General features: G+C 48.1%; 2 protein-coding genes, 1 non-coding gene and 1 pseudogene across 11 annotated transcripts in view; 2 read left to right on the forward strand and 2 right to left on the reverse strand.

Moving 5' to 3' along the window:
- Positions 1-11,872: 11,872 nt before the first annotated feature.
- Positions 11,873-176,693, forward strand: SLIT1 (slit guidance ligand 1). Of its 4 annotated transcripts, none has more exons than XM_073904383.1 (37): positions 11,873-12,453; positions 32,794-32,865; positions 34,909-34,980; positions 39,790-39,861; positions 124,953-125,024; positions 126,089-126,160; positions 126,807-126,878; positions 127,426-127,589; positions 128,857-129,004; positions 129,419-129,490; positions 129,983-130,054; positions 132,188-132,259; positions 133,015-133,158; positions 137,629-137,792; positions 138,501-138,524; positions 138,661-138,805; positions 139,412-139,486; positions 139,657-139,800; positions 142,231-142,374; positions 142,667-142,833; positions 145,588-145,720; positions 147,894-147,962; positions 150,609-150,680; positions 153,563-153,634; positions 154,465-154,536; positions 161,838-162,001; positions 163,689-163,813; positions 164,055-164,152; positions 166,819-166,958; positions 167,109-167,202; positions 169,774-169,959; positions 171,239-171,476; positions 172,994-173,124; positions 173,578-173,732; positions 174,762-175,050; positions 175,383-175,594; positions 176,089-176,496. In XM_073904383.1, the coding sequence occupies exons 1-37, from the start codon at positions 12,257-12,259 to the stop codon at positions 176,253-176,255; spliced, it is 4,581 nt and encodes a 1,526-aa protein (XP_073760484.1). In that variant the 5' UTR covers positions 11,873-12,256; the 3' UTR covers positions 176,256-176,496. The 4 variants fall into 4 exon arrangements, with proteins under 4 accessions (XP_073760484.1, XP_073760482.1, XP_073760483.1 ...); XM_073904381.1 differs by having other exon boundaries at positions 11,875-12,453; positions 176,364-176,693; XM_073904382.1 differs by having other exon boundaries at positions 11,876-12,453; positions 169,822-169,959; positions 176,364-176,693.
- Positions 176,694-186,563: 9,870 nt separating this feature from the next.
- LCOR (ligand dependent nuclear receptor corepressor) overlaps positions 186,564-251,868 on the reverse strand; it is a 131,838-nt gene continuing 66,533 nt past the window's right edge. For 4 of the 6 annotated variants that reach the window (XM_073904378.1, XM_025880568.2, XM_025880567.2 and 1 more), the window contains 4 exons: positions 231,676-231,808; positions 225,670-225,957; positions 222,648-222,741; positions 186,564-196,665 (listed from right to left, as the gene is read on the reverse strand). In XM_073904378.1, coding sequence (XP_073760479.1) covers positions 192,330-196,665; positions 222,648-222,741; positions 225,670-225,957; positions 231,676-231,808 — 4,851 coding nt within the window. In that variant the 3' untranslated portion in view covers positions 186,564-192,329. Of the gene's footprint in view, positions 196,666-210,574; positions 220,091-222,647; positions 222,742-225,669; positions 225,958-231,675; positions 231,809-251,868 lie in introns of those variants that run through there. The other 2 variants (XM_073904380.1, XM_073904379.1) reach the window with 2 other exon arrangements.
- Positions 233,591-233,697, reverse strand: LOC112830990 (U6 spliceosomal RNA). The gene has a single exon (XR_003210041.1). It is a non-coding gene; the product is annotated as a U6 spliceosomal RNA (small nuclear RNA).
- On the forward strand, positions 235,370-235,438 carry LOC112830986 (U4 spliceosomal RNA; annotated as a pseudogene).

Genomic DNA, 251,868 nt, shown 5'->3' on the forward strand with positions numbered 1-251,868 from the left:
GAGAGGGAACACAAGTAGGGGGAAAGGGAGAAGCAGGCCTCCCACGGAGCAGGAACCCAATGTGGGGCTCGATCGCAGGACCCTGGGATCATGACCTGAGCAGAAAGCAGAGGCTTACGACTGAGCCACACAGGCGCCCCTCCCCAACTCAATTTAAATACTGCATGGGTTGTTTCCAATCTGCAGTCAGTCACTTATACCTTTGTCAGGCCTTTGCAGGCACCGGCCTGGGTCCAAGCATAGCACACTGCCCCCTCCAGCTGGATAACCTGGCAAGCAGTTCGCTGTGAGCCGCTGACTGCTGTCTGTAAAGAGGAAGAGCAGCTCCTCCCTTGCAGGATTATCTACAGACGGGTCATGTCATAGGAAATCTTCAGCAGCCAGGTTTCCCGTTGTGCAGTGCAGTAAAATGGGTTAAAGGTGTGACATCTGGAGTCACATTGTCTGGGTTCAAGCCCCTGCCCCTGTCGGTGGGTGAGGATGAGCAGCTCATTTACCTCTGGGTAACAGTTGCTTATTATTAGTGTTGACTACTGTTTTCATCATTTATTGGGTCCATCCTGGGAAGCTGGTGACAAACCAGTGATTGGACAGGCATTCTGTAACACAGCCTCTCCCTTAACTGCGCCATCACTTATTATTTTTTATTGTGGTTATCTATCTATCTCCATTTTAACCATTCTTAAGTGTACATTTCAGTGGCATTAATTACTTCCACAGTGTTGTGCAACATCACCCTATTTTCAAACAAACAAACTCTGTGCTGGTTAAGCAATAACTCACCATTCCTCCCTCCCTCGGGCCCCTGGTGACTTCTAATTTATTCTTTGTCTCCCTGAGTTTGCCTATTCTAGATATTTCATATAAGCCATCACTTATTTTTAAAGCATCCTTTGGAGATTTATAACAGCCCTTCAATGCAGGAGTGTAAATTATATTATTCAGTATTTAGTTTGCTCATAAAATAATTAAATTTGGAATATTAAGTTTAATGGTAATTTTATTCAGGCAATAATTATAGATTTAGTGATTACATCTTTATTTCTAAAATAATGTTTTTTCTTTGTTATAGCCCATTTATTGTAGAAAATATGGAAAATATAAAAGAGTGTAAAAGAAGAGGCTATCCCAATAATGTTAATGTTTGGTAAGTTTTTTTTTTTTAATTAGATTGACAATTACTCAACATAGTACTGGAAGCCCTAGTCACAACAATCAAATAAGAAAGAGAAATAAAAGGCATCCAAATTGGTAAGGAAGAAGTAAAACTCTCACTATTTGCAAATGACATGATACTATTTATAGAAAACCCCAAAGACTCCAAAAAAAAAACTATTAGAACTAATAAATGAATTCAGTAAATTTGCAGGATACAAAATTAATATATAGAAATCTGTGCTTTTTTTCTATCACTATTTCTTCTAGTTCTAACAATGAACTCACAAAAAGAGAAATTAAGAAAAAAAATCTCATTTACAGTTGCATCAAAAAGAATAAGATACCTATGACTAAATTTAACCAAGGGGGTGAAAAATCTGTACTCTGAAAACTGTAAGACATTAATGAAAGAAATTGAAGATGATGCGAATAAATGGAAAAATATACTATGCTCATGGATTGGAAGAAGTAATATTATTAAAATGTCCAAACTATCCAAAGCAATCTATGGATTCAATGCAATCTGTTTCAAAACACCAGTATTTTTCACAGAACTAGAACAAATAATCCTAAAATTTGTATTGAACAAAACACTCCAAATAGCCAAACCAATCTTCAGAAAGAAGAACAAAGCTGGAGGTATCACAATCCCAGATTTCAAGATATACTACAAAGCTATAGTAATCAAAACAGTAGGTACTAATACAAAAATAGACACATAGATCAATAGAACAGAATAGAGAGCCGAGAAATAAACCCACATTTATATGGCCAATCTGTGACAAAAGGAAGCAAGAATATGCAATGGGAAAGAGACAGTCTCTTCAACAAATGGTTCTGGGAAAACCGGACAGCTACATGCAAAAGAATGAAACTGGATTGGTTTCTTATACCATACACAAAAATAAACTCAAAATGGGGGAGCCTGGGTGGCTCGGTCGGTTAAGCGTCTGACTCCTGATTTCGGCTTAGGTCATGATCTCAGGGTCGTGAGATGGAGCCCCGCGTCAGACTCTGCAATGGGCATGGAACCTGCTTAAGATTCCCTCTCTCCCTCTCCCCCTGCCCCTCTCCACCCCCTGCTCTCTCTCTCTCTTTTAAACAAACAAACATGTAAGACCTGAAACCATAAAACTAAGGAAAACATAGGCAATAAACTCAGACATCAGCCTCAGCAATATCTTTCTGGATCTGTCTCCCCCAGACAAAGGAAACAAAAGCAAAAATAAATAATTGGGATTATATCAAACTAAAAAGCTTTTTACATAACAAAGGAAAATATCAACAAAATGAAAAGGTAACCTACTGAATGGGAGAAGATATTTGCAAATGATATATCTGATAAGGGGTTGATATCCAAAAAATATAAAGAAATCATACAACTCAACTCCAAAAGAACAAATAATCTGATTTAAAAATGGGTGGAGGGCTGGAATAGACATTTTTCCAAAGAAGACATATAGCTGGCCAACAGATAACATGAAAACATACTCATCATCAGGAAGATGCAAATCAAAACCACAGTGAGCTATCACCTCACACCTGTCAGAGTGGCTAACACCAAAAAGAAAAGAGCAAGTGTTGGTGAGGACGTGGAGAAAAAAGAGCCCATACGCACTGTTGGTGGGAATGCAAACTGGTGCAGCGACTATGAAAAACAGTATGGATTTTCCTCAAAAAATTAAAAATAGAAATACCATGCCACCTAGTAATTCCACTTCTGGGTATTTATCAAAGAAAACAAAAAAACTAATTCAAAATGATATATTCACCCATATGTTTATTGTAGCATTATTTACAATAGCCAAGGTATGGAAGCAATCCAAGTGTCCACCCATAGATGAATAAAGAAGATACGATACACACGCACACATATACATACATATATGTAATGGAAAGTTATTCAGCCATAAAAATGAATGAAATCTTGCCGTTGATGGCAACATGGATGGACCTAGAAGATATTATGGTAAGGGAAATAAGTCAGATGGAGAAAGAAAAATACCATATGCTTTCACTTATATGTGGAATCTAAAAAACAAAACAAATGAACAAACTAAAAGAAAGAGAAACAGACCCATAAATATAGAGAACAAACTGGTGGCTGCCAGAGGGTAATAGGTGAAATTGGTGAAGGGAATTCAGAGATACAAACTTCTAGTTATAAAATAAATCATGAGGATGGAAAGTACAGTATAGGGAATATAGTCAGTAATATTGTCATAACTTTGTATGGCGATAGGCAACTACACTTACCATGGTGAGCATTTTGTAATACATATAATTGTCAAATCACTATGTTGTACATCTGAAACTAAAATAATATTATGTCAACTATACTCCAATTAAAAAAAAGTTCATGTCATCTGCAAAAAAATTAGATTTACATTAAATTCATTTGATGTTTCTAAGCTATCACCTGCTGAATTTGGGACTTTGCGAGTTTGAGAAGGATTACCACATTTTTTTTTAAGATTTTATTTAAGAGAGAGAGAGAGCACATGAGAGGGGGGAGGGTCAGAGGGAGAAGCAGACTCCCTGCTGAGCAGGTAGCCTGATGCAGGACTCGATCCTGGGACTCCAGGATCATGACCTGAGCTGAAGGCAGTTGCTTAACCAACTGAGCCACCCAGGTGCCCCAGATTACCACATTTGAGATTAGAAGATCCCTGCACTCTCTGATGGCAAGGAAAGTTCTGAGGATGTCGGGTCTTTGTGTGGGTTATGTTGCCAAGGAGACCCGGAGGGCATTCATTTGCAGGAGCCGAGGAAAAAGAAGAGGAGAGAATCCTCTAAAATTAACCACATAATGTTTATCAAAAAGAACTTCCTCTAGATAGACTTTTTCTCTAAGCTGTCATTAGTACCAGTTTTGGCTTTCTTAAAAAAATGAACACACTTACCATGGGTCAGCACAGTATGAGGCACTTTCATATGTACCTTTCGTTCAATTCCACTTCCCCTCCAGGAGGTAGAGCTTTACCCCATTTTACATCCTGCCTCTGACACTCAAATGCTGTGTGACCTTGGGCAAGTTACTAAACCTCTCTGTGCTTCCAGCTTCTGGTTTGTAAAAATAGTCCCTACCTCATAAGTTTGTTGGGAAGATTAAATGATTTAATATGTAAAACTCTTGGAATAGTAGACACCCTTAGAAAGTATAGGCACAATGGAAGTTTTTGGTTAGCTGTTAACAAATGATGCTCCTGAAACCTGGTGGGGGGGGGGGCGGTTTAAGGAGCTCCCTGGTGACAATTTCTGTCATCTTCTTGGATTTTGGAGAGAATAGAGACTACTTCCTCCTTTTCATGTCTGGATTTGGGTGCAGGATGTGCTTCGAAGCAGGGCTCTTTCTCTCGCACACGCCACAGGAGGCAGAGGGACTGAATTAGAGGATGAGTAGAGCAGAGAAATGGATCATGTCTCACTCCTCAGCTTAAAGCCCCCAGATGGCTTCCCATCCCCCTTGGAATTTGACCCAGCTCCTCAACAGATCTACTCAGCCCTTCAAGATCTGACCCTCTCTGACCACCACTCCAGTCTCATCTCCTTGCTGGAAAGCTACTCCCAGTCATGCCAAAGACCCTGTGCCTATTTTTGCCTCGGGGCCTTCTCCTACCCGCTTCCCAGATCTACATTCGGGAAGGAAGGACTTCTCCCCCAGCTGCTGGAAGAGCTGCCTGAGGATGGTCCTCAGCTGTCAGTCCTCTCTGGGGTTTGCCCTTAGCTGAAAAATGGCCTCACACAAGGCTACACCTCCCTTCAGGAGCAGCCTTGGTCCGGTGACTGGTCAATGCCATAGGATAAAGGGCCAGCACTCTTGCCACAACTTGGGACAGCGGCAGAGGGTCCTCTCTTCAGAACTTCCTGTAGAGCATCTCAAGTCTGCCGCTGAAACGGTACCGCAGATCAGCACTCCCTCTGTGATCTTGCCGTTCCCCTCCCCCCCAGAACCTCGATCCTGAGAGCGTTCCTTAATAAATGCTCTGTAGGCTCTTTTTCATCCCAGAGGCTCTTCCCAGGGAACCCAACCTGTGCCGACTCTTCCCATCCATCCAGTGACTCATTAATGCCCCCAGAATAACATCCAAGGGTCTTAGCTTGGCCTCCGGGTCCCTTAGCATCCAGCTTTCTCCCCAACACCCTAACTCACTGCTCCCTGGGGAGTTCTCTTTCTAGCCAAAAGTGACTCTTCATTGCCCTGATTTTGACAGGAGACCTGCCTGTTTGCACCTTTATTCTCAAGATACACCTCCCCTGAAAGAGCCCCTGTGCTTCAGTAAAAAATAATTATTCAGCATTTTCTATGTTCCAGTCCTTAAACTGGGCATTAGGGAACAAGATCGATGGGAACCTGCCCTCATGGAGCTCCAGCCTAGGAGGGAGGAGAGACATTAGAGAAACAAGTATTACAAACGACAGTATCAGTGCTCTGAAGGGGCCACAGGGAGCCAGGAGATTGCATGACAGGGGAGAAGGCAGACTCAACCCGGGGTCAGGGAAGGTTTCCCTGAGGAGGTGCTGCTTAGGATGAGGAGGACGAAGCCAGGTTGAGAACGGCAGAAAGAGTATGCTGACAGAGGACTGTCCTGTGCAAGGAGTGTGAGGTGCTTTATAAACGGAGAGAAGCCCTGTGTGGCTGAGGCCCCTTCCTCTCTGGCCAATTTCATGGTACTTGTCAGAGTCAAGTGACTGCTTGGCTATATCTCCCTAGCATGCTGGGAGTGTTTAAAGGGTACAGAGTGTTGCTAAAAATCTCACAAACTTCTGTTTCTGTGCAGAATGGAGTAATGGGCCCAATTTACCCTTCCACCTTAAACAGCTAAAAAAACAAACAAAATGATGAAACAACTGTTTTCAGATGCCGAATAACTGGTAATGTGGGGTGGTAATTCCTTTGAGAGGGAAAACAAGTATGGTGAACATTATAATTGACCTGGCTTATAGGCTAGAGTCTCCAGGCCACAGAGCAAGAGGGGCACCCAAGTGTAACCCAGCATGAAGCTGAGTTGAAGAGCTGAAGCTGAGAGTTTGGGAAGCCAAGGTGCTAGAGTTCTCAGGGAGATGGGAGAGGAAATTGCTGTAGAGAGAGCAGCCAGGGATTTGTAGATGGTTCCTTCCTGTGATCCATCCCAACCCCAGTCTTCAGCTGAGCACCAATCAGGGCATACTGTAAACTACCTGAAGCTGGGGAAAGCTCCACCCAAATGGAGTAGGCAAAAACAATCCTTGGAGCTCCCACGGAGTTGGTGTTCCCAACAGCTAGAGTAGAAGCTGTTGAATTCACAGAGCATTGGGTAGAATAGTCAGAAGGGTATTTCCTCAGTAGTGGGAAAATCAGCTCTAGACTAAAGGCTCTTCTGGTCTTAAGAAAGTTTAAAAGTAAGCCTTGAAAGGATCAAATTGTTCCCAATAACTTGACTCTGTTCTAGACCAAGGCCCAAGATTATTTTTTAGAAATACAAGGATATCCAGCACCCAATAAGGTAAAATCCACAATGTCTGGCATCCAATCTGCAATTACCAGGATACAGAGTAGAGAGAAAATATGACCCAAGATGAGAAAAAAATGCAAACAATCAAAACTGACCCAGAAATGATGCAGATAATAGAATTCATAGACATAGTTATTACAACTATATCCCATTTGCGTGAGAAGGCAGAGGAAGTATAAACATCTATAAGAAGATACATGGCAGAGAAAAAAGCACCCAAATAGATCCAGAGATGAAGACCACAATTGTCTGAGATAGAACTGTGCTGGATGGGCTTAACTGCAGATAAGTCACTGCAGAAGAAAAGATAATGAACATGAAAACGCAGCAGTAGAAACTCAACAGGATGAAACACACAGAGAAGACTAAAAAAAAATGAACAGAGCATCAGTAAGCTTTGGGACAACTTCAAGTGGCCTAATATACGTGTACTGGGGTCCCCAGAGGAGAGGAAAGAGAGAGGAAGGGATGTAAAAAACTTTTGAAGAAATAATGATTGAAAACATCACATCTGATGAAAACCATGAGCAAGATGCAAGAAGCCCAATGACTCCCAAGCAAAAAATCTCTTAAATTCCAATGCCTGGCTCACAGTTGGCCTGTAATCAATGTCTGATAAATGAATGAGCAAATTGCTGCCTGCAGACTCTCCCCCCTGCTTTCTCCCTTCATTTCCTCTCCTTCTTTTTCTTCTCTCCCCTCTTTGCTCCTCTCTTGCTTCTTCTCTGTCGGAATTGTCCTGCATGCATATGGTAGCCTCTATAAACGCCACTGATCTTAAGTCTAGGAGCTTGTTTCTGCGTTGGGCTTTGTCATTGAAAGCCTCAAGCAGTCCAGTCAACCGCCTTCAAATTTGAGTACATCAAGGGGTTTAGAGATTAAAGCTAAAATATCCTGAGCCCTGCTGGTACTATGAGGATCCCTGAGACCCCTGGCTTTTCAGTCTCTGTGGGGGTTGCAGGGTCAGGAGAAGTGCCCAGGATGGACGGAATGCTGTGTTCTCCCCAGTTGTGTGGCCCTAGCAGAACAAGATCCAGTGTCCTTCATGGCTCCCCTCTGCTATTCCTTCGCCATGTGAGCTTAGGCTGCTTGCTTCACTTCTCTGGGCTGCCAACTGTATGGTGGTGTTTGGATTTGATCATTTCTTTATCCCCTTCCAGCTCTGACATCTTGCGATTGAAGCTAGGATGCACCAGCGTCACCTGGCTCTGTCCCCTCCCCTCCAGTCCCCTGTGGCTACGTTTTTCTTTGATGTGTCTCATCCTTGCTAAGAGCCTGTGGAAGCCGAAGAGGAGGGAGGCAGACAGGCCTCAGACCCTTTGTCCTTGCTGGGTCCCCCTTCCTTGAGTGGCTCCTAGAGTTTTTAGGTGCAAGTTCAAACTCATTAACCCAGCACACCAGGCCTTGATTCTAGAGCATGGTCTCTGGAACCACCTGCGTCAGAATCATACTGCCTCACTCTCTAGTGTGCTAATAGTGGAGATTCTGACTAAGAAGGTCTGGGGTGGGTTCTGGGAATTGGCATTTATAATAAGCATCCAAGTGGATTTAAAAATGTATTGGTGGTAAAAACAAATGCATTGGTGGTGATGGAGCGGTTAAGTCCTACTATACAGGTAAAAAAAATCCTAACAGAAGCGTATGCGGAAACTGTCCCCCTGCCATCATCCAGGCCCTTCCTTGGGAGCTGCCACTGGCTCCAGAGATAGTGCATTGCGGGCACATACATATTTGGGCTTGTGCTTGAGCACAGGGACAGGCCTGGGAATTCTGCAAGCCCAGTGAAACCAGAATGGCTGCACCAGGGCGTCTGGGATGTGCTCCCCATCTTCTCCCCCTCCTCCCCCAACTCTCTGACTTCTGCCTGCATTTCCTACCTGAACCCCTGCCACATTCCAGCCTTGCTGAACTTGCCCTAGCTCAGCCACTGAGGACACTGCCACCATTTGTGTGCCTTACCTCTGCCCAGGAAAGCTTTTCTTCCTGCTTTGTTGCCTAGCCAATACCTATGTATCCTTCACGATTCAGCTCAAGTGCTTCCTCTTCCAGGGAGCCTTCAGGCCCTTACACTGAGCCCCACACTCTGGGGCTGCTCTGCAATTCCACACTCCCTGTTACCAGACTAACCATGCAGAGTGGGCTTTCCCCTTTCTGTTTCCCACTGGACTGCGAGCTCCGTGCAGGCCGGGGCAGCTCTTATTCCCTGTGCATTTCCCAAGTCCCAGTTCCGGGCACATAGTACCTAGATACTTAAGAAATGGTGTTTAACAAATGCCCAGAGAGCAGGCATTTGTCTCATTCTTGCCTTTTGCAGTCCGGAAATGCAAGCCACTGGGCTCCGCAGCCTCACCCAGGCTCCTGCTTCTTGGTGCCTCAGAAGGGCTGTGGGAGGCGGAGGAGAGGGCCCTGTGCAGAAAGCTGGAAGGAAGCACTCCCCAAAGTCTCCCCGAGTCGCGGGCAGGAGGAGGTGGCCCTCAACTCCTGAGCATGCATGGCTGAGGGCACTGGAGAAGATTCACACCACCAGGATGGGGAGACCCGGTCCCAAGTGGGCCCCCCGCTCCCCAGGGGCTGCCCTGATGGTGGCCAGTGGGCTTTGGCAGAGCATTCTGGGCAGAAGGATTGTGACAGGGCTGCCTCCTCCCCACCCCTGCAGAGGGAGCAGGTGGCCCTGCCTGGGAGAGGAAACTGAACTAGCAGAGCAGCATAGGCGTGGAGGGTGAGCTGCTGGCCAGGCCGTTGTTTCAAGAGTAAATGTGCTAGGAACGCTAATGAGCTGCGTTCATTCATGGCTAGCTACCTCCCAAATTGGGGAGCCAGCCAGGTTCTGGGGTGGAGGAGCTGGGGATAGGAGCCAAGTTGGGGAGCTGCCTGGCTGCTGGGGCAGGGCCTCCCATGGCTAGGCTGGCATGGGGAGTCTTTGTCCTGGGTCCAAGGGGGCCCTCCTTCCTTCCCTCCCCTTTAGAGGAAAGGGCAGGCTTTGCCAGGTGGGGACAATTTGGGATTCACTGTCCAGGCTAGTCTAGAAGCTTCTAGGGCACTGGCTGGCTCTTGGGAGACACAGGCAGGACTGATCTTGCTGCCCCCTGCCCACTCCCACCCCTCCTTCCACCCCTGCACCCGCCTGCTCTGAAGCCCCCAGGGCATGTGGCCCAGTTAATCAACACTGTCCCTCTTCCCCACATGGGTCCTGGCTTCTGAGGAGCCCTCTGAGGTCACGGCGCTGGGGAGACACCGCTGGAGCAGAAAGTTGGAAACTGGATGTCAACAGTCGGAGCGCCGTCTGTGACAGGCCTACTAAGTGCAGGTGCTGGGTTAGGTGCCCAAGTGAGGAAATGAGTAAGCGGCAGGGGAAGGGGCGGGCTCTGCCCCCGGAGGAGTGTCCGGGAAGGAGCCACATGTGTGAACAGCTCCAGCTAAGAGGGGATAAAGCAGCAGGCTCAGAGGAATGAGGATTTAACTCTGCCTGAGGCAGCGGGGGAGGGCCCATGAGGAGAGGGGGGCTGAGCACCCTGCCGAGAAGCAGGAGAAATTTGTGAGGGAGAGCACTGAGGAGGCCCTCATAGGCTGAGGAGCCCTGGCTTAATTTGTGGGAAGCTTCTCTAAGATCACATCCCCTGGGGACCTGTGAGAAAGCCCCTTCCTCCTGAGCTGTCATTGAACTGATGCTGAACAACCGATGGCCTTGGATGGAGGTCAGGCCAGGAGTGTGTAAAAACTTTAAAAAGAACTGTCAAAAGCCCGTAACACCAGCCACATTAGTTGTGACATACAGGCACAGTTCTCTATGTGCTATGACAGTAGAGATACTGTAAAATTTTCATCAAATGGAAAAGAAAAACAAAGAAAACCCCCAAGTCTCGGATACCTGGTGGATAAGGCTTTGAATCTTGCGGAGCCCATCCACACCTCACCAGCCCCCTCTGACAAGCAGTATCCGTGCTGTGCCTAATCCTGGCATCTCTTGGACCAGCTACCTTTCTTTCTGGTTTCTCCCAAGGGGAAACCCAGGTAGCCAACTCCTGAGAAGGGAGGTGCTTCTGGAGCTGCTCAAGTGTTTCTTCTCGCCACCCTGGAGTGGCCCGGAATCGGGGGACCGATGGACAAAGGACGTCTGGATCCTATAGAACACAAGCAAACCACGGCTGTTCTTGATCGGGGGGAGGTTCTTCATCTTTTCTGGGCTTGAGGATAGTTCTCTCCCTATCTGGATTTCCTGTTCACACCCATGTCCACACCTATGTCTACACCTGCCTCAGAGTAAGATGGAGGGTAAAAGCTTGGGGTCTGACAATGGTGGCCTGTGGAGCTACTCTGCCAAACGGGCCACCCAGCCCTTTTCCAGCCCTCTCTGCAGCCCTCTGATGACAGGACTTGAACATTCGTTTTCATCTGTCAGGAATGGAGGAATGCTGGTGTGAGTGGAGGAAGATATTTGCTGGATTTCCAACCCCCACTGATACTCTGCCAACCCCCTTACCCCCACCTGGGAAGCCAGTGTAGTCCAGTGGGGGAGAAATAACATCTCCCTGGGTGCAAAGGTCCAAATCAGGGCCATTTTCATCTGGGTGCAGCAAGCTTCAGGCTTCTCATCAGACAAGTGGGGTTGCTGCCATCTTGGTGGAGGGAGGGGAGAACACTGTACTGGGCCTAGGGCTTTTGTACACTACCCCCTCTCCTGCCCCCAGGCTCTGTCCTCCAAGTCCTAGGCTAAGCACGGCAGGTGGTTTGGAGACCTGGGGCACGGGGCTTGCTTTCACCGAGTATTGACAAATCAAGCCTGGTGGGACCTGGGAAGCGTTTCTGCCGTCGGGGAAAGCATGTCTGTGGCCCTGGGGAAGGGGTCCAGGCAGCCAAATAAGATCTCCCTCCAGCACTCTGGCCCAGCTGCCTGGGCTGCGAGACCGAGTGCGTGCGTCTAAGTGTGCACATACTCTCAGTGTGTGTGTGTGTGTGTGTGTGTGTGTGTGTGTGTGTGTGTGTAGCTGGCCAGGGTCAAGACTGGGCAGGTCGGGCCGTGGCCATTCTCCCATCCCCTCCCCCGCAGCCCCCTGCCCGCTCCAGGCGCCTCGAAGGTTCCACCTTTGAAACTGTAAGCTGCTCGAGGCAGCCGCCGAGTGGTCTTCGGAAGGCGGGGGAGGGGGGTGCTGGGGGAGGGCGGGGAGGAGTCTGGCCCTGGATGTGTGCTTTTCGATTGATGGATGACTGCCGGGTGGGAGCGAGCGTGCGGGTGTGAGTGTGTGATTGTGCGTGCGTGTGTGTGTGTGTGTGTGTGTGTGTGTGTGCACGGGGTGCGTGCGCGCGCGGGGCCTGCCCATTTTCCTCCTCGCAGCAGTCAGTTGGGAGCTGGAGGGAGGGGGAGAGGGAGACGCAGCCAGCGAGAAACCGGAGAGGAGCCGAGCTCCCTCCGCCCAAGGGCCCTCCCTCGGTCCGCACACAGGCGCTGTCGCTTGGAGGAGCAAGGTGCCTTCCGGCCCGTGGGGGCGCCGCGCACGGGCCTCCTCGGTGGCGCTGCCCCGGGACTGCACCTGGAGGCCGCCCCGGACGGGGATGGTAAGCGGCCGCCGCCGTCTGGCACACAAGCGGGACGCGGTGAGGGCACCATGGCGCTGAAGTCCTGGAGGGGGCCCTCGGCGGGGCTCGTCCGGCCCGAGCTCTGGCTGCTGCTGTGGGCAGCCGCGTGGCGCCTGGGTGCCACCGCGTGCCCCGCCCTCTGCACCTGCACCGGCACCACGGTGGACTGCCACGGCACGGGGCTGCAGGCCATCCCAAAGAACATCCCACGGAACACGGAGCGCCTGTGAGTACGGCCCCCATCCCCAGCGCGCAGGGAGCCCCGAGGTTGCCCTTCCACTCAGACGCAGTTCGGGACTGGGGTGGGGGCAGGACCGTTGGGGGCCCGGGCTCCGCAGCCAATAGGGGGGGTCAGTGCCTGCCAGGGTCCTTCCCGAGCCAGGAGCCAGCAGCATCACTGTTTCCTTTTCCAGGGATTCAAAGGGCCCTGGCGGGGCTGGCAGCTCCCAACCTCACACCTGCACCCTGCACTCAGCACTGGCAGGCCCATCCCACTGCGCCAGCACTTTATTCCTCCAGGGTGCTGGGAATTGGTGCCAGAAAGCCTTCCTGGCACCCAAGGGGAAGCTCCTCAAACTGCCAGGCATCATACCTCCTTTTGGGCACATGGATCTTGGGCTGTGTTCTGAGCAGTGTGTGTGGACTGGGCTTTGAGGCAGGTGATGGGCAGCAAGATGGGATGGAGTTGAAGTTTCCAGTCTTCCCCTTCCTCCCCATTGTTTGCCCCAGAGCCTTAAGAATTCTTCTCTTGCAGGTGTCAGGCATTGGTCCCCCAACTCACATCCAGCCATCCCCAACCCAGGCAGACAATGGGACCTGAGGGATTTGGGTTTGGGGCCTGGGGTATGTTACATCGACACCCAGAAATGGGTAGGTGTGATCTGGACTGGGAGTCCCGTGAATCATGCTGAGCGGTCAGGAGCCTGGAGTGGAGACATTGACCATGGAAAGTCATTAAAAAAAATCATTTCTCTTCCCTTATTCTCTCTCACTTCTAAATTCTTGAGGAAACTCGTTCCTTTCTAGACCCGCCGAGCTTTGTAGGGTGTGTGTGTGTGTGTGTGTGTGTGTGTGTGTGTGTGTGTATGGTTACCGTGTGTGTGTTTATGGACCTATATAATTTGCTTTGCTAGATTCTCCTGTAGAATGTGCCTCTGTGTGAATTCCTAGTATCCGTGGTGTCACCTCAGTAATAGGAGGTTGTGAGAGTCCCTGTACGTGGGCACGTGTGTGGATCTTTGGTCACATGCGGGGGCCTTTGTGCTGCCTGCAGAGCTGACTGCCTCAGGAGATTTTTGAACTGGACTTTGGAGAAGGCTGCCGGCTCCTCTGAAACCTGCATGCTCCTTCCCACACTCCTGGGCAACTGCAGCGGCTCTCAGGAAAGGCGTACAGATTTCGATAACTTGAGCACATTTTCATGGCTCCCAGCCGGCCAGAGGCAGAAATTTGACCCTGGGGAGAGCTGTCTCCTGGATCAAACTCTGTACCAAGGTCAGCAATTAGTGAGCACACATTTGCCCCAGACTCTTCCTGGCTGAGTGAAAAATTCCCACGGAGGTTTCGGAGAATTTGCAATCTAGATGCAGTCTAGATGGGAATTGGTGTGTGTGTGTGTGTGTGTGTGTGTGTGTGTGTGTGAGAGAGAGAGAGAGAGAGAGAGAGAGAGAGAGAGAGGATAGTGTGTGTGAGGACAGTGTGTGTTGGGGGGCTGGGGAGAGATGCTGGTGTGGAGAGAGGTTGGACCGAATCAAGTTTCCTGCGCATTATGCGGCCACTATGTGGCCGTGGAGAGGGACTGGGCATCAGAAATCTGCCCAGAAGACCCCTGAGGTTGCAGGGTCATTCTCTACACCTGTTCACTCTGGATCTATTCTCTGTTCCTCTGCCTCGTCCACAGGGCATTTCTCCTGCAGCTGTTACCCTGGTAGCAGCCTAGGTCTGAGACATAGTAGCCCCTTACATTTGCTTTTGGATCTGAATCTTGAAGTCATCTCATCCCTTGCTCTTTCTCTCCACCTTTAGTTTTGAGGACAGTGTCTCTTTTGATGTTCAGGAACTCATGAGCTCTCTTGCAATCAGAGTGGAATGGAAGTGAAATTTCCTCGTGCAAAAGAAAGAGTTGGGGTCCAATGGCCTAGGTTGCTGTGTGACCTTGGGCAAGTCACTTAACTTCTCTGAGCCTTAGTTGCTTTCCACTCAGAAAATGGGACTGCTGATACTAAAGTCTCTGGTTCTTGTGAGGACCAAAGATAATGTGTGGAAAGTGCCTAGTTCATTATGATGCTCACGGAGTGAGAGGCATTATTACTATAGGATCAGGAGAAGAGTCTCGTTCTTTAATTCAGCAAATGTTTACAGGGCCAGGAACTGCCCTCAGTGCTGAGGCTCCAGCAGGGAGTGAACAAGTCCCTGCCTTCAAGGGATGTACAGTTGAGAGGCCCAGACAGGGGACAGCTAACTGTAAGCTTTTGGGAGAGGGCGAGGCTAGCAGTGTGATGGGGCTGTGGTGGGGAGCATTGGGGTGGGAAGCACTCTTCTTGGGGGGAAGGTGCTTCTCAGAAGCTAGACCATTTTATTAGCACACTTTGGGACCCAAGAGTGGTTGGTGGAAGCCTGCTCAGCAGAGAGGGCAGGCAGCCCAAACAGAGGGAATGCATGAGCGAAAGGCCTGCAGGTGCGCCTGAGCCAGCCTGATGGGTGAACGGATCAGCTGTCCCCCAGCTTGCTGTGTCCAGTCTGATGTGATGGGGCTTGAGGCTGGGAAGGTTGGGAAGAGTCAGGAAGTCCTCTTTCCCTGGATTTTCCCTTTGGGGACTTCGGGGATGGAATCCACGGGTGAGTTCTTGTGGAGGAGTCAGGGGAGGTCTGGTCTTTGCTGTATGCAAAACTTCTTGGGTGGGGAAAGGATGTAGAAGACAGAGGGAGCCTGACTTTGCAGCAGGTAGGCCTCAAAAGGGCCATTTGAGGAAGGAAAGAACACCCCAAGAAGAGGCCTTGGTGAGAACATAGCCGGACTCAAAATAACTGTAGCAAACGCTCTCCCTCATCGATATGGGCGTCGTGCAGTCCCGGGGCCCGGAACAGCGGCTTCCGAGGCTGTGAAATTTGGAGAGACTGCAGCTGTGCATTCGCCTTTTGTCTCGTGGGCAGTTTCTATGGCAGCCTGTGAGGCCCGGCAAGTTTATGATCCTATATCCCATAGCTCTGGGTGCAGGCTTATCCCCCCAAGTGGGAAGAAGTTGGTGTGCTGCAGGGACATTTGGGAAGAGGCCGTGCAGGCCGCAGAGCTGCGGAGGAAATTGGCTCAGCCAGAGGGGCTGTGGGGCTGGTGGGCTGGGTGAGGAAGCGACGCTGAATAATTCACTGCCGTGGAACGATTCAAATACAGAGTGAGGGTTAGGATTGTGGTGGAGGAGGCCTGGAAGCCTCCTCTCTTTGTAGAACTCAGCCTCAGAGGGACCCAGCCGTGGCCGCTATTAATTGTCTTTTCTCCCACTCAAGGACTTTGACTTTCAGTTGGATTTTTTTTTTAATTAAAAAAGTCTTTTAGACTAGAGCATCTAGGAGAGTGTGGTAAGAGAGTGTAGTGTGGGGGGACACCGCTTCTCCCTTCCACCCCAGGCAGGCACTTGCATTCTAGGCTTGTGGGTACAAGGTGCAGAGATGGGAGAGGCCCGAGGATGGTAAGGCCAGGAAGGACCCTGGGGAAGGCCCACTGGCTTCCATTTGCACGCCCAGCCCAGCGTGGTCTGCTGTTCGTCAGTTTCTGGGGGCCCGCTCTCTCACCCCCTGGCCAGTTGGTCCACTGCCCTAGCTCCCTGCCTGCTGCAGAGGCCTGGAGGGCCCTTGCCTTTTCCCGGCTTGGCCTCCTGATACTGGAGGCCCCATTCAATGGGGCTGGGTGGTCAGGCCCAAGGAAGACTTCCCAGGGCACCCCAGACAGATTGTCTGGCAGCCTGTTTGGAATGCCAAATCACGATTGGATGGTGGTCATGGGGAGGGCTCGGGGGCCAGACAGAAGCCATGTCTGTACCATGGTCTCCTGGGGCGGAGACCGGCACTCTGCAGAGGGTGCTGCCTTTGGGTGGGGCTTGCGTCTCCAGTAGCAGGTGCCCTGGGCTTCCTGCTGGGCTCTGCATGACTGGTGGCAGGCCCCTGGTGCCATCACTCCATCTGTTGTGAGACTCAGTTTCCCCATCTGTAAAAGGGGAGGATGACTGTGTTGCAAGTTTGGTGGTGAGGATTAAAGGACCCAACGCACGTAGAGGACCCAATGCTTGGCACAGGGCTGGTGTGTGAAAATGCTTTGTGATTTAACTAGGTGATGGTGTTATTATTATTTTTATTATCTGAGGAGCTCAAGCAAAGGTTTGAGGGTTCAGTGGGGCAGGTAAGCGTGTGAGAGTTGGCTGTGCTGCAAGCCTGCTCTCCTGGAGTCTGGCTACGCAGAGTGCTCCTTCCTTGCCCCCACGCATCTTTGTCTCCATTTCCTGCGTTTGGAAGAAGGAGCAGGGTGGGCGGGGAAGCAGGCAGGGATTCTCTGCAGGGTGGATGGTGTGATGGCATGGTTCTGGAGCCAGACTTCCTGCGTTGTTAGCCCCATTCTGCCGTGCAGCAGCTGGGGGGACCTTGGGCGGATTATGGGGTTTAATTAATTCATTCAACAGATAGCTGTCTATTGAAGGGCTGCATGGTGCAGAGGGAACGGTGCCGGACAGAAGCCCAAACAGTCTGTCCCTCCCTGAGTTTTAGTCCGGCAAGGCAGGAAGCGATGAGTAGCGCAATATGAGAATAAACACGTAATTGCAAACTGGAGTCAGTGCCCCGGAGGAGTGCGGGACTTCTCAGCACCCTGTTGCCTTGCCTCTGAAGTGGGGACGATGGCAGGACCTGCTGGTTGAAAGGAGAGGCTGGTTGTGAGGACCGCCTACGGTAGTGCTGGGAGCCGCATTTTGCACTGGGCCTGGCACACAGCTAGGGCCCCATAAGTGGTAGCGTTATTATGGTTATTAAGGGGACAGAATGGCAGGGACAGGAAAGGCACTGGGGCGCCACTCAGGGCTGGATCCCAGCCTGGCCCTGCTCCCTCTTCCCTTCCTGTGCAGCCCCCGGTGCTCTGGAGCCCCAGCTCACGCTGCTCCTGCCTCCCAGCCGGCTCTGAGGCAGGGGGCTGGCCCTTGGTGACCCCGGCTGCCCGAGGCTGCCAGCAGGGGCGGCCGTGCTCTTTGGGGCTGGGTGAAGGGCGGCGGGGACCGGCAGCTCCTGCATTATTGGAAGCAGACGGGAGCTTGGCGGACTTGCCGCCTCCCGTTCTGTGCCGGCATTAGCAGCTCGGCAGGGCTCTTGCTTAATGGGATTTTCTCCCCAAATGCTGTAATTATCGCCATACAAATACTTATTACCCAGAGCAGATGACGGCCGGGCCTTGGGCAGTAGCCAGGGAGCTGGGCTGTGCTTGGGGAGGGTGGGTGGTGGAAAACTGGCTCCTCTTTTTGATGGAGTTTGCGACCCCCTCCTCTTCTTTCTGGAACCCAGCCTGTGGCGGACAAACAGCTGTTGGGCACCTGCCGTGTGCATAGTGTTCAGAGAGGTCCAGAGTGGGGACCCGCTCCCCAGGGAGTCTGCAGGCTGGTGGGCGAGAAAGGTCTGTCTGCAGAAGAACAAATGTGTCAAGATGTCTCTAGGGACGCAGAGCACAGTGGCTGCCCGCGCAGGCTTTCGTGTGAGAATGGCCTTGTTTAAATCCTGCCTCCATCAACGACTACCTGAGAGATCCCAGCCGGCTCACTAGTGACTCAGTTTCTTCATCTGTAAAGTGGAGCCAGTGATAGCTCTTACCTCGCAGGGCTGTGAGTTCAAACGAAATACTGCGTGTAAAGCGGTTAGAATAATACTGGCCCATAGAAGGTACTCTGTCAGTGTTAGAGATGAGGAGATGGGCATGCAGGTGGGAAGGAAGGGCTGGACTGATGGGGCTTGAGGACTGGGCAGGACCTCGGGAGGGACAGAGCTGAAGTGAGAGGGTGGGGGAATCAAGGGCATCAGAAAGTGTGTGCCGTGCGTTTGGGAAGGAGAGTAAGGAGCAGATCCAGCCAGTGGGGTGCACATTTGTGTTGCTGAGTTCTGAGAGAGAAGATTCAAGTAATGGGTGGGCACCAGGTCATGCAGCTGGGAAATAGGAATCCATCAGAGGGAGTGTGTGTATTTTTATACTTTTTTAAAAAACTATTCAGTGATTTCTTTAAATCTCCAGAGTTGTGCAAACATCACCATAATCCAATTTTAGAATATTTTTATCACCCCAAAAAAATCCTTTGTGCCATTGTAGCTTTTTGTTTTGTTATAATTTCAAATTTGTAAGAAAGTTGCAACAAAAGTATTAGGAGCTCCTATATATCTGTTGTCCAGATTCAATTGTTTATATTTTTCCCCATTTGCTTTATCATATATTATACACATGCACAATTTTTTAAAGATTTTATTTGTTTATTTGAGAGAGAGAATGAGAGATAGCACGAGAGGGAAGAGGGTCAGAGGGAGAAGCAGACTCCCCTGCTGAGCAGGGACCCGATGAATACACATGCACAATTTTGGGGGAACTATTTAAGATTAGGTTGGAGGGGTGCCTGGCTAGCTTGGTCGGTAGAGCATGTGACTCTTGACCTCGGGGTCATGAGTTCAAGCCCCATGTTGGGCATTGGCATAGTGTTTACTTTAAAAAAAAATTAAAAGAAGATTAGGGGCGCCTGGGTTGCTCAGTTGGTTATGTGTCCAACTCTTGGTTTCCACTCAGGTCATGATCTCATGGGTCGCGGGGTGGAGCCCCGTGTCCGGCTCTGAGCTCGGCAGGGAGTCTCCTGGAGATTTTTTCCCACTGTCCCTCCCCCGACTTGGGCGTGTGTGTGCTCTCTCTCTTTCTCAAATAAATAAATCTTAAAAAAAAAAAAAAAGATTAGGTTGAAGATGTAAGTCGTTTCCTCTAAATAGTTTGGTGTGTGTTTTTCTGAGAAGAATAAGGCTATCAAAATCAGAAAATGTAACATTCACACAGTACTGTTATTTACTCTATTGTTCATGTTTGCGTTTTGTTGATGGTCTCAACAGTGTCTTTTGTAGCGATCAGAGGTGTGTGTAGGATCACACATGACAATGACTTGTCACAGCTCTTTAGTCTGCTTTAATTTGGCCTAGTTACTTGGCCTTTCTTTGCTTTTCTTGACCTCTACATTTGTGAAGAATACAGGCCAGTTATTTTGTAGAATGTCCCTCAGCTTGGCTTCATCTGCTCTGTCCTCATTGTCACATTGAGGTTATGTCCTTTTGGCAGGAATGCTAAGTTAGTGATGTTCTGCCCTTCTTAGTGGGTCATGACGTCAATTTGTCCCAATATTGGTGATTTTCATTTTGATCACTCGGTAAGTGGGTGTCTGCCAGGCTTCTCTGCTGAAAAGCTACTCTTTCCCCCTTTATTATTAATAAGCCATTTGTTGGGGGGGGGGCTACTTCGAGGCTTTGTAAATATCCTGTTCTTCACCAGACTTTCACTAGGGTTAACACCCATTGCTGAGACATTTCTAACTTCCTCTTCTCTTCTCCGTTTATTACTTGGCATTCTACTGCAAGAAGGAACTTTCCCTTCTCCTCCATCTGTTTGTCTTTATTACAGTATGGACTCATGGATTGCTATTTTATTCTTTGGGTTATAATTTGTTATTGTCGTTATTTATTTTGCTGTTCAGAGTGTCCCACGTTTGGCTGGTGGGAGTCCCTTCAAGCTGCCCCTGTGTCCCTTTGAAAAGACCCTTTGAGCACTTACCCCCAGAGGTTTTGAATGGAGGGTGACAAGTGCAAAATAGTGTTTTAAGACATTCTGTTGCCTGGCTTTGGTGTGGGGGAATAAATGGAACTGGAGACCAGCTGGCAACGGGGAGACCAGTTGGTTATGGTGACCATGACTGTGATTTCTGGCTTGTCTGGGACAACGGTTTTGCTGCCATTGCTGTATTTTTATTCTTTAAAAATTTTTGAAAACTTGTATTTTAAAATAATTTTAGACTTGCAGAAAAGTTGCAAAAATAGTACTGAGAGAGAATTGCCATATACCCTTCACCCAGCTTCCCCTAGTGTTCGTGTCTTTCTTATCCATAGTGCAATGATCAAAATTAAGCAATTAACATGGGTACAAGACTATTAACTAAGCTACGGACTTTATGTGGATTTTACCAGCTTCTCCACTAAGGTCCTCTTTCTATTCTAGGATCTGGTCCAGGATTCCACATGGTGTTTAGTTGTCATTTCCCCTTATTCTCCCTTAGTCTGTGACAATTCTTTAGTCTTTTCTTGCTTTTCATGACATGGACACTTTTGCAAAGTACTGGTAAGTTACTTTGTAGAGTGCTCTTCACTTTGGCTTTGTCTGGTGTTTCCTCCTGATTGGACTGAGGTTATGGAATTTTGGCAAGAAAGCGATAGGGATGGTGTGCTCTTCTCGGGGCATCCCACTGGGGAGTCGGTGACGCTGATACATCTCATTGCTGGTGATGGTAACCTTAATCTCTTGGTTATAATGGTGTTCTGCCAGTTTTCTTCCCCTTGACATTCCTGAATTTGCGTCTGCAGTTAATAAATATCTGGGGGAGATATGTTGAGACTGCCATTGCCTTTTTGTCCTCAAATTCTTACCTACTAATTTTAGCACCCATTAATTTATCTTGCCTGCAACCATTATTATCCAATTTTGATTTTCTATTTCCCTCATTCCTTCTACTTTCATTAATTGGAATTCTTCTGTAGGGAAGAGCACTTTATTGCTTTTTAAGAAGCTGGTTTTTTGATGGGTACCTTGGGTTTTGAGTTTCCTGAGGGCAGGGGCTGTGTCTCATGTATCTTTGTATTTCCATTGTCTAGTGCATGGTAGATGCTCACAAAAGGTGTGTTTGATGATTTTTTTTTTTTAAACATTTGGTAAGACATTTTATGTTTCTGATCTTTGCTTTAGAAAATATAGTCGTTATGGGTTGAATAATGGTCCCCAAAGCTGTCCATGTTCCAATCCTGGGAATCTGTGACTATGTTGCCTTACGTGGCACAAGGGGCTTTGCAGATGCAGTTAAGGATCTCGAGGTGAGAGATGATCTTGCGTTATTGGGGTGGGCACGATGTCATCCCTGGGTCCCTTAAGAGAGAGACAGGAGGGTCAAGGCTGGAGAAGGAGATGTAACAATGGAAGCAAGAGGTGGGAGTGGTGACAGGAGGGGCCACGAGCCAAAAGTGGCCTCCCGAGCTATAAGAGAATACATCTGTGTTGTTTTAAGCCCCTGAGTGTGTGGTAATTTGTCACATCAGCAGTAGGCTTTGGCCACAGCCCTCATGGAGTTAGGCCACAGAGGCCGAGGCACAGGAGGAAACAGGTCTAGACCGAGGCAGAAGGTGCAGAGAGAACAAATAGGAGGGTCATGGGGCCCCAAGGCTCCAGCCTGGGAGAAGGATTTTGTGAATGGAGTGAATTTGGGGAGGGCGGCTGATCCTGGAGGAGAAGCCGTGAAGCTGGCTTCTATCTCTTTTGTTTGCATTGCCAATAATCAACTACAGGAAAAAGATGACCCTAAGGATAGGAATAGAGGATGGTGACTCTGTAGAGTATGTGGACTAGAGAGACATTTGGGAGGGCCTCATGGCGAAGAGTTGGAACAGAAACTTCAACGGGAATAAGAATTTCCTGGGGGGGCACCTAACTGGCTCAGTTGATAGAGCATGCAACTCTTGATCTCAGGGTTGTGGGTTTGAGCCTCATGTTGGGTATAGAGATTACTTTAAAAAATAAAATCTTAAAAAAAAAAACTTTCCTGGGAAGCTGGCACAAAATGCAGATTCCTAGGCCCATCCCAGAGAGATGTGGATTCAGTAGGTTTTTGCAAAGGCAATTCAGGTGATGCAGATGCAGGAGGTGCCCAAAACACCATGTGGGAAACACTGCTTCTTGCTGGGGTTTCCTGGCGAGGAAAGTACATCCTTCGTAGACCCATGAAGATTGCCCTTAGTTTCTGCCCACATTAGGACGGCAGGAGGTAGAATGACTGAAAGTGGTCCAAAGGTAGACTTCCAGTTACAAAGTCAGTGAGTCCGGGGGAGATAATGTACAGCATGGAGACTGCGGTTAATAATATGCTGTTGTATATCATTGTGTATTTGAAAGTTGCCAAGAGAGTAGATCTTAAAAGACCTCATCACGAGAAAAAGAAATAACTATGTGAAGTGACAGATGTGAACTAGACTTACTGTGCTGATCATTTTGCAATATATACGGACATCTAATCAATATGTTGTACGCCTGAAACTAATGTAATGTTGTGTGTCAGTTGTATATCTCAATTAAACAAAAAAAAAGGAGGGCAGGCAATGAGGAGGGGAAGGTGGGGAGTCCGGAAGAACTTCTGGCCGTCGGTGGGTCGGAACTCGGCCCGCGCCAGAGAAGGAGTTTGGAGATGGGGAGGGGGCTTAACCTGGGCGAGGACCAGGGCCGAGGACAGCTTCTGGACCTGTGGTGGGGGCTCACTGGCCAAGCTGGGCAGCTGGTTTCCTGGGAGAAGTGGGAGGCAAAGGCAGATGGCTGGGAGTGAGTCGGTGGTGAGGAAGTCTGTGGGAGGAGAGAACAAGCAGGAGCTCCGAGGGGGAGCAGGTGGACCGGAGCACCGAGGGGAGGGCGGCGATTTGGAAAGGAGGAGCCAGCCAACTGGGGATGCGGGAGATGGGTCAGAGAAGGAGAGTGGCAGCCAGGAATTGGGATGGTGTCAGCGGTCACCATGGAAAGCCCCCCACCTGGGCCAGGCTCAGAGCGATGCTTTACCCTCCTCTGCCCTTTTACTGCTCACGACGGTCCTGGGAGGAAGGTATTATCACCACTCTGCTGATGATGAGAAGGTCGGAGAGGTGCATCATCTGCTGGGGTCACAGATGGCTGGTGAGTGGGGTGCCCAGGGTCCCTGAGTCTTGAGGCTCTGAGACTTGTACATGTTTAGTTTTAAATCGGACTACCATACCTCATATCTTGATAAGTCCTGGCTTCTTTCATCCATTCATTTATCAAACATTCATTCAGCACCTATAAAACCCCTGTCAGGGGTTAGCACTGAAGCATAAAGGCAAACTGGCCATGATTGAGCCCAACCTGCACACGTTTACAGGGGGGGCCCAAGTGCAGGCCAGCATAGGGAGAGGTGTCCCGCTTCAGGGTGGGGGGTGGTGAGCAGAGTTGGGGGGGATGCAGGGAGGTGGTGTTGCAGGTGGAGGTCAGTGTCAGGGACTTGGCTGGTGGAGAGCCTCTCAGGGGCCTGGAATGGGCAGTGGGTGGAGAGAGAGCTGACAGGCAGTGGACACAGAGACCTGGTGGCTGGCAGTGAGGCACTGGCTGCAAGGCTGTGGTTTAGGGGTGGGCCCCAGACCTGGGATGGGGATTGGCAAGAGCAAGGCCAGACCTTGGTAACGAAGAGACTAGGGTGGGGTCTGGACCTCAGAACAGAATACAGCATGGAAATGGGTTAACAACTGGGCCCTGACCACCTCCTACCCATCAGGATGACTGCTCTCAAAAACCAGGAAATAACAGCTGGTGGGAGGATATGGGGACATTGGCACCCTGGTGTACTGTTTTTGGGAGTGTAAAATGGTGCACCCCCCTGGAAAACATTCTGATGATCCCTTGACAAATTAAACAGAATTACCCATATGATCCAGCAAGTCTGCTTCTAGGTATACACCCAAAAGATTGAAAACAGGGCCTTGAAGATACCTGTACACCCATGTTCATCGCAGCATTATTCACAAGAGCTAGAGGGTGGAAGCAGCCCAAGTGTCCACCTGCAGATGAGTGGATAAACACAATGTGGTGTATGCATACATGTCGTGGAATATAATTCAGCCTTAAAAAAGGAAGGAAGTCCTGTCACATGCTGCAACGTGCATGAACCTTGAGGACATTATGCTGAATGAAATAAGCCAGTCATAGACAAATACTGTATGATTCCACTTATATGAGGTATCTAAAATAGTCATATTCACGGGGCACTTGGGTGGCTCAGTCGGTTAAGCATCTGCCTTTGGCTCAGATCATGATCCCAAGGTCCTGGGATCGAACCCAGGTGGGGCTCCCTGCTCAGCGGGGAGTCTGCTTCTCCCTCTCCCTCTGCCCCTCCACCCAGTTCATGCACTCTCTCTCTGCTCTCTCTCTCTCTTGTTCTCTCTTGCTCTTGCTCTCTGTCTCTCTCTCAAATAAATAAATGAAACCTTAAAAAAACCAAAGAGTCAAATTCATAGAGACAAGCAGAATGGTGGTTGCCAGGGTCAAGGGGGAGGGAGGAATGGAGAGTTACTGTTTAATGGGAACAGAGTTTTGGTTTTTCAGGATGAAAAAAATCTCTGGAGATCTGTTGTACAACAATGTGCATACGCTTAACACTGCTGAACTTAAAATGGTTAAAGTGGTAAATTTTGTTACGTGTATTTTATTGGAATTAAAAAAAAAAAAAAGAGCCAGCTGGGCCCCGGAGTCAGACATGCTTGGGCTTGCCTCCTCAACCTACTTATCAGCTAGCTGATCTCGAACAAGTCTCTTAAATGTTTTTGCCTCAGTCTCCTCATAATGTGAATCAGAACTGATAATAAGCATTTGAATCAGGCTTTATCATGAGGCTTAAATGAGCTGGCTTGGTTATGATAGTGTGGATATTGCTAGTATTCAAGCCAAGGTGACAAGACGAGTCCCCAGGGGCCCAGGGAAGAGAGGGATCAGTAGCAACTCTGCCCTGGCCTGGGGCCCCCAACTACTCGTCCCTGGGGCTTCTTGAGTTATTGCATGCTGCAGGGCAGGCCCGGCAGCGCTGGGGTTGGTACCAGGCCTGTGCGCTCTGCTGGGGGACGGATTGGGGGAGCCTCCTGATCATGACCCACCCACGGATGCCTGAGGACTGTGTGGGCCACACTTCGGTTGAGATATGCCAGCAGCAGCTGGGCTCGGTGGGCAGGATTGCTCATTCAGCCTATTTTCCCTCGGTTTAGTGAACATGTACTGTGTTGAGGGTGTTGGGCAGATAGCAGGGAGCGGACCAGAGGTGGCTTCTGCCCTTCCTAGCCTGGCAGGAGAGAGACTGGCCTTTAACAAAGGACCTCATATTGTACACGACTCCAAATTCCAATCCCAGCTCTGGGAGAGGAGCTGAGTGAACGCATAGTGGGGGCTGGTCTGGAACATGTTTCCACTGAAGCCCTGAAGGATGGCAGGGGTCAGTCAGGTGTGTGTGTCGGTGGGCAGGTGAGGAGTCGAGGGCCGTTCTGGGCCGTTCTGGGCCGTTCTGGGCTGAGGAGCAGCATGGGCAAAGGCTCTGAGGCAGGCGTGCTGGGGTGTTGAAGGAAGTAGAAGAGCGGAGCAGCTGAAACCCTGGGGGCTGGTATTCTCCTGCGAGAGCTACTGAGGAAGAATCTGCCTTTAAACCTGTGGGCTGTGTGGGAAGTCATTGGTAACACTCTTGTGTGTGGAGCTTTTCTTGGCGGATGTCCGTTTGGGGGAGCATTTCTTTTTAATTTTTGATTTTTTTTGTTTTAAAATTTTATTTATTATTATTATTTTTATATACATATTTTTAAAGATTTTATTTATTTATTTGACAGAGAGAGACACAGCGAGAGAGGGAACATTCAAGGAAGCCTCCTTATCCATATAAAATTGCCTCTGGCTCATGCTGCAGGAGGGCTGGGGCGTTCTGCAGGTCTGTAATAGGGAGTTTGACCTGCAGGAAGAGTTGGAATCAGGCAAAGAGGAAGGAGTATTCTAGGCAGAGGGGATGGCCGTTCACAGGAAGGAGCGGATCAGAATGGGGGGCGTGTGGCGCAGGCCATGTGGGCCTTGTTGTTCTTGGTGAGGAGATTTTTGTCTCAATTCCAAGAGCAATGGGGATTCATTGAAGGGCTTAAGTGGGGAGTGACATGATCAGATCCGCATCTTGAAAGGAGCCCCCTGGCTGTGGCTAGGAGAGCAGATTGGAGGGGAGCCAGAGGGAGCGTGGGGCACCCGGTGAGGTGGCTCTGCGGGGCTCCAGGCACAAGGGCATGGGCATGCAGCTGGGCGGCCTGCAGGTTGGGGTGTTCAGCCTGCCGTCCGGGGGCCCTGGCTGGGTGGGGAAATTCTTCCTTCCCTCCGCTCTCCCTTCTGACTCTGCAGGCTCTCATTGCCAACGATTTGGCCAGCGTAGTATTTCAAAGGATAGAGCCGCGGTGTACGGTTCCCCATCCCAGAGGACTGTCTCAGCCCCAGTCAGAGCTGCATGTTTATTTTTCTGGAGATCCGGCAGGAAGGGATTTGGAGGGTCGCCTGAGCCTCCCCGCTGCCATTGCAGGCTTGGGGCGGTGTGGGAAGGTTCTGGTCCCTTAGGGAACTAGCCCTAGAAGGGGTGGAGCTCTAGGGCAAGAACTGCTCGTGAGGCACGTGGGACCCCCCAGAACACGCTGTGAGGGACCCAGGCTGTTTAGTCCCACGGCGCTAGAGATCTGAGGGGTTCTTTCAGTGTGTCACCAAACACCCAGGTTCTGGGGATCAGATTCTTGTTTTTGAGAGGATTCAAGAAATCCTTGTGTGTTTTTGTTTTTATCTTGGTAACTTTGCCTCAGAGGATTTTCTCCAAAATCTTCTACTACTGAGGCTTTTCTTTCAGGTTAGGACCACACAGGAGCTGATGCAAACCAGGGCCATCTGCCGCTGGAGTGTATCCCCTCCTGGGGGGGAAGGATGGATGCACACTCCTCACTTTTGGAAGAGAGAGAATTGTCTTAGGCCATCTTCCCCGGGCTTTCCCATCACGGGGCCTGCAGGGCATGGGCAGCTGCCGGCCCCTCCCTGCTCAGTGGGGCCCGGCCTGTCCAGCACCAGCCTGAGCTGAGCCTGGGGCACCACCTTCCTGGTGGAGCCATGTCCTTGAGGGAAACCGCAGCAATAGTGATAGTAAATTAATCTCCGTAGGTAATACTGATGCAGAAAGCGTGCCAGGCACTACTCTCGGTGTTTTAGGAGTATTAAGTCATTGGGATGTGTGGGTGGCTCAGTCGTTAAGCATCTGACTCTTGGTTTCAGCTCCGGTCCTGATCTCGGGGTCTTGAGATCAAGCCCCGTGTTGGGTTCTGTGCTCAGTGGGGAGGCGGCTTGAGATTCTCTCTCCCTCTCCCTCTGCCCACCCCTCTCTAAAATAAGTAAATAAGTCTTAAAAAAAAAAAAGAAAGTAAATTAAGTCATTTACACCTCACCATACCTCTAAGAGGTGGGTACTATCACTATCCTCATTGTACAAATGGGGGAACTGAGGCACAGAAAATTTGAGCTACATGTCCAAGGTTACCCAGCTAGTGATGGTGGAGCAGGAATTTGAAGCCAGACATTTTGGCTCTCAAGGCTAAGCTCTTAGTCACTAAGAACACACATGGCTCAGCCAGCTGGGGACCCCCTGATATTGTTGCTTAGGCAGAGCACATGGTCTTAGAACAGGGCCCCAGGGTTTCCTACCCAAAGTCTCCAAGTTGTTTCTCATGAGCACTTGGGGCGAGGGGTGGCCTCGACAGAGTCGTTGGCAGGAGGCATCATGATGGGGGGGGGGAAAGAACATGGAATCACCGGTAGCCCTACCCCTAGTTAGCTGTGTGGCCCTGGGCCATCGCTTCACCAGTTCTGTGCCTTAGTTTCCTCCTCAGCAAGGTAGAGAGAACATGACTCGACTCCCTGTGAGGGTGAGGGTGGAGTGAGATGAAGCGTGCTCGGAGTTAGGCTCAGAGCCTGCACACGGTGGGTGCCTAGTCGGGAGGAGTGGCGGATGTGGGCTCTGGCGGCAAGAACCTCAGGGAGCCTGGGGAGCTCTGGATCTGGGTTCTTCCTGGAAACCAGGCCTGGAACCCCCCTGGAGGCCCACCTCACTTGGCTGCTCTGGCTGCAAAGGTCTTAAGGTCACAGCAGCTTCTCCCAGCTTCTTTTTTCCCAGGCGGCTTGCTGGGGAGGGAGGCTCCGTGGCAACACTCAAGGACCACCTGTTGGAGGAATCAGGCGCTGGAGAAGAATGACCTCCTTGCCTCATTCCAGCGGCCTCCGCTGAGGGTTTCAGGGGAAGTGGTTGGCCTGTGTTGGAAACTCGATTCTCTGGGCCCAGGTGGCGATACTGCCTCCTTTGCAGCCCTCAGACCTGGGTGCCTGATGGGAGCTGCCGCTGCCTCCCAGGCTGCCTCCAGAGGGCGCTCCCCGGAGAGGAGACACTTGGCTCCTGGGTGAGAGAGCGAGGCTGATGGGGGTAGGCAGGGGGCTGGGGGGGCTAGGGTGTCCGTGGACATTCTTGTCCGGAAGCGGCGGGGCCTGTAGAGAGAGAGGCTGTATTTGCCCATTGTTCTGCCTGCTGTCCCAGGTCTTTTCCTGCATGGGGGTGAGGTGGGGTGCGGACAGTGAGGAGGACGGGGTGGAGCCGCCTGATGGTGGGCTAAGGACCGGGTCTGGAGTCTGACAGCAGTGGGGCTTGGTGCCAGAGGGGAAGAAGAGAGGCATGTGACTCTGATGTCGCCAGAAGCCCCTGTGAGCCCTCCACCCGCAGCCCCCAGCACACCTCGTGGGAATTCCATCCTCAGGGATTCCTGACTTCCATGTTGGGCCCGGCCTTGTTCAGACAAGTTTTAACATTTTCCTTTGCCTCAGTTTTGCTGCCTGTGAAATGAACAATTGTTGAAGTCAATTGTCTTATAAACCATGGTTGCCACGAGAAAGAATGAGCCAGTTATTGTAAAATTCATCAGCTTTTTCATGACTTTTGGCTGAATAGTACCATATCTAGGAGTGTATTCTTCCCAAATGCCCACCAACCTTTGTGCAGTGTCGTTTACAATTGAACGATATCAAAGCAGCCCAGGTGTCCAGTAGCCAGGGTTCAGGGAATGTCCCAGTAACTTGATATATTCAAATGCAGGGATAATTGACGGCCATCAAAAGTCATCAGGGGGACGAACAGGGTATAAGGTTGTGGGAGGGGTGCGTACCAGGCATGCCCGTCTCGCTCATCCCCGCATCTTCAGAACCTTGCAAAATACTTTGCAAATAGTAAGTCTTCAATCAATATTTATTAAGTTATTTCAACTACATAAAAATTGTGTCCAAAGAAAACAGGCTTGGAAGAAACTATTCCAGAATTGTAACAGGGGTTAATTCTGGGGGACGAATTGATGTGTGATTTTAATTTTTTTTTTATTCTTCAGAAAATTGAAAAAATTCAACAATGTGCATGTATTACTCTTATTTTTATTTTTATTTATTTTGTTAGTATTTTTTTTAGAGAGAGAGCATGCATGGGTGGGGGAGGGGCAGAGAGAGAGTGGGAGAGAGAACCCCAAGCAGGTCCATGCCCAGCACAGAGCCTGACGGGGGGGCCTGATCCCAGGACCTTGAGCTCATGACCTGAACCAAAAACAAGAGCCAGACACCCAACAAACTGAGCCACCCAGGTGCCCTGTATTACTCTTATTTTTAAATGCAGTAACTGGAATATTTTGTTGGCTTGTAAAAATATAGATATAATTTAAAAAATTCAAGCAAGGGTGCTTGGGTGGCTCAGATGGTTGGGCATCTGCCTTTGGCCCAGGTTGTGATCTCAGGGTCCTGGGATCGAGTCCTGCATCGGGCTCCCTGCTCAGCGGGGAGCCTGCTTCTCCCTCTCCCTCTGCCTCTCCCCCTTCACTCATGTGCTCCCTCTCTCTTTCTCTCAAATGAATAAATAAAATCTTAAAAAAAAATTCAAGCAGTGCAGAAAAGCATAAAAAAGAAACTAAAACCAGCACTTAGCAGTTATAGGCATTAATATGTGGCAAACAGCCCCAAGGGAGCTTGCTCTGTGCACATCCCAGGATGGACATGGGTATAGATTTTACATGAGTGGGCTCATAGAATACAAGCTGTCTTGTAACCCTCTTACCACAAACTGTATCATGGACATCTTTCCCTGTGAGTACAAAATGATTTGTACCCTTTTAAATGACTGCGTAGTATCTGGTTTCTCAGATGTGCGGGAAGGTCAACTAAACATTGCTCTGGTGATGTCCATTTAAGTTTAACATTTTTGCTCTTGTTATCAGTGCCGATGTATCATTATAATCAAGAAATTAAAACACCCCAAAATTCCTTGTGGTTTTGGGTTTGGGGATGAAAGTTTCAGCAGGATGGCCCAAGGGAAACCAGCCCTGCTTGCAGAGGGAACCAATTTGAAGGGCTTGTTGATGATGTTCTCGATGCTTAAAGCACGATTGTGAGTGGAAGGAGCAGGTTGGGGTGCTGTGCAGGTGAGGCTCGGAGGTGGCTGTTTCAGGGAAGACTATTTAGTTCAAGAGAAAAGACCCTCATGTTGGAAAGAGCCTGTCTTGGTCTCCTGGGTGGCTCAGTTGGTTAAGCGTCTGCCTTTGGCTCAGGTCATGATCCCAGGGTCCTGGGATCGAGTCCTGCATCCGGCTCCCTGCTCTGCAGGGAGTCTGCCTCTCCCCCACCCCTCCTCCCACCCGTTCTCTCAATCTCGATCTCTCTCTCAAACAAATACATAAAATCTTATAAAAAAAAAAAAGAGCCTGTCTCATGTGGAGAGGGCTTCCTCACAGCCTCGAGGGTGGGAAGTGCCTCAGTCTGGGGCTCTCATTACCTTGGAGAGGCCTCAAGCCCCTCTGAGAGATCCTGTTTGAAAAGATATGGGCAGGGAATAAATTTTCCCGCTGCTCCTCAGGATCAGAAGACAGGCTCGGGGCGGGGGGGGGGGGGGAGGGCAGGAGAGTGGCGGGTTGAATGCGTTATCCGCTTGTCACCGGCCCGGCCTGCTGGGAGAAGCTTGGGCCCCTGGATCAGACGGCCATGTCCACATCTCTGCTCTGTCATAGAGCAGCTGGTGACCTCTGGAAGACACCTGACCTCTCTGAGGCACAATGTCCTCGTCTGTAAGACAGGTGCCGTCACTACTTTCCAGCCCCTCCTGAGAGTGTCCGCAGAGCCTGGTTTCTGGAGTATGTGGAAACTGTAATATGGGGTTCTTAGTGGATGCAACTCTAGAACATCGTCTAGGCCAAACACAGTTCCTAAATGCTTACAGGAGAGGGAGCTTGCTGTTTTTCAGAGTAGCTGCGATTTGGGTTGACCGGGGTTGGTAAGTGAGGAAGCCAGGCTGCAGGGGACTAGGGTGTGTGTGTGTGCGCGCGTGTGGGGGTGGGGGTAGTTAGGTTGTTGCCAAGCACGTGAGTGACTGTGACGTGGTGAGAAAGGGGAGGAGTTGGGGTGGATGTGAACACAGAGCTGCCACAGGGAGACAGAGCAGAAGACAGAAAGCTGGGTATGGGGCTAGGCCTGATTGAGATCCTGCTGCATGTGGTTCAGTGGAAGAACTTTCTGGAGAGTGCTGTAGCTGCCTCCTGGAGGGACCTGCTTTTCTGAGGCTGCACTAGCTCACTGTAAAGAGAAGTGGCCTGGCAGAGGCGAGTGAGCTTCCCTAGGAGGCTCAGCGGGGGCCAGATAGCCTCTAAGGTGGGGTCCATGTCCAAGGTTGTGGTTGGGGTGGGCCGAGGAGGAACACATGTAGCCTTGAAGGGAGGAAGGCCAGAGGCGGGGGGTGGGGTGGGGTTGCCGGCAGAGGAGGCACTGCAGCTCAGGCCTGGCCCTGGGTTCCAGAGAGTGGGCCCCCTCCCCTCCTCGGCCCTGCTCTCCTTCCCCTCGATGCAGGACTGACCTCATGGTGGGCTCCTGCCCGCTGGCCTCCTTGGCTCCCTGACTTCCTCTGCTTGCTTTCTCAGGCCCTCTGTGATCTGGACTCATATTCCCCCAGCCCTGCTTCCCACAGCTCCTGACTCGCAGCCTGTCTCCTCCCTCGGCCCCCAGATACTCCGGGGCGTTCTTTCCTGGAACGTCCACTCCGTCCCACTCACTGGGCACATCTGCCTTGTCTTTTAGGCCTCAGCTTGAATCCCACATCCTCAGTCGTAAAATGCATGGCCCACCCTGCTCTCCCCTGCTCCGACTCTGGACAGCTCGTAGGAGACTGCGCCACCAGATCATAGCATCGCTGTCTGCAAGGGGCCCTTTCCCAGCACAGGCCATGCTCTTTACTGTTTAGGCCCCAGGCTAACCCAATGAGATAGTCACAGTTATTATCCACACTTTACAGATGGGGGATCCACCTGAATAACCTCCCATTGGCTAGTTTCCAGATTCTTCCCTGCATGAATGTCTTGTCTGTCCAATCAGCCTGAGCTCTTTCTGGGCAAAAGCCATGACTTCAGCTCCCACAGCTCTCCCAGCAGCGAGCCTGTGCCGTGTGCATTTCCTGGGCTGGACATCTGCTGCAAAGATGGGCCTCGGCTTGTTGGGCCTTGACATAGACGTGGGCGTCCCAGGGCTCGGCTGGGAAGCGCCCAGCCCCATTGGTGAGAGGACAGCCTGGAGTTCGGTGGAGAGGGAGTGTGGCACTGAGCCCTGGCCTGGGGGCCCACCCTGGGCATCTCACCATTTCTTTCTCCTTTCGTCCACCAGGGAACTCAACGGGAACAACATCACTCGGATCCACAAAAACGACTTCGCGGGGCTCAAGCAACTGCGGGTGCTGTGAGTACGGGCTGCCGCCCCCGCTCATCACCTCCCACCCTTGGCAATGGCCCTGTGGGTCCGAGGCAGAGCCCTGGCTGTGGGCTGTAGAGTCGTAGGCAGGCATGGCCTCTCCCTGTGGAGTCAGTCTGCAGATGCCCTGAGCGGGGCTGGGGGGAGTGATGGTGAGGCCTGAGACTGAGCAGGGCTGAGAAATTGGGCGTGGCGGCCACCAGTGGTCGCCACCTGGCAGGACCCGGGCTGGGCAGGTGGGGCGTCTTATCCTGGAATGAGGGAAGGCCGGGTGACCGTGAGGAAGCTTTAGGTCTCTGGCTTGGTCTGCTGGGGCCGCCAACACAAAAGACCACAGACTGGGGGGCTTAAACACAGAAATGTATTTTCTCACAGTTCTTGAGGCTAGAAGTCTGTGATCAAGGTGCCATCCGGGTTGTTTGCAGTGAGGCCTCTCTTGCTGGCCACCTTCTTGCTGTGTCCTCACATGGCCTTTCCTCGGTGTGCGCACAGAGAGAGGTCTCCGGTGTCTCCTCCTCTTCTTATAAGGATACCAGTCCTATCAGATTAGCGCCCTACCCTTTTGACCTCATTAAACCTTGATTACCTCCCTACAGGCTGCATCTCCAAATCACACTGGGGGTCGGGGCTTCAGTGTATGAATTTTGGGGGATGCATCTCAGCCCTTGACTGTCTCCATTGTTTTTTTGACTCTGTGCCTCAGACAGACTCCCCAGTGAGGCTACAGCTCCCCCTGACTCAAGAGGGTAGGTGGGTGGGGACAGTTGAGGACAGAGGGGCTCTCCTCAGGTGCTGGACAGTGGCAGATACCAGAGGTGGCAGGTGTGGCTCTATTGGGGTTGGCCACTGGCCAGCCAAGGAGCTGTCTGTAGCATTTCCCTTGTCGAGCAGGGCAGGGGTGAGGAGTGAGGAGGGGGAAGGGGTGGATCCCTTCATCTCTTCCTGCTCTGCAGCTCTCGGACTCATGCATGCGTTCTGACACGTTCAACACCAGATAGTCGTAGGGTCCTCACCCCTTGCTCCCAGGGTAGTGCAAGGGTCCTGGGGCCTCAGTTCTTTCAGAACTACTTTGCAGCTCTGAGGGTCTTTGGGGGGGGCTGGGGACATCTTCACTGGGGTCAGAGCTATTAGTCGCTGGGCAGGGGTCTTGCTGCTCCCAAACCCACTGACCTTTGACTCCTTCCCAGGCTCCAGGAATCTCTTCTGAGTCCTGGAAAACCCTCCTTCCCTCCTGGCATCCCTCACCCTTCCTGTCCTCCAGCATGGGCTCCTCGACAGCTCAGGCTTTTGGAAACAAGGTGGAGGAAGAGAAGCGCGTGGTAGCAGCTTCTGCCCCCTGCCCTACCCCGAACCTCCTCTGAGGTCCACTGCTTAGGAGTGGACAGGGGAAAACGCAGGGAGGAAAATATACTTGATGATCTCAGAAGGTAGCACGCAACAAGCCAACTGCCTGCCAGCCGGCCGTCTTGGGCTGCAGGGAGTGCTGGAGGTGGGGAGGTATGGCCTCATGGAGCCAGGTGGCTGACTGGGCAGCAGGTGCAGCCAGGCGGTGTAGGGGTGCAGGCAGAGGGGGTGTGGTCTGTCAACTGTGGAGTGTGTTCGCTGCATGTGTGGGCTTTGCCCGGTTGGCACAGGCTCCCCTCCCCCTGCTACTGGCCCATCGCCCTGGCTCTGCCTCTTAGACATGTGCCCTCTGGGCCGAAGGAGGGCCCCTGCCGCCTGGGTCCCGGCTTCCCGGAACCAGGATGCCTTTGGAGCCGTGGCCTGGCGCTCTGGTGCCCCTTGGGCCTGGTGGCGGCAGAGGGGTCTGCACGGGCACAGGGGCTGGAAGTGCACCTCGCTGTCAGGCCTGGGCGTGCTGAGGATACCTGCCGGGAATTTGCAAGGTTGGGGGGCACTTTTGTCCGCTCAGGCCGGGACCTGGGTCTGTGTGCTTCCTGGGCCCTGCACCGTTTTACTCCCTGGTGCTAGCTATTGCTCAGAGTCCCTGTCCAGCCTCCTCTAGCTGTTCTTGTCTCTTTGCTCCCCCAGGCAGCTGATGGAGAACCAGATTGGAGTGGTGGAGCGGGGGGCTTTTGACGACATGAAGGAGCTGGAGCGGCTGTGAGTATCCGCGGGCGCAGGCTCAGGGCGGTGGGGTGGCGCTGAGGGGACACCGACAGCTGAGCCCGGCAGCAAGGGCAGGGTGGGGGAGAGGCCGGCACGCCCCCCCCCGCCCCCCAACCCCCGGCCTCCTGCCGGCTGATGGGAGCCGGGGGCAGCCACAGCCGGAGAAGCGGCCACAGCCTCATCACGAGGTGAGAGCGAGGACAAAGCTGGAGGGTGTCTGCATCCCACACTCTAAATGCAACTCTCTTTGTTGTTTTTCCCTGATAATGCATTATGGCAAAAACCCCACGCAGGACAGAGGAAGTGAAATTGCTTTCTCTAATCTCATAGCTCAGGTGTGACCACTGTCCATGCTCCCGTTGTGTGGCAGTGAGGAAGAATGGGTGTGCCAAGGGGACTGTCGGGGACACCCAGCGGTCACCTGAGAAGCTGCGTCTTGGGCGTTCAGGGCCATAGCACAGAAGCTGGAAGGTGGAGATATTTCTGACTTACATGCTTTCTCCAAACCTGGGCTTTTTGCATTTGAAAAATGGGTCTTGATCAAGTTTTGCATTTCAGGTTGGCAATAACGAAAAAAAAAAAAGGAATAGGGTATTAGAGAGGTGGGGGATGGACACACATTCACTAGGGTCAATGGTCTCACTGTTTCGCTTTGCTTTGGCTCTCAAGGGGTACCAAGAGTCCTAGAGTTCATACCCTCTGAACCAGAAAGTGCATTTTATTTTAAGGCAGTAATCAGAGACGTGGCTAAAAATGTATATATCTAGGATATTCTTTGCACATCATTTAAATACAACAACAAAGAAATGGAGAAAGCCATTCTGGTGAGACGTAGGGTATCAAGTCACGCTTTTGAAGAACAGTGAAGGCCATTGGAATGTGCTCACAGTATAATATTGAATGAAAAAGGCAGGAAGTGACTTTTATGTAAATCGCATCAGCTTCTATGTATATAGAACACAGGAGGAGGAAAGTAATTGGGAAGATTAACTCTCATTGCATTGAGTGGTGGGATATCAGGTAACTTTAATTCTACTCTTTGTGCTTATCTTTTTTATGGATTTTCTGACAATGAATTTATAATTATAATTATAGCTATGGTTGATTGCCTCACTCTCTGCCAGCCACCAAGATAAGCTCTTTGCCCTACAATATCTCATTTAATCCTTAAAACAACACTGTGGTCAGTGGTATTTTACAGATGAGAAACAGAGGGGCACTGAAGTTAAGGCACTTGCATTATTAAGTGATTAAGTGCAGAAGAGGGGATTAGAACCCGGGTCCTTTTGCCTCCAAAGCCTGAGCTCTTAATGACTATGACCTAATACCTCACTTTTCTCTTTTACTTCAAAGAAAGTAAGATATTAAATATAGGGGGGAGAATAGGGTTGTGTCCATTCCTTCCTGCAGCCTGGAAGAAAAAGCAAGGCAGTCTTTTCTTTTGCATTCTTCATCCGGGCTTAAAAGTGAGCGATAAGGAGCCTGCAGCGAGAATAGATGATTAGTGCCGTATTTGTTTTCTTTCAAAGGCTCAGAACAAAGTCCACATTCATTACCTGGCTGTGGGGCCCTGATTGGGATCCAGACGGAAGCCCCTGCAGCTCCAGCTCTGGGTGCTGTCACGCGCTGCAGGAGGAGGGAAGGTGGGTGGGGGGGGGGTCGACACACAATGGGGGTGGCCCACGTCAGGCGTGCCGCTGCCACCCGGGAGGGGGCAGGGCCCTCCTTTTTGAGTCACGACTTGTCACTGCAGACTTTGTCCCCTCTGTCCTGTTGCCTGTTCCTTTCTTCTGGGGTGGGTCCCCCGCAAGTTCACAGCAGGAGGTTCTTCTTGGGGCACGTGACTGCCGAGTCCCTGGGGGGTGAGTGGCACTCACTGCGGCCAGCCAGCACCCTCTCCTCTGATTTGCTGGAGACCAGTGGTGGACCCATTAATCATACAGGTTGGATAAAGCGGACAGTCATTAACACCGCGTGTACTCCAAACATCCATTTAAGCGCAGACATGGAAGTGTGCACTCACCAACCCTCTTCCCCCACCTTGTTTTTTTTTTTTTTTTGGCCAGAGCGTTTCTTCTTAGTATGAGACTGGAGTTCTGTATTGTTTTCCTCACCTACACTACACACATATTACTTGCTTATGATTTTTGGTTTGGATTTCTTTAAGGTGGATTGAGATGTTTAAAAGACCCTTAGGAGCAATCTGGGTGAAGAATCCCGAGTTTCTTTTTTTTCTTTCTTAAAGATTTTACTTATATATTTGAGAGACAGAGAGACAGCACAAGCAGGGGAGAGGGAGAAGCAGACCCCCCACTGAGCAGAGAGCCCGATTCCGGGCTGGGTCCCAGGACCCTGAGATCATGACCTGAGCCGAAGTGAGATGCTTAACCGACTGAGCCACCCAGGTGTCCCCCGAGTTTCTTTTGTGACCCTCCTGCCCATGGCCCAGTCTTTTACTTAATTCAACAGCCCTTCAATGAACAGATTTTGGTTTATTGGCCTTCTCCAAAGCATCCAATTTAGTTTTTATAGAGATGACTCTTTTCACATGAGTATTTTGTTCACTTCTGTCATAGTTAATTATTATAAGCACCTCTGGCATAGGTAGGTTTGGGAACAGACACAACTGGTTCTTATAAGCAGTTCCTGCAAGCTTGAGTAGAGAAGCCGAGGTGTACAGTCCCCCTGGCCACGGGGGTCGCTCAGCCACCCCGCGCTGGCCGAGGGGGGTGCCGGTGTGCAAGGTGGGGGAAAGGCATTCTTCAGAACCTGGCTGTAGTACTTGGTCATGACGAGAGTGAGTCACTCACCTCTGGGCATCCCAGCCCCCTCAACTATCACAGAGACAGCTCAACGGAGTCAATAAAAATCCTGAGCACCTATTAAGAGCCAAGCCGTGTGGAAAGATGGTAGAGGTAAAATTTTCCTGCAGGGTTGTTGCAAGAAGGAGATGGGAGGGTACATGCATGAACTCGAGCCCTTGTTGTCATACTCAAGAGCAAGAAACCCACCTGTGTGTTCTGCTTTCCCTCTGATGGTGACGTAGTGCCTCTACATCACTTGTTCCAGTTCCTGGCACAAGCTAAGGGCTAAGAAGGACTGGTCACCACTACTGCTGTCGCCGTTCTTAGCTACCTGCAGCTCCTTCACCATGCTGGGGCCCTCCTTTGGTGTTCTTTGATTTTCTACTTTATACTGGCTATGGAATTTTTTTTTTCCTCTTCAGTGTTTTCAGAAATTGAAGCTGGAAAAATGAGAAAGTCTTGGGGGAAAACAAAACAAAACAAAACCCAATGATTACCAGGCAGTGTAAATACAGGATTAATTTACTGGACAAGGTTAAGGAACTTGGAATGATCTGATGTCCACTCCTGTTGCTTTAAGGATTATATTGGTGGTTCCCCCCACCCACTTTTTTTTTTCCAAGGCAGTGATGTGTTTCCCTAGGAGCCTGCCCTTTTGAGTAAACTTCTCCCAGCTGGTCTCCTTGTCTGCACCATGCTGGAAAATGGTGCCTTTCTCACATACCAGATGAAGGGTCACCTCCTAGGAGGTGACCACAGACCAGTTACTATTGGCCACAGACAACTACGTTTCTTCCTCTCCGCCAGCACGAGAAAGCTTTTACTAAGTTGGTTTATCCTCGTCCAGCACTGTAAAAGGAGATGTTTGTGCGAGACCCGAACTGTGCTGTAGTCTGGAGGGCGGGGGCTGGGTTTTACACCAGAGCTTCTCCACCCTTTATGTGTGCCCAGATCACTTGGGGATCCTGCTGAAATGCAGAATCTGACTCCACAGGCCTGGGGGAGAGGCTGCGATGTTGCAGCTCTTACTACCTCCCAGGCGAAGCCCCTGTAGGTGGCCCGTGGACCACAGTGCGAGGACCAAGCTTCCATACTTGTAGGTGTTGCACCCCCGATGGGCGGGAGTCCCGTACTCCAGTGTCAGAGAACTAGCTGCTGACGTCTGGTTAGGTGTTGCTGCTTTCCTAGGACAAGTCTGGGTGCTTTCTGCATTTTATCTTCCCGTCCAGGCCACATTCCAGAACGAGACTTCCCCCTCCTGCCTATGTATATAAAACTGAGAAGTTGTTCTGTCCACCAGTAGAGCAATTAGAAATGATGGACATACTAGTCATTAAAAATAAAGGGGTTGTTCTCTATTGTTTAGCACAGAGAGACACCACAGATTGTTGAGTGAGGAAAATGCAGGTGGCTGAATACTTTTTCTTCTGTTATGTGAAGTTCTAAAGAATTAAACATGCATTTTCATAGATAATAAAAAAATAGATAATGCGATTTTCATTTTGAGAAAAAGACCTAAAGCAAACAATAAAAAAAAGTTGCCACTGAGTCAAACGTGGGTGAAAGCAATGAAGAATCAGAACGTGGGGCAGTCCTACCCCTGCTCACATTTCAAGTGGAGTCAGGTGTTCAACTCACAAGCCAAGATAGTATTTCAATCAGTGCCTTATGAGTTGCAAAGGGTGTTGCGAATGTAACATGATGATGACGAGGAGCATGGGCGGAAATCATGGGAGGTGTTGACTGCCCACTACACACCAGGTCCTTGGAGAGGACCTTCCGTAGGTGCTCTGGCTCATCCTCCCCAAGTGTTGGATGGCGAACTCCCACTTCATAGAAACTGAGGCCCAGGGCAGCTCATTTCCCTGGGGTAACCCAGTGACCCTGTTGGGATTTGAACCCCGTGCCCTCTCACTCTGAATCCAGTGCTTTCTGACAAGTCTCTGGATTTCCTGGGTGCTGAGGCACCTTCCAACTCTTCCTTTCTTCTCTCTTGTAGACGACTGAACCGGAACCAGCTGCACATGTTACCAGAACTGCTGTTCCAGAATAACCAGGCTCTGTCGAGGCTGTGAGTGACACTGCTCTGTCTGTGGTCTTGTCCCTCACCCCATGTGAGGGGCTGTGTCTGGTCAGAGGGGCCAGACTTTCCCGCAACCGTGACCCCCTGCTCCCCACCTGTCCAGATCGCCCGGGGCATGAAAGGCCAGGCCCTCCTGTAGGAAGGGGCTGCGCGGGGTGTTTCTCTGGGGTCGCACCTGCCGGGATCCACGGCTCATTCAGTTCCCTGTGCTGCCTCTGACAGTGCAGGTGTGAGAATGTTCTGGGGGCGGGGGGACGTTCTTGTCGGCCATGATGCCAGGCTTTCCAACCCTGCACATCTGTCTCAGCCTTTGGTAACCTGCCTCGGGTCGGTTATTGATTCATTCAGTGAAGCCCTTCTTGGACCTCTTTCTGTTATCAGGTCGGAGTCATAGGTCTGGAAGCTTATCAACCATGGCATAAAGTCATACTTCTATTTGCTGTAAAGGTACTTCTTTCAAGCTTCAAGGGTAGTGGGGCTAATTCTGCTGCTCTATGGTGTGCTAAATGTGGCTGTGATTGTTCTACCATTTATTTCCTTTTGTGGGGTCTTGGGTTGGACAGAGCCTTAGAGATTATCTAAGGAATCTTCTTTGCAGTTCCTTAGCCTGTGGTCCTTCAGTCTTTGCTTGGCTACCTCTAATGATGGGGAGTTCACTCCCTCCCCAGACAGTCAGTTGCATTATTGGACAGATCTGCATATTAGAAACATTTTCTTAAGTTTGAGCCCTAAATCTGGTTCCCAATAATTTATGTTTTTCTTAGCTTTGCTTTCTGTAAGCATCTAGAACAACTGTGTACTCTTGTTAGATTTTTTTTTTTTAAGATTTTATTTATTTATTTGACAGAGAGAGACACAGCGAGAGAGGGAACACAAGCAGGGGGAGTGGGAAAGGGAGAAGCAGGCTTCCCGCTGAGCAGGGAGTCCGATGTGGGGCTCGATCCCAGGACCCTGGGACCATGACCTGAGCTGAAGGCAGACGCTCAATGACTGAGCCACCCAGGTGCCCCCTCTTGTTAGATTTTTTTTAAAAGAAGATTGATTTATTCCAGAGAGAAGGAGTGAGTGCATGGGCAGGGGGAGGGGCAGGGGGAGAGGGAGAGGGAATCCCAAGCAGACTCCACCCTGAGCGCGGAGCCCAGTCCCACAACCCTGCGATCACGACCTGAGCCCCTGAGCCGAGACCAAGAGTCGGATCCTTAACCGACTGCGCCACCCAGGCGCCCCTCTTGTCAGATTTTTGAAGGGCTGTTGGGATTTTGCATTTTGACTCAGGAGGTTTTTGAGTCCTTTTAGTTGTTGCCATTTACAACCTGAAAAACCACTGGTTGGGACCTTGTGCATGGCCAGCAGAGCACCGTGTGTGCAGAAGCGAGGCTGCTGGTCTGCCCTGAAGAGGCTTGTAGGACAGCATCTAGGTGGAGGAAGAGGCAGCAAGTGACCTCGACAGGACTGAGGGGTGGGGGCTGGGTGGGAGACGGCACCCTAGGACTGCCTGAGTGCTGATGGCGTGACTGTGGATTCAACACAGCCAGTTCTTTGCACATGTGTCACGACTTTCCAGAGCCCTTGATGAGCCTAGTGGTCTCCAGGCAGCCCCTGTGCCCTTGAACCTGCCTTCAAGATTTTGTCTTGAAGCCGTCCAAACGGTCTCTCTGGTCACTTCCTGTTTCTTCTTCCTTCTGGCCTGGAGGCTCTCCACAGTGACCCTCAGTGCTGATCCCTTCTGCTGGTCTTCGCCACCCTTGGGCTTGAGCTGGGCCTTCTTCAGTCCCCCGTCACTCAGTAGTTGGCCCTTTCATTCAGTGCCAGGCACAAGCAGGGAGGGGTTTGCCTGCCTTGAGTGCTGAGGCGCGAGGCCCTTCCCAGCAGCCGCATCCACCCTAACATCTCCCTAACTGGGGCTTCAGCCTGAGGGCTGTGCTGGGACTGGTCACGTGCAGGCACTGGCCTTGCCCTTCCCTGGGCTCCAGCAGCTCCTATTTTCTCTGCCCGGTCCTTTCTGGAAGCTGGCTCTAACGGGCATTATCACAGCTCTGCCTCTGCAAAAATTCGTCTTGAACCTCTTTTCTCTTGGTGGCCCCCTCTCCTTTCCTTTTTCCTTTCTTCAAGCCCTCCTCGCCTTTCCGGCGTCTGCCGTGCCTGTCCCCATGTCTTCTGCCTGCTTGGCTCCCCTTCGCCTGGCCGTCCTGATCACTGTCCTCCTCCACCCAAGCTTCAGAGCGCGTGTGCAGGACATGGTTGCCGCTGAGCTCTGGGCACCCGCTTTGACCCTTTCTCTTTTATTTTACTAAAACATTTTTAAAAATTTATTTGGAGATTTCAGCTTTATTGAGGGAGAATTGACAAATAAAATTGAAAGGTACTTAACGCCTATGCTGTGATGATTTGCTACACATATGAGTGTGAAAGGGTCCCCCATCTAGTTAATTAACACATCCGTCATTTCGCGCGTTCATCTTTTTATTTATTTGTTTGGCTTTTTTTTTTTTTTTTGGTGAGAATATTTAAGTTTTACTCTCAGTAAATTTCAATTACACAAGATGGTGTTATCAAGTGCAGCCATCATGTTATACATTAGATCCTCAGAACTTACTCTTCTTTTTTTTTTTTAAAGATTTTATTTATTTATTTGAGAGAGAGCACAAGAGGGAAGAGGGTCAGAGGGAGAAGCAGACTTCCTGCTGAGCGGGGAGCCCGATGTGGGACTCGATCCCGGGACTCCAGGATCATGACCTGAGCCGAAGGCAGTCGCTTAACAAACTGAGCCACCCAGGCGCCCAGACCTTACTCTTCTTATCACTGAAAATTTGTACCGTTATCTACGTCTCCCTACTATTTCCCCCCAGCTCTCAGCAGCCACTTTGCTATTCTCTGTTTCTATGAGTTTGACTTTCTTTAGATTTTTTTTTTTTTTTCCAGATTCCACATCTAAGGGATACCATGCAGTACTGGTCTTTCTCTGTCTAGCTTATCTCACTTAGCATAATCCCTCAAGGTCCATCCATGTGGTCACAAATGGCAAGATTTCCTTCTTTTTCATGGTTGGATGGTATTCCATTATATATATATACACCTCTCACATCCTTATCCATTCATTCACTGATGGACACAGATTGTTTCTATCCCTCATTTACTTTAAAATATCCAAGACCCCCTCATGTGAATCTAAATTCACAAACTTCCAGCCTTTTGCTTGAGATTACTTCCAGCCCTGTTCGTCCTTTGAGGGGCTGCCATCTTTTGCCAGAGCTTTCCACCAGCTCTTGAGGCTGGCGGGGAGAGGACAGCTCTGCAGGGGTCTCTGTCTGTCTCCAGCTCTTGGGGCTACCTTGTACCAGGGTTATTGGTGCCCTGCATGTCTGTGGGCTCCCTCCTGAGAGCAGTGACACTGTGTGGTCCATGAGGCTGCCTTCTTGACCTGTGTCTGGGGAACTTGGATCCCTAGTGCAATGGCAGGGTGGCCTGGAGCAGTAGAAAATCGAGGGTCAGGTGGTTCTGGGTTTTTCAAATATAACTCTGGGTGGTCTAACTTCCCAGGGCCTGCTTTTCTTACCTGTACACGGTTGGGCTATCATGAGGCTGAGTTGAATTGTGCACATAAAGCATCAGGCCTGCTGTGGACCTGCAGCAGATGTTTGCTCTGTTCCTAACACTACTGGGGAGCAAATGACCCTGCGGGGAAGCTGGTGCTCAGATGCACCTGTCTCATCTGACACCTGTGACCCTGTGAAGCAGGCAGTGCCTCATGGTTTTACTGCTGAGGAAAGTCAAGATGAAAGTCAAGGTTGGAGAGGTGAAGTGACCTTCTGAGGGTCAGTAGTCAAGTTCTTTGTGGACTCCCCGCTCAGTGCTCTTCAAGACTTACTATTTTACTGGAGAAAAGTACTCCTATGCTTTAACAAATATTAAATAACTGGATTTTATATTTAAAGGCTGGCACAAGGCACTCCATTCAAGGAGTGGAAAAGCCACTGAAGAAGACTGGAATCTACCTGACTCCTGCTCTTGGCACCCAATGGGGCTGGGAATTGGGGGAGGGAGTGGCCTCCAGAAACATTGGATGTTCTCACCCCTGTGACCTGGGGCTGGCTGTCTTGGGGAGGGGGCCCGTCAGCTCTGAACAGAGGGACTTCCAGGAGAAGGGCCTGCCTGATAGAAGGATTGGTGGTTCTTTGGGGAGTATTTCCAGGCTCTAGAGCCAGAACCTTTCTGCAGTGCCTACTGTTTTCTTTTTAGGCAATGGGTCCCTAACTCTTGACAGAAGATGTTTCTTATTCAGGAGCATAGCTGGACCTGGTGGAGGGAAACTATTTTCTCTAGCTCCCCGGTTAGTATTTCTGAAGCTCATCTGTAAGCACAGGTATACAAGCCAGCAGAACTTTGGGGAGGACTCCTGTGCAGTGTCCCCACTCCGATCAGTCGGGGACTTGAGTTCATGACTGGGCCCAACCTGGTTCAGGACACCTGGCGCCCCTCCAGTTCAGGCCATCTCCAAAGTGCACATCCTGAGAGAAATGGTTATACAAACCCTTTTATTGATCTGTTTGTTTGTCCCTGGGCTCTGGCTCACTGAGTTTTTTTTTTTTTTTTTTTTTTTACCTTTGTTGTCGTGCTAAGGAAGGATGCAGAAGCAAGTGCTTAAAGATTTATTTGCTAATATTCTTTGTCCCACCTCCAACTTCCATCTATTGACTTGAGCATCTGGCATTGCAAACACCTCTGATAACTCTCCTGGTCGGCTTGGTCTGGCTGAGGAGCACTTGGGCACTCTGGGTTCTGGAAACAGAAACCCCCACAGGTTGGTGATGGGAAAGGTGGTAAGGTATTGCAAGGGCACAACCAGCAGACTTATAGGTTCCCCAGGACAGGAAGTGAAGTATTGCTGGGAACAGAACTGAGAGGTTGAAGGGTGTTTCTAATTCTTTCTGAATATCTCATTATTTTCCTGCTTCTCCCTGCAGACCAGTATCTTGGGCTTATGGGCAACATCTCAGTTCCGCCATGACTTTGGTTAGCCACAGTGCCGACTCCCCTCCTACTTCCTGTGACCTTGGAGTTAATCCCCAAGTCTGAGGTCCCAACTCCAGATTTCTGGGGAAAAATCTGATTGGCTCACCTTTGGTCAAGGAGCTGGTTTGGGGGTTTGTGGGATCACCTGGTACCGTCTTACTAGGGAGCCCCTCCTCCTCCAGGAATTGGAGGGAGACCACATTCCCTTAGGAGGCAGGATAGGAGGGGAGGCAGGGCCTGGTGGTTCTGGTCTCTCACCTGTGGACCTCCCCTCTGCTTTGAGGGATCCGTTGCTAATCCTTTCCACCTGGAGCAAATCATGGACTTTCAGCAGAGGCCGTTATGCTAAATCAGCATGCAACAGGTTTGAGAGAGACCAAATGTGTAGGTAAGGTGTGGTTGTAGAGTGTGTCAGATTATGCAGTCCATATTTAGGTTGACTTTGTGTGTGTGGCTGCCAGGTGTTAAAATCCTGTTACTGGCTATTCTTCAGGAATATTCCCCCTGTGTTAGGTTGGTCTGTCTGTTTCATTTCATATGTGGGACCTGAGGCCCAGAGACGTGACTTGCCTTGGACCACAGAGCAGTTTGGTGATAGGGTTGGAATTAGATACCAGGCTTTCGAAGGTCCTGAAATCTCACATTTGGGGATCTAGCCTAAGGAAATAATAAAACATGAGCACAAACACATTCACTGTAGCCTTATTTAGAATTTTGAAATGTAGAATATTCCTTTTTAAAACAAAGATTTTATTTAATTTGACAGAGGGAGAGATAGCACAAGCAGTGGGGAGTGGAGAGGGAGAAGCAGGCCTCCCGCTGAGCAGGGAGCCTGATGTGGGGCCTGATCCCAGGACCCTGAGATCATGACCTGAGCTGAAGGCAGATGCGTAATTGACTGAGCCACCCAGGTGCCCCAAAATGTAGAATATTCCTATTTTGAAATATAGTATATTGAATATAGAAATATATGTCCAACATTGGGGGAACAGTTAAGTAAATTATGGTATATCTGCTTGAGGAAATATTTATATTATCATCAAGTGTGGTTTTTATGGAAGATGTAAAGTAATGCGGATAAATGTTCGTGTTACCAAAAGCCAGGATGCAAAATTTTACTGACAATAAAATCACTAAATAAATCACTCTAAAGAAGGCACAGAAAAATACTGTAAAATGCCAATGGCGGTTGTCTCTGGGTGACTTTTTTCTTTTCTGTGTTTCCCAGATGTTCTGTAAGAAGCATGTGTGATTTCTATGGTAGGAGACCTCCCAGCTTTTACAAGCACTGGGAAAGTCTCTGTGGTCGGAGTTAAAGTGAGTGCTAGCCGTGTGATGTTGGAGGGCTTCCTCTAACCCCGGGGAGCCCTGCTTTGCTCTTCTGTCAGATAAAGAGAATTCCAGCTACCTCACAGGCTATTGCAGAGATTGGAGAAAGGTGTAACCCACTCTCTCTCATGACAGGTGCAAACTCTGTGGCCAGTAGCAGCTCAGGGAGCATGAGGTGAATCCACATGAGCACTGCTTTGGTCCCCAAGTTGACCCTGCACTTGAGCATTCGTCCACTGCCGGTGATTCATCCGGGTCTGTCTTCATGTAGAACCACCCCCTCGCATGGCAGGGACCTCCCCCAACAGGTTTTTTTTTTCTTCAGGTGAGGCTGTGTCTCATGGGCGCACCTGCGGAGTTACCCCGAGGGGCAGTGGCGGGGGCTGGTGTGCTCGCCAGCAGCCGGGTCCTGCAGGCAGCCGTGGCCTGGGACAAGCATTGCATAGGCTCTGGAGCTGACAAAGGGAATCTGCCTTTTGTACTCTTGGGTACTTTCCTGGGCAGGCATGGAGTCAGTAGGTGATGTTGCCCCAGAAATGTTTCTTAGGGCCCTGGAGTTACCTGTGTATTCTTTGCTCCCTTGGGGATGCCCCCCTTGAGGGAGGGTCCTGAGTTCCTGCTCAGCACCCTCAGTCCCCCACCTCTTTAGAAGAGAGCACCCACCCACCCCGTGTCTACAGGTAGAGGGAGTCGGAGCCCCTGCAGAAGTGTGCCTACCCTGGAACATCCTCTCACGGCCTGAGTCTCCCAGCACTGTCATGAAAGGTCTCAGGAACCGCAGTTGTTACAGTGACTGTTAGAACAAATGGAAGGCCATTCTGTGCCAGGCTCATGGGGGACAACCTACAAACCCATTATCTGATTTCATCATCAGAACATCTCTGAGGTCAGCATTTCCCCCGTTTTACAGATGAAGACATGAAAGCTCAGAGGGTTTGTGACATACCCAAGGTGCTAAGCCAAATCTGAACCCTGATCTCTCTGATGCTAAAGCTCCTCCTTCCATATTGCTCATCCACCCACGCTTACCTATCCACCCTCTCCTCACCACCCACCCACCTGCTGCACCCATCTCCCTACTCATCTCCCCATCTACCTTCCTACCCTCCCAGCCCCATCAGCCTGTCACATACCACCCCCACTCATCTGCACTCCTACTTACCTGTCTACCAATTCACGAGTCAACCCACCCATCTGCCCCTCTATCTCTGTCCCATTTACCATCCCTCCAGCCTCTCATTGAACACACTCGTACCCACCTAATCCATCTGCCTACCCATCCGTTCTTCTACTCACTTACCCACCACCACCACCACCCCCAGCCAGCTCCCCACCCATTCAACTTCTACCTGCCCATGTACCAATCTACCTATAAACCTACACATCCACCTGCCCACCCATTCATCTAGCGGTTACCCAGGGCCTCCTGTGGGCCAGGCGCTGTTCTCGGTGCTGAGAACACTTGGAGTGGGCTGTGTAAGGCAGTCGGGTAGGCACTGTCTCTCCAGGAGGGGAGGGTTCATCGTCAGTGCTTTCCGAGAGCAAGCTGCTCGTCTCTGACCGACAGCAGGACGGAGTGGGTGGGGGCAGATTCTCCCCTGGTTGGACCCCTGTCCCCTGCCAGGGTGGTTGTACCCTAGTGGCAGGTTGCCTGGATTTGGGGTGAGCTTCATCCCCTGAGAGTCAATCACAAGAGAATGTGGAGATGTTTCGTGGATGCACACTGGGGTCAGAACATGCTTGAACCTCACAGCTTCTCTTATATCAGCAAAACCCCATCTCCACACATGTTTTCATGTGCCTCTGTCTTCCCGGATCTGGGGAGGGGTCTGTGCCCTGCCTTGCACTCCCTCCTCTCGCTGGTTGCATTTCCTTCCTCATCCAGAAGCCACTTCTGGAAGCCCAGTTCATCTGGGCTTCTTTTTAACCTTGAAACCAATATGCATCCGGACAAGATCAATCTTTTGTGTCTCTGCTGGACCTGGAAGGGGTGGGGGTGATTAAGGGCAGCCCAGGGCACTTCTCACCCCTTATTTATATCCCTGCTGTAAGGACCAAGATAGCTCATTAACGGGGCCCTGGTGGCTGGAGAGGTGTGGATGTGGTATTCTGCAGGAGCCCTGTTGAAGAATGCCTGACCCCGCTGACCCCGTCTGGAGCTGGGTTTAATTAAACTGTCAGCACTGGTCAGAAGAACAAAGCCTCCCTTCCAGTCCCAGTCCCCAGCCCCCATTGGAGGCGGGAGGGCATTCTCTGCTGAAATGAAGAGCTGTTAAAAATGGATCTGTCTTGCCTCCGAGGGAAATTAACCGAAGCAGGAAGGTGACCTCGCTCTTGTGACACGTCCACTCCAGGCGACAGATCGGCGGAAAACGGAACCAGCCATGCTGCCGAGGACCCGGGGGCTGGAGGAGTGGGGCTCCGGGGGCTTCCCCTCCCTGGCCGGGGCCTCCTTCCTGCCAGAACCCCTGCCTTAAGATGCTGTCCTACGCTTCACTTCCCAGGGAGGACCTTTGCGAGCTTTGTCTCATGAGATATTAAGTCTGTGAGATGACTCTGGCATTAACGCTGGGAAGAAACTTCCTTGGTTAGACACTTTGGGAAGTACTGGGTCAAACTGGGTTCCTTGTAGAGGGATTGTTCAGCTCCTCTAATCTGCTGTGTGCCTTACGAAGCACATGTCCCCCAGGACATGGCGTTGCGTCGCCCAAACCAGATCTTATGGGTCTCGTGTCAGGAGCCTGTGGAGCTCTGACAATAGGGGTCAGGGCCGACTCAAACCCGGGTCCTTCTGACCCCAAACCCATGCATCTACTTCTCACCGTTAGTACTCTAATTAGTGTGAATGAGAGTTGTCTAGGCGAGTTTATTAAAATGTAGTTTATCATCAGAGACCTTGAGTTAGTTGCTGTTGAAGGGCCCAAGAATCTGCATTCTTATTGAGCCCCTCTGGTTCATGCTTTGAGAAGCCTTGCTCTCAGCACACTTTAAAGAGTCTTAGGTAGGCCCTCCTCTATGTACAGAGCCCCCTTTTGCCTCTGCCCGGCCGGGTTCTGGTGGGGGCGGGGGGCACGCTAACAAAGACCCTCCCAAGGGCAGACGCTTTACCTCCTGCAGCCACACCGAGAACAATTTGGGGATTATGAGTTAGCAATTACGGAGCACTCTGAATTCTCAAAGTGCTTTCCAATCATTAAAGCTGGGCCGGCTGTCAGGGCTCAAGTGAAAAAGGCTAGCGTCCCACTGGGCTGGCCGGGAGCCTCTGTGGAAGAGAGCGGCCAGCCCGAGATTGACATCCTGAGTGCCAGAGAGGGCTGATGCGCCCAGTGGGGTTTAATGTCCTAAACACAGCGCTGGCCCCTGACTCTGACCCTTCTGCTTCAGAACCACACAGGCCTTCACAAATGCAGACAGCCAGGGCCTGGAGGAGGGCTGGAGAGAGCAGCTGATGGGTCACCCCCCAGGAGAATGCCCAGCGAAGTCAGAGGGCTCTGCTGGGAACATTTTACAGGGGCTCAAAGGAATGAAAAGTCCTCTTCTACAGCATTACAGAAATCAGCATGGAACAAACTGAATTCATAAGCATCAAGAAGATTCTGAACAGAGAAGAACGCACATAGGAGGGGGCTGTTGTGAATTAGGGGAGTGAGGATTTTTTTAAAGCCCTTTCAGAAATTAAATAATTTTGCCATGCCAATAAAGAAAGATAAGGGTTTTTTTTATTATTTTTTAAATTTTTTATTTTTATTTTTTTAAAAAGATTTTATTTGTTTATTTGACACAGAGAGAGAGACAGCGAGAGAGGGAACATAAGCAGGGGGAGTGGGAGAGGGAGAAGCGGGCTTCCTGCTGAGCAGGGAGCCCGATGTGGGGCTCGATCCCAGGACCCTGGGATCATGACCTGAGTTGAAGGCAGACGCTTAATGACTGAGCCACCCAGGTGCCCCAAGGGTTTTTTTTTTTTTAAATTAAATAAGGCGTTTGAAAATACTTGAGCTGTCATTCAAATATTTTTTAAAAATAAAGTTTAATACCAAAGCAACATGTAATTGTTATAATAATAGTAATTACCATTTGTTAAGCCCTTGTGCACCGAACATTTCATGTGGATTTTCTCATTTTAATTGTCATAGTCCTATGTAATTATTAGCCCATTTTACAGTGGGGAGAATTGAGGCATGGAGGGGTGAAGTAATTGATCACGTAGCTATTTGTTGGCAGATCCAGGCTTTGAACATCGGGCATGCTCTAACCCTCCATGCTCTCCTGCCTTTCGTGATAGGAAATAGAGAAACGGGAAGAGGCGAGAGATTGCTCAGGAGTCTTCTGGGGAGGCAGGAAGTTTTGAGTCAGGGGCGCCTGGGTGGCTCAGTCAGTTGTGTGTCTGCCCTCGACTCGGGTCCTGATCTCAGGATCCTGGGATGGAGCCCCATGCGGGGCTCTCTGCTCAGTGGGGAGTTTGCTTCTCCCTCTGCCTCTCCCCCTGCTCATGCTCTTTCTTCCTCAAATAAATAAATGAAATCTTAAAAAAAAAAAAGTTTTGACTCAGGTGTTGAAGGATGTGGAAAACATGGGTGGATGGAGAGGATGCAGTTGCCCTATGAGCGGGGGCCCACAATTCTAGAGTGTTGTATGGATCTCAGTAGAAGGAGCTATAGATGGTATCTGTTTTCTAGAGTGAAGAGTCTGGAAAGGGTGAGAGGCAGAGGGGGCCACAGAGGGTTCTTATGAGCAGAGTGACTGAGCAGAGGGTAAATATCATCTTTCCTCAACATCCCACTCCCTCAAGGAAGGCCCCCCTTCCCCCGCCCGGTCTCTGTACCCTAGATGTGAAGGACAGATGGGCCTCCGTCTCCCTTGGCTTGCCTGAAATGCCACCTCCCTGTCACAGTTCCTCACGTCTCCCCTCCCCAGGCAGAACTGACTGTTGCCTCTTCAGGGCTTTCTATTTTCTTCCTTTATAACTTTTTTTTTTGTGGTAAAATAAACATAAGCTAATACTTGCTATTTTAACCACGTTTAAGTGCACAGTTCCGTGGCATTAACTATACACTCCCATGTTGGGTGGACGGCAGTGTTGTCTGCACCCCAAACTTCCTCATCGTCCCCAGCCTGCTAAACAGTAACTCCCCCTTCCTGCCTCCCTGCCCCCCTGGTAGCCTCTCTTTTACTTTCCGTCTCTGTGAATGTGCCTAGCCTGAGTATGTCATGCATGTGGAAGCATACGATATTTGCCCTCTGGGACTGGCTTATTCACTTAGCATGGTGTTCTCAAGGTCCATCCATGTTGTGGCATGTGTCAAAGTCCCATTCTTTTTTTTTAAAAAAAATATTTATTTATTTATTTTGACACAGAGAGAGAGAGAGAGAGCACGAGCAGGGGGAGCGGGAGAGGGAGAAGCAGGCTTTCCGTGGAGCAGGGAGCCCGATGCGGGGCTCGATCCCAGGACGCTGGGATCATGACCTGAGCCGAAGGCAGACGCTGAAGCACCTGAGCCACCCAGGCGCCCCTCAAAGTCTCATTCTTTTTCATGACTGAGTGATATCCCCATGTGGGGCTATACCGTATTTTGTTTCCGTCAGGTACGGTCGCTCGCACCTCTGTCCGAGCCCCGCCACCGATGTTCCTCATGACCCTTCCGTCCTGCTTCCTCTACCAGATGAGGCAGCCATGAAGGCCTGCCCATTCTCATTTCCCCAGCACACGTGGGTTTAGCAGGGCCGGCAAGCTGTGTCTTTCTGCTGGCAGACATTGTCCCAAAGGCTATGGGAGGAGAGTGAACAGCTTCTGCTCTTTGTAGGGGGCCCAGGACTTCCTCCCTCCCTTCTCTGATTTCTGGGCTCAAGGCTTTGTGTTTGTGTGTTGGGCCCCAGCTTCAAGGATTTGATGGACTCAGTACTTGCCAGCTGACCCCTATTCTACTTGACCTGTGGTTGACCTTGACCTGTGGCCCAGAAATATGAAGCCAGTTGTTCAAGGGCTTAGTGATGGTTTGTAGGAGAAGTAAAATCTACTGAAGGTGGGCTGGATGGAGTCTCTGGAGAAGCAGGTAGGGATACCCCCTGCTAGAAATGGGGTGTGGAGGGTAGTTATAGGGAGCCCCTGCTTCCTAGGAGGCCATGAGAACTTGAGGGGGGAGGAAATCAAGGGGGAGGTGGAGGTGGACATGAGTCGGCCAAGAGCTGTCCCCGGGTAGTGCATGGCAGGGTTTGATTGACTCCCTTTTTTTTATTAGGATGGGCCAGGACCCTGCATGACCTGGTGAGACCCTCCCTTACACTGAACTCTGTGGTCCTGTTTACTACTTGGGATTCCAGCCAGGTGTCCACAGGGCTTGAGAAGCTCAAAGAAGAAACCCCTGGGCTCCTCAAGCTCTTTGCGGTGTGTGCAGTCAGGCCAAATGAGCTAAGTCGAATACATTTTTTTTGATTTTTGACTAGAATCATACATCAATTTTGTGTAACACTGGCCATCTTTTGCTAAAAAGAAGCCCCGACTGGCAGTTGATTAATTGGCCCTTGAGGAATAATACAAATATGGAAAGATATATTATTAATAAAGATATCTTAATAGTCCAGACTTTTCAAATGTTTGGGGGGTGTGATGGGGAGATAGTGAAAGCCATCCTTCTGGTGAAATGGCTGGGAACCGTTGGTTTATATATGTGGACCTGTTCCTGCCCCCTCCCCCTCCCCCCCCTCCCCATGCTGGAGGGCAAGGAGCCCCTGGTGGTTTTTCTCCATGGTCAGTGTGGGCCGCGGTGTTGGTGTAGAGCTTCTCAGCAGAGACTCAGTCTTTGTCCTAGGACTGCTCTGGGTCTCTTGCTTTTAGTGGGAGCCTCAGAGTGGGGTGGGTAAAGGAGAGGTAGGGAGCTGACAAACCCATCCCCAGTCTTTCCCAAATCTCTGGCTCTGTTGCTCATAATTCTGTGGGGTCCAGACCTTTGCTGAAGAGATGCAGGCCTCTATCTGGCCAGTTGTGGGCACTGAGAAGTGACCTGGCATGAGCAGAGCGTGGTGTAGACCATGGGTGAGAGAGTGGACTCTGGCCGGGAGGGAGGGGGGTCTGGCTTTTTTGGGTCAGAACTGGTCCTGACCAGAGCTGGTAAAAGTGCACACTAACCTGAAGGGAAATGCTTATCTTTTATGAAAAATGGGCATCATAAAATGAACACTGTATATTCTTAGACCACTTACCACTGTGCCAAGAAACTTCTTAGCAAACCTCTTGGAGTTGGTTATATGGTATATTTTTTCACCTGTTAATGAGGCAACTGGAGATTGGCTAAAGGTTGCTGGCTCCCCTGAGCTGATAAAGAGGATGGACCCCATCTCCCCATACTGCCTCGTCGGTTTAATGAGGCCAGAGCCACTTTTGCCTTGAAGGACATTGACTTGTTGGATTGTCTTCCCCCGGCGGGGACCTGCATGGGGACATGGGCACAGCCACAGGCAGCTTTGCCCTCCTGTCTGGATTTGTTTCTTATGATGCTGGGACAAACTGTCACAAACTCAGGGGCTTAAAACAACCCAAATGTGGGATCACACAGCTCTGGAGGTCAGAAATCTGAAATGGGTCTCGACGTGAGGCTTAAGTCAAAGTGTGGGCAGAGTTGTGTTTCTTCTGGAGGCCCAGGGGCGAATCTATTCCTTTTCTTTTCCAGTTTCTAGAGGTCGGGCACATTCCTTGGCCCGTGGCTGCCTCATTCTCTGCAACGACTTCCACTGCCACCTCTCTCTCTCTCTCTCTCTCTCTCTCTCGCCCGCCTCCTTTCCTGTGTAAGGCCCCTTGTGATTACTTTGGGTCCACCTGGATAAGCCAGGATAACATTCCCGTCTTAAGATTTGTAAAAACGCCATGTCTGCAAAACCCCTTTTGCCGTGTGAGGCCACATTCCCAGGTCCCGGGGGGTGAGGGCGAGGACAGCTTCGGGGACATTATTCTGTGTACTGCACTGTGGCTTCCCTTCGGAGGACAGTGACTCTCAGGGACCAGAAGCATGGCGTAGCTCCTCCCTGCCTGAGGTTATGGAATTATGGGCACACACCATCGTAGTTCCAGAAGCCCACCAGAGAAGTGTGCCTCTGGGCAGCCTTCCTGGCTCTTCCAGGTTGTGGTGTGGCTCAGTCCTCTCTTTCCCTCTGATGATCATTGGGGCCGATTAGCTGTGGGACTCTGGGTGAGTTACTTAACCTCTCTGCATCTGTTTCATCATCTGTAAAATGGGGAGGGGGATGTTGTGAGAATTAGAGGTGATTTGTACAGACCACCAGTTCAAGTGCTGTGAATGCCGTCATCACCCAAGCCATCATCCTGAAAGCAATGGAGGGGGTGGGTGGGCATGCCCCCTCCAACCATATTACTTGGATATAGAGGACAATCTACCATTCTAGAAGTCTTCCTGGGTTGCCCCAGGCTGGAAGGCTTCTCTGGCCCCTCTTTCCCCATGGCCTGGTGGGAGGTTCCAGGCTAGGCCCAGTGCGAGGGTCCTGATTGCCTTCTTGCTTGTCTCCTTGGCTCAGAGCAGGGCCTGCTCTCCGTTCCAGCGTCTGTCTTCTCGGTGTGGACAGAGCTTCTTACCTCCCTTTGCATCTTGCCGCAACTTGCTCTGGATCTGGCAGGCAGCTTAGCCTGTTGCCGGAGAGTTTTACTCACGCAGCCTCTTCTTTTCTTGATTTTATAGACTGAAAATGAGATAGTGACTTCATACAAATGGAAGAATTATTTCTACAGCCTCTTTCTCTGAATGCCTTCTCCAGGCGCTGATTACAATGTAGAGTTCTTTTTTTTTTTTTAAAGATTTTGTTTATTTATTTGACAGAGAGAGATATAGTGAGAGCAGGAACACAAGCAGGGGGAGTGGGAGAGGGAGAAGCAGGCTTCCCACGGAGCAGGGAGCCCGATGTGGGGCTCGATCCCAGGACCCTGGGATCATGACCTGAGCTGAAGGCAGACGCTTAACGACTGAGCCACCCAGGCGTCCCTACAATGTAGAGTTCTTTAGTAGATTAACTTGGCACGACTATGAACATGAATGATAACTTATTACATTTAAGTTTGGATCTGTAATAGCACAGGATTGAAGGAAGTAAACACTGGATACTGTGCATTACCTTTTTCGTGAATTCTTGACAGGTAGTGATCTCTGCTTAATCTAATTTTAACTTTCATGATGTTGAGCCTCTTAGCATCAGACGTTTGTCCTAGAACACACACATGGCTTCATTACTTTGGGACTTGAGGTCATCTTGGCACCAGAAGTCCACGGGGGCAGTAGAGGTTGTCACATGTGAATGAAGGATTGGATATTCCAGAAATCTCCTCGACTTTCACTGATGTGTCTATAGCTTGATTCTGCTTCATTAAATCCAGGCTCTCATCTGCCCTTCCCAGTTCTGGTCTGTCCTGTCTCTTGTCAGATGTGGCTTTTTAAAAAAGGAAAATTGTGACTAAAAACACGTAACATAAAGTTTACCATCTTAACCATTTTCACGTGTACAGTTCCGCAGTGGTATGTTTATGTTGTTATGAAGCAGAGCTCTGGAACTTTTTCACCTTGCGGATCTGTACCCATCACCAAGTCTTCTTTGCCCCCTCCGCCAGCCCCTGGCCACCACCATTCTGCCTTCTGTCTCTGTGAATGTGACTGCTCTCAGTATCTCATTGGAGTGGACTCATAACAATGTTTGTCTTTCTGTGACTGGCTCATTTCACTCAGCGTAATGTCCTCAAGGTGCATCCACGTTGCAGCATGTGACAGGATTTCTAACTTTTTCAGGCTGAATAATATTCCATCACAATATACACCACATCTTGTTTATCCACTTGTGTGTCGATGGACACTTGGGTTGCTTCCACCCTTAGCTATTGCTAATGGTGCTGTGATGAACAGGGGCGCATGATTATCTCGAGATCCCGCTTTCCATTCTTTTGAGTATATCCCAGAAGTGGGATTGCTGGATCCTATGGTAGTTCTCTTTTTAATTTTTTGAGGAACTGCCAATGCTGTTTTCCATAGTGCTTGCCCCAGTTTGCCAACACTTGTTATTTTCTGGGTTTGTTTGTTTGTTTGATAGTTGCCATTCTAATGGGTGTGAGATGATAAATCATTGTGGGTTTGATTTGCATTCCTCTGATGATTAATGATGTTGAATATCTTTCCATATGCTCGCTGGCCTTGTGTATGTCATTGTTGGAGAGATGTCTTTTTTTTTTTTTTAAGATTTCATTTATTTATTTGACAGAGAGAGAGAGAGACAGCGAGAGCAGGAACACAAGCAGGGGGAGCGGGAGAGGGAGAAGCAGGCTTCCCGCGGAGCAGGGAGCCCGATGCGGGGCTCGATCCCAGGACCCTGGGACCATGACCTGAGCCGAAGGCAGACGCTTAACCGACTGAGCCACCCAGGCGCCACAGGAGAGATGTCTTTATGTGTTCTGGGTATTTAGCCTTTTATCAGATGTCTGGTTTGCAAATATTTTTTCCCATTCCATACGTTCTCTTTTCACTCTATTGATTGTGTCCTTACAGGCAAAGAAGTTGTAAGGTTTGATGTAGTCCCATTTGTCTGTTTTTGATTTTGTTGCCTGTGCTTTTGGTGTCATGTAGAAGAAATCATTGCCACGTATAATTTTGTGAAGTGTTTCTCCCGTTTTTTTTTTTTCTAGGAGTTTTAAGTCTTACATTTAAGTCTTTGATCCATGTTTTTAAAAGATCTTATTTATTTGAGAGAGAGAGAGTGAGCGAGAGTGAGCACAAGTAGGGGAAGGGCAGCGGAAGAGGGAGAAGCAGACTCCCTGCTGAGCAAGGAGCCCGATGTGGGACTCAATCCCAGGACCCTGAGATCATGACCTGAGCCGAAGGCAGATGCTTAACTGACTGAACCACCCAGGTGCCCCAGTCTTTGATCCATTTTGAGTTGATATATGGTGAAAGATAAGTGTTTGACTTCATTCTTTTGCATGTGGCTATCCACTTTTCTGAATACTATTTGATGAAGAGACTGTCCTTTCACCATTGGATGGTCTTGGCACCCTTGTTGAAAATCATTTGACTGTACAAGTGAGGATTTATTTCTGGGCTCTATTTGTCTGTCTTTATGCTAATACCACACCGTTTGATTACTGTGGCTTTATAATATGTTTTGAAAATCAGGAAGTATGAGTCCTTCAACTTTGTTCTTTTTCAAAATCGTTTTGGCTATTTGGGGTCCAGAGATGGCTTTTTACTTGGAAGCACAAGGGATCTGTCACAGCAGAAAAGAGGCTACAGAAGCTTAGATCTTTGGATTCAAATGGGACAAAAGTCATTTGCTCCAGCCTCTGCTTGAACACTTCGGTGATGGGGAGCTCACAAGAGAGCTGGTCTTGTGGTGAGTAGCTCTGATCATTAGGAATTCTCATATTAACCTTGACCTGTTTTCCTGGCATGTTTACCCAGCGATCGTGGTGTTGCTCTCTAGAGTTATACTCAGAGCAAGGGTGTATGCCTAGGGTCAATCTTTTAATTTGTCAATATCTTCAAGGGACCATGCAAGACTTGTTTGTAAGAGGCTATAGGGCTGAAACTGTCCGTTATATAGATTCTTTCTAAAGTTCAGGGTGATCCTCAGAATCTTTGTCAGCCTCCTTGTTCTAACCCATTCACCTCTCCCAGGACCTCCTCATCTTCCCGGTTCTTTTTGGACTGGTCTGTTGGGTGGGCTACTCAGAGGCTCCCTTGAGAAGCATAGAACCATAGCTGCAGGAAGTGGGCATAATTTACCAAACTAGGATCCCCTTAGGTAGGGGGTAATTTCCCCCATATTCCTCCCCGGAAGCCAGTACTTACCAGACCTTCCTGTCTATAATCAGGGTCTCTTGGGATAGACCAATAAGGAGGTGGGGGTGGTAGAGGGCTGGAGAGAGAGCAGTCTGAGGGGTCCTGGGGACTTCCTGGCAGAGTCTGACAGAAATGAGCATTGGATTGAGAGCCAGAACACTTGTGTTCTAGATCTGGCTCTGTCCCCCTCTGCCTGTGACCCTTTGGACAAGTCATTAGCATCTCTGGACCCTGCTGTGTTTATCCTTTTTATTAATGAATTGAGTGAGCATACAGAAGGGATGCTCAGCAGATGTGCAGGTGGCACAAAACTGCAAAGGGATGGCCAATGTACCCAAGGTGACAGAAAACCGAAAAAGAGCTCCACAAACTGGGCTGGAATCAATGAGGTGAAATTAAATCCTGATAAATATGAAGACAACTTTGATAGCGCTGAATGGGGGAGACCTGGTTTTGGAGCACTTGTTAGGAAAAGGGCCTGTGACTTTAAGATGAGGATGAGTTGAGTGTGGGAAGGTGGCTAAAAGAGGGAATGTAGTCACAGGCTGAATTAATGGAGGCAAGGTGTCCTCTCTAGGGGAGGGGATAGACCTGTTCTAGTCTGTGCCAACTTGAGCACATACAGAGAATGGCGTTCAGTCCCCGAATCTGGGTTATGTTTCGGATGGCTGTGGGGAGAAGGGAGAACACAGCATGTGCTCTGGAGGAGGGTGGCTAACACTGGGAGCATTTGGAAAACATTTCATCCGAGGTGTTGTCAAGGGACCTGGGGCTATTTGGTGTGAAGAAAACAAATGTAGAGGAACTCAGAGCAATTTTCTAATCTATGTGAAGGGCTGTCATGAGAACAAGGGAGCTGATTGGTTGCAGAAGCAGAACTGGGTTGAGTGGGTGGAAAGTGGGGAAGTGGATTTTGTTCTGGACAAGGCAGGCTTCCTCAGGAGCTGGCTGCAGAAGGGCGGGCTCTCTGCTTTTTGTCTCATCTCTGGAAGAGTTCAAGGGGGAGCTGAATCGGCATCTGCTAGGACCATGTGCCTGAGATGCCGGGGAGCCTGGGTTTGACAGTCTCAGGGGCCTGTAGATATGGAGCCGTCGAACCAGGGTCATGGGGATGACCAGTGAGCAGGGGGGCGGCTGGCTCCAAGTGCCCTTCCGATGGGTGATCTGCATGCAGCCACGAAACTGGCAGACAGTGGGAGGCTGGAAGGCCTCGAGCCTGAGCCTCTGAGACTCTGAGCCTCCGAGCCTCTGAGCCTCCAAGCCTCTGAGCCTCCGTGCCTCTGAGCCTCCATGCTGGAAGCCAGCCTTTACAGTAAAGTGCTTCCAGCGAATTTCATAACAAAATATTTACCAGAACTTGGGTTCTGGCCCACGTTTTGTAGTCAGTTTTGGAACAATAATAAAAATCAACACATAGCTTTGGAAACGGTGTTGCCCTGTGAGAAGACAGGGAAGGTTTGTCCTGAGGAAGAGTCTGGTCCTGGAGGTGCTCAGAGGAGCCGCGCGCTCCCCGGTCCCACACCCAGCCTGATGAGCAGTGACTCATTTCCCCCTTTGAAGTCAATGTGTTGTCTTCGGAGCCCTGGTGTTTGCACCCTCTGCTCCTTCAACAAAGGCCCTTCTGTCAGCAGATCTCAGGGGCCAAGCAGGGAAGGGTCAGAGAAGGAAGGTATTGACTGAATACCAATAAGGAGGGAAGTGTGTTCATGGAGGATAGGGGCACCAGGCAACTTGGGGGCCCACTCGTGCTGTGCAAACAGAGCAAGAATGCCCTTTGGTGGGTTTGTTTTACTCAAGACTCTGGGGCGGGGGCGGGGGGTGGCGGGGGAGGGGGACGGGAGGGAGGGAGGAGACAGTCCCCAATGCTCAATCCCCGGCTGGGGAGGGGCCAGCCTGAGAGCCTCGGGCTAACAAAGAGGCAGTGTGGGCTGGTGACAGTTAGGGGAAAACACGGGGCAACTAATGGGGTAGTAATGGGTGGGGAGGAACCTGGGAAAAGCTGGTACAAGGAGAGCTGGCACATAAATTCTGGTGGCGTGACATCCCCCTTGGCAGGGGGACAAGGGCCACTCTTTCCCCTCCCCAGTGCCAACGTCAGAGATGCTCCTGCTCCCAGGGAGGAGGCCAGGGTGAGGGTTGGCTGGGAGGGGGAAAAGCCCACGGGGCCTCGGGAAAGGATGGACAAGAAGGGGAGAGCATTCTCTGCAGAAGCCAGAGCCCCAGGCCGAGGGCCCGAAAGGAGCGCAGAGAAGAGGGGTCGGGCTGCCACCTCTCCAGGAGTGGTAGAGGGGGATGTGCCCTGCTGAGGCCCTACCCCGTGTTGCTGCCACTCTGGGGCACCCACTTGTGGGTCATCTTGCACCCCTGGCAGACCCTCAGGAGTCCCCAGCTGGCCGAGGGGAGCCACGGGCCTGTGTCCCGGGCCCAGCTGTGCTGTGGAGGAGGACCCAAGACATCAGGGTCCCCATTCACCGCCCCCATAACTCTGCCCGCCATTTCTAGGAGAATCTTTTGGACACGTCAGCTCTCAAGGGGGCAGTAGTTATTTCCTGGGGGCTCTTGGAGGAAGCCATTTCGCAGTTGGTATTTGGACTTTTATGGCCTCCCTGAGGTTCCCCAAACAACCAGGGCCATCCCGGAGTCCTGAATAGGGGCTCGCTGGTGGAGGTTTTAGTTCTGGGTCTGTCACAGAGCAACCATTTTTTGATCATGTTAATATTCTTTTATTGGAAAACAAAAGAGCAAACCAACTTTTTATCTATTTATTTGGGTTGTGTGACCAGCTCTGCTCTTCATAACACTTAGGAAATGTATAAGAAAGAAGAGAGAACCCGGGGTGGGAGTGGGGGCACGTCTGTCCCACGTGTGGGTCTGGAGCATTATTAAAAGGGTATCACAGTGGGAGCCTCTCCTCCCTGGTGCTCTGCTGTGGGTGGGAATCCTTAATGCAAGTCCTGGTTGATGTTTGCAAAGCAGCAACTGGTCTTAGGCCCCTGAGTACTTGCAAGTCCCTAAGGTGGGTGTCCCTCCTGAAGGAGATAGGAGTTCTGGAGACGTCCCCCAGCCTTGCTGCCTGGCTGAGAGGCCGCCCTCCTTTTGAATGTCACTTTGCCCCGCACGGCAGTGGGGACTCTGGGCCTAGCTCCCCTTGATGGATGGATGGATGGATGGTTGGATGGATGGATTCATTCACCAACAAACTTATTACAAGCTTGCTGTGCGCAGTGATTTGCTGGGCTCGAGGAATATCACGGTGAATTAGTGATGGTCTAGGGCTTGGCTGGAGTTTGACTGGTGGTTCTGTGATTGCTGATTCCTCAAGAGGGTGGTGGGCTTAGCTGTGAGAATTTGATGGTCAGTTTGTAGCCTGGCTTTTTCCCTCTCAGTGCCCATGAAATGGAAAACAAAGAAAAAAAAAGAATGTGAAAGAAAACTAATAGAAGTGAAAAATCATATTTCCTAGGGACCAATGCACATGCATCAATTATACCGCTATTCAAGCATAAACTTCCCCCCCACAGTCCATCTTCTGTCTCAGATGTATTGAAATGTCACTACGCCTGGGCATTTGGATGTCTTCTTCCTCTAAAGGCAACTGGAAAACACAACCCGGTTTCCTACAGTCATCAGCTCCCCTGATAGGAAACAAAGGGTAAGGAATCATTGTCAGTAGGTCCTTACAGTTAACTGTGTAAACAAAGGCTGGAACTCATTTATCGATGATTTTTAATAGCATCTTTCACAGCCAGCTGGACATGGCCTGAGACCTCCGTTGTCCCTAGGGGGAAAGCTGTGGTCATCTGAACATTGACCACAGACTGCAAATGGCTTGGTCCCCGGGGCGCCCTGCAGGAGTGCAGCCCTTGCTGGTAAGCGCCACCTGTTGTTGGCAGGGTGCCAGGTGTCCGTCATGCCTTTCTGAACGCACAGGTGACACCGAGGCCCCGTGCGTGGAGAAGCCCGAGGACAGCTTCCCTTTGCACTTCTCTGTATCCCCTGGGCTGCTAAAATAACCAACCAGAGCTGGGGATCGGGCATAACATGAAGTTAAGAGTTTGGACTCTGGAATTCAACAGCCCTGCTGTTGCTACCTAACTGAACTGGGCAAGTTGCTTCATCTTGTGTGGACTCTGTTTTCTCACCTGGGAAAAGGGCATGATAAAGACATTTCAAATTGCTGAGCAGGAACTAACGAAGATGATGCCAGGGATGGCATCTGGGATTCTGGCCCACATTCTGCATATGGTGAACCAAGAAGAAACACCGAGCTTATATTTTCCTTCATAGTTGAGCCCTAGTTCCTTGCCCAGTAGGAAATGCAGGAAAAGAAAGAAAAGTTACATTTCCATTACCCAGTAATCTGCATCTTCTCATTCTATACCTAGAATTTATCAGAGCAAAATTTTCCAAAGGTGGTTTCTTTTTTTGCTGATTTGTAATGTGATTTTTTTTTTTTTCAAACAAAGATAATTGGGCAACCAAAGGTGGCTGAAATTCTGGAAATTCATCCTGGATGAATGTTGGAATCATTCAAGCAAGAGGGAAGTGAGCCATGAAGACAATGCCTCTCTCCAAAGTGGTTCTGTTAATACCTAATTTTTCCTGACTGAGCGGTGTGGTAAAGAATTCCCTTTATTATTTAGGAGGAGAAAAACATTATTTTTAAAGAAATAAAAACGTGGTGGTTTGTTATGCTGGCCCTAGGAACCAGCAAAAATTGTTCCTTTTTCTCTTATGTGACTTCACTGGGCATCCCCTTGGCCCAGGTTAAAGGATGTTGATCTTTATAGCTCATTTAACTCAGAGAGCATCGGGCATGGTTGAGGTATAGGCCTTGACAGTTATCTGTTTTGACTCTAACAGGGAGGACTTGGCCCTGTTTGATGTGTTGCAATCCCCATCCCGCTGTGAACATCAGCTCACACCCAGGAGGCATTGGGGTGATGTGCCTCCCCAGTGACAGAGGCCACAGCCCCCAGGCATGTCACATCATGCCCCGAGGATGCAGTGTTGCCTCTTATTCACCAAGAATGTGCCTCCGAATCTTGAAATTAGGGGCTTTGTTAACATGGGAACATCATTCCTTTCTGCTCATTTCGCAGCCTTGGCAGTCCTTTAGGGGGAGCAAATCATGCCTGTCTGCAGAGATGGTTGGTTTGTGTTCTCTCTTTTTTTTTTTTTTAAAAGATTTTATTTATTTATTTGACAGAGAGACACAGCGAGAGAGGGAACACAAGCAGGGGGGAGTGGGAGAGGGAGAAACAGGCTTCCCGTGGAGCAGGGAGTCCGATGCGGGGCTCGATCCCAGGACCCTGGGATCATGACCTGAGCTGAAGGCAGATGCTTAATGACTGAGCCACCCAGGCGCCCAGTTGGTTTGTATTTTCATCCAAGAAGGAGATGGGTTGTTTTCTCAGAGCATGGTTTTATTAGTGTGTCCCTATTTCTTTATCAGTAATGCCGAATGCAGATGCCGAAGCCTCAGGCTAGAGCCCTGGAGTCTCATCCAACATGGTGGTTCCAGGGGCCCCAGGAATTCAGGAGTCTGCTCAGGGGTCTGGAGAGTCTGTCCAGCCACGATCGCTTCTTGAACCACACCCAGGGCATGCTGTGTCAGTTCATGAGGTGTTTTTCTGAAGGACGGGCAAAATAAGACTGCCTAAAGGAAACATTTGTAGAGGAAGACCCACTGCCAACCGGTCCCAATCATTGCCGTAATTGGAGAGAGGAGGCAGGTGGAGTTGAGATGTGCTTTGGAGCACAGGGTCTGGTGCGAGCTGCAGAGGTGGAAGGTGCTCCTCAGCTAAGGTACCTCCTGGCCCCCTCCTGGATCTACCTTGGCTCTGGCTTTCGGGTTTGGGACCTCAATGCTGCCTAGTAGGAAACCACCGCCCCCTGGGCATCGGCACTGTTGCTCCAGTTCCCAAGGCATCAAACTCACCCCCTCACCCTTGCTGATTCCTGTTTGCCCTGGGATCTCTGCTTCTTACCCTCTGCCTCCTGCGGAAATCCTGCGTTGAGGCCCAGGGTGCGGGGCTTGCCAGAGAGGGCTTTGGAGTCAAGTTCCCCGGCTGCCACCTGTAGCCACATGGCTGTGTCCAGCAGTGTAACCCCCCAGCCTGTGTCCTCATCTGTGAGGTGGGGGTAAGAACAGACCTCCACTGTGGGGTGAAATGAGGATGAGGGGGCAGTGCCTGGGTCTCGTGAATGGCAGCTCTTATTAGCAGTGGCTATTCTGTGGCCCCGGCCCTTCAGGTCCACTGCTGTCTTTAAGGGGCTTCCCTTCTAGGGAGGAGGCTGGAATGGGTCGGTCCCTTGTCTGCTCTCCTAGGGAGGAGCTGATGGGGTCATCCGGCACGTGGCCATGGCCTCCGTATGCTGGAACAGCATTATCAGCGGGCTGACCAGTCATCATCCAATGAAAATACAGGTGCACACAGAAGGGACAGGGAAGAGAACAAAATCCAGAGCAAGTTATTTAGAGCATATGCTCCCCAGGATGCTTTGCCATCTGCCGTAGGTGCTGTTCATGAAGTTCATGTCTTCGAGTCGGCGTGCCCAGCGCCTCGTGCTGGCTTTTCTGGGGTCTGATCTTCAACCTTTCATTTGTAACACTGACCAGGTATTTCTCTGCCCATCTCATTCCAGTCTCTGGGGGAGTAGAGCCATGAGAAAAGAAAGGACGTGGTTTCTGCTTTCTAGAGCTGATAGGTCCTGTTGGGGGGGATGGGAGTCAACCCAAGAGCTAGAGAAAGAGTTTTATTCAAAACTTCAGTTGGCCAGCGGTGCGGGACGTAACTCTGTCATGAAGGACCAAGACAGCCCTCGGTCTGGCACTTGAATCAGGGACCATGCAGCCACGAGGGTGACGAAGGCAAGGGCTGCAGGGCCCTGGAGCTGAGCGTGGGCCGGGGTGCTGGAGTCCAGCCCTCTGCCTCCCTGTTCACGTGGGCTGCTTGGTCTGACGCTGTGCCTGTGTGTCCAGCCTTGGGAGGCCAGATCTGCGACACCTGAGGTCTTGTCCCACCTTCCCCAGCACCTCAGGACACCCAGGGCCCTCCTGCTTCACGACGCCCTTGGCCTTGGGGTCTTCTGACTATAGTGCTATAGTGCCTTTGCCGCCGCCTGTTTTCCCCCTGCGTCTGGGATTGGGTGTTAAGTTTGCTCCTCTGGCCCGGGCCCCCGCTGGTCCCCCCCTAACCTGTGCTCGGGGCTCTGTCTCTGCTTCTGGCACTCTCTGCCAACAGGATGGCTGAGCCCGGTCCCAGCTGGGACGTTACCCAGCTGAGACGCTGCTGGCCTTGAGTGTTCTACTCCATTACCCCTGGATAAAATAGGAGCCACACCGTTCCTCCCTTCCTGTCCTCTTGGGGATGGGCGGCAACGTCGAGGCCCAAAAGCTACACCAAAATGGCTAGAGAGAAAAGACATTACTCAAAGTTCAGTTAGTTGATGTTGCAGAAACTGCCTTGTGGGGTTTCAGTAAGAAGGAATTTTTTAGAGGAGCAGGACTTGAGTGAATTAAAAAAAAAAGTGTGACCTTCTTTTCCTAGCAAACATGCAAGCATTATTTCGCAAATAGCAACATTTACGACACGTTAGAATTCATTACAAAGTTCCTGATTTTGAAAGGAGATGTTTGAGACCCTCGTCAGAGCCCCTTGCATCTGTGGGGAGCCCATGGGCTGTGATTCTACACCCAGGATGTCTGCGCTTTGAGGGGTGGATGGTGAAGGGCACAGGTCAGCCCCTGGACCTCTTTCAGGTCACTCGGTTCTCTGCTTCCCCTGGGAGAGAGGGGCTATTCTAGAATCCGGAAAGTGGTGTTGCCAACAGCTGCTATGTATTGAGCACTTGCGGTGCACCTGAGCTGTTGTGAATCCTCCTAACACTCTCTGAGGGCATTCAAAGGGGAAAGAGAATGTCGCTTCTGCAGGCAAAAGGTGACAGTGGGGGTCACCAGAACAGAAGTCTGAATGCTTTGAGTCAGCTCCGGGAACCAAGGACAACTGGGGACTGGCAAGGAGGCCTGCTCCAGGGAGGGGGGGGGGCAGTGAGTCTGCTCAAAGGGGCTTTTGTCCCATTAAGAGGCAGCCCCAGGTGGGTGAGCTCCAGCTTGCCTGGGAGACTTCCTGCGGCTCAGGGCTGGGGTGGGGAGGTGGGCACGGGAGGCCCAGATACCCTCATGGCTTGACTTTCCCTCCTTTTCCCTGCAGAAGTGGGGAGTTCCCTGTCCTACCCGGGGGCGTGGAGAAAAAAGGCTGGCCTTTCCCAAACTGTGTGTGCTTTTCCCAGGGGCCATTGTTCCCAGTTGCCAGGAAACTGGGGCCTTCAGGTGTCACCCGGGAGACTGGGGCCTGGGTATTTGGGTTTAGGTCAGGCACAATAACGCCTGCAGAATGAAATGGTGTCCCCCGGACCTCCTCAGTCATTTGTCACGCAATTGCGGTTCCCAACGACAGTGGAGACACAGTTTGGGGGAGGAGGTGGGTGGGGGCTGGATGGGGCGAGGGGCACGAGATGGGGCAGGCTAATGATCCCCCCCAGAGCAGAGCAAACACACCCCTTTGAGGAGAGGAAGTGAGGCCGCCCCAGCCTCTCAGGGACTTCAGAAGGCCTGTGAAGTGTCTGAGGAAGGTCCAGGACTGCCTGTGGGGAGCTGGGGGCTTGCCAGACCTCAGGCCTGGTGATGCTCCAGGAAATGCTCAACAACTGAATGGGACCGCTGCTCCCCGGCCAGATAGCCCAAGGGCACCGCTCAGCAAGAGACTGTCCAAAGGCAATAGCAGGGACCCTAGGTTGTCCACAAATGGTAGCAGATCAGAGACGCAGCACGGGTAGGGGCCGTGGGAAACCTGGGGGTAGGACAAGGGCGTCACATTATAGCAGGTCCACGACATACCCAGATCCTCCCCGAACCCTCACGCACAGCTTCTCATAAATGCGGTTTCTAGGACACAGAGAGGAGCTAGGGTATGTGTAATCAGCTTGCAAAATAGCCCTCTTCCTACTTTGATTTTATTGTATTTGTTTAGATTTTTAATTGTGTCAAAATATGCATAGCCTAAAGCTTCCCATTTTAACCATTTTACAGCGTACAGTTGGGCAGGGGTAAGTGCATTCACCTTGCTGTGCAGCCAGTCTCTAGAGCTTTTTCATCTTAAAACTGGTACTCTGTCCCCATTAAACGACAACCCCCCATTTCCCCAGCTGCCGGCAACCACCACCCACTCTACCTTCTATTGCTGCTAATTTGACTACTTGAGGTGCCTCCTAAAAGGGGAATCATACAGCATTTGTCTTTTTGTGACTGGCTTATTTCCCTTTAGCATGATGTCCTGAAGGTTCACCCATGTTGTAGCGTGTGTCAGGATGTCCACCTTAAAAGAGGTGGAAAAATATTCCATTGTATGTGTGCGTATATAAGATAGAGTTATCTTTTTTTTTTTAAAAGATTTTATTTATTTATTTTGAGTGAGAGAGAGAGAGCACATGAGATGGGGGAGGGTCAGAGGGAGAAGCTGACTCCCTGCCGAGCAGGGAGCCCGATGCGGGACTCGATCCCGGGACTCCAGGATCATGACCTGAGCCGAAGGCAGTCGCTTAACCAACTGAGCCACCCAGGCGCCCCTAAGATAGAGTTATCTTATTTATCTGTTCATCTGTTGGTTGGTTCCTTCCGTCTCTTGGCTATTGTGAACTTGCTCTGAACTTGCCTCTCCGATTTTGAGGCTCACTCTGACTTCCTTTATGATCTAGGGACATGAGCAGGTGACCAATTTCCTTGCTCCCTATCCAAACCCTCAAGGCTTCCTGAAAGCAGGACTGTCAGTGATTCCTTTCATGCCTACCAAAGATGCTCATCTTTGGCTGTTTTCTTCTGCTTGACAACTTTTGTGTCTTCATTCAGGCAGGGAAGGGGGTGGGCTGGGAGACGGAGTGCTGGCCCAGCCAATGCTGGGGATGTTGGCAGGTGGACAAGGCCCAGCGTCTCAGGCGCAGGACTCCCCAGCATACTGGCAGGTGCTTGGGAGCCTGGTAATAACCGAGCCCCCTTTAGGTAGGGGAATGCACAATGAACAATTGGGGTGTATGTCCCTTGGAAATACAGTGAGGGGGCACTTGGTATTTTACAGTTTTGTCCAATGATAAAACTATCATTGGAGTTTAAAGATAGGGGCAGGGGAAAGGGGGATGCGCTGGTTCCTGGACTGGTAGCCTGGGGTGGGAGGCAAGGTGGAGGTCACATGGACAATTCAAGTACAAGGTCTTGGCTGTGGGACTGTGGTGTAGGCACCTGTTATATGGTGGCAGTTCTGGAGGTGGCCCGGGGCTTAGGGAACCTACTCTGAGGGGTCCAGGCTGGAATGGGGCATCCTGGTAAAGGAAGGGGTCAGCTTTGGAACCCCTAAGAGGGCGACTAAAGAAGGCATGCTACAATTCTAAATCCTTTTGCCATGGTGGAGAGGGGAGGGGCCGAGACTGTAGGGGTACCCCGAGTCGGCTGTCTGGGAATTGGGTTTCCTCGAGTGTGCAGAGGGGCCAGACTGGAGTCTGCAGGAGGCAGGGAAGCCAGAACCTCAGTTGACGGTGCTTAGAACCTGAACTTTGAAGAGTTTGGCTGCCTTGGCCACTGGTCAGGGAGCCAATGGGTATGCAGTCCTAGGGCTAAATGAGGCAATTACCCTGGAGCTTCAGTTTTGGAGGGGATATGGGGCGCCTGGGTGGCTCAGTTGGTTGAGAGTCTGTCTTCGGCTCAGGTCATGATCCCAGGGTCCTGGGATTGAGTCCTGCATCGGGCTCCCTGCTCAGATGGGAGACTGCTTCTCCCTCTGCCTGCCGCTCCCCCTGATTGTGTGCTCTGTCTCTCACTCCCTCTTTCTCTGACAAATAAATAAATAAAATCTTTTTAAAAAATTGGGGGGATGGGCATTTAGGAGATTAAAAATGGTTTTGCGTCTTACCTTTAGATAGTGGTTAAAGAAGTGCCCTTAGGGGGCCAGGCTGGGCTCCGCATCCCTGCTCTGCCATTTGCAAGATGTGTAACCCCGGGCATGTTGACCTCTGTTTGCCTTGGCGCCCTCGTCTGTAATCTGAGGGTGTTAATAGTGCCTACCTCACGGGCTTCTTACAGCACACGAAATGCTACTTATAAAGAGGGCAGGATAGGAGAACCCTCCTATCCTACCCCTGGAACAAGGCATGCTCTCCATAGATAGTAGCTGTTATTATCATGACCATTGGTAAAACCAAAACTGGGCCATTAAGGAGAAAGCAAATCGGACTGGAATGTGTGAGATAAAACAGAAGGCCTCCTAGAAGTTCTGTGCTCAGGGCGGCTGTCCTTGGCTTTTAGGGTGTTTGGGGGGAGCCCTTTGAAATGCCAGGGGCTCCAGAGGGCCGAACTCGTTTGGTTGTTCGCAGGGGCTTTCCAGGGCCTGGCTCAGAGTGCGGTTGCCGCAAATGCTTGCTGTCTGGGGACCACACCATCGGCCCGTGCCCAGCAGGCACGACTGGCAGAGGCCTGGGCCTGCACGCTGAGAGCTGCTGCTCGGCGCTCCTGCCCCATCCAGGGCTGGCTGGGTGGCTGGAAGAGGCCTTGTTTGAGTTTTCCTGGCCGCCAGAGGCAGTCCGCACCCAGGAGGTATTTGTATTTGTTGAGATTAGCTGCTTGAGTGGGCCTGTTTGGGAGGAGAGTGTGTGGTGAGAGGTGTTGGCAGAATTTGCCAGAGGCATTTGGAGGTGCCCCACGGGCCCTGGAGGGACAGTTGCACAGACAGGGAAAAGCTCTTTCTGGCTGAGTGGCCCATCGGGGCAGAAGAAAATGCCCTGTGTTGGTGCTGATTGACAGGGAAGGTCACGGTCATCTGCGATGCCCTCACTTAGCCTGTCCCATGCTTTGACCCTCACCTGTCACGGTCTGCTTGGGCTCCCCAGACTCCATTCAATGTCCCAGCCCCCCACTGTGTCATAGCTAAGACTGAGTTTGTCCCTGTGGCCGAGGGCCAACCCACTCCGGGAACTTGGGCTCCTTGGAGGTCCGTCCACACCACAGGACAGGTGCCCCTGAGCAAATCCAGGGGAGAAGGAAGGAAGACAGAAATGTCCTTAGACATCCAGACCCTGGGTAGAGTGACACCACTGTCACCGCCAATCACAATAATGTGCTCATGTGGTGTTTCCATGTACTCCATGGGGTTCTAAATGCTTGACATACATCCTTGAGTCCTCCCAATCACCCTCCAAAGTCAGTGCAGTTATCCTTGTTTTACAGGTGGGGAAACTGAGGCACAAGGTGGTTAAGTAACTAGCCCAAGGTCATACAGCTAGAAAGTGGAAGAGCTGGGATTTGAACCCAGGCTTCTGGCTCCAGGGTTCATGTTCCTTCCCATTACGTTATATTTTCTCTCCTTATTTCTTTAATTTTCTTAACGCTTCTCTAGAGTTGGGATCATTTCCCCTGGTTTTTCTACTGAGAACAGGAAGCCCCCAGAGAAACTGGCCTCTGAGGTCCCCCAACCGGGTGGGATGTGAGCCCGAGTGTGGGCTCTTTCTGCAGGACGTTTGGAGCCCTGTCTGCACCACATCTCCTGGTGGCACCCGTCCCCCGCACCCACACTGCTTCCTCCGGGGGGGACTTGTGATCTCCCCCTTGCTTCCTTGTCTCACTGTCAGGGGCCAAGGAGACGTGTTTCCTGGTTCCAGCTACGCTGGAGGATGTAGGACTTGGGGGGGAGTTGGGCACTCTGTGAGGTTTATTCAAGGGATGTTTTCTGGACGTTTTCATTTCACAGGTGAGAACTCACCCTCTTGTATTTGCTGTGCTGTTCCCAAATGGCCTGTTATTTCAGTCTCTTCAAGAAGAGTACTGTGTTAAGTGTGCAGCTAAATGTGATTTGGTTGGAAACCTTTGCCAGACTGTTTTTGCGTGTATGGTAAAATGTGTATAGCATAAAATTTACCCTTTTAACTATGTTAAATATACAGTTCAGTGACAGAAGTGTATTCACACTGGTGCATCCATCTCCAGGACTTAGTTCCTCTTCCCCAGCTGACATCTGTACCCAGTAAACTCTAGCTCCCCGTTCCCCCCACCCCCCCCCAGCTCCTGGCAGCCACCATTCCACTTCCTGTACCTCACGGAAGTGGACTCACACCGTGTTTATGTTTCTGTGATCGCCTGATTTCACTTAGCATAATGTCCTCAAGGTTCATCCACGTTGCAGCGTGTGACAGGATTTCCTTCCCTTTAAGGCTGAGGAATATTCCATCGTGTGTATCCGCCACATTTTGCTTATCCATTCATCTGATGGTGGGTACTTGGGTTATTTCCCCCGGGATGTTGTGAATCATACTGCTATGAACATGGGTGTACAAATCTGGATGAGTCCCTGCTCTCAGCTCATCTGTGTCTGTGCCCAGGAACGGAATTGCTGGATCAAGTGGTAATTCTGTGTTTCATTTTTTGAGGAACTGCCATACCGCCAGACTTTTTTACACAAAAAAGTCATGCATCAGAGGACGTGCCTGACTTAGGACTTAGAAGCTTCACTTCTCTGGCCCACTTGCGTGCTGTCCAAACACTCCCTCTTCCCGTGTCTCCTCTCCCTGGACCTGTGTCCTTGCCCAGGTGGCTGACAGACGGCCCTGCCAGGAGTTTGTTTTCTCCCCATTTCCCTCTTCTCAATGCCTTCCCCAGTTTTGGGATCCAGGGGCCGGGCCAGGGCTGGGCATGTGTGCCTATCAGCCGCAGGGCCTAGTGAGGGGAGAGGTGGTCTCCGTCCTGGCTGAGGGTCTGGTTGGGGACCTGGGGGAGGTAGCTGGGCTGCATCTGGTGGTGAAGGACCACGTGTGGGCTTCGTCGGTGGTAAGCTTAGGGGCGGGGAGCAGAGCTGTGTCACATTCTTCTCATGTCGTGCCCGGGACCTGATGTGGTGCTGGCCAGGCAGAGATGAGGAAATGAAGAGAGCAGAGCAGGTTCCAGCACCGTGGCTCAGGGCGAACTTCTCTGCAGGCTGGGGAGCTGGGCTGCTCCCCAGGGAGCAGGGAGACGGCCCTCTCTCTCCTAGCCATCTGAACCAGTCACAGGACTCCTGGTTTAGACCATTTTGCGGCTCAGATTCTTCAGCTCAGAATAAGGAGCCTGGAAGATCTAGCTCTGACAAGCCACGTTTAGTAAAAGTGAACATCTGTGGGTCTTAACTGAGAACGAGGGACTGTGCTCAGTACTTTACATGGGTTACTGGACTTAATCCTCACAACACTTGTATTAGTTCCATTTTACGTAAGTGAAAATTGAGGCACAGATGGGTTAAGCAATTTTCCCAAAGACACACAGTGTGGTAAGCAGAGAAGCTAGGATTGAATGGAGACCATCCAAGTCCATGGATTGGACTTGAAGCTACTTCACTACAGCGCTGCATCTAGACAAATAGAATGGCTAGCTTTTATCCTCTCGCAGGATTTTTTTGGAGGGGGGGGTGCTTAGTTATTCAGGGTATATATTTAAGGAATAGGGAAAGAATGGCTTATAGCTTTTTCTGCTGCCAGAAGGCTAGAAAGACTGAACATCATTGGGTATAATTCCAAGTGAGATCTTTTCTTCCTCTGGCAGGATCTGGTGGAGGCTGAAATTCATCACAGCAAACACGTCCTCTCCGTTCCTCTTCATCTTGCTCTTGCACAAACAAGAAACCTCAGTCACGATTCCAGCTGGGCATCTTCTGTCTCTTAGCAACCGCCATCAGCCCTGGGCTCTGGGCTCCAGGCTCCAGGCGTGCCTTTCTTTGCTATAATACTTTCTGTGGATCCTACACACACAATGCAGGTTGTGGGCTCCCTCTTGGAGGCAGAGGCGGAGGGGAGGGCCTGCTGGGAAGTTAGGAGGAGGAGCTCTGGGGGAGGTGAGCGAGTGGACACTCACTCCCAGCTCTTTGCCAAGGAGGAGCTGGATGGGGGCAGTGCGTGCGTGCGTGCGTGCGTGCGGAGCCAGAATGGCCTGGGCTGCCCGAGGCCGGCATTGTGCCACGTGAGAGGCAAACACTCCTGGTTCTCCTGCTGGGCCCATCTTTACAATTGCACATGTCTGTTCAAAAGGCTTGTTTCTTAAATGCAGTGAAGAGCCCCCTGGGACTCTGGCTCAGGCTTTGCGTGGAAGGGGAGGGTGTGGAAGAGGAGGGCGGGGGCCCTGGGGCCTTAGAGGTCTGCTGAGAGAGGGCAGTGTGGACAGAGGACCGAGAGAACCAGGGCCAGGGCTCAGGCTGGCTTTGCTCGTGGGAGGGGGTGGGGCAGAGGGCCTGGCCTCCTGCAGGCTCTTCCTGACGCCCCATGGTGGGTTCCAAGGGCCTTCTTTGTTTGCATTGTTTCGGAGACTGGTGTGGAGCTGTGTCTGTCCAGAGCCATTGCTTGTCAATTCATTGCAAATCTTTGCCTTTGGGGTTCTGTCTCTCATTGTTGAGGAACCACTGCTTTGGTGCTACCTGAACTGAAAAGAACCTGAAAGAGGTTCTAATCCACATCCCCAGTTTACAGATGCAGAAACATAGGCCCAGAGATGTGATGACTTACCTAGAGTCTCCTAGCGGGGTGGGAGCCGAGCTGGGAGCTGTATCCCAGACTCAGATTTCCACCTGGGTGCATGGTCCTTTGTAAAGTGCAGCTTGCAGACAGAAAAGTGAGAGCCCGCTGGGCTCATTTTTGTACCCAGAGGACATGGTTTCGCTGAGCCCCCCAACCCCAGCCCTGCAGTGACCTTGACCCCGTTGGGGAGAGACCTTGAGTCCACCCCTTAAGGAGACAGTGAGCTGCAGACCGCTGGTATCTTGCAGGGCCTGGAAAGACACGGCCAAAGGATGTGCTGCACGCGGCGGTGATAGAATTTCCCTGCCTTTGCTTTTTTTTTTTTTTTTTTTAAGATTTTTTTTTTTTTTTTGAAAGAGAGAGACACAGTGAGAGAGGGAACACAAGCAGGGGGAGTGGGAGAGGAAGAAGCAGGCTTCCTGCGGAGCAGGGAGCCCGATGCGGGGCTGGATCCCAGGACCCTGGGATCATGACCTGAGCCAAAGGCAGACGCTTAACTACTGAACCACCCAGGCGCCCCTGCCTTTGCCTTTTTAAATGACAAGGCCAGGTCGATGGCTCCGGTGGGTCTGGATGCTTTACAGAACTCTCAGACTGGAGGCCACCTTAAAAACCTCTAAAGCTTGAGGATGGGGTAGATGGAGGGAGCACGTTGGATCTGGAACAACGTGACTTCTGTGGACACTCAGGGAGCAAGCAGGCCAGGAAGCTTTGGGGAGGGTCGCAGCTCTTGGGTCTCAGTCTTGCCTCTGTCCCGTTTTGCCATGGGCCTTGAGCAAGTCACACTTGCATGTGGGGCTCAGGGGCTTCCAGAAAGGCCGTCCAGATCCAACCGTCTGTGAGCTCCTAGGCAGGTTGCCCACTCACAGGCACTCATTCATCCATTCCACAGATGTTTGCTGGGTGGGTGCCTGTGCCTGGCACTGAGCCGGGTGTTAGGGGGCCTGGGGAATAATTCCCCCTGGGGCTGTAAGGTGGCACACACAGACAGCCTGGTGTCGGCAAGACAAAACCCTCAGGCATCCATGGACTCTTCTCTTTGAGAGCCAGCCTCTGGCCTTGAAGTGCGGTCATCAGATGAAATCGATTCATCCCCATCCCCAAGTCATGGTTCCCCTAGACGTTCAAGTGGTTTTCTTCCCTCAGAAATGCCCACATTGCATGTGGGACTTGATATGTGTGTGCAAACGAATAGCACTTTGCACGTCCATGGTCCTTTACAGTTTGTGAAACAACTCTCCCATTAGCTGCACTTAATTTTCCCACAGGCAAGACGTTCCCCATCTAAGCAGAACAAAACCCTCGTGTCTTAAAGTTCTTGAAAATGTAATACCTGGCTTAAACATGAATTAGGACAAAAGCATATACAATGAAAAGAAATCTGTCCCAGTCCAGATCTCCTGGTCTCCTTCCCAGATGCAGCTACTGAAACAGCTTCATGCGGAGACTTCCAGAAGTATTCTGTGCATGGAAAAACAGATGTACTCCTCTCCCACTTCTGTCTCTTTCTGCCCAGATACGGGAGCATGCCCTGTTCCTTTCATGCTGCATATCAGCACATTTAGAACTCCTGTTCTTTTCTTGGCACTGTGAACTCTCATTGTATATTCACTGAGGGTCACTAAATTGTGTTTTGTCTTTTTGCTCTTGTAAACAAAACAAAAAGAAAAATCCTGTCTATCTGTCTTTTGCCCTTATAGATAGGTCTACAGGACAGACTCCTCGTGGCGGAAGTGCTAAGTCAAAATGCATTTTATTTTATGGTGTCTGTTGCCCAACTGCTGTCCAGAAAGGCTGTACCATCTTCACAGTATATGAGAATCTCTGTTTTTCCACCCTCTTTGGGCATCATTAATGTTTTTCATTTCTGCCAGTTTGATGGGCTAAAAAAATCTTGTTTTAATTTATATTTCTTTAATTATGAGTGTGGTTGGACATACTTTTTCATGTTTTTCAGGCTGTTTGTATTCCTTTTTTGTTAAACTTCCTGTTTTAGTCCTTTGCCCATTTTTCTATTTCAACTGCATTCCATACAGGAGTATACTGAAGCTCAGAGAGGTTAATCCAGTTATCTTAGGTCACACAGCAGGTGCATGGCAGAGCCGGGACCAGAACCCACTCTTCTGATTTCTGATCTGGTGGTTCTTCTAGTGCCCAGGCTGCCTTCCTGTACGCGAGCCGGACTAGCCATACCTTGTGTTCCTGGGAGGGGGATGGATCTCATGAAGGACATTCTCAGGAATACCTTTGGCCCTGAGAGGAATGTGGGAGTCTTTGAGAGTATTTCCAAACTTAAGCCCTCTCAGGCTGGACCTTGACTCTTAAAGTGCTTCTAGGTCCTGTCTCTCTCTGGTAGGCAGAGTGGGCCCATGTGTGGTTGCTTCTAGATGGTTAAAGGTTTATCCTGCTGGCCTCCTCAGAGGCCCCTCCCCCACCCAGAGAGAATATCCAGCTGGTACTATTGTTTGTACCCGTGAATTATTGATAAGGCATGAAATGGCCTCAGTCCTGAAAGAGCAGGGCTCGGGGGAGGGCAGCCGCCGTGCTGAGGAGAAGCACAGAGCTGAAAAGCCCCGCATCCCTGAGGCCCAACCTTCCCAAGGCCAGGGGTCCCTCTCAATGTCAAGAGACTCTGGAAATGACCTCTCCACTGCCCTGCCTGGTCCTAAGTGGGCTTGGAGCATGTGTCATTTCAGAAAATACAGGGACAAAGCTACTATGAATTTAATGCCATTTTAATTTATATTGTTTAAAAATTTATGAAGGTCATACATACTCACTTAAAAAAATGTAGAGATCCCAGAACTATATCACAGAGAAAGTGAAATCCTGTGTGGTCTCATCCCCACCGCTTCCGTTGCAGAAATGCTTTTAAGTGGGGTTGTTCTTTACTCGTCCCTGCTGAGTCTGTGTACACGTGGAAGGCACGCTGTAGATTCAGGTGACACCGTTGGATGGAGGGCTTCCGGCCTCCTTGGCGTGTGTCCTACGCTGCCTGAGGGCTGGCGAACCTCTGGTTGAGAATGAAGCTTTAGGGCTTTGTTTTGACATGTAAGTATTTCTGGTGTTTTCGTTGCCAGTGGTTAACTCCCCGGGAACAGGGCCCCTGGACTAGGTTTCTCCTCCGTCTCCCAGTGTGCCTGGAAGCACCTAGTACTTGGCATGTACTAGGTGCTTGTTCTGGATTATCCAGGCATAGTCCAGCTGTTCCAGAAGAATCTAATGGTCTGGTCTCCCCATGGGTTACATTCTTTGTCAAATGAAGGGAGGTCACCTGCCTTCCGCTTTGCTGGGTGGGTGGCTCACATGATTATGTTCCATAGTACTTTTGAAGGAATCCATTCGTTTTGTTAGAATGTGGCATGCTGATAAGTGATGTCAGGTTGTTAGGGAGAAGCTGCCTAACATCCGTGACTTCTCTGCAGTCCCTTCAGGAAGGACAGAACGTTGGCTTCGGAGGGTCATTTCTTTGGGAAAGAGGGAGCCAGGCATGCTGGGAAGAGCACTACCAGCTCTGTGATGTGGTGCAAACGTCACACCGTCCCCTGAGCCTCAGTTTCTTCATCTGTAAACTAAGATAACAGGCCTCCTAGGGGTGTAGTGTGGGTTCACTGGAGGGCGTTAGAAGGCCCCTGGTGCGGGGCCAGCTTCAATAAACATTATTAGCTCGATTCCATTTCTGGATTAAGTGACTGTAGCACCTGTTGACAAACACCAGCACTGAAGTTCTAGGAGGTACCAGAGAGGGTGACTCTTGAGACAGAGACAGATAAAATAGACCTCAGGGAGAGCTGTGAGTGGGCGAGACACAGACTCAGAGATTGTTTGAGGAGCCTAGAAAATAAGGCAGCTCCAGGACTGACTTTCAAAGGCAGATCAGGTTTGCTGGCCTCGCAAAGCGGCTGTCAGATAAGGAAGTCCCAGGGAGCATCTTTGGCACTGGGTATACATTTGTTGAATGAATGAGTGGGTCCCCTGCTGCTGTGGCGTACCACCCTCCCTGAGCTCCTCACAGGTGCCATCCTCATGCTTCTCTGGCCTTGCTCATGCTGTTCCCTGGGCCCAGAACATGCAGCTCCCTGGAGAGATACACGGTATACTCACAGACACACATCATCTGACCGTTCCTGTCATCCTCTGGGTCTCACCTGAGACACTGCTTACTCGGTGAAGCCTTCTCTCATCACGTCCTGGGCTGGGTGGGGTTCCCATGCTGGGTGCCCCCTCAACACCCTTGACCTCACCTCTTTGTAACATGCATCAGGCTTGGACACTTGTCATCATCTGTCCAGAGTCTGTGGCTCCTGAAGGATGGAGTGCACATCTATTGTCCTCAATGTCCCCAACACCCAGTGTGGTCCTTGCTCTCGAATGGATATTCAGTAGATGTTTGTGGAATGAGTGTTCTAAGAATCTTCCCTATCAATAACTGTTCACTTGAGAACAGGGTTTCACGTGCCCACAATGGAGTCATGGGAGTCTGTCTGCACTCACCTCGTGACCTGCTGAGACTCTTCTTCCTTTTTTTTTTTAAGATTTTTTATTTTATTTATTTGAGAGATAGAGAAAGATAGTGAGAGTGAGCATGAGTGGGGAGAAGGGGGAGAAGCAGGCTCCCTGTGTAGCAGGGAGTCTGATGCGGGACTCGATCCCAGGACCGCAGGATCATGACCTGAGCTGAAGGCAGGTGCTTAATGACTGAGCCACCCAGGCGCCCCTAGAGCCGTCTTCCTTATTGATCAGGGTCCTTATGTGTGTAGCAGCCTCTCAGGAGTGTAGCTGGCTCTTTCCTTGTGAGGGAGGAAGGCTTAATAGGCTCTGGAGTCAGAGTACCTGCGTTTAAATCTTGGTTCCATAAATTGCTACTGGGTGACCAAGGCCAGGGCTTCATCTCACTGTCCCTGTCACGAGGGCACGATAACCCCCTGGTTACAAGGGGGTTATCCTTGTAAGGTGACCTTACAAGGTCACCTGCCTTGTAAGAGTGTTGTGTGGCTTAAATGAGATAATACAGGCATTTAGCAATTATCATGTAGTGAGTGCTCAATAAATAGAATTTATTCGCCATATTACTGCACGTGTGTCCACCCTCTCAAGAATCTGGTGTCTGTAAGGCAGTAGAGTTGACCGGGGCATCTAGCTCATCAGGCAGGAATGGGTGACGAAATGGAACTCAAGTGAGGACTGCATGCCCAAGAGGTCCCGTGATGGAAGGCAGGAGGGAACATGGATTTAGTGGAAAGGCAGGCCCCGAAGGATCATACCACATTCAGCCTGAGGGTCCTCTGGTATAGACCTAGGACTTGGATTCAAATCTGGGCTCCGCTACTTGAAAATTCGGCATTATTTGGGCAAGTGACTTCCTCATCTGAGCCTCAGTTTCCTCATCTGGAAATGGGTTAATGATAGTAACCTCTTAGAACTACAGGCGCACATGAAAGCATGTATAACAGTGCCTCACTGGATGCGGCACCAGGATGGGCTCAGTAAATGCTTAAGAAGAGCAAGATGGCAGGGGCTCCAAGAGCTGGGTGGACAGATCTGCCTGTCCTGGTGAGAGATCGTGTAAGTCTGAAGAAAGGCGGGGTGAGCTGCGTGCGTTCAGCACGGCTTCGCAGGGTGACACCACTTATTGTGTAATTATGGAACAACTTGCATGAAAATGAAAATACGGGTCCAGATGGCAGGCCTTCCATGCTGTTGAGAGGCAGAGCTAATGAACTTAACAAATCACTGATAATTAATTTTCAAAAGCCAAAGGAAACGGGAGAGCGATGAATAGGTCTACAGAAGGAGAGAATGTAGAGCAGTGCCAACTGTCAGTGAGGAGAGAGGTGTGAGATGCTGGCACTCCCGGGCCGGTGACACAGATCTGGATGTCTTATAGACACGGAGGGAAGGAGGGGGGAGGAGGCTTGCAGGTAATGGAGTTATGACGATAGCAGCCAAGCTTGCCTGAGTCCTTCTACAAGCCAGGGACTGTGTTGAGCCTTTTATCTGGATCAACTCTGTTTCAGACAGGCAGCTTCTCCCATTGGGTGGGGGTGGGAGGTCAGGAGGTCTGGCCAGAGTCGGGGCTGATGGGAGCCTTTATGGTAGCACCAGGAAACAATGAAAGAAAACAGTGATACTAGTTAGGATTTCCGGAGCACTTGCTGGGTGCCAAGCACTCAGAATGACAAACGACCCAGGTAGGGGCACAGCCCATGAAAATGCAACACCAGGGAAGACCTGCGCCTCTGCTTGGACCTCCCCCCTGGACACGGCGGGTTGTGTCCTGCACAAAGGGTTGCAGATGTGGGTTCTGGCGCCTGTACTCTGAGATGAGTCATTGCACTTTCCCGGATTTTTGTATCTTTCACTATAAAATGTAAGTAGTGGATTTGAATCAGCAGGGCGCAGATTTTATAGGCAGCAACCTGTTCATCCAAAATAAATCTCATCGGGAACTCTGAGATATAAAACAGACAATGGGGGGAGGGCAGGGGCCTGGGCCACTCCTTTGCTGCCCCTCAGCCTCAGGCCTGCCTCCAGAGCCAGGGGATAGAGCTGGGCGGTCACCCATGACCTCTGGGGTATCCTCAGCTCTCGTTGGCAGAGGTTCTGTGACTCCAGCACCCCCACCCTTGGCAGTCACATTGAAATGGTTGTAGGGAGCTCCGTGCATTAACAAGGGCCTGGCACACCGTTTTCTTCTGCCCGATCCTGGGCTGGAGTCTGGCTTTGCACTTGTTAGCTGTGCAATCCTAGGCAGCTAGCTTAACCCCTCTGGGCCTCATTTGGCTCAACTGTAAAATGGAAATAAGACTTCATTATGTTGGTTATAAGGATTAAACTCGTAATGTATGTAAAGCTCTTAGCTCTGTGCCTGGTGCCTAGTAATGGCTCAACTATCAAAGGGACTTGCTGAGAAATGATTGTAAAACAGTAAGTACTTTTGTATATATATATATGACTTTCTTTTCTTTTTTCTTTCTTTCTTTTTCTTCTCTTTTTCTTTCTTTCTTTCTTTCTTTCTTTCTTTCTTTCTTTCTTTCTTTCTTTCTTTCTTTCTTTCTTTCTTTCTTTCTTTCTTTCTTTCCTTTCTTTCTTTCTTTCTTTTTTCTTTCTCCTTCCTTCCTTCCTTTTTTACCCTTGAGACTGTGTGAGGAAGACTTAGCAGTGGGGAAGATGTAACAATGTGCAGGCATCAGGCCAGGTGGGAATAAAATGACTGATCTGGCTGATGGGGCTGAAATGTTTGGGTCCCTTTGTCTGTCTCGCTGGCTGCCAACACAGAGCAGGCGGGGCGGCAGCCGGGCCCCTCCCAGCTGCTGCTGGGCTACCTCCAACCTGTCCTCTGTGGGTCAGATGACAAAGCCAGGCGCCATCTCAGAGTCCTTCTGGACACTCCCAGTGACCTCTGCACCCGCCTGCCACATTCCACCTTCTGTTCACGGCCCGTCAGCCGGCTTTCTCCCTGACTGCGCTTGGATTGGAGCCTTTGTCAATTCGTGTTTCCAGATTAATTAGCGAGGCCCCATGTCAGATGCTAACTGAAACCCAGATGTCGGCTTGGTTCCTCTCATCAAATCATTTTGTACCAGTAATTGAGGAACACAGAAGCAGTAGTTAGGTTGGCCAGGAGCAGCTCACTTTCCCCCTCCTGTTTCAATTAAAAGATAAATAGACCCCCCCCCCCCATCCCTCAGAGGATCACAGAAAGGGGATTTGCCTGCCATCTTGTGTAATAATAAAGATGGTGAAGAGTGGATGCCCTGACCTTCACGTTGAAGGTCGGGTTCCCCAGAGAAGTTTCCTGTGGGTTTACAAGAAGGGGAACTCTTTCTAATGTTAACTTCAGCCAGAAACCCTTTTCCCGGGCTAGGAAACTGGCCCTCTAGCAGAACAGACGTGAGTCTAGCGCAGTGCCTGCCCATAGCCAACACAGTGTCTGCTCAGCGAGTGCCATTGTTGGGTGTGTGCATCCTTCCAGCTTCTGGGGGGCTCTCTGTATGTCTGGGTGAAACAGGTCAGGGCAGGAATTTATTTCCATTTCTCTCTAAGCCATATGTTGTGAACGTGTGTGAATATATATTTTTTAAGCTACCATTTATTGAGCACTTACTGTATCCCAGTCATCATGGTAACACCTTATGTATATTATCTCATTAATTCTTAGAGCAACCCTGAGAAGTTGGATTTTTTTAATCCTCATTTTTCCAATGAGGAAACTCTGGCTCAGAGAGAGAAAGTCGCCCAAGGTCACATAGACAGTGTGCAACAAACCTGGAGTTCAAATCCCTAAGCACATGGCTTCTATCTGCAAAGTGTAGGTAGCTCTTATAGGAAAGACTAGCCACCTTTTCTTCCTCCTTAAGTAATGTGTATTCTTCTGGACAGATGAGATGAGCACAGGTTTTGGGTATAGCTGTGCCTTTCTCAGTCAAATGTCAAAACCCACAGTGACCACTTTGGAGCTAGAGGAGCACTTTGAAGGACGGCACAGGATGACACAAGTTGCTGATCTTCTGTTAGCTTGGGCTGGAGTCTGAAGTATGTCCCACAGGGCTGACAAAAGCTCTTGGGAGCTGGGAGCAGGCCCTGAACTCCATCACTTGCTGGGAACCCCAGCCCCACTGCACTGAGAAATTGAGGATGCAGTCAAGAAGGCTTTGGATTCCTTGGTAAGTTGATGGATATTCGAAAAATGAAGTTTTAGACCCAACTCACTTGGCTTATGCTCTTGGCCGTTCATGGTGCCTCTTTGAGCCTCAGTTTCTTCATCAGCAAAATGGGCCTAAAACTGTCTTACACTATGGAGCCCTTATGAAACTGCATTGAGTAGTGTGTAATATTCAGGTCCTCAGGAAATGTTAGGGTGCCATGATGTGCCCAGACACCTCAAAACTTCTAGATTTAATAAAGCAGCATCTTAAATATTACATGCAAGCACTTGGGGGTAGCCATTCTCAAACATTAAAGAGATAAGAACCTACTTGTTAAAAATGTGGATTTCAGAGCTTTTCCCCAGATATTATAATTTAGAATCTGAGGCTGGAACCAGAAATCTGCATTTTCTTTTATTTTTTTTAAAGATTTCATTTATTTATTTGTCAGAGAAAGAGAGAGAGAGAGAGGATGTGTGCCCAAGCAGGGGGAGTGGCAGGCAGAAGGAGAAGCAGGCTCCCCACTGAGCAGGGAGTCTGATATGGGGCTCCATTCCAGGACCCCAGGATCATGACCTGAGCCGAAGGCAGAGGCTTAACCGGCTGAGCCACCCAGATGTCCCCAGAAATCTGCATTTTAACAGACACCCTTGGAGGTTTTGAAATACATTCATATAACTTCCAAATGTCAGAGTCAGCAGAGATCTTTAAGGTCTTCTCCCTTCATTTTATAGATAAGGAAAAGGGGAGGTTGCAACTCAGAAGTGAGTTGCCTTCAAGGAGGGCTGGGGATGGACCTTAGTTTGCTGATTTTTTTTTAGATTTTATTTATTTGTTTGTTTGTTTATTTAGAGTGCAAGTGGGGGCAGGGGGTGGGACAGAGAAAGAGGGAGAGAGAGAATCCCAAGCAGACCCCACACGGAGCTTATTGTGGGGCCCTATCCCAAAACCAAGAGTCAGACACTCAACCAAGTGAGGCACCCAGGCTCCCCAGTTTGCTGATTTTTCAAAATAGTTGCTGGTAACTGAGGAGTGATCTGCATGTGGGTGATATGAGCAAAGCCTCATGGCTTTTTTCAGATTCAGCAATCAAAAGAGATTAATGTACTTCTCAAATTCTGTCCCTCCAATTTAGGTACACTGCCACGAGGTGGCAGTAGTGTGCTCTAGCCTCTTGAGAGTTAAAATACTGGAAATAGTCACAATCCCATTGTTCTTTTGTTGTTGTTATTGTTAAACACAGCTACTAATAAATAGCTTTATTAAACTAGCTAAATGCAAGCAAACATCAATCAAATATTGAAGTGGAGAGTATGTTTATAAGCAAGAAAATTATTAGAGGCAAGAAGCTGTCTTTATGATATATTTTTTAAAGATTTTATTTATTTATTTGACAGAGAGAGAGACAGCGAGAGCAGGGACACAAGCAGGGGGAGTGGGAGAGGGAGAAGCAGGCTTCCTGCTGAGCAGGGAGCCCGATGCGGGGCTTGATCCCAGAAGCCTGGCATCTTGACCTGAGCTGAAGGCAGACGCTTAAAGACTGAGCCACCCAGGTGCCCCCTTTCTTTATGATTTTTAAATAGATGTTGTTCCCAGTCTTCCTTCGCCCTGTATTTGGTTCCCTTTTTTGCCTATATAATTTTTTGCACACTCCATTCATGTGTTTTGTTCTTAGACCTGCCAGGGTAGGTGCCTTGGTATCAGAGCCTCTTTGAATTTTCTTCATGCCAAGTGTTTTTCTTTCAAGCTGGTCTCCTGGAGGTGGAGATAGAGTTTCTTTTCTGTGTGTGGCTCCGAGTCCATCTTCTCTCTCCCTGTAAAGCATGGCATGTTCCTGCCACCCCCTCAAAACAGGGTTGGGAAGGGAAGAGAGGAAACGGGAGCGTCACTGGGTGCTGACTGTGGACTAAGTTCCAAGCCATGTGACAACATGGGGCAGAACTTGCTGTCATTTTATAGACAGGTGATAAGCTGGGGCCTGCAGTGACTCCCAGGTCCGCTTGTTCCAGAGGCCACCCATTCTCTTGTCTCCGGGATGTGCATTTCACAGAAGGGACACGGGTTGCCAGATGCCCCCTACCCCTAACAGAGGAAGGCCAGGTGCCCTGGGGTGGGGCCTAGGCCTAGTGCAGGCCCTTGGAGGCACCCCGCCTCCTCCGCTCCTTGGCAGTGCCCGGGACTCCCCGCCCCCCAGCATGCACCTGAGAGGAGGCAAGAACATCTGGGCCTTCTCCTGGGGGGAGTCCAGCTGCCTCCACAGCTGCCCCACTGGCGTTCTTGAGAGTGTTAATTGGGCAGGGTGCCCAGCCCCCCGGCCCCACTGTCTCCAGAAATGAGCTAGTCAGGGAGAGAACCTCACTTGTAAGGGAGCCAGGATGGGCTCCTGGTCGGCAACACTGGCGAGAGGGTCCAGGAGGCCAGGCTGGGCCTGGGGGCAGTGGGTACCTGCTTCTCAGTGGTCTCCACTCTTCCAGCCTCTGTAAGGTGGGGAAAGGGTGTTGACGCCAGGCCTCAGGATAGCTCGTGGCGGGGAGGAACCTGGAATGTTTTCGGTAGGCTTCTAGCAGTTCAGGAAGCAATCCTCTCTGGTGGAGGAGGGGGTGGTGTGGTGTGGTGATGAATGATTATTTCTCCCCCTTCTCCTTCTGGTTCTTCATCATCCTTGTAGTTGAAGACTGTTATTCAGTACTGGCCCTAACCCAGGCCAGCTAACGACTCTCCATACATTATCTCATTGTATTCTTACAACAAGCCTGTGAAGTACATTTTGTTGAGTCTCCTTTCACATTCAAGCTCAGAGAAGTCAGGCAACTTGCCCAAGGTCACACAGCAATCAAGTTGACACAGCCAAGGCTTGAATGCAGGTTTGACTCCAAAGTCTGTGCTAGGTCCACTCACCCGTGACACCCACACTCTCCTGACAAGGACAGAGCCCGCTGCCCTCATGGGAAGGCAGCTTTCCCCTGCTGCCCCTTAGTTCTTCCCAAAGGAGTATATGATTCTTTAGTCTTCAAAAACTTGGAATCTGACACAGGCTTAGTTCTTCCCAAAGGAGTATATGATTCTTTAGTCTTCAAAAACTTGGAATCTGACACAGGCTTCTTCTCTGAGCCTGGCTCCTTAGAAGGAAGGGCAGAAAAATTACTATTTCCACTCTGCTGTGGGAGATCGGGGTGGTTCATAGGTGGGGATTGGATTTCTAGGGCAGAGGTTCCAGCACACCCGGGTGCCAGTAATGGGTCCCCTCATCGCTGACATGACAATGAATGACAGAAGACCCCTACACCCCCAGAGGGATGGGAGAGAGTCCGGGGACAGGGTTTTCCAGGCCCAGGACTGGGGGTCCGGGAGGCCAGCAGGGGAGCTGAGGGCTGCCAAGGAAACCTCCTTCCCTAGAATGTGTTGCCAGGCTCCTTACTCTAGCCTGGGAAGTTTGCCAAGCCCACAGCCCCCAGCACTGACCTGTGAGGGGTCAGTGAAGAAACTGGAGCCATGTCAGCCAATGACTAGAAGAGCTTCTGAGAGCGTTTGAAGGAAAGGGTGCCAGGTACAGGAAGGGTGTGGCTTACTCCAGGTTCTCGAGAAGTAGGGTCAACACTGGCACGTGGGCTGAGGTCAAGTCCGAGGAAGAGCGGCCTGAGAGAGGGTGCTGGGCCTCCTGCAGCAGCAAGAGCCCTGGCCCTGGGTGTGTTCACATAGAGCCTGGGTGTGGAGCCTGCAAGCCACCTCCCAGGAAAGCCAGGAAGGGGCTCCCGCCTAGGGCCAGCCTAGCCCCCACACTCTGTCGTCCATATATTTCCTCCCAGCTTGAATGGCCTCTGGTGGCCTGATGGTTCAGTCATTTGCTGTTTGCTGAGCACCTAGTCTGTGAGTAGGCATTCGATGGTGACAAAGTAGACATGGTCCCTGTTCTCATGCAGTGTGCAGCTGACCAGCTTGCCTGTCACAGCAGAACCTTCCAACAGAAGAAGATGCTGTTTGTCAGGGGCCTCCTTTCTGCTGAGGGGTTTAGATGCCTTGTCTTACTTAATCTTCGCAAAAGCCTATGAGGTTGGAATTGTTTATTATCTGCATTTTATGGAGGAGAAAACCGAGGGTCAGAGTAGCCAGGGGTAGAGGAGGCAGGGAAGCCGAGTCTCCGTGGGACTCCTTCTGAGCTAAGGCATGACTCCAGGTATCCGGGCTTAGTTCTCCCAGGGCCTTGGCTGTCCTTATGGGAAGATTTGGGGCTGTGCACTAGTGATTCTCTCTCTGCTTCTGGGCTCACTCGGGCCGCCTTTAGGCGGGGTAGCCTCCCTTGGGCAGGCCCCAGAGTTGGTGCTTCTGAGGCGAACACACCACTACAGCCTTGGCCCTAATGCATTCTGTGTCCAGCCTTGTTCATTCTGTGGGGGATTTGCTGCCCCCCTGTTGACCCTGAAGATTATGGTGACTTGCCCCTCCTACCTGTCCCGTTGGTCCCTGGCTTATAGTGTTGCTGCCATGGAGTCATACTGCCAAGTGGTCAAGAATTGGGCAGATGGTGCTCCTCTTCCGGGTCACTCATCCTCATCTGCTGTCCTGCTGGGAAGGTCCCTGGTGTCCTGAAGGCTTGGGAGGGGTGGGTGTGGCCCCAGGCATGGAGGACCTAGAATGCTGGGCGGGGGGGGGGGGCCGTGGACCCCACTAGGCCTCACTGCCATCCTCGGCTTCGCCTGGTGGGGGGGCTAGTGAGACTCTTCATGTACGTGTGGGCAGGTCTTTGTATCAGCCCGTCCCACCCTCGGGACAACACATAAAACCCCCCTTAAAAGTCCTCAAAGGCAAATTTTCAGAAAAGCTGGTTTAGCCAGAAAATCCTTTGAAATTACAAGGTGCAGTACAAAATCTCTAAGGCATCGTCGTTAGCACATCTTTGTGGGGATGCTTAAAAAATAAAAAACTCTCAGGGGTGCAGAAAGGACCACTAAAAGTTGTTACTGCTTTCCCAAGATGCTTTTCAGGGCTTATGTCCTCTGATTTCCAGATTCTGAGGGCAATCAGTTGTTTATTCAAAAAGTTAATCACAGATCATGGGCTTTGGAGTCTGACAGGCCGGGGTGGCTGGCTGCATGATTTCGTTCCTGTCATCGGACTTTTCTAAAGCTCGTTCTCCTCATTGGCGAAGTGGGGATGGTATGGCCTCACGGTGTGGTTGTGAGGAGTAAGGCAGATCACGCTGTCAGGGCTCAGCACAGGCTCGCACAGGTGTGTGAACACGGGTCGCCTGTCCCAAGCCACTGTTGTTTTCTGCGGCCCCGGGGCAGGAGGCTCAGGCGACAGCATGCATTTACTCCTAGGGAGCTCTGAATTCATATCTGCCCAGCCTAGAGGCTGCGGATGCAGAAAGAGGAGCTCAGGGTCCGTGGGGAAGGATGGATAAAACAACAGAGAGCTGGTGCCGAGGGGTGAGACCCAGGAGGCGGTTTGCGCAGGAGTGCTGGGGCCCAGCGGCGAGGCCAGCAAAGCACCGCTGCTAGGCTCTGAGTGTGCGGGCAGCATTGGCTAGGCCCGGGGAGAGGTGAAGAAGAGGGGAAGGGCAGAGGGAAGGGCCCGTGCAAGGACAGGTGGCCAGAGGGAGCACGACGCTTTCGAGAACCTGCCACTGGAGCCCAGCCTTCCGTTCAGGGTGTGGCTGTGAGCTGTGAGCAGAAAGATGTGAGTTCAGCCAGGACGTGTCATTTGGCCGAGGGGTTTGGATTTCATTCCGAAAGCGGTGGGGAGTCTCTGGCAGATTTTAGGCAGCAGAGAGGCATGAATTCCCTCACAAACACAGCATCCTGTGGTCCCCGAGCACCCGCGTCTTATTTTCATGGTGTGTTAAATTGATGATGATGAGTAACAGGGCAGAGGGCCATCTGTGTAGGATGTGAGCGCAGACATAAGTGTGCATTCATGGAAATGAGTTAACGTTCCCAGGTGAGCCACAGCCTGCTCCCACAGAAAGAGCTCCGTTTGTCTGACGCCAAGCACTTCAGAGAATAGGCCTTATCAAAGGAAAACATTTGGTTATAAATATTTATAAATATGTGTTGGATTGAATTGCGCTTTGGTTCATTCACCATTTATGTCTATAAATATTTGAAAGGCTGCTTGGCATCATGGAAAGATGCGGTCTTTGCAGGCGTGGACAGATGGGGAGCATTTGCTTTCTCACTCAGTGGCAGGACCAGCTTGATGACCCTGGCCTTGTCACTTCACCTCTCAGAGCCACATTTTCTTTGGCAAGAATGGCACCCATCGTCCACAAAAGGGAATTAGAATCATCCCTTTAAAGCTCCCAGCATGTGCCGATGACGCGGTGGGTACCAGTAGAAGCAGTGTTTATGATCGTGCATCGTCTCCGTGGTTTTTATCACCTGAACTCTTAGCCGGAGGGACAGCAGTGATTGTCTGGTTCAGCTTCAGCCTTCCTTGGAGTTCCTGTCCCTTCTTGCCTTCATATGTCCCTACCAATATTACTGCCAGCCCTCCTTTTGAAAATGATTTTTAGGTGAATTTTTCATAATACAAAAAGAGTATTTATAATGTGTTATAAATAATGTATATGTTAATGGTAAAGCATCATAATAAAATGAGTATCCATGAATTCACCAACTTATTTAAGCAAAAGAGCATTATGGTGTTGTTGGAAGGTCCCCTACCTTCCCCGTCCCGTCCATGCCCACCCCAGCCTCCCAGCAACAGAGGGGGAACCACATGCTGATTTTGTAAGTGTGTAATTTTCTTCATTTTCTTTGTATTATTACTACATGTATAAGTACATGTATATGTAAGCATTACTTTAAGTTTTCTTAGTCTTTACATTTTTATAAAAGGAACCAAACGATGTACATTCTTCTACAATCAGGTTTGTGTGTGTGTGTTTTTTTTTAAACTTAGCATTATGTCTCTGAAATTCACCCATGATGGTGTGGGTGGCTGTGGCTCATGCATTTTCACTACTGCATGAATTTCCACAATGTATCCATTTTCTTGCCAGTGTATATTTGGCTTGTTTCCAGGTTTTTTGGCTGTAACACTGCTGCTGAGGACATCCTCATGTGTCCTTCCCCGTGCACGTTTGGGAGAGTTTCTTCGGTGAAATCCCGGGAGTGGAGTTGCTAGGACATGGGGATGAGCATTGTCAACTTTACTGGCCCTTAGCAAATTGTTTTACGAAATGGTTGTCCCAGTTTGTCCGTCCGCTTGCACCCTGTGTCATTCTCAGGGGAGTCTCCGTCAATTGACTGTTTTGACTGCACACTGAGTGAGGGGCTGAAGGATACCTATGTAGGGTTGCAGGTCATAGAATTGTCTCTGTGCCTTCTCCCCAGGCATGAGTCTCAGATGGGCAGAGAATGAGCCAGCAAATATTTTATAGGTAAAATCTAATTTCGGTGGTTGTTGAATGGACAGCGGATCAATGAGCAAGCCATTGAAGCTTTTCTGTGCTTCCTTTGGGGCCGGTCTGGGAGGTCAGTCGTTGTCTGACCTAATGGCTGCTTGGATGGGTATCTGAGCAGACAGGGCTGAACACACTGTTCTCTTTCTCCCAAATTCTGGCACATCCAGTCTGACAGAGGTCTGCAGGAGGAGAGGAGGCCAATTTCTCCATCTCTTCCTGAGCAGAGAGGACAGAGCTGCGTTTGAAGTCTGGCTCATCTTGGCTGGGGCGGGTTTGTCGGTGATATTTCTCGTTCATGTGCTGCCGAGGGAAAATGAGAGATGACTGATCAGGCACAAAAGCTGTGGGGACCGCACATGCCAACTCCGCCTCCCAACCCTCCTCTGTGCTGGGGCTCCGGCACAGGCCTCTGGCTCGGAAGCAGGAGGCAGCACTCAGCCAACATTGACTTTGAAATGTTAATTTCCAGACTCCAACCTTTCACGCCTTCTTCTGTACAGCGTAAAGAGGGAAGACTGGCAGAGTTAGAGAAGAGATGCCGAGAGCGGCAGGGGCTCATAGCTTCTCCCTGGAAAGGGTCCCTGCCAGGATGTTTCCAGAACTTTCTTCTGATCTGGGCCCTGAGCAGGCAATTCTCCTCCCCCAGCATCTCAGAGGCAGTCCTTCTGTTCTGCTTTTTTTCCTTTAAGTACCTCTTGAGAGAGCAGCTGTGGCTGCAAATGACCTCAGGGTAGTCAGTGTTCATTATTGATAGTAATCCAGCATTATTATTACTAAAAGTGACAGAACCCATTACATTTATTGAGACTTACTGTGGGCCAGGTACTGTGCTAAGTTCTTTAGAAACATCCTTTCATTTACTCCTTCCTGTAGCCCTCTGAGGTTGTCATTTTTATCTCGGGTTTAAAGATGAGGACACTGAGGGTCAGAGGAGTAAAGGAACCTGCTCTTGTCACTGTACCTGACCCCAGACCCACTTGGAGCAGGACCGCTGAGTCCACAGTTTGACTCCTAGTCATCGCCTGGCTCCCTTACTGCATTTCTGACCTTTCGTGATGGCCCTGTGGAATGGTTGGTCCATGTTACTAACCGGGGAAGTGGATTCGGCTCTGTGCTGGGGACACGGGTGGGGGTGACACAGAGCCTGCGCCCCCGAGGAGCTCTCCATTCCGTGGAGGAAAAGAACAAGTCAGAGATGCAAAAACTCATGTTTGTTGCATAAGCCAGGCGCTGGGCCAGATGCCTTCCATGAATGATTTCATTCACGCCCCAGTGTCATTCTCCCCATTTTACAGATGAGGACAGTGAGGTATGAGGAGGTTAAGTGGCTTGGTTAAAAGGACTAAAGTGGCAGAGCTGCAGTGTGGACCCAGGTAGCCAAGGAGGGCCTACCTTCTTACCCCTCCTTGCTACCTTCCAGAAAGTGCTTCTCGCAGGTGCCTACCAGGTGCTGATGTAGCCCCAGGGGAGGGCACATCCCCTGGTGGTGGAGAGGGGCTGGGTGGAGAGAGGAGGCGGAGGGTGGAAATCCCGGAGGACTTCCTAAAGGAGGGATCTCCTGGGCAGATGGGGGAGGAGGGCAGGGCCCCAAGGCAGGAAAGACCCAGGTGCAACTGTGCCTCGCTCAGGGTTCTTGTTTTCTCACAAACCTTCACACAGCAGCCTCTGGCTCTGCCCTCCTATAGCAATTCTACATGTCTTCCCTGTGGGTGAAATGTGGGTGGAGTGCTTGAGGCCCCCTTACCTCTCTGCCCCCAGCCTGGCTCCTGCATTATCCCGAGGGTGGGCCCTACCAGCAGGCTCCCTATCCTCCCTGGCTCACCCCACTCTTAGCTGGGATGGCAGCACAAGGGATGGGACAGGGCCTTCCAGTCCTTGAGGGGGAGCATCAGTGGTGGGGGGTGCAGGCTTTCCCAGGCAGACCCTGGAGGAGGCTGCTTGTGTGCTTCCTCATTCTTTCCTTTGTTTTCTTTAGTCTTTCCTGCAGATTTTGATTATTCGTCTGCAGGCGGTGAAGAGCTTCGTCTTAGGGAATAAGAACTGGCCCAAGACCAAATGGGCTTGAATGTCAAGGGGAATTAGCAGCCCTTTGGGGGCTTGTGTGGTATAGTTAGGGGTGAGGTACCCAGAGAGAGGGGAGACCCAGGGAACAGAAGTGGCATCCTTGGCAAGCTGCCCTGCCCTCCCTGGGGAAAGACTGTGGTGTCATTTTAACAAAGGAGGTTGAGTCTTCCCAAACCAAGCAGAGAGTTAAAGTAATGTCCCTGCTCCACGTTTGACAACACATCGCGGTGGCTGGAACACACGGCCCGCGGCATTTCCTTCTCCCCCACAGCCGAGGAGGGCCACTCCAGTAGCAGCGGGGTCCTTTCTCCCCCATGTAACATGCTCTGTCTTTTGTTGCTGACCCCTTCCTGGTGGTGTTTACTGCTTTGTGACTTTTCTGGCTTTGGTCTGTGTCCTTGGCAATCTCTCTAGAAGACTCTGAGGGCTCCCTCTGGCCTTAAAACTGAGGGCTCCGAGTGCTGCCGTTCAGAAAGTTTAGATGATTGCCCCCCCTCGCCCCCCGCCCCCAGCCGCCCCCCGCCCCCCGCCCCGTGCCAGGAGGACTGTGGGCAGTGACATGATCAGCTGCTCTTCTGCAGGCTTCTGCGGGCCTCAGAGATCTTTCTGAAGCATGTTCCAGCTGATGGGGCATTTGTCTCCCACAGAAGTTTATGCCCATTAGTCCCTCATGCAGACGTTTCCCTGGCAGACCCCCTCTGGCTCAGTTATCCAAATGTGAACTCCCCGGGTCCACAGCCCTCTGAGGATGCTTGCCAGGGCTCTGGCCTGGGCCTCTGGCCTATTTGCCCAGGGGTGGAGTGGCACAGCATGAAGATCATAGCCTTGGAGATGACCGTTGGTTGTGGTTTTGCCTATAGTGAATTGGCTGCCCTGGGACAGGTAAAAAAAACCTCTTGCACCTCATTTTCCTTGTTCACAAATAAAATAAGGGGGAAAAGAAGCCTCCCTCACAGGGTTATTGTGAAGACTAAATGCAGTGACATTTGCACCATGTTCAGCAATAAACACTCAATACCCATTAACTTCCCTCCCTCGTTTGGAATCAGGCAGACCTGAGTTTAAATCAGATGAGGCCTGATCAGGGGCTCAAATGATGATACCAGGGTGTTTCATTCATCAGGTGATGATTCATTCATTCACTCATCTGTCCATCTGTCCATTTATTCTCTCTTTGTCTCTGTCCCCCCTCCCCTAATCTCTTCCTCACTGGCCCCCTTCTCAGCACGTTCTTCTTTCATGCTCTAAGGTGGCTACAGGAGCTCCAGCCTTTAGCCCCAAGTCCACCAGGAAAGAATGTTAGCTTCGGTCCCAAAAGTCTCACACCATTATATTGGCTCTGATGGATTCTGCAGCCATCTTGAACTAGCTGCTGTGGCCAGGGAAATGATGGGGCAGAGCCTGGAGTTGGGAGTGGAGTCATATCTACCTGACCATGAGAGCAGAGTGGGATATACAAAGAAAAAAAATTGGGGTTATCACTGGGAAGTACAGTGAGCAGATGCTGCAGATGAAAACAGAGCAAAAACCACTGGATGTCCACTATAGATGCCATTTATGTGACCGGGGATCCAACTGATTGTCCTTTGGCAGAGGTCTTTTGATCAGATTCTGGGCACCAGTTGCTTCTCTGGCTGTCAGGTTCTTGGCCCTGGGCAGGGGCTAACCTGGTGAAGTAGCTTGAGAGAGAGAGAAAAGCCAGAGCTTCCCCGAGGGGCCTGGGGAACAACAGTTCATGAGTCCTGGCCCCATTTTCACCTTGAGTTCCTTAATTCAGACCCTCTGGAGGCTGCTCTGTGGTCCTGTGATTTATCTGCATCTGGTTAAGCAGTCATCTAGAAGATTTTGACCCCTGTTTGATCTGCCATCTCTTCTGCCTGCTTTAGAAAACCATGGGGAGTTCAGAGCTCTTTAATATGTCTTCTGTAAAGACAGGTGGTGAGTTGTGCTCCCCACCCTCATTACACCATGGTCACTGGAGGCCTCTGTGATGTGGCAGAAGTTCTGCCCAGCACTGACTTCGCAAGGATGGCCTCATTCCTTTTCATCAGGTTCGTGCCTGGTAGCCGCTCTGGGCCTTCCTGGACGTGTGAAGGCTGTCCCTTCTCCCGTCACAAGAGCTTGAACGTGGCCACGAAGACATGCTAGGCCTGTGTGTGTGTGGGGGGGGGGGGTTGTTGGGCAGGGACTTTGAACCCCCGCCTCCTCTTTATCATGGCTGTTTTTTATCTTGGGAAATACCTGCATCTGTGCTCACGGGGTGGGGGTGGGGGGGCAAAACCTTTAGGCTTAAGTGGTGATCAGAACAGTTCTGATCTGATCTGAGCAGTTGGATTTATTTTTGTCTGTTGAGTTTTTATATTTGAAGGAAGAGGAAGCCCCGCCTTACCTTTTTTACTTATAATTAGCTGGCCCCTCGGACAGCCTGGGAGAGCAGGCTGCCCCCTTCACTGCTTGGCTGAGTCTTGGCCAGGTCTTCGTCAAGTGGGTGGGAGTAGAGAGGGGATGTGCATTTATTGTGTTATTCTGCTGATCCTCAGAGTGGCTCATCCAGTGCTTTGTCTGAGCCCTGCAGGGGAGCTTGGTAGGTAGCTTCCTCATGGATGGTGGCAGGGGCTGGAGGCGGGGTTTGGTGGGGGGAGGAAATGGGCACCAAGATAAGAAAGTCCACGAGTGGCACGGCATGCTTGGCTAATGGTGGAGACTTGAAGTCCATCTGGGGATGCCTGAGGGAAGCCTTCATGGAGGAGGTGGCCTTTGAGATGGATGTGACATTGGGTAAGCAAGGGCCTTCAGGAGGAAGGGAACTGTGTAGGCGAAAGCAAGGAAAAGGGGAGGTGTGCAGGTCCAGGGAGAGCGAGTCTACATCTGGGCATGTGTTGGGCTGGTAGCTGGAAGTGCGCATTGGGCCTTATTAAAGAGGGGCTTGAACCCCAGAAGGAAGGACCTGGGACACCTCAGTAGGTAGAGGGGTGTTACTGAAGGGCTTTGAGTGATATATGCATTTGCATATGTGGGGTGCGTATGTGGAAATTCAGGGGGTAAAGTCTAACAAAAGCTAATATTAATTGAACACTTACTCTGTGCCAGGTACTGTTTTTAGTGATTAAGTGCACCATCTCATGAATCTAGTTGCTCTTCTATTCAGAACCCTCTGATGGCTTCCTGCTTCCTTCTGTGTGATATCCCAAATCCTTCACCTGCTACCCCTCTCTGCCTTTCTTACCCCAGCCTCCCTGACACACTTGCTTTTCCGTGAACACTACGCATACTTCTGCCTCAGGACATTTGCATGGGCTGTTCCCTCTGCCTAGAATAATCTTTCTTTCAGATAACCGCATATCTCATTCCCTCCCTTTCAGCAGCCAAGAATGGCTGGGCCTGCCTGCCTCTGAGCTGTCCGCATAACCCACACTGTGCACACCCTGCTGTCAGTTGGTTGTAACTAGGTGACAGACACTTAGGGGCTGTGTGAGGTTTTGGGGGGACTTTGTGTTTAATGGTGTCCTTGTCAGAAGGAACTTCATTCCTGGAGGCCTCATTAATCCAGGGCGTGGCACTCTGAAGAAATCTCTGTCTAACTTGGTTTGGCATTTCCACTGTCTTCTGTTCAGTTGTGCTAAAATGAACATTTTGAGGAGGAAAAAAAAGAGTATGGCTGTTGTAAAACTTAAGCAGCTTGTGGGGAGCTGGAAGCTTGTTTAAATCATTACGGAGGGGCCTGGGAAATGGTCGCTAGGGAGGCCAGCGGTGCCTTGCTTCCTCGGGGAGAGTTGCTCGAGGTCAGCTGCGGCTGGGAGCAGCGCGTTGGGGGCTTTGGGCATGTTGGCTGCCTCCATCCCAGTGCAGCTCCATCCTTGCGACCTTGCCTGTTCCACTGCAGGCAGAGAGGACGTGGGGGCTGCCTGTTTGCGTGTTGGGGGAAGCTGGGCCCTCCCTCGGAGCCGCAGAGTGAGGAGATGAAAGAATGTCGCTCTCCGTCTCACCTGGGATCCCGCATGGCCCTGCTCCCCGTCCTGAACTCCCGCACGCGCCATGTTTGCGGTTGGAGAGCTCATTGCCCCCGCTTCGCCCATGCGCTTGGCCCAAACTCCATCCTGGGACTTGCACCCACTGCTCACCAGCCCAGGTCTGCCCCCCGCCAAGATGTTTAGAGCAGCAATCAGTCTCTCCACCCCCAGACCGTAGTCAGAGCTGTTAGTGCTTGAGCACCCAACAGGGACCAGGCCAGGGCCAGCTTTTACCTGCAAGCTCTCCTGGCATCCTTCCGTCACACTGGAGATGTGGAAAGCAGTCCTGGAGACCGCGGACGTGCAGCTGTCCCAGGGCTGGGGAATAAGGAGTGGGTGTGCAGACTCAGGTCTGGGAGTCTGGAGCCTATATTCCCCAGACGCTGTATAAAGGAGGTTTCCAGACCTGGTGGCTGGTTGCATCACCACAGGTCACACTGCAGCATGCTTGCGGTCCTCAGAAACTCAGAACCTCTCCACCTGAGCTCTTGCCCAGCTGGGCCTCTCCCATCCTCCGGTTTGAGAGCAGAGGGATGATGGCACCGTGTCACACACGGTCTCTGATGGTCTCTGATGGGGTGCTGGGTGCTGGCCTGGCTCCAGGGTCCTCACCTTTGAGTTTCCCCACAGTGTCCTAAACCAGGGCCTCCCAAGCTTGAAGTTGCATCCACGTCCCCCGGGGCTCTTGTGTCTATGCAGATCTTGATCCAGCAGGTCCGGGAGGGCCTTGCTGTTCTGCCTTTCCACCCAGCTCCCAGGTGATTGGACCCTCCTGGTCCGAGGACCACACGTTGAGAGGTAGCTGTTGAACCCACAGTAAGTCAACAGTTGAACCCAAGAGCATGGAAAGCACTTGAGGGCAGGATCGCAGCTGGGTCAGATACAGTTAGCGTTCTCTAAGACCACTGATATTCCTGAGCTTAATGGTAGTCCCGGACAGTTCCAGTGGTTATCAGACAGCATGAATTGAAGAGAGATACTTGGTCTTATTGGCTGTGTCAAGCATCCCTGATATGCAAAGTCATAAACACCCCCAAAGCAGGACTGTGCTGTCCGGGCCTGGGGCACTGCTCAGCTGCTCACCGTCAGGCCGGCCACCAGTCCCGGCTGCTACCCGAGGCTGGACAACGCTGGTGGTGTGGCTCACATTATACGCTTGTGTAAGGTGTACTGTGTACACGGTCTAGAGCAGGATCTGGACCTGAATGCACTGACTGCAAATGCCCTATGATGCCGTAATGCTTCCCGGCAGCATGGCAGGCGGGGGGATGGAAAGAGCCCTAGCTAACTATCTGGGTCACTTTGGAGAAGTCACTTGACCTCTCTGGGTTTCTTACATTGGTCAGAAGAGAGAGTTCCCTTCCAGATCTTATTCCTTTGAGTGTGCACTCTCTGCTGGGGGTTTCCTTGGCTCCTTTGGATGAAAAGAGAAAGTTCCAGAAGGGGAGACAGAAGCATAGCCTTGTGCTCTCTGAGAGCCTGTCTCAGGTCAAGGGGGAAGCTGTATTTTGGGTTGTTCCAGGAGGAGAGCTCCAACCCAACAGCAAGAGGATGTGGGATGCCTCCCTCCCTGTTATTTTCTGTGCCCCAACTGGGATCATCCGGGACTCACTCTCACCTGGATCTGGTCGCTGTGCAAAGGCTTCTGTGTGTCCCTTTGGGGTTTACCTTTCCCCTGCAGCTCTGCATGGCCCTCACAGCTCACCTGTGGGATGCTGGTGACATTCTGGCCCCTGTTGCCAGCAGGATGGGGTGCAGCTTCGGGGGACCACACAGAGGTCACTTCCCTTACTGTTGCCTGCTTCTGCAGGGGTCACGGAGCATACTCGTGGGGCCAAACCCAGCCTGTGTCTGCCCATCCCTGTACACACGCAGAATACCTGTCCTATCCGCCCTCTGAACTGGTTTCTCCTCTGTGGCCTCCTCCCCCTCTCTGGGGAGGCCAGGGAGCCCTGGGGCTTCCAGGCCATTTGTGCGTGTGGTTACTAAGGCTGAGGCGGTGGTGTCCCAAGGAGGGGTGGGAGCCTCCTTCTAAGTGGGGAGTAATATTTTATCACCGACATTCTTTAGAATTTCCTGTGCATGGTGGTAATGGAAATCAGACCAACTTTCATTATTATTATTAAGTAAAATATTTTATTTATTATTTAAAAAATTTTATTCTTACTCTACACACAATGCACCTTTGTCGGCTACACTCAGGTCAGCTGATCCCTCTGGCCCTCCTCATAGCCCACGAGGCTGTGGGCCCTCACCTGTTCCCTGCCTCCCAGCTCAGTGACTTGTGAAGGGACATACTCATGTCAAGCCTGTTTCCGAGTCTGAGTCTCTCTGTGCCATATCGATCCAAGGGCCGGGAGGAAGAGTCCCCCCGGCGCTGGAACACTCTCGATATAAATCATGTGACATAATGTCACTTCATGTCAGTGGGGGAGATGCTTGGATTCAAATATTGTGTTTTGTAGGGTGATGGAAGTGAGAAAATGTGTTCTCTGGCCACACTCTAAGTATATATTGTCAGAGGAATTTAAATACAGATAAGACATTTAATTATTAAATGGCTTTTCAATGTGAGGCTCAAATGGAGCTTTCTAATTAGCTGTCAGTTCTGTCAGAGCCAGGCCTGGGGTGCCCGGGGCCGCCTGTCTCCTGATTTTCATGTATAAATTCCATCTCCTGGCAAGCAGCCGAGGCAGGGCTGCCTGGATCTGCTGCTTCCTGCAGGCCAGAGGCTTGCCAGAGTTTCCTCCCCCTCCTGGCTCAGGGCAGTTGCTCAAGGACCATCGACCTGGATTTGCTTCAAAAGCAAAAGCAGAAGAAACACTGGAAGTGCCCCCTCCCCGAAGACCTAACACGTGTGTGCAGACAGCGTGCCAGGGCCCGTTCCCAGGCAGGGCTGGAAAAGGGGTGAGCTGGCGGTAGCTAGTGGCAAACAGACAGACACCTGACCAGACACACAACAGATCCAGTAGCTTTGGACCTCTGCCCCTGGAGGGTCTCATGACCTTTGTGCCTTTTTGCTTTCGGAAACTCTCCGGTGGCAGTGGCCCCATCCAGCTGTTGTTGAGCCTGCGGCTCTGGGTGGCCCCTGTGTGGCTGGGAGATCTGACACGCTCCCGCCCTCCCGTGACTTCCCGTGGTGACCTGCAAATCGACACCGCTCAGCCGGACTCCTGTCGTCAGCCCCGCCTCACACGCCCAGGCGCCTGATGGGGGCGCCGTCACAGCGTCTCCCAGGACCTCCCTGCTGACCACTGTTTCTGTGATGGTTGGTTTAACAGCCGATGACCGAGCGGTACTGCGAGCCGGGTGCTGGGCTAAGTGCTTCACACACATGAGCTTATTCAGTCCTTCTGCGGCCCCGTGTGAGGGGCTAGGATTGTCCCTGTTTCACGGCTCAGGAAATACGGGACCAGAGGGGCTAGCGGTCTTGCCCAGGGCCGCTCAGCTAGAGAGCTCTAGAGCTCATGCTCACAGCCACCTTGATCTGCTGCCCTAGACATTTTCACATCTGGGGGCAGCCAGGTCCTCTAGGTCAGGAGCCCCGTCATTAGTGCTGTGAGGGCTGGTGTGGCTTCCCAAGTGGCCCCACTCCGTCCCAGGCCCTCCCCTTTCGGGGCGTCAGGCATCATCTTCCTGGCCATCACTCCGATCTGTTCACTCTTGTTTTTGAAACTACAGTGGTTTTCGTTGCGTTGGCTCGGGTCCACCTTCCTTTTGCTGGCTTTCAAGGGCCCCTTGGCACCAGGCCCCTTCCAGGCCTGCTTCTCCCCATACGCTCCGGCAGACCTGCTTCTCGGCTCTGTCCCAGCACATGGGCTCAGCGCTGTGGTGCGTTCACTTTCTGCCTTTCTGAATCCTCACTTACCTGACTTCAGACACCCTCCCAGGCCTCTCCAGCCCAGGGGCGTTCTTCTATAGTCAGTTCCTTTTGTAGCCCTGTCTATGGGTGCTGGGTGGCTGTTACACGTTTGTCCTATTGACTCAGGGTCCTGTCTCTCTCTCACTGAGAATCCTGTCTCTCTCTCTCTGTCACAGTCCTGTCTCTGTCTGTCAGGGTCCTGTCTCTTTCTCTGTCACAGTCCTGTCTCTGTCAGGATCCTGTCTTTCCCTCACTGAGGGTCCTGTCTCTCTCTCTCTGTCGCAGTCCTGTCTCTGTCTGTCAGGGTCCTGTCTCTGTCAGGGTCCTGTCTCTCTCTCTGTCGCAGTCCTGTCTCTGTCTGTCAGGGTCCTGTCTCTGTCAGGTCCTGTCTTTCTTACTCAGGATCCTCTCTCTCAGGCTCCTCTCTCTCTCTCTCTCCCTCAGGGTTCTCTCTCTCTCTCTTTCTCTCTTTCCCCCCCTCCTTCCCTCCCTCTCTCTGGGTTCTTTGTCACTCAGGGTCCTGTCTCAGTCAGGGTCTGAGGTGGTAGAATTGATGTCATGTTTAAACTTCAGTTCTGGAGTAGGAATATCAGAGTTGGAAACCTGGCCTCCGCTTCCTAGCACTGTGTCTTTCTCTGCGTTACCACATCCCTAAATAAACCTCATTTCCCCAGTTCTGAACTGGGGATCATAATAACACCGAACTGTAGGGCTTTCGTGAAGATGAAGTGTGGTGGCGTATAGCACATAATGAGAGTTCCAGAACTCTCAGCTATTAGGATCCTTCATCACTGTTTTGTCGGTGAGCAACACGAGGACGAGACCTGGGCCTGCGTGCCTGTTTGTACCCCTTACACAGTCCAGCCACTGTGTTCATGTGGAAGGCACTCTGGGTATAGTTGTTTGTTCCAGCTGTGACAGTTCAAGGCGACTGGTTTTGCACGACATTTGTTAGCTGACGGTGTGATCAGAATTTTGCAAACTGAGCTTTAAACTGGGCTTCCTGGTTCACTTGAAATGGTAATATCAAAACAATAATTTAACAAAATTGTCATGTTGGTGATTGTAGATGTGCGTGTGGGGATGGCAGAGAGGACAAGGGCCATGGCTGCCCATGGCCAGTGTGGCCGGGCAAGGGCTTCCTTGAATGCTGGAAACAAGGAGAAATTTAATGTTTTCCTCAGGTGCAGTGGATTGCAGACCAGACCATATAGCCAAGTGCTGCAAACGATAAAGTCATCCTGAATGATCAGACTGGGGTAAATCAGGGAACACATCCTGGAAGAGACTCCTTGAGATGCACAGGCTTTTTTTTTTTTTTTTTTTTAAGATACCCTTTCATACATTTTAGACTGTTTGCTTTTGTACTAGTATCCATATACTTTTCCTCTCCGCGGTTTCAGTTACCCATGGTCGACGGTGGTCCGGAAGCAGATGATCCTCCCGAGGTACAGTCAGAAGTCATTGGTGGCCTAACGCTATGCCACAGCGCCTACGTGGTTCGCCTCACTCCATCTCATCGTGTAGGCATCTTATCCTCACACATCATAAACGGTGGCACTCCTCTCTATGCTTTTAACAGCTCATTTCTCCTCCTAACAGAGGAGTTGCCAAGGTCCTAATTCTCACCTCTAAACCCCACCCCACCCCCACGACCCTAATGAACTGACATTTTCGTGCATTGGGTTGGAAATGCTTTCTCTGTAAAAATTATTGCCTCGAGGCCCCAGGAGTAAATTATTTTGTGGTGAGTCCGACACATTCCCATGAACCCTGACCTTGCGGAGCAGACATAAAACACGACCTTGAATTTCTTCAGAGACAGTGAGGTGTCGAGGCGCTCCTTGCTCGCCCGTCTCTTCTTTCTGAGGCTCAACCGTTCAGCAGCTTGAAGGATCAGATGTGGTTGCAGCATTTGAAGTCTGAGGTGTAGGGTGAGGGAGGCCCCTGAGGGAGAGGGTGACCAGGGAAGGCGGGGCGCTGGCAGAGCCCGACTGCAGACACCTGCCTCTTCTCATTTCACTGTCCCAGTAACCCGATGAGTGGGGGTGGTGATCCCCCTTTAGAGTGGAGAAAACGGAGCCTTGGACATTCCAGAACTCAAGAGAGGGGCAAGAAGGCTGTAAGTTCGCCAGAGCGATGGGTGGGCGGTTTATATTTGTCCAACGTCTAAATGAGGAGAAAGCTGCCCAGGAGGGGCTTGTTGGTGGCTCTCATTAAATACACCACTAAATGGGATTTAATTTTTCTGCTTCTATGAGTCTTTTCACATCTGTGCATTTCTAAATCATACCACGTGTCCTGATCCTTGGGGGAGAAAAGGTGGTCCCGAGAACAAGGACCGGCTGGCCGCCCGGGGCCGGGCCGGTGGGGGCCGGTGGGGGCCGGTGGGCCGTGGCTGCCGGAAGGTGGTGGGACAGCTCCGCAAGAGGCTCGGGTGTGGGGCTGCTGACATTTCACTCCCAGCCCCTCCCGCTCCGTGAAGCCTTTTTAGCTTGGCTGCTGGGAGCTTCGAGCTGATAATGACGAGGGAGTGTAAATGTCAGCGGGATCCCAGCTTCAATCAGAGCTGTTAAAAATAAGCCTGGCAAGCCTCTGCCAGAGGTGAGCTCAGAGAGCGGAGGGGAGGGCCTGAGGAGTTGGGGGGACCCTGTCAAACAAGGGTGCTGGTGCAGGGCCTGGGAGAAGGGACAGGAAGAGGTCAAGGCTAGTTTCTGGCAAGTGGTACGCAGGGGTGAGAAGCAGAGGCGGAGGTGGAGGAAATACTTGTTTTCTTTTCTCAGCTGTTCTGTGATTAAAAAAAAAAAAGTGACATCTCCAATTTTGTTCGGAAAGGGAAAGCAGAAGGCAGGTGGCTAGCTCCCTGGGCTCTGTCCACAGCTGGCTGTTTTGTCTGCTAGGCTGAAATCGTAGAGGCTGGAGAGGGGCCAGCTACCAGGCTCACTCAGGGAGAGGGTGTCTTTCTCTGCTTGGCTGCTGAGGAGGAGGCGAAGGACCGGTCTTGTCAGAAAGGCAGACTTTCCGGCCACCCTAGGTTGTGAACGAGCCCCCAGAGGACTTGGGTGCACCCTACAGCTTGAGAAGCATTGCCTTAGATATAGTTAGGGCCCTCATTTTTTGTAGGCGGGGCCACTGAGGCCCAGAGGGGTGGAGGGACCTGTCCAGGTCACACAGTTGGTGCAAGAAACAAAGCCTCTGTGTCAGGGTCCGGAGCATTTTTCCCTGTCAGCTTCACAACAGCGTCACATCCATTATAGTGCCGGGCACAAACGCAAGTTCAACAAGTATGGCTGTCGTTTCTCTTCCCGCCACAGTGGGATGGCTTGTCTCTGCCTGGGGGACTGGTGTCAGGAACTGTTTGGCATTGGTAGGTGAACTCCAGCCCTTATTAAGAATCTCACTGGCACTTAATTCAGTCCCACTCCTTCCTTCATCTGAGACATGCTCATTACTCCTCTCCTGTCCCAGAGTTGGTGTCCGAAGGTGTGAAGGATGACAGGGGTGTGGTGGGCCTGGAGAGCCCCAAGCAGAGGGACCTTCCCCAGGAAAGGTGGTTGGTCTGCAAGAATGGCATTAAGGTGTGGAGAGGTTGGCAGCTGGACCCTGGCTGGAAAGCATAGATGCAGTTTAATTCATTCTTGTTTGGTTTGGTTTGGTTTTGGTTTGGGGGGCTTTTTTGGTAGTTGGGGCAGGAGCAGAGAATTAAGATTGGAATAATTTATTTATTGAGATCTATCATTTGCTTGTATTTATTTAAAGTAATTCCATAAATTGTAAAGGTGCTTCCCTCCCTCCGAGGGCGGGAAAATGGACCCATAAAATGACATAAAGTAGCTTTAATTAATTATAATAAAATTCAGAGGTATCCATGCCCCCTTTCATTTTGTCCTGCGTTCTTGCCGTCCAGAAATGATTAGACTGTGATTTCTACTTAGGCCCTGTGCTTGGTCTTTGTCACACCTATGGACAAGAAATACGGTAACTTCTGATCTTAGTGTAGCTGTTACCTGCTCCACATAGCTGCATTTTCCTTATGAAGGACATTTAACCAGGTGCTCGAACTTGATATTGCATCTTTTTTTAGGGTAGAAATATCTCCTCCCTTTTTAACCAAGGTCCACATGGCCTTATGTAATCATCACTTAATAAGGCTGAGACATTCTTAGGAGCATAGCTTTTAGCCAATTTTGGAGCCGTACAGTTGATGTAGATGTGGTGGGACCAGATGGATATGCAAAGTCACTCTACGGTTGTACAGGCTGCACACTGTCCAAGGGTGCCATCTCTAAGGGACACCATTCACATCATAGATGTAGATTTATATATTTATTTTGACAGCTTCCATGTAAATAAAAGTGTTTTGACGAAAGAGCACCTTTCTCCAATTCTCACAAAGGTCCCCTATGGCCTGGCAGTGGTCCTGAAGGTTCTGGCTCCAGGACTAGCCCTGGAACTTGCTGCCTACAGTTATTCCCACAGATTAACATGCTTTTGGAACTTTCTGAAAATCCTCATCTTTGAAGTCATCAGCTTCTCTGGCATTCACTCTCATTTTAACATCATTGTTCGTGTTCTCCCACCCTCCCTTGTTACCTGCCTTAAGAGAGAGTCTGGGGTGTGAAGGAAGCATCCCCCCTTCATCTCAAGACTTTGCTTGTCAGATCCTCCATCTGATGTTTCTGTAGATATAGTGCTGGGTGCTGCACAGCTCTGCTGGTCTTCTCCCCAAAGGTGATTTCTGTGCCAGTTGGGAGGATTGAGTTTGGGTCTGTATAAAGAAAACTAAAAAAAATTTTAAAATATTTAAAAGGTGGCTTAAACTAAGTGTAGGAGTTTCTCTCTCACATCAAAGTATGGCAGCTCCAGAATCAGCCAGGAGTCAAGGTCCCCAGGTCCTTCTACCTTTTGCTCCAACATTCTTAGGCTTTGTCTTTCATCCTTAAGGTTACCTCATGGCTCGAGATGGCTGCTGGAGCTCCATTCATCTCATATGGGTTCTAGGCAGGAAAAAGAAGGAAAGGGGAAGGAAGGATAAAAGGGCACCTCTACCAGTGAAGTCAGCCTTCTTTATAGAGATTTTCTAGAAGCTTTTTCATTTAGCAACCTCTGCTTATCTCTTCCTGGCCACGGCTACATGCAAGGGAAGCAGGAAATATACTCTTCTATCTGGGCACATTGCTGGCCAAATAAAATCACAGTTCTAGTAGAAGGGAAAGGGGAGAATGGATTCTGGCAGCCTCTGCCACATCTTGCTGCTTCCCCCCCTTTTCCCTCCCACGGGCCTCCCAAGGTCTCGTAAGGACTGTGCCAGCAGAGTTTTGCAACACAGGTCATATCTTCTGACTGTTGCACTGCCCTCTCCTCACCCCACTTAATGCTTCCTTTCTCCCTGCCGTGGCTCTGTCCTCTGCGACCTCTCCCATGAATCCAGGGAGGCAGTGTTGTGTGGTTAAGATCTGCACTAAGACAGACCTGGTCCATGTGTCAATTTGGCTCCCCAGCTATGAGACCTTGGACAAGTGTTAGTTTGCTATTAACCATATTCTTGCCCTTGGTATGGCTTTTAGGGGTATAATCAGTCAGTAACATGTCTCTTTCCTCCTGGACAATTCTCGTTCAGTCAGCAAATACTGATGGAGCATCTAGGATGTACCAGGCTCTCTTCTAGTCCCGAGGTAATTGACCAACAAAGCCAACAAGAATCCCTACCTCAGGGAGCTAACATTCCATTCTGCTAGGTGAGGCCCTGCAGCCCTTGGCGGCTCTTGTGCCATCGGAAGTGGCATCCAAGTGGGTGTATATGTCTCTAGAAATAGACTCTGAGCCTTTCAGGTACTTGACCAGTGGAATGACCCAATTAAAAGCAATGACTTTTAAATGGCTGTGTTCTCGTAGTCACAGATGGGCCTATTTGGGCAGGCTAACCTCTGCAAGTGCTTGGAGATTAATGTGTTTTCCTTCTCAGGCAGCTCATTTGCTTCTAATAGGGGCCTTCTGCAGACAAGGCAAGATGCGTCATCTTTTTGGAGTCGTATCCCTTTGAGAATCTGATGCACCATGCACATAAGGCAAAATGTGCACACAATTCCAGGAGATGCGCAGACTTTGGGCAACCCCTCTTTGCTCCTCGAGGGCCTCCATGGCTTGTGGGTCAGAGCGTCAGAGCCCTGCTGACACTCTAAGGAGTGACTCTCTGCTGCAGATGCCTCACCTCTCCAGCAGGCAGGTGAGATTTCATTGTGGGTGGCCTTGACAGAGCAAAGACCTGAGCTAAACATCTGAAGATGAGTCGGTCATTAAAAGAGAAACCTCTTTTCAGCTGCAGTTGTCCTTTGTCCTTTACCAGCATGCGATGGTGTACAAGCCTTCCCGTTCCACATCGACTCAGGGTCCGCTCCTGTAACATAAAGGAGTTTGATCAGGTCATTTGAAGGCTCCCTGTCCACTCAGATGACCTGTGAGACCTGCAGGGGCAGTTGGACTGGCTCTGGCATCAGACTGCGGGACTTCCAAATCCAGCTGCTGGCTCTGTGCCTGTCAGCCAGTTCACTGGCTTACTTGTCTCATCTGCAAGACGAAGGTAAACGACCGCCCAAGTGTAACTGTAAAAAAGCTAGAAACATGACTCTCCTACAAATAGAAAGTGGTTGTGTGCCAAAGGTTTATTTACATTGTTAAGGAGAAAGCCAGCAGGATGGTAAAGTTGTCTCAAGGGGGGTCTGAGGCACTGAGAGCTTATAAGCAATGGAAGACCGAGAGCGTTGAAGTAAAGTTACAAAGTTAGATACAAAGCTGGTTCATGTCCTACGGGGCAATAAGTAACCCTTGAGGTTATCTCTGCTGCCAGGCAGTAATAATTTGCTACTCTACCACACAAAAGTCTCCAACTTCGTGTGTAACTTCACAGAGTATAGGCTCTAATTGGTAGTAGTGAGATGAACAAAGGTTAAGTTCCCTAGGGAGCCTGGCGGGCTTCATGGGAAGACTTCAGGAGAAGCTCCTTTCCAGGGAGGGGATGGTGGAAATGATGCAGGGGATGTGTCTGAACAGGCCCACACTGATGGGTTTTCTGAAGCAGCTGTGAAGTTAATGTTAAATGGAAAAAAAAATCAAAATAAATCCATGCTTTGAATTTATAGCATTTGCCTTCTGCAAGAGACAGATTCTGAGTTCTGGTGATAGGTGATAGAATCTCATCGAACCAGAGTGCACTTTTGGTGGGACCAAAATTTGGTAGGGTAGGTAGGTGTCTTCTTGACTTAGGTAAATGCATCATAAAGGGTTTTTTGCCCCTTGCACCACCTCTGACATTGAACGGCCCTCTTCCCATCCCAGAGGGTTGTTTCCATCTGTGACGTGGGCAGGTGTGCGAGGATTGGAGCAGGAAAGAGCTCTGGGTTCAGAACCAGGACCCCAGGGGGTTTTCTCTCCTCCCTCAGCACCAGCAGGGGGCCAGCCTCCGTGGGCAGGGGCTTTAGAGCCAGCTGGACTCCTGGACCCTGGACCAGCTGGATGACGCTGGGTTCCCAATTGGACCTGTTCTGTAAGTGGTGACAGTGAAGGTACTAAGTCGTGGGAGATGTAAGCACTCTATAAACAGTGGTGCTGTGGGCCCTGTACTCCTCTCATCCTGCAGCTGCTGGACAGGCCTCAAATTCCTCATCCTAAAAACCCCCCTCCTTGGTTGTTAAGAGGGCTCAGCTCTTGTTTTCACTGCTCCCTGCCCCCCCATTCATAATTCATTCACCTCCCAGCAGCCAGTTCTCCTTGAAGATGTCAGTCGGATCCTGCCTGTCTCCTACTTAACACCTTCTAACTCATGTAGAGTCCAGCTTAATATCCTGGCCATGCCCAGGAGGCCCTTGTTGCCCGGTCCCTGCCTCCGTTCCTAGCCACGTCTCCTCCCTTGTTCATGGCATGCTGCCCGTGTGGGTCTCCTTTCTGCCCCTGACACTTCATTCCTGCCTCGTTGTCTCTCCCCTGCCGCTTCCTCTGCCTGGAATGTTCTTCCCCAGGACGCTGTCTGGCTCCCTCCTTGTCACCATTTGGCTTCCCCTTGGACAAACAGGGCAGCCCAGCCTGACCACACTGGCCACCAAAGCCATCTCCTTCCCACTCACTCTTTAGCGTGGTGCCCTGTGCTTGTTCCGACATGGCACTCATCCGTCTTGGAAATCAGCTTGAAGGACTTGGGTTGTGCTATTTAGCGTCTCTCTTTCTCCCCAACCCGAATGGAAAGCCATGGAAGCATGGACCTCATCTGTCTTGGTTGCTGCTCTGACAGAGCCCCCAGCCCAGCGCCCAGCACTTCCAGGGGCTCAGTGACTACCAGCAGCAAGGATGCCGATGACTAACACACATAGCATCTATCGTGTGCTGGTAGGGACCAATCTGAACACTTCACACATATTCGTTCATCAAATCCTCACAACAGCCTATGAGCCAGATGTAATTATTATTGCTTATTCCCACTTTAAGGAGAAGAAAGCGAGGCACAGAGGGGTTAGGCAACAAGCTCAGAGTTACCCAGCAAGTAAGGGGCAGAGCCAGGATTCAAACCCAGACGGTCTGACTCCAGAGTCTCTGCTCTTAACTTACACATAAAGAGTTTGTTGGACTTGTGGTGTTCAAGAGAGAATGTGAACAGTGCACCCAGCACACCACCATTTCCCAGTGCCCCCCACCCCTCCACAATGATCACCTGTCCCTACTGGCTCTGTCACCTGGCCTACTGCTAGCCCTTGGTCCTTCTCACTGCAAAAGCCTTCCTTCTCCAGCCACGTGTGAGGACAGCAACCCTCCCCACGTACACACACACACACACACACACACACACACACACACACACACACCCTGGGACTTGATTCTTCTGGGAAGAGGCTGCAGTAACCAGAACTCCATTCCCACCTCTGCTGGGTGATTAGTCACACAGGATGTGTCCCTGAGGGCAGGTCAGCGGCAGGCTTCACACTCATCATCATAGCCTGACACCTCCAGCCACAGGCAAATTATCCCCAGTACCCAGCCTGCAAAGGAGAGAGGCCAGGGGCTGGTAGAGCCCAGCGCCCTGAGCCGAGGGCCCCAGCAGGCTCACATGCTGGTTCTTTTCATTTGCACCTTGGCTGGCTGTCAGCCGTGACCCACACTTGCCTCTGGTGGCTGTGAAAAGCCAAGTCCCTGCCTCCGAGCCTCATCTTCTATCAGGGGGTCTCAGCCCCTCTGTCTCTTTCTGTCTGCCTCTCTTTGTCTCTTTCTCTCAGTTAGCTTCTCTCTCCTTCATTCTCTTTTTGCCCATTTCTCTTTGTTGGTCTCTTGTCTCTGTCTCTCTCTCTCTGTCTCTGTGTTCCTTGCCTTTCCACCAGGTGGCTTTGCCTTGTCCCTTGAGCCTGGGGCTTGGTGCTGCTTCTGTAGGGCTGCAGCCCATTGCGTCCCTGTGGGGTTTTCCTCTGGGGTGCCTCCCAAGGGTGTGCTGGTGGTCTCAGAGCGCATTGCCTGTGATTCTGGCTTCTGTTCAAGCCTCTGCTGCTCATCTGATAAATAACCTCGGTCTGGCCTCTACCCTCCCTTGGTCTCTGGATCCTCCCCGTGGCAGCTCATGAGTCTGATGGGAATGTATTTGTGCAGAGACATTGACACCAGAGTCACCACAAATGTATGATAGATGGGGCTCCTGGGTGGCTCAGTTGGTTAAGTGTCTGCCTTCGGCCGGGATCGAGCCCCTGCTTGGCAGGGAGCCTGCTTTTCCCTCTGCCCCTCACCCCACTCATGCTCTCTCTCTCTCTCAAATAAATAAATAAAATCTTAAAAAAAAAAAAAGATACGACAGATGTGGTCACCATCTGATCCTGCTCCTGACTTCTGAAAGTACCCTCTTACTCTCTGCCCTTTCTTTCTTCTCCCTCCCACCAAAAATATCTCAGGACAGTCCCCTGTCAGTAGGGGACAGAAAGTAGCACATACACACAGGTAAACAGGCAGGTCTTTGCTCAGCCATTGGAATTTAGTAGTAAACTTTTACCTGTGCTATAAATAGCTCTTTCCCTGTATAGTAAGTTTAGCTGAATAGAAAAGGTAAATTCAGGAAACCAGGAAAGCTCTCTCTGCTTCAAGTGTCTTCTTTACATCCCTCAGACTGCTCAGACGTCACCAGTGATGAAGGAATCCTCCTCTTTTAAAAATGCACATACTTCATGAACATCAGGGCTGTCAGTCATTCACCCTCTAGTGTGAACTACTTTCCTCGACACTTGATTAGTATCGGTAATCCTGGCGGATTGGAAATACTGAGGAAGAAAGGGTTGGAGAAGCAAATAGCCTTGTAAGGGGAGGTACACTGGGTAGAGGAGGACAAGATGAGGGGGCTGAGGGGCAGAGATGACAGGGTTAAAGAGCGCATGTGTAGACTAAGAATTCTCCATCCTGGCTACACACTGGAATGGGTGAAATGGGCGTTGAAAAGTCCTCATGCCCAGGCTCTATCCCAACCAATGAAATCAGAATCTCTGAGGTGAGGTCCAGGCATCACTCTTTTTTAAAGAGTCTAATGTGCAGCCACGTTTGAGAACTAGCACTCTACCCAGTGCTTCAGAACTTAAATGGGCATACAAGTCACCTTATTGAATGCAGATTCTGATTCTGTTCCTCTGAGGGGCCTGTTCTCCAGCAGAGGGCAAAGGTCTGAGATTCTGCGTTTCTACCAATGCCAATAGTGTGCAACTCTGATCACACCCTGTGTAGTAAGGCTGCAGTTTTTACTGTGTATTTTCCAACCTAGCCTTGTTCTCAAAAAATGATGGATGAAAAATGGGAAATATTGGCTGTACTGATCCACACAATCCCTCCAGGGCAGAGCTCTGGCAAACGTGGGTTGGAGCACAAGGTTGGGTTGGAGGCTGCGGGCTCTGCAAGCTGGAGTCAGACCCAGGATGTTACTGTCTCCTGGCTGGATGCTCAGCACAGGAACCGAAAGCTGTGATCAGCAAGCTCAGGCAGGTGTGTGGTGCATTTGTGTGCCTGGCATTCCAGGGTGGTGTGGCCGTGCCCACTTGTACATGTGGCCCTGGTGCTGGTCTGTCTCCTCACATCAGTCTGCCTTTCTCCAGGAGGCAGGCAGAGGACAGATGTATCCTTCCCAATGGCTGTGCTGTCTTTACTGTCAGGAGGCCGGAGACTCACAGACATGCAGGGTGAAGGGTGCAGTGATGGAAACAGCAGAGGGTTATGTGAGACACAAAAGAGTGGGTAGGTGGCGAGGAGAATGGAACGGGGGCCCGGTGAGAGGCCCGGGGACACGCCTATCTGTACTGTCTTGTGAGTGAAGCCCGTCACCACAGGATTCCAAAGTGTGCCTGTCTTTCAAGCATAAGGAGGTTTGGAAGGAGTGACAGTTTCTGAGATCCTTGTAGGAATCCAGGTGTAAGAAGTCCCTGGACAGTGCTCATCCCAGGCAGGGGCTGACGTTCTGCTCTCCCCACGGCATGACTGTTCAGGGAAAAATACTTGAACCTCATGCCATTTTTTTAATGAGATATGTCTAAAATTTACTATACAGTCATCTCAGTTCTAAAACAGAGGGCCCTGAACGTAATTTAACCTCTTCTTGATGACTCAATGTCAACATTATGAATGTTCATTATCATACTCTGCTTTTTAGGTTTTCACCTCCTTCCCCCAAGTTCATCAAATGTCACTGCTGACATGTATTTGCTTCTAGATGCCTCCCGCCCACCTGCCCATCACTTTGATGATTCCAACGTGCTGAGTCAGTGTAGCGTAGTGGGCTAGCTGTGGGCTCTGCAGTCAGACGGCCTGGGAAAGTTACTATGCCTCAGTTACATTGTCTGGAAAACAGGTACGGTGAAGATTTTTTTAATTGACTTTATTTTTTAGAGCAGTTTTAGATTTATGGCAAAATTGAATGGAAAACACAGAGAGTTCCCATACTCTCTACACATGCCCAACCTCCCTCACTGTCAACATCCAGCACAGCAGAGTGGTGGGAGTATTTATCTTAGAAGGTTGTTTTAAGGATTGAGTAAAATAATGTATATAAAACAATATAAAATACCTCACACAGTGCCAGGTACATAATGAATGTGCTCAATATATGTAGTTATCATCATCATCATTAATTATAATTGTGTGTTATACAAGAGTCAGTGATGACCATTAAGATCTCAAGGATTAAAGTAAGTGGCTTTGGTGGGAGGATCTGGGGGAAGGTATTTGGAGGCAGGGCTAGTTTTTTGCACCTCTCTGTGCTTGGGTCTGTGTCCAGGCAATGGGAAGTCTGACTTCTGGAGAAGCGGGGCAGGATCAAACTTCACACCCGTCTGGAAGTAGCTTCATGGTGTGGATTGTGCTCAGCACATGCCTCTCTTAAGAGTCTAAGAGTGGGTCCCTTGCAACTCATAATGGTGCTTACGTGACCCTCTCTGTGTATGCTGTGAGCTGAACTTCCTGTGGGCTTTTGGGGAATAAAGCTCAAGAGACAAGGTCTGCTGTGTGGGCCAGATGGGTAAGGTTGAAATTGGATGGGATCCAAAATGTGTCTTGAGCCCTGACCAGAAGAGCGGCCAAGTGGGTTCAGGACCACGGACAGCTCCTCTGGGCAGGGGCTCCTCTGAGCTCCTGGGCTTTCCCGCTGTAGCCACTTGCCGGATCACGCTCAGCCGATTAAGGCCATACTTGCCCCGTAACCTGGCAGGGCTCTGTTTTTCTGCCTGCCTGGGAAGTGGTTAGGGGTCTTATACCCTTTGGGCACCCCTGTGTGTCTAGGTGGAGGGGACATTAGGAGCTGTAGCTGTGCTGGGGAGGCTGATCTCTCTCTTGCCATTCCAATTCTTCCAGCTCCCCTTTACTTCTGAGCAACTCCAGAGACCAAGATTTACAGTGCCTGGAGTGCACTGCAAGAGATGAGGAGACAATGGGTGCTGTCTTTGGTTGAAAAAAAAAAGGAGGTCAGGAAATAGAGGACTGGTAATGCCCCAGGGACTCGGTGATACTCTGTTGGATTCCTTGGTGCGTTGCTCCTGCCACAGGCTTCAGTCAGCTAGAATGAGCTATCTGTTCTGACATTAGCTCCCCGTCACATTGGTCAGGGTCCCCATCTTCTCCCCGGGGAAGCTGAGACTGGCCACTTGCTCACTGGCATCGAGTGGAGCCCCCTCCCCCAGCACAGCCTGGATTCTACTTGCCCAGCCGTTACCCCTCTCCTTGGTTCTCTCCCTTCCCAAACCACATTGAATCCTGCCCATTCCACTCCCAGGTCCTTATCAGGGAGAACCCAAAGAGTTTGCCCCTCAGATTTTTGGTGAGCTTAACTGAGGAAAATGATACAGGTGAAGGATGGCCTGCATGATATGCAGTGTGTGTATCCCTCAAAATATTCTAAATTCCACCTTGGGTTAGGCCAGTCTAGAGAAAGGCAGTAGTATATCAGATAGTGTGGGGCTGATCCGTCTGCAAAATAGCTTCTCCTGAGCTCTGGTACCAGACCATGTGTGTAAGTAATTGCCCTGTGAAACACATTGCTATGTCAGAAGCAGACCAATTTAAACCAAGTGTCATTTTGCTAAAAGCCAATTTGCCAAAAGTCAATTCACTGAATGGCCAATTTGTCAAACGACCAATTCATCACATTGACTTACTTCCTTTAACTATTTGGTGTGAGTTGACTGGTTTGAATTTTGTCTTTATTAGAGTATTTGAAGGACTGCTCCATTTGCCTCTGCCCCTGCTCCTGGTGTTTGAACTATGGTGAAGCTACCCCTGGTCTCTTCCTGTGGCTGTAGAGCAGGGAGCTGGGGCAGGGATCACCCAACCGATTCTAAAAGGCCATTGTAAAGACAAATGGGGAACCACCCAACTAAAACCAAGTTGGTAAAGAAAACAATGAAATTTAGCAAATTGACCCGTTAGAGAATTGGCTGATCTGTGACTTGGCTTCTTGGGAAGTGACGGAGAAGAGAGTGACCTAGCACACTTGGGCCTCCTTTAGAGATTCTGATGAGGGTCTTATTTTTCCATCCTTTGGCCACCTCTTTATGGGGAGTGGCGGGAGGCCTCCATGCTTGGTTTTAGAACCAGGAAAGGCCATGCCTCTCCCAAGCTTGTTTTCATCTGCGGACTTCATAAAGTGCATAGCACATCAGTGTCCACATTCCCCTAGGTTGGGAGAAGCCAGGGCACCTGTATAAGCAGATGCGAAGGCTTTTACAGAGTTTGTTTCTCTCCCTTGTTTTATATTTCTACCCATTTCTGTCTTTCTTTCCTCTTTTTTTTTTTTTTTACCTCTTCTGGTTTCTGTTACCTTACCCTATTTAATAATTTATCCTTAAATTAATTTCTTCTTTAAACAAGGCAGAAAAAGAATCCAGACCTGTTCGGAAGGCTGCTCCACAGGCCCATTTCCCCCCACTCCTGCCCTGGGCCCCCCAAGATCCTCACCCCTCTGGCACCAGCATCTTGGCTCACCCATTTGACCCTGAGGTCTTGTCCTGGAGCAGGGCACAGACCCCTCTCTTCAGGAAGATATGGAACTAAAACATGTATTGCTGCGTTAGAGACAGATGCCATGATTCCCTGGGAGATGCAGCATCTTTGCCCAGCAAGAATTCTCACATGCCCACAGAGCCATACCTCAGTGTCTGTGAAGTTGGTCTCTAGTCCCTCATCACTTTGGGGTGGGCATTCTTCCTGCCGCACCATCACCTCAGTCCACATATTTCCCCACCACTTAGAATTGTGAGCCCCAATTCTTCTGGAATTTGTCACCTCGGCAGCTTTTCTTCCCCATCCGCCTCATCCAGGGAGGGATCGGGGAGGCTGGGCACTGGCACTGGTTTGCAAGCCTACAAAGCGCAAGGTACTGCAAGTGGCTTCACATGTTATTTTAAAAAAGCTTGTCACCGGGGCGCCTGGGTGGCTCAGATGGTTGAGTGTCTGCCTTCGGCTCAGGTCACGATCCCAGAGTCCTGGGATCGAGTCCCACATCGGGCTCCCTGCTCCTTGGGAGCCTGCTTCTCCCTTTGCCTCTCTCTCTCTCTCTCTGTCTCTCATGAATAAATAAATAAAATCTTTAAAAAAAAAAAACTTGTCACCGAAGTGTAACATACATTCAGCAAGCCGCGACTGTCTGCGTACGTGTCATGTATTTTCACATATATAACCTACTGGGTTTTCACAAAGCAAACACACCCACGTACCCAGCACCGGGTCAAGAACTAAAACATCTTGAGTCCCCAGAATCTTCCAGTACCTCCTTCTGGTCGTTGATTCTCCCCACTCCCTCAGGGGTAACCATGATACTGACTTCTAACAGCATCGGTTAGTTCTGCCTGTTTTGTACTTTATAGAAAAGGCATATGTGGTTTTAATCCTCACCACAATTCAACAAGAGGGAGCTGTGATTAACCCCCCTGTACATGTGAGCGACCAGACTCAGAGAGATTGAGTAACTTGCCTAGGAGCACACAGGCAGTGAATGGTGGTGGAGCTTAGAGTCAAACCTAGGGTTGTCTGTCTCTAAAGCTCATGTTCTTTCTTCTAGATCTTGATTCTTGCTCCTGCTGCACCACTCCCCACCCCCACCCCCACCACTGTGTGTCAGGTCTGGGAATGCCTGAAGTTATTGGTTCTACCAACCCATAGGTACAAACGACAAGAACTTTGTCTCCCCCTGTGCATCTCTGCTCAGGATCAGTAGAATGCCTGGCACCTCCTTGAGGCTCAGTGTGTGGTGGTTGTGTACAGGGAAGGCCTTGCCCTGGCACTCAAATTAAGAGGGGCCTGCATTCCCCCTGTCTTCTTTACCCTTTGCCATTACTGTGTTCTTGCCATGGTAGCTGGGACCCATGCCTGCTGGTTCTGTTTCCTGTTTGTCCCTGAGCTACTCACTCCTGAATGGGATGCCAGCCTCTGAGCAGCTTTTCCTTGGCAAGGCTCTGAGGTTGCTTTGTGGGGTGTGTGTATCTCATCCGATATCTCTGTTATGGGAATTGATTACAGTGATGCTCAGTAGCTGCATAACAAACAGCCCGGTTGGAGGAAATGTTACCCAGGCTGGTTTTATGGTGCAGCCATCCAGGGCTGCATAATGTCTCTTCTTAATGAGGTTTCTGCAACATTAACTCTGCAGGGCTGGAGGGAGTGGAGTTGGGGGGGCAGCCACAGGAGAGTGCATGGCTTCGGGGAAGTATGGAGGATGGAGGAGAGAGGGCATCTCTCCTTCTGACAGTATCTGGCACGTACTGTTCAGACCCGCCCATTTCTCCTGCAGAGCTCAAACCCCACTATCCATGTCAGCCTTTAAAACCACCGACAGGAGTTTGGATATCAGGGGTTCCCTGCAAAGAACCTGGGTATTCGACACTTGTTAAAATCTCAAGACCTCACAGAGGCTGTGTGAGCTTTAATTCTATGAATCTTAAAATCAATGTAGGAGGGGGATGGGGTGCCTGAGTGGCTCCGTCCGTTGAGCATCTGACTCTTGGTTTTGGCTCAGGTCCTGATCTCAGGGTTGTGGGATCCAGCCTGCCTCAGGCTCTGTGCTGGGCGTGGAGCCTGCCTAAGATTCTCTCCCTTTCCCTCTCCCTCCCTCTCTGCCCCTCTCCCTTAGGAGCACGTGCCTGTGTATGCGTGCTCTTGCTCTTAAATAAATAAATACATAAATACATAAATAAAATCTTAAATAAAAACCCCCAGCTTAGGAGGGGGAGGGGGGGAAAGAGAAGGGATCGTCCAGCAATAATTCCCAGGGGTAGTTTGAAGCCTTGCCAGTGGTACCATTGATTGTCACCTACTGTGCGCGACACTCCTCTGGATAGTTTCACATGCTTTTGTTTATTTACTATTCTTACAGGCTTATGTTACAGATGAGGAAACTGAGGCACAAAGAGGCTTGCATTTGAACCCAGGTCGCCTAGCTCTCCTCCCAGACTGGCTCCTGCCTGGCCAGCTCCTCAGCATCGCTGAGCCCCCCCGCCCCCGGGTCTGTTGGCCCTGCCATTTGCTGGCTTGATTCTGCTGATCGGGAGAGCAGAGGAAAGCGGGTCAGGAGGGCACACAAGGATCAGCAAGGGGAACTGGCCACTTAGGAGGGCGGTCAGGCTCGGAGCGGGAGGCAAAGGCAGCTCCCTCTGTCTTTCCTCTGTTCTGACAACAGCAGGGGGCACTTGACTGAGGTCAGAGGAGACTAGTTCTACCTTCACCCCACCAGGGTGCCCCTTCGGCATTACTCCCTGGTCACTTTCACCCTGTCCTCTTTCCTCCTTTTCAAACTTGACTTCTGGAGACAATGAAATAAATTCATTCACACCGAGATCAGCCCTGAGAAACAGTTTGCATCTCCTGGGAGTACCTGAGATTGATGAGTGGACAAAGCCCTGCTCCCTACCTTGAGTTCGGAGCCTGAGGCAGCAAGGTTCAGGTCCTTGCCACCAAATGCCTCTAAAAGACCCACCTTGAAGGTCACCTGGAGACAGGGGCACACACATGCAGTCCACCCACCAGGTAAATCTGGGGCACCGGAATATCATCCCATGGGCTTGGGGGAGCCAACAGAGGGGGTAATTGCAGAATTAATTTCCCTCCTGGGTGGGAGGGGTAGAATTTGAGGGCAAGCTTGAAGGACAGACAGAGACAAGGGAGGGGTGGTCCTGCCAGATCCCAGGAGCATCTCAGAGGGGGGTGTGCACCCGGTATCCCACCCCGGAGGCGCTGTTAACCTCTGCCCTGATGGTGCTCCCTGCAGTGGGGTGCCAAGGGGCCCTGGAGGCTCTGTCTCCGGGAACAGCGACTCCTGACCCCATGGGGCTCTCATGTGCTGATTTTCACTGCAGCCCAGTTCTCACTGAAGCCCCCAGACAGTGTCCCCCGGCCCCCAAACCCCCCCCAAGAGAGCAAGGAGGGCAGTGGAGCCAGAGCGGTAGGCGCTCTGCCCCCTCCTGCGAGTGCCTCCCCTCTGCCCATTGCAGGTGGGCAGGGGCAAGCCACAGGTGACAGGTCAGAGGCCTCTGCCCTTGGCTCTGTCCGCCACTATAGGGAGGCCTCATCCAAGTCACCCACCCCCCAAAATAGGAGCTGGTGTCTCTGCCCCTCACTTTGAAATGCTGGCTGGGAGCAGGGACTGCAACCCCTTTCCTTTAGCCCGAGCTGAGGACTGGAGAATGTTTTAAATTTCCCTCTGTCAGTTGCAGGGCTCTCAAACTTTAACATGTGGATGAATCACCTGGGCGGCTTGCTAAAATCCAGATTCTGATGCGGCAGGTGGGGCCAGAAAGTCCATACCTCTAACAGACTCCCAGGGGGGCTCCACTGTTGCTGGCCCAGGTGCCAGAGGTGTGGGCGCTGAGCCACCCACGGTGAGATGGAGTGGGGGGCTCACAAACAGCAACAGTGGGCGCCAGCCCAGCCCCCCCAGGTTGGCTGGGCCACCACACACCGGCCTCGCTGGGAGGGCTGTGCTGTTGGAAGGGAAGACTGAGGGGCTGGGAACTAACTGCAGGTCTCCCCCCAGGTCGCCAAGTGGGCTGGTGGCAGAACTGGCTTCAAGTCTCAGTCTCCGGATTCCCAGTCCTGGATTTTCCAACCCTGACCCCCACCCCCGCCCAGGGCCCCATAAGGACAATTCTAAAGTGTAGGCCGTGGCAGCTGACGGCACTGGGCCTGCTGAGAGCCCTGCACATGGCCTCAGTGAAGCCCCCAAGCCCACGATGATTCCCGCTTCCCACAGCCGGAGCCTCCAGGGGTTAGGAAACTTGTGAGTGCCCGCAATGGGTCCATGGCCGGCTGTGTCCGTTCCTGGGCCCGAGTCCTTACCTGACAGTCTCCCAACAAGGAAGACCTGGGTGAGGTGCCCTGGTTCCCTCCCCATTAGGCCCCTTATTGGGTAGGCTTCAGGTCTCCAGTCAGGCTACAAGGGCAAGGGGCCAGGCCAGGCTGCCCAGAGCTTCCTTGTGGCTTGAGAGGCAGACAGAGTGGGCCCCGAGCTCTGCAGTGGGGTTGACAAGCTGGCGGCGGGAACCCGGGGCCGAGTCTGTCCTTGGCTGGTGCCCAGCAGTCCCCGGCTGGGCTCCCTGCTGATCCCCTCAGAGGCCAGTCTGCCGGCAGGGCCCAATCTGGTTAGAGCGTGAAGGGGGATTAGCAGCAAGAACATGGGGTCCTGACCTCGGCTTCCCATGCCCTGCTTTCCCCAGCCCTGGCAGAAGCTGGTGGGATTGGCGGAGTGTGCAGGAGGAGGGGGCCCCTGGGATAGTGCCCAAGTCAGGGTGTGGGCCTGGCTGCCCCCTTCTCTTCATAGAAAGGGGCCGGGCTGGGATCTCTGGGGGTGTTCCCAGACCAAGGGGCTGCTGCAATTGGCAGCAGCTCGCCTCTCAGGGCTCTTGATCTTGGGTGGTGGGGTTCAGACCATGAGGATCTTGGCCTTGGAACTCTTAACTGGAGTCCCCCACCCCCTGCCATAGACTCTTAGGGGCTTCAGCTCCCTCTCTATCTTGTGGGGCCCCAGGGGAATCACCTTCGTCCAACGCTGCCCAAACCTCCCTGCTCATGTTGCTGGCGCCACCTCAGAACTGCCCAAGGGGCTTCAGTTACTAAGGTTCCATGAGGATGCGTGAAGGCACGGGCAGAGTTGATGACAAAACAAGAGCGACAAGTGCTCCTCCAACACCTCCCTTCCCTTTCAGAGCTCCCGCCGGGTCCACTGCTGCTGTGTTAGGCAGAGGAGGTTAAGTATACCGAGTGCCCGAGCGAGGAGGCTTGGTCTCTTGCAAAGATGATGACACAAAGCCAGCCGGCCCAGCCCCAAGCCCCGGGCTTCCCCTCTCAGTTGCACCGCCTGTCCTCGCTCCTTGTTTTGGTCAGAAATACGCAGATGGATTAGTGCTAAGAAGGAAAAACATGGGGTCTTAGGAGTCTGAAGCCAAGGGAGCAGTCAGGGGAAGGGTCTGTAGACTGAGATGTGAAGGATGAATAGGAATTTGCTGTGTGAAGAGTAGAGGAAGAATATTCTAGCAGAGGGAATAGCAAGGGCAAAGGTCCTGTGGCAGGAGGGATTTGAAGAATTGAAGGAATGACAGCATAAGTGGAGTAACAGGCAGGAGTGAGAACCCACAGCACCTGTCATATCAGATCCTGCAAAGTAGGTTCCACTGCTCACCCTCACCCCATTTTGCAGATGAGAACACTGAGGCCAGAGAGTTTAAGTGACTTGCCCAAGACCACATAATTTAAGTGGGTAAGCCAGGGCTTATTGAACCCATCTCTATTATGACACTCTGCTGTGGGCTCTCTCCTCTCCACCCTGGCCTCTCAGTGTGTGCTTCCTGGACCAGCAGCATTGGTATCCCCTGGGAGCTTGTCAAAGTCCAAGACCTCATCCTCACCCTTAGAATCTGGCCCTACACCTGTATTTATCTCCCCAGTCTGTCCCTTGTCTGGCCACTGCATCCTTGCTCTCCAGTCTGTCTTCCATTGTCCTGCCTGGGACTTCCTTCTGTGCTCCTATCTGCCCCATGGCTCTGCACCCTCTGCTTTCCCCTGGCCAGGGTCAGGCCACCAGTGGCTCCCACTTTGGGTTTGTCTCTCCAGCTCCAGCACCCTCCCTGTCTCAGTGTATCTCATTCTGCCCTGACCGACCCTAGGCCACGCTCCCTTCAGGGCCTGTGACAAGGCCACCAAGGGATGAGGAAACAGCAGAATTGCGATGTAAGGTGGTACCTTTTGGTATTGCATGCCAGCCTGGGGAAAATGGAGGTGAGAAACGTTACTCCAAAGAGGTTTGGGAAAGACAAGACAATTGTTGACCAGATAGAAGGTCAACTGGGGCAAAAAAATGAGAATAGCTGTGTTAGGGTCTGTGCGGTGGCGGAGGCCTCTGAGCCCAGGAGGGCAGGCTTCTGGTGCCCCCTAGTGAGCGTACTGGGGACAACAGTCAGACCCTTAGGAAAGGGACTGGCCCGCTGTGTTTGAGGAGGGACAGAAGCCTGCTCTCTTAAATAGTGCCGTGGAGGTCCTAGAACAGAAGCTCAAACACAAGAACTCATCTTTTCCAAACCCGTGTGGTAGGTATTTTTATCTCCATTTTATAATCAGGGACATCGAAGCGGTCAGGGGCATACCTTCCGGGGGCCTGGCTGATAAATGCTAGCAGCAGGCTTCGAACCCGGATCCTCTCCTCGCAGAGTTCAGGCTCTTTCCAGCACCTCTTGTGCCGCCGGCGTGCTGCCTTTTCCTCAGGCTTCCGAGGCCCACCCTTTCCTCCGGTCTAGAGGCTGGCCTCTTCCAGGGTCTGAAGTTCCCTTGCTTGCCTCATTTTACCCGTGTGAGTGGCTCGCTCCTGGGGGCCGGCCCCAGGTGGCCCCACACCCACCCCTGGACCCTCACCTCCTGGATGGGCTCTCCTGCCTGCCCTGGGGGCAGCATCTTTCCTCTGTAAGCTTTGGTGCTCCTGAGCAATGTCTAAAGGCCATCGGATCAAATGCCTCTCTGGTGTAACCTGTCACCTTCTCTGGCCTACAAAGGCTTTTTCCTGCAGACACATTCCCAGCACTTTCTGCTCCAGGCAAACCTAACTACTCCCGGGTAGTGCCCGGCTCTATGACGCCTCCTGCCTTTGCACAGACTGTTTCTGCCCCTTCCTTCCTCACTTAGCTCCTGCTGTGAGTCCTTATAGAATTGCATTTCCTGAATTGCACTTTGATGCAATACTATTATAAGAACCAGACACTTGAAACCCATTTATTATAAGGGTCTAGTGTTATTGATTAGGCCACACTGTCATTTTTTTTATAAGGATCCCTGGAGAATTCTTGTCTCATCTTTGTACCCCAAACAGCTATTCTCCTGACAAACTGGTCCTTTTGAAATTATATGTATATTGGGGACGCTGTTAAGGGACCACTGTCCCCCTTTTCCATCAGCTCTCAGAAAACCCAGAGCCCATGCTCTGCCCTGGACCTGGCAGGTGTGTGGGTGACATCGTGCCTTGTTCTTGGTATCTGCTATTGATTTTTCTTCTCTTTGCCCCACTTTTCACTCTTGCTCTCTTGCTTTTTTGTAAATCCCTATAAGCCACCTTAAAGCCTTTCTGGAACAAGCTTGTCTTAAATCAATACACTAATCGATACAAATAAAAAACCTTCCTTGCAGGGTGGGTGGTGGGGATTAAACGGAATAATGGATGTGAGTGGCCGGCCCAGAGTTCCCTCCCAGGCTCGGCTGAAGGGTGGCCTGCCAGCTGGGGCCGAGATGACTGTCCTGCTGGAGGTCCCCACCTGCTGTGCCCCCTCTGTTTCTTCCTGACTCTGTAGAAGTCTCCAGGCCCCTGCCCCTCCTTCCCGTTGTCTTGCCCTCGCCATCCATGCTTTGTTCTCCCTGGTTCTCTGTGGGGAGGAAAAGGCGGATGGCTGTCTCGGTCTTCTCTTATCCTGCCTTTCTCAGAAGGTGTGCTGTCAGCGACGGGCTCCCCGTCCCTCGCCTCCCCCTGGGATCTCAGATACCCCAGGAACTAAGCTTGCTGTGTGGGAGCAGTGTGGCTTGCTGTGGCTTGCCGTGTCTGGGGGTAGTCAGTGTGTGGTGGGACTGTGCTGGGGCGAGGGGAGAGGAGATCATCGAGTTCAGACTGTGCATTTGACAAACGAGGAAACTGAGGCCCAAAGTGCAAAGCGATGGGGCCACATCGTGAACATATTTCGGCTCATTCATGTCAAATCTGAGCATGACCCTGCCTTCCTCAGAGGCTCTCAGGGGCCCTCGTCCCCTCAGAGTCGGAGCACGCTCTCTGGCACCGCCTCCAAGCCTCTCTCTTAGTCCATTCCCCCAAAGCAGCCCTGTTTTAGTCATTGACTGTTGAACCCTGAAACACAGTGGCTGAAAAGAACAACAAACATGTATTGTCTCCCAGTTTCTGTAAGGTGGCTGGGTGGTCTTGAATGAGATTGCAGTCAAGACGTTGGCTGGGGCTGCGTTAGTCAGTTCCGGCTACTGTAACAGAAATACCATAAACTGCGTAGTTTGTAAACAAACAATATTTGTTCCTCACCGTTCTGGAGGTTGGAAAGGCCAGGGTCATGGTGCTGGCCGACTGGTGTTTGGTGAGGCCCCACTTCCTGGCTCATCGCTGTGTCCTCGCATCTCAGACCTCTCGTTCCCAGGGGGCTCCACCACCTTCAGGACCTACGCATTCCCCGAGGCCCCGCTTCCCAACACTGTCACACTGGGCATCAGGATTTCCGTGTCTGGATTCTGGGGGCCACGTCAACACAGAGTCTGGGAGCTTGACGGGGGCCGGGGAATCTGTCTCCTTGGTGCCTGACGGACATTGCTGGAAGCTGGTTCTCTCCGTGCGGGTCTCTCCAGGGTGACGCGGCAGCTGGCTTCTTGCAGAGACCGTGAGGAGAACCCCCGGGAGCCCCTCCCAGCCCCTGCCAGCCGGCGTCTCTGGTTTACCTGTGTGGCCCACCCAGCCTTGCTCCCAAGTCAGCGGTTTACCTGTCCGACCTGCCCAGTGCCAGGGTCTACTTAAGAAAGGGGAGAGATCAAGGTCATAGACCATGGGGACGGTAGGGCCAGGCCAGTACAGGGTGTGCCTTCACTGTGGCAATTACCTGCAGGACGGAAGCTGGGCAGGGGACAGAGTCACCAAGGTGCTCTCTCCAGGCAAGGAAGAGGTGACAACAGGATTAGCAGATAAGTAAAGGCTCAAGTGCTCTCCTGTCCTCTCAAGATGGAGGGGCTGCTGGGAATTGCAGAGAAAGGGGAAAGCAGCTCGGCAGGCAGTGCGGAGTGGGAGTGCCAGGACGGCAGGTAGCGTGTGGTGGGTGCTCCGAGGGACTGTGTGCTGGGGGGCCCTGTGGGCCATGTTCTTGGGGCTGGCAGTGAACCCGAAGGCCTGTCGGGTGACAGGCTGAAAGGAAGGACATGGTCAAAGCCCTGTGGGCCTGGCCCAGAAGGAGCTGGGGGGTCTGTGGAACTGCCCAGCATTGGATCCCACGTCAGGACAGTCAGCCCCTGGCTGTCCAGGTTAAGGACCCTGAGGGCACATATGTTGTAGGGCTCGCCTGGGTCCCCATCTTGCTTTAACCTTGGGCAGATTGCTTCACTTCTTGGAGCTCGGTTCCCTCCTGTGCAGAATAGGGGAAGACATCCCTCCTACTTCTAGTTCCTGCTCCTAGGGCTGCTATGCAAAGGGGTAGCTCTGGGACCTTCACTTTCTGGGCTCGGATTCTGGAGCCACCACTCACCAGCTGTGTTCCCTTGACTTGATCTGAGCCTTCCTCTTATCCTTCGGTAAAGGGGGACAGTAATAGTGTTTGCCCCATGGTTAGTGCCAGGGTCAAGTGAGTTCACATACGTGATGTGCTAGGCAGTGCTGGCCTCGGGGACACTCTTGGAACATGGTGGCAGTTGATGCCACTACTGTGGCAAGGAAAAGCTGCCCTGGAAAGGGGCATTTGTAAAAGTCTGTAGTAAGGATTCTAAGAGAGGAAGGGAGAGGCTGGTGGGCAGGTGCCTGAGGCCCTGTCTGCCAGTGGAGCCAGAGGATGTGTCCAGAAGCTGGTCTGGGGCTTGCAGAGGCCAGGGATTTGCAGTGTCCCTGCGACTCCTCCTCCGTCACATCAGGACATTAATAATGGGGAGATGGTGACATCGTCAGTGACCCCTGCCATCCAGGCTGCAGGACAGGGATGCAGCCCTGTGGCCCCCGGCCAACATGAGAAACAGGCTGCATGGCGCAGCCTCTGGCGTGCGCTAGGCTCTTGGAGGTGGCTCTGCTGACGGCAGGCCTGAGAGCACGGGATCTGGAGTCAGACCCAGCCTGGATTTTGTGACCTGATTGTGCCACGTACTGGCCGGGTTACCAGTGGCACCTTACTCCTGAGCCCTTATTCCTTATCAGTAAAACAGAGTGAGTCTCGGGTGAACTTAGCACAGGTCCCAGGGTGGCTGTGGGCTCATCGAGAAGCCCCTCCTTTGCTTGTTCCTTTGCAGCCCTCGATGATGCCTTGGGGGCTGAGCTGACCTCTGGGGGTCTGTGGGCAGGGTTGGGGTCTGGCAGGATCGGTCACTGCTGCCCCAGGCTCGTCCCTCTGGCTGCAACCCCCTCTGTGTAGAGAGGGGAGGTAGTTGGGGACAAAGCTCCCTCCAGGGCAGGGTACTTCTCTCCAGCTCCATCATTCCTTCCTTGCTTCATTCCTTCACCAGATGCTCACTGAGCAGGACTTTGGGTGCCAGGCACTCTCCCGGATGCTGGAACACCATCTGGCCATCCCGACCTCCCTGACTCATTGGGGCACTCTGGAGAAATCTCTTCTGATCAGTGTTTTTCTCCCTCTGGCTTTATCCTCTCAGGGACCTGAGTGAGAACACAATCCAGGCCATCCCCAGAAAAGCTTTTCGTGGAGCTACAGACCTCAAAAATTTGTGAGTCCAGGCCTGGGAGGGAGAAGGGTGCAGGGGCCGGAGGGCCACCCCTTGCAGTATCCTTGTGCATCTCCCGAGCCCTGTGGCCCAGGCAGCCAAGGAGCTGGTATGGGCTCTGATACGGCTGGGGCCAGCATGGTCTTCTGGAACAGTCTGGGCTCGAAGGAAACAGGTGGCCTTTGGGGACCGGGTAGAAGGGAGTGTCATGAACTGTGGGTGCTTAGGTGAGGTTCCTGGTCCATTTAAATGGCCCAGTCTGCATGCTCTTGCCCTTCAGTAGATTGAGAGAGCTTGGTGTGAGTCTTCTCTTCCAGGTACATACTGTGGAAGTGGCCGCAAATCAGTTAACTTCACTGAGCTTCAGTATATTGTTCTGTAAAATGGGACCATCATATTTGCCTCACAGGCTCGTTCTGAAGTTCAAATGAGACATGGAAATAAATATGCTTTGTCATGTGCTATTTAAATGTAATGGTTTCTTCCTATTATTCACATTTATTCTGGTCCAGGCTTATCACCCTCCAAGTTCGGACTGCGGCAGGAATGACAAATGTCCGGCATGCCTGTCACTCCCTGACCCCAAGTCTGTAGTAGACAATTGGGCACTGCCTTCTTTCCCAAGGGACCCCAATCACAGCTTCAGTTTATTCCAAAAACAGCATTCCAGGTGGCCACAGCTAGTCAGTCTCACTGGGCCCTCGGGGTGAAATCTGTGTGTGAGCTCTTGCTGCCGCTGCCCTTGGGAGAGGCTGTTTCGACTTCCAGTTGCCAGCACCCTCCGGCTGGTCTCCAAAGGGGGCGGGCAAGGTGCCTGCTCCCCGGAGGATATGCAAGGTTAGGTGGAGGAATAGAATATAACTTTTATTTATATTTATTGTTTTAACGAAATAAGAAAGAACATAAGCTTTTGTTAGTATTTGCTATTTGGATCAACACATATATACGGAACAAAAGATTGCGGCCAGGCCTCTTTGTTTTAAACTAATGGAGCGCTTGATCAAAGCCTCTGGACGCCGCTGCTCTAGGCAACATTGCTTCCTGCGCAACTTTCTTTTGCTTCACAGACAGCTGGACAAGAACCAGATCAGCTGCATCGAGGAAGGGGCCTTCCGGGCTCTGCGGGGGCTGGAGGTGCTGTAAGTGAAGCATGGGAAGGGCATCAGAGGCTGGAGAGCCTGGGAACGTGGGAGCTTGGCCCAGGCAGCCGGGGTCAGGCTGGGAGCAGCCCAGGAGGTGTGAGCCCCCCCGGGACGCAGTGCTAGGCCCAGGGCAGAGGCCATGCTCTCTGCTCTCCTGGACTCGCCACCCAGGATGGGGGGAAACCAGCTCGTGGGGTCATGCCTGCAGCGCCTGACCCAGGCTTACCCTGCGCACGATGAAGCCCAGGGCAGTACCTGTGGCTTCCAGGACTTTCTGACACATGAGGCAGGAATGCCTCCCCGTCTCCCTCCGTGAAACCCCACACTTACTTCCCAACCAGCTCAAGCCCACAGGCAGCCTTTCCCTCCTCTTGCTCTACCTCCCTGTCCCGACGTGGAGTCTGTGGTACCTGCCTCCTCACCTCTGTCCCAGCTCAGGGGTTTCCCTGAGGGTAGCTCTGTGTCTCTAGCTCTTCAGTGGGCGTACTCTCCAGGATCCAGCCCAGTCCCGGCTCCCCTGGAAGGGCGACCATGGATCTGGGTGTGAGAGTCTGAGTGCGTGTCAGAGAGAAGCCTCGTGCCCTCCTTGCAGTGTAACTGCCGACCGCACAGACGCCCTCTGACTCTGGTTTCCCCTGACCAGGACCCTGAACAACAACAACATCACCACCATCCCCGTGTCCAGCTTCAACCACATGCCCAAGCTGCGGACCTTGTGAGTTGGCCCAGGGGCAGCCAGGGGCCCAGCGGCCAAGTGGGGGCTGGCTCCAGGGATGGTGGGGAAGGGGCTGAAGGCGCCCACGGGTGGGAGAAAGAGCTCCTTCTTCTTCTTTGCGTTCTCAGGGGTCACCCATTCAGGGTGGTAGTGTCGGAGTCCAAGGGGGAGGGAAGTGACCCAAAATGGAAGGATATTGAATGTCATTTATATTTGATTTTTCCTCGGAAAACAATTGATTTGTTTTTGCGTTTAAAAATGAGTGATGGGCTTTCGGGCAGCGGGTCCGTGTGGGCTCAGTGGGATGAATCATTTGCTGGTCACACTCCGGCCAGTGGCTGCCGCACGCGAGCTGGGAGGGCGGGGGGCGGCCGCCGGAAGTGTCCTGCTGCTGCGGGTAACCCCCAGTTGGCTTGAGCTCCGGCTCTGGGGCTGCATGGAGCACCGGAGGCTTGGCCCGCTCCCTGGTAGGGGGGGCGTTCCCACTACTGGGCTGGGGGCTGGGGGCCCAGGGGGGTGGGTTGTGAGCTACCCTCTCCCCCCGCAGCCGCCTGCACTCCAATCACCTGTTCTGCGACTGTCACCTGGCCTGGCTCTCACAGTGGCTGAGGCAGAGGCCAACCATCGGGCTCTTCACCCAGTGCTCAGGCCCCGCCAGCCTGCGTGGCCTCAATGTGGCCGAGGTCCAGAAGAGTGAGTTCAGCTGCTCAGGTGGGTGCAGGCCCTGCCGGGGCTCTCGACTGCCCATCACCTGCCTTCTGCTCCCCCCGCCCCACCCCTGCATCTTGTTCCCTCCCATGACCTCCTGTCACCGTGCACTAACATCCGGCCCACCCGTGACCTCCTCTCTTCGCCCATCACCTCCTGTTCTTATCCACCAGCCCCTGGACCGCCCACACCTCCAGTCCTCACCCGTCACCTCCTGTCCCCTCCCACGTCCCCTCCTGCCCCATCTATCATCTCCTGTTCTCACCCCTCGGAAAAAACCATGCCCGAGAATATTCAGGACGGCTTTTTCTCATAGTAGCCCCGGGTTGGAGACAGCCCAAATGTCCACCAGCAAGGGAACGGATAAACTAATTATGATCTGTCCATACAATAGAATACTGCTCAGCAGTGACAAACAGCAAGCTGCTGATATACACAACAGGGTGGGCGAATCTCAAAGCTTCTGTATTGAGCGGAAGAAGCCAGACACAAGAGGACCTGCTGTCTGATTTCATTTATGTGAAGTCCACAAATCAGCAGAACGGATCTTTGGTGATAGATCTCAGAATAGCGGCTGCCTCGGAGAAGGGGCATGAGGGAGCCCTCTTGGGTGATAGAAATGTTCTATGTCTGGGGACGGTTCTGTGGGTGTACCCATGAGCAGAACTTTAGCCAGCTATACACTTAAGACGGTGCACCTGTGTGTTCTACTTCAATTTAAAAAGTTTATATCAGCCACTACACTTTATCCCGGTTTTACCACCTATTAGCTGTGTGATTGTCCACAAATTAAATAATATCAAGGACTCAGTTTTCTCATCTGTAAAATGGCCACAAGAACATCACCCCCCTCGTAGGTTAAATGAGATACTGCATATATAACCCTTCCCACAGCATGTGGCCCAGAGTGAGTACCCGATAAACATAGTCCTTGTCATTCTCCGGTGACCACTGAGGAGATTGAGGCTCAAAAGTGTTGAGTGACATGGACTAGAACCTGGAGCTTTAGAATTTAGGCCAGGATTTCCTAGCGTGTGAATCACACTCTCATGCAGCTGAGTTAGGTTCAGATTCAAGTTCAGCAAATATCTATCAAGCACGTGCTATGTGCTAGGCGCCCACAGAGTTACATGGTAGTCCTCGGTGACCTCCTCTGGTTCATCCGCATTCAGAGAAACACTATATGCCCTGTCCCCACCCGTGTTGCTGTATCTGGGGTGGGAGGTGCTAGCATGGGACACCCCCCGGTCATAGCCTACTGTTTCCTCAGGCCAAGGGGAGGCGGGCCGAGTGCCTTCCTGCACCCTCTCCTCCGGCTCCTGCCCGGCCATGTGCACCTGCAGCAATGGCATTGTGGACTGTCGTGGCAAAGGCCTCACGGCCATCCCCGCCAACCTACCTGAGACCATGACGGAGATGTGAGTACGGGCCAGGGCGGATGCTGGGCCGCGGGCCCTCGGGCCAGGCCAGGCTCTGGTAGTCCAGTGAAGGGCTCACCCGAGGCCCCTCCGTGCAAATGGAGGAGAGATAGCCAGCCTTGGCTGGCCTGAGCCCTCTACCCAAAGCTGGGCCCCTCTAGAGAGTTGGGAGGGGGTGTCCCTCTGTGGTCTTTTTGTCCAGCCCAGCGGGGTGAGCCTGCTGGAGTTGGTTTCTTAGTAGTAGCCTGATTTGTGGGCTCCTTTCGGCCACAAAAATCTGGGGTAATGGGACTCAAATACAGCAGCTCCCTTCCTCTGCCGGTGCCAGCCTATGGAGGATGGGAGCAGGGGCAAAGGGCCTGGTTTGGGTGGCAGCAGTCAGGACCCAGCTGCTTCTGTGTTCTCTCTCTGCAGCCGCCTGGAGCTCAATGGGATCAAGTCCATCCCCCCAGGAGCCTTCTCTCCCTACAGAAAGCTGCGGAGGATGTGAGTGTCTCCCGCCACTTCCTGGGAGTCAGGATGGGGCAGGGGGAAGGGCCTGGAACAGACATGTCACCGCCGTGGGGCAGGTTCATCTGTGACGTGTGGATGGCGGCGGTGTGACCTCCTCACAGTTAGCGTGAGGCCCACGTGGGGTGTTGAACCTGAGTCTGGCACATGACCAGAGCTGACTGTCATCCTCCATCTCAGCCGGGGCACTCCTGGGAGCAATTGCAGACGTGAGAGGGGGGTGTAGGGGACAGCTGAGCTGCGGGGTAAGGCTTCCTCAAGAACGGACCAAGGCTGGACTGCCGGCCTGAGCACAAGCCTCAGACTGCACAGGGAAATATGGCCGGGGGCTTTTCAGGGGGATGGGAGAACTGGCCCCTCAGTTTTCTAGAAATGCCTGCCCTCCTGTGGCATCTGGGAGGAGGGGCCAAGCAGGGCTCCGGTGGCTGCCAGGGGATTCAGCAGGTTTCCCTCCTGCTCACCTTGTAGAGACCTAAGCAACAACCAGATCACAGAGATCGCGCCCGACGCCTTCCAGGGCCTCCGCTCCCTGAACTCGCTGTGAGTAGCCGTGCCAAGTCTGCCAGGGTCCAGGGTGCCCCCATCCCTGTGCCAGGGCCCCTCCAGAGGCGGAGGCCATTCCCAGCTCCCCCTTCCTCGCTGGCGGACACTCTGCAGCTGAGAGGGGGTGGCGGGATACAGCCCCGAGCTGTTGCCCCTGACAACTCTGATGCTTTTCCTGCCCCAAAGGGGATTTTCCCAGCATTCTTGGCTGCAGTCACCTGACTTGGCCCAGCCTTCATGTTGGCCCCGCCTCCCTCCCTTCTGGGTCCCCCGCATTCTAAGCTCCTAAACCTTCCCCAGCTCACTTATAAGGGCAGCCACTCCCAGCTCCAGTTGTGACATCTACCACAGCTTGTGCCGTTCATCTCAGGTGTGCTCGCAAGTTGTGGTGGGGGATGAGAAAAAAAGCATTTTCTTCTACCTCTCCCTATTTCCCTTCCCTGGAGGGTTTATGAGGGGGGGTGGTCCATTAATCTACAAAATGCCATGCAGCATCAAACATTCATCTTGGAAATGTTACTTCATCTCTCTCTTTCCCAGAGCCCTTGCTTGCACCCCCAGGTTCACCAAGCCCCCCACTGTCTGAGGTCCCACAGCACCTGTCTATACAGAGTGCACTCAGGGTACCCTGTAGTTGGGTGAGCCCCCCATTGGTAGGGGCCATTTGTTGCTCTGAGGAGTGAGTGTTTTTGCTTATCGTTGGCAGCACTGAACATAGGCCTTTCATAGATTAGGGGCCTGGAAAGTGAAATAGGAGGGAACTCCCCCTTGGGGAGTATAGGAGGCTACCAGCTCAGTGCCTCTGTGTGCACCCTCTTCTCTTGGAGTGGAGTGTGAGGTAGTGGGTGGGACCAATTATGAATGGCACCCCTTAAGTTGTGCAGTGTACAACCTGCACAGCTGTACCTGACAGCCTGGTGATGAGTCTCTGTCATTGGCTGAGGAGATCAGATTCTGGAGGTGGCCTGCCAAAATGCAGGGATCTTCATCTGAGAAATGAATGAAACTTTCTAAATTGGTACATGACAATAGCCCATTTAAGTGGGTTCCTATTGCTCATGGATACCTGGTCAAAGCCGTCTCCCCACTATAGGGAACTTTGGTGCTGATGTCATGCTAATAGACCCCGCTGCCAGTGTCCACCTTGGCAGAGCCTGACCTGGTCTCCCTGCTTCAGCTCCTGCCCCCTCCACTCTGATCTTTCCAAATGCAAATCTGATCCTGTCTCAGAGGCTTCCTGGTGCTCACTGGGTAAAATCCAAGCTATTATTCCATTTGTTTCCTCTACTCAAACCACACTGAATTCACATGGGCCAACCTGGATCCCACTGCAGGGCCTTTGCTTCTGCCATGCCCTCCTCCAGAAAGGATCCTGAAGTACAGACTGCTTTTACACAGGCTGAGTTGTTTCCGGGGTGGCTTGTGGGGGCTGCTTGCAATATTGGGAATGGAGTATACCCTGTCCCCAAGCCCTGGTGATACTTCTCCCTCTGCCTAAACCCATTCCTGCATGGCTTTTTGGAACCTTTGCTTCTTCCCTAATCGTACATGGAATTCCTGCCCAACGCAGAGGGAACAAAGGTAAAGAAACCCACTTGTACCCCCACCGCCTAGACCTCCGCACAGCTAAACTTTGATCTGTTTCTTTCTGGTGTGTTATCTGTTGCTTGACGTCAGAGCTCATTCCGTGCAAGCCGTCTGGCATTCATGGTTTTTTCTTGTAATTCTCTGAAAATATGTTAATTACCCTACCCATGGGATTTTCTCCTCTTTGAACAGTCTCATTTTACATCCGGGGCCAGCTTAATTTCCTATGGAGTTCCCCAAAGGGCCCCTTTGCAGGCTTCTGTGGGTTCCATGCATGAGGCAGAGAGCAGGTACTGGGGGCCTGCTCTGCAGTAGTTGGGATCAAGGCTGCCTCTAGCCCGTTGGAAACTACAAACGGAGGACCCTATCTTAACACACTTTACTGCCACCTGCTGGCAGCTTGTTACAACAAACCTACACCACTGTGCTGTGCCCTGTGAATGGTTTAGAGGGGGTGCCATTGTGTGGGTGCGACTTGCAAAGTCGTGCCCCACCTGGTAGGCTGTCCTCTTACTCTCTCTTTCTGCTGCCTTTTGTCTCCAGGGTCCTGTATGGGAACAAGATCACAGACCTCCCCCGGGGTGTGTTTGGAGGCCTGTACACCCTACAGCTCCTGTAAGGACCCATCTGCAGGTGTCCTTGGGTAGCGCCCAGGGAGGGGGCTAGTATTCCTCGGGCCTCTCAGACTAGCCTTGCCAGCCTCTTTGGGGTACAGGACTCAATGAGGCAAGGAGCTTGGACAGTGGCAGAGCTGGGGGTGCTGCGAGGGACCCTGGGATTCTTTTGAGGCCAGGGAGGGAGGGAGGGGGGTCAGGTTCAGAGCAGATCGTGGGACGCTTGAGCTGAGGGGCTCCCGAGATGCAGCCTGTGTTCCCGAGGAGGTCAGGGTGGCTGGGGACAGAGTTGTCTCCTACGGGGGGACACTTGGACCCAGCTCAGCCTCCCTGAAGCATGGGAGTTCAGGCAGGGGTGCTCTCCCAGGACCCAAGGGGCGCAGAACCCAAATGCTCCATCTCAGGTGCCTGGCAACCCGGCAGACTCTGGAAAGGAGGGGAGCCTCCAAAATGCCTTTGGGAGGTGGCCTGACCACTGTGCTTTCTGCTTCCCAAGAACTCTGTGAGCACTTGTAGCAGTTTCCTTGAAAGCGAGAGGAGCTGGTGGAGCAGGACGGTCCCTTGCACAGAGAGGGCAGTCGGAGGTCTTGGCTTCCTGCATGCAGCGGACAGCCAGAGGGCCGGACTCCCCGCGCCAGCTCCTGTGCACTTCTCCCCCAGACAGTGCACGCTTGGTGCCAGGGAGGTGACCAGGGCATGTTGACGCGGCCGATTCTGCGCCTCTCCCCTCACCACCCGGCCCTGGTCTGCCCACAGGCTCTTGAACGCCAACAAGATCAACTGTGTCCGGCCCGATGCCTTCCAGGATCTGCAGAACCTCTCACTTCTTTCCCTGTATGACAACAAGATCCAGAGCCTCGCCAAGGGCACCTTCACCTCCCTGCGGGCCATCCAGACCCTGTGAGTGCCCTCTTGCTCTCCTTCCCTCAGTCCCAGCAGGAGGACCTAGGGAGAAGTGACAGCCTCCGGGGACAGGCAGCTGTCTTGCCCTGTGCCTTTTGCTCACCAGGAGTGGCCTCTTATAGAGGAAAGAACACAGACTTTGGGTTGGATAGTCCTGGGTTCGACTCCCAGCTGTGCCTCTTCTTGACTGTGTGACTCTGGCTAAGTTAATCAGCTTCTCTGGGCCATTTATAAAATGAGGATACTATTTTCTTGATAAGGTTGTTAGGAGATAAAAGGGGACGTTTACACAGAGCTGAGTTCATTATAAGTGCTTCTGAAATGGCTGCTCAGTGGGCATTTATTAATTTCGTCATGGCCATTGTTTATCTGCTGGACAGTGCTCTCCATCAGATAATATCCGCATGGGGTGGGGGCAGCGCAGGTGTGAAACAGGCCAAATAAAAGGCTCAGCTCCTGCTCCCTGGGGACTCTGCGCATCAGCAAGGACGTTAGGCCTGAAGACAAACTTGTTAAAGCCCACACACCCGCCTGCAGCCCCCTCCTGCTAATTAACTTACTTACAGGCAGGAAGAGGAAGATGGAGCGCGACAGGGAAATCTTGCCAAGTATGTGAAATCAGAAGTTACGGGGAGACACGGGCAAGGTGGAGGATTTTACACAGCTGACGGGATGTCTGAGAGAGATGCATGAAGGAGAGTTCAAGGCTGGGGACCCACACGCAGGAAAGCCTGGGGGATAGAGACCTGGACTGAGGGTCTCATGTGAGGAGCTTGTCTCCGTCTCCGGGTGGAAGGAGAGTGAACACATCACATGGATTGCCCTTCCTGGGGGTGGCCTCTGTCTTTGGCTGGATCTCAGAGAGCGTTTCTGCCGGCCAGACGCCAGGCCCGAGACCCTGGCCACTGTCGGCAGGCACTAGTGGGGTACAGAGCTGGGGCAGAACATCAGAACAGGAAGTCTTCCCGCAGCTGAGACAGAAATAGCAGGACACTGAGAACAACAGCAGTCGTTGCTGTTCGTCGAGCCCTGACCCAGGGCCAGGCCGCGGCTCGTTCCGTGTGTTATCTTCCTGACCACTCACAATGGCCGGTGGACGTATGGTCTTATCGTCCCGACTTCAGTGATGAGGAAACTGAGGCAGGAGGTCATGGGACTCACTCAAGGTCACACAACATCTCGTAGAGCAATGATTTGGTCTCCGGCGTCTCCTCACCATCCCTGAGAAGTTAGTTAGCTTTCCCCTCAATTGTGTTTTTTTTCATAAGAATAGACCTCATTATTTAAGGTGGAAGAGCAGAACGGGACTTTCATAAACGACTATTATATATTAACAACCAGAGTACAGTTTGGAACAAGAATAAAAGAAACACAGACCCAGGAATAATCAGATATTCTCAATATAGGTTTGGAGGATTAAATGCCTTGACTGAGTCACGGGTCAGGCCTGAGCGGATTTAAATAACCCACATCCTGCTTGATCTGTCTGTCGGTAGCTCCGAGATCTGTGGCCGAGTACCTGTGCCCCACTCCTGACTTTGCTGCCATTTTCCTTGCTCCAAGAGATTTTTCAAAGTTTTTTTTTTTAAAAAACAGCTTTAATGAGGTATAACTTATATACCATAAAATCCACCTGTTCTAATTATACAACTCCATGATTTTTCCTGTATTTACAGTTGTTCTACGATCACCACGATCATCAGGATCACATTTTAGAACGTTTCTGTCACCTCCCCAAAATCCCTTGTGTTCATTTTACAGTCAGTCCCGATTTCTAGCTGATTCCCAGGCAACCACTAATCTAATTTCTGTCTCTATAGTTTGCTTTTTCTGAACATTTCATAGAAATGGAATCATCATAGGGTGCCTGGGTGGCTCAGCCGGTTAAACATCTGACTCTTGATTTCGGCTCAGGTCATGATCTCAGGGTCATGAGATCCAGCCCCGACTTGGGCTCTCCACTGGGTGTGGAGCCTGCTTAAGATTCTCTCTCTGCCTCTGCCCCTCCCATCCCACTCCTGCTCCCTCTCTCTCTTAAAAAAAATGGAATCATCATGATATGTCTTTTGTGACTGACTTTTCGTGTTTTTGAGGTCCATTCACACTGTAGTGTGTATCAGGGCTTGGTTCCTTTTTATGGCCAAGTGATTTCCCATTGAGTGGATTGACCACATTATATTTATCCTTCCTAGTGGATGGACATTGGATTTCCACTTTGGGATCATTATGAGTAAAGCTGCTGTGAATATTTGCTTACAAATCTTTATGTGGACAAATGCCTTCATTTCTCTTGGGCTTTCTGGGTCACATAGGAAATTTACGTTTAACTTTTTAAGAAATTGTCAGTTTTCCAAAGTGGCGGTAAATCCCATTTTACATCCCCCCCAACAGTGTAGAATAAGGGTTCCGGTTTGTCTATGTCCTTGCCCATACTTGGTATCACTTGTCTTTGTGATTATAGCCACTCTAGTGGGTGTGAGCTGGTGTCTCATTGTGGATTTAATTTGACTAATGATGCTGAGCATCTGCCCCAAAAGGCTTCTAGCTGTGACTTATTAATGCATATTTCAAGAAGGACATTGAGAATAAAGTCTTCCCTTCTGCCTTCTACTCTCACAAATATTTATGGAGGAAAGGGCATGGCCCCACATGCAGCTCATTTCTGGGTGTGCCTTTAACATGATGATATTTTCCCAAGCAGGTATTCTTTTTCTTCTTCCTGAGCATTTTCCCTTCTCAGCTCTCTGCTCTTTGGGATTGTTAAAAATTCCAATTTGTGTCAAATTCTTAAGCCATTTGTCTCTGTGGGTGGTTCACAAATAACCTGTTCTTAAAAAGGATATATTCTACCCCACACCCCTTGAACATTTTAATACATGCCTGAACAACATAATTGGATTGATTTTAAACAGAGTTCTCTACTGAGATTGTGATAAAGGGAAGCAATTAGTTCAGGCAGAGGCCAGGCAGTGAGGCACGGGCATCTAGGTGCAGCTGGGTTGCGGGGCGGATCCCAGAGGAGGCCCCGAATCCTAATGTATTTTTCGGTCATCGATGGAATCTGCCACGGGGCTTCAGAAAACACACCTTTTCTGTGCAAACAGACAGTTTAAATGGGGAGACAAATGTCCAACCAGATGCAGAAGCGGGGCTGGCCCACCTGGCGATGCTGACAGGAGCCAGGACTCAGGCAAGGAAAGCGGGGACATGGCCCAGGGGAGTGGCAGAGAAGGCTCCAACCAAGTAGCCCAAGCGGGAAGCAGAGCCCAGGAGGTGACGAATAGGAGAGCGTGGCCAGGGTCAGGGCTGAGCTGGGTACAGACCCTGGGGAGGGCTCATGCCTCTGTTTGCATGGCCCTGGAGCCCCATCAGGGCTCTGGGCTGAGGCCAATAAGTAGATGGCCTGAACTGGTGGCATTAGATGGAGAAGTGGCCATCCATGACTAGTCCTCCGAGCTGGCCCCTGCTCTCTCTCCCTGTAATTCCATGCAGAAGCATTGGCTCTCAGGTACAGGTGCTGGAATATTCTTCTCTGGCTGTCTCGGTTTAGAAAGCAGGGCATGCCCAATGCTATGATGGCCAAGACACAGGTCAGCAAGCTGGCTGCTGGGGTGGTTCAGATGTGGCTGGTATGAGCCTATTGGGGTGGGGAGGGCCCACGAATGGGAAAGCCACCCCTGCGGTCCCTGAGAGCACCCCAGGTTCCTACAGTCAGCATCGACTGCCAGCTATCTGCTCCCCACCTTTATCCTGCTGGTCACACAGGCAGCCTGGCAAGAGAATATGAGTGATTTCCCCATAAGTAACTGTTTAGCCATGTTTTCTGAGTTTCCCTTGTGTCCAAAGACAGGGTGTAAAATGGCCAGGGGGGTGGGATGGGGGGAGGCAGCCCTCATGGCCTGGGGCGGGAATGGAGATTCCCATAAGTGAGGGGCCGCAGTGCGCACTTTGAGACATGCCCACCCCAGCTGCAGGACCAGCCTTGCCACCGCTGGTCCCATCCCCTTCCTGACAAAGCCTATGGAAAGAAGCTGCTGTTGCCCGAGACCACAGGGAGGGGACCACCCATGACAAAGGCCTCTGGGCACCGACAGTCCTGGGCTCTAATACCTGTTCTGTCCCCTCACCCGTGGAAGGCTGGGTGGTCCGGCCGGTCTCTCCAGGTCACTCTTGCCTCCACTTGTGTTTGTGAAACGTCTTGGGGGGTGGGTATGGGTGAGTAGATGGACTTGCAGTGGGGGGAGTGCAGCAGGGACAGCTCGGAGCTCCAGAGCCTGTGGAGATGCTTCCCTACTGCCATGTTCTGGCCAGACTTCTCCGTAGTTGGTGGGCGTACCCAGGCAGTGGCCCAAGGTGGTGTGTTTCAAGCCACCAGCGAGCAGCGAGGCCCCATCCAGGCAGAGGTCAGCACGGGTTTGCAGCCCTGCTGATCTGCACTCTGATCCCCACTCTGCCCTCTCTGGACAGGCATCTGGCACAGAACCCTTTCATCTGTGACTGTAACCTCAAGTGGCTGGCGGACTTCCTGCGCACCAACCCCATCGAGACGAGCGGGGCCCGCTGCGCCAGCCCCCGGCGCCTCGCCAACAAGCGCATCGGGCAGATCAAGAGCAAGAAGTTCCGCTGCTCAGGTAGCTGCCCGCTCGCCCACCTGTCCACCTGCCTGCCTGTCTTCAGTCAGCTCAGAGACTGGTGATGTTTTCTGCATGGCTCCAACCGTGTGTCCCAGGCCACTCTAGGCCCTCGAGTGGGCGTAGTTCCCAAACTGAAGCCTCGGATCTGAGTGGTTGACCAGCCCCACTCTGCACTGTATGGAGGCTTAGGGAAGACTAGGGCTGGCTGAAGGTCCCTTAGGGAGGCCTGCCCAGTCAGGGACCCAGGTTCCTCTGCTCTCAGGACAATTTGCTTTCATGCTACTGCTTTCAGAATCAGGAAGCCTCAGTGAGAGAGCTGTCTCCTCTAGGCTCTCAGGCAGCAGAAACTGGCTGGGGACAGTGTGAGTCAGCTTCTGAGCCTGGATCCTGGTCAGAGATCTGATGCCTCTCTGCCCCATCCCCCATCTTGGGCCATTGCCCATGAGCGTCCCGTATTTTGGCATTCCCCGAGAAGTTCACCTGGGGGTGGTATGGCCCCCAGCCTCAGCCAGGCCAGGGAACATCTGTGCTCTGTAGCAAGGCCTTCTCCACCTGGGGGCTGGGCAGGTGGGCTCTGGGGCCCGGATTTGGGTCCCCAGTGTTGTTCCTGGGGTGCCTTCACCTGGGCAGTGGGGTTGGGGCCTGGGCTCTTCCTGCAAGTCCTAGACGATCGCAGCTTCATGGTGTTTCTACTTCTCTCCCCAGCCAAAGAGCAGTACTTCATTCCAGGTAGGAGAGTGGGGGGGGACTGAGGCCAGCCTGGGGGGGGGGGCGGCGGCAGTGGGTGGGCAGGGGCAGCAGGCTGAGGGGGCCAGGAAGGCCCTGCCCTGGCCCCTCAGCCTCCCGTTCCCACCTGTCCCTGAAGGCACGGAGGACTACCAGCTGAACAGCGAGTGCAACAGCGACGCTCTCTGTCCGCCCAAGTGCCGCTGTGAGGCCAGCCTGGCGGAGTGCTCCAGCCTGAAGCTCACCAAGATCCCCGAGCGCATCCCCCAGTCCACGGCCGAGCTGTGAGAGCCCCCTGCCTCTCTGCAGCCCTCACCTGCCCCCGCCTCACTAACCCTCCTGGATCCACTCTGGGTTTCCCTCTGGTCCAGCTCTGTTGGGGAGCACGGGAGACCCCAGCGTGTCAGGAAGTGGCTCCCCGCCCCCCCCACCGCAGCCCCTCTGCTTCCAGTCACAGCCTACAGACCCTTGAAACAATCTCTGGCCCATGGGCAGGTTGGCAGCCGGAACCAGGGGTGGCTTTTCTCAGTCATGCTTTTGCCTTCTTCCAGGGGATGTGATCCCATCAGATTGAGTTGGATCTTAAGCATCCTTTAGCTGTTTTCCTTCTTTAAAAATATAAATTTGTGCACATGTGTATGTGTGTGCATGAATAGCTACACATACCTGTCATCTGTGTATGTACATTTGTGGCATTTTTAAGGTTAAAAATATCCCCATTCACCCCCCAGCACCCCCATCCATCCTTCCTTTGAAATAGGATCAGTTTGCCTTGCCAGGTAAATTCTTCTGGGAACCCCTTTGTTTGAGTCTGAAATATTCTCAATTTGGAAGATACTCTCATGTCTGTCATTTATGAATGTATAAGTTCTCTTCACTGCCTCTTACAGACGATTAAACAACAATGAGATTGCCATCCTGGAGGCCACTGGGATATTTAAAAAACTCACTCATCTGAAGAAGATGTGAGTTACCCATTGGCGGGGAGGTTGCAGTCAGGACTCTAGCAGGGGAGGGAGAAGGCAGATACTGGGTGTGGGGGAGCTCCCAGGGGGAGGCAGGGCTCCTGTGCAAGAAGTTGGCAGAGGGGAGGGGGGTCCTCAGCTCCATCATCCTTCTGCCGCCTCCCGTCCAGCAATCTGAGCAACAACAAGGTGTCAGAAATCGAAGATGGGGCCTTCGAGGGCGCAGCCTCTGTGAGCGAGCTTCACCTGACCGCCAACCAGCTGGAGTCCATCCGGAGCGGCATGTTCCGAGGCCTGGATGGCTTGAGGACCCTGTGAGTGTGCGGGCCAGGGAGCAGGGCCGGACTGCCACAGGCAAACCCAAGCCAGAGCGTGGGTGTCTACACTGAAAGGATGGGAGTCCCCCCTCCCCCCTAACCCCAGCTTGCAGGAGGCAAGGGACAGCTGGGGACCCTGACTGCAGTGGGGCAGGTGATCAGATGTTGCTAACTGTGGTTCCCTGGGGATGGAGTCAATGCCTGGTGAAGGGGTGAGTGGAGGTGGGCCCTTTTGGAGGTTCCCCTCTCACTGCCCTCTGATCAGGCTGCAAGAGCACCCATGTGCATTAAGTTCAGGAGTGGCCAGCACGGATGCAGGCAGGGGGGCTGGAGTCCCCAGGGTGGTGACATTGCCGAGGTGACAGCCAGCACAGACGGGGAGCAGGGATGGCCCGTTATCTCTGGGATTCTAGGATCCCATGACCCAGAGCCCGGCCAGAGCTAACCAGACATCAGGATTCAGTAGGATCCTGGGGTCCTCCATCCCTCCAGAAACGCTGCAGGGAGCCCCATCTCTCCACCCAGGCAGCACTAGCTCTTCCGATGACCATGTAGACCTTTAGAATGTGCAATAGACTGTGCTGTCCGGTCAGACTTCCTACAGTGACAGAAGTGTCCCATGTCCGCACTGTCTAGTCAGTGGCCACGTGTGGCTCTGGAGTTCTTGATGCGTGGCTAGCGCCACCGAGACACACACAAAACTCTGAATTTCATTTCATCGTAATTATCAACAGCTACACGTGGCTAACGGCTACCACATAGGGCAGCACGGCTCCAGACGGCACCTGGCTGGGTTTCAATCCCAGCCCTGGGTTAGGGCTATTGATCTGCTTTCCGAGCACATATCATGGGATTCGTGTAAAGGAGATGAATATATGAGGGCATTCCCCATGGGTTTTTGCGTTTATCTATTTGTTTGTTTTATAAAAAGGGGATTCTCTTTGTGCTGTGTTTTGCCACTTGCTTTTGTTACGTGTGAATCTAGTGTGGCTGTTTCCCCAGGCTGTGCGTACAGGGCTGCCCTGTTCATCCTTACCCTGGCCAGGTATTCCTTAAACGAGGGTGTCGTGGGCTCTTCAGCACTTGGGTTCCCTGTGAGGGAGGCTTGGGCGGGGGATGGAGGAGAGGGGCAGGGCGGCTGCCAGGGCAGGGCTGGCAGCACATGAGAGCCACAGTGCAGGCACAGGAGAACGGCCAGACCCCACCACCACATGCAAACGACCACTGCTCTTGTGGGTAGCTGCCACCTTTCCAGTCTTGTGCCTCCACATGTGCGTTGGCATTCGCACGCACATGCACACCCACACACGGGGTACTTACATGTAGGTATTTCTGAATGGAACCCTAGAGTCCATTTTATTTAGTGACCTGCTTTGTCCTTAAACATGATGCGAGCACCTGTACGTATCATTAAAGTTCCTTTTACAACATTATTTTGAAGGACTAACTATTACATAATTATTGGAAATTTGGGCTATTTTAGTGTTTGTTATAAGCAATATGGTCGTTGATACCTTTATCGTGAAATTCTGTGCCCATCCAGGATTTTCCCCTTTTGACAAATGCCTAAAAAAGCCTGGCTGGAAGAAAACATGAAGGGCCCTTTTAGGGCCTTTGGTGCCTCTCACTTCCGAGTCACTCTCCTCTGGCCCAAGTGTGAAAGTGCCCATTCACTCACACCGACCCTGGGCATTATTATTATATATTATTATATTCTTAGTAATTTGTTAAGCAAAGATTCAATATGCTTACATGTCCTTGATGACTAGTAAGTTTAAACATTTTTAATCAACATTCATAAGCCATTTTAATTTCTTTTGTGAATTGCCTATCCTGTGTCAAGCTTGCTTTTGTTTTTAGTGGGGGAGGGGAATTGAGCCAGGTTTTTGAGGGTGAACAGAGACTTTTGCAGATATACATGAGGAAAGGGGTCATTCTAGAAGGAAACCATAGCCAGGGAAAGGCATGATGACGCAGGCCCGGATAGCATGCCTGCAGGCCAGAAGAGCCAAGGGTGTGCCGCCCCCTCGGGAGGTGGGCAGGTGCTGGTCTGGGGCTGGGTTAGACAGTCTCCCGCAGGTCACAGGAAAGAGGGGAGACATTAGTCTGTGGGGGCCCCTGGGACTTCAGGCTGGACAGGAACACGACCGGGTGCAGGTTTTAAGCAAGTGTCCCTGGGGGTTGATGTGGAGCGTGGCCTGGGGGGTGCCCTGGGCACCCAGGGAGTGAAGGTGGCCGCAGGGTGGACAGGAGAGCATCTAGAGGGGAGGGTCTCGAGGGGAGCTCGAGTGCAGGGAGTCCTGGTGCTGTGGCCCTCAACCCCGGCTCACTGCCTCGAGAGGAGGATTTGTGGGGGGGCCAGTGGTGGGCAAAGCGCAGGCAGGTAGATGGCCGCAGGGCACAGCACTACCCCCTCCCGCCCCCCAGGATGCTGAGGAACAACCGCATCAGCTGCATCCACAATGATAGCTTCACGGGCCTGCGCAATGTCCGCCTCCTCTCCCTCTACGACAACCAGATCGCCACCATCTCCCCGGGGGCCTTCGACACCCTCCAGGCCCTCTCCACGCTGTAAGTCTGGGCCTGGAGGGCGGGAAGGCCTGGGGCTCTGGCACCAGCCTCCACACCCCGGCGGCCGCCCGCACTCCCAAGGGTCATTACTTTGAAAGACTCACTGGGGGTGTCAGGCCCTCGTGGTCTGTGCGGGTCCCACTGTGTCAGGATTCCACGTCTTCATAACTGCTGGCCGTCTGGGAAAGAGTGCCGGGTGGCCGCGTGGCCAGTCCGTGGCGGCGCGAGAGGGCTTTGCAGGGAAACCGCGCCTGGCAGGGCGTGTTGGTGGTCACACAGCCGCCTCTTCCAGAAACCTTCTGGCCAACCCTTTCAACTGCAACTGCCAGCTGGCCTGGCTGGGCGACTGGCTGCGGAGGAGGAAGATTGTGACCGGGAACCCGCGGTGCCAGAACCCAGACTTCTTGCGGCAGATCCCCCTGCAGGATGTGGCCTTCCCTGACTTCAGGTGTGAGGAAGGTAAGCCGCGGGCCCCTGGGCGGGAGGGAGGAGGTGGGCTCGTCAGCCCTGGAGAGGAGGTCTCCCGTGCAGGGGGCGGGGGGAGGCCCTGGGCCGGGGGGTGGGGTGGGGAGCAGGGAGACCCCCTTTTCGTCCTGCACCTACCCCTGCCTGGCAGCAGCTTTATGTGATTTTCAGAGCAATAATATGCTTATTGTGTAAAAAATGGGAAAGTATGGATAAAAGAAGGAAATAAATGTTACCTATTATTCCATCACTCAGAAAAAAAATCACAGTTCACATGTTAGCGTACTTTTTTATAGAAGTATGCCTCACACAGGGAGGGATCTGCCACCTGGCCGTGCCTCAGCGCTCCAGGCTGATGGCTTCACCGGGTCCGTGAGGGGCAGTGGGACCTTCCTGGACCCCCCTCCTCCCTGTGGGAAACCTGGTCACTTCTCACACCCGTGTCTGTTTCTTCCGGATTCCCAGTCTCTTTCCTGCGGCCCTTCCCTTCTTTCCCCGCACGTGCAGCATGTAGCTGTGTCCCCTGACTTCCCCGCAGAGCTCTGTGCACACAGGGCAGATTTTTACCCATGGTGACAGAGCAAGGTTGCAGCTCAGCCCGCCATCCCAGTTCTTGAGGCCTGCCACTGCCTTCAGCCTCCAGCCGGCCTGGCCTGCCTCCTCCAGCCCTCCCTGCAGCCCACTTCCGGACTGGCCCATCCAGGCCGGGCGAGGGTGGTCCTGGGTGAGGAGCTTCAACTTTCATACCAAGAAAGATGGTCAGGGTATTTTTCTAAAAAAAAAAATCAATGGTTTTTCTAGAGCAATTTTACATCCTATTTAAAATTTCATACTACTCACATATATATTTTTATATCATTTTATGTAGTAATAACTTGCTGGTCTTTAAAAAAATTTTTTTTAATTTAATTTTAAATTCTAGTATAGTTAGCATACAGTATTATTTTAGTTTCACGTGTACAATATAGTGATTCAACACTTCGGTCCATCACCCAGTGCTCATCAGATCCCTCCTAAATCCCCATTGCCTATTTTACCCATCCCCCCACCCCAAAATTCTGTTTCTTTTTAAACCTAACTATATATTTTGGGCATTTCTTATGCCATTAAGTGTCCTTTGAAAACAATATCCCCCCCCCAAGAAACAGTTTCTTTTCTTTTTTCTTTTTTTCTTTTTTTTAAGATTTTTATTTATTTGAGGGGGAGAAAGAGAGAGAACACAAGCCAGGGGAAGGAGCAGAGGGAGAAGCGGACTCCCCACTGAGCAGGGAGCCTGACGCAGGGCTTGATCCCAGGACCCAGGCATCATGACCTGAGCCGAAGGCAGATGCTTAACAATTGAGCCGCCCAGGCACCCCCTCCTTTTATTTTTCTTATTACAAAGTGACGCATCATCATTTCCTGAAAAAGCAACAACGGACAATCCAGAAGAGTAAAAAGGTCACCAATGTGTCCCCTGCTCCTGCTTCCCAGCCCTGAATGACTCCTGTCACTAATCCGATGTGTGACCTTCCTGAGCTCTGTGTGTGTGTGCACGCACACACACGTGTGACGCACGTAGGCTCTTGCAGCATTGTCAGTGTGGGCATTTTCAACATGATAGTCACTGTCTGGAGAGCGTTGTGATGGCTTTAACCAGCCTGCTGCTTGGCGTTTAGGCACTTCCAGAGCGCTGCTCTTACGCCTCATGCTGCCAGGAACATCCAGGGAGATGGCTCTCTTCAACTTTCCCCTTAGAACCTGCTCGAGGTGAAAGGGTGTGATGGTTTTGGTGTTGCCACCAGGAGGCAGTGGAAGGTAGCGGTCGAGAGGGCCAACTCCCATTCCAGGCCTGTGCCACGTCTCCCAGGCTGGGGGACCTGGGACACGTCCCTGAACCACTCTGCCCTTAGTTTCCTCATCTCTGTATTGGGCTCATAGCAGGCCCGCCAGAGAGCTGTTCCGAGGATTCAGGGAGTTCATCCGTATTGCACGGTGCCTGCCTGTGGCCGGCCTCCCTAACCGATAGTCACGGTCACCTGCTTCCTCATGCCCTCAGCAACGTCTGCTCTGCTGTCCTTATTATTACTCCTACGCCCGGTCAGAAGAAAGGAAGGCAGACAGAGGCCTCTCAGCAATATTTACTGGATGAATGAATGAATGGATGAATATATGAATACATGAAGGACGTGTGATAGGAGCTGATTCTGTGTCAGCCAGATGTGGGTATAGACCCTGCGTTGCCTCTGATCAGCCTGAGTGTAAAGTATACATTCATTCATTTATTCACTCAGCTGATCTATTTTGAGGGCTACTGTGTGCCAGGCTCTGCTCCAGGGCATGGGCTCCTTCTGGGAGCAAAGAAGAGGAAAGAGACAAGTCTCTGTCCTCGTCATGCTTGCATTCTTGGGGTGCTCATGGCCCCCCTTACTGCACTGTTAAAGAGATGATGTTCCATAGTGTCTGGCACGTAGTAAGTGCTCAAGAAATGGTGTGGTTGCCCTCCTCCTTCTGTGCTGTGCCTACGTCCACCTTGGATCTGAGGCAGGAGATTGACCCAAGACCCATCTCAACTTCAAAACAGGTCCAAGGGGCTTTGTTCCTGGTGGGGAAGGGGTGCAGCCAAGAGGGGACTTATGGGTGCCTGGGGGAGTGTCAGGGAAGTGGAGAAGGGGAGTGTCTGAGGCACCGTGGAGTGTGACCCTGGCAGCAAGAGGCCCTGAGAAAGCCTGTCCCCTCACTGACGTGGCTTTGGGCCTTCCTCCCCAGGCCAGGAGGAGGGGGGCTGCCTGCCCCGCCCACAGTGCCCCCAGGAATGTGCCTGCCTGGATACCGTAGTCCGATGCAGCAATAAGCACCTCCAGGTCCTGCCCAAGGGCATCCCCAAGAACGTCACGGAACTGTGAGTAGCCCCAGGCCTGGCGTCAGGAGGGCAAGGTAACCACGAGCAGAGAGCTGACGAGGGCGCGGAGGTAGGGCGTTGCAGGAGGCACTGGTTCCAAGAAGGCTTTGAGCTTCTGTGTGACATCCTCTGTAGTCACCTGACGGCATGAGTCTCCCACAGTGAGTGCTTTCTCGCTCTCAGCTGACGCCGGCTCTTAAAATAAGAAGTAACGTATGTTTTCCACCTCACATCGCCCCAGGAGCATCCCTTCTGTCACGAAAACTCTCACAGAAGTTTGTTTTTGCTGGCTGCATACTTTTCCACCCCATGAATCTACTATGATTTACGTAACAAATCCCCCTTTGTCAGATAGTTGTTTCCAATTTTTTACTAAATTGTATTATGATTATAAATAGTGCCGAGGTGCCTGTCCCTTCAGTGGAGCTGCTAGTCCAAGAGCGATGCACTGTTAGGACTGTCGCTGCCTTTTGCATGATGGCCTTCCAGAAAAGTCGTCTTTGCACCCCTACTGGCCGGGTGTGGAAATGGCGTCCCCACCCCCACCACCCCCCGCCCAGACCCTGTCAGTCCTGGGCATCATGGTGCTAAAATCCTGGTTCATTTGGGTGTGGTATCTGAGCTTATGTGGGGGTGTGGACGTCAGTGTGTGCGACAGACAGAGATGGAGAGCTGGGCTTCTTCAACAGACACCCCCAAATAGGAGGCTGCGGTCAGCCCCCGACTCCTCCTGTCCTCCGGGATTGGCCCCTCCAGGCCTCCATGGCTGGCTGTGCTTTTCTTTCCCTGCGGGGAGCGTGTGAGGTTTTCATCTGTGTTTCTTTCATTACCGGCGAGACAGGCTACTTCCTCCCAAGCACATCAACCACCGCAGTCTCTGCCCTGTGATGCCCCACCCTGTCCCTTACCCAGTTTTCTATCATCCTGTTAGTGACCCATTTTCTCCTTGGTGCCTCATAGCAACCCTGAGCATAATGGGACAGTTGGGACAGCCTGCCTTCTTTGGCCGAGGTTGCTGAAGTTCAGAGGCTGGGAAGATCTCTTGATTTCTCTAAGCCTTTGTTTTCCCAGCTGTCAAATGGGGCCACGGGGGTGTATTGACAAAAGCCGCTGAGAGGCTCACATGAGATGGGTGGGAAGTCACTTTTATATGACGCAGTGTTGGGTCAGAACGAGGAAGGCCCTGATTTTGCTGCTCTCTGGGTCTTTGTTGGGGGGCGGCGAGCCATCCTGGGGGCTGTAGTTGGTGGGGTTCCTGGGCAGGGAGCCCAGCCGAGGTTTTAGCTCTTGGTCCTTGGGTCACTGCTTAGCAAGGATGGCTGGGGGCGAGTAGGGGACCTTCACAGCATCTTGAATCCGAAGCACCACCCTGTAGACTCGGGGAACCTTTGGGAGTGTTAGGAGGATTTCTGGTGGGCTTGGCTTTGAGGACAACAACTTGGGTGGTGGTGTACATAGTGGGTCCCAGAAGGGAGGCCAAGGAGTAGGAACAGACAGAGGCAGCTGCAGGAGTCCAGGCATGGGTGACGGTGTGCAGTCGGGGGAGATGTGAGTCTGGAACACAGCAAATGAGCAGCGACTGGTAGGCGGGAGAGTCTGCGGCCCTGGGGCGCTGTTGAGTGAGTAGGAGAATCACCATCAGGGTCCTGAGCCGGTGGTTAGGCCATGGGGGTGAAGGCTGATGGAGTCAGGGGAAGCCACTTTGGGTGTAAAAGCACCGAGCTCAGGTTTGGGCCTGCCTGGGTCCAGCCTCACGCACCTTGCCGGCAGGTGCAGAGGGGCCCGGCTAGCTGGCAAGGGGCCTGGCAGGTGGGCCTGGGAGGGACTAATGTGCAGATCAGGCCTGTCTGGCCAGGAAAACCGCGGGGCAGACAGGGGATGGGAGAGGAGCCCAGGAGTGAGCCCCGGGGGGTGCCTGCCGACAGGGAGGAGGTTGAGAGGGTGAGGCAAGGGCAGGAAGAAAGCCAAGGGAGGCTTTATATCTCAGGGCTTTCACCAGGTTCTTTGGCTGGCAAGTATCCACACGCTTAAGTGAGTGCATATATTGTCCTCCAGTTAGCGATTCTGGGCCGATTGTGTGGACTGCTTGGAGGAGAGGAGAGGAGCCGGCAAGGCGCCAGCTGCAGGGGAGGCTTCCCCAGCGCGGCACTAACTGGTGTGTTCTCTCCTGTAGCTACTTGGACGGGAACCAGTTCACACTGGTTCCGGGACAGCTGTCCACCTTCAAGTACCTGCAGCTTGTGTGAGTATCCAGGCCTCTCGAGGATCCCAGGCCTGCCTCAGAGGCCAGGGGGGCCCCTGGTATCTAACCGTCTGGCTCCAGCTTTCCTGGAATTCCCTGCCACCCCACTTCTGGCTGATCCGGTTTTGAATTTTGCACCATCCCTCCCAGAAGGTCCGTACATAGAGCTGTGTTACCACCTAGTGGTCATGCTTGGGAATGGCATGTTCCTGGCGGCCTTGCGTTGGACCCTGTCCGCTTCTGCCCAGCCCATCACCCCAAGCCTCCCTCTGGCTGAGAATGATTGTTCATGAGGGTCATCCCGGCAAAGAAAGGAGCCAGAGCAGAAGAGGCTGATGGAAAACTTCTCAGCTCAACCGTGGCCCTCAAACCAGACATGAAATATGACAGTTACAAGTACATGCTTGTGCCTAAGTTTTTCTTTAGGCTAACATCTTTTTCTGTTATTTCCACCTTTGACCCTTTACGCCCCATGAAAGTATATGAGATAAACCTCCGAATTAACTTCAGTTCCTCTTAGCCTTCCAGCCTAATTCACACCTTACCTCAGTTGTCTTATCTGCTCAGTGGCCAGATTCTCCCCAAAAGAAGTCCAGATAACATTCCATCTTAGTTGGGCTTGGAGCGGTGCTCCTCAGGTGTGGTCTATGGACCAGTGGCCACTAGAGAACTGTTTGTAATGGGTCCGCATTTGGATAAGAAACTTGCACCAGACTGCAAATCAATGTCTTGCTTCCTTCGCTGAGAAGGTGTTACTGTGACAAAACTCTTAGCTCAACTATGTTGTGTGTTTAGTGTCCTAAGTGATTTGGACTTTGGCAGAAGTTCCTGGTTGTGGGACATTCAGTTCAGGGACTGGCTACTCTGAGGAGCACTGGCTTCCAGAATCTCGAAGCTCCGGTGTATCTGTCTTTGCTAAAGACCTAGCAGATGTGTTTTGACTGTTCCCATGGTGGGGAGGGGAGGGAGGGCGGTGATCTGGTGGCTGGTGACAGAGTAGCATAGACATAGACAGCCTTTCTCTGCTCTGATTTGGGGCAGCTGCGTTGGTGGCTGGGTTACACTTGGGAGGAAAGCAAGGAGAGAGGACCGAGGTGGGGCCAGTCCTTGCCCATCACAAGGAGGGGCCACCCAGTGTGCTGAGCTCTCAGTGAAGACCCTTAGTGTGTCCTAAGAGCAATGGACTGGTCTTGAATGAGATTAGTTAGAGGAATGTTCACTAAGAGAAACTGAAGGCAGGGCGTATGGTTTCATGTTACAAATATTTCCCAAGCCAAGAGCTGCATGAAGTGAGGAGACATGAAGGCCCCTAAGTCATGGACCCTCCCCCGAAGGTGGTGGTCTGGGGGGCATGCAGGAGGGAGACTTGGGGCACATAAAGTCATGGGACTGATGAGTGTTCCAGCAGAGGGAAAGGCACATTAGGGGTGTGGCTCAAAGCGGTGTGGGGGGGTGATGGAGTCAGTGTGGGGGGCTGGGTCAGAGGCAGAACCACCAGTGGGCAGAGGGAACAGGAGCGAGAGAACTTCAAGAAGGGTAGCAAATCCATGCCAGGCATGCGGGAGGCAGTGAGGGAGAGGTGGGCCAGAACCCAGAGCAGGTGTCTGGGCTAATTTTTCAGGCAAATGGGAGCCACTGTGGGATTCGGCAGGGAAGTGACTTAGTCAGATTTGTGTCTTAGTCAGATTTGTGGTACCCACCCGTGTGGAACATGGATCAAAAGGGGACAAAGCTACAGGTGAGAGATGAGGCAGCTCCTGAGCCAGAAGCTGGGAGAGAGATGGCCTGAGTGAGCAGAAAGGGAGGAGGAGGCTGAGAGAGAGGAGGTGGTGGGGCGCAGTTTCTGGGTTGTCAGGGCTGTGGACTGGGTGGGTGGGGGGAGAAGCACAAGATGTGGACTGGACTTGCAGTGTCTCTGGAGCGGAGTTCATAAGCCAGGGCTGCTGGGCCCACAGAGGAGGGCACTGTTGCCTGCAGTGGGGAGGGAAGCCTGGAGCGTCCCCGAGGCTCCCAGAGTGGACTACAGAGAGAGGGTCCGCAAGGTGGGGTTGGCTGGGAAAGCAGCTTCACCAAGAGACTGAGAAGGTACGGCCAAGGAGGTGGGGGTGGTGGTGGTGTGGGAAGCCAGTCAGGGGTCTGAGGAAGAAAGGACAGGGAAGCAAGAGGTTTGAGAAGAGGGGTATCCGCCGTGACCCTGGGTGGGCTTCATCACTCTGAGACCTTGTGCCTTCATTTGAAAAATGGTGGTTACTGTATCCCCCATTGGATTGTGGGAGGGCTAGGAAGGAGCTAACTAAGTGGTAGCAAGAGGAGAAAGCACAGAGCCCAGTAGATCTGGTAGTTCGGAGGCAGCCCATCTCCTTGGTGGGAGCATTTCCAGGGTGGAAGGGGGCAGAAGCCTGGGGTGGGGATAAGGAAATGGAGACAGGCAGCCCTGGGGATGTAGTGGGAGTTTGGGGAGGAGGGCAGAGTGCTGTAGCTAATTGTGCACCAAATGCCCCTCTCTCTGCTGCCCCCTCCCTTGCCCCCCTGCTGCCACCGGGCTGAGGGCGGGCCACGGGCAGAGTGGGGGGAGGGGAGGAGCCCATAGCAGAGAGCAGGGTGGAGTTCTTTCTTTCTAAATAATGATGCTTTTTTCTTTTCCAGGGACTTGAGTAACAACAAGATCAGTTCCTTAAGCAATTCCTCCTTCACCAACATGAGCCAGCTGACCACTCTGTGAGTCCCGGGGGCGGGGAGGCGGAGGGAGGGCACACACGCTCTGGCCACTGAGACTTACCCCAAGCCCCGTTGGCCACTGACAGTATCACCAGCAGGGAGTGTGCCAGGGCCTGCCAGCCGGAAAGAAAAAAACCAGTTGTTTTTATTGTGAAGTATAGCATTCATACAGAAAAATGCAAAAAGTATAAATGTACCGTTTAACAAATAGTCATAAAGCTGGCCCCTGTGTGAATACCTAAGGCAAAAAATAGAACACAGCACCCCAAAAGTACCCCCATCCTTTCCTGATCACTCCCCCTTCCTCCCATCTCCAGGCCGTGCCTAGCCTGACTTTTATGGTGATCACTCTTTGATTTTCTTTACAGTGTTGCCATCTACATGTGCACTTTTATTCAAGGAAGTTTCATTTTGCGCATTTTTGAACCTTATATAAATTGAATCATACAGGATATATATATATATATATATTTTGTGTCTGGCTTCTTTTGTTTACCATTGTGTTTGTGAGATCCACTCATGTGGGAAGCTGTGGTCTGTTCATTTTTACTGCTGTGTAGTATTCCTTTGTAGGACTGTGCCATACTTTCCTTATTCACTTCACTATTGCTGGATGGTTCGGTTGTTTGCAGTTTGGACTGTTGTAAACAGCGACCTTCTGAACATTTTCATGCCCGGAGTCTGAGCTATTTTGATGATTGTTTTAGTTACATCCCAAGCCATTGGTCAGAAAGTACAGCAAGCGTCCCTTATATGGGCCTGTGGCTGCAGAGCGGGGTCTCACTCACCTTCCCCACACCTCACTTGACAGATAACGTGCCAAGAACTGAAGAACTTTCCCTTAGGTTCTACTGTGGTCCAATACCCAGAAAACAGTAGAGCCAAGACCCAGAAAAAAGGACTGGGTCATGACCCAGCCAGACCCCTCAGGGGCAGAATGTGGGCCCGAGGCCATGAAATGCTGGTTCTAGGTTCCCCACCTGCGCTCATTTGCCCCGGCGTCTACTCATCAACTGGGTCCCATTTCAGAGGCTTCCTGAGTCGGCGTGTGAAGCTGCCACCAGCTGGGGTGATTCTGTCCCCCAGGGGACATTTGGTCATGTCAGAAGTGTTTTGGGGGGTCACGGCTGGAGGAGCCCCTGACACCTCATGGGCAGAGGCCAGGGTTGCTGCTAAACACCCAAGAAAGAATTGTCCGTAGTGCTGGGGCGGGGCAGTCCTGGTGTCAGTGATCTGGCCCCTGCGAGGGGACACAGAGCCCGTTCCTGGGACAGGAGCATCTCCTTGCTTTCAGTATTTTACAAACAGCTTTATGGAGGTAGAGCTAATATATGGTCAACTGTATATACTTAAAGCCCACAGTTGGCTACATCCTGACTTATGTTCCCATGCATGGAACCCTCACCACAACCAACACAGTAACTGCTTCCATCACCCCCAGAAGTCTCCTTCCGCCCTGTGACAGCCCCCCCCCCCCCCCCACCTACGGCCCAGGCCACCAGCCGTTGGCGTGCTGTGGAGGAGTTCGCTTGGCCCAGAGTTTTACGTGAATGGAATCCTCCCACAGTGCTCTCTTTTGTTTGGCTTCTTTCAGCCAGCGTAGTTACTCTGAAATTCCTCCCTGTCACGGCACGGCACGGGGTCGCTCCTTGTTCCTGGTCTTCCACTGTATGGCTGTGTATCCGTCTGTCTGCTGACAGACACGTGGGGCTATTATGAGCATCATTTCCTTTATTGTCAACCTGCCTGTCTGCCCTTGATGGATTCGTTTATTTGGAAGCCTTGGTGGGGAGAGTGGTGTAGTCTGTGAACCCAGGAAACTGAGAAGCTGACTTAATAAACCCACCTTAGGGACTTAATTACAGCCCTCTGGGGGAGTTCTGTCTCCCTGTGGGGCCTCATTCCCCATCTTTATGATGGGGGGGGGCAGTCACAGCGCCTTCTGGGCCCGTAAGAGCTTCTTTTTTTTTTTCTTAAGATTTTATTTATTTATTTGAGAGAGAGAGAGCACAAGCAGAGGGAGAGCCATAGGGAGAAACAGGCTCCCCGCTGATCAGGGAGCCCAGCTCAGGGCTTGATCCCAGGACCCTGGGGTCATGATCTGAGTTGAAGGCAGATTCCCAACCCCCTGAGCCACCCAGGTGCCCCTGTCACAGCTTCCTTTTTTTTTTTTTTAAAGATTTTTATTTATTTATTGAGAGAGAGAGAGAATGGTAGAGAGAGAGCATGAGAGGGAAGAAGGTCAGAGGGAGAGGCAGACTCCCTGCTGAGCAGGGAGCCCGAAGCAGGACTCGATCCCGGGACTCCAGGATCATGACCTGAGCTGAAGGCAGTCGCCCAGCCAAACTGAGCCACCCAGGCGCCCCCGTCACAGCTTCTTAATGGCTCATCTCTAGGTGGGCCTGGACTTCCCCTGCCTGCTCCGGGAGTAAGGCCAGGCCTGATCAGGGGGCAATTTCACAGGGACCCCACCTCCGGCCCTCGCTGGGGCAGCCTCCACAGGGGAGGGTGCCCAGTCTCCTTCCTGAAGGCTGGCTGGGAGCTGGGCACAAAGCTGAGGGCTTCACCTGGGCCATTTCCCCTTACCCACAGAAAAGCCCTATCGAATTGTCATTGTTTTTGTCCTTGCTCTGCAGCTGGGGGAACTGATGGAGGCATAAAAGGGTTGGGGGACATGGCCGGGTCGCAGGGCTTACTAGTCCAGGGCACAGCCCATAGCCCCTTCCGTGCTCAGGCCTCCCTCATTTTGCTGCTGAGCAAACTGCCCCCACACCCTGAGCCAGCCTGCTGGGGCCTGGTCCCTGACTTGGCGCCGCCCCCTCCCTGTCTTGGTCTCTCCTCCCTCCTCGCTCCCCTCCCCTGTCCTCCCTCTCTTCCCACAGGATCCTCAGCTACAATGCCCTCCAGTGCATCCCTCCTCTGGCCTTCCAGGGCCTGCACTCCCTGCGCCTGCTGTAAGTCTCCCTGCTCTTCATTCCTCCATGAAAATCCAGCCCATGAGGGCCCTGTGGCCCACCTGGTGGGCAGACATGTCTCTGTGTCTGTGGCCTCAGTAGGGCCAATAGTGTCCCAAGATGGGAGGCCCGTCCATGCTCATTCAAGCCCCTCACGGAGGCTGAAGAATGAATGGGAAACTCTGAGAAATGGGGGGTTGCTGTATGCCCCACGTTGTGTTTGGGGGAGCAGCGTGTGGGGGGGGTGGCATCCAACATAAGGTAGCCCCTCATTTGCATATGAGTTTCCGGCTCAGGTGGAGAATGTTCGAAAGAGATTTGTGAACCTTTTCTAAGAATTCCCACTGGGAGGTTTTTGCCCTGTGATCAAAGCCCCCTGTCACGCCTGTTAGGAAGGCCTCTTGCGGATCCATGCATGGGATCCCCCGGCAGCCCAGCCTGGGGCACGGGGACATTCTTTACCCTCAACCTGTGGCTTGCCGTAGTAACTGTTTTCCCAAGAGGGAGCCTACCCCTCAGGCTCGCTGGCCAAGGGAGGGAGGGCACAGGGCCGCACACACGTTCCATTTGCTATGTAAACAAAAATGGTGCTTTGGGTTATTTGTGATGGCAAAAACGAGTCCTCCAGAAAGGCTGGCACAGGGTCATCTACTTGGATTATGAGGGGCTCCCTCTCCCTTGCCAGTGGCTGGCAGGGCCGTGTCTATGAGCTGGAGGCCGTCTCCCTCTGACATTGACAGAGAGACCCATGGATAAGCAGGACACACGCCTCCATCAGTTCTCGAGTCTCTGTCCCTGGATGAGGCACCGATGGCCTCTTCTCTCCTCAGGTCCCTGCATGGCAATGACATCTCCACCCTCCCAGAGGGCATCTTCACAGACGTGACCTCCCTGTCTCACCTGTAAGTAACTTCGGCCCAATTTTCGAGGCCTCTTTGGATTTAAACAGAACTTGGATTCGGGAAAGACCCCCTCCCCCCACCTCCTGAGACTGGCAGAGTTTGTGGCTTTTACCCTGAAACTAATTGAGCTCGTGAACTTCAAACACTCCCCGTCTCAGATCCTTACGCGTTCAGTTTCATCAGTCCCAGCAATGGGGTTTGAGGACAGTTCTTCATAAGCGGTCGTAAGAGTAGTAATGACCCTTATTGACTGCATCAGCTGGTTTAATCCTCACAGCCTTCCCTCAACATGGGTACATTATTCCCATTTTACACACGAGGAAACAGGCCCAGAAAATGTGAGAAGCTTGCCCAAAGTTGCACAGCTGGTAGGGGCTGGAGTGTTCTGTCTTGAAAGCCCATGCCCTTAAGCATGACACCACTCTTGCGCTTCTGACTTCACAGGGTGGGGGATAAGCTCTGGATGTTTACTACCCCCAAGAAGTGGTATTATTCGATGTAGAATTGCTTCCAAAGCCATTTAGCTGGCAGTACCGTGTGGATTTTTAAAAAGCAGTATGCTCAGTTCCTCAAAAGGCTAAATGTGGAATTACCCTGTGACCCGGCAATTCCACTCCTAAGTATCTATCCCAAAAATTGGAAGCAGATACTCAAAACAGATACCTTGTACACCCATGTGCATAGCAGCTTCCTTTACACACTAGCCAAAAAGCAGAAACAACTCAAGTTGTTGGACAAAACGTGGTGTCTACATACAACGGGATCTTTTTCAGCCGTAAGAAGGAAGGAAAGTCTGGCACCTGCTGCAAACACGGAGGAGCCTTGGAGACAAGCTGAGGGAAATCAGCCAGACATCAAAAGACAAATACTGTCTGATTCTGCTGATGTGAGGTACAGAATAGTCGCCCCCACAGCTGTAGGCAGGAGAGAGGTGGCTTCCAGGTGCCGGCAGCAGGAGGACCTGGGGATCTCTCCTTCAGTGGGTACGGAGTTTCTGTCCGGGCTGATGAAGAGTTGGAGAGCCAGAGAGTGGTGAGAATTGCACAACATGGTGCTAATTGATGCCACTGAACCATACACTTAAAATGGCCAAAATGGCCAATTTTATGTTGTGTATATTTTTACCACAATTGAAAAAAAGAAAGGAAAAGCAGTGGGGCCATGACAGGACCATCCTACTTCTGGGGGTGGGGCTGGGTGCAGAGCATTCTCTCTCAGCGTCCCAGCTCCAGGCCGAGGCAGGGATCAGGCCAGATGTACCGCAGCTGGGATCCCGGGTGTTCCTGGGACTTCTTGCTCTCTGCCCACACGCACGTGCGCAGGGCCTGAGCGGGTGCCAGAGAGCCTTCTGGGGCCCCCAGCATCACCCCCTGAGGCTCATTCATCCAGCGATCTCACTGGGTTTTCTCCGTTGTAAGACTCACCTTCTCCGCATATTAGTCTCTGAAATCATAGTGTATCTTACAAATGATCTGTATATTTAATATGGTAATATTTCCCTGCACCTCCCGAAGCATGTTAAATCAGTAGTGCATTAACAACCTTAGACTTGAGGAAAGAAATAGTAACATTACTATTTATTGAGGGTCTGTCTGGGACAAATGCTTTACTATGTGTGAATACCTTACCTGTGGTGTTTCGTTTACTCCAAGACCGAAGTGAGAAGTAGGTATTGTGCTCTGCACCAGTTCCGCAAATTTGACAGGGACTGCCTTGAGCCCACATTGAAGATTCTAGTGCTGGTCTGGACTCCGTGGGAAGAGTGCAGTGATTGATTAGTAATGTCTGCCATGGGAGTGAAAGGGAAAAAGGACTCTGTCCTAGGTGGTAGGATTTATTATTTCCATTTTCCCCTTACTATTTCTTTCCATTTGTTTATTTACATTTATTATTTGTATTTATTTACATTTATTACTTACATTTACATTTTCCATTCAGGCCCAGGTTCAGAAAAATGAAGCAGCTTCCTTTGGTCATAAAGCTAGGAAATGACAGAGACAGGATTGGAACTTAGGTGTATCTGATTCCAAAGCTATTTATTTATTCTATATTGCCTCAGTAAATACGCCCTGAATAACCACAGTGAGTCAAATGCCGAAGAATTTGCTACCAAAAGGTTTCTGCCTTCTGTGACCCTCAGGGATATTATAAAGCAAATTTAAAGGCAGCAGTGACTAACTTTGGGGAAGTCGAGGAGATTCGCAGAGGTGGTGATGTTGATGCTGCCATCGGAAAGGGACTAGCTAGGGGTTTGCCATTGGAGAAGATAGGGAAGGACATTCAAGGAGGAGGGAACAGCATGTGCAAAGGCAAGATGGCAAGAAAGTAAATGACACATTCAGGGATGTTGTCCAACACAGGACACAGGGGGTTGGTTGGGTGAAGAACGTGGGGTGGGAAGAGATGAATCTGGAAAGGAACTTTGGAATTCCATTGTGAAGGGCCTTTTGTGCCATGCTAAAGAGTGTGGACTTTATGTTTCAGATAGAAGGGAGTTGGGGAAGAATGAAGTGGTGGAAAGCTCCTGGAAAGCCATGGTGACATGTGGAGGCTGGCTGGCATGGGACGAGGCAGGAGGGAGCCTAGCTGGAGATGGTGGCTCTAGACAAAGGCCAGGCAGGGGCTGCGTTGGTCATTGCTCTTGATGACTCCCGTTCAACAGGGCCTTGTTTCCATCTGTGTTTGGTGGTTAGTGGCTGTGAGCTCCTTTTTTGCTGATGTTTGGAATTCTGAGGACCTAAATTAGAGATGCTTCTCTCCAGAGAGCATTTGTGCTTGTCCCTGTGGGCACCAGGGCAGGAGTCACCCAAGAGTTAGCATCCAGTGTCCCTGGCTCCTGGAGGTGCCCTTTGTTCCTATTGTGACTCTGGCCTGGGCCTTTCCTCTTCCATAACAGTATGTGGGGTGGGGGGTGGGCAGTAGGCAGAGGGTGTGGTGGAGGCTGAGGTCTGCCATATTTAAACCCCTTGAACCCTAGGAATCAGGATGTGTTGGTGTTAGATCCTTGTTCTGCCATCAGCTTGCAGTGGGATCTCAGACAATTCATTCATCTCTTTGGGCCTCTTTCCTCGCCTGTACAAAGGTTATTTCTAAGGTCCACTATGGTCCATGGGCCATAATGATTGTGAGCGCTCATCACTGCCCTGGACTCCAGTACCCTGCACACTTCTCTGCTCCTTTAACTTTTATATTTACTTCGCAGTTAGCTCATATTTCCTCCATTTGTCCGTCCATCCATCCATCCACTCCTTCATCAACGAATATTTACTATGTGCCAGATCCTGTGCCAAGGCTACCCAACAGCATTCTTTATTTCTCTAATCTGGGCATTTTGTTGCCTCTGATTTACTATGTGCTGGGAAACTGGATTCCGAATTCATTAAGAACTCGGTGTGAAAAGTAAATACGGAATGATGAAGTAGATCATGGTATGCCCCATAGGACAGAAGAGCAAGTAGTTAATTATAGAGTTGTGGCACTGTAATTTACTATTTGATGAAAACGCGGGATAAGGAAAACTGCACGTGGATTTCATGGACGTACATGTGTGAACACAAGAACTGGATGGGGAGTACACAAAAATTAAATTAGTTACATTTATGGGATGATGGAGGATTCTTTTCTTCTTGAATTTCCTTTGCTTTCACACTGAGCTTTGTGCCTTCCTCATGCCTTTGGGCAGGACTGGGGTTAGGCTGGTTCACAAGCACTTCCGGGCTACCTGCTGGTATCAGGCACAGCACGGGACAGGGGTTCCTCTGCTCAGGAAGCTTCAGTGCAGTAGAAGGAGACAGTGAGGCACACAAGCACATTGCCTGAGAGGAGCATGGGCAGAGGAGGTATGGCTCAGGTGAAGGAGATTTTGAAGTTTTAGTATGCGTTGAACTCTAGAGTCGGCGGCTCTGGGAAACAGCCTCAGGAGTGCTATTTTGGTCCCGGTTACAGTAATAGAAGCCTTGGCGTGAACACACCGAGTATCTGCTGTTTCAGCTATTTCCAGGTTACACCAAAGAGCAACAACACGCGATTATTTTATACTTTGGCTAGAGTGTAACCCTGAATCACAGCCCTTTTGGGTCCCCACCACTGTGCATCGGCTGGGCCCGTGACTCTCCACTCCCCACTGAGCTCACACTTTTGGTGGGAAAAATGGTCCCCAGGTGAAAGTGAAGTAGTCTCAAAAGCCCAGCCTTTGGGTGAATGAGAGTGGGAACGGTTGAAATCAGGTGCAGAGTCAGCTCTATATAGAAACAAGGAAAACGTGTGGGTCAACCCAGAATTTACTTTTGAGTAACGTTATATTGACTTTGGAAGTTTTTATTATTCTTTATTATTCTTTTTACGGAAAGAGTCAGAAAGGGACACTTAGATTGGAGGTGCACACGGGGGGCCTGGCTGGCTCAGTTGGTGGAGATTGTGACTCTTGATCTCAGGGTTGAGGGTTGAGAGCCCCACTTTGGCTGTAGAGGTTACTTATAAATAATAAAAAAATCTTTAAAAAAAGATTTGAGGTGCAGTTTTGCTGCCATTTATGGGGGGATGAAGGGGGAACTGGCATTATGACAATCCTGACCTGTCAAGGTCTCCACATTCACAGTGGCCTCAGTCTCTGGGGCATTTTCTCTAAAAGAGCTACAGGACTGAAAGCCACTCATAATAAACTTTCAGCTCATGGCTCATTACCAGACCACACTCCTGCAGTGTACTACAAAAAAAGTATTTTAAAATAAAGTCTGTATTGACATTTTGAATAACATAATCACATTACCTTGCACTTTTCATGTTAAAAATATTAATCTGCTTAACGTAAACATTTTAAATGTGGCACAATTTTTGTATTCCTGTTATTTACAAAAAGTCTTTTTTTTAAACACACTGTAGCTTCAAAAAAATTAGAGCATCTGAGCTTCCTCTACCTCTAGCAGCCTGGCACTGTTCAGTGGGAAAGGAAGGTATCGCCACCTGTCCCATTAGCCAGGATGGATGCTGTCAGCAAATCAGGACAGAAAAAATGAAACACACGTCGAGGTTGAACTGGCCTTTTCTTCCACGCAGCATTATTCCCTTGGTGCCCATTTTAGGTTATCTGTGCTTGTCTTTCTGCCCCCCTCCAGATCGCAGGCTCTTTCTCGAGTCATAAAGTGAGCCCCAGAGAGGTGACGCAGCTGCTCAAGGTCAGGGGGCAGGGAGGAGCTGCGCTGGGGCCAGACTTGCTTGGAAAGACTGTGCCGTCATCAGCTGGGCTCTTTTGGGGAATTCCTGCTCAGAGTTGCAGCTGCTTTCATCAGACCCAACACACCTCAGGGGAGCCGCTTCCTCGCCATTGCCCAGAAACAGGTGGAAAAGGGCAGCGCATCCATTGGTCACTTAATAAACGCGCCCATTCTCATTATCATCACACAGCCTTATATTTGCAAAATAGCGTTGCTGTAAATGAACTGCCTGCCCCGAGGCTCTGATTTTTCTCTTTGCTGTACTGAGGAGCTCTGGCCCCTGCATTCCCCCAAACCTGGCTCCACTGTAAGTCAGGGAGGTGTTGAGTGTGGCTGTGCGGTGTTGGGGGTGGGTGGTGAGGGAGCAGGCCTGGCCTGACGCTGCCGGCGAGCGTGAGCTGATACAAGGCAGCTCTGAACATCCTGTGTGCGCTTCCTCTGTAACCTAAAGCCTACTTCTAGGCACCTGTTCCAGAGAAATGCTCACACCGTTGGAAACAACCAGAATGTCTGGCAATAGGGAAATTGCTCAGTACGCTGTGAGATATCCATTCTTTGGGATGCTATGAAGCACTTTGACAAAATGCGGTGGATCCCTTATTGCTGACCTGGAAAGATCTCCAAGACGTGCCACTTAGTGACAAGAAGCTGCTCGGTAATGATGTGCAGGAGGGGGATACACTTTGTGAAGAAGAGCCCTAGGTGTTGGGGGATGGGCACTAAGGAGGGCACGTGATGGAATGACTGATGAATCACAGACCTGTACCTCTGAAACCAGTAATACATTATATGTTAATTAATTGAATTAAACTAATTTAAAAAAAGCCCTAGGTGTAACTATGGGAGAGGACCAGAAGGCTACAAGCCTGGGTGTGGTGACCGTGTGACCACGGGTCCTTCTGTGGTTGGTAGGCACACTGGGGGCAGCCTTTCTTCGTAACGTGGATGTATTGTAATTGCTTTCATTCTATTGCAAACAAGGCTGTGATCAGTACCACTGTGCAGATGTCTTTACACACCTGTGCAGAGGTAGCTGAGATAAACTTCCAGAAACAATCGCTAGGTCGAAAGCCACTGCATGGGTGATTTGATAGATACCACAAAACTCCCTGCTGTTGGAGTTATAGGAATGGGCCTTTTTGAAAAAAATTAATGTGACATTCACTTAATATAAAACTAACCATTTTAATATGTATAATGCAGTGACATTTAGTACCTAGTTCCCCAAGTCGTGTGAGGCGGAGACTTTTGTTTGCAGGATTTGAAAGTGGTTTACAATGAGAATGCATCCATGTGCTCCTTGTTTAAAAATGAAAAGAAAAATAAAGTGTGGGCTTCAGAGTCAGACTGCCCTGGGTCTGGAGCTGGGGGCTGCCTTCACTAGTTGCGCGACCCCAGGGAAATGACTTCGTCCCCGTGAGGCTCGGTTCCCACTGTTGGAGACGGAGAAGAAAGCTTACACCGTGGGGCTAATGAGGAGATTTGATGCAGGGCCGTGGGAAAGCAGCTGGTTCATCCCAGCAGGAAATGGGGGCTCGTTCCCCCCCATGCACTGTGGAGGCAATGCACTGATTGGCCCTGGCCTCAACAGCTCCGGTTCAAATCCCACCTCCCCCCTTTCTCTGTGCAATATTGGGCAAGTGCTCAACCTTTTTGAGCCTCTTTCAACATGTGCCATGGGGAGAGCGGGCTGTGGGGGGGGATCTAAGAAGATGACACATAAAGGGGTGTCTGGGTGGCTCCGTCGGTTAAGCGTCTGCCTTCGGCTCAGGTCATGATCCCAGGGTCCTGGGATCGAGCCCTGCATCAGGCTCCCTGCTCAGCAGGAAGCCTGCTTCTCCCTCTCCCACCCCCCTGCTTCTGTTCCCTCTCTTTCTGTCAAATAAATGAAATAAAAAAAAAAAAAAACGAGAGAGAGAGAGAACACATAGGAAGTGCTTGGAGCAGCGCCGGCTGCGCAGTAGAGACTCACGTCATGGGGGCTGGTAGGATTTCTGCCAGCCCCTGGCTGAGTGCCTGGCAAGCTCAGTGCCTAGTGGGCGAAGGACCCCATTACGGAAGACTGCTGCCCTCTGCTCTCTGATGCAGGGCCATCGGGGCCAACCCTCTGTACTGCGACTGCCACCTCCGCTGGCTGTCTGGCTGGGTGAAGACTGGCTATAAGGAACCAGGCATTGCCCGCTGTGCTGGGCCCCCGGACATGGAGGGCAAGCTGCTCCTCACCACGCCTGCCAAGAAGTTTGAATGCCAAGGTGAGCCCAGGAGCACAAGAACAGGGGCTGGGGGCGGGGGCGGTAGGTACAGGGTTGCGTCCCCACCACCTGCTGCTGGGGGCCCACGGGACCCGCCTAATCCTGGCAGGGCCTTCCAGGGGCTCCTGTGTCCCTGTGGTGACTGGCTGAGTGGGGGGTCAGGTGGCAGGAAGGAAGCACCTGCTGCTTGTTAGCATGGCTACCTTCTGGTCCTGACATACAGCGAACGAGAAAAGGCAGGCAGAACATCTCAGGCTGTGAGGGCCTTAATCCCTCCCTGGGGTTACGTAAGGAAAATAAAAATAGCAGCAGTGTTTCTGGAAGCTCGCAGCCTATCAGCAGCGGGAGTGCTCGGGCCTCCCTTTGGTAGGAATTGTGCGCTGCAATGAGCTTCCACCCCGAGCCACTGGACCCAGTGGCCACTCTCCTGACATTTGCAGAAACAGGGCCTGAGTGTGATTGGGACTCGGACATGCTTTGCTCTGAAGCTGCCTCACCCGGGGTGTCTGTAAATACTCCTTCAGAGGTTGATTGGTTGACTGATGGCCCGGGAGCCCTGCTGAGCCGGGGGAGGAGGCTGAGGGCTGCCCCAGGGCCAGCGGGGGGGCCCAGCCCCTACCCTCTGCAAGCTCACAGACCTCCACTGGAAGTGAAACTGACAGCCAGGGGTTAATGGCCACCTGGCGTGAAGGAGGCTGTCAATGGGGTAACCATTCAGGGGGGCCTGATCTGTGGCTCGGCTTTTGGGAGCAAAACGTTGGCTCAGTATTGGTTAGTAGATGGTATTGGTAAATTAAATTTTTTTTGTTGAAATATAACATGCATAACAGCAAGGTACACAGATCATAAGTGGGGGGGGTCCCTGAATTTCCACAGACTGAACACACCAGGGAACTAGCACCCAGACGAAGAAACAGAATCCCAGCGGTACCCGGGAAATCCGCTCATGCTTCCTTCCAGTTATTACTGAAAAGTGTTTCTCTTAATGCTCATACCTCTTCAGCAGGACCGATCTCTCTCCATTTCTAGAAGGAGGCCTGAGTGGAAACCTGAGTTTACTGGCTGGGTTTTCTATTTATTCTCGTGAGGTCCTCATGCCCCTCCCAGCCCCCCGGCTGCTGGCTCCTCGCCCACCTCTAGGTTCAGGGAAGAGGACCCATGAGTCCTGGAGGGGCTGGAGGAGGTCTTGCCTGTGGTGACGGGAAAGAGTCCTTCCCCATTCAGCCTCGGAGAGAAACAACTTGAAGACAAATGGACTTTTCCCACCCAAGCACAGCCCCTCCCAGAGCCGTGTCCCCTCCCTGCCGAGGTGGCTGGCCGCGGTCTCCTGCTCATTGTGACGGGGCTGGGTGGGGAGCCAGAGCCGACTTCAGTCATAGTGACCGTGTTGCCCTCACACCTTTGCCCGGATCACCTGTGGGGGCTCCGTGGGTGTGCAGCGCCCGCCCAATAAGTGCTTCTCAATTAGCTTATTTAGTCCTTATGGCCCCCAAGGCAGGTCCTGTGATTAACCTCACTTTATAGAGGCCGGTCCGGAGGTGGGGGAGGTGGGCTGAGAAAGGAGGGCGTGAACGTGACCCAGAGGAAAAACAGGGAGGGCGCAAACCTCCTTGGGGAGAGGACTTCCCCCACTCTCCCTGAGGGCTGTTCTGCCCTCCTCGGCCCTGACACCTGCCCCCTGTCTCAGGTCCCCCCACCCTGGCTGTCCAGGCCAAGTGTGATCCCTGCTTGTCCAGCCCGTGCCAGAACCAGGGCACCTGCCGTAATGACCCCCTTGAGGTGTACAGGTGTGCCTGCTCCAGCGGCTACAAGGTGAGTGGAGGCTGGGCCCGGCGGCAGGGGGGCTGTCTTGTTCACCCCTTTGCCCACGGTGCACGGGGCAGGCACATGAGGGAATGTTTAATCAATGACCCAGCATGTGAATGAGCGAATGAAGGAACAGGCAGCTCCCGGGCCAGGGAGGCATGCTGCTGAGGGGGGCTGGCTGTCTCAGTTGGCTCACACCAATCCCTGGGTCTCTTTGAGGTCCTCATCACTCACTTTGCCCCCCCAGGGCCGAAACTGCGAGGTGTCCCTGGACAGTTGTTCCAGCGGCCCCTGTGGCAACGGTGGGACCTGCCGCCCGCAGGAGGGCGAGAATGCCGGGTTCATGTGAGTTGCCTGGAGGGGCCGGACCCTGGTGGGTGGGGTGCTGACAGGTTGGGCAGCCAAGCCTTGGTGCCTCCCTCCTCCCAGTGGGATGACCCCGGCCTCCCTGTGTGGGAGGAGGAGATGGGGCTGTGCTGGGGAGGGGCAGGCACTCCCTAGAGACCCCTCCATGCCTACCCAGGCTGGGGCCCCTGTAGCCCGGAGAGATGGGGGGCCTGCCAAATCTCACAGCAGCCCGTGGGGCTGGGGCTTGGAGCTGTCCTGCCCAGTCCTGCCCCAGGCCTCTCCCTGCCTGTGCCGGGGGCCTGAGGGTCTTCTAACGGCCCTGGCAGTCCATGGCCAAGGGCCTATGCGGTGGCAGCGCTAAGGGGCAGTTTGGGGGTGTTTTATGCCCCCTTAATCTCCACTAACTCCCAAGGCCTCCGACTGGAAGTCAAACATTGGCTTGCTGTGCCCATGCTGCCTGAAGACAGGGCCCCTAGCCAGCTTCTTGGTGGGGAGGACTTCCCAGAGGTGGGAGCAAGTCCCAGGCATGCCATCCGGGCCCCCCCATGGTCTCTGGGTCACACTGGTCACACCTGAGCAGCTGTTGCGCACCCCACCTTGGACTCCGTGAAGGGCCAGCCCTCCCGACTCCTGCCTGACCTTCCCATGTAAGCCCCCCCTCACTGATTTCCCCCAGGACCCCTCGACAAGCCCCCCCACCTTCCCATAGCTCTCCCAGACCCAGAGTTTTTCAAAGGAATATGTAGTATTTAGTTGCTGAAAATAAACTGTCAGCCGAACAAATCCGCTCTTCGGAAAATGATGTTGAATCTACTTGGCAGGAACAGCCAAACCTGTCTCTGCAAACCCAGATTGCCAGATGTAAAAAATAAAACACTAAACAGCCTGTCACAGGCCGTCCTCCTCTGGCCTTTGGTGGCAGCTGTCTCCAGGCCCCTCCTCTGCTAGACTCCTGGGGCAGGTGGTGGTTCTGTGGAGCTTGGGGGGCTGAGAGGACCCCTCAGTAATGCCTGCTAGGCGGAGGGCAGGTGCAGCTGGGGTAGTCCCCTCCCAGCTGGGGGGTGGGCCCTGAAACTGTGCTTCATACCTTTTTGTTCACGTTCCCCCACCAAACAGGTGTTTTAAACTACATCCCCTCTTGCACATTCTTAGAGTGACAGCAAGCATTTTTCAGTGTAAGTTGAACTTTTTATTGCAAAGGAGGTAATTTCCAGGATATTGTATATATTAATATTTAAAAATAAACCACTTTTTAGTTCACTTTTATCGTTTTCCAGTGGAATCTGAATAGCAAAGCACCTTGATACCATTTTTTAAAACCACACTAACAAGCTCCTGTTTAACAGCTTAAACATTTTACCTCCTTTTCTCCTCCAACTAGTATTTCCATTTTACTCCTCACTCCCACCTCCATTTCTCTTCCAATGTCTATGTCCTGATGCTAGAGTCTGCTCTTGAGCCCGCTGCCATACCTCTCTGCCACCAACATGGGGATGTAAGTTTATAGATTTTTGTCACCATAACCTCTGATGAAGTTTCTTTTGCGGAGGTGTCATTACAATTGTCAATAATATACAACTGATCAGAACATAACTGTAGTACCAAATTTTATTGATAATTATTATACATGAAAGTAAAATGTTACTAGACTCTTAATGAGCTAGGTGGAGCTCTTTGTGTGTGCTTTTCTTCTAACTGGTTCCTGTGTTCCAGGGTGAATATGACAGAATGAGAGAAGGCTCAGCATCCAATATGTTTCTTTTTTAAAAATCTATGTATACAGCTTGAAACGCTGAGAAAGTTTGTGCACATAAGTCATTGGGATTAGAAGTTTTATTGTAGCACATCACTCAATTATTTGAAAACCTTTCGAGTTTATATGCCAATAACCCCAGATTGATCTGTCCTCAAAAGTTATTTTTAATGCGCGATCAGCTGACCATCCCGTGAGCTCTCCCTTCAATGATTTTTAATGCACAGGACTGGCACCTCTTGCAAAAGCGTTTGTCCAGTCACTTTGGAAACCTCTACCTTCCTAATTGTCCCTTTATTTGGTGCCCGAGGGTTTTGGGCTCCAGGCACATCCCAGCTCACACTCAGGTTGGGATATGTGTGTGCGTTTCTGAAGCTCTTGGGTAGGTGTGTTCAGGGAAGCGTTTGTGCAGAGCTTAAAGATCTGGAAATTAATTTCTCAGACCTCTCTGACCCACCTATCACTTGGAAGACCCCAGGTGCCCCCTGGGGAAGGGTGTATGCTGGCTGGAAGACCACGGATTTCCAGGACCCTCCACGAGCCGGCTCCTGTTCCCCCCCGCAGCCCTGTTCTAGCCCCATCCCTGATGTATGAGCTAAGTGTCTTCGGCCTCTGTCCACCCTCCCCAGCCTCCGTGTGGCACCATCTCGGTACTCCCCAACTCTCATCTGGTTGCCTGTCTCCTCATTGTCTCCCCAACTAGACTGTGAGTGAGCCCTCAGAGTGCAGGGCTGTCTGATTTACTCTAACCCCGGCGTCTAACAGGGGCCTGGCCCGGAGAAGGGACCAGAGCTCTGGGATGATGGTAATCACCGGTGGACACGGGCTTCCACTGGTGCCTCAGGAAGGCCGCTGCCCTGGCCCGGGCCCACCTGCCCCGCTCTCCTCACCTGCCCCCCCCCCCCCCCAGGTGTTCCTGTCCCATCGGCTTTGAAGGACCAACCTGTGAGGTGAATACGGACGACTGTGTGGAGCACCCCTGTGCCAACGGGGGCATCTGTGTGGACGGCGTGGGTAACTACAGCTGCCGGTGCCCCCTGCAGTACACGGGTAAGTGTGGTGGGGTCTCATGCCCTGAGCCCGTTCCCGGGGACAGAAGGGCCGGGGCCCTCCCTCAGTGTCTGCAGGAGGTTTCTGCTGGGCCAGCTGCCTGGCAGAGCCTGGGGGAAGTTCTCTCCTTCTTCTTCCTCCTTTTCCCAGGAAGGGCCTGTGAGCAGCTGGTGGACTTCTGCTCCCCGGATTTGAACCCATGTCAGCACGAGGCCCAGTGTGTGGGGACTCCAGACGGGCCCAGGTGGGTGTTGCCCGTTTTCAGGTCCAGACAAGGGCATGGGCCTTGAAATCCCCTCCCCTCTGCTCTCCCCGTTCTGTTTCCTTACTCGTCAAGTGGGTTTGGTCTTGGCTACACACGGTTCCTGCGAGTCAGTGCAGGGACAGGGTGGTGGTGGGCGCAGCTTTGGTCAGCCACACCTGGGTTTACAGCCTGACCCTGATTGGATGCCTTGACTGCTCTGAGCCAGTCTTCTCTGCAAAGCGGGCGCCCCTGTAGCTTCCTCCTGGGGTGGTTGTGAGGGTCAGATGAACAAATGCACGGAAAGCGCTTCGCTCCAAGTCTGACATCTGATAAGTGCTCCATGAAGGGTTCTTATCTTTCCAGATCCACAATTTCTCCTCCCCAATTACAAAATGCACAAAACTCTGAAAACCAAAAGCCCATTTGATAGCAAAACCTGGTCTGAGCTGAACGTATTTGGTAATAAGACCTGACCCACACTATTACGAAACTACTTAGGGTCACCATGCTTGCCGTGTAGTGCGAACATACAGAGATCTTGCTACAGAAATGTGAACATGTTTAATTAAGGGGCTGCCCCAGAGCCCACTGATGTGTTACATAATGCTTTAGGCATTGTATAACCTTTCCAAAATGCCAAAATTTCAGAATTGCAAAACCTATCTGGTGGTTTTGCCCCAGGAGGTTTGGATAAGAGGTCATTGACTGTTGTCACCATCTTTGTTACTGGCCTATATGGAAGTGCACTGTCACCTGAAGACTACATGAAAGTCATGGGCTTTTAAAATGTTTCCATTGCAGCTTTGTAAACATAGTCCCATTTCTGGGACCCCTGTTCCACTGGTCAGGACAGCACAGGTGGTTAGGGTTGAGGCCTATGGCTGAGGGACCCAACCCCAGCCATTCAGGCCAGGGTGGGGAGTGGAGCCTCTCAGGGAGCCCACCGTCCAGCAGGAGCTGCCCAAGGACAATGGCAAGAAGCAAGAGAAAGGGGTTACTGAGGTCCAGTTGGAGACCGAGGGGTGCATGGGAGGCTCCATCCAAAGGCGGCAAAGATGCTGCACTTTGTGGGTGAGCTGCTGGGGTGGAGTTGGCACGGTAGACCAGGGAGCAGTGGCAAATGAAGGGGTATGCCCGCTGCTCGGAGGGGCTGGACCTCAGGTGGTGGAATAAAGCAGGACTGCCCCTCATCCCTCCCCTCTTGGAGGGAAGATGTAACTAACTCAGCAGGTATTCAGTACATTCACTGAATGAGGGAGGGAGGGAGGGAGTGAATGTAAATGTGGGCGGAGGCTTAGCTACTGCAACATTGTTCAGATTGCAGCTCTAGCCCTAGTAGTGGATTATGATCCCTAGGCTGGGTCAAGATTAACAGTAAAAATTAAAAGAGGGGCACCTGGGTGGCTCAGTGTCTGACTCTTGGTTTCGGCTCAGGTTGTAATCTCGGAGTCCTGAGATCGAACCCCATGTCAGGCTGGGTGCTCAGTGTGGGGTCTGCTTCTCCCTCTCCCTATGCTCCTCCCCCTGCTCGTGTGCTCGCTCTCATGAATAAGTAAATAAAATCTTAAGACCTAAAAAAGAGAAACTATCCGAGCATCATGTCATTTTATGTAGTAAGGAGTATTGTGGCATGAAACTGGCTCTAGCTGTGTGTGTGTGTGTGTCCATGTACATACATGTATATATTCTTACTTGGGTAGAAAATATTTCTCACAGCTTGAAAAACTGGGAATGAATAAAAACATCCAGGCAGGAACAGAGCACCTGCCTGACAGGTTGTGTGACTGAGCTTGGAGTTTGCAGTTTAGTTTGGAAGAGTTTCCAACAGGGATCCCTTGATGACAGCCAGGAGGGGTTCCTGGAGGAGGTGCGGTATTGGCCAGGTTGAACTGAGGCAGGAAGAGAGAAGGGGATGTTTCAGAATCAATAGGTGTGAAGGTAGGGAAGTGCTGGTGGGGTGGGGGTTGTTGACAGTGGAGACCTGTCTGACCACAGGGTGGGCCTGATGTGGGGGGAGCAGGACAGGGAGCATCTTGCAAGGCTGTGACTGCAAAGTAGGTGGAGTGTGCTCCTTATTTGACAGGTGAATAGTTGATCTCCAGGTAACCAGTGTGGCACAGTGAGAGCTGGGAGGCTGGGGGCTGGCCTGGCGTCCCTGAGCGGGGGCACTAGCTTTGCGGTGGGGCGGGGGGGAAGGCCAGGAGGCTGGTCCAGTGGAGTTGGGGAGGCTGGAGAAGAGAGCTAGTTGAGCCCTACGATTCAGGGCCTTGTTCTGGAGAGCAGCTGGGCGGGTCGAGAGGGGCTGAAGTTTGGCCTTGGATGTGCTGTCAGTGGTCAGGGTGGGTCCTCCATGACAAGATCCCCTTCTCGTGCCACTGGATGTCCAACCTCCCAGCCCAGAACCTGCCCCCACACAGAGGCCCACACAAGCTCCCTTCCTGTACCAGGAAAGGGTCCCAGGATGGGCTGGGGGGCAGCTTTCTCTCCGGGGCTCTGTTTGACCTCCTGGTTGTCCCATAGACGCACGGGCCTTGGGGTTCTCTGTCACACACATGGCCCCCGACCCCACAGGCTCCTGACTGAGGGACTGACCGCCTCCCACCCCTGGTCGCCTCCCAGGTGTGAGTGTGCACCAGGTTACACAGGTGACAACTGCAGTGAGAACCAGGATGACTGCAGGGACCACCGCTGCCGGCACGGGGCCCAGTGTGTGGACGAGGTCAACAGCTACTCTTGCCTCTGTGCGGAGGGCTACAGGTGAGTGGCCCCGGGGCACCATGAGCGACTGAGCCCCATAGCTGGTGGGAGGGAGTAAGGGTCCTCGTCTGGAGGTTGGATCCTGGGGTTCTAACTGTGGCTGTGCTATCCCCAGCTGTGTGGCCTTGGGGAAAGTCCCCTAATCACTCAGACCATAAGCACGGGGTTCCTAAACTGTTTGGTGGAGGGAGTGGGAGGTGGGTACAGATTACTGCCCAGTCCACCTCTCTGAAGACATGTCCTGGCATAAAAGTCACTTATCTTCACAGCCGGACTTCTCTGAAAGGTTGGGATGGGGGGGTACCTGCCCTCCTGGACACCTACCTCCCAGGCTCTGCTTGGGTCTTTTTTTTTTTTTTCTTTTTTACAGTTTTATTGAGCTTTAATTCACATGCCCTATAATTCACCCAGTTTCAGTATATAATTCAGTGGCTTGTAGTCTACTACCAGAATTGTGCATCTATTAACCATAATTAACATTTTCATTACTCCAGAAAGAAACTCCATACCTCTTATCTGTCACCCCCCACCCCAATCTCCGCTCCAGGCAACCAATAATCTAATACTTGTGTCTATAGAGTTGCTTATCCTGGATATTTCCTCTAAATGGAATCACACAATCTATGGTCCTTTGTGACTGGCTTCTTTCACTTGGCGTCCTGTTTTGGGGCTTCATCCATGTGGCAGCATGCATTAGAACTTCATTCCTTTTTGTGGCCGAATAATATTCCATTGTACGGACAGACCACACTCGTGTATCCGTTCATCCGCTGAGAGCATTTGAGTTGTTTCTGCTCTCGGCTGCTGTGAGTCCTGGTGCTGTGGGTGTAGTGTGCGTCAGACTCGCTGCGGGTGGTTCTGTCCCCTCTTTTATTTCTTTAGTCATTTGAGTCTTCACTCTTTTGCTCGTGTCTGATTTTTTTCCCCGTAAAATGGGCAATAGTGAAATTTGCTAGTAGACTTGACTGCCATGAGCCATGAGTGCTTCTCCAACTTTAATCTGCACGCGATCTTGTTAAGCAAATTCAGGTTTTCCATCTCTGACAAATGCCCAGGGGATAGCGATGATGCTGTTCCAGGGGCCACACCTGTTTCTCAGCTTGTTTTCGGTTTCCTCCCGTTCTCTCGGGAAAAGTGTTCGTTAGGAGCATCTTCTGTTGCTTTATGGATCCACTTTCCCAAGATGTCCAGCGAATTTCTCTCTAGGACTGTGGGAGAGAAAGCTGTCCCCTTGCCCCTTCACCCGGCCTTCTCTGACCTGTATCTCTTCCCCTCTCAGCGGGCAGTTCTGTGAGGCTCCTCCCCGCCCTCCCGCCCCCAGAAGCCCCTGCGAGGGGACCGAGTGCCAGAACGGGGCCAACTGCGTGGACCAAGGCGGCGGGCCCGTGTGCCAGTGCCTCCCAGGCTTCGGCGGCCCCGAGTGCGAGAAGCTGCTCAGTGTCAACTTTGTGGATCGGGACACCTACCTGCAGTTCACAGACCTGCAGAACTGGCCCCGGGCCAACATCACGCTGCAGGTGCGCACCCAGGGTGCCTGGTTGCAGAGGGGAGTCGGGCAGGTCAGAGCAACGGGGCGGGGGGGGGGGCGGAGAACTGGGAGGAGCCTGTGTTAAAACTCTTTGGATGTGGGTCCAGCAGATGTGGGAAGGTTATTGGGTCACAAAAGCAATCTCAGGGAAGTGGGGGGTGGGGGGCGGGGGAGTGGTCTCTGGCAGCTGGATCCTCTCCTGCCACCCTGTTTCACGGGCTCCTCAGCGCCAGCCTCCAGCGCTGCACTCTCTCCACGTGGCTGGGACACGGCCGGAGTTGGCCCCAGGCTTCAGCTCTGGTCTTGTATCTTTAGCCTCCTGGCCCTGGGGCCCTTATTTTGCTGTTTCCTGTCTTGAATTTCATCTCCAAACATCAGTTTGTGGAGGGCAAAAAGCACATCCCACTTGAACAGCACTGTTTGCCAAACAGTTCTTGGGGAGGGAGAAGAGGGGAGGGTGCACATCACATAAGATGATGAAAGTCTGTGTGTCCTCTTTGGCTAGCTGGCTCTTCCTCCACCTGCATTCCCTACCCCAGCAGCCACGTCTCTTTCTCCTTTGCTCACAGAGCTCCTCAGCCTCCCAACGTGCTCTCTGTGCTCTCCCCCATTTCATCACCTCTCCCAAATCCTGCCCACATTCACGGTCTACACTGTGAGAACCCAGCTAGCCTAACTGCTCAACAACATAAAATTCCCCCAAATCCTCTCAGCCAGGGCCTCAGGCTCCTCCTTAGAGAGGGGAAGTCTGCCCTGCTGCCCCACTCCCTCGTCGCAGGCTCTGCCCTGTCAGCTGGTAGGACAGCAATCAATGGCCTCAGGGCAGATCTCTGATTGGCCTGCCTTCAGCCACATGCCCATTCCTGGCCCGGCCACAGAGTCCAGCGAGAGGGGGGATATGATGGGTCCAGCCTGGGCCCTGTGCCAGCCCTGAGACCAGGGAGTCAGGCTCTTCACCAGAAGAAATGGGGGAAGAGGGACAAGGCAGGCTCATGGTTCCTACAGCATCGGAGAGAGATCTCCCTCCCCAGGTAACTCCCGTTTTGCTTGCACGGCTCCAGAGACAGGCACTACCTCCTGAGTGGCTCCTTCCAGGCTGGGGTGGTCATGGCTGTTAGAGAGCCTTCCTTAAACTTGTCCTCTTGGTGATTCCCAGAGACCCACAGAATAGGCTACCCCACAGACTTTCCTTTCTGGGCAGGTAGCCCTAAGGTCTCTTACCTGCCCCTCCTAGCACAGAGTTTCCAGGCCTCAGCGGTCCATCTGCCTTCTCTCTGCAGCCCTGGCCAGCCTGGCAGTGGATGGCATTTGAACCCAGGGGCTATTGGCCTCTGTCACCATCCCCTGGAGGATGTGTCCCCTGGGCAGGCTGGGTAGTCAGGGGAGGACCGCTCTGCACACAGCATTTCCTCTTCCAAATGTGGGTCCTCCATCTGCCCCACCTACCCGTGGCCACTGCTGTGTGGGGTGGGGTGGGGTGGGAGAGAAAGTGCCCTTGCCCCTCAGGTCTCCACAGCGGAGGACAACGGAATCTTGCTGTACAATGGGGACAATGACCACATCGCAGTGGAGCTGTACCAGGGTCATGTGCGTGTCAGCTACGACCCAGGCAGCTACCCCAGCTCTGCCATCTACAGGTAAGGCTCCATCATGCCCCCCACCCTCCCTCAGGGTCTCCCGGGCCAAGAGCAGATGGTTATCGGGACCACCAGGACCTGGGCTGCTTGAGTGGGAAGGGCATTTGAATCATCTAGTGGGGCCCTAGCTTGGGGCTGAGGCTGAGGCCTGAGCAGTGGGCCCAGCCTTCCCTATCCCACCTCCTCCTCACCGGGGGCTCCTTCGTGGGAAGGGAGAGATGGTAAGTTGGAAACCCCTGCCCCAAACTGCTCGGCTTTCCCCAGAGTGTCCTGAGAAGGGAAGCAGGAGGGACCAGGCCCTAGGCCACAGGGTCTACACACCCTCCTCCCTTAGAGATGTTATTCCTTGGGAAACAGCTGCTGTACCAGTGGCCTTTCTGGGGAAGGGCCCAGGCAGAGATGGGCCAAACTGAAGCCCATTCCCTGCGGTGGGGGCACCTCCTCTTCTTCCAGTGCTGAGACGATCAACGACGGGCAGTTCCATACTGTTGAGCTGGTCACCTTTGACCAGATGGTGAATCTCTCCATTGATGGAGGCAGTCCCATGACCATGGACAATTTTGGCAAACACTACACGCTAAACAGCGAGGCCCCCCTCTACGTGGGAGGTAAGGACCTGGCCCAGGGAGAGGCTGTGGCTGGCTCACGTGATGGGGACAGCCATTCCAGGTGGGGCTTCTGTTGCTCTCTGGCTTAAGGTTTGCCAGGAGGGCCTGGTGCCCAGGCCGCTGGACAGTGGGGGTATTCCAAGCCACCGGTGAATTTTCCTTCTCAGCCTGGAGCCCAGGCTGACCAAGAACGATGGGTACCTGGGTTCAGTCTGAGGCCTGGCCTTGAGGGGACCCTGGAGCTTTCCCAGCTATCTTCCGAAGTGGGCACCTTTCCTCTTGGCTTTGGGCCAGAAGGGGCTTGTCAAGTGTTCAGGGTCCACTCCCAGTCTTGGAGCCCTCTGAGGCTCAGAGCTGCTGCAGGAGGGCCCGGGCTGGGAGTCCATGCATCAGCTGAGGACCTCCCAGGTGGCTTTCTGTACTTTGCAGGCAAACATTTCCAGGTCCAGACAAGTCAGGTTTTTGCAACAGTGGGGCTTTCTCAGTGCTGCAGAGGGCCCTGGCGAGACTTTGGGCAGCTGTGAAGGAGAGAACTCTGGGTTCTAATCCCAGCTCTGCAGTTTATTAGTCGTACAATTTCAGGCAAATCACTGAGTACCAGATGGGGTTTAGCCACTCCAACCTCGGAGGGTTGCTGTGATGACCACAAAAGCAGGTGACAAAGCTCTAGGCTCAGGTTCTTTGTTGCTTTTGGAGTAAGGAGGTAAGAGCTGGTGTCCCACAGGGTAGGAAGGAGCCTTGGGTGAGGGCAGCCAGACCTTAGGCACCCAGGGCTTTCTTTGTCAGCTGGCTACTGCTAGGCCTGGCACCCCCGGGATCTGGTCATAAAGGGGGCAGCTTTTCTATTTCTTCCGGGAAAGGAGTCTGGACCCTCCAATGTGGCAAAGGACCTTGGCGCAGGGCTGCAGAGACAGAAGGGCCGAGGGTGGGAGGGAACACTGTGCAGATGCCCAGCGGACCTCAGCGGTGAGTGCCAGGCATGGTCTGAGCCTGACTCGGCCCAGCTCTCCCCCCTCCTGCCCACCCCAGGGATGCCAGTGGATGTGAACTCAGCTGCCTTCCGCCTGTGGCAGATCCTCAATGGCACCAGCTTCCATGGTTGCATCCGAAACCTATACATCAACAATGAGCTGCAGGACTTCACCAAGACGCGGATGAAGCCGGGTGTGGTGCCAGGCTGTGAGCCCTGCCGAAAGCTCTACTGCCTCCATGGCCTCTGCCAGCCCAGGGCCGCCCCAGGGCCCGTGTGCCACTGTGAGGCCGGCTGGGGGGGCCTGCACTGTGACCAACCAGCGGACGGCCCCTGCCGTGGCCACAAGTGAGCCTGGGCTGGGTTTAGGCAGCCCTCACCCCCTGCCCCACCTGCGGCTTCCCTTCCCTTCCCTTCCCTTCCCTGCAAGCTCCTATTGCCAGGGCGAGGGCTGCTGCATGGACTATATTTTTAAACCCCCAAACTGGAACATGTGGCCCAACACAGGGTTTTATTTTTTTTTCTAATTTTCAGTTTTTATTAATAGGAAGGCATCCCTAGGGACACAGAATCACACTTTGCTCCCCTTTGCTCTTGGGCACAGAATAACAATCCCATGACGCCTAGGACTGGACTGGCTCCAGCCTATTCTCACAGTACCTTTTCTCTGTCCCCTCCAGGTGTGTCCACGGAAAATGTGTGCCGCTCGACGCTCTCTCCTACAGCTGCCAGTGCCAGGATGGGTACTCGGGGGCTCTGTGCAACCAGGCTGGGGCACCTGCAGACCCCTGTGGGGGCCTGCAGTGCCTGCATGGCCACTGCCAGGCCTTGGCCACCAAGGGGGCACACTGTGTGTGTGACCCTGGCTTTTCGGGCGAGCTGTGTGAGCAAGGTCAGGGACCCCCCTCCTGACGTGCCCTCTCCACAACTTGCAGTAGTGACTTGACTTTTCCTCCTCCCAACCTGGCAACCCCTCTGTGCCCTCTCCCCTCTCCGCTGCTATGGGGCTATAGTACCTCTGGGCTTTGAGCCCCATCACCAGATAAATGGCCCAGCTTGCCCTGAAGCCCCCCTTACCCGGAGAAGTGCCCCTTCTGGCTGGGGTCTCTCCTTACAGAAGGGACTGCCCAGGGTAAAAGCTCCTGCCCAAACCCCTACATCTTGGCCCCATTACCTTGTGCCCCCGGGAGCAGCAGGAAGTCTGAGGGTTGGGAACTCTTTCCCAGGCCCTCCCTGGCCCCTGTGACCAAAATGCTTCTGTAGGAATAGAGACTGCTGAGGCTGGGCAGAAGGAAGGGGAGAAGTCCAGAACTCAAGCACCTTCAGGGTCCCCAAGGGCCCCCTATGCTCCTGGCACAAATTCCTTCTCTATTCTTCCCTTCCCAGCCTTCAGCCTCCTCTTGCACGGAGCCCACTTACCTGGCAGCCCAATCTGTCCTGGAGGCTCCTGGCAGCTAGAAAGTTCTTCCTTCCTACTCACTGGACTGTGGGCCCAGGAGGAAGCCTGTGCATGTGCATGTCTGGTGGGGACAGAGGTGGAGTCTGAGGGCTAGAGGCCCTGGTGCTTGGAGGCTGCCTCTCCTCCTCCTGCCTTGCCCCTGGGCCACTGCGGACTCCCTGGGTGTGCCCTGAGGCTTTCTCTTGGTGTCTGTCCTATCCAGAGTCCGAGTGCCGGGGCTCCCCTGTCCGGGACTTTCACCAGGTCCAGAGGGGCTATGCCATCTGCCAGACCACGCGCCCGCTGTCGTGGGTGGAGTGCCGGGGCTCATGCCCAGGTCAGGGCTGCTGCCAGGGCCTGAGGCTGAAGCGGAGGAAGTTCACCTTTGAGTGCAGCGACGGGACCTCTTTTGCGGAGGAGGTGGAGAAGCCCACCAAGTGTGGCTGTGGCGTCTGCGCCTAGCGCCTGGCTGGACGGGGAGGGGGCACGGCTGCAGCGGAGCCCGGTGGCCAGCAGCAGGGTCCGGGGTGCGGGCCGGCGGCGCGGCTCCTGCGTGGGGGGGGGGGGGCCCCCCCACCGGGGGCGCTGGGGGGGGGGGGGGGGCGGGGCGAGGGCGGGGCCCGGTCTGCAGGCCGCCCTCTCCGGAAGTGCCTTGCACAAATAGGCGCTTAATAAATATCTGTTGAATGAATGTGTGCTTGAGGTCAGGCCAAGAAGTGCAGAATGGTGACACCCTCTGCTTGCCTACTATTTGGGTCTGAAAAAGGGACTGGCGCCTTCCCCAACCGTTAGCTTTTCCCTCTCACCTGTGTCCCATGCTGGCCGCAGAAGCCCCTTGCCCCCTGCCCATACATAACCTTGCAGCCTCCCCTGGGGCAGCCAGCCTGGCTCTCTGCTCCGCTTGCTGCTGCAGCATCTGCTAGCAGTAGGCCAGGCTGCAGAGGGGAAGGGCCCTCCTGCTGGCCAGAAAGGGACTGACCCTTGCCCCCTGGGCTGAGGAGCGCTACAGCCACTGCTTCATGGTAATGGGGTTGGGTCTTAGGACCAGAACTCTGAATCCTGAAGTTAGGGGTTGACCATTGTAGCTTCAAGGAGGGGGCTCTCAGGTGGAGGAAATGCCCACTGGGTCTGTTTGGGGTGGCAATCCCACCAGAGAGGATGGTGGGGAGGGGAGGGGGGAGGTTGGTTCTTGGTTCTAGCTGAATAACCACCACATCCAGACCCTGACCACCAAAAGGGTATTGGTTTTGGGCTATCTCAGCCCCTAGCCAGCCCCACGATGCTGGCAAGCCATTGGCAGGGGGACAGGGTCAAGGGGGTTTGGGCTAGGCTGCTTAGCCATGGAGGGGTCTCCTCCAGTGGACACAGGGTTCAGATCCCCTCACAGTGTAGACCAGTAGGGAGCAGCGGTCCAGGCACCAGGAAACCTCTGCTGCCTCCGTCACCCTGGGCCAACTTCTTCCCCACAGGCCTCAGTCTCCTCAGCTATCAAACGGTGAGGTGGTTTGAACATAGGTAGGAGCAATGTAGACCCTCCCACTGTGGCTCCAGAAGGGAGGCTGGAGGAGCTAGAAGATCCATTTTCATTAATCACATCAATATTTATGTGCCTAACGGCTGCTGGTACTGGGCTGCTCTCATGGACAGATACGAACTAATCATAGAGCATTACAGGAGTAACCAACATGCTTGGGACGAGATGAGCCGAGGGCTCCAACCACAGACGCTGGCCCAGGCTAGAGCTGCTCACCCTAGGCATTTGCAAGGAAGAACTCTGTGTTTAGAGTCACTAGGTGGCCACGTGACTACAAATCCTTCTTTTCCATGCAGAATGAAAACACAAAAAGCTTATCTTTGAGCTTAAGCGAACTGGCTAGACGATAGGTCACACTCTCCTGCCCAGATGTCTCCCCAAGAGAGTGTGCCCCCAGGGGACCCCAGGGGGCAAGGGGAGTGAGCATATCCCTTTCCTGGCCCCTTCCATCTACAACCAGAAGACAGGGTTGGGGGAGCAGCCTGTGGTATGGTTGAGGTGGTCTTGTGCCCATATCCTCAGCCACCATGGGCGGCGCGGGGAGGGAGCTCTGGACACTGAGTAGTAGAGGGCTGGAGCCCCTTGCAACTGAGGAAGCCTGGCATGTTCCACTACACTGGGACTCCGGCCAGCGAGTTTGAATCCTGGAAGCCCTGTAATGCAAAGGGGATCCTGCCCTGCCCAACTGCAGAGGTGTTTTCATGGCTGGATCTACTCTTCACCAGGGACCGGGCTCTACTATAGTTCTGAGCAAGGCTGCAGTGCCCCTCCCCTCCATGGACAGCAGCCGAGGGCTTGAGAGGCTTCTCCTAGGGCTGCACAGCATCCCTCTGTTACCTACAGTTTCTGGGCCACTGGGGGACCGGGGAGAGCCGCTCTAGCATGAGGCAGGTGCTGATCTATGGAGGAAAGCTCAAGCGTAGCTGGCTCACTCCTCGCACGGAAGACAGGTGTTCTGGGGCCACCGGCCCCGAGACACTTACCTACCTTTGGCCATCACCGTTCCCCACTGCCCTGGAGTAGATGAGGCTCCCTGGGCTTGAGGGGCACCAACCGGCAGCAGCCTCTTCACCTGCAGATGGGTGACAGCTGCCAGGAGTCCTGCACTCCCAGTGCCGTGGGCTTGGGAGGGCAGAGTACAGGGGGTCTGTTCCCAGGGAGTGCCCTGTGCGCTGGCCACAGCCCCCACCCACCCCTCCACAACACCCCACAACCCAGCCTGGCCCCACGCTCACCCGCTTTCAAGCTGGAAGACTGGGATCCACCCCAAGAGTGGGGGCAGCAAGGGGCCGAGCTATGTGTCCCAGGATCAATATCCCCTCAACTCAACCACCGACCTGCAAGTTGCTAAGGAGCTGGATCACCACTCATCTTGCCTGTTCACACTGAGGCCCAGGAGAAGGCTCTGGCGAAATCATCTCTGATAAATCACCTCCATACCTTGTCTCCCCTTCAGTAAAGACCTTTGTTCGCTTTGATGTCACCACTGGCTCTCTCCATTAAACACCCACTGAAGAGACACAAGCAGGGCAAGTCCTGGGGTTGCTGCTGTCACCACTGGCCACAGTAGCCCCAGCTCCCTGTGAAGGTGTCAGAAAAGGCCGGACTTGTCTCCTTTTTTGCCTGCTATTAGCCTAACCACAAAAGTATCTCTTTATACAGAATACTTAACAGATTCTAATATATATTTGTATTTCATTTTGTTATAGTATTTTTATATGTTAAAGTCAATATCCGGTGTCTTGTTTTGCTTTTCAGATGTGGTGTGGTTGTGACATTTTGTTTAGGGGTTTCTGTAGTCTTGTCTGGATCACTCTTTTAGAGAGACTGGTTTAGAACAGGCCCGTGAGGGAGCCACACCTGTCCCTTCCCTAGAATTGTTCTAGAATGCGTTGGATATTGTCTTTTGTCTTCCATGTGAACATGACATTGATTCACTCAGCTTCTGCCTTGTCAATCTCTTTTTCTGCACCAAGGATGAGCCCGGGGCTGCTGACATGGCTGCTTCCCAGGGCTTGGGGGTTTCTGAGCTGCCCACACACACTGGCCACAATCCAGGGACAGCTCTCAGATGCAGCACATGTAGGACATCTGCCCTTGGAACTCTCTGGTCTTCCTGAAGAGGCAGAGGAGGTGGGCTCCTCCTGAAGGAGGAAGGGGAGGTCTGGGAAATGGCTTGGTCATTGCTCCCTGGGAATGTCGGGGCAGGCAGACCCTGGCATGGCACAGCACATGTGGAGATCTGGGGAGGCTGCTCAGCCTCATTTCCCTTCAAGTGTCTCAGTCACACCCAAATTTTATGTTTGTGAACAGAGCCACATCCACATTTAAGCTGGCTCTGAAGGTTTCATTTCATCAGGTCAACAGATTAGAAAGCAATGTGGCTTCTCAAACTGTCCTGTAAGGTTAACCTATCACCATGAACCAGTGGTTCATAGGGATCAGCGGAGAAAGAAGCACACATACTTCTATAGTAGTTCCGCTATGATTTCAGACTGCAAAATTGCTCTTAGGAGTTTTGTAGGACGCATGACCTGAGCATCTAGGTTAAGGCCCAGCCCTGGCGGTCAGGCTGGTCAAGGCTCCTACCACCAAGGGGACCCAGCTGGCCCTCCTCTGATGCCACGACCACAGACTGATTTCCCACTAGATCATAATGATGGTTGCCCAAGTCATACCTTAGCAGCACGTGGTCACCTTGAAAGTGGGCAGTGATGGTAACTGCAGTGCCTGCAAAGCAATTAGGGATTTGGAAGGAAAAGCAATGAACTGGGTATAGGAGAGAAAATGGGGTAAAACAGGGTTGTAAGCTCAAGTGTCTGGACAGTAGGTTACCTAAGTAAGTCAAGTGGGCACATGCCCTCCTGGCCCATAATTTGTATCACCACTTTTGATAAAGCAGCAGGTAAGAGACCTATTTCCTTACTATTAAAGAAAATAGGGACAAATGGGAGCTGACAAGGACTATGGTGACCTTAAAGGCACATTTTCCAATCTACTGAGTTCTAGCTGATTCTTAACATGCACCAACTTTATCAGATCTTCATTGTCACTTTTTAAAAAAGAAGCCAGAAACCAAATTTTATGTCAACACTCATAGTATATGTGTATAATTTTTTAAACACTAGGCTAAATAAAACACATCTGTGAGCCACCAGTTTACAACCTCTGAGTTAAAGTGAAGTAAGTAGCAAATTTAACAGTTCAAAGGAAATCCTCAGCTAAGGAAATGGACATAGCAGGGCTTGGCTGGGGAGTGGAAGCAACAGAAAGAACGACCAGGCTTCCAACTAGAGTTGCCAAGTTTTCCTGGGATCGGTGCTAACGCATCTCTTGATCTTGATGCCCTGTGCTCTCAAGAGTTAATTTTGAAGACGGCCCCTCACTCCAAGCCAGTCAGTCTGCACCTCTTAGATATATTCTAGTTATTCTACCAATAGGATCAATATGGGAGGAAAAGAAGTCTCTTTTAACACTGAAAAGTCCTATTGTGGAACAAGATGATTCTCCGAATCCAGATTAAGAGAGGTAGCCCGACTGCCAGCTGCAGGGTTATTTTTACTGGATATAGTTCTGCGTGTCGATGGCCACTGTCATATAACTTACTAATGAAATCATGGCTGATTCCACAGGATTCACTGGCCCACTGGACACTTACATAGACCCTTCTCAAGCAGAACTGAAAGAATACAGTGAAACAGGTCAGGACGCTAGGAAATAGAAGAATCTCCTGCCAGCATTCTGCCAGGTCCCAACACAGACTACAGAGAGCTGGGGCAGCCCTCCTTGGTGGCTGTGGACATCACCCCTGAATTTAACAGTGGCTTACCTGGTTCAGCTGCTCTCTGTCCCTCAGGATGAAGCACGGGCACCTTTCCAACTCCACGGTGGGAATTCCCAAGGATTCATCCACAGTGTTTTCTTTCCCCTGAAGTTAGGCATACCTCACAAAATGGCCACAGAGCTACCAAACAATGTTCCTTTAAGTCCCAACACCGTGGCTGAGGCAGAAGTATGAAGAAGTATTGCTTTTTGGTTCCTTCTGGCAACTTCTCAACTCTGCCAGAAGTTACAAGTGGAATACTGGGCTTCCATGCATTCTGTTCCCTCCCCAGTAACTACACAAACACACTTTAATATCAAAGAAGTTTAATACGCTGCAATAAAATAAGCGCCTAGAAAAAGCTCATGGAATAGATGTCAATGTTAGAGAAATCCCTCCCACACATCCTCTAGCTCCATACCCCATCCCTCAAAACCAAACAAGAAAATCTGAAACAACAAAGGAAATCCTTCCAAGCTTGGATTTCAGCGAGGGCCCCTTTACCAATAACAAGAACACAGTTTCCTACATGGCCTAATAGGAAAGTAAAACACAGAAGCACAAAAAGCCCACAGATTTCAATATTTAAGAGACTTGGTACGTATTCAAAGTTAAAATAACTCCAACTTTTATAGCTATACATATTGTTTTAAAGCAACTTAATATATTTTTTAATTTCATATATACACTCTCAAAGGTTCTTCAGGTGAGGTATGTAAACATTGTCTAATGAAAATTTTTCAATGTTTCAAACCAACAAATTCACAGCATACATTGAATTTTCATCCATTAAAGACACAGTATTTTCCTACACTCACTAACATAATGGAAATCCAGGCCCAAGAGATACACGCCGATCATCCAGATTACCATTTGCAGAATTTCTCAATTCACTGCTTTTGGAAAGACCACCTTCACACAGGTTAGGAGCACACACTTGATACTGGGAAGGGGCTAGGCCCTCGGAGACTCTCTCCTTGGGCATCTGGATCACTGGCTAAGACTCACAAGACAGCAAAAAGGAGCACATCTGAACAACTACAAGATTGACCTCGGCAATGACAACACTGGGAGGAACCAGAAAGACCTTAAAGGAACGGTAGAGATTCATCTTAGAGCTCCCTGGATCCACAGCCGGATCAGCAGCCCCTGCCCTAATCTCATTCTGAAGGGTCGTGGCCTAAAAAGAATAAAAATCCCACACGGCACCTGAGCTTCAGTTAAATTGCATGGGCCTCCTATGCCCCCTTGGCCCCTGAAAGGCATTAACTCTAGCCTAAAGTAGGACCCTGGGCTGTGCTTTTCATACAGGTTGGGGTTGAATTTCTTAGTATCATAATGCATATGGGAAAATAATGCCATGAGTTCACAAAGACGACCAATGCCTGCACACAGGCATAGGCCAGTGACCTTGGAGGAGCTCAATTTTGAAAACTACTTGTTCCCTGAGGGTAAACAGCAGGCTTCTATTGAGATTAAGTGAGGCTAATAAGGGGATTATTTATTACAAGGTAATAACACTTGGGGAGCCTCAGGCCAGAGTTCTATTTTACTCCCACATAATCTACGACGCCCCTCCCCGCCCTCCCACCACCACAAGTAGTCACCTCCCCAATGACACAATATAGTCAGTCTCTTTCCTCTTGCTTGCTTTCAGGCTCAGCAATGGAAAGTTTTTTTTTTTCCTAACGCACCCACTTCAATCTAAAAAAACACTAGTGAAAAATTCCAAACACCATCATAAATACAAAAGAGAAGACATATTCCAAAAGCCTAAAAAACTACCTTATCTTATCCATGGTTATTTGGGTGTGGGGTATTTTTCATAAAGTTTAGGACGGTCACAGGAGAGGCTGCTAGAAAGCTGCTTAGAAAGCTGTGGAACTGGACACGCTGGGAGCCGTGGAAGAGGGACTGCCTGCCTCGCTCAGATCTAAAGGGTTTCACCGCAGACGTTTCAAACCCAGGCACAGAGGAGGATCACAGGAAACGGGCTTAGCTTTCAAAGGCAGGGTGGATAGACTCAAAGGGCTTTTAGCTGGCAATTTATGTTTATAGCCAAATGAGCTTTGCCTCAACTAGATTCTGGAAGCCCTACAAATTCATGGAAAAAGGATCATTTTTCAATCTCCATGACCAATTTTTGATGTGTCTGGTGCTGGCAGATTTCTCATCCATTGCTAGAGTTGTATGACATGAGGAAGCGTGCAGACAAACAGAAGCAAAAATTCAAGTACAGCCACCTCTCCGGTAAAGGCAAGAGGTCTTAGCAAGAGCTGTTCTACCCCCACCCTACCCTCTGAGACAAGGGCCAACGCAGAGCCCGGAACAAACGCTATTTCCTAGGATCTTATTGCTTATGCGCAGCACATCAGAAAGAACACCTGGAAATCTGCTCTGCAGATCTGGGAACTGACCAGTTTATCATACATATGTGTATATATATATATAATATATAACATAACCAGATGAGAAGAGGGGGCAGTTAAAGCTTGGACTGATGTAGCATTACAGATCAAATGCCCCCAAATAGCTCTCAACCTGCTGGTTTCTGTTCTTTCTCCATGTGTGAACTGTGTTATGAAAGTAAGTCCACTGCTCAAAATATATCCTTCTACAATACTACAGTGCAGACCAACACCACTCAGAACATGAATCTGTATACAGCACACGTAATAAATATTTTTAAAAAACTATTTACAACATTACTTCTTGCGAACATTAGATGAGAGCAAAATCTATTTCCTCCTGCAAAGGTTAAAAAAGTGTTGACTGTCTAGTTCAGTGCTAAATTCCCTGGCACCTAGTTACCCATTCACATTTCATCTTAAAATCAGATTTGCTTACAAATAGTATCTTAGAAAAAAACATTCTCCAGCATTACTGTTCAAGTGTCCTCCTCATTTGTTAGAAAAGACAAAGGGAGGCCATAAGAAAATATGCAAATTATGGTTCAACTGGAGGACAAAACCCCCTGTGTGCCCAGTCCCAAGCGCTCTGCAGTCCTGGAGCCGCAGTTCTCAGTCCAGCCAGCTGGGTGGAATGAGAATCATGACTCAGACAGAGGTGCCCAGGAATGGGGCACAGGGAAGAGGAACATGATCATAAAGCCATCAGTTCCATTACATCTAGGGGTGCTCTGAATCGCAGACCAAGACTCCTGAGAAGTAAAGCTGAATACATCTGAGAACAGAAGGTCTCATTCTGTAACCACGGGTTACAGGTGGGACTGGCCCACATCTGCACAGATGCTTGCTGAGACAGGGAAAAGGGGGAGGAGGGAGAGCAAGTGGAGGAGGAGGAGGAGGAGCTGAGGTGCTCTCGAGTACTGTCAAGGTGCAGAAGGAAACACGCTTATCTCCCATGGTTAATGAGTGTGAATAGGTGTACGTCTTTCACAAACATGAGAAAGACTACAAAATACCTTAATGCTTTCTTTAGGCAACCAGTGGTTTCTCCATATCCCACAGGTATGGGTTTGGATTTCCTTGGGGTTACAACTAAGGCTCATTTCGCTGCACAGGCGGTTTGGACAGTCAGAAGGTATCAACTGTGCATGCAAAACGTGGGCTGCTTGAGGCAAGCCCTGATGTCACGCCTGGCACGGCCGTACCAGTGCTGGGAGACCCACTTTGCTCTGGGACGGGATGACACTGGGGGGAAGCACTCAGGTTCCCAATCCACATTGCATATGCCCAGAGTGAGGGTTTCAACGCCGCACCCTCTGCCTTCACTACGTTGTCTGAGGGTTCAATGAATGAGCATGGCAATTGGGGAAGATGGGTGGCTAGAAAGAACACTTTTTTGGAAAGCCCTTTTGACAGTTAATTTTTTGTTGTTAAAATAAATACTTTCTATAGAAGCATTTGAACAGGAAAATATCACTATTTACACAGTGAAATATATTCCACAGTGGTGTGAATAACTATGTATTATATAACATATTTGAAACCACAGTCAATAACACAGTCTCCTAGAACACTGGTGAAACTAATACCCTTAAGCTACAGTGGCTCTAAAACGAATCCCTATATGTGGTATAAATATACAAAATTATGCAGATCTTGTTTGTAGAGCATCTTTCCCACAAACTACCTCCCAAATACTACAGCTTCAGCTGCAAGACAGCATGAGGTGCAGATTATAGAAAACAAGTGGGCTGAAAAAGCTGATAAACTGAAGAGCATCTGGACCCAATGGCTAAATTCTAGAAGGAAAATAAAGAGTTACGGAGAAAGAGGCTTCTAGTATGACACGCCTGTGGTCAGTGACATGCTCGGGAGATGAGAGGGCGTCCCCGAGAAGACACCTCCTGGAAGGGGGCAGGGTGGCCTGAGCAGAAGAGGGAAGAGGCGAGGTGTCAAGGATGGTCAGAGAGCTCTGCTCTTCTTCAGTCTGCAGCTGCTGGTGTGCCAACAAGGTGCCATCAACATGCTGGTGTTTTTAAGAGAGCTGAGAATGGCCAGGCTGGATTCAAGGTTCAAACAGGCACAGGCCAGCCAGTTATATTCACAAGTAGTGACCAAAGCTGGGGGAGTGAGCTTGCAAATATGCTGTATACAAAAAAGAAAAGGAGGGCTCTAAGGGGTAAAAGGAGCCCACCTGTGGTGGCCAGGAGAGGCACTATCTCGGCTTTAGGTCCATTACTAAATCTGTTTGCCATAGAGGAAGACTTAAGAGACTTTGTAAGAGACTAAGAGTAGTTTTAACTACTTATCCTAGTAGGTAAGGTCACGATTCAACAAATATTCAATCAATGAAGGGGGATATTTTTTTTTCTTTACTGCACAAGCATTACTCAGAAATAACATGCAACAACAGCTGTGTGCTGAGATGAACTGGCAAGACACCCTCAAACCTAAAAGGACAGAAATGGTGCAAGGCTGGATTACAGGAAAAACCTTTGTGCCTGTCTGCATAACTGACCTTGAATGACATACTACAGGGGTCAGTAAACCTTTTCTGTAAATAGCCAGGTGGTGGATATTTTATATTTTAGGCTGTGTCAGCTACATATGGTCTCTGTTACTCTGGTTTCTCTTTAGATCGCATAAATCTTTCACCTGTTATTTTTTTTTTTTTAATATAATCCTTTAAAAAAAAAAAAGGTAAAATGCATTCCTCCAACCTCCGGCATATTAGAAAATGTTTTTAAAAAAACCTGTTTTTTGCTGCTGCTATTGCTGTTTTATGGGCCATCTGTACTTCTACGTACCTTGCCTACTGCTGAGCACCTTGTGTGACGTGGACTGGCCTCAGGCAGGGGAGAAAGCCTCTGTGCACCACTGTGCTTGCCAGGGGGGCATAGCTACACAACTGCCCCTCTGAACACCGAAGCTAAGGATGTCTCCTGAGCACCGAGCATACACCACCGGCACGCTGGGAAAGGGAAGGACAGACAGACAGGAGGTAATGGAAGGAACTGACCAGCGCCAGCTCAATTCCAAGAGCAAAAGCATGAGCAAGCATACCCTCTGCAGAAGCGCCCCAGGTGATCCTCTAGGTGCCCCCAGCAGAACATGGCAAAGCCCTAAGTCGGAAGCAGTATCAGAGAGCTCTGGGTTCCTGCCTGAGTATGACTTAATATCTTTAAAGGAAAGAGGTCAGACCCTCAAGTCTTCCAACCCGTCCACTGTAGAACAAAGCAGCTTGTTCTGACATTTCAAGGGATGAACTGTACTGAAGGTTGCCTCAAAAGGCTTTTCACAATTCTGCTTGTTTTAAATACAATAATCTTTTTATTTTCATTTTTTTCCCTGAAAAAGGATTTGGGAGGGAAGTATGTTTACTGCTGGGAGGTGAGGACTGCCTTGCCAATGTGTGATACCTAGACATGATTTCATACTTGTAGGAAAAATTTGCAGTATTTCAGTGGACATCAAGCCATAAGAAGACAAAAATTAATAGCTGAGAAGTCAAAATAATAATTATCTGTTTCAAAATAATTGAAACAATCACTGTTCTGGGGCCACTGACAGAAATTTTTTCACTGACATGACATTCAACTTCATTTGTAGCACAGTATAGAAGCTTATTCTTGAGTTGTGCGGGAGAGGGAGGACCAACAGCTTGGAGGTTGACTGGATTTGATCCAAAGATACAATCTACAACTTCTCAGTTATACTCAGGTTCTAATATGCTCCAATTTTCTGTTCTTTTCTAAAAGCATGTTCAAAGCAAGCCCCTATTTTTTATTTGTTGGCTTGCCTTTAATAAAGTTATTTTGAAAGGAGAGTATGTGACTGAAAAAATATCAGTACTGATACATTTTTATTTTCCTAGAAGCTGGCCAAAAACATTACATAATAAAAATTTTGGGTTAGTGACTGGACTTTATTTTTCTTCTGTGAAAAGGCTTTTTCTGTATCTAAACATGTGGCTCAGAAAACTGAACCTTCAACTGAAGTATCCTCAACTAATTTTGAAAACAAAAACAAAAACAAATCCTGGCTTGCCTCAGTAACACACAAGATGTGAAGCCAGAGTCAGGTCTGAGATAAGGACAGAGGGAAATGAGGGGCCAGGGCTGCACTGAGAACTCTGAAGCCCTCTTCGCCTGTGGGGCTGACCCTAGAGACTACCGGCGGCCTCACTGCGGCCAGCGATGGGCGGCTCAAAGAGGGGAGGTGTGAGGCTGCGGTAGCTCGAGTGTCAGGAGGCAGGGTCCAGTGTGCTCTAACAACACATCGTGTCTCTTCTGTAGCAAGGAGACATAAAGAAATGTGAAAGGAAGAACAAAACTAAAGGAAGGGAAGGAGGAGAAAGAAGAAAAGAAAAGAAGAGGACGGCGGGGGGCAGGCAAAAGAAAGGAGAAGATAAATCAGGCAAAATTTGTTCCTGAAAAAGGATGATTTTTCTTAAACAAGGAGGGTCAGCACACTTTTTCTGAAAGGTCCAGACAGTAAATCTTTCCAGCTTTGCAAGCCATAGAGTCTCTGTTGTAGACACTCCACTCTGCTGGAAAGTAGCCACGGAAAGTACGTAAACAAACGGGCATGGCTATGTTCCAATAAACTTCTATTTACAAAAGAGCGACCAGCCCGTATTCTGCAGACCCTTGAGAGAGCGTCTGCAAAAAAGATAGCTCGCGTGGGCTGACAGGAAACCAACAGGAACAGGGGTGGCTCCTGGGCGCAGCACCTCGGGGAACTCCAATACCCAGGCGCGGTGACAAGCCACCAGACTTGCTGGTGGTGACATCTGCATTGTGTCGCATGCTGTCCTTTCCTCCTTAGCAAGATCTTAGGTCCTTCAATCAGCAAGACGTCGCCCAGAGAGGAAAGTGACAACTGTAGCCCTCACTACGGAATCCACCACAAGGCAGAAAAGAGACCAAACTTCAGTTCAAAGCAACTGTCTTGAAGTGATGTGTTTCACTGATGTCCTATCTGAACAGTGAGAGATGCACAGAGGAGCCCATCAGGAGCACCGCCTCTGTGAAGGGACTGCGACCTGCACCTCTCCTATCCATACTACTGCAAGAGCGAAACCCACAGCCCAAGATTCTTGTTTTTAGATAAGGCTTGTGTAGAAATCTTTACTGAAATAGAGATGCAACAGAATTGGCCTCCCTACGGGATCCAAGAGACTAGCAATTGCAGATTAACAGACACCAGTGACATTCCTATGCAGGATGCCTTAAGAGCAGAAGAAAGGTTCCCTGCCTCCCTGCTGTGCTGCAGACTGCCAGGGGTTTGAGGGGGTGCTGTGGGTGAGGCTCTGGGCCCTGACTAGGGAGGGTCTCCATGTTGTCCTCCCAAACCCAGGGAGCCTTAGGGGCTAGGAAGTGGGACTCGAAGACGGGTCTCCCGAAGAGGGCCCAGCTCTGGGGAGCTAAGGTAGAGCTTCAGTGATTGCTCCCCAGGGCCCCTGCAGCTCTCCCAGAAGCTCAGAGGTAATACCAGAGTTCTCTGGTCAGCAACTTCAGGTCCATTGCTGGGACAGTCACTGTACTGAGTATAGGCCCAGGAGCAGAATTCTTTTGTGATTTGGAATCTGGAATGTGGGGACCCACTGCCTTTGCATCTGGTGGCCAGCCATACTGTGAACATGGAAGGAGGTCTTTGCAAGACAGGGAAAGCAAGGGGGGACTTGAGTCATCTGGCTTGGAGATGTCTAGGAGACAGTTTTGCCAGCCTTGGCTGTAAGTGTAAAAGGGCGTTCCAGAGCCAGCCCTCAAGTTCATTTTTTTTCCTTTCTTCTATTAGCAAAATTAACTGAATCAGCAAAAAGGAGATTCAACAAATATAAAAATACTTCTAAACTTTTAAGTGTTCTAATTATGTAGAATCCCAGTCTATTTAAGTGTTGTTACTACTATAAAATGTAAGTTGATTTTAAAGATGATCCACAGCAGTGTAGTAAAAAAAAAATGCATACAAATTGATACCTTTTCTCAAATGCTGCCTAAAATGGGAGAAAAGGCTATTATCTTGAAGTACGCTTTTTAAAGTGAAAAAGAACTTAGAAAAGTAATGGAATGAGTTAATAAGCCTGGAACTGGAAGGGCTGCACCTGCTCACTGCCTTGGACCTCTCCCTAACCTAATCCAAGCACCACTACAAGGTAGTCGGCATGCAGCTAAGGGGGGCACCTACAACAAGTACAGGAGTCAGCACACGTGACCTCGGCACCCCTCAGCTGTTTAAGTCACCACAAAAACAGTATCCAGTGACAACTATATGAAAATATTTTTTAAAAACTTTAAAACCACTTTTCAAAGATTAACCGAACCTACTGAAAACATACTAATGCTTCTGTGCAACTTAATGCTGAGAAAGGGCTGTCCAACATACACACTCAGCAGTTTCATTAATATAGGTAGCTCTTGAATGGCCAAAGTCGAAGATATTAAAATGAAAAAAAGAGGCTCATGGGATAGAGGAGACATGGGGGGGGAAGTCAAGGCTTCACTGAAGATAGTCTATGAAATTCAATACAATTCTCAATTTCCCATGAATCAAACATTTCTCTCCAGTCCTATCCAGTCAGCAGAAGTTCTCATTATATACAGCGAATCTTTAACAGAATGGGTAGAAGGCCTGTTTTATCATGACCTGACCAAACTATGCATGAAAAAAGTCCATCTGGGTTTACCTAAATACATCTGAACAATCTAAAATGGAATTTTTTTAGTAAAAAGGACAGAGTAGCACCTGTCCAGATAAGCTTACTTCTGTGACAGAGCACAGTAGAGAGGCTGGCTGAAGTTCTAACAACCAAGGCTTTTCTGTAGAGTGGCTCAGGGGAGATGCTGAGTACACACTGTGTTATAATGGAGCAATGTCATAGGCACCAGGGTAAAACCAGTGCAACCACCTCAGGCGTCACTCGGGAAAGGCAAACAACATTAGTTACAAACACTACAGCTCTCACTTTCGAGCCAAGGAACAGAGCCTGACATGATATAGGCAGGAGTGATACCACAAGCATTAACTACCAGGATGGTGCTAATCAATCAGAATGCGAACACCCACTCTACACACGTACATCCCCACTGGGACACGCCAATTGAACACCAACTCCAGATGGGAGGAGGGGTGTGGGCTCGCTAGGAGATGCCGGAGCTGTCTCCTCCCACTACAAGGTCGCTCTGACCTTTACATAACTGCGCTGTTTAGACCTTTCTGAGTCTGGTGCCAAACTGGTTTTGCGGATACTCACAGAGACCCTGGGCCACATTTAAACCATCTGGCCTGTGCTAATTACCCAGCTCATGAACACCTTAACAAACTGTATGGGGAAGAAAGAATTTTACTGTAGAACTGCGGCTGGGAGACATCTGTGGCTAATAACCACAGGCAAATGCGCCCAAATGCACATGCACACACAAACTCTGAAACTTTTCTATTACTGAAAACAACTTGGCTTTCTTTGAATATGGAAGTATTCAGGGTAAGAAAGAATATTACAATAGTCACTCTCATCCTAATTGTCAAGTTATAGTTACAAGATGGAAAAAAAAATCCTACATTTTCCCCCTCAAAGTCAGGTGAAAACCTTGTTAGAGTGCTAGCAAGCTTGCAAGGCCAAAAATGAAAAGGATGGTAAGAATCAGTAATGCAAGTCACCTGGGGGGTGTAAATAAATTTTAGAGGTCACAACCCAGTATTAACACCTTGTGACACATCTTTTGTCCCATGGGCACATAATTTAGAATACATTTTTTAAATGACAGAAGGCCAAAAGTGAGAGGAGTGACCAATAATGAATATGATTTTTTAAAAAAGGGGTAACAGAAATATTCATCTTTCATAATAATTATAAATTCCCTCTGCAATCTCCACATACCATAAAAATGATTTGGTTTAGCTTTCGAATATCATTTAAACAAACAAGACACAGAGGGAAGTTCACTGCTCGGGTTTGCAAAGAGGAGCATCTGTTCAGGTACAGACACTGCAGGATGGCTGCTGAAAAGCTACTTTTATGTGCATGATGGTGGTCTTCTCGGCTACAGTACAAGTGCTTGTGCATCAAGTATAAAATACAAGCCTTTAATCACATAGATCAGCTTTTTAGCTTTTGTAAATTTAAAAACAAAAAGGATAAATAAGGCACTGTACTTTTAAAAACTAAAACTGCTTGGTTCCAAGTTTAAAACCCAAGGAACAACCAGAATATAATATATAACTTCCCTTACTCAGCCTCAGAGAAAGACTGCAAGTTCCCTTCTCCATCTAAGATGCACTTTCTGACATCTTCAATGGTGGTGTTCTCCGTTAACTGCAGATCTCAAAGGCCGGCTGAGCTTATAAAAGCAGACTTAGTTAATGCAAAGTGAAGGGTTACTTTCTGTAGGACAGTTTAGCTCGTGGCTGCCAGCCTTCCGATCACTTCACATCCAGCCGTCTCCGTTTGCCGTGACAAGAGTCCAGCTTTGCCTTCAGCTTTCGCTTTCTCTGGGCCGCACTGCTCTCTGGGGTTTTTTTCGTCAAGGGTCTGGCCCGAGTCTTTCCACTGCTCTGCTTCCTGTTGGTGGCTTTTTGTGGCCTTGAAGAGGATTCACCTGCCCCCTTTTGCTTTGCAGGTTTCGTCCCTGTCTCCGGGGCAGCGGGCTGTGTGGGTCTTTTGTTTGTATTCTCTTTTTCCCTCCTGGACGGAGGGCAGCTCTTCCCAGGAGACTTCTTAGCGGTCTTCAGCTTATTCTCTTTCAAGGATGTCTTTTTGGGCAGCTGGCTGATTCGGTCCCTCACAGCTGGCTTCTTGGCCGCAGGGGTTCTGGTGGATCCATCGGCATGCTTGTCTTTGCTGGCTTTCACCACAGGGGACCTTCCTGTGTCCTTCCTGTCCTGAGTGCCGCCGCTTTCTGTCCTCTTGCGTTTATTCTGCACTTCTGCTTTCGGCAAGATTTCAGACATCTGCTTCCCTTTCCTTCCCTTCATTCCATCAGTACTCCTGGGCTTAATAGGAAACCCATCTGCATCCACTTGCAGGGCAAGCTTGGGGGACATCAGCGGGTTGATGCATACACTCTTACAACTCTGTTTACTTTCCACAGCCTGCCCGAACGGGCTTTCCATTTTCTCATTCTTGATCAAACATTGCTGGGCTCTGAGCTTTCCTCGAATATTGGAATATTTTCTAAGGATCCGGGTACTGGCTGGGGTAGGTGAGTTTGTGGGAAGATGGCTATTTCGACTTTCTTTGACTTCCTCTACGCTGTCTTCAGAATTGGGGCTGAGGCTGATATCACTGCCATCCTCTGGCTCCACCTGGTCAGGATTCTCTCGAAATTTGGCCCAGAGCTTCTGTGTTTTCCAATTGTTCCTAGCAGGAGTAGCTCCGGGAAATTTCTTCAAGTGTTTTTTCAAGCGTTCAGCCTGCAGTGAACTGGGGTACAGGCTGGAAGGAGAGTACTTCTGAAGAGGATGCTTGACAGGGGGAATATCTCCCGGAAGACGAGTATTGAGCTTCTTCACAATCACCAGAGACCGGGTTTCAGTTGTCTCTAAGAACCATTTGCAAACATTAGATAATTTAAAGTTTGTCATAAACAGCATCTGAACAGGAGAAAACTTTTGAACCTCCAATGAACCCCTACATTTCCGTGACCTTTTCTTGCTTTTCCAAATCTCCTTCAGTTTATCTGACTTGTTCCTTGATCTTGGTGTTGGCTGGGCTTCTTTCTCCAGCTGGATCCAGCCTTTCTGAACTCTTGTGTACTGTGCATTGAAGTTGGCAATAAGCTCTTGGTTCTCCTCCTCTGCGCACCATTCCACAAACTTTGGCTGGTCATCTACCACCGTGTCCACATCATCCTCGTCTACACGATCTCCACTCTCTGAGGCTTCATTTTCCTTTGGCATTGGGTTTCCTTGAGCTGCTTCCTTTTCTGAAGTCATTTTTGCAGTATCTGAGGAGTCCAGAGAATGAGTGTGTCTTAGGTTGTAGGTTGAAGAGGTCAATCTTGTAAGCCTTGGTACCCATTTTGGGGGCCCAGCGGCATCACCACTTCTGCTACTTGACAACCCAGGTGCACTGGACGGTGGGTCACTATCGTCATCTTTCCGCTGGGCGTTTGCAGTGCCGACCTCATTCGCAACCCCCTCCGGATCTTGTGCAGGAATTGGTTCTGGCTTCTCTTTTGATTGTTCTGGGAAAGTACAAGGAATACCTTCTGAGGGGTCATGAGCATTTTTCTCTCCTAACTTAGACTGAACATAGATTTCCAGTCTCTCTCCAGGCAGGGGCTGGCCAACTGTGGTTATGGGATCACTGCTGGGGAAAATATCTCCTTCTTCCCCCTTGACTTCTTTTGCCAGCATGTTTTTATAAGTCTGCCTGGTGATGATCCCACCTCCTTCGCCCTCCTGCTCAGCGTCTTTCTCAGAGGGATTTTCATCGACACCTGGGTTTTCAGTGTCCTCCAGACCTTTTGTATGGAAACCGTCAGCCAGAAGGCCCTCTGATGCTGTCTCGCCAGAGTACCCTTCCTTTTTAGAACGTTTCATACCAGGATTTTTAGAAATCTTGATCTCAGGACAAGTAGAGGAAGAATCTGAACTTTGACTTCTTAGGCACCTATCGGCAGAGGAGGGATCTGAAAGCTGACTCCTCAGGCACCTGTCAGAGGCCTCAGGGAGTTTTTTACCTTTTTTCTTCTTGTCCACATTCTCTTCAGGGGAGTCAATGTTTTGATCACACATACCTTTTTCTGAAGAATGTTTTACATCACTGCCCTGTCCCTCTGATTTTCCTGTACCACCTGCTGCCTCACTGTCCTCAATTTTGCTGGGGTTTTCATTAGTAAAAGTGCTGCTTTCCTTCAAGAGTGGGTCAGTATCTAGCTCCTGAGTGTCTTCAGTCTCGGCCTCGGTACTGATGCTTTGGCTGTCTTCAGCTTTTCCCAGGCTCAGGGGAGGCTCCAAGCCCACTGGGGGACTCTGACTTTCTGAGCACAGAGGACCTTCCTCTCTACTGACTGTTTCAGGAGAAGAATGAGGTCTAGAAACAACTTCACTGCCTCCCTCAGAAATGCTCTCAGTAGAGGAAATCAGGTGACAGTCTTGGGTGACAGTCCCCTCCTTGATATCCAGCAGTTCAACTGGTTGTTCGTCTCGTTCAGGGGAAGCCATCCCACTTGCTGTGGGAGTTGAGACCATGGAGCTGCCTTCTGGAATGTCCTCTTCGGGAAGGTGAGCAGGGAGACGCGACACCAGGCTGGAGGCTGTTGTTTCCTCTGACCTAGGAGAGCTGTTCGGATTTGGTTTATTTGTCATGGGGCAGACCTCAGGCTCTTGAGACTCCTTTTCAGAGGAAGCTTCTCTTTCTCCTTCCTTGAGGGAGGTTATTTCTTTACTAGGTTCCTCATGGTCGTCCTCTCTGGGATGCTGTATATCCACTGCAGGTCCAGGGGCTGAACGTGGAAGTGTCTGCCTGGGAGTGACCGCTCCCTCTGCTTCTGCCGGTGAACAGCTCGCCTTTTCTTGGGGGTGCAAATTTCTGGCCAGTGTGCGAACAGTTGGCAGCTCACAACAATCACCATTGAAGAAGTACCCTCGAGTACTCTTCCTGGCTGTTTTTCGAGAAGATAATATTGATCTCTGATTCTCCAAGTGGCATTCTGTTATTGGCTGACTGATATAAACGACATCACACTGGTTATCGTAATCGTTTATCCTCAACCCTGATGCCCTTTTACTTTTCCGAGCTGTCTTAATGGAGGCTGATATCATCTTGGTTCGCGAATGTCCATTAGATGCTTTGTGTATGGCTGGCAGGGGGCTGGGGGCTAACCAACCATCTTTGGAATGATCAAACTGACCCTTATCACTGGGATGTAAATGATAACTCACCTTATTTCTTCCTAGTGAGTGAAGATGGTTCTCTTGCTTTGGCCTTGAATCTTGTTCACTGGACTCTAACTCTTGGCGCAAAGGTGTTTTTGAGCTACACAGTAAAGCATTCTCTTTGTCAGCAGTTCTAGGTGAATTCCCAGTAAACCCTGAGTCCCAAGCCTCTTCTGATAAAGCTTTGAATGAATTTCTTTGAGAAACAATACAGCTGTTGCTTTCTTCACTATTCTCAGCTGCCACTTTCACTGCAATCAGACTTTCTACTAAAGCTGAGCTCTGCATATGGTCTTTCCCCTCCTCACATATTTTCACATTTGTGTCTTGCTGCTGTCCAGTGGTTTGCCCCTCCAAGCTCTTAGAGATGTGGTGGAAGCTTAATGAGGAAGAATTAGATGTGGTGAGGTATCCCAGACTGGAACTATCCGTTGAACTACCAGAATTAGGTTTAGTGGTTGGAAGTTCAGAGGAATCTTTCTGGATAATAGTCAAGGCATTCTCTCTTCCATCTACAGAGTTTGTCTCAGGAGGAGGCTCCCTCAGGGCCTGTTCTGTCAAGTGTGGAGGGCTGTGTGAGCCTGATGAGTCTACAAACAAATCTACAGAAGTAGGAGACATCATATCGAGACGTGCAGCATCCTTTTCCTTATGTCTGGTGCCTAGCTGGGCACAGCCAGCATTGCAAGTGGATGCATCCATTGCTCCAGAATCAGGTCGCAGGTCCTCGGTGCCCGGCTGGGATTCAGTGTACAGATCGTTCAGGACACGGATGAACTGCTTCTGATGATGAGTGCACAGTTTGACCATAAACTTCTCCAGTGGGGACTTCGACTGATTGTTAGAATCTACTGCTATAGCTTCTGTTGAATTCTCACTAGACAGACAAAGAGAAAGGAGAAATTAGTATGGTCATTTTCCAAGGAACATTTTTACATTATGAAATTCACCAGATGTTACTCATGCTATAAAGAGAATGAACAGACACTCTAAAACTGCTTCTAAGTGCCCTGTATAAATTTGATTTAATAAATAAGGAGTATTTACCTGATTACAATATAAGACCAGCCCCGAAATATTCTCAAATTTTAGTAACACCCTTCATACTTTTTAAGTGATCATTCGCAATAATTTTTATCTTCTAGAGAAGAAATATCACTGAAAAGAGTTTTTCAGAAAATAAAATTTTGGCCACATTATTAACTCCAGTCAATCAACATACACTTTCGTTTTAGGCCTGGGTATTCCTGTTAGTAAACAGTCATTGATTTATAAGTCCACAACACTGACAAAAATTCAGACGCACTACATTACAAATTTCGGACTTAGAGAAATTATAGTTTTAATTTTTCTCAGCATGACTAATTGGCTAGACTTATAATTCTGCAAACAGTAATGCAGGAATTCTTCTGCCCCCTTCCTGGGGCAATGAGAAATGGAGATTGGTAATTTCACATTTCAGACACAACGACAGAAGGAGTTGCAACTACGGATTCCTGGGTCTAAGCAAGGAAACAGGAAATCCTGCAATAAACTGCAAGGTTCTGTCACTGCAAGGAGGCAGCAGGATGTCTTCTCAGTCAAGCCCCGCCTGCTACATTCTCCTAGACCTTCAACGAGCATTTTACAGTACTTCACAAGTCATTCTATATCAGACAACCACTTCCATAAGTTATCCAGGACAACTCTGAAGTTTAACCTGGACAGTGGAAGGTGGCGGGCAAGGATGATACTAGATTCAAGACAAACTAAAAGCAATTCCCACATAGACAGCCGAGTGTTTTCAAGAGCTGCTCTGTGTTTCTGAATGTCTGGGTTTTACTAAGCCCAAGCAGTTGGAGAGCTCCATTTTTTAAAAAAAAGTATTCATTTGAGAGAGAGTGCGAGCGCGCCGAAGTGGGGGGAAGGGCAGAGGGGGAGGGAGAAGCAGGTTCCCCCGCTGAGCAGGGAGCCTGACGCTGGGTTCCATCCCAGGACCCTGAGATCATGACCTGAGCTGAAGGCAGATGTTTAACTGACTGAGCCACCCAGGCGCCCCATCCAATTTTCTGGAGTTTTATACAACCTCTCAATTTCTCTCTCTCTGGACTATAATTCCTCAGGAGACTATTATCTGACTATGAAACTGTCAGGGCACTGAGAGCAGCTTAACACACACGTGTTGAACATGTTATTTGATAGTATCTTCCAGCTAATTCATCTGTTCTTCAATCTCTGACTTTATCTCCCAGCCATGAGATGCCTTCCCAGGAAGGCTTACCTTAGACAGCCTACACTGGCCTCCTGCCTTCTTCACCCGCCTTGTCGCTATGCCTATCAGGTGGTACCAACAGCGTAACATGTGTAACAGGATACAGTGCTGTGAGATGGTAGTGAGTCTTTTGCCACTTACTAGTTGTGTAACCTTGGCCAGAACACTTAACCATTTTCGGTCTTAACAGAGCATGTGCCCCTCTTCCACTTAGGATTAGTGCAAAGGAAAACCTATGAAGTTATCAGTTACCATTACTGTCAGCCAATCACGTTAAACACATTTCAATAAAGAATAATTCAGAGAGGGCACCTGGGTGGCTCAGTTGGTTGGGCGACTGCCTTCGGCTCAGGTCATGATCCTGGAGTCCCGGGATCAAGTCCACATCGGGCTCCCTGCTCAGCGGGGAGTCTGCTTTTCCCTCTGACCCTTTTCCCTCTCGTGCTATCTCTCATTCTCTCTCTCTCAAATAAATAAAATCTTAAAAAAAAAGAGAATAATTCAGAGATGTACACTAATGCTTTCTTACAACCTAAAGTGAATTTTCCACATAAAGTTTATACTTCAAGCACCGAACATTAAAATTTTAAAAGTATTTTTGATGGAAGTCTTTTAAAAATTATATCCTCCTCTGAACACAATTTATTCTTTCTTAGTGACTCAGGGTTGTTACCATGTTCACCATTATTGAAGTTTAGCTGAGTTTAGCTGTTACTTATGTTTTTGAGAGAGAGAGAGAGAGCGTGCACATGCGAGTGGGTGGGGAGAAGGGCAGAGGAAGAGAGAGAGAGAGAATCTTAAGCAGGCTCCAAGCCCAGTGTGGAGCCCGACAGAGGGCTTGATCTCATGACCCTCAGATCATGACCTGAGCTGAAATCAAAAGTCGATGCTAACCTACTGAGCCACCCAGGCATGCCACAGCTGTTAGTTTTATTATACTGAACTAAAATATATTGATAGCTTTGGGGGCTATTCAATTAAGTAAATCTGACTGCCTTAATACAAAAAAGTCACACTGGCAGTCTGTATGTTATTAAAATCTTTCTTCTTATTGGCTTCCAAGTAGCAGCTGTGTTTAGAAGCCTTACTTCAAGTGCTAGACTGGTACTTTAGGTAAAAATAAAGACTCTGAATGAAGGTTTCAGGAATAGTTTTATGAATAAAATGCATGGATTTTCTAACAACTTCAACTGCTCAATGGCCTTTATTTCTCTTTTTGGTTTTTGGATGTGTTCCTGATGTTTCTGAAGAGAGGTGACTATAAATAAGTGGGATATCACTACCTTTTCAATGCATCAAAAAAGTGCATTTTAGTAATACATGAAAAAGGTAAAATAGGTTGATCCAAGTTTATGAAAAAGATAAAGCATCTTACTGCAGAAAAAAACTGGAGATAAATGGTTCTCTCCAACTCAAGAAGCACAATCATCACCAAAGTGTGAAAATCTTCTGGACACTGCTCCATGCCTATGGCTTTGCTCTGGAAAGCATGTTTTAGTATTTGGGGTTAACAATATGCTTACAGATTAATGAAATCAAGATGTGTACCCAAAAAGAGGAGAGAGTGCTCTGAAAGAAATTGAGAAAGCACTTTCTTCTAAAGTGATGCTCACACAGAATAAAAAACTGAGTAATAATTAATCCACGGGTGAGATCTAACCTCTCTTATGGTTGTGAGACATCTGCTGCTATTCCATGTTTCAATAATTTAACAGTGCTTCAGTATTTTAATTAGCTTCAACTAATGTAAGATTGTCCAAAGGGCCATGAAACCATCCCTGAAGCAATGGTTGTGGCAATATGGCTTAATTAGTCCTGAAAGAACAGACAACTACAGGTAGGTATGAATCTGTTTCACAGCACTACAGAAAGGGGATGTGGGGTCTTCACAACAAAGGCATATATATTGCAGAAATATCAGAACCCACTGAACGCTAACCTGGAACAGCAGTATAGCATTTATGAAAAACAGCATCAGAAGGGGAGTCCAGGAGATGAAAAGATTAAAACTGCAAACGGCAACCTTGATTAAAAGAAACAGACATCAGGGTGCCTGGGTGGCACAGTGGTTAAGTGTCTGACTTCGGCTCAGGTCATGATCCCGGGGTCCTGGGATCGAGCCCCACATGGGGCTCCCTGCTCGGTGGGAAGCCTGCTTCTCCCCCTCCCACTCCCCCTGCTTGTGTTCCCTCTCTCGCTGTCTCTCTCTGTCAAATAAAAAAATAAAATCTTTAAAAAATAAATAAATAAAAGAGAGAGACATCAACAAAGCGTCATTTGTATGTGTGCTTTCCTCGCAAAAAGGATCAGGGAGAATGTACTGGTGAACCACAGCTCATCAGAGCAAGAAGTAGGGAGCTCTTTATCAGTTGTATCCTGGGCCACCTCAAAACTATCCCCACCTGGAATGACTGCATCTTTTCCTGAAATCCTAGGCCACAGTGGTTTGTAAAATACATTGGCAATCACAAGGAATCATGTATATTTATCCTATACATTTTATTATCTTGTCTCTTTTACTGACTTGTCTTTGTCTTAGCTTTCCAAGCAAATGTAAGCTACTTGAGCTACTTGAGATGTAAACAACAAGGTAGGGATCACATTTCATGCTCTTCTGTTTTTTCTTAGCAAAAAAGAGGGGAGAGAAAAAAAGCATCAAGAATGCTTCCTGGGTTTTCTTCCTGGGCAGCTTCATTTGCTGAGATAGGAACACAGGGAATGAAGCTGGGGGCTGGTGATTGTTGCAGTAGGTATGTGTCTGATGAGTTCCTTTCTGTACACATTGAGTTGAGGTGTTTTTAAGATTCTGCATCTGAGATGTTTGGAAGACAACTGGACTGGTAGCTTCACTTGGATCTGAGAACCTTCACATTAATACTAACCTTTGCCCAAGTGTCATTAAATGGCCCTGTTATAATAGCTAACTTTATAACTATAGCAATAAAATCACTTTTGATTTTGCCTCTAACTTACCAAGCTTCCTACCTTGTTTTTCTCTAGAAATTTTCTCAATAAGATCTTAGGCTTAGACAAGTTTTAATTTCACATGATTTGAATATTTAATTTTAAAAAATTAACCTCATCTTCCTGAAATTTATTACAATTTTTTCATGTTTTTTTTTTTAAAAATGGGTGCAGTTTTTAAAAAACTGGCTAGTTTTTGCCTGAGTTTTAAACAGCTAGTCTTTACCTTTTGCTTCCAGTTATTCCATTTTTTCCTATAGTCTTAGGCCTTTGAGAGAGTCTAAATATGCATTTGCCCTGATTTAGAATATTCTCAGGCACTAAGGTAAAAAAGAGAGGGGCGAGCTTCTGTCCTGCAGCCCATTCATTCAACTCGACTGAAGGGAAAGCACTATGTTATAGTTCAGTGATTACAGTTTGGTATGATGGTACGCCCCTCACATCTGACTATGTAAGATCTTTACAAGAACAATAATTCATCACAGATTTCAAAATCGCTTGTTTGATTTCATGTTCTTTCTGCTCAAAAACAGGAGTCTGTAATAGTTAAGTAAATTATTTATCAATCAGAAATACTTCACCACCACTACAGAGCTGTAAGGTCCCAGGGACTGGTAAATGGGAGGTAGGGCTGTAGAAGAAGAGGGAAACTTGACTTCCAACTCCCTGGATGAGTTCTGAGTGTCTCTCCTTAGACAGAAATAGCTTGCATGACCTTGACCACTCTGTTTTTCTATCCCCAGCTCAATGCCTAATTCTTAAGGGTGTGGTCAAAGGATAAGATAATATTCATAACTACTTTGAAAGGCACAGTTTAAGAGTGATGTGTTGTTTCACAACGCTATCTATAATGATTTACTCAATGATGTTTTTCCAGATCAGAGGTTAGACACAGTTGAGCTCGCCTACTTTGTCAATACTGCAATACTTAAATGCCCAAAGAAAAGCATTCCTGTGGTTAATGTAAATGGTGGATCGTCAATGCTTATGTTATCTTAGAGTAAAAGAATAAAACGAGGGGCGCCTGGGTGGCTCAGTCAGTTAAGCATCTGCCTTCAGCTCAGGTATGATCCCAAGGTCCTGCTTCTCTCCCTCCCTCTGAGGCTTTTCCTGTTTGTATATTCTGTCAAATAAATAAATAAAAATAAGACAAAGATTTAAAAAAAAATAAAACGAGAAGAGAGATGGCAAAGAGCTGAAAGGACAATTTTTAGAGTCTAGAATCTGGGTTTGATGGATTCAGGTAGTCTCTCCAATATCTGCTAACTACCAACAAAACTCTTGATGGCAAATGCAACATCAGTGATGACCAAAATACAAAAGAGCAATAAAGACACTGCGTGATGTGTCTATGGGAGCTGATCTTAGCAGCAGCAGAAGGTAGTCCTGGTAAAACAGAAGGGGAGAGAAAGCTAGAGACAACACTTGACAGAGTAGACCAAATAGTTAAGAAATGTACTTTAATTCGCCTTGATTCTTCTACTTAAATACAAGAAAACATAAAAATGCATCATTAGTTCCCCTCAAGGCGAGAAGAGCTGTATTTTTTGCTAGATAATAATCTGAAATTATGTTCCCTAATTCCTTATTTTCTGGTCCTTTGAACATAGAAAATGTGTTCCAAGGGCCTGGATAGGTCTGCTGAGAAGTCCTTGCTCTGCACTGGGAAATGCATCTACCCTTGGCTATTTCACATCTGTTGGTCACCCATACTTGGATATAGGACTATTCCAAGTGCTATGACAACATTTACTGTATATGTGTGTGGAGTGGAGGAGAAGGTGGGCAGCATGTGGTATGGAGATTTTCCAAAAGCCATATATAGTTTAGTTGAACATCTAAACTACTGAACAACCAAGTTTTCCTTCCACAGAACTGACTAGGAGAAACCATAAAAGGGTACAGTAGACAAAGGTGACAAAGGAATGTGAGTAATAAGATCACAGAACAGAAAGTGACCTCTTAGAATCAGGCAGTTTAATACCTGACTTCCAGGTGGCTGAAATCCAAATTTTGTGAAAGAGAATTTAGATGGATTTAGATAGAAAAAGCACTTCTCAAAACTGGGGTTAAGGAGAATGATCACTCCTCCTGAGATGGAAAAACATGGAGGAGGGTGTGTGTGTGTTTATTTTCAAACCCTGGGTGACTGCCAATGGCATAACAGCATCTTGTTCAGGTGTGAAGTGGAAAAATAGTGAACTAATGATCTCAAACAAGACCTGCAATCCCTTTGTAAAAGCTTTCTAAGTTTACTGAGTTCCTAGCCAAGTTTACTAGAAGCAGGGCGAACAAAGATTCCAAAAACTATGAATAATCTAAATTGGGGGAAAGGAAAAGTGCTTCAGGGAGTGTTTACTGAGCATGAAGCCATAGTTTGCTAACTTCTCGGTATCTTGGGGCTTAGTATCTCTGATAAAAGATTCAGAGTAGATCTAAATATGATAGAAGGCTTTTAAACCTTGTATCTCCTATTTCTTTTCAATTTAACCAAATTGTCAAATTTCTTAAATTATAATAAAATATAATTATCAAGGAAATTCTTATTTAACATATTTTCACCCTATAGGCAAATGCACCCTGGAAGCCAAAATATAATCAAAAGGTTACTTGGTGAACAGAAGTCAGAGCAAGGGGTCATTAAGCACCACAGTCCAATGCTTTTGTCTCCTAGGAAAGTAATGAGTTCACAGATGCTTCCGCCGAACTATTTACATCTGATAAAGTTTTTTTTTTCCCTATCAGATGGATTTTTATTTCTATGATCTCAGATAAGACTATGCATGTAAGACCAAATACATTACATCTGGGTATTAATTTAAACAAAAGGAGAGAAGGTTCATACGCTGTGAAAGACACAGGATTTTGGACTGGAGGGCATGAATTAAAAAATAATAGTTCCTGGAAGCGAGGGAAGAAATATCCCTAAGTGATACTGCTAAATAAATACTGGTTTGGTGTGAGAGCACAAACCTAAATTATTAAGCTAATGAGTGTTTTAACTAAATTCTTAGAAAACACTTTGAAATAGTCTTTAGGAAATAATATAATAATTTCAGACCAAGAGGACAAACCTCTGCCTCAGGCTGCTTTGAACTGAAACAGAGTGTGTCACTAGTCAGTTAGTGAAGCCAAAGTGAGGAGAGATCTGGATGGTAAAAGCATAACTAACATTTCAGGAGGTCAGGATTACATGAGAGCTCGTGACAAGCCAGTTGACTGAGCTGTTTTTCTTTTTGACTTTTAGTCAGAGGATTGAAATCTATGTTGCTCTTTGGGGGAAAATTGTCTTTTCATTCCCAGTTTAAATGACCAGGACAATGATGGACTAGAAAAATACCACTGCTTAAGCAGAAACCAGGTGCTCATTCCCCACATGAAAGAAAACGCACCATATCATGGGGCTCTTTTAAATCCCCTCATCATGGGGTGAGGGGAAAGAAACATTTGTCAAGGTCCAGGAGAAGCCGAGGACTGTGGATGGCTTCCCTGGTGTCCGGACAAGACTCCATTATGAGGGAAGTCTATTTCTTTTGTAATAATAGTGGTAACAACCACCATTAACTCAATATGCACATCACCACTTTGCAAGGCGGTGTGTATGCACAGGGTTCTCTAAAGGAGGCATGGGGGCTGACACAAAACAAAGAGGACATTTAACAGTTCACATGACAGATGCCAGCAACAGAAGTGTTCTTTCCTCTCCAGAAACAGGGCGGTATGTTTTTGACAGACATTCTTAGTTTCTTTTCAGGTGAAAGGAAGAGGGAGACTAGCAGATTATAAGCAGCAGCAGATATTTGTCAATGTCCTGAGCCCTCCGTAATTGTTACGGAATCTTCAAGATCCTAACTTTTCTCGCGTTCTCGTGAGGTTCTTAATCTCCCTTCTTGAAATCATACAAATCTACAGTGTAAGCCTTAAAAGTGGCAAATTCTACTTTCGTTGTCAGATAGTCAATCAGGAAGGCATTTCTAATAACTGTAACCATTTAAAGACTAGATCACTTTGTAAAATATAGAACCTTAAAAAGAGATTCCTAAATTTAAGGTCATGTATCACTTGTTCATCTCATGAATATTAGAGGAGGCATATGTATGTTAAGATTTAAAGTGTAGGGATAAGCAAAGCACTTCTAGATCTACCATTCTGGTGGTGCTCTTGGAATTAAGTCCTTTATCATCATTCTCTACTCCACCTCTCTGGGAATTCAAGTCTGCGGTTGGAGATGTGCTGGAATGGGATGAACTAAGCAGAATCACCTGTGTACTCAGTGTGCACTCAGGAATATCGAAGACCGAGTGTCCACACTCACTCACACCCTCAACTTAGGCTGGTCCCCTCACTCCTTATCCCTAGGCTTCTTCTCTCCTGCGTCCAATCACTCCCCAGTTCAACTACACTGACTCCACTTTCCTTGGAGAATACTGTGTTTCTAAACTCCCTGCCACTACTTTCTCATTTTAGAGTTTGCTTCACATTACGCGGAACTGCCATCTTCTTCAAGTCCAAATGTGATCTTAACAACTTTTTTTTTCTTTCTTAAGTAGGCTCCACGCCCAGGGTGGAGCCCAACGTGGGGCTTGAACTCATGACCCCGAGATCAAGACCTGAGCTTAGATCAAGAGTCAGACACTTAACTGAGTGAGCCACTCATGCACCCCTGATCTTACCACATTTTTTTTTTTTTTTTTGCATAAAACCTATCAACTTACCACTGCTCATACTCCATCCTCCTTAGCACCTTCTCCCTGGGGGCTGTGTCAGAATTTCTTACTCTGCTCTCATGGTTTGTTTCTATCTTTTATTAAATAGCACTTACGTTGCATGGTAACATAATGGTTGACATGGTTATATCCTCCATTGGTTTGTGAACCTTCTCTGGGTACAGGACAGGACTTTGTCCTTTTTAACTCAAATAGCTTCACTGCCTAACACATGGGGCTCAGATAACCTCAGGTGTAAATAAGCAATGAATAAATTAACCAAATAAATTACTATGCAGTGAAAATAATTTCCCTAAGACTTTTTACAAGGAACAGAAAACACAAGAAAAAAGAATAATCTTCCAATGAACATGAGTTCAAATCAACGAGGCAGGGAAAGGAAGAAGGGAATTTTGAAGATCAGACAGAAAAAGGTGTAGGCTCTTAACTGTAAGCACACAGGAAGTTGCTAGCATGCTCTCCAAGGTATCAGAATTATTGGGATGAAAAGGTATGGTTTCCATTAAAGAGTTCTGACTGCAAAGCAGAGTAAGAAATACTTTTTACAAAGTGATAAAGTACACATCTCAGTTTGCATTATCTATGATGACACACACATTTCAATGAAACAGTCTTTATCCTTATTATATGCTATGTGCTTTTTCCCTTTTATTGGTTAGGACCCACTAAACTGATCTTACAACTGACTAAGGTTGCAACTGGTTGATCCAGTTTGAAAAACTGGTCTACACAGACTTACCAATTCCTAGCACCTCATTAAGAATTTGCTATCCTGGTTATTTTCTTTTTAATTCATCTTTATCTAGCTAATGCTACACTGTCAGGTTTTCCTAGCAAAATGTTTCTAGTCAATTTAATAGATGCTGGAATGAACACCTCTGAACTATGCTGGCTATGATCTGTCTGAAATGCTCAGAACTTCGATTTGGTAAGAGTATAGCTAAAATCACTAAATCTTCGGCAGAAGATTCCCCAAATTCTTTCACTGGAAAACTAATGGTCTGATGATTAAACACATATGCATGCACACGTGACCACTCCCACACTTGGCTCTTACATTTTGTTATTCAAACTACCACCACGTAAAAAGAAAAATCTTCAAAGCATGTAAAACTTCAACCTTGACTACACAAAAAACTCAGTGTACAATGGAAATGCAGATAAATTCTACCCAACTTTGTAATTTTTAATCTTAAACATCTTCTACTTTCTAAACAACTGTTAGTCTAGTCTTTGAAAAGAAACAAAGAATGACTAATAGTTTGATAATATGCCCATGGAACAGGACCAAGAAATTAAGAAAAGCAGCATTCCAGGTTTTAATCACAGTTCCAACACTTTTATGTCTCTGACTGCAGTGAAAAGACTGGCTGACCAGTGTCCCTAATACAAACTCATCTGCCTCTTTCAAAAAAGTTCTAATCAATACAAACGACTTCCTCTACAACTTTCAATCTGATTTTCTCACTTTCCCTATCCCTCACACTAAATAAACTCCTGCCAGAGGCTTTCACTCCTTGCATTTTTTGAGTATTTGCTAAGAGCCCAGCATAGTACTAAGTATCTTACATACAGAATCTCATTTGAGACTCATCAAATCTCTGAGGCAGGTGGTATAAGCTTCCTTTTATAGGTAAGAAACCAAGGTTCACAAAGTTTCAATAACTTGTTCAAGGTCATGTACGAAGAAATTAGAAGGGCTGGGATTTTAAACCAGGCCCATCAAATTCTGTCTCTTAAACTTGGGATATTCTCTCCGCTCTATGCCTTACCTACTCTTCAAGATTCATTTCCTCTAGCACTGAGTCAACAACCCTAACTTCTATTTAATAATAAAGTTTGTAAGCTTCTACTATAATTTCTTAATTGGTAATTTCACAATGTAGATTTACTCTCCACAACAGTGAAACTAAATTAATACTTCAGATTTAATTAAGTTAAAAGTGAACCTAAATGAAAATTATTAGATTAAACCTCGCATTCTAATTCTAGGGTTGAATCAGGAGTGCCAAAGTGGTATAGAGATATAATGGTTTGGAATCATGAGTATTAAGGGCATCTCATACTCTGTGAGGAAGGCAAGTTCCTTAAACTCCTTACATTCCATGTTTTTCATTTAAAAAAATGAAAGATTTGAACAGGACAAACAGTATTTAATCAATGGGGGGCTAATCAAAAGTTTCTGTGGTCACAACAATGTGTATATACCTAACACTACTGAACTGTATACTTAAAAATGGCTGAGATGCTAAGTTTTACGTGTCTCTGCCACAACTAGAAAAAGATCTACTGAATAAACTTTAAAAATACAAAAAGAAAAACAAAACAAAACAAAAACCTCCTGTGTTACATTTTGAAAATATACAGCATGTACAGGCCTCATGCTTATAAACTGATGCAGTGGATCTGGTGTAGGACCCAGGCATCTGCATTCTTAAAGACTGATTCTAATTGAGACTGATTATATCCAATGATCCCCCAGAACTCTTTGTGCTCCAATATTCGAGACAGAACCAGCAGGCACACAACAGAAATAGACATTATAAATAACACACTTTAAAATTAACATACCTTATAATTTTTGCAAAGGTATCACCACATTCATACAGTTCATAATATGAACTTTAAAAAACAGACTTGTTTTAAATAAAAGGCATCTAAAATGAGACCCTGATCTATTTGTTTTTCCCTTAGAAAATGCTACAATGCAAAGGGGAGACCTAAGGTTTATACCTTATTATTCAATAAAGGTTGCTATTCTATTTCCCAACGTTAGAACAGATATAATTAGTGTATTTGTCTCACATTTAATAGAAGACTGCATTTAATAGACTCAGAGGTGAAATGAGGCCTAAACAGCAATTCAGGCTACCACTATGATTTTCCAGATGAAAACATGAGTGATCTAGCTAGAATACCAAGTTGACAGAAATTTAAAGTACCAAATAATCCCTTATCACTCCATACTGCTGATTAAATAAGGTTGGCGAGAGTACAACATCTTAAAACTACTAGTCAATAAACAATAGTGTTTTTACATGCCTATAAAAAGCTTCAGATTCAAGATTTAATCCTTTGTTTTTTATATATTTTTGCTTACTTCCCAGGTTCTTACTTTCCAAGCTGCACTCTAACCAAACCACGGCTTAAACTATTAACTAGTTTTTGAGAACATTTCTTTTCCACTAACCTCTGAAAAAAAGCCTTTCTACTCCAATTGTAAATGCAGCCTGATAAATATCCAGCTTGATACACCATTTCCTCCAAAAACAGCAAGTCCAATAACTTGTAAGTTGAAAAGGATTAATAAAATCCTGTGCTAAATGCTTACCACTGGAAGCAGATAATGATAAAGTGTACATTTGGAATACAAGAACCGTTATCTACCGCATTACTTAGTAAATTCTACTAAGAAAAAAAGATTTTGCACTCTTTTTGGCGACAAAATCTAGCACCATACGATGATGTAGGTATGCTTTTACATTTCAATACAAATGTCTGGTGAGAGAAAGGGACAGTTCTTGAGGAAAAAATAACAACTATACAACTCGGGCAATTGCAGAAAGCTATCCCATTTTCCATTTTCCCATTCATTCCATTTCCCTTATACAATTTCCCTGATTCCGACACCTTGTTAAGACAAAGAATCCCTGAATTAATTCCAAAGTATCAACAGAATCAGAGAAGAAAATTCTGGATTAGAAGGAGTAAGTCCTTTTTAAAGTTATAATTGAAAAACTAAGTATCAATTCGAAAAAAGGACCATTAAAATGAATTCATTTATGAGATGCCAGATTATAATCCTACTATATTGATCTGGCCACCGGTTTAGAATGGATAATGGCAAGAAACAAGTAATTATAGCTTTGAAATGTACAAAGTAGTAGTAATTAGGTTTCAAGAAAAATGTTCTATAAACATGTGGCATGACTAAGGGGAACAAATGAAGCCAATAAACAAGCCTTCAGTACCAACAAATTTCCAAATTTATAAACATCAGACCAAAAGGTAGAAATAGATAGCCAAAGAAATAAGACAAAAATACTAACTAAAAGATAATCTGGAGCAACTACCAACAATAGCATCATTTGTGAATATAAAATGCCATTAGAAATGATCAGAAATCACTTCAACCTACATTAACTGTACGTATATCATGAGCTTTGAAAAAGCTTCCTCTAATACTTTGCTGTAACCATTTCTAATCTTTATCACTATAATTCAGCTGTTCCCTTCACCACTTTACAACAGGAAATCACTTCATAATCCAAAACTTCTTAATATACCTAGTTTCTAAAAACAATTGAGCAACATACATGCTGTTCTTTATTGTGCACCTTCCCAAGAAATCAGAACGACTATAATAACCTCAACTGATTGACAGTGTTGCTTTCATACTTGCGCTTCAAGAAAAGAGCAAACAAAACTCAGTAAATCATTATTTTAGCAATCAACTCCAGCATAAAGTTTTACTCTGGGGAAATGATGATTTTTCAGAAAATTACATAAGCCCAGCAAAAGCAGGTATTATGAAAATATCAATATAAATCTTGTCTAGCTGAAAAAAACTTTTTAAAGTGAATAATCCAAACAAAGAAAACGGAGGATGGGAAGCATCAAATTAGTAAAGGCACAGAATGATAAGGCAGTGTGGCACCCAAATACCAAAGCACAATTTTGAAAACAACAACTTCTAGTTACCTAAGAGGTCATCTGGAAAGAATTTACCATTAAAAAAATTACGAACTTCGATTACCACGTACATTTACAGTACACCTGGAAATCTTACCCTTTCTGTGGACTTTGTAAAAATGCATTAAAATCTTAAGAAGTAGAAACCAAGCTTTTAAAACAGCTTTTCACAACAAAATTTATTAGAAGAATAGTGGTTTTGAAAAGTCTAGCATCCAGTGAGAACTACCATACACAACATTACAGCTGGGAATGTTTCTCCAAAATGTCATGGTCAAATAATACAATGGAACCATTAAATCTTACACATGCACGAAAGAACTAGCGCTTCTGACATACAATGCAAAAAAAAGGGGACCACATGGATTAAAATTTTAAGTACTCATCACATACATTAAGACACAGCTTATTTTAGTCCAGTCAAAAATCAGAACTGCATTTAAAAATTTAATGTAGTGCAATCAAACCAAAAAACTTAATTTGTGATCATAAGTGCTCTACTACATAAACATTGATCATAGCAAGGAACAAAAAGTTCAAATCACACAGTACAAAAAAAAATCTGTAAATAAATATAAACTACAGTACAAGAGAAATATTAAATTATACAATTCCGTCAAACTGTAAACAGTATATTGAAATGAGGTCCATAAGAGTAAAGGGGGTTCCTGTTTTGTTGCATGACACTTGAACTTCTAGAAATCTGAAAGATGCCATTTTCTGTATCTTCAAAGGCTATGGGTTTTATATATGGAGAGTTCCTTTTAGATGTAAGATATCAAATATTAAAGCAGAGGAATAATCTATTTTGTTAACCACAGATAGTACTGTAGAAAACAAAAGGAGTCTTAAAGAATAAAGACCTCTAGTAGACAAGTCTTAACAGTAAAGATGCAAAGGACTAAAACACTGGAATTAGAACTTCACATCATTAGAAACTTGTCACTGAGGACTTCAAGGCTACAAAATATACTGACAAAACTGTCTGCTGATATGGAGACCTCGACCTCTGCTAATTTTTTGACATTTACATACTCGTGTTACAACACCAACTTTGGCAGAATCACTACTAATAAACTCAGAGCACTACTGGCCCAACGGTTCCATCACAGTGGCCAGTGCACAGAATTCTCTAAAAAGACATTGCATAAACTAGAATGTAGAGGTCAGACACCCAAGGGCCAGTGCTTGAATTCAGTAGTAGTGTGGTGAAGAAGCAAGAGCCACATCAAGGAGGAACTGCATCTGTTAAGAGTTTACAGAAGCAGCAAGGAATGTCATTTAATTGTGCTGGCTATTAGTGGCATTTAAAAATATATAGTGTGTGTGTGTGTGTGTGTGTGTTACACATGTGCTGGCTATACATTTATGCACATTTTGTTTTTTTAAATACACTGTTAACAGGAACCCCCATATTATCTGCTCAGTAGTAATAACTGAATATATAGAATGCCACTATAAGAGTGTGAGGCACCGTGTGCTGGAGAGTTATATGCAGCTTTAAAATCTGTTTGGCTGAGTTATACCTGGATACCTGAACTGAGTTTTTAAGTTGACATTCATCAAGGATGTGCTACCAGCACGTCGAAATAAAAGCAAAACAGAAAAATACAAGTCACTGTTAGGTTTAAGAATAGCATCAAAGTACCTGAATTGAGTGAGAATAGTGTGTAAACTGTCCCTGAGGGTTTTTAAACAGTGTGTACAAGTTGGATTCCTAAGAACATTAGTTTTATTTAACAGTGTGGACTGATAAAATACCAATGTCTGACAGTTTAAAGTGGAGGTTATAAAGAATTATATGCAAACACTCCAAATGTATAGTTTATACATTTCTTCTCAAAGCAGCAATAAGCTGCTGTAAAGTATACATCCCATCAGAACAAGCAACATGTGGGAGTCAGATAAAGGTTTCTATCTTAGTCTGGTTTTCTGACAGCACAGCATATCAATATCCAATGACTATTAATCTTTCCTATATCAGAATGTAACTAATTTCGACTAGCAATATAGGATTAAACTTTTAATCAAACACTTTGCTATTACATACTAAAATTCCTTAAACTTACTAATGCTGGTATACTAACCTAGTTAATTATCCCCCCTCATTTTAGAAATATACCCTTCCACAACTTAAAAACATTAAGATCCATTTTCAGTCCTCTGATGTAAAAAGCATGTCAGTGAATTAATATTAAAAATTTACACAGTAAAAAGGCTTGAATTTCAGCCAAAGATTCTAAATACTGCTCATTCCCTGAAGACTTAAAGGGAGAGAGAATCCCTACCCATTTTCCTAGTGATTTATTTCTCTAAAATGGTCTGACACAATTTTCCATGTTGGGGAATTTTCCCCTCACCTCCTCTCAAATTCCAAATTCTTAAGCCTGAAATGCTTAATGAAATGGGAAACGTGAGGCAATCATTTGGAATTGCTTGAAAGGTACAGAATGTTGTCTTTTTTTTTTTAATAAGAATTATTTATATAAATGTGATCTGACCCCATATTATGTAGTTATGCTTTATATTTTTAAATAATCACGCTAAAACTTACAGTACCTAAGACTCTGAAGATAAATTAAGACTTTAGTGTTGTAACAGAAAAAGTGCTGAATTATCCCTTTTCTAGTACTTTAAACATTTCGGACAAGTGCTTTCCTAGTGACAGTAAAGTTTACTATATACCCTTCCACCAAGCAGGAAAAAAAAGTTACCTGGATGAAAGAAAAAGACTTTTAGGAGTGTAGCACCGGGTATTTACCAAATAATAGATGTAATGTTTCACTTACTCTGAGGGGGTAAAAATATTCTAGACTGAAATTCTATTTGGCTATTGAATGTTAAAAATCCCTGCTCTACTGTGTCAGTGTCCTGTGGCCAACCCCCCCACCCCCCTCCCCCAGTCCCCTTACACACTATCCACTGAGAATCTAATCTCTAAAGAGATTATTTTAAAATTTATGTTTTCAGGACATACCTGAGAAAGGGTGCAATTATGCAGAACAAGGAACCCAAGACTGCACTAATACTGGTTATAGGTTCATAAATTCTTTCCCAAGACAAATCTAAAAAGTCTAAGAGGTATGGATCTTCAAATACGTCTTACTGCTTTAGATTTTTTTTTGGTATGTGTGTAGGGTCATTTCCAGTGTTGAAAAGATCACCTTGAGTCTGTTCAAAGACAGTTCAAGATGGGGTAAAGAGTTCATTTCCATATTCAAACTATAAAGATTAAATATTATGATTATAATATTTGCTACATCCAATAAATCGATGATTAACTAAAAGTGCTTGTTTTTCAGCATTTATCGATACAGCTCTAAATGAACTGGAAACCTTAAAATTACCCCCCAAATAGTTGCAGAATTAACTCATGTTTTAGTGTCAAATCAACATTAATTAGCCTTGATTCTCATTTTCAAACCACCTACAAGATTTTTCTATCAGAGGAAGGTGGCCCAACTTTGTCACATTATCGATCCTGTGACTCACTGTTAGTATCATAGTCCGGAATCTTGAGCTTCTTCTCAAGTCTACATCCTCCCATCCTACTCCTTACCACCCCATCCCCTTCGTAACATGCAGGGCACACAGCCACGGGGCTAATGTCTGTTTTTTCAAAAGGCAACTGTGAGTTTATCTGGGAACAAGAGAGAGAGGACATGCAGAGAATTTCCTCTATTTTCCCTTCAGTCACCATGTTCACAAATCCTGTAAGTCTCAAGGACAGAACGAATCAAAAAAAAAAAAACTAAGAAGACTTTGGAGGTCTGCATTCCTTGTACCAGAATTATACTTCTTTCCTTTTCAGTAGAGTTTGAAAGCAATCAATTTTTTAAGCCCCTATATAGCTTAACAGTCTTCAAAATGGGCCGTTTGGCTAAAGCCATCTAATAACACTGGCCTGACCACAGTATTAATGAAGACCTAATTACAATGGAAAGGTTACAAGGAAAACAATTTTTGGTATCTTCAATGAAGGTCAAAATTTAACCTATAACTTTCAATGTCTTCCATAAAAGATTAAGTGGAGCAATTCAGTCTATTGCCATATTCTATCACCAATGACAGCAACCTGAATATATAGAAAAAGATGGCTCATACAAAAACAACCTCTAGCACTTAAAGAAAGAATAATCACAAAAGTAAAAATACGTGGTTCAAAATTAAATCTACAGAGACAATAGCTGTTAAAGAAAATGACACCGAACAGTCACTTATCTGCTGTAACTACTCAAAACAATTTCAGGTTCTGACATTGGGTTGACTCATTAATTTGTTTTAAAAAAATAACTAACTGAATCCAAGCTTCACTATTATGGGTCAATGAAATGTAAGAGAATCACCAAGGCTTAGAACCAGGCCTTGCACCATGTGCTTACTTGGGCAGGGGGAGAACACATCATAGCTCACTAGCAGCTCAAAGGTTACTAAGTACTGCCTCATGACAGAAGGTAGTTATGATATGGGCCTTTGCAGGTAGTCATTTTTAATCTAATTTAGAGTTCTCTCCAGAAAATTGGGACTAAACTTCTCATTGTGCCTTATTGTGTTACTATCTGATCCCATATAGCTCATATTATAGCTCAGGTAAAATGTTGGGGAATGAAAATGCCAATTGGTTGAGGTAATGGTTTATATAAGATAACCAGAGTTCTAAAAGCACTTCAATATTGTAAAGTAAAAGTGTACCAAATAAAGCTAATACACACTTCACACTTGTTGAGCTTGCTCACCAGAACTGAACAGTAATTAACTTCACATAAGGACCCCTATTATCACACAAAGCCTTACTCATATTCATGATCTGCTGCAGCAAAGGTTTATCAAGCAACACCTACACTTCAGAGGAACAACAAACTTAATATTAAAAAGTATTATACACAAATATAAATTATGTTTCTTGAAAGAGAGACCTTTGTCCTTCATGGTATTTGGGGAGCAGAAAAAAGTGTATAGCTCATCACAAACATAGTTCAGAGTCACTAGAAAGCCTACTGAACAAAGTAATATAGTACATTACATTACTATCAAGCTTCATGACTCAACTGTCTGAAAAATGAGAAAGCTAATGATAAAAATACCAACTAGATATCTTTCCACAGGATTATTCAGTATTTTTGACTTTATAGTGCCATAGCATATCTATTCTATAATATCAATGTTCTCTCATCTAAAAAACAAAACAAAAAAAACCCCTCAAGAACTGATTTTCAACACATTATCTCCTAACATTAGTTTGAGTAATGTCATCATCTGCCTACTGGAGAATGAGAGGAGAAAAGGCTTTTGTGACAAAGACAGCTGTGAACTATACTTTCCCATACCATAAAAATGGTCAACTGTTGTTTGGGCCATGCAAAACTCTGATAAGCAGAAATTAAGCATGCGAATAGACCAATCTCTATTACACATTTATCAGGACGTCCCCAAACTAGAATATCTACACTGAAAGTGCCAATACAGAACAGTGGCAAATCAAGAGAGAAATCAAATATTAAAAGATCACTGCGGCACCAAGACTGACAGCCAGCCATGTGATGAGCCACCTCCGAGAAATACATGGTATAATGGAACTCTGAACACAAAATTTAACATTAAAAGTGCACCTGAATATTACCAACTAACTTTACAAACCTACAATAAGGTAAAATATATATCTTTTGAAATATTCAGCAGCTTTCTGTACTTTTTTTTTAAAGATTTTTTTCTGAGAGGCTCATGAAATTTAAAAGGGACCACTATCTAATTTCAACCATGCTTCACAAAACAATAATGGCTATTTTATATTGCAGTTACCAATGTAATGCAATTAGTGCTTTAAAATAATCTACACTCAAAAAAGAAAAAAAAAAAAGAGACCGACCGACCTTTGGAGGAAATATGCTTATTCAAAAGCTTCTTGGAAAAGAAAATTTACCTGAATATCAAGTCATGACTGATCTCAAGTGTAATGTTTAAAAGCTTCACAGACATGAATATTACAATCTTCAGGTCTCAGGACTTTTAATCTGAGAAAGTTTAGAGTTTGGTTTGTTTTTAAATTCACTTTCTAACCAAAACAAATAATAGAAGTACTCAAATTTTCACTATTTACAAGTCTCAGCCTACAATCTGAAATGACACAATACAAGTTCTCTTATTTAAACTGCAGCATTAAAGGGTAGGCACACCATTCTTCTGCTGCTCGATTGTCATCCACTGAAACACACATAGAAAATATTTATGTTAGTAAAATGATCACTCCATGTACACTACAATGACAAAATTTACATAACTCATACATCACTTTATAGACTACCACACAGGATTAAACCTCTCTGAACAGTAAAACTACAAAAGTTGAACTTTTAGGGCCAGATTTTTAAATGGGCCTTTAATGATGCCTTTCTGAGAGGGGATAAAAGCAAGCACAAATTAATTCCTCAAAGGACCTTTTCCCCAAACGTCAGGCAAAAAGGTACCATGGCTGCAATTAATTGTGTGTGACAAATTACTGAGTGTGGAACAAAGGAGGCATTCCTTCACAAGCTTAGCCCTTTGCTTTCAGCAAACTTTTTATAACTCCCTTCAACTGCAGATGAAAACCATATATTTCATAAAATATTTTTATTGCAACTTCTAGCTAGGCTAGAAAATATTGCAGAGTCATATACTGCTCTGAACCCAAGCTCCTTTTTCTGTTGAGACTAGAAAGCTAAGAGAAACAGGCTCAGTCATCCACAGATTAAACTGCTACACAAAATAACCAAACCAAAAGAGGAACCCAAGCCCAGGCTATGTCAAGAATGAGCAGTGCATGTATTTCAATAACCGCAATGGTGTGCCTAACCTTTGAACACATAGGTTGCTGAGGGAAAACTATCCTTTACCTAATTAACTGCTCCAAAGTTGCCAGGCAAGAATTTATGCCTTGGGAATATCTGGACCTACTTCTCTTCAATCTCTCAGTATCCATCTGAAACCATCAGCCTCAATTTAATGCTCCAAGTTTTATTTTATTTTACACAAAAACTCTAATGACTTTTTGTTTCTGGTTAAGCATTTAGAAGGGCCTGACCACCTTTCTCAGCAGATTAGATAGGGTGTATGTGGTGTGGATTTCGTTTTTGCACCAACAGTAATTTTAATTTGGTCACAAGGCAAAATTAAATTTCATGGGCTTTATCACTTATTCTTGCAAAAAACTGTAGGAAATAAATATTCTGAATTTAATTACTGTAATTTGAAAAGCCCATCTCAAAAAAAGCTTAGATGCTCTTCATGGAGTGCTTATATAAACATGATCTGAAAAGTCCTGAATTGTGTGCTAAATAACCATAAAAATCAGCTAAATATCAGAAAAAGTTAAGTAGGGGATAGAATGCAGGATGCAAAAGAAAATAAAGGAAAAGAAAAAGGAAAAGAAAAGAAAAGAATAAAGAAAGCTGTAAGCAACAAATTAAATAAAAACTAAAAAACAACCCTTCCCCCCTTGTTCTAGTATCTGGATTAGTTAAAAAGAGAAATTCTACTGAGCTTGAATGCTGACTGAACTATCATTAGATGTGAAATGCAACCTAAATCGTATTAGGTTACCTTGGGGTTGTGTTTTTTTCCTCTCACCACAAACATGGATCCTTCATTCATGTGGATATTTGGGCAGACTACTGAGGCTGTAAAATCTAGACACCACTTTTGCAATATAATTACTTAAACACACTTCTTTCCTTACTTCTCCCTTTCCCCAATAAACAGATCTTGAATATCTTAAACTAGTTGCTGCAACGACATCCAGTCGTTAGTTAGCACATGATCAAATCTGTAAAAGGTTTTAAGAATACAAAGAAACTTTGTTAAAATGAGGCATCCTCTATTGTTTTATGTAATGTACCCTGACTGCTCCTGAGTAAGAACGGAGCTCGTCCTCCATGAGATAAGGCTATATCCTCACTTGTTGGTGAGACCAAATTCTACCCTTAGAAAATACCAAATAAAATTACAGCAAAGGTAGTGTTACAAAGTAATTAACCAAAGCATTTCTGAAGGTAGTGTGTGCACATTTTCCACCTCCTTTCCCTCTGGGTGAGCACTAAACAGATTGCTGATTTGTTAAGTAAATTTAATAGTGAGAAGAAAATCATAAAATGTAAATTGACCTGAATAATTACATATCACTGAATAACCAAATTTCCTAAATTCAAAGGTTCATTGTTCCTAGGATTTTTTTTCTTTAGTTTAATCCTTCAATTAGTTGAAATGTAGAAGAGAAACATGAATGATTTTATAAGATGGCTTTCCAATTTGTAATGATAAAGCTCCCAGTATGACAGAGGTGGTTTCTAGAAGGGGGCTTTTTTCTTTTCTTTTCTTTTTTAAATAAAGGCAAATATAACTTAAGAAAAAAAAGAAAGAAAAGCATGCAGGCTCTACAGGCAAGGAGTCCACTTCCATGTATCTGTTCTCTGTGAGGTAACTCAATTCTCTTTTGTAGAGAAACATGCAAAAAGGCCAAACAATATCCCGAGCCATACTGCACATGAAAATTTTAAAATATGCAACATTCAGAATGCACCTTTCACCTCTGTACACACAAGTCAATGCAAAATCTGCAAAGAAACAAGTGTCACAGTAAATGGAGTCAGGTGTAAGCAATGATAGCTGAACAATGCAGTAGTGCTCACCCAGTCTGTACAGTAATTGGCACTCTACAGTATTCCTACTCATTTTTTGATTCATTTGCACTTTGTGCTGCCTCTCCCTGGGGATCTAATTCAATCTTTACAGAAACATCTGGCCCCTCCGACCTCATTAATTTCATCTTTTTCTTTGGAGGGTTTTTCAAAGTGCCCAGCCTCTCCTTTACTTTGTACTCCAGTGTACTGTGGGGAATCCCATAAATACTCTGAGCTTTGGAAACACTCATTTTTCCACTCATAACCACTGAGATTGCTTCCTCCAGTATCTCACTGTTGTACTGTCTGTAACGCCCTCTTTTCTTCCGAGGCTGCTTGGAGCCAGGGTCTCCTTCTTGATCCGATGTGGGATATGGCTGTCCAGAGGTAGACTGCTCAGCATCTGAGCCCCAAGAATCGGGTCCAGCATCTAACATGCTTTTTCTATTTTGTTTTGGAAGAATAGCCCTTAACTTTTTACTAAGCGCGCTCTCCGTTTGTGAACCCATTACCAAAGAGCTATAGCTGTACTGATCACCAGTGCGAGATTCCCAAGAAAGATCCATTCCTCGAACTTGTGGTATCTTTAAGTCTACAGGAGATGCATGGCTCGCATCCTTTTTTCCATCTTGTTTTGCTTGAAGTGCCATTTTTGGAAAGGCAGAGTTTTCTGCAAGAAAAGGAAGGTCACTGATGTTGCTGAGTGCACCATTTCCCCTGAACTTCATACGGCTGAGGTTGAACTCATAATGTGGTTTTGCCCAAGAGGCTTCCCTGGATAATATTAAGTGTTGTCCATGATTCTGTAATCCAGATGGCCCAAGGCTGGCAGCTGTGGACAATTGGTTTCTGCTCAGTAGTTCTTCACTAATCTGCAGGGATCGAGCCAATGGAACTTTGAGTGATGTGGAGTGTCCAAAACCTTCCCTGGTTCCATCCTGTAAGCTTCTTGGAGGTACCCCATCACCACTCCGAAGTCCGTCTGGGCGGTACTGGCTGGGTCTCCCAGGTCGCCTAATTGGATGGAAGGAAACTGATGTGAGCAGGACTTGCACAGGTAGGGAGGGATGGGTGAGGGGACCACTCCTTTATTAGAAGGCCTTGCTTGGGTAACATCACTTTGTGTTATTTATTTATTTTTCTCTAAAATTAAAAAAAAAGTGGTCTCGGCAGTTAGTTTTAGAACTTGTTCACAAAAAAAGAAAAAGGAAAAAAGAAAAAAAAAAAACCAGGAGCTTTTTGGGCAAAGAAAAATTAAACCTGTCAGCTGGTCTCTGGTTGGGTTCACAAATTTTCGGAGAAAAAGTTTCGCGCAACTGTCTGAAAATAGCACCTTAATTATTAATTACAAAGTAATCATCAAGTCTCCATAGATCTACACAGAATTGTGTTACCAATGTGACGTTACCACTAAACAAGTACAGTAATAAAAGAGTAAGCCAAATTATTTATTTTAATGTAACATATTCAACATTCATGACAACCAGCTATAAAACTGGAACGATTTACAGTGGTGGAACCCATAGATAATTACTCATTTATCCCACAAACAAGTTGATGTTCATTATCAAAACCAAACAAGTTCAAATAACATTTCTTATTTTGCTTGGGGAAAAAAAAAGTATGGCTACCAGCCCCAAGGGGAAAACCCAAACCAAAACAAACCAAAATACCCATCGCATTATAACTTACCACACTTCTTCATTTTAAAACACTATTAGTTGCAGACACATGAGTACCACTAATTTTCCACTTGAAATAATCCAATCTTTAAAGAAACTGCCCTTTATTTTCCCCAAACTTTGTTCCTTAAGTTCTACTCAAAGTTATTACTGTCAGAGGTATGTAAGCAATTTGTAGCAGTTTTCTTTAATTAAAAGTGTCTCTTCTTAAAATATCAAATATAAATTTTGAAATTTTAAGTGGATAGCTCTCAAATAATGTTTAAAAAGTCAACTATTTACACAAAGTTAATTCATAAGGTTTCCATTTTCACAATAAATATTATCAATGATAAAACTGGTAACTGGTAAAGCATGCCCAAGGGTAGTAATTACATTTACTAGGCACAAAAGTGGAACTTCGAAGAAATAATGATAAACCAGCTATGTTCTCCAAAAGTCTACAGGGATTCTGTGCTATTATCAGTAAATAACATAATAAAGATAATAATTAATAATCAACTAAAAGATGGGCAGTCTTATCAGTGCTTTTGTCTTCCAGAAAATCATACACATAAAAAACATTTTCTTTCCATTCAGAGGGGTCAACCACAGCAACTTCAACCATATTATACATGGACTGGGTGGCCAAGTTTAAACTAAATCTTAAACAAGGGATTCATTTATGCAAACCACACTTAGGCTTCTCCTACATGTGTTCTTAATTACACAATTCAAGTTTTCTGATATATAAATGGAATCCAATGATTTGGGACCACAATGACTTGTATCTAATATAAACTATAGTGAAAAGAAGGGCTTAAGAAAAAAAGATTGGTAAATTATGCAAACTGCATTAAATCAATAAGTTACTTTTAGACTGAATAAAGGAGGAGAGAAAAAGGAAAGTGATGGAATTTTAGAGAAAATAAAGGCAGCATTTTAGAAGTCAGCAAAGGAATTCTTCAATTTGAAGGTAATTAAGAGTAAGTTGAAAAAGGTTAGTCCATTTAGTGTGTACTTATTTCTTTAACATCTAAACAACTTCCCTATGTTGGTATTCTAAAAGTTAAATGAACCTACATATTAACTAATTTAACTTACCAAAGTTACTTTTCATATATGAAGTTGATTTTTGGTTACAACACAATTTTATGGACATCCTTCCCAATATGGTATTTAAATGTCTTCATTAATACCTGACTTTTGTAAGTGGCTTATTTGTACATGTAGAGGGAGAATTACGACAATTCTTACACTATAAAATTAGGTGGTCAGAAAATTCACTTTACTTTGCTAAGAGTTATCAAAACTGAGCATGTAATAATAATGTCTTGGTAGCATAAGATGATTATCCCAACATCTATAGTCTTAACCACTTAAAAAACAAAAAATACATACAATTACATTTTCTGAACTGCCACACAGAGTTAAAACTGCAGTTCAAATCAACAAATGAAACCAAACCAAACCAAAACAAACAAGAAAAAAATGAACAGCCTCCACATACCCACACACTCCATTAGAGATGCCAAGTTAAGTACTGGAGCCCAATTTTTATTCAACAACTTCAGCACACATAATACTGCCTTACATCTGAACCCTGGAATTATTTAGGTTAGGTTTCCCCCTCTCAAACACTCAACAACAAAAAGGCCAAAGACATTCTTGCCATATTTTCATTCACTCACTATCTGTAGTGATCTGGCAAAACTGATCTACACTAGTCAATTCTGGACTTCACAAATTGTGTTTTTACTTGAGAGATGGACTAAGTAACTTACTAAAGGCCCACTTACAAGACTGTTACTCTGAAGATTTTTTTAAAAAACATATAATGGAGATTTGTACCAATCTTTGATCAATTGTCCCCTATAAAACTGTGGAAGGCTACAAATATTTTCCCTTACCCGTTCCCTTGAGTACTGGAGCAGCCTGGAGAATGGCTCAGGGATGTGCTGCCAGCACACGGACTTTTCTTAGTGGACAGATCAAGTACACCGTCTGTAGAGACACAAACAAACACCTGAGGATATTAAAAACTAGGAACAAATGTGGACTGAATAGACCAAAAGTGACAAAGCAATAGGCCCAGTCAACCATGCAGATACACTAGCCATATATGTGAGTTATGAAGTCAATTCGTTAATAGAAGAATCAGGATTATTTTCCCTCCTAAAGTGACATACATTTAGCACAGCTTGTTATATCTAATATCTCCAAGGGTTAAATATTTTATCAGTAGGGCAAAAGGTACAGCATATCACTGAAGATGTTAGGATATAGTGAGATATTAGAAATCGCAGTTTACACAGTATGAAGTTCTGTAATAGAACTATTAGACTCCATTTTCTAAATTTACCTTTATCAAAGCACGTGAGTTTTTAATGCCACATCATACAAATTATAAAACCAAATTCCTCAAGAGCTAAGTCTACCTGAAACACTATAAGTACATAAAAGTTGGATTTAGAAATTTTTATATAACACAAATCATTTTAAAATGTTTATATGGTTAAATTACATGTATATACAAAATAGTCCGTAAAGTGAATCAGATGTTAACTGTTTATAATTTTCATGTGGCCTAATTACTCTTCAGACATATCTGCAAAAAAATGTGTATCTGGATTCAATCTTTTGGAAAAAATCTGCAGAGATTCAAAATTCCCTTCTTGGTATCTATAAAGGCAAGGTTTTTCAATTAATAAGCTATTACAAACTAATGAGCAAAGTTTAGGGAAAGAAAGAAGAAATAGTCTTGATACTGATGACAGCCCACATGTTTAGTCATTTTTTTTTACGGAAGCTAGACCAAATAACAAATTCATACTATTAAAACATAAAATTAGAAGACCTTCTTTTCCCACAAAGACTTTGTTCCCTCATAGACATGTCTAAAAAGGAAAACTCCTCATCTGGACAACTTTTAAAGCTGCCATTCTGTCCAAAATTAACAAAGCAAGCTAATATTCCATGCGGATGCCTCTGCTTTTTAGTTGGTCAGCAGAGAGGACTTTCTATCTAGTTATGTTAAAAACTGCCCCAATATAGAACCTACATACGACTTGTGTCTGAAGACACTATCATTCCTGATTTCATGCTGTTAGAAATAAATGTGACTGAGTTTGTAAACCAAAAATCCCACACTCATACAAAGTAAGTGTTGTCCTTTAGAGTCACTAATATTTCTAAAAATATAACTGTAATCTTATAGAACGAAGTGTCCTATTAAGAATCTTAACCCAATTAGACATCTATTAAGCAAATACACTGCTTAAAATAGTTCCAACCAAAGACACCATTATTTAAAGACTTCCAAATCTGTCTAATCAAACAGGCAATATATTTTAAGTCTACTTAAATATACTAAATATACTGTGATTTCATTGGAAACACATGAAAATTCATTTGGGAAATACCATTTTAAAAAATTTTGTTTCACTTAAAGACTAAACACTGTAATCCCATCATCTAGCTTAAATTTCTGTTGACAAGAGCATACCGTCGGTACAACATATCTCTTAAGCATAGCACCAACTAGGAGTTAAATTAGACTAAGTGGCATCTTTATACGTTAATCTCCACTATTAATACTTTAAATACAACCTCTATGCTGTCATTCTCCTATTGTAAAACTGAAGTTTTTAATGCAATATTTTGAGCGAGGAGTTTTTTAATGAAAGCTACCAATCTTTGGTAAAGATAAACCTCAACAAAAAGAAAAAGCACAGAAAAGCACAATTTTGCTTTTGGTAACCGAAAGTAAAAGTACACTGATCGATGTGAACATATAACAATGAGGAGTTCTACTAGGAAATCTCAGAATTCTGAGATTGTGATTGTTATTCATTACCCAGAGAAACAGGAAAAAAGCAAGAACTACTATTCAAAAATACATTTTTTAATAAACAACTAAAGCCAGTCCATTAAGTATAAATTCCTCTTAAATTACTTAAAATAAGCAAAAGAAGTCCTTTCAAAGAGTTCTTCATACAAATTAAACTTTTTGCAAAATGAACCTGTATTTCTCACCAATAAATCTACACATCTCATAACTTTCTGTACACTCTTACAAGATTTCTATGACAAGGAATCTCATTAGAACAGACATCACCAATTTACAATCTGTAATGGGTCAAGCAATGTCAGAATTGAAATGCTCACTTCATCTTTGTGAAATTAAAGGTAAAATGAGATCACAAAGCAACAAAAATATTTAATCTATTTAAGACAGTAGACTTTTCATAAATTCAAGAAATATGTGCTAAGCAAAACTGATAACCTCTTAAACCTTTTCCCTTCATCCAAAAATTAAAATTACCTTTTGGAAATATTCTAAGATTAGTTCATATTATAGCATATACACATATGGATGTGTTTGTGTATTTATAAAATACTGAATACACTGAACCACCTGGTGTGTCTAACGTCTTCCTCATTATAACTAACCCCAGGAGTTTCTTTTTTAAAAATGCAAACAATACACATTCTTGCCTTATAATTTCATTTGCAGAGTATAACTGCTACCTAATAAGACATATTTATTTCTCAGATAGGTGCTAATTCTAGAACACTGGTGGACAGAGGGAAAACTTAATTTTTCATAGGGCTTTTAAAAACAATGGCTATGGCAAAGTCTTGGAAAGTATAAAATATTTATATAAATATCAAGTAAATTAAAGATCAGTAACAACTGTATCCACCTAAATTTCCTGGGTGGTACATTAATCGTAACTATGAACTATTGATACATAAGGTAGCCATTTTATCTGTACTTCTTCTCTATCACTGCAGAGTCAGGAATAATTTAAGAATCACATTAGTTTTTATCCTATTATTGTTACTGGTGCCCTACTTGCCAATAATTTTTTTTCTCCCCAAATTAAAGTATTCTGATTGGACAGAGGAGACCTTGACATCAAACCATACCTTGTTCGCTAGGTTCTGACTGAGACTTTCTGACAGTAAGGTCCAGAGGTGAGTCTTGGTCAGCCATGAGAAGTTTGCTGAGCACAGGGTTCTGAGTAGTTGCAGCCGTGGGAGAGGTGGTGACTGGAGATGCTTTCGGCAGGCTTTGGTTCTTTGTGCTATTGGGCTGGCTGGGGTCCTGAGTAGAGCTATTTTTTGAGGTATATTCAGCAGCAAATTGTTGGATCATTCGCTGCATGATCTCACGGGCCACTAGGGGAATATTGGGGTCGGAGACCCAGGGACTGTCTGTAAACAAAGATTTATTTACTTTTAAATTGGGACAATGTACTAAAAAAAAAAAAAAAAAAGACAGCTTTCAAGCAAACATAAAATTTCATTTTATCTTTTTTCTTATAATGCAATATCTTAAAAGTAGTATTCCCTCTCAGAATTGTATTTTTAATCTCTAAACTTGAGTTCCAGATTTTTAAAAATAAAATTTTCATAAAATCATTTCTAAACACCATCCCCTCAATATTATGAAATTAAATAAAGGGATAACAAATAGTATATCTTACGGGCAAGAATCACTTACCTGATACAGAAATCTCAAACTCTTCTTTTATGAAATAATTACCCCCCTGTTTACCACCTATAGATCATTTCTGGTTTCTCCTAGACCTTTCCTCCTCAGCTACCTCTTCCTAAATTATTGAAGAATGGATTACTTACTTAGTTCATGAGTGCTTAATTTACTTTCTGTTAAAGACTGAAGGCATATCAAAATTACAAAAGGAGATATTTAATATAAGATCCATGATAGACTGGGGCAACAGCCTCCCATTTTCAGGCTTATCAGAATCACTTTTGAGTGCTTATAAAAACAGACTGCTGGGTCCTATCCCCAGAGTCACTCATTCAGCAGTTCTAGGGTGAGCTCAAGGACTGGCATTTCTAGGAAGTTTTTAGATGAAGCTGGCCGAGGGACCATAATTTTAGAGCCCCTAGGCCAGGAGTTTAAATGCCGTATCTCAAAAGCTTAAGCCCATATATTTTCCATGAGTTCTTTAAATACACTCTACCAATCATTAAACATAGTAGCTACGGAAGTAATGAAATAAACACCTAAGTTATCAATTTCTAATCAATGTTAATTTTAAAACATATGAATTCATTAACTCAAAGAACTTTTAGCACTGGAAGGGACCTTGAGGGTCAAATGGGGGAAAATAAAAGGGAAATGTTAGGTATAAATATGTCATCACACCTCCACCGTTACCACACTCTCAGGGAGGCTAAGCTTCTCAAGAGCAGAGATTATGTTTGTTTACCTCTGTATACTCAGCACCTAATCTTGCCTGGCATAAAGGATGCATTCATATTAGATGAGTAATAAATGGATCAGTTAAATCAATCGATACTCATCAAGTTTTTTCTTTAGACAAATGAGGTTAATGTGTCTAAAGAATAAGTGGCCTCTTCAAATCTGTATAGATGGTTAGTGGTAGAACCCTGATTAAAACTCTCCCTGTGGAGCGCCTGGGTGGCTCAGTCGTTAAGCGTCTGCCTTCGGCTCAGGTCATGATCCCAGGGTCCTGGGATCGAGCCCCACACTGGGCTCCCTGCTCGTTGGGGAGCCTGCTTCTCCCTCTCCCACTCCCCCTGCTGTGTTCCCTCTCTCGCTGTGTCTCTGTCAAAATAAATAAATAAAATCTTAAAAAAATAAAAATAAATAAATCTCTCCCCGTGCTCTTAATATTCCTCCACTTGTGACCTTTACTTCACCACACTTCAGAGATTTTAGAAGACAGTTCTCAGAAAACCTGAGGTTCCTTGGTCTTTTAAAGATTTAGCTATAGAAGGTAAATTACCCATAATACAGTTGGAGCTGGAAGGGAATTAGGTTGGTTTATAAATTTAGATTACTATTAAAATCTAAAATCTCCACAGTAAACACACATACACATAATCATCAAAACCTCATGGGACTCCTAAGAACAATTTTTTTTTTCCTGAAAGATAACCTTCAATACCAGAAGATAACCTAAAGTCAGAATATTTAATTCTCTGAAGTCTAATAAGGTTTGCTTTAACAGCAACATTTCTGTTCTACTAACAAGTTATTTCTAACCTGACATTTCTTCTCTATAGAGTATGCTAGATGGTTTAAGAATTAAGGTGTTCAATTAGGTAAGGTTCAGAAATTACTGCAACCACTGACAAGTTCCTTAAATGTTAATAAACATTTTAGCCACACACTGCTTTTTTGAAATCTCTCTACCCACTGAATATTCTTATTAATATTCATTTAACTTTCCACTTCAGATCCATCCTCCAAATGAAAGACTGCATATAATTTCAAGTTTTAATATATTAGTGTATCTTCTTATCCCCAGTAACTCATAAAGAAGAACGTTTCCAAGTAGGAAGCAAAATGAATTTATGAGATGTCTGTGTTTAATTAGATTCATAAATATAATTAAAGAGATTTGTGAAGAGTCAGAGATTTTAGGATAAAGACCATAAATTGCTACCTCTGAGCTTTAAATGCCTGCAGTCTTGCCTCTTTTTTGAACGAAGAACGTAATCATAAAACACAATTCATATTCACAAATTGATGACATCTCTACCATTTGAATTTCTACATCTTTTGAAGTTTCCTGAACACATTTCGTTCTTTCACTTACTTAAAACACAACTTCTACAAACTTAGATATGCCTTGGAGAACAAGCACAACGGAGTCAAATAAAAACAACTAATCAAATCAAAATTAAAACTACAGGAAAACAAGTAAATGCTACATCACCAGCCACCTGTGTGTTTTTAAAAATGCAAATCTGGGGCGTCTGGGTGGTTCAGTCAGTTGAGCATCCAACTCTTGGTTTCAGCTCAGATTGTGATCTCAGGGTCATGAGATTGAGCCCTGAGTCAGGTCCACGCTCAGCGTGGAGTCTGCTTGGGATTCTCTCCTTCTCCCTCTCCCTCTGCCTTTCCCCTCCATTCTCGTGCACGTGTGCACGCATGCTCTCTCTCAAAATCTTAAATTTATTCTTTTAAATATTTTATTTATTTATTTGAGAGAGTGAGAATGAGAGAGAGAGAGAGAGAGCGCGCGCACGCACATGGGGGGGAGGGTCAGAGGGAGAAGCAGACTCCCCGCTGAGCAGGGAGTCAGATGCGGGACTCGATCCTGGGACTCCAGGATCATGACCTGAGCCGAAGGCAGTCGCTTAACCAACTGAGCCACCCAGGCGCCCTCAAAATCTTAAATTTAAAAATAAAGAAATTTTTTTAAAAAAATCCAACTTTCAGGAAAGTATCAAATTTTCTAACAGAAGTGACAAAGCAAGCTGAAAGAATATGATAATGACAGTTGTAGAAGGTACACTGTTTGTAAGCTGCAATTTATTATAGAGTCCATATCACAAAAGCTTACTTTAATTGCATCTATGTCCCTACTTAGCTTATAGTACCTTTCATAATTATTTAAAACATAAAATTTTCGGGGTGCCCAGGTGGCTCAGTCAGTTAAGCATCTGACTCTTGATTTCAGCTCAAGTCATGATCTCACTGATCTTAAGCCAGGCATGAAGGCTGTTTAAGATTCTCTCTCTCCCTCTGCCCTGCCCCCCAAAACAAAAAACATTCATTTGCAATACTCAGTAACAACAAATCCAAATCTCTGAGCTATTTATTAAAAAAAAATCCCCTTCAGACTAAATTCCCTGTCGTATCTCTTCATGTTACACATTTTTGGTATAACCTGAAGAGTACTAATGGTCACTGTTAAGACATTTTCATGAAGATTAATACAATATCTCAAAATAATGATATTAATGCATAAAACGAGGAGGAAGGAACTTCCAATAACAAAGCAATAGTTCTTTTTTCTGAGCATCATATGCCAGTATACAAAAATACACAAATTTAACTTTACATACATTTCAGAGTATTCTCATCTCTTGAAGTCTACCCTAAGACTGATTTGGAGGTAAAAATTCCCTCATGTGCCCAAAAGTTTGTTTAAATAAGAAAACTTTTAAGAACTTTAAGTTATTCCTACATGACAAACGGACAGGACTAGTAGACAAAGCGGCTACAATTCTCTTTAGGAATATGCTTATGATTGACCTTATTAACTCCCTGTAAGCAAAGAGTAGATGAAAATTCTTTCTCCATGTATATTAGGGAGAGACTCATGACTCAGTACACATTCTAAAGTAGAGAACAGCAGAAGAGCTGTAAAGATATTTTATTTTGTTAATAAACTGACAGAACTGGGCGCCTGGGTGGCTCAGTTGTCAGGCGTCTGCCTTCAGCTCGGGTCATGATCTCTGGGTCCTGGGATCAAGCCCCGCATTGGGCTCCCTGCTCAGCGGGAGGCCTGCTTCTCCCTCTCCCACTCCCCCTGCCTGTGTTCCCTCTCTTGCTGTCTCTCTGTCAAACAAATAAAAATTTAAAAAAACAAAAAACAAGGGGCACCTGGGTGGCTCAGTGGTTAAGCATCTGCCTTCGGCTCAGGTCATGATCCCAGGGTCCTGGGATTGAGCCCCACATCGGGCTCCCTGCTCCATGGGAAGCCTGCTTCTTCCTCTCCCACTCCCTCTGCATGTGTTCCCTCTCTCGTCAAATGAATAAATAAAATCTTTAAAAAAAAAAAAGCTTTAAAAAAAAAACTGACAGAACTGATCTGTCATTTATACTTTAAATGTGAATTACTTTAATAAACAATCAATGTTTGTAAAACTAAGTCAATTACTATTTTGAACATAATTTTAGAATTCAGGATACTCTAAGGGGAAGATAAAGTGGGCATGGGAGCCTCAGTTGGGAGCTTTAGGTCAGAGGGTGCTAGAGAGATGAAAAGAGAAGTGAGGATGTACTAAAAGATGTAATTTTGCACAGGGATCTGATGGAAGAAAAAAAAGTGCCTCTGAAAACAATAATCTTCACTCCTTAATTTTATATGACGCCTAACTTCATACTCCATTTTGAAAATACTGACCACATTAAGCAGAACATCAGTTGGTCTCCAACTGTAAACAACCAATTAGAATAGCATTTATCAGACTTTCAACCAGTGTAGGTAAAAATCACCCTTCTAACTTTGGAGGGAAGCAGGAAATTCCTAGGAGAATGAGAGGTGTAAACTAGAACATATAAAGAAATATTAAAGAAAGCAGAATCACTGAGTCTGCTGAAGATTAAATAAGGAATATTCAGGATTATGAGGAGTTTGTAGGAAACTTTTTTAGAACTTCTCACAGTAATCTCCATCTTGGAACTAAAGGAAAGACATAACTAAGGAATACAAATCCATTTAGAAAGAATTTCTTGAAGGTAAAGATTTCACTAGAATGGATCATGGAGGGAAGCTTCCTGAAGGTCTTGACTGATGGCAATTATGCTTTGTGAACAGAGAAAAGAAATGTGAAACATGTCTACAAAAGTTTCAAGAAGAAAGAAAAATAGAAAAAATCTAAGAGGTAGAGCTATTAAATACCACCTCCAATATATGGGGTATAAGTTTTACTATATAATAATCTCCAATTTTAATAATTCAATGAAATGTGAGTGAAGCAAGACTATATCAAGGAAGAAATGCTTGCAAATCTAATTTTAAGATATAACTGAACCTCTTTTTTACACATGAATTTCAGTGAGGAATTACTAAATTTTACATAGTTGGTTTTCTGGTTATCTGTGATTAAAACTGTAACTATGTAAGAATATTTGTCTGAGAAAACACTGTACTGCTGAAACCTTAGAATTTTCAGACATTCATAATACTTTCAGGAACGATTTAACTAATAAAAACTTACATGACACCATCACTTCAGAATGAAAAGGAGGAAGGGGGGTTGCCTTACTCTATTCCAAATTTAACTTGACCAAAGGAATATAAAGTATATTATCAATAAAGAAAAATATTTTTAAAGTGACTTTTAAAAAAATGACGTTAAAATTAAGGAAATCAATATAAGACAAGCAGATGCTAAATGTCATTCTTCACTAGAACCAACCTTTTCTATAAAAGACTGCATTGAGGAACTCTTCTGCTTGTCTCTCGAATCGAATGATTTTTGCTTGCTCTTGTTTAAGCAGAGCTTCTTGCCCAGCTCCCGAAGCTGGTTCATCCAGACCGACTAAGTGTCCCTGTAAAAATATTTGGTGAAATATTTGCACAAAGATCTTTCCCCATTCAGTATCAAAAGCACAGATGCAAAATCAAAGACAAATGTTAGTAACAGAGAAGGCAAATCAGTTTAATACAATTAAAATATTTTAAAACTTCAAATCAGAATAAAAGTTATCGCCACAAAAAGCAAAGTGAATGTAAAAATACACTTCGGGTGGTTTTTATTTATCTTATGAATTATGTTTAAAATTTACAGATAAACTCTAATTAAGCTAATACTACTAAAGGAAAATTTTTCTTGAGCATTCAAGTATAATGGTTCTTATTACACTATATAGCAACAGTTCACACACAATTCAACTCAGACAAAAAGATACCTTAAACCCTAAATGTTATTTGAGAATGTTTCCTTTCCAAATTCAAGATGTTTTTTCCAGACACAAAACAAACATTTTTAAAAGGGCCATAAGTAGGGAAAACTCAAAGAGAAAGTTATCTAAATTTATAATTTTGTCCCTAGAATACTATTTTATAAACTATAGCTTTCAAATGTTTAGAGTTGTGAAATTAATAGGTTAAAACTGGCTCTAGAAAAAAGAATTTAAGAATAGAGTGCATCGCATGTTCTAAAGGTAAACATTTCTATTTATGCTTAAAAACGTTTACAATATAAAAATTTAAGTCCTGTTCAGAAAGTTTCAAAATGCTGAACTAGACTCATCCCAAACATTCCCAGAATCTGTTCTCAGACTGCAGGAGCACTAGACTAGGTTGTTAATGCTTTGTACTTATTTCCACTCTTGTAGCTAATAAACAGAAAACTATGATAATAGAAAATAAAAGTGTAAAAAAAAGCAAAGTACATGTTTAACGTGTTAAGTTCCAGCGCATATAATTTACTTCAAATCACTGCAATGTATCGCCATATGCATTTACTTATGTCATGGAAAACTTAAAAGTCCATTTCTAAATAAGAAAATGAGGACATGCCTTGACACAATGAAAAGGAAGTAATAAACAAGACACTGAAGAATGTTATAATCCACAATTTTCTTAAAGATTTCAAATACACCCAATGACATTTGCAACCAGCTTTTTATGATTCCCCCATCATCCAAAATGTGTTGACAGCACAACCAAAACAGTATTTTGCAAAGACACATTTAGCATCAATTATATATTACAAATAGTTTAATATGAAGAACTCTCTTGCATAATCAAACTAAAATAATCATCCCATATAACTTCTACATTAGACATATTAAGTCTGCCACATAAAGAAAATACTGTGTTATAAATCATTATGAAAACCTTTATTATAGTTGTATTTGCCAACATTCTCTTTTGTGGCCTGAAGAAATTAAGTAACTTTTTAAAATGAATCACAAAATAATGTAATTTTGATACAGATTTAATATCTAAAAGGTATTAGGAATAGGATATTAAAGAGTCCAATAAAATCCTCAACTATCATTTAGTGATTTTTAAAATGCGACATTACATGGTACGAACTGTACTTAACTCCCTAGTCTTACATTCAGTCAGTTCAGTCAGACTTTGAGCAGAATATCTGTATTTATTTTTCATGTTTAAGAAACACTTGTATCTTAGAGAAGATGTTAGTTGAAGGATGCATTGTACAGTGTAGTTTCAGTGAATGATTCTACATACACATTTACATAACTGTGTATTTTTTCCCCCAAGTTTTTATTTAAATTCCTGCTGGTTAATATACAGTGTAATATCAGGTGTAGAATTTAGTGATTCAACACTTACATACAACACCCGGTGCTCATCACAAAAATATGGAACGCTTCACGAATTTGTGTGTCACCCTTGCACAGGGTCCATGCTAATCTTCTCTGTATCATTCCAATTTCAGTATATGTGCTGCCGAAGCGAGCACAGAGCATCTATATTTCAACCATGTTTAATGTTGCATTCAGTCTACTGTCTTACTAAATCAACTCATAGCAACTAACATAGCATTCAGTAAGGGAGGTGCTACCTGTTTTTTCTTGAATTAAACAATTTTAACCAATTTTATCAACCTGGACTCTGAAACATACAGATAACTTTCAGTTGGCTCACATTAATTAGTCACACCTATTTGTTTTGTTTTTGAATAGTTTTACTAAGACATAATAGACATACCACATACCACACAAGTCACCCATTTGAAGTATAAAATTCAATGTTTTCTTTTTGGTAGGTTCACAGAAGTGTGGGACCATCACCATGATAAACTTTAGAACATTTTTGTACCCCAGAAGTAAATCCTGTACCCATTAACAGTCAGCTATTCCCCATTCTCCCATTTGCCCCAACCCTAGGCAACCACTGTTACCACTTTTTGTTTCTATGGACTTGCTTATTCTGGATATTTCGTATAAATGGAATTGTGCAATATTCGTGTGCGTGTGTGTGTGTGTGGGGGAGAGACTGACTTTTTCCTCCTGGAATAATGTTTTCAAGGTTCACCACGTTGCAGCATGTACCAGTACTTCCTTCCTTTTTAGTGCCAAACAATATTCCATTGTATGGATACAGCACATTTTATCCAATCATCAGTTATGACCATTTGGGTTTCCACTTTCTGGCTACTATGATACAAATAACGTTGCCTTTAATATTTGTGTGCAAGTTTTTGTGTGGATGTATATTTTCGTTTCTCCTGGATATATATTTAGGAGTGGAATTTCTGGATCATGTCTTATGTTTTACCATTCTGAGGAAGTACTAAACCATCTTCCAAAGCAGGTGCACCATTTCATATTCTGAACAGCAATGAGGGTTCTAACTTCTCCACATACTCATAAACACTTGTTATCTTTTTGATTACATCCATTCTAGTATACAAGAAGTGGTGCCTCATGGTTCAGATTTATATTTCCCTAATGACTACTGATGTTGAACATCTAATTGGTCATTTAAATACCTTCTTTGGAGAAATGTCTATTCATATGTTTTGCCTGGTGTATAACTGGGCTATCTACCTTTTTAATGTTGAGTTGTAAGAATTCTTGATATATTCTGGATGTAAGTCCATTATCAGACATAAGATTTGCAAATATTTTCCACCGTCAGTGAGCTTATCACTTCATTTATGCTACTACTGTTAGCAGTACAAAAGTTTTAAATTTTTTTTTTAAAAAGATTTTATTTATTTATTTATCTGACAGAGAGAGAGAGAGAGAGAGAGAGAGAGAGAGCACAAGCAGGGGGAGCAGCAGGCAGAGGGACAAGCAGGCTCCCCCTGATGCAGGACTCGATCCCAGGACCCCAGGATCATGACCTGAGTCGAAGGCAGACGCTTAACTAAGCCACCCAGGTGCCCCCAAAAGTTTTTAATTTTAATGAATTTTAATTTATCTAATTTTTTGGTCATTTGTGCTTTTGGTATTATATCTAAAAAACTAGTGGCTAATCCAAGGTCATAAAGATTTACTCCTATGTTTTCTTCTAAATGTTGTATAGTTTTAGAACTTCCTTTCAGGTATATGATCCATTTCAAATAAACTTTTGTGTATGGTATAAGAAGGGGTCCAACTTCCTTTGTCAAGAATCACTAGCCAGGGAGCTTTGTGCAGTGGCAGTATCGTAGCCAATGAGGTTTATCCGAGGCACGATTGTTGCTAATTGAAAGAATCACTAGCCCGGGGAGCCTGGGTGGCTCAGCTGGTTAAGTGTCTGCCTTCGGCTCATGTCATGATCCCAGGGTCCTGGGATCGAGTCCTGCATCAGCCTCCCTGCTCAGCAGGCAGTCTGCTTCTCCCTCTCCCCCTGCCTCTCCTCCTGGCTTGTGCTCTCTCTCACTCAACTCACTCCGTAATAAAGAAATAAAAAATCTTTGAAAAAAATGAATCACTAGCCATAAATTTACTTCTGGACACCCAATTCTATTCCATTGATCTACATTTCCCATCTGTAAGCCAGTAACACAGTTATGTTGATCACAGTAGTTTTGTAGTTAAGTTCTGAAATTGGGAAGTGTAAGTCCTCTCTTGTAGTTAAGTTCTGAAATTGGGAAGTGTAAGTTCTCTCTTCTTTTATAAGATTGTTTTGGCTATTCATGCATCTCTTGAATTTTCATATGAATTTTAAGATCAGATTCTCAATTTCTGCAAAGAAGGTAGTAGAGGTCTTGACAGAGAATGCACTGAATCTGCAGGCCATTCTGGGAAGCAATGCCATTTTTATAACATTAAGTATTCCAATTCATGAACATGAGATACCTTTCTGTTTATTTAGATCTTTAATTTATTTCAACAATTTCTTTAAATTTACAGTGTACAAGTTTTAAACATCTTAAAATTATTCCTAAGTATTTTATTCTTTTGGATGCTATTGTAAATGGAACTGTTTTCTTAATTTTCATGTTCAGATTTTTCATTGTTATTTGTCTAGAAATACAACCTTTTATTTTTTAAAAGATTTTATTTATTATTTATTCATGAGAGAGAGAGAGAGAGAGAAGCAAAGGGAGAAGCAGGCTCTTTCCTGAGCAAGAAGCCCAATGCAGGACTCGATCCCAGGACCCTAGGGTTGTGATCTGAGCTGAGGGGAGACGCTTAACCGACTGAGCCGCTCAGGCGCCCCCATTTTTTTTAAATGCTGTATTCTACAACCTTGCTGAACTTGTTAACTCTAACAGTGTTCTGTAGATTCTTTAGGATTTTCCATATACGACATCATGTCATCTACAAATAGACACTTTTTGTAATCTGGGTAACTGGTTTCTTTTTTTACTAATTGCCAAGGCTAGTGCCTCAGGTACAATACACAGAAATGAGAGTGGACAACCTTGTCTTGTCCCTAATTCTAGGGGGAAAAATGTTCAACTTCCCACCACAGATATGTACTTTCGTGAGTTAGGCTAAGGAATTTCTCTTCTATTCCTAGTGTGTTGCATGTTTTTATCATGAAAAGGTGCTGAATTTGGTCAAACACTTTGGGGGGGGGCATCCATTGTGATGATCATGTGGTTCCTATCACTTATTCCATTAATGCACTGTATTACATTAGATTAATTGATTTTGTAATGTAAACCAACCTTGCATTCCTGAGATAAATTTCACTTGGTAAGGGTGTATTAACAGTCTTCATATGTTGCTTGATTTGGTTTGCTAATATTTTGTTGAGAATTTTGTTGTTGTTGTTGGTATAAATAAGTGATACTCGTCTGAAGTACTCTTTTCTCGTAACTTCTCTGTCTGGTTTTGGTATTCAAATAATACTGGTCTCACAAAATGAGTAAGTATTCCTCTATATTTTAGATAAGTTTGTGAAGAATTGGTATTAATTCTTTTAAAAATATCTGATAGAAATCACCAGTGAAGATGTCTGGCCATGGGCTTTGATTAAAGTTTTAAAATTACAGATTCAGGGGCACCTAGGTGGCTCAGTCGTTGGGCATCTGCCTTCGGCTCAGGTCATGATCCCAGGGTCCTGTGATGGAGCCCCACAAAGGGCTCCCTGCTCAGCGGGAAGCCTGTTTCTCCCTCCCCCACTCCCCCTGCTTGTGTTCCCTCTCTCGCTGTGTCTCTCTCTGTCAAATAAATAAATAAAATCTTTAAAAAAAATAAAATTACAATTTCAATCTCTTTACTTGTTGTAGGTTGCATTAATTTCCTAGGGCTACTATAATGTATTACCACAAACTGAGTGGCTTAGAACCGCAGAATCTTATTCTCTCACAACTCTGGAATCTAGAAATCGCAATCAAGGTGTCAACAGAGCCATGCTCCTTCTGAAGGCTCTTCGAAAGAATCCTTCCCTGCTTTCTCCTAGCTTCTGGTAGTTTCCAACAATCTTTGGCATTTCTTGGCTTGTGACAGTGTAAGTCCAATTTCTACTTCCATCTTTACATGGACTTCTTCCCTGTGTGTGCCTCAGTCTCCAAATCTCTCTTCTTATAAAGATACCAGTCATTGGATTTAGGACCCACTCTAATCCAGTATAACTTCATCTTAACTTGATTAATTTTCAAAGACCCTATTTCCAAATAATGTCATGTTCATAAGTACCAGGGATTAGAACTTCAACATGTTTTTTGGGGGGGGTTGGGTGGGGTGGCAGAGACATTTCATCCCACAACAAAACTTGGTTCGGATTTTCTATTTCTTCTTATGTCAGTTTCAGTAGTTTGTATACTTCTAGGCATTTGCTTATTTCATCTAAATTACCTAGTCTGCTAATATATATATTATCCCTTAAATTCTTTTTATTTCTCTAAGGTCAGTAGTAATTTCCCCTATATCATTATCAATTTTGTTGGCTCTTTTCAAAGAGCCAACCTTTGATTTTGTTGATTTTTCTATTTTTCTATACTATTTCATTTATTTTTGCTCTAATCATTATTTCCTTCTTTCTACTTGCTTTGGAGTTAGTATGCTCTTCTTTTTCTAGTCTTTTAAGGAAGATACGGTATTGAACTGAAATCTTTTTAAATATAGGCATTTGCAGCTATAAATTCTGGTCTAGGTGCTGTTGGCTAAATCTCATAAGTTTTGGTATGTTTTGGCTTTGTTTTTAATTCATCTCAAAATATTTTCTAATTTCCTTTGTGATTTCTTCTTTGATCTACTGATTATTTAGAAGTGGTATTTAATTTTCACGTTTGTGAATTCCTCATATTTCTTCTGTAATTGATTTCTAGTATCATTCCTCTGTAGTGGGAAAACTTTTGTATGACTGCAACCCTTTAATTTTTTTATGGCCTAGCAGGAAGTCTTTTCCTGGAGAATGTTCTATGTACAGTTAAGAATGAGTATTTTGTTCTTTTTTGGGTGGAGTGTTCTATATAAATATCTTAAGTCTAGTTGATACATAGTGTTGTTCAAGTCTTCCATCTTTGTTGATCTTCTGCCTAGATGCTCTCTCCATTACTGAAAGTGGAATATTAACATATCCAACTATTGTTGAACTATTTCTCCCCTCACTTCTGTCACATTCGGCTTCATGCATTTTCGGGCTCTGTTGTTAGGTAAGGATATAATTATGTCTTTCTGACAGACTGACCCTTTTATCATTAAAAAAATGTCCCTCTTTATCTCTAGGGTCATTGAAGTCTATTTCACTAGCACTGTGCAGCCTCTGGTATCACTTCTCAGGGGATGCTGTCTTGAGCATGCAGTCTCCCTGTCCACCAGGAATGACTGTGGGTTCAGTTAGACTCTCTGGCAGTTTCTTTCTCACTTCTTCCCTTTAGAAGCTTCTTGCTGATCTGCCTGTAGTGGTATCACACATCCAGCTGCTAGCCTCTACTAATTTGTTTCACTGGTGTGTTTCTGCCACACCATGGTGCATAAATTGTACCACTCTCTGTTCCAATAAAAGTGGAGTCTCTTTGCAGGGGCTAGGTCTGTTTGCCAGTCTTCGAGGCTTACTCCAATCCCAGGAGGGCTCTTTTAGCTATCTTTTTTTTCTGGTTCTCTCTTTTCTGGTAGAAGAAAATGTCTGGTCGGACATTTCACTTGTTGCTACTAGTATTATAGAGCTACCAGCCTCAATTATTCACCACAACAATCTTCATCATATTCAGCAACAACTTTTTGTAAGCTTACCACTTTTGTAAGCTCTGTTCCAGATAAAGTCAGTTCCCTTAAGAGAGCTACAGAGTTCTCTATTCTCAAAGCCTGCCTTTCCCTCTGGAAGAACCTTTGTGACACTGCACAGAAACTGGGGGCTGGAACAATAACCAACATCTCTCAGAGTGACATCTGTGCTTTATGAGAGGGGGTGCTGGATGACTTGCCTCTCCTGGCATACAACTTCTGCCTTATGAATGATGCCTGGCCCAAAGCTCAGTACTCTCAATCTGCTGCGCCTGGAGTAGACTTCCACTCTAGGGTGAGTGAATGAAAGGGAGCACTAGGCTTTTCGACCTCAGCTGCCTGGAAGAAAGTATCTGCAACAAGAAGCTAGAAGATATGAGAGAAGCCCACAGTCTGCTCCTCCTGCTCAGAGCAGAGCTTCCCTCAAGTTGAGCTCAGTGAGGTGGGTGGGAGTGGGTCATGGGTCAAATGCCAGAGTCCCATTGTTCTTACTGAGATTTAGTATATTTTTTTGAACAAAGATTCTCCATTTGCTGTATGTCCTTAAGATAGTTATTTCCAGAGTTTAAATGGCTGTTTTAAAATAATTTTCACCAAATGGTTATTTTGCTTATCTTTACCCAGAATAATAGTCAACTGCATCTGCAGTTGAAAAAAGTATGTGATTTGTGTTATATTTTTATCGGGCTCCGGGGTGGCTCAGTTGGTTAAATGTCCAACTTTTGGTTTCAGCTCAGGTCATGATATCGAGCCTGCGTTAGGCTCTGTGATAAGCACAAAGTCTGCTTAAGATTCTTTTTCCCTCTCTCTCCCTCTGCTCCCTGCCTGTGCGCTCTCTCTCAAATAAATAAAGCACTCTCTCTCTCTCTCAAATAAATAAAATCTTAAAAAATTTATAGCAATGATGTACAAACAAAATATAGGTCATCCTCCCTCACTGTACATACTATACACCAAAATGAACCAACAAGAACAAGAAAGTTCATATGACACAGAGCTAATAAAGTTAACACAATAGCTAGGAGATACAAAAAGAGTAAATTCATGTCATTTCCCCTCCCTCATATCTGAATTTTAAAAGGAGTCATTACGTATGGTATGGCAAAAAAAATAACAAAATGATGTGACATACTTTTCTGTAAATAAAAAAAACCACAGTTATTATCCCTAGTTATTAAAGAACAAGTTGGCTCAGAACATAATAGGAATAGAGTTGGAGATATAAATTGGAACTTATATCCCCTAGGAATTGCTTCCTTCAGAATTCAGGAATTGGTCCTCCTAGACTGGTTTATTCATAGCCACAGGTGATTCTGTCATATCAGAATCTACTCTGAGCTGCTGCTGCTTTCTTTCTTTTTCTACTGTGAGCTTCTTAAAAGCATATATGCCTAGAATATACTGTCAAAGTGTTAAGATTCTGTAGCTCTGCAGTAGGGAGTAGTCATGTTTTTTAAAAGCTCTCTCCTTAATAAAGAACTGAAAAAAGCATCATTGGTATCATATTTTAAAAATTATTATGTGTTTATAGTAAGTCTTAGTATTTGGGAAGGCAAATCCCTATTTGTTATTCATATTTTCCAAAATGTCTTGGCCATTCTAGCTTTATTCTTTCAGATTATATTTAAAATAACTTAGTCAACTCTTTTCCCACTACCACCAGCTCCCCAAAGAAGACATTGTGGTTTTGATCTGAAGAGCATCATACTTAGAAAGTATTTCAGGAAGAATGTAACACCCTTAAAAATATTCAGTCTTCTTTTTTAGGAGCTGTTTTACATTTATCCAAGTGGGCTTTAATGGATCTCCATTAAAATTCTGTTGTTTATTCACAGTTCCCACATTATTTATTATTTTACATTTTTATTGTGATTATGGTGAAAAGGATGTTTCTTTTATTTTCCGCTAGTGCTGGCATAAATGAAGTGTGTTGTGTGTGTGTGTGTGTGTGTGTAAAAGTTAATTTTGTACACAGCTTTCAGGGAAAGTATAGGTCATCTATCTTCAATTGCTATGTCTTCTGGTAGCCTCATAAGTTTGTGTCAATTTTCCAGTATAAGGTAATTTCTTTTAAGGGAGCTGTGAAGGTGGTAAGGAGAGGTAAAGGAACAGAGAGCTGCAGAAGCCGTCAACACTGAGTGGTATGATGATCCATCACCCAAAGGAGGAAAGGAGACTTAATACCCAGTGGGTTGGGATCTTTAATAGAAAAGACCTCAAGTTCTTTATTAAGCTCTTGGTTATCTCTACCTACACAATCCATACAATATACTCTTATTATCTTTTACTACCTTTTTGGGAATGGCAATAAAACAAATATCCAAAAGATATTTTCAAATAAGAAGCTTATACTTTTCCCTACAACTTCAGAGTTGCTATCTCTTTGTACTACTAGAAATGCTTAAAGGAAATTCTTTAGGATGAAGGGAAGCAATACTACAAAACACTTCTGAGGGAAATTAAAGAAGATATAAAGATGATATAAACTATGATCATAAACTGGAAGACTCTGTTGCTAATATGGTAATTCTCTCAAAATTGCTCTAGAGATTCAATGTAATCCTAAATCAAAATTCTAAAAGGCTTTTTGAAAAATTGATATATTGATTCTAAAATATATGTAGAAAGACCTAGATTAGCAGAACAAGTCTGAAAAAGAAAAACAAAGTTGGAGAACTAGTACTATTTGATTTTCAGACATAAAGATACACTAATCAAAAAACTGGTATTGGTGTAAAAACAGATAATATAGTTCAATGGCAAATAACAGAGTCCAGAAATATACCCACAGGTATATTGTCAACTGATGCAACAAAGATGCCAAGGAATTTAATAGGGGGAAAGAAGGTCTTCTCAACAAATGGTGTTAGAATAACTGGGTTATTTATGAAAAATAATAAACCTCAACACTTAAGTCACACTATACAGAAAAATTAACTAGAAATGGATCAGATATCAAAATATAAGAGTCAACATTAATAAGCTTCTAAAAGAAAGCATGAGATCTTCTTGATAAAAACATGAATTTTAAAAGAAAAAATGATGTCTTTATATAGACTATATAAAGAACTATTACCACTTGAGTTTTTAAAATGGAGACAAGATTCAAACAAATGTTTTACATAAGATATGTATAATGATGTTCAACATCACTAATCAACAAGGAAATGAAAATTAAAATCATAGTGAGACACCACACAGATCCACCAGAAGGTTTAAAGTTAAAAAAGACTTACAATATCAAATGTTGGCAAAATGGGGAACATCAGAACTCCTCTACATTGCTGATGGTATCACAAAATGGTTAAATTAAATTGAACCATATGGAAGTACAAGGTTAAATATACAATTATAATACTACCCAATAATTCCAATTCTAGGTATTTATCCGAGAGAGATGAAAATATATGTCCAAAGGCTTATATGTGAGTAAGTCTAATAGCCAACATCTGGAAACATTCAAAAGTCCATAAGAAAGTGAATGGATAAACAAATAGTTGCAGATATATGCTATGGAGACCTACTCAGCAATAAAAAGGAACAAGAGTATATGCAAAAATAATAAATATCAAAAAAATTATACTAAATGAAAGGAGTCAAATATAAAAGACTACATACTATATGACTCCTATTATATAAAAATCTATCTAGAAGAGGTAAAACTAGAGTGACTGACTGAGTTGGAGGGTCCAGGAAAGGGAATGACTAACAAAGGAACATGATAGAAGAGGTAAAACTAGAGTGACTGACTGAGTTGGAGAGTCCAGGAAAGGGAATGACTAACAAAGGAACATGAGAAAGCTTTTTAGGGTGAGGGAACTCTCCTGACCTTGACTGTGCTGGTAGTTATACAACTGTATACATTTACCAAAATCTATTAATCTGAACTCTTAAATGGATTAATTTTACTGTATATAAATATTACCTCATAAAAAATCATTAAAAATTGGTTCACGGTTAAAGACACAAGATACTGAACATATCACTGATTTCTGGCACCTGAAATCAAACAAATGATCCTTACTTATATTTTTAGAATCATGAAGAAATGTGACATTTATTTTCAAAACCTCATATAAATATCCTTCCTTCACAAGCAAGCATACTTTTAGGTTGAAAAACAGTACTTTTTAATTGCCATCTACTTTTTGCATAGTAATCTGGATATACTGTCAGTCACTATGAATTGTTGACATTTCACTATTTTTCACTATTTTTGCTATATCTTAAGATATAAATCAAGATAAGGTAGCTGAGTCTTGCCCAAAAGTTGGTCTTTGTTAATGAAGTTGTATGCAGACTGGCCAAAAAAGGGATATGTACATCACCAAAGGAACCAGATCCTCCCCCCACTAAAAAATACAGTACTGGAGCAGGGAAAAGACAAGATCAGCGTAGAGTATCTTGCTGTACCAGAAAGTATTAAAGTGCTCAAAAAATGATGGGGACATGTCAGACGGACATAGTAGGTGGCTTGAAGGGGCTCCCACTAATCAAATCTGGGACACTGGATGATATATTTGAACAAACTAAAAATTTTAACTCCAAACTGACAGAGGGAATGGGAAAGCTCTTCTTCACAGTATAAAGTGAACTAAAAAATGTAGAATAGTTAGAAAAATAACAATTTCCAAGTCATCAGAAAAATAACTGATTCCAGCAAGAGATTACTCACCAATACCAAAACTAAAGTGGATGAAAGTTTAGTAGAGAAGAGATATTTACATAGTCTCAAAGTATCTCTTCACAAATTACTTATTAATTACAAGGAGGAAAAAGAACCACTTCAGTGGAGAAACCTAGTGAACATCAATCTTGTCAAGTGATCAAAGTAAACACCACCTACTAAGCTAACATTGTGTTTCATAATGTGATACACTGACAAGGATACAATATCACTTATTTAATACTCCTGCTAAAAGATCATGACATGAATTTTATCATGAAGAAACATCACAAAACCTAAACTGAAAGATATTCTACAAAACAAATGACCAGTACTCTTCCAAAATGTATCATTAAAAATAAGTAAATCTGGGGCACCTGGGTGGCTCAGTTGGTTAGGCAACTGCCTTCGGCTCAGGTCATGATCCCAGGGTCCTGGGATCAAGTCCGACATCAGGCTTCCCCTGCTCTGTGGGGAGTCTGTTTCTCCCTCTGCCTTTGCCTGCCACTCCCCCTGCTTGTGCTCTCATGCTCTCTGTCAAATAAATAAAATCTTAAAAAAAAAAAAAAAAGTAAATCTGGAAAAATAAGATGAAAACAGAGAAGGAGGCAAATCATAAAGAGACTATACGAAACAAAAGGAGGGTTGCTGGAGGAGAGGGGGGTGGGGGGAATGGGATAATTGGGTGATGGGCATTAAGGAGAGCACTTGATGTAATGAGCACTGTTTTATGCAACTGATGAATCACTAAATTCTACCCCTGAAACTAATAGTATATGTTAACTAAACTGAATTTAAATAAATAAATAAATAAGTCTGAAGAGCCATTCTAGATTAAAGGAGACTAAAGAGTAGAAAATCAAATTTAATGATCCTAAATTGAATTTTGAACTAAAGGAGGGGGTAAAAAAAAAAAAACAAAAAAAAACCCTATAAAGTCACTGGGACAACTAGTAAAATCTGAATGAGAGTCACAGATTAAATGCCGTACTGAAGTTAACTTGATTTTTGGTAAATGTACTGTGCAGTTTAGTAAATGGATACCCTTATTCTTAGGAAATAGGGAAATATACAAGGAAATATTGAGGAATAGACAGGTATGAGGGGTATGATGTCTGTAACTTCTGATATGGTTCAGGAAAATCTGTGTATGTTTTATGTAGTATCTCTGAGGGAGAAAGAATGAGAATGGATAGTAAGGCAAATGTGACAAAATGGTAACAACTGGTAAATCAGGTGAAGGGTATTTAGAAGTTTTTATACTATTCTTGGGCACCTGGGTGGCTCAGTCAGTTAAGCATCTGCCTTCGGCTCAGGTCATAATCCTGGGGAGGAGTCTGCTTCTCCCTCTCCCTCTGCCACCACCCCTCCCCGTTTGTACTTTCCCTCTCACTCGCTCTCTCTCAAATAAATAAAATCTTAAAAAAAAAGTGTTTATACTATTCTTACAACTTTTCTATAAATGTGAAATTATTTCTGGTAGCTCGGCTGGTTAAGCATCCAACTCTATCTCAGGTCAGGTCATGATCTGTCAAGGGTCATGAGTTCAAACCCCACACTGAGCTCCACACTGGGCATGGAGCCTATTTTAAAGTGAAATTATTTCAGAGGAAAAAGGTAAAAAAAAAAAAAAAAAAAGGTAGGGTGGGCAAGATCTCCCTGTCTCTCCTCCCACCCTCTCCTTTGTAATCCCAGCTGTCCTGCCATTAAATTGTATCTGCTTATGTTATCAGTTGCTCCAATACACAGAAGAAAAGCAAAGAGAATAGTAAGATATGGAAGTTAACAACTTTCAGCTTCTCTTAATATCTCAACAACCTGATGAAGATATTCAAAAGAGAGGAAGACATTTTCTATCAATGGCCAGATAGTAAATATTTTAGTATTTGAAGGACATATACACTCTCTATCGCATCTCCCTCCATCCCTTTTTGTTAAACCAACTCTTTAGCCTGTAGGCATTACAAAAACAGGCTGGGGGCTGGACCTGGAGACAGGCCATATATTTGCTGACTCCTGACAGAATTATTAGATTTCTGCAAGAACTGTAACAAAAGTAGTTCCACTAGTCCTGGAAATAGCAAGGACATTATTGAATAAAGCAACAAAAGTATGTCAGCATGGAAGTTCGTTCTTAGGGCAATAGTTAATAAGATTAAACTTCAAACAAAATATAAAGATTAACATTTCCTCAAGTTTCTTTCGTAACTCTAACATCTGTCATCTTACAAGTTTTGGTGTTTTGGAGGGTAAGAATGGGGAAGGACACTTACATAGTTGCTGATTTTCTTTATGAAAGATAACACTTCAGGAAAGGAAATGGAATAAATAATGACAAATTTCACTTGGAAAAGGTAAGATGGCCTAGAGTTCAGGAGTATGATATAAAACTGAGTGAGTGGGGGGCGCCTGGGTGGCTCAGTTGGTTAAGCGACTGCCTTCGGCTCAGGTCATGATCCTGGAGTCCCGGGATCGAGTCCCACATCGGGCTCCCTGCTCAGCAGGGAGTCTGCTTCTCCCTCTGACCCTCTTCCCTCTCGTGCTTTCTATCTCTCATTCTCTCTCTCTCAAATAAATAAATAAAATCTTAAAAAAAAAAAAAAACTGAGTGAGTGGGTAACATTTTAGGACCATCCCTATCTAAATTCAAAACCATTCCTGGCTCTGTACATGTGTTCTCCAAATTTAAATGATTGTTTTAAAAAAAATTCATATAATATGGCATAGAAAACCTGGGAATTAGAAGCATGTGCATGCATGCAAAGTTTTGTAGTAATTACGTTAGCAAGCCTACCCCAGTAGATCACAGGCCTGTAGCTACAGCCATGTCTGCTACCCATAGCTTACTGACATTTCAAGCAATGAACTAAAAAGAGCTGACAAGATGCAACTCATTGATTTAAATGCCACTCTCCTACATCTTATTATTTTAAATGCCAGCAAGTCTTAAGGAAAATGGCTCCACAATTTTAAATGCTCATACTCTTTAAGGTGAGTTATCTAAGAAGAAACCTTACTTCATGTAAATTATTGTTTTTTACACTAACAAAACAAAAATTGCTGTGCTTAATACAATTCTTACTATATGTCAATTTTGTTCAGCAAACCATCAAGTTAAAGAATAGGAAAAAATAAAGTTTGAAGTTTGACTACACATCAGGAATTAAATATGGTATTCAAAATATACAACAAACTTACCATGATTCTTACCAGTGTATCTAATTGTTATTACTTTTCATGGAAATTAAGCCTAAAATGTAAGTGGCAAATGACTATTATTACCACTACACTCAATTCACCAATATCTATAGTCAGCATTTGCAGTTACAGCTTTCCTTCCCTTATACATGTACAGTCATTAAAAATATTAAAAGAAATGCAAACCACCTCCACAGTCAACAGCAAGGGTTTATTATATCCTTCCACTGGCTGAAAATTCAAAGTCTATACTATTACCATTCTCATCCACAACTCAATCAGAAAACTTCTGAATTTCAATCTGTTCTCCATAATGACTATGGATGTCCCTAGATGCCCAAGACCATTATAAACAAAAGGATACCCAACTGCACATTTGGGGCAGTAACAAGCTAAGGGTAATCTTGCTTTTCTGAACTCTTACAGCACATTATCTATGCTACTCTGACACTACTAGTTGTATAACCTGTATTATAATTATTTGCGTGTGGGGACACCTAGGCGGCTCAGTCGATTACGAGTCTGCCTTCGGCTCAGCTCATGATCCCAGGGTCCTGGGATCGAGCCCCACATCGGGCTCCTTGCTCAGCGGGGAGCCTGCTTCTCCCTCTGCCTGCTGCTCCCCCGATTGTGCTCGCTCACTCTGACAAATAAATAAAATCTTAAAAAAATAATTATTTGTGGGCGCCTGGGTGGCTCAGTTGGTTAAGCGACTGCCTTCGGCTCAGGTCATGATCCTGGAGTCCCGGGATCGAGTCCCACATCGGGCTCCCTGTTCAGCAGGGAGTCTGCTTCTCCCTCCGACCCTCTTCCCTCTCGTGCTCTCTATCTCTCTTTCTCTCTCTCTCTCAAATAAATAAATAAAATCTTTAAAAAAAATAATTATTTGTGTGTGTATACAGATTTCTTACCTCACCTCTTCCACTAGACTATAAATTTCTTGAAAATATCATCTGTGGCTAAAAGTACTTTTTAATCATTCACAGTACCTTTATTTCAACCACAGGAGCTGGTACTTTTGACATAATAAAAGTGAAATACACAGCTACTGATTTTAACTTTAGAAATAAGGAATTGACAAAATTTTTTGAAAGAAAAAAAAGCAGACTTAATATTGTTAAGATGTCAAAACTACCCAAATGATCTACAGATTTAAAACATAACCATCATCAAAATGCCAATGCCATTTTTTGCAGAAATACAAAAAATCCATCCTAAAATTCCTATGGAAACTCAAGGGACCCCAAAGAGCCAAAACAATCTTGAAAAAGAAAGTTGGAGGTATCACATTTCCTAATTTCAAAACATATTACAAAGCTACAGTAATCAAAACAATATGGCCCTTGGATGCCTGGGTGGCTCAGTTGGTTAAGCATCTGCCTTTGGCTCAGGTCATGATCCCAGGGTCCTGGGACCTAGTCCCACATCGGGCTCCTTGCTCAGCAGGGAGCCTGCTTCTCCCTTGGCCTGCCGCTCCCCCTGCTTGTGCACGCTGACAATTAAATAAAATCTTATAAAAAACCCAAAAAATAATATGGTACTAACATAAAGACAGACACGTAAATTAATGGAATAAAAGAGAGCGCCCAGGGGTACCTAGGTGGCTCAGTCAGTTAAGTGTCTGCCTTTGGCTCAGGTCATGATCTCGGGTTCCTGGGATTGAGCCCCACTGGGCTTCCTGCTCAGTGGGGAGTCTGCTTCTCCCTCTCTCCCTCTGCCCCGCCCCCGCGTTCACATGGGCTCTCTCTCTCAAATAAATAAAATCTTATAAAAAGAGAGAGAGAGAGAGTGACCAGATACAAACCCTCACATATGTGAATTTTGACAAGAGTGCCAAGACCAGGGCGCCTGGGTGGCTCAGTCGTTAGGCATCTGCCTTTGGCTCAGGTCATGGTCCCAGGGTCCTGGGATCGGGCCCCGCGTTGGGCTCCCTGCTCAGCGGGAAGCCTGCTTCTCCCTCTCTCACTCCCCCCACTTGTGTTCCTGCTCTTGCTATCTCGCTCTGTCAAATAAACAAGACCTTAAAAAAAAAAAAAAAGAGTGCCAAGACCACTTAGTGGTAGAAAAGACACTCTGTTCAACAAATGGTGTGAGAAAAATGGATACCCACATGCAAAAGCATGAAAGTGGATTCTTACCGTATAGCAAACACAAAAATTAACTCAAAATGGATCAAAGACTTAAAACTATAAACCCTTAAAAGAAAACAAAGGGGGCGCCTGGGTGGCTCAGTTGGTTAAACAACTGCCTTCGGCTCAGGTCATGATCCTGGAGTCCCAGGATCGAGTCCCACATCGGGCTCCCCGCTCAGCAGGGAGTCTGCTTCTCCCTCTGACCCTCTTCCCTCTTGTGCTCTCTCTCAAATAAATAAATAAAATCTTTAAAAAAAAAAAAAAAGAAAACAAAAGGAGGAATGGCTTCATAACACTGGATTTGGTAATGATTTTTTTAAATGAAATCAAAAGCACAAGCAACAAAGGTAAAAATAGATAAATTGGACATCAAAATTTTAAAAGCTTCCATGCATCAAAGGACACAGTCAGGAGTGCAAAAAGGTAACCTACAAAACAGGAGAAAATACTTGCAAATCAATTTTGATAAGGGCTTAATATTTAGAAAGAACTCCTACAACTCAACAACAAAAACCTAACCTGATTTAAAAATGGGCAAAAAAAGACTTGATAGACATTTCTCCAAAGAACATGTACAAATGGCCAACAAGCACATGAAGAGATGCTCAACATCACTAATCATAGGGGAATGCAAATCAAAACTACAATGAGATGCCACTTCACATAAATTAGAATGGCTACTATAAAAAAACAACAAATAAACAGGAAATAACCAGTGTTGGATAGGATGTGGATAAATTAGAATTTTTATGCACTATTGGTAAGAATGTAAGATGATGCAGCTGATGTGGAAAAAGAGTTTGGTGGTCCCTCAAAAAATTAAAAATAGAACTACCACATGATCCAGCAATTCCACTTTTGGGCATACACCCTAAAGAACTGAAAGCACGGTCTTGAAGAAATATTTGTACACCAATGTTCACAGCGGCATTATTTGCAAAAGGTGGAAGCATTCAAGTGTCTACTACTGGTGGAACAAACCCAAATGTCCATCGTTGGGTGAGCAGAGAAACAAAATGTGGTATATACAGACAACAGGGTATTATTCTGCCTTAAAAAAGAAGGAATTTCTGACATATGCTGCAACACAGCAAACCTTGAAGACGTTACACTAAGTAAAATAAATAAGCCAGTCAGGAAATGACAAATACCGCATGATTTCACTTATATGAGGTACCCACAGCAGTCAAAGTCAGGCACAAAAAAAATAGAACAGCGATTGCCAGGGGCTGAGAGAAGGGGAAATGGGGAGTTATTTAATGGATATAGTTGCAATTGTAAGATGAAATGAATTCTGGAGATTGGTTACAAAAAAAATTGTGAATATTCTTAACACTACTGAACTGTACACTTAAAAATGGTTAAGACAGTAAACATTACAAAAACAAAAGAAATATAAAAGGCACAATCTCAATGCAAACAATTTCAAAAAGGGCAGAAATCTAATAAAGAATAGGGGAAGCGCATCAGGCTCTGCACTTAGCACAGGGTCTTGCTCCAGATTCCCTCCCTCCTCTTTCATTCCTCCCTTCTCCCTTGCTCGTGAACTCTCTCTCTCTCTCAAATAAATAAATGAATAAATAAAATTAAAAAAAAGAATAGGGAAGAGAAGCAGAACAAGTATGCTCTAAGAGGTGAAAAAACAAAGAGAAAGCCTAATATGCAAATACCAGTCCATAAGAAATGAAAGAAAAAAGAAGTAAGACCTACACCCACGGCCAGAAAGAAATGAAAGACTGACTCAGCACAAGACATTTAAATGAAACATTGAGGGGGCTCCATCTAATATGACTCTTTCTAACCTAAATTTCTGTAGAACCAGTAACATTCTAAACTTGTTCGGGGCTTTGATTAATTTTAAGAATCTTCTCAATAAACCAAAACCAAAACCAAACCAAACCAAACCTCAAGCAATATTTCAAAAACAGATTTTTCAGAGAATCTTAAAATTTTAGAGTTGAAAAGTAGCACAAGATCTATTTAAATACAAAAAAACCTGTTTTTACATTGACAAAATGAAAATGACACTGACAAAAATAAAAATTTTTTTTAAATCTAGACTTCACTTAGTATTTCTTCCTACTTAAAAATGCACTGCTGAGAAAAGAGAACAAAACTGGACAAAACAATATAGTATTGGCATAAAAACAGACACACAGATCAGTGGAATAGAATAGAATAGAAAGCCCAGAAATAAACCCATGCATATATAGGCAATTAATTTACAACAAAGGAGCCAAGAATGTACCATGGGGAAAGGGCAGTCTCTCCAATAAATGGTGTTGGGAAAACTGAACAGCCCACATTACAAATTAATGAAACTAGACCATTGTCTTACACCATACATACATGTCTCAAAACAGATTAAAGACCTATACATAAGTCATGAAACTATAAAACTCCCAGAAGAAAATATAGGCAGTAAAGTCCCTTGACATCAGTCTTTGGGATGATTTTATAGATTTTATAGATTTAACACTAAGAGCAAAGGTAGTAAAAGCAAAAAAAAAAAAAAAAAAAAAAAA

The sequence above is a fragment of the Callorhinus ursinus genome, unplaced genomic scaffold (assembly GCF_003265705.2).
Source record: "Callorhinus ursinus isolate GAN/ISIS: 27379988/994484 unplaced genomic scaffold, GSC_fseal_2.0 scaffold20, whole genome shotgun sequence".
Taxonomy (NCBI): domain Eukaryota; kingdom Metazoa; phylum Chordata; class Mammalia; order Carnivora; family Otariidae; genus Callorhinus; species Callorhinus ursinus.

Excerpts from the sequence above, each read along its gene's own strand:
- SLIT1 (XM_073904381.1), top strand. The coding sequence starts at position 12,257 with ATGGCGCTGAAGTCCTGGAGGGGGCCCTCGGCGGGGCTCGTCCGGCCC. Across the intron at positions 129,491-129,982 it reads TACAGAAAGCTGCGGAGGAT|AGACCTAAGCAACAACCAGA; the intron begins GTGAGTGTCTCC and ends CTCACCTTGTAG. Across the intron at positions 142,834-145,587 it reads TGACTTCAGGTGTGAGGAAG|GCCAGGAGGAGGGGGGCTGC; the intron begins GTAAGCCGCGGG and ends CTTCCTCCCCAG.